Source organism: Pleurodeles waltl, chromosome 6 (genome assembly GCF_031143425.1).
Source record: "Pleurodeles waltl isolate 20211129_DDA chromosome 6, aPleWal1.hap1.20221129, whole genome shotgun sequence".
In the NCBI taxonomy this organism is placed as follows: domain Eukaryota; kingdom Metazoa; phylum Chordata; class Amphibia; order Caudata; family Salamandridae; genus Pleurodeles; species Pleurodeles waltl.
In genome coordinates, this window is record NC_090445.1 from 906,853,409 (window position 1) to 907,141,766 (window position 288,358).

The window sequence follows — 288,358 nt, forward strand, 5'->3', positions numbered from 1 at the left end:
TCATCTGTGCCACCATTAGTTTCTTCTTCGGTCACTTCTGTTTTATTTCCAATTCATCACTACAATATTTTGCATATCTTAGGATGGCATCAACCAACATATTCTGACAACAAATCAAATGCTGCTGAATCATTAAGCTGATATAGGTCTCAAACCCATAACAAACTGAGAAACAAAATGTCCTATGTCTTTAGCTTTAAGCATATCCATTCCACTGTACTGTTTGAACACTGACTCTTTGGGTTCTCATGTCATCCTGTCAATCTCAAGCTGGTACCTTTCCTTTCAAAATGGTTAACACCTGTTGATACTTTTTCATCACTAGTGGTGATGGGGCAAGTAATATCGGATTTCTCTAAGGTTACATCTCTGGCTACTCTATAGCCACTTTATATTCTGCCTGCAAATCAGTCTGTACTACAATGTCGAAAAAGGTATTCAAATGCACCCACAAGACTTGTGAAATCTTCACAAACCACTCAACCTATGTATACCATTCCGCTGGCTTCTCTTGCAATTTTGGGAAATCATTTGTGAATGATGCAAAATCATGCTACTCCAAGGCATGTGAACATAAGCTCCACCAGGCATGGACATTTGTAAGCGTCCTCTCCATCCACTAAAGATGAAGGCGGCTTTCCCTTTGTTTTCTTTTACCTTTCTTAGTCGCCTATCTGCCTTTCCACTTATCTAGCTCCTTTCATTTTCAGATGCTGCCAATTAATTCCCTAATTTGCATTTGTATTCCTGATGTTCTAATACTGCAAATGTCATTCTAATCAAAACATACATGATAGCCTTTCTGCAATGATTTAGTTAGGTTCACATCTACATCATAAGTTGAGCTAATTCAAACAGTTTATCACAAACTTGTCCTGCACGCTTTGTAATATCTTTACACATCAATAGCAGTTTATTCTCTTGGTAAGTATCTAATAAGGAAAGATCAAGGTTTCCTTGTATCATCTATCCAGTTCTAATTTTAATTTGACCATATCTACTGTTTTTTATCTCACCAGAGACTGAGTAATTTCTCTGCTTGATCTTGACCTTCACTTTCTCTCAGGGACTCACTGAGAACCTAATCAAATCATCTAGTTCTTGGGAAATTGTACCATTCTTTACTAGAGGGATATTGGGCACTATTCATTCTGTGAGACTTTTGTTGATGACACTCTGAGGTGAAATCCAAATGGATGTGTTAGAATTTTGTGATCTTTGAGTAAATCTTGTCTGATTCATGGTTGGTGCAGTAGGGGTAACCTAAGTGTATTCACCTGAGTCAGGGCTAAAGGAGTCCCTCCCTTTCCTGAGACCACAGGAGCATTAGCTTGTTTATTTACTCCAGTCGGAACGGTCAAAGTATGTGTCATGCTTCCTGCTGACACTAGTTTATGCATAGGAACTACAGGACCGATAGTTACCAGGACAGATTGCATCTGGGCACTTATCTCTAAGTTCTCCACCGTCGTTGTTCTGAATCCCATCTAGCATTGACACAACTACGTACTGCATTTCAGATTCTTCCCTGATATTTTTCCCTTTGCCTAACATGCACTGTGTGTTCTGAAGCATTAGGTGCTTCAAACTGTGGGGCCTAGGAGGTGGCTTCATTTCATACAATACCTTTCTAAAATGTTCAATAATTCTCTAATTAAATGTACCATAGTATGAAAACACTATGCCACTGACTCAGCTAAATACATTTGCGAAGCCCCACATTTATGGTCATTTAATGGTCTGGCGTATCTTCGGGTAGTTTCTGCTTCCCCCTCTCAAATATGTAGTCTCACATCTCCACTAATCGGATTTATATAGCCTTTAAGAATTTCATTTCTGACCAATAATACAAACAATCACAGATGAAATTGCAATTTCAACCAGAAAATAATTTCCTTTTGCTCATAATTCTTGTTCGATGTCAACAACCAATAGCAGCACAGCACTCTATGATGTAGTCAACAAATAAAAGCGCACAACTAACGCCAACCGTCCAATCTCAGTCCTGCACACTGTGACATCTTTCTCACTCCTTGCAGCAGCTCACCTTCCTTTACAATTCCTTGTGAACATTGCAATACAAGCACAACAACAATGCCAATCAAATTCAACAAACTTTGTCTGCTCCACTAAAGAATCAATAGTATTCAATCACACAAGAAATGGTCTGGAGATACACACTATGGCATACTCTGATTCACATTTGAGTGAAATGTCAACCAGTCGGGAGTCACCTGCATTAGTGCAGCTTCCCTCCTGTGCCAAAGGATTCGGCACATCAACCACACCTTACTCTCACAGAAAGGTATTTGTCTCTATCTCAATTGTGTAGCCAGTTGTACATCTCACCCAACACCACCAAACGTGGCAGACAATGATTTTCTACACTGATAACATATTGCTATTCTACATTGAGCCCAATAACCTCTTCAACGTCTTTGTATTAAGCAAATCCACATCCAGACATCTTAAAACATCACCACATCGCACCATGCATTCTCAGCAAAACACTGCAAGCTAGACAACCTTATTGTTACTCACTCCTCCGCTGCTACCACTTCGTTCTAAATGTCTGGAATACCGATGCTCCTCTGACTCAAGACATGAGCTTTTGGTTCAGGACTGGCTGGGGCAAGTCTTGATTGTTACATGGATACAGAAACTCCCTTGGACTCAACAGCTAAAACATCTTACATGCTACCATTTGAAAACACACAGGAGCATGGTTTACACTCTCTCCTCTAATGAATCCTTTTAAGTTGGTTGAGGCAAAAAGGGAGTTACCAATAATAAAACATTTCAGTTCTCAGAAAGCTCATTTGGCCACAATTAAAATCAGGAATCAGTGATTGAAGTTAGTAGTTTCATTACCAATTAATACTCAGTCCAGTAAATGTGCATGTCAAAAGAATATTGAAAAGATACAAGATTACGGCTGGCAAACTGAAATATAGCACTAGGTTCAGTCACAGCAATACAGAAACTGAGAATTTGGAAAGAGGTGATCCATAAAGATACTCTGATTCGCTCTCCTAACCACAAAGTAGTCCTGAATTAATCTATTTGAAGCCCTAAAATTAGAATACTAGGATGGTTTGTTAAATGGAATCTCAGGTAAATTCAGAAATATGGGAATTCTCAGTATTGTTGATACTCGGGTAGAAGTCTTCTAAAATAGGGATAGGTATTTAATATGAAGCTTCACACTTGCAAGAATAAAGGAAGTAGAGCGGTTTGTATCCCTCAGTGGCCCGACTTTACTTCAGACAATGTGAACATCAGTTAAAACAAGTAGGAACTTCAGTAGCAATCATGTCTCTTTCGACTCCACCAGGAACCAATCATTTTTACTTCTCATGGTTTGCATTTGCAACATCACCTGAGTTTCCCCTCCCATAGAACTTGAAAAGTTACTACAACTTTGAGCATCTCCCGTTCCTAATTCGTGATGAACAGGAGGCTTCATCTACTCATTAGGTCGTCACACTTCTTGCCAAGATTTCTCTTCTCAGGCCTTGCTATCACTAAACTTATAAATACAACAATTCTCCTTTTCTCTAGCTAATAAAATCATAAGAAGGCATCGGCAAAAGAAAGAACATGCTGACCAAGCAAAGTACATCTAAAAATTAAGTCAGGCTAACTTGAACTAAACATTTAGGTCCTCATTATGATCCTGGTGGTCATGAGACCGCTGGGGCGCGGTGGAGGTCGGACCACCGCCAAAGCAGCAGTCCGGCCTTCACATTATGACCCTGGCAGAGCCGTCACAGTCTGACCGCCGCCACGGCCAGGTTGCTGCCAGTCGGCAGCCTGGCAGTGCAGGCGGTGTTAATCCACCAAGGCAGCACTGTAGGCAGCGTGCCCTGGTGATTACAAGTCCCCTCTCCACCGGCTTTTGCACGGTGGGCTCACTGCCATGCAAAGGCTGGCAGAAACAGGGTGCCGGGAGCCCTATGTGGGCCCCTCCACTGGCCATGCATTTGGCATGGTCAATGCAGGGGCCCCCATGGATAGCCCTGTTGCGCTTTTCACTGCCGGAATTACTGGCAGTGAAAAGTGTGACAGATGATTTCGCACCTGACGCACTACAACATTTCTGCTGCCGGTTTCCCGTTGACCCAGCAGAAAACATGTAATAAGGCCAGCGGGCAGAAAACTGGAGTGGCGGTTTTCCGTACTAAAGAGTTTGTCGGGTAGCCTCTGCAGCCCGTCAAACTCAAAATTAAGGCCTGAATGTGCATTTCAAATACATGATTATACATGCACATATATAACTTTCTAAATATGCGGAACATGAATAAAAGAAATGCATTTTACTTCTTCAAATACTACTTGAAGTATAAACATAAAATATAAATAATGAACACATGAAAGCAATTTAATGAACAATATTTTCGCAGTGGTTATGTTTCATTAATGCATTTAAATGTTCACTCCCATTAAAATTATTAATGCACACCCATGGGCGTCCGCAGAAATGTTTCTGCAGAAATGTTATCGGGGGCGTCATCATTTTAACGTCATCCATCCTGAGGCAGCTTAAAACTATGGCCGCCGTTGTGTTAGGCTGCACTGTGAGCCTGCACACCAGGCTGTACCTAAATCCCAGGGTGGGAGGGGCAAGTACCCGTCCCCTTTCTCCTCCTCCTCCTTGCACCTTCCCTGCAGACACCCACGGCACACCGTAAATGTCAATTATAAATGCGTAACTGTGCAATGACAATTTATAAAGGATGGAGTTTAAATTGCGCTACTCCAAAAGTACACTTAGCTCAAATAAATGACTTTATAAAAAGAGTAATTAATCTTACCAAAAATCTGATTAAGGAGAGTTGGAAGGAAGGATTTCTGTACAAAGCCTTGCCGATTACAATGGAAGACATGCACAAAGAAACTGAAATAGTTGATGTTCGAGAAACTTGCATGCACACCATTGATGTTCCTCTGTGTCAGTTTGTATTAATAAATAGTGTCTAATCAAATACTTGGGGTTGAGCATAATATGCATACAAAAATAATTGGAAATGCTGATGAGGATCCCATGAAGATAAATATTCTTTTATAAGGATCGCACCAGTCCTCATGTGGAGGATGTAAGATCACAAAAGAATTGGGGCTGCTCATGGGCGAAACCCGCAGCATATTGAAAATATTGCATAATAATAAAAAGTGGGACTTTTACCAAGAACAGCCGGGGAGTTTCCCCCTCTAGGTCAAGGACTTCCTGGAGCCTATAATGCTTTCGTGACTCTATTAAAATGAAGTATAGAATCAAAAACTACTGCAAACCCCAACACACTGGGGCATTGTGAGGCGAGATGAAATTATACTTTTTAACTATTAGAGCAGAATACTGACTTCACAGGAAACTGTCAGTGTCTATCTGACATGAGGTTCAAAAATAAATCCATGGCTAATTAACCTTTCAGTTGAGAACCATAAGAATCAGTAATACATATGAGGGGCTTGAAAGAAAAAGGATAAACCTTTTTATCAGTGTGGGCTTGGGTGGGCCGGAACAGAACCACACTGTCTTGCAAAGACTGTAAGGAAGAAGCTGGGTCATGAGGTCATGTTACCAAATGTGGACATTGAAATTTAACAGCGTGTGTATATATATATATATATATATATATATATATATATATATATATATATATATATATATATATATATATATGTAGTCAGAATGATCCAATGCAGAAATCACTTTATATTTCTTGTAAACTTTTGTAACTGGAGGATCAGGACATTTTGGGCTGAAGGAGAAAAGACATTTTGCGCACATTGATGAATCATAGAGTTGTTTAGAAATATTCTATCTTGGGAGAATAAAGTGGAATTTCATGGTATAACAGCTATTGTAATGCCACCTGGCAGTGACATTTTATCTTAACTGAAACCCTTGAGTGCGCACTTTGTAGCTCTGAAGATGTTTGATACTGGGAGAGTAAGAAATGAGGACACTGATAAGGATGGTACGTTTTAAATTAATAAACATGGACAAACATGGACAAACGTACACGAACTCCTCTTTACTGTCCGTCCAACCCAAAATAAATATTTCCCCTACACTTTATCTACAATAATATTAATTAGGAAAGACTATGGACAGCTTGTACAAAAGCTTTTTGTGGCTGCAAACAGGTTTATTCGCAGAATTCGCCCGTTGGCAAAAGCAAAAAAGCTTTTTCATATGTACAAAACCTTATTCGCCCTATTCACAAAAAGAGTTTACGATTTGGGAGGACAGGGGTATTTTTCGGGGGTCCATACCTAATAACGAATCGCATTGGTATGCGTGAATGTTTTGTGACCAAAATGTGGCTGCAAAACATTTGCATTTTATCCCCTAATTCAAGTAAGTGGTAACCCATTTGCAAATGGGAAGGGGTCCCTGGGGAAACCTTTTCCCATTGTGAATGTTTGTATAAACATTTTTCACGAGCATGCAGTGGTTCCACAAACCACTGACTACTCTTAAAAAGTGAAAAGTAAACTTTTCACTTTTTTCAAGTGCATCCTTTTTATCTTTAAGGAAAACATGCTGCAGTTCAAGAAAAAAATATTGATTTCTTTTAAAGCAATCACGGACATGATATGAAAAAGTGCTAGTTTGTGAGTACACAGTTACCCATACAGAAGGCCAGGGGCTTCTTATAATCATGTCCACATGTCATTAAAAAAGACTTAGTAAAATGAGTGTGCAAGGCAAGTTTACCCATGAAATCAGCAGAATTTCGTACTAAAAGGCACGGGGCAATTGGGGTGCAGGAAATTAAAACTGCTTCATCGGCGTACAGTAGTACAGGAAGGGGGTTGCCTTATACTTGAGTACGTAAGGAGTGCAATGACTGAGGACTGTGCTTAAATCATTAATATACAAAATAAAAAGAAGCGGAGTGAGGAAGCAACTCTGCAGCACCCCTGTCCAATACTATAGTCATCTGTGAGTTTGCCCTTCGTCCCAAACCTCACCCTGGCCATGGTGCCTGTGTCCAGTGAGATCAACAAGTGATTAAGAGAAGGAAGCCAATTTCAAGTTCACCAATATTTGCCACAGGCTTACCACGATTCACACAATCAAATGCTATGGAAAAATCCATGAATGCTAAATAAAGGCTGGATTTCATGGCCACTGTATGCTTACCAATAATCAAATTTGAATCTAGGCATTGGTTGATGGTTCCAAGGCCACTTCTAAAACCACTTGTTAATCACTCCATTATGAGTGGCCTTTTCAACTATCCTATTATATAAGACTCTGCCCAGGACTTTTGTGGGAGTATCAATTACTGAAATGAGTCTATGGCACTTGGGGGTAGCTCTATTACCCTTCGTAAGTATCAGCACAATTGTTGAACTTAAGCAGGAGCCAGGGATCCTCTCCACATCTAAAGAATTGTAAACATTGTTCAACAATGGGGCACAGAGATCAGTATTACTTTTGATAACCTGTATAGGGACACCATCAAGACCAGGGTCTTTCCCATCGGTAGTCTCCTGGGTGGCCGATACCAATTCCTCTAAAGAAAATATCAGCGGGGTAGTGATAACTCCCAGCCCTGCCCATACACAGTTCTCATTTTCTGCATAATATATTTGTATGAAACGTACAACACACTCTTCCACTTTTTATATGGCTATCAGTGGGAGATTAACTAATATCCAGGATGTGTAAATGGGAAACCCCCCTCCAAAATCCTTTACTATGTTTTGTACTGGCAGCAATTGATAATGAATCCCACTGATTAGTGATTACTTCCCTTCTCCTTCTACCAATAACAGTTTTGTACAATTTGTACTCAGTAGCCACTAAAGAATGATTTTGCGGCCTAGATGTTAGAGCTCGGCTCAAGGCATTGTTGGCTCGTGAACACTCCTGATTGAACGAACGGGGCATCCAGAAGCAGTTTTAATAGACCTGGACAGCTAAAACTGAATCTTCACACACAGACTAACAAATGCCCCAACAGTTGCTCCACTGTTACTCGCACAAGATTGAAGGCACTTAATGACCATTTCAAGATTCTCTTTAACTATGACGTTGAGGAACTTTGATAGATCATGCAGCTTCCAGCACAATCTAAGGTTCTCAGGTGTAGGGTACAAATTCACCAAACCAGTGGCCTCCTTGTGTGATTTCCTAATTGGCACCCTTAATATTATTTCAATCACATTGTGGTCCCCATACTCAGTGGTAACAATTTTCCCATGAGATAACAGACCCTTATAATTACGTGACATAAAAATATAATCAATAATAGAACAGCCCCTGCTGCCTCTCTAAGTTGGAAGAACCTGCATGGTAGCCCCTGCTACTTCCATAACATTATAACATCCTGTAATTCTTTTTCTCGCACACTGCTTCTGCTAGTCACTAATCCATCCCCCATGCCAAATAAATACAAGAGACTTGCATTGAAGTCTCTCCCAACCCACAAATAGTTTTGTTGGCATTGCTGACTCCTGTTATCTACTAAAGTACAAATATAAAAAAGGGCAGGAAAATTCTGGTTGGGGCATTCACAAAATCATTATTATAAAAATTCATAAAAATAATTGTGACTGCCGCTCTAAGCATAATAGCATGGAAATCAGATCCCAGGGTACTTACGACTTCATGCACTCCCCCAATGAGAGACTGACCAAAATAGACAAACCTCCAATAGCTCTACCAGCCCGAGAAGGTAGTGCTGGAACATTAAAACATTTGTACCCATTAAACAGAATTTGGTTAACTTCCCAAGTTTCCTGTAGCATCACAATGTCGTATAATCTGACAAAGTTTTGCCAGTCTGTCAGTGTGAATTAGAGCACAGCCCTGCAATGTTGCAGTTTAATAATCTTAATCCACAAAGTCCCAAAGTGCAACCATCATTTGCGGGCTCTATCCCAGTACCCACAGGTGTCCCAATATCTGAGCAAAGGGTTACCCTGAATGCTCCGCTACCAGAATGCATACTTGCCCCGCTTACTGATATCTCCTCCTTCTCGCCAGAGGGACCCAGATCACTAACACTGTTTCTTGAATGTAAGTTTCTTTGGATCACTTATGGCTGCAGATGCTGCTGTCAATCCACACCCTCACACCCCATTAATGGGGCAAACCTGTTGTAGCATTCCACATCCCACTCAACAAAATTTGTCATCCTCCGGGCCACTCTTTAAATCTTTAAGAGGGGCGGTTTATAAAAATAGCCCAAAGGCAGTGCAACAATCTTCAAATACCTCACTGGGTGTGGTGAGTGTGCACTTAGGAGATTCCCCACAACTGATGGATACTTAAAATTAATCACCACACAGTTGCCCTCTATGTCTTTTTGTGCTGGCCCAACCCACCCTACTCTGTGCACCATTAAAATGTGTTTGCTATCCTACCAATTAAAATGCATGTGTATGCTTAGCCAGTTCAAAACCTTCTTGCGGAGGCAGCTCGATGATTCCTCTTGATTGGCTTGCAGCTGTGGAACCCCTGCCAGAACCAACACATAGGGTCAAGAGTCTGGTGGCCAGTTTAATATATGTGGACTGGGAACTGTCCCATTGCCCTCCTGTGCAGTTGAAATTTGGACCTGGCACCATGAGATACTCTGAGCTGCCAAGGTAGAAGAACCTGATTTTGGCAACTCAGGTGGAGGGGTGGGGGGAATTACTGAATGCATAACAGCGTCCACCTTAGTTATATTCCTTTCAGTAGAAACAACCCAGGAAACCCCAGATGAGCCACTTACTGCAGCTTTAGGCACTGCTTCTTGACTCGCGAAAGCACTGGTATCACAAGTGGCTACTGCATGAACATCATAAGTATCGTGAACCTTCAACTCAACAACAGTAGCCAAATGGGACTCAATCTTTTCAAGACACTCTTTAATTGGCCTTAAATGGGAGCCAAGAATGTTTACAATATTATCATACAAGTCCTCATCAGAAACGCTAACCGCATTTGGTGTCACTGTTCAAGATGGCCTTCTTGATGCCTTGCCAAAACCGTTGTTCTTGCCCTTTGCTCGTGAACCTTGTTTGGCCTGTACGGGTTACTTAAATTGAGTAGCTGTCTCTTCCAGCACAGACCTTGTATCAGTCTCCCCAGGCAAGCATTGGTCAAAGTTTACAACACTCCCTCCACCCTGAACCTCTTCCTGGGATACCAAAAAAAACACAGTAACCTTGTCTACACTTCTCATGGGTTCCACCTCATGCTCTACTAGGGAAGCCCCTTCCATGTTATTTATTTCTGTTCGGGTACTACCAATCCCCCCTCGTGCCCAGTAACAGTTGTCGCTCTGAAAGTGTGATTTAATTTCTCACAACTGCCACTGCTCACTGCAGGAATAAGTCAATGGGGGTCTGTATGAAGGCTTTTTTGGGGGGGGCAGCCCATGGGCAGCCCACTACCTTTGGCTTTTCCATGGCAGAAGTTTCATGAAGGTAAGCACATAAAAGAAGGTCCTCACCTCAAAGTCTGCAAGTCCTCTTATATTACTTGCTTGGAAAATGTCTGTCTCACTCCAAAATTCAGTGGTCTTAAATTGTAATTTTGACACAAGAAATCATGAGAAAATTCAATGTTAGTATGCAAGTACCAACATGACAACAATCACGTTTCAACATTTTAAAAATTCATACAATCACACTATCCTTGCATTTTCCCACTGCATAAATATTCATTCATCCTTCTGACTGAATGTCACTGAAGGTGCTAGAACAAACTAGTTACATGAACAATGAAAAGACTCATGAATAAATGCAATGCACTGTACAAGCAGGAATAGCCTTGAAAGTATCTAAATCTTTTCTCCAGAGTTCTTTGACAACACCATCATTACAAGAGAAATAGCACAAATTATGCTGCATGTGGTGTCAATGAGAAATATAAACAGATGATTAATATTATAAAACTACAGTTATTAAATATCAAGATGGAGTCAAGGCCCAGTTAGACTATGGCCTGTAAACAAAATTCCAAACAACGAAGCTTTTTCATTTTAATTACAAATCACTCACGTTAATAAGCACATACAATCCTCATAAAAATAACTCCCACAAAATCTATAGAGAGCAAAACTGAAGATGTAGACACAAAGTGATTGGACTGGAAACAGAGTTCTAATGGATGATGCATACTGTTTCTGCATCACGATGTACCCTTCTTTAAGAAGTATGTTGGCTGTTTTTCATAAATTGCAGCATTGTTGGGGGATTTCAGTCAAGATCATCATAGCATAGATGGGCTTTATGCACTTCTTCATCTCTAGCCTTATATTGTCCTGACTGCAGGTGGCTGTGCCACCAGACATATTGAACTGGTCAGCAAAACAGGATGCCATGATGACTTTGTAAATGTTGAAGCTGGCTTTGAAGATGAAACAGTCCAGTGAGGAGATACAGTGCAGTTATATCAAGTTGACAGTCATATTTCTTACGACCCTTGATGATGTGTACTATAGTATGTAGCATGCCCTTAGGGTGGTCCATTATGTAGTTTGAGACTCCCGGGAGAAGGATGATACCACCATTCAGATGGGAGAGCATGAGTGTTTTCAAATGCAATTCTGAAGTTGCTTTCTCAGGGGAAATGGCTTCATTTATATTAGTGGAGATTCCAAGACCCAAGGTTATTGATTTTCTTGCCTATGTGTTCTTTGAGGATGAGGGTGAAATCTAGAGTGAACCAGAATGTCTAGGCATTGGAGGAAATTTGGGGTTCAAATTCATCCACATTCATGTTGCTGAGCCAGGTTTTGACTGGAAGTTGATTGTTTTTCTTGGTGAATAGAAGATATTCTGTTTCGGAGGGATTGAGCTTTAGGTAGTTGCTGAGCACCCATGCATTCATATCTGGATTATGGAAAAGCAGAACTTAAGCCATTGGAAGTATGGAGCAGAGGAGACTTTCAATTAGATTTGTGTGTCAGTGTATTGGTTGCTTTTTACTGCTCATATTGGTGAGCAGAGTCACAAGGAGCTCCTTGTAGTGGTTGAGTATGCTGGAGACAAGATGGAAGCTTTGGATAACCCAGACATGACAAGTAGCTTCTGAAATCTACAGGTGGCCATGTGAAAAAACTGGTGTCCACTGGATAGGTAGAAAAAAACGGTGTGTTGCAAGTGAGTCGCAATGGAAACCTCAAAGGTCTGAATGAACGTGGGATGGTTAAGGATGTTAAAGGCAGGTGAGATCTCTAGCATATAAATTTCTTGAGTAGCTGCTATCCCTGGAAGGCAGCAACATATCTGTGTAAATGCTCTTTTTTATAGGGTGAAATAATTTGCCCACCATTAAATATCCTTATGTACTGAGCGAGAGAAAAGAACGTTTTTGCCATGGTTCAATGACTCAATGAATGTTCAATGAATAAAGATAGTTTATTTTTTATGAGACAATTTCTTATTGATTTGAGTGGGGCCATGCTGAAAAGAGGGATATAAAGCGCATACTGACTGCATTACAAGAAATATACAGTAGCGTATCACGATGTGTTGAAACGCATCAAGCAGTAACCAGGATTTTAATCAAAATGTGACTGTCAGTATGGGAGAATTAGAAAACTAATTGCCATTCAAAATATCAGGGATCTTAATTGGCTACTAACCTACTGATGGACAACCAGACATTTGCAGAATAATATTAGCCGTTATGGATGAAGGGTGTAGGGCAGGTCTTCCTTCTAAGAAAGTAGGGCAGGCCTCAAGCTGCAGTGCATCAGGGAGTCCTTCTTCTGTAGTATCCACAGATCGAAGGAGTTTACTCAAGAGTTGGGTCTGAGAGTCCTAAATTGCCGGCTTTGAAGTAGATGTTTCTGAAGGCTCACACCCCCGAAAGGTGTTTAGAATTTCATGCCACCCTTCCCTGGCCCCAGCTTTTCTGAGGGCACAAAAGACTAGTTTGAAACCCTTTGTGAGTGTGCTGAGGCAAAGTCTTTGTAATGTGCAAGTGTGGTGGGTGAAAGACTCTCCCCCCCATCAAGTCACAGATGACCCAACCTGACAATACCCATTCCCCCTTCGTCTCACTGTCTTTGAGCAATACACAAAGCTCAACTGACAGCTACATGTAGTCATGTGACCGAGGATACAGGCTGTAGGTACCAAATGGTTAGGACAAGAAAAGGCCAACTTTTTAAAAGTTGCATTTTCAGAACTGTTGCTTAAACTCTAACTTTACAATTAAAGAGAGTTTTTAATTACACTTCTTTAGACACCAAACTTGACATTCTATCCTGCTCCCAATTGAAAGTTATCACCTATTAAATGTAATAAGGTAACCCAATGTTATCCTGTGGGACAGATAGGGCTTGCAGCAGTGAAAAATGAATTTAAGAGTGTTTACTACCAGTAAATGTAAAAAATAAAAGTACATGTGAAACGTACTACATGCACTGCACCATGCCGTGTGGGCTGTTTAGTGCCTACCCTAGGGATGACTGGGAAAACCCATGACCCTACCGGCCCACTTACCCAATAAGTGGATGCCAGCTCCCACAGTGGAGTCTGATGGACGCTAGTGTTGGCACGTCAGACCTTATTTTGTTAATTGACATTAATTTAAAGGGGACGTGTTTGTAGGTCGATGGACCTTTTGACTGTGCTTAAAGTAGCTCCCACAAGAAGACTCCGTACCAATACAAATCAATAGCAATGACAATCAATAGCATCAATAATCATATGTCAGTAATATCCACACACCATAACCTCTGAGTCACGAATAACCACACCTTTATGTAAAAGTTAGAATGTTTATTTCCCTATATTAACAATGCTTATATCACATGACTTAGGGGGTCATTCTGACCTCGGCGGTAAAAGTCGCTTACCGCCGGCCAGAAGGCCGCCATAACACCGCCGCAGCCGCGGTAAACCGCCACGGTCATTCTGACCCGCAACTGGCAAACCGCCAAAAACCCGACATCCTCAAAAATCCGCCACACCAAAGGTCAGTGAAAAAATGGCGCTGACCAAACCTCCACCGTCACACCAACAGAAATACGCCCATACCATTCCGACCCACAAATCCACGCGGCGGTCTTTCAAACGCGGTATTCCATTGGCGGTACACACCGCCACGGTCAAAATACACACACCCATAGAAAACTCAGCCACATTGGTCAGTTCGAAATACACACACCTGATACACATACTAACACCACTCCCACACACCCAACACAATATAAAACACACACCCACATCACCCACAAGCCCCTACGACCTGAAATCATTGACGAAGGCTAGAGACAGAGCACAGAATAGAGAATCCCACAACACAGAGGCACACAACACCATCACCCACACAGAATCCACGCACCAAACACCACACACCACCACATGCACCACACTCATCACCACAAACGCCACCCCACACCTCAACCACACCACCCCATGGCACCCCAAAGACACCCCAGGTTCAGTGACGCCGAACTCAGGGTCATGGTGGAGGAAATAGTCCGTGTAGAGCCCCAGCTCTTCGGGGCACAGGTGCAGCACACCACAATTGCCAGGAAGATGGAGCTATGGCAAAGGATAGTGGACAGGGTTAACGCGGTGGGACAGCATCCACGCAATCGGGAGGACATCAGGAAGAGATGGAACGACCTACGGGGAAGGTGCGTTCCATGGTATCAAGGCACAACATTGTGGTGCAGAAAACTGGCGGCGGACCCCCACCTACTCCCCCAGAATTTACCGCGTGGGAGGAGGAAGTCTTGCACATCCTGCATCCTGAGGGCCTCGCAGGAGTAGGCGGAGGAATGGACTCTGGTAAGGCAAATCTTCACTACTGCTTCCCACCCCCACCCCACCTGCATGCCAAATCATACCCCCACCCTCACCCCCTCCCCATCACACCAACCCATAGCAAAAGGCTCACCATCACAACCCACCCATCCCAACACCAAGCCCTGCATGCGACCCCAAAGCATGGACACCCATCACCAAAGCATGCCCACTGCACACACACATCACCCCCACAAGCCACCCTCACAAAAGTCCCCACAAGGAAATGCCTGCACATGGGTACACGGACACCCACCCATCACACGAAATGCCACACACAGAAGCAATAACCATACCTTTATACCCCTGCAGGACCCGAACGCCATCACACCGCCACGGAGGGTCCAGAGATGTCCATCCCACCCCCAGAAGAGGCCCCCAGCGATGACAGCAGCTCTGTATCCCTGGAGCCAGACGACCAGCCCGGCCCATCGGGGACCTCTGGACAGTCGGTTCCCTGACCTCTGAAGTGTGACAGTGGGATGTGAGGTCACTGCGCTGGCGTGGCACACCGTGGCGGTAGGCGGTCGAAGACCGCGGCGCAAAGCGGCATTGGTTAACATTGAACCCTATGGATCTCAGGAGCCAATGACGATGTGCGCCGGCGGTCGTGGTACGCACCGCCGCGGTACGCACCGCCGCGGGCGTGGCCGCCATTTTCTATCTGATTAATCACTCGAGACCTGATCATCCACAGGAGAGGACCTATACTGCAAGTGCTGCTGTGACCTCGGTCTGGGAGATACAATGGCTGCTGCGACTGGGGAAAGGGCCCCTGCCTTCACTGCCGAAGAATTGGAGAAACTTGTTGATGGGGTCCTCCCCCAGTATGCGCTACTCTACGGTCCTCCAGACCAACAGGTTAGTACACAGGGTGCACGTTGAATGGGTTACGCCTGTGTTGAGTGAGGTGTATGTAAGATGGTGGGGAGGGGAGCGAATGAGGAGTGCAACGCACGAAAGATGAGAGCATGTGCCACATGGCAAGGTTGGGGAGGGGGGGGGCACTCACATTGACCAGGCAGAAAACTGATGCGATTTCCTTTACCACCCTCTACATCTCACATAGGTCAGCGCCCATCAGAAGATCGACATTTGGCGTGCCATCGCCAAGGACGTCCGGGCCCTGGGGGTCCACAACAGACGGGGCACCCACTGCCGAAAGAGGTGGGAGGACATCCGCCGCGGGACCAGAAAGACCGCCGAGTCTCTGCTGGGGATGGCCTCCCAACGTAGGAGGGGTGCCAGCCGGCAATTGACCCCCCTGATGTCCCGGATCCTGGCGGTGGCCTTCCCCGATTTGGATGGGCGCGTGAGGACATCACAGCAGACACAAGGGTGTGAGTATCAGCACATTCTGCTATCTTTGCGCGCAGTGAAGGTGTCTGGGTGGGGGAGGAGGGCTGTGGCTATCTCCAGGCCAGGGCGCATTCTGTAGGCTAGGCCCCTCCGTTAGACACGGCCCTGTGCCCCCGCCCCCCACCTCTGTAGGGTGCCAAGTACAGCTAGCCATGGTCCGGCCTCACCCATGTGTGCATTTGTCGTCCATAGACCCGTAGGCCTAGTCACAATAACTGAGTAGTGTACCCCCATTGCGCGGCCTGGTTCAGGGGGCTTCTGTGTCTGTCCTCTCCGACAACGGTGTTGCCAATGCATGCACTCAACCTGTCTTCATTTCTCCCCCCCCCATTTTCTTTGTCTTTCTGTTCATGTGTGCATTAGCATCATCAGGCGGAGGAGAAGTGGCATCGGCGCACGAGGGAGCTGCATCTCACATGGCCCCGGAGGGCCATACAACAGACTCCGAGTACACCAGTGAGACAGAGGGCGAGTGGAGCTCCACAACGGGGACCCGTGGAGACGTCAGCGACACCGACACGTCCTCGGAAGGGAGCTCCCTAGCGGTGGCTGCAACATCCGTGCCCACCGCCACAACAGGTACAGCCGCCACCCAGCGCACCAACCCCGCCCTCCCAGCAGCCCCTCAGCCTTCGCTCCGTGCCCTCTCGCCCAGGAAGGCGGGCATCTCCTTCGCCCCAGGCACCTCAGGCCCTGCCCCAGTTACCCCTGCTGCCCTCAGTGAGGAGGTCATTGACCTACTCAGGACACTCATTGTTGGGCAGTCTACCCTTTTGAATGCCATCCAGGGTGTAGAAAGGGAGGTGCATCGGAGCAATGCATACCTGGAGGGCATTCATTCGGGTCAGGCTGCCCATCAGCGATCGTTCAACGCTCTGGCCTCAGCACTGACGGCAGCCATTGTCCCTGTCTCCAGCCTCCCTCTTCTGACTCCCTCCACCCAGTCCCAGTCTCCTGTTCCTCTGCCTATCCCATCCACACCATCAGACCAGCCTGCACACACCTCTACACCCAAGGGCAGCTCATCCAGACATAAGCACCACAGATCCCACAAGCATTCACCCAAGCAACATCCAGATGCAGACATGCCAACAGTCACTACCACCTCTGTGTCCCCCACCTCCTCATCTCCCTCCTCCCTCCCTGTGACGTCTCCACTCACACCTGCATGCACACCACCATCAGCCAGTACTTCCATCACCAGCACACCCTCCATTACAGTCCGCACACGTGCAGTCACCACCCCCACTGCCATTTACACGTCCCCTGTGTCCTCTCCCAGTGTGTCTGTCACCCCCTCTTCCAAAGCACACAAACGCAGGCAGCCACCCACCCAACAGCCATCCACCTCACGACAGCCTCCGTCACAAGCACCTGCACCCAAAGACAGCACACTTGACTCTCCTACAACCACATCCTCTTCCTCCACTCCCATACCCACGACAGCTACCCGTCCCTGTCCTTCCCAAGTCGTTTTCCTTTCCAACCTTGAGCTCATTCCAATCACTGACCCACCCCCTCCATCTGGTAAGAGTAAAAAAAGCACCTCAGCCACCACCAGCCCTGCATCTACTGTGACCATAGTGCAGGGCTATTGGAGTCCACCAGATCCTAGGGCAGGAACATCGGCCAGCAGCAAGGGGACAGCCACCCCCCCCCCCTGGGAAGAGGACAAAAAAGAAGAAGGCCCGGCTCGACAAGCCTGAGACGGCTGCCACCAAGGACAGTAGCATTGCCCCGTCACCTGCCACATCATCCAAGGGAGGCAAGGGCCACAGAGCTCCAGCGAAGGAGGGCAAGGGCAGCAGGGTGGAGAAGTCAGGCAGCAGGCGAGCTGCCCAGGAGGGCCCCACCAGCCCCATTTCGGGTGTGACGGACGACACCCACGGGCCCAGGACTCCATCACAGGAGGGCGCCGCGACCGCAAGTTCGGATGGTGAATGAGCAGGAAGTCTTGCCCAGGTCTGGCTCCCTAGACACACAGGACAAGCACCGCTGAACAGGGCCCCGCCGGGAGGAGCTCCGCTGAACAGGGCCCCGCCGGGAGGAGCACCGCTGAACAGGGCCCCGCCGGGACAAGAACCGCTGAACGGGCCCCGCCGGGTGGAGCACCACTGAACGGGCCCCGCCGGGAGGAGCACCGCTGAACAGGGCCCCGCCGGGACAAGAACCGCTGAATGGGCCCCGCCGGGAGGAGCACTGCTGAACGGGGCCCCGCCGGGAGGAGCACCGCTGAACGGGGCCCCGCCGGGAGGAGCACCGCTGAACGGGGCCCCGCCGGGAGGAGCACCGCTGAACGGGGCCCCGCCAGGAGGAGCACCGCTGAACGGGGCCCCGCCGGGAGGAGCACCGCTGAACAGGGCCCCGCCGGGACAAGAACCGCTGAACAGGGCCCCGGCGGGACAAGAACCGCACCGCTGGGCCCTTCCTGTCAAGCACCGCTCCGCTGGGCCCTTCATCTCAGGCACCGCTCCGCTGGGCCCTTCATCTCAAGCACCGCACCGCTGGGCCCCGCCGTCTCAAGCACCGCTCTGCTGGGCCCTTCATCTCAAGCACCGCACCGCTGGGCCCTTCCTTTCAAGCACAGCACCGCTGGGCCCCGCCGTCTCAAGCACCGCTCTGCTGGGCCCTTCATCTCAAGCACCGCTCCGCTGGGCCCTTCATCTCAAGCACCGCTCCGCTGGGCACCGCCGTCTCAAACACCGCTCGGCTGGGCCCCGCCGTCTCAAGCACCGCTCTGCTGGGCCCTTCATCTCAAGCACCGCTCCGCTGGGCCCTTCATCTCAAGCACCGCTCCGCTGGGCACCGCCGTCTCAAACACCGCTCCGCTGGGCCCTTCATCTCAAGCACCGCTCCGCTGGGCCCTTCCTGTCAAGCACCGCTTCGCTGGGCCCTTCATCTCAAGCACCGCTCCGCTGGGCCCTTCATCTCAAGCACCGCTCCACTGGGCCCTTCATCTCAAGCACCGCTGGCCCATTGACAGTGCCGGTTCTGTGTCGAGCAGGGCTTCAGGAAGCACTCTGGGCACCATGCCTCCTCCAATAACAGTGGAGTCGGTAATCCATCTGATGGACTGTGGCTTTGCACTCCCCAGGATGGTCCAGTGGGCAAGCCTCCCACTGTAGACACTTGAGAGGCTGTGGCTTTGCACTCCCCAGGATGGTACAGTGGGCAAGCCTCCCACTGTAGGGACTTGTGAGACTGTGGCTTTGCACTCCCAGGATGGTACAGTGGGCAAGCCTCCCACTGTAGGGACTTGTGAGACTGTGGCTTTGCACTCCCCAGGATGGGACAGTGGGCATGGAGGCCCCTCGTGGATCTGGCGTCGTTGACTCATGTGGCTGAGGTCCCCCCCTTCCCTTCCACCTGAGGTGCCTGTAGTTTTATCGTCTGATGCCCCTGCAGTGTTCTCTCCAATGGTATCTGGTCTCCTGTGTGGGCTTTGCCCATGTGTTTGTGCACATTGGCCCACGGACTATGGAACTTTGACGAAATGTGCAGGACTTTTTGCCTATGGATATATTGTTGACTATGTTCATTCCTTATTTTTGTATCTTTTATATGGCATATTTGCCATTCCTTCAATGGAGCTATTTATACATATATTTTATAGATCATTTAAATTGTGTCTTTGCATTATTCCGGAGGGTTTGTGTGGTGTCACTCTGACTTGTTGCTCGGCATTGGGGTGTAGGTATTTGTGGTAGGGGGGGTGGGTGTATGGCGCATGTGTGTGCCCGTAAGCTTTCCTCCTCCCCCCTCGCCTGTGTCATAGGTGCAGTACTCACCATTGTCGTCTGCGCCGGCATTTGTACTCCTGGTAGATGAGCAGGTAGACAATAGCTGGTAGGATGTGTAATTCGGGCTCCATGCTGTCCTCCTTCCTCGTGGAGTGTGTATAGGTGAGCGTTTTCCCGTTCGTAGTCTGTTTCCGCCGTGTTTTTATCGGCGGGGCTCCCGCCCCGGAAAAGGTGGCGGATTGGTGAGTTGTGATAGGGTGGGCGGTACATTGTCTGCCGCCTGCCTGTTGGCGGTGACCGCCGCGCTGTTTGTCGGTCCCGCCGTGGCGGTCGGAGTGTTAAAGTGGCGGCCTGTGTTGGCGGTTCCCGCCAGGGTTAGAATTCCATTTTTTGGACCGCCGGCCTGTTTGCGGGTTGGCCGCCGCTTTATCACCGACCGCCAGGGTCAGAATTACCCCCTGAGTCTCAAAATCAAATGATAGCATACAGAAACAATACTGGCTGCCCGAATCTCCTAAAGAATCACAATTTAATCAAGACTTGGACCACTACACATTCTGAGGTTACAATACATATCAGTAGCAAGAATAGCAGTGCAAACAAAATGCATACATTTAGATTCAGCAAGGAAAAGACATCAACTGTTATCACTTTTAGTGAGCATCATCAGTGAGTACACTAACTAACCCTCAAATTAGAATAGCATGTTTGGGCTTCATGCTAAATAATTTTACTCAACACAAATTTGTAAAAATAAATAACTATGGCTCTATCAAAATTAGTAGTTGGTACCTAGGGACAAAAGCAAACAGACATAACAGTCAATAAAATCATCTTATACCTGGCCTCAGTATGGTTCAGCAAGCTGTGACAGACTTCATCAATTGTACATCAGTTGGTCAGCAAGGCAGCGTAATTCAGCATTAAAGTTCAGGAAAGCAAAGTCTCTTTATGCAGTTCGGAAAAATAATATCTAAAGACTCAAGAATAGGGAGAATGGCGCATCTGGGCAGTTTGAAAGACTTGGGCTAAAGGCGCATCTCCTCTCGGTGCAGGCTGGCTAAGTTAGATTTCCTAAAACTGCTTCCCACATTGCTATTGGTCAAAGAATTGTATGTTTACATTTAGTCCAATGAAACTAGAACCCCAAATCTAAGAATTTACTAGTTCACTGCTCACATCTTGATGATTGGCTCCTCGCCTCCTATTCCCGTTGTTGGTCTTGTCAGATAACGAGGTTGTATCAGCTTATACTCCAGTCAGTGCATCCATTGTTTGCTTATGGGAAGGTCGTCTTTACACATGCTAAGTTATACAATGCATCCATAGCTAGTACAACCTATTCTAACATGCAATTCTCATGGGAAAAGAATTCTAGCTACTAACATTCAATCCATGAAATGGAAAATCACAATTGAATTCTTTAAGCAGCCACTTTGAAAATCGCCTAAGCAATGCATCTTGACATGAGGCCGTGCAACTAGGCCCAAGACCTTGCTAAGTTAAGGCCTATGATTAATAAAGCAAATACAGAAAACATAACCCTTAATATGACATGCTACTACATTAATTCAAACATGAGCTCAACAATTTACATTAATAAGCTATTAATAAGTACACTTCGTGATTATAGGTGGTCACTCAAGCAGGCACAATTTCAATTGTGTGTATTATTTTTCTACATTAACTCTTTTTCTAAGCAGATTCAACATTCAGAATACATGAATATTAATTAGTACAAATTCAGCGTTAACATTAGTGGCACCTGTAGGACAAAAACTGTGTTAGAAGTTGGTCAAATGCAGCAAAAGCAAAACCCATTAAAACTGATAATGTACCACCTCTTTCAGACTGATGGGGAGGAGCAAAGCCGGAGGAAAGGACGACGGACAAGCAAGAAGGGATCTTGCAAAGCAGGTAGAACCCCAACTCAGATGAGAGTAGAGGTGCTGGATCGGAACATGGTGGAGTTTTTGAGGTCGAGGGGGACAACAAGAGCTGCCTCAGTTTACCTGTCCGTAGTATAGTCCAATGTTAATTGATCACGTTCTTCACCTGATTATAAATTGTATTCTAAGTGGTACAGCACAAAACTATCTGATGTTAACCATCTAGCTGAGGCCCTCACAAAAGAATCCTGTGAGTATCCTGAACATGTCTTTTCAGCAGTCCATAAATGAGCAAAGAAACAGAATAGGGAGGCCTTGCTAGAGGATATGCCTTATAAGACAACATCCATTCCCCATACATGTGTTACCACCTACATTAGAATTTCTAATCAGGTGAAGCAGGTGATCAGTAAACATTGGACCATACTACAGACAGGAAAACTGAAATGGGAAAAGCCTCTTTTTTCTTTCAAAAGGGCGAGAAGCGTGAAGGTTAGTCTAGGCGCAACCAGTCCTAAAAAGAAGACAGATCTGAAGGCTTGTATACCGGATAACTGGGGTCTACCTAACATTACAGGTCATCTGACAAAAACTACAAAGACATTGGCATTGGATCCAGAGAAAATATAGATTCTACGAAGACAGACCAACTGCAACTCTATCAATGTCATCTACATGCCAACCTGCTCATGCCAATTATGCTATGTAGGCATGACCACCAAAAAAATCAAAACACACATCTGTGAACACTGGAGTAATATATGGTGCAAGTGCAATACTACAAAGGTAAGCAATCACTTTTTGAGAGTAAGGAACTCCACAAATGACATGAAATGGGTTGTTACAGAACAACTGGATGGAATGAGCAACACCATAGAGCAGAAGCTGTTTGAAAAGGAACAACAGTGGATATATCTCCTTTCCACAAATAAGGTTGGCTTGAATGAAAATATCCTCTAGGGTATCATACAAATATGATTTTGCAACCCCTCCTTATATAGAGGAAGGACACAATCGGAGACAGACTCGTTCCCACTTGTTCATACATTAATCTTTTTCTGTGCATACTTACAAACATAAGGGCATGGTTATGAATGGCATAGTGTGTCATACACAATCTGATAGGGAATGCCAGCAGAAGGAAAGTCATAATGAGTTCATTTTTTAATGAGTGGTTGGAATATATAGGTGGAATATCATCATTCCATGCCACCATCTGGCCAGGAACCAGGCTGAGGGGACAATTGTGGTTCATGTTGTAATCAGTGGTTCGAGTATCCAGGTGGAATATCACCCTTCATCACACTATCTGGCCAGGGACTTTGCAGACAATTGTATCTTGTGGGACAATTATGGTCCCATATTAATTGAGCCAAGGGTGAAAATGTACTTATAGGAGGCAGTACATACTTGGTTGTATTCGAGAACGTATTTATATTGCTAATTATCTCCTTCAACGATTCATAGGTTGTCATTTTTCCCCCTAGTAGAGGGGTGGAAAACAGAACCAGAGAGATCTTAGTTAAGTGAGCTCCTTAATTAATAAATTAGCCTTCAAGATAGCCATGTAAAAACTTAAAAGCGGTTTGATCGCCATGACAACGAGCCGACCAATGCCCGTTAGGAGCATTGGGATGAGACAAATACTTTCCAACATAGCCGCACACCATGAATCAAAAGTAGCATTGCAGTCCTCCAGCCGACTTGACTTTGTTGTAAAGCAATGTGTGTTGTGCGCAGTGGACACCCCCCAACATAACTGAGGGCACAGCAGCTACTTGGTGTGCTCCACACAGGGTATTTGTTAGTCCATGGTGGGTCCCAGAGACCAATTCCAAAGCTCCAGGGAACCAAACAGGCGTGGAGGTGGTAGACAACCCTTGAAGAAGTAAGCAGGGATGGGGGAGTCAAGCACTTTTACACTACTACTTTAAGACCTGAATTCATCATCGAATTTACTGGCATGGTGTTTTTTGTAGTGTGTGACTACAGGGCTCAGCTCCCCTGGAGACTGCATGAAGCAATAAACTATCTTCTGGAGAGTAGGTAACACTATAAAGGCTACTTGGGGGCACTTCTTGCCTCCAAAAAACAAGGGTGTGCACTATTTTTTCCGACTATTCAGGTACAATGAGCTGAAGGGCTGATATCCAATTGAGTAATACACAGCATGAAAAAATAGGCATCTGTGGTCCGGAAATATAGGAGATTGTCAGGATTTTAGAGGTTGTTGGATAGATGCAAAGCAGCATGGGATAAAATTGATAACACAATTAATGCAAATTGTTCGGAGCTATATGTTTTCTATGGGGGGCTGTGAAAGATGGCCAAAAGGAAGCATTGAGAAGGTTTTGACCTCAGCTTCTTTTATTGGTATATAAATTTAAAATATGCTCCTACATATGGTGCTTTATGGTGGTGATTAATAAGAGCACATGTAATACACTGAATGTGTTTTGGGTAATTATTAACAAATCCGTTTTTTGCCACAGTATTGACAGACAAAAAGTGCCTCTGTTCACTATGTTTTCCAATAGGTACTTAAATGGAGAGTTTACACAGACACAAACAGCAAGTAATGGATTGCAGAATTACGCATGCAATAAAGATTCTGAAGAAAGCCACCCTGACCCATTTGGGCAATCAACACACATTGGCTGAAACATGTCAACCAAAATTATGGATTTAGGAGTACATTACATGTCCCAGCACATCTGTTCCTGTTTTTAACTTTGCCTAGGGGCACTAATATTAAACTTCACCACTGGATGAGTGCCATGCAGACAATCTTAACTTACTTATTCTCTGAGCACTGCCTATCAAGAACCAGCCGCTCTGCTGTAACAAGGCATAGTTGCACACCCTTGACGGCTAAGTGTTGTGTGTGGGACATATATGATGGAGCAGGCCACTGACCAGGTTGGTCGGTGAGAGTTCTTTTTAAGAACCATAAGGATGGTTGATGCACATAGTGGCAGTTCATTTAGTGACATAATTTGATACATTGGTAACATTCATAAAAGCCATCATACACAAACTAGACAAGCCTCCCAAGCCTTAAATCCTGACTGTTCCTCCACAATGACATATATATTAAAAAGGAAGGTCTAGGCCTGGCAAAAGATGTACTTTGCCATGTTAAAATGTCAGTTTAGAACTGCACACACAGGCTGCAATGGCAAGCCTAAGACGTGTTTGACAGTCTACTTAATTTGGTGGCACAATTAGTGATGTAGGCCCATGAGAAACATTTAATTACAGGACCTGTGTACCTGTAATACCACCAGGGACTTATAAGTACATTAAATATGCCAATTGTGTGTAAGCCAATGTTACTATGTTTTAGAAAGTGAACACAAACACTTTAGCACTAGTTGGCAGTGGTAAAGTGTGCAGAGCTCTAAGGCCAACACAAATTAAACCATCAGCAAAGGAGGAGTAAGGCAACAACTATTGGGGGAAGATCACCTAAAGGCTGACAGGCCTAACATCCATCATCACTGGCATGAAACATAATGGTCATAAGTGTAGAGACTGTGCATTGGCCAGGATTGGGTTTAACAACAAGCAGGCCTTATTGTTATTTGCTGTTGTGTTGTTTGTATCTATTATGCTGCTGCCATATTATTTCATAAGACAAAAGGGATGTCCATTCTTAAAGCAATGGGGAAAAAAAGCAGAGATGTATGATTATAGTTATGTTTTCACTGCTATCTACCACACAGTTAATCTTTAATTCCCTTACTCATATCAAAACGAGATCACAAGGGAAAGTTTCCATTACACTTTAGCAACCACATTCAGAACTACCTGATCTGCTCCACTTGGTTACCAGATTAGGACACCCACTTCTATGCTGCTGTGCTGCATCTGGTTGGTAGAGGTGACAAGCAATTTGGAACTAGTTGGCGTTGCCACATCAGATACTGCAGGATGCTGAGTGTTGTGGTCTTATGGGTAAGAGATGAAACTCCTTAAGTTACAGATTTCACAAGGTGGCAGCATGATCCCATCTGCTCTTCACTGCTCATAGATGGAACATGCTAGGTTGAATGATCCCCTTTAAAAAGACTAGAAGCCCATAAAGCTTACCAGCAGTAGGCTGCCACCAGGGGCAGCATGTAGAGGAACCATGCATGCATCCTTCCAAATAACATATGATGGGTGCAATAGAGATAGCAGTAGTCTCATAAAGTACAGGAAGAGAACACAATTTAGAAAGAACAAAATGTGACTTAAGACGTCAAAAGAACATCTATTTTGATCAGGCTGACCATATGCGAATCTGCTGAAAAACCAAAACAGCATAATCAGCTTTATCTAGGGCTTTATCTCACAACCAGGAGAAATGTTTCCTTTTGCATTTAAGCAGCGGTATCCAATTCCCCTATGCTGAAATAGATGTTCTGGAGATTTCCCCACAGGAGGGATAGTAGCGCACAGGAGTTGTCACATGACAGCCCGAGCAGCATGCCTGGAGACATGGGCTTTGCAGCCACAATTCTGGAAATGTTTTGGAATTGAAAAAAATGAAAAAAAGAAAATGTTCAATCATCCAGCGATATAAATCCCCTACCGTACATATACTTTTATGTGAATCTGGCTAGGTATTTATTGCACTGGGATTTTCCTAAATTCCTGTTCAACCCTTGAATAACAAGGAAAGTCATGCCAATAGGTCTGGTATATTTTAGGTACATGAGTTATTTTTCTATTTTGTTCTAGCAGATGAAGTTTAGATGCACAAATAGCACATTCAGGCGCCTTTGCACATAAACAATAAACACAGAGCCAAAAGCACACGACGAGAACACACACTCCTTAAAACATACACATATGGATGCATACAGACACATGGAAGATGGCTGGAAGTGTGGATGGATTGATAGCTATATTTCAGGGTGTCTACATGGATCCATAGATAGCTGGATTGCTGTAGTATGGATGCAATGGTGGATGGGTGGGTAGATGGGTGGGTGTGGGCACATACCTGCCTGGATGTATATATTGGTATAGGTGTTTTTGTGAATGACAGGGGAAATGCATGAATAATGCTGAATGGGACAGAGGAATACGAGTATGGTTGGACAATATTATATTGGCAAGGGTGGATTGATACATATTTGTAGGGATATGTATGTAAGAATATGGGTACATGGGTGTGGGTAGATAGATGGTACATGGATAGGTGAATACAACAACAGTTGTTTACTCATTTTATTTACATTAAATATGACTTACACAGGACACCCACGCCATTCTTATAGATGTAGGGGCCTGCAATAGTCTGAATTGTGAAAAGAGTAACATTTTGATGGTTAGTGGTTGTCATTGGCAGCGGTGGCAGGAACAATGGTTGGCGCAATCTGTAGTGACCAAGGGCCAGATGTAGCAACTTGGCAATTTGCGACTTGCAAATTGCGAGTCCCTGCGACTTGCAATTTGCAAGTCGCAAATTGCTATGCAGTACGGTGTCTCAGACACCGACTGCGACTCGCAATGGGGTTGCAATGACCCACCTCATCAATATTCATGAGGTGGGTCGCAAATTGCGGCCCCATTGCGAGTATAGGCACTCGCTAACATGGAGGCCTGCTGACGTCAGCAGACCTCCATGTTCGTGACTGCTTTTTAAATAAAGCAGTTTTTTTTTTTTTACGTGTAGCCCGTTTTCCTTAAAGGAAAACGAGCTGCACTTAAAAAAAAAACCGAAACCTTTAGTTTCGGTATTTTTTCAGGGCAGGGAGTGGTCCCTTGGACCACTCCCTGCCCTGAAAAAATGTTTTTGGGTCCATTCACAAAGTGAAAGGGGTCCCATGGGGACCCCTTCCAATTTGCGAGTGGGTTACCATCCACTTGAAGTGGATGGTAACTGCGAGTCCATTTGCGACCCCGTACGTGGTCCCAAATGGAATTGCATCCCACTGCGAGTCGCAAATAGGAAGGGAACACCCCTTCCTATTTGCGAGTCGGAAATGCATTTTGCGAGTCGGAGCCGACTCGCAAAATGCATTTCTGAATAGCAAAGTGGCTTTTGCGCCTCACAAACGGCGATTTTCGCCGTTTGCGAGGCGCAAACACTTTGCTACATCTGGCCCTAAATTACGAGGGCCCTGACATATTTTTTTTTTTACAAATTAGTCACTGTCCGTAACATCTACACGCTGTCAAAATCTATTGTAATTTATTAAGAGTCAGTATTAGCTACCTACCAGTCATCTATTTGTTCCCTTACTCTTGTGAGATCCCTGGTTCTCCTATGTGTGAAACCTGGAGATCAGCAAAATCACAAATCCGTCTAACATCTTATGAAGATTTGGCAAGGAGTTTCTTGTTGCTGAGCCAGTGATGCATTGCTTGTTATTGGGAAAGCAAATTGCACAAAAGTAGGAACTTAAAAAGTAAAAAATGTAGGCCCAGATTTAAGAGAGCCTGGCGCCGTTTCAATGCCACATTAGTGCCTTTTTATGCTAATGTGGTGTTAGAAGGCCAAAAACGCTGTGCCATATTTACAAAATGGCGCAGTGCATGCATTGCGCAACTTTGTAACCCTTTACGCTACATTATGCCTGAGACAGGCATAATGTATGCAAAAGGGGGCATTCCCCAATTGGGGGGGCCATAAAAATGGTGCAAAGAATTCTAAGCGATTTCTTTGCATCATTTTTACAGGGATTTTTAATGCCTGCTCAGAGCAGGCATTAAAAAGATGCTCCCATTGGTTTCAATGGGCCTCTGGGTGCTTTGCAGGATTAGCATCATCATTTTTTACGCTAATTCTGCAAAGCGCTGAACTAGCGTAAAAATTCTGACACTAGTTCCCTAACTACTGCCATGGTGCGCCATATATTAAATACAGCGCACACATGGTGGAGTTAGGAGGGGGCTCTAAGGGGCGCAGGAAAAGTGGCACTGCACTAGAAGCAGTGCCACGTTTCATAAATCTGCCCCATAATGTCAACAAAGATTGAAAAACGTATTAGAAAATTAATTAACTTTTATTAGTGATGATTCCTCCAGAAATATTCTAAATGTGAGGGCAATCAGTACAATATTAGTGCCATCTTCCAAGTACTCAAATGAGAATATCCAACATTTATTACTGAGTTTATAAAAGGCACCGATGTAATTTCGTGGATAAATGTTTGTTTCTCTCAACCAATGCTTGGTTTGATAACGTTTTCAAAGCATAAGCCGTTTTGATTAAAACGATAAGCATGACTTCACATATTCAACAGAAATTAGAGGATGACGCAAGGCACGGAGCTGCAGACAAAAAGTCGTGAAATGCAGGAGTCTAGCAAGAAGTCATGCGCCCTCATTCCCCGGCAGCATTACGTTAGAATTATTTGATAATAATAACTGTGCAAGAAAAGGGAATATTAAGCGAATATAAGTCATGCTACAAATGGCAAATATATTAATTAGCACTAACAGATATTAAATTAAGACGAGGTACATTTTAATAAGGGCAAAATGAATACGTTTTAAGCAGTTGTCCACTTACTAAATCTCTAATTAGGGCAGAAAAGCAAGTGGTCAGGACTATGCACTAAAAATGACAAATTATAATTACTTAAATGCTGCACATTACCGAAAAAGCTAAATTCATAAAACAGTTTCACTTTATTCTTCAAAGCAGCCATAAAACTCAAGGTTTGATCTCAGTCCTTGAGGCTGTAATTGACCGCATCGTGTTATCCCCCGAGTTATTTATGGTAATCTTGTGGTCCTCTACTTCACCCGGCACTGTGGGATGAGGCAAAAGTCACCTGCTGTGTAGGTGTAAGTGGGAGGAAATTTGCTGGTTCCCATACCCGAGTTTGGGTGTGCATCCAGCAGCACTTTTTCCTTTTTCAGTTGTGCGCTATATTTGTGTAAGTTTGCTGAATGGGCTATGAGCCTGAAGTCAGGCGTAGGTTGTCTTGGGAGTAGATAGGGCACTTCACTTTTGCCAATGATGAAAGCTGTCACTCCTTATTAAAGGTGGTCTTCCACATATCCTTGATGATGGTGAGTATCTATCTATCTATCTATCTATCTATCTATCTATCTATCTATCTATCTATCTATTGACACAAAGGTTACAGTTATGTTATAGTTAGGAACTCGAATTTTTAAAAACATAGAAATTCACTTAAAAGCTTGCACGTTACAGTTAGGTTCTGACTTTAATTGCACAAAACCATAGAAATTCAGCAGTTATATGGTAGAGTTATTTCAAGCAACAATAACTCTCGCCCTAAGGTAACTATAAATCTCTCCCTCATCTTGCACAGTTTTCTCAGCAATAATTTTACTGCAAATGTTACAGTGACATTATCAATGATGTCATAGAAGATGTTGTTGGACCTAGGGCTTTTTGCAGGATCTTCCCCAAATGTTTTACCTCCATCCTCCTATTTTTTTCTTACCTGTTTTTTTGGCTCTGGGCCTCTGGGCACGTTTCCACTGCTAAACAGTGTTAAAGTGCATATGCTTTGTGTTTAAATTGTTTTGGCGATTGGTTTATCCATAGTTGGCATAATTGATTTACTGGTAAATCCCTAGTTAAGTTTACTATGTGTGCCCAGGACCTGTAAATCAAATGCTACTAGTGGGCTTGCAGCACTGATTGTGCCGCCCACATGAGTAGCCCTGTAAACATATCTCTGACCTGCCACAGCACAGTCTGTGTGCGCAGTTTTAAACTGCCTGTTCAACCTGGCAAGTGTACCCACTTGCCAGGCCCAAACCTTCCCTTTCACTACATATGTCACCCCTCAGGTATGCTCTAGGTAGCCCCCTGGGCGGGGTGCAGTATATTTAAAAGGTCGGACACATACTGCTGTGTTTTACATGTCCTGATACTGAAATACTGCCATATTCATTTTTCACTATTGCAAGGCCTCCCATAGGTTAACATGGGGATTGCCTTTAAATATCTTTTAAGTGCAGTTTCTCATTGGGAACAGATTCAGATTTGGAGTTTGGGGTCTCTGAACTCACAATTTAAAAATACATCTTTTGGCAAAGTTGTTTTTTAGATTGTCTGTTTGAAAATGCCACTTTTAGAAAGTGGGCATTTTCTTGTTTAAGCATTCTGTGGCTCTGCTTGACTGGTGAATACACATCTGGGTCAGAATGACAGTTGGACTCTTTGTGAATTCACTTTAGACAATGACACAAAGGGAGCGAGGTGTGTCCTGCATATCCTGACGAGTCTTCCTGGGCTAGAGTGGGAGGGAGGAGCTGACACCTGCACTTGAAAGGGCTGTGCCTGCCCTCACACAATACAGACTCAGACCCTCTGGTGTGCTTCTGGGGCAGGGCAAGGAAGAGGCAGGGTCTTCTGCAATACAAAGACTTTCCTTTGAAGTTTGCCTACTTCAAAGGCAGAAATGAGTATAAGTATTGGACTGCTGACCCCACAACTTTACATTACCTCTGGATCAAGAGGAACCTCTGCCAAGGAGAAGAGCTTGATGCTTGAGGAGGTCCTGCCACTCTGTCTGTTGCTTTGCTGTACTTGCCTGCTGATGCTGCTTCTACCTTAAGAAGGAAAGGACTGGACTTTGCTTTCTGAAATCCTGCTTGTGAAGTTTCTCCAAGAGCTTGGATTGAGCTTGCCCCCTGTTCTAAAGTCTCAGGGACATCAAAGTTATCATCTGCCAGTGGCTGGGCTCTTCTATTGAGAGTCCTGACTTGCTAAGTGGTACCAAATCCAGGGCCAGATGTAGCAAAAATAAAAATTGCGACTCGCATTTTGCGAGTTGATGCGAGTCGCAAAATGCGAGTCGCAAATAGGAATGTCAGAAACAAAAGCGATCCGATTTTGCGACTCGCAGCCGGACTCGCAACGCTGTGTGCGAGTCCGCAGTTTGCGAGGTCGCTGTTTGTGAGTGTGCAAAAAACGAACTCGCAATTAGCGAGTGGGTGTCGCAAATTGCGATTACCTTCAAAATTGCTTGCAGGTGCAGCAGAACACTCCAGAAAGCATACCAGAACACTCTGGAAACACTTCCTGGCACATGATGATGACATCACAGCCAGGAAGTTAACAAATACACCTGGGAGGAGGGCTCAACAGTGAGCAGTGTCTCTGCCACTGACAGTAGGGTGCTGAGGAGTGGTAGGCACAGCACCATGGACGCAGCAGGGACCAGCCAGGCTGGCAGGAGGGGCAGGAGATCATAGATAACAGCCAGGACAGATTCATGTGGCACATGGCGTTAATGTGCCACATGACTGGTTGGCATTTTCCTGCCCATGGACAATTTCAACTTGTATATAGTTTCTTCATGACATTAATAAAACAGTTATTTTTGTTCCACTTAACAAATGGTTAATAGGTGAGTATGGTGGGAGTTGACACGTACCGTCCAAAATATTGCGTTGCAATGTGGTCCCGTCTCAGTCTGCCTTCATTAGCTAGACTCCTATCCCCATGATGGCGATGTGGTTGTTCTTGCTCTTCATCATCAGGATCTGGGTCTGCAGGGGTGAGAGGTAGCCCACGTCGGGTGGCTATGTTGTGGAGGATGGCGCATGCGACCACAATTTTGAAAGCGGTAATGGGGGTGTATTGGAGGGCGCCTCCACTGCGGTGGAGGCATCTGAATCTTGCCTTCAGCAGTCCGAAGGTACGCTCGATCAGGTTCCTGGTCCTCTTATGCGCACTGTTGTATTGCCTCTCTGATTCAGTTCTGGGTGTTAAAAACTGAGTCATGATCCAAGGCCTGAGAGCATATGCACTGTCACCTGTTGGGCACAAAAGTACACGGTTAGGAAGTCCAGATTGTCGTGCACAGTGACCTGTGTGTATGTCTGCAAGTGTCTGTGGCTCTACCTAGGAGGTAACCGTCTCCAAATTCCCCACGTTCCAGGCGTTGATGTATCCCACTATGCCTAAAAATGTATGAGTCATGGGTACTGCCAGAAAACTTAGCTACGATGTCCGTGATGACATAATGGGCATCACAAACAACCTGTATGTTGAGTGAGTGGGTACACTTCCTGTTGCGGAAAATGTGTTCCAGATTAGCAGGGGGGCATATTTGAATGTGTGTCCCATCTACACACCCTATGACATGAGGAAAGTGGGCAATGCGGTAAAAGTCCAGCTTGGTGCTGTTAATTTCTGCCTCATTCCTTGGTAAGTATATGAAGTGAGACATGTGCCTGACTAAGGCATCTAGGAATGCCCTGAGGAACCTTGACACTGCACTTTGGGATACCCCACCTGCCACGGCAATGACCCCCTGATAGCTCCCTGAGGTCAAGAGGTGCAGTGCGCATAGTACTTGCACATGCGTAGGGATGGCGCAGCCACGCAGAGTCTTGTGTTCTAGCTGTGGTTTCAGTAAATCTATTAATTCTAGAATGGCTGCGCTGCTAAGGCGGTATTTGTCATAGATCTCCTCTTCAGTTTGCTGAAAAAGAGTCTGCCTGGTTCTATATATCTTCTCCTGTCTGTGGCCCCTCCTCCTCCTCTGCTGGGCTGCGTAGACTCTCCTCCTCACTGCTATCAGGTATATCTCCGCCATCTTGAGTAACCCAGATGCCTTCTGGGTCCCCTTTTATACTTTGGTAATGGTTACCACCTGCTCTGAGTTAGTGGTAAATGGGACATGCAAACTGGGCTTTTTGCGACTAGTCGCAATTTGCGAGTTGCAATTGCATATGGGTTGCGACTCGCAAATTGCGACTTGCAATTTGCGGATCGCAAAATGGGGTCGCACCGGATGCGACTCGCAAACGGGTCCCATCGCTTTTTGCGAGTCGGAAATGGGCTTTTTGCATCCCATTTCCGATTTTGCACTGTCGCAAATTGCGATTCGGCCCGTTTGCGAGTCGCAATCGTTTGCTACATCTGGCCCCCAGTCCCTGGGCCCTTAGAAGTGGAAGCTGATAACCCGCAGGGGAAAATCCATGCACCACTGTGTGCATGTCAGAAAAACTGATGCAGTGCCTCCCCTGCGGCTGAAAATTTGACGCAGTGCCTGCTTCATGGCTGGAGAATCAACAATGAGCCTGTTCTCAAGGCGGAGCCTTAGTACAGCATGTTAGAATTTTCCATGCATGGACTCTGGGCATCAAAATCTTCAACATCACCGAACAGACCTAAGACTGCTGGTCTGAAATTGGTGCATCCCTTCCCTGCGAGGAAAGAATCAATGCATCACTTAACCAGCAGAGAAAGAATTTACACACGGCCGCACTTGCTTTTCTGACACACGCTCGCATGTGCAGCTTTATTTTTGATGCATACCAGGTACTTTGTGCTAAAACAACGCATCCATTGCTTTCTATGGATTAAGACAGTTTTTAACTTTAAAAATTCACATCTTTGCTTGTGTATGTTGGATGTTTGGTGTTTTGGTCTTGTTTGATTTAGATAAATATTGGCTATGTTTCTAAACTGGTGTGGAGTCCTTTTGTGGTGTATTCACTGTGTTACTGTGTGTGTTTGTACAAATACTTTACATATTGCCTCTGAGATAAACGTGACTGCTTGTGCCAAGCTATCAAGGGGGTGAGCAGGGGTTATCTGAGCTGTGTATTTCCCTTACCCTGACTAAAGTGAGGGTCCCTACTTGGACAGGGTGTAAACTGAGTTCCTAATAGAGACCCCATTTCTAACAGATGCTGCGAGTAATGTAATGTCTAGGGTAATTAGCAGGGTTGCTTTGCCTATTAAATCTTCACTTCAATTATTTCTATGCGACAGAGACTCATTATTTACGTCTGTGGTGTGCTACGACGCTTCCCTCGGCCGGATTAATGGTTTTGGATTGATATTGTGGGTGTCGCGACCCCTTCTGTCTGCCGTGCTGCCAGTGAAGGATACGGCGATGCTGTTTATTTTTGGGTTTTTTGGTAATTAGCAGTGCATGATTTCCGCCGTGCGTGGTAGCGGTTGGCCGCCGATTTATATGGGGTGAGGTCAAAAGGGAGGGGCTTCTGGGCCTCTTTTCATACTTCTAGTTTTTAAAAGTGAGAAAATGATCTCTGGTCTCGGCAACAGATGACGAGAAATAAGCCACTTGTGACAGTCTCAGTCACTACATGAGATACTGCGCTTGAAAAAACCCTAGGATGCAGACATCTCTATCAAGGTTTACAGATTACTTATTAAGATGGAAATGCACACAGAAAACACTTGCTTTGCCTTGACCATGCACAACAAATTAGGATGATTAGTACTTTACAGAAGTGGAACTTCAACTTGAGCACCTGCTTTGTTTATATCTGTAAGGGCTCACTGTTGAAGTTTGATTTCTGTGAAACAACCATCATGCCAGAATGAAGCCTGTCCTGCATATTTATCCAAGAAGAGGCAACTGTTTGCGTAGAATGTCTACCCAACTTTAGTACTTTCTACAGGCTAATCAGTAAGAGCTAACTCGTTGGTGAAATGTATAGTGCATCTCCTACACTACAACTGCTAAGGGATGCCTCAGAAACATCTCCTTCTGTGTCTGTAACTTGTACAATGTGATTGGTCCTTCAGCGTTTATCAACAGTAACTTTTCAAGATGCAACTGCAGAGAAAACACTGGAGTGTGTTTACTCTGAAGTTGCACCTCACAAAGTTTTCTTTTCATTTTTCGCAAGGACTGTGGGTGGAGCCTAAGGCCATTGCGCCTCCCCACCTCCTGCAGGAGCCGGCATTACTGCTGCATGCTGAAAAAGCTGCTACCTGCATGCAGGAGTAATACTTTTATCTCTTTCCCTGCCTGCTGTCTGCAGGTAGGAAAAGAGATGAAAACTCTGCTTCCAGCAAGCAGGAGCATTTTGACAGCTCCTGCTTGCTTGAAGCAGAGTTTTTACTTTTGCTTGGTGGGAGCTGTCACAGCTCCTGTCAAGCAAAAGAAAATAGCTATCTCCCAAGGGTGGGCACCTCAGTAGGGAGTAGGAGCCAGCCGTGGAGAGTGGTGGTCCATAGGGCCAAATATGGCTCCAGGGGCCCCTCTCCTATGTTATGCATGGGCCAGTCCTGGGAATGTGGTGGTCTGTGTGGTGTCCGAGAAACCCCCACAATGATATTGTTTTTGCCCCAGAGAGGTGGTGGTCCCTGGTGCCCGGGAGTCCATGCAGTCCTCCCTCTTCTTTTTATCACTGTAAAGCTCTGGGAGGTGGTTCATCCCCAGGGACCAGGAGGATCCGCAGGGCCCCCTCACATAATCTTAATTTCAGCCCTGTGGAGGTGGTGGTCCCAGGGCTTTAATAAGCCCTTTGAGGGGGGTCCCACCCCCCCTTCCATTCATTTATAAGTGCTGCAATATTCCAACTCTTGGCCTACCTGGGGACTAATAAGACAAGAAGTACGGGAGACCACCCTTGTTTTTTGTTTACATTTTTGGCTGACCCTCGTGGATTTTTAAAAACATGTTTTAAAAAAATCTTTTTTTGGCCTGGTGGGATCCCAGGAGGACCCCAGGACCACAGCTAAGGCGTTGGGGTATTCATATCCTGCCCCCTTTTCTTTTTTTTTGATTTTTGTTTTGGACTTGGATGAATCTAAGCATGAGATCTCCAGGATCCGCTGTGCCTCTGTGTCCCTAGATATCTATATTTTTAGCCTTTAGTCCAAAAGTACTGAATGGATTTACACCAAATAACAAAAAGTTCAATCTGTCCCCCATAACGTACCTTCTTGCTGAATTTGGTGTGTCTCCATCCAGCGGTTCAGGCTGTAGGTGTGTCCAATGACCCTATGGGAAAATGAATGGGGAAAATGTGTTTGGGGACCCCACTTTTTCTCCGACCCTGCTTGGTGGATCATCCCAAAACTTCCAAGACAGCAGCTGAACTGACTGTCATAATAGTTTTGAAACTTTCTGGAATATTCATCAAACAGCACCAAAGTTATTGGCAAAACAAAAAAAACACTTTTCCTATGGAAACTAGGTCCTAACTATACTTACTTACCGGCGACTGCCAGTAGGTAATAAATATATACAGTCCTGCCATCGACTTTACGACTGGAAAACTGTCCACTCCAGTGATGGTCCGACCGCTGTGTTTAGATGTTGGCAGTCCCATAGACAAAAGATCTCATTTGAACCACATTGTGCACATTGCCAGGGGACCTGCACCTGTCATGTTGTGCCGCGAGCTGTGTGTGGGAGTCAGTATATGTATGTGCTTCTGCAATGCGATTGGCTGGTTGAGGTGGGGGGAGCGGGTGATGTGGTTGTGTCTGTATTTATGTCACTTGCATCTGAGACCGATGTAATTGTATATGTTGTGCTGCTGTGAATTACATTCAGGTGTAACAAGACCATGTTCACTCACCTGAATTACAGGTTCTGCGGGAGCAAAGAGAATAAAACCCTAACCACTAAACATTATTCTCTTGCATCTGAAATGAAAAGGGAACGTTGCCTCATCATTTGGTGCAGGAATTCTAAAACCAAAAACTATTCAAAAATAAAAGAACTACAAACATCACAGAGTCTTTCAGAAAAAAAAACAATAATTATTATCATTTGATTGGGCAGTCACCTAGTCTTCCAGCAAAGTTACAATAATTATTAGCACTTGATTGCTCAACTATTAAGCATGCTTTTGTAACTCACAACAAAATTGTTATAGAATCACATTTATAAATGTGTCTTTTGTTATTCATTTTCACACAATAGACTTGCTCCAAAACAATCAGAATAACATTTAAATTTGCATAGATATCAAGCGATGCTTTCAGGAGTTCACAAGACATAACTTCAATGCTGCTTTTATAAATACTTCTCAAGCTGTCTTTGGAAAATAGTTTATATCACAGGTTTCTCAGTATCAAAGAATGACTTTCATAATGCACCAAAAGGTCACTAACCTCAAGAAGGCTGAAACCAGGGAGACGAGAGGACAATTACTCATGAACCAACTTCTCCTGGAATGTTTTGATTATTTGAGGAAGATGGAATACTGCTTGTAAAGTCTCCAGCCGCTGTGAAAGTAATCCACTCCAGAGCGGGAAGCTCCGATGAAGCTTGCACTGAAAAGACGACTCCTGAAAGAATCATGGAACTCCAGCTGAACAGGGAACACCTGCGAGCGAAGGAAGACTTGAAGCCAAGCAGAGGAAACACCTTGGTAGTTCTATTTATAGACTGGTGTGCTGGTGATGAGTTATCAGACACATGCTGGTGATGAGTCATCAATCATGAGGGGTGTGGATGCTGTGCTGGTGATGAGTCATCCGGCACATGCTGGTGATGAGTCATCAAACACTTCTGATGATTCGTATGAAGGAATTCGATTTCTCCATAAACCGCTTGGCACTCACAAATGGGATAACACTTGCTTTTATCAAAGTAAACAAACATGCAATGTAATATTCGGTCTTCAGATGGAAGATAATTTCCTTCACAAGTTACAGGGAAGTGCTGTGCTGTAAACACATTCATGACATGTTTCATCTTTTTTCATACATGCTGATTTATTTTGCGAGGGAGCAGCAAAAAGCGTGCCTGTGTTCGTGCGAGTCCTAACAAGGTGAGTGTTGTTGTATGGCGGTCGTTGTGATGTGTGTAGTTGTGCCTGTGTGTGAGTGGGTTTGTGTAGCTGAGTGTGTAGTGATGTTGTTTGTTGTGATTGTGTGGTGTGTGGGTGCAGTGTCAATGGTGTGTGTATGTTGTGGCATGGATGTTTCTCAATGTATGTTTTCAGCATGTATGGTTTGTGTTGTGTCAGACTAGCAATGGGCAATTGTGTGTATGTGTTGTATTGTGTGCAGTGTGGGGGTACCATTATGACTAAGTTACAGTGTGTGTATGTGTGTCACTTACCTCACTTTCATTGCCACTGTACAAAGTCCATTGAGTTCTGCCACTGTCTCCTGCCATCCATGAATCTGCCTCTCAGACACTGGTGCACCCACTCAAACACTCAAAGAGGAACTTATACATCCACTCATGTACTCACTTAGAGACTCATTCATCCGCTTACAGGTCCACTGAGGTACTCATGAACAGACTCACAGATGCCCTCACAGAATCATGCACTGACTCAGAGAGACACTAAGACACTCATGCTCCCACTCACACACCGACAGATGTACTCATTCACACACTCATAGTCCCACTGAGAGACTTATGCATGCACCCAGACTCAGAAACTCATGTAACCATTCACAGACCCACTCAGAGACTCATACACCCACCTACACACCCAGTGTTAATATGTTTCCTGGCTTTGTATATATGTGGACAGAATTTGTTCGACCATTTCCATTTCTGCCTTTATCATACGTTGGAGACCACCAAGGCAGTGTGAGGAAAAAGTGGTATCCTTCATTAGGATTTCTAGTCCTACCCTAGAAGTGTTTCCAGGACCACAGTGCACACTCCTGAGTTAGGGGAGTTGGGAATCACCAATGATTTTTTAATCAAAGGAAGCAATTGATGCCACTTAAATCCTCTTACTCCAAAACATTTCACATTTGGCAAACCCATGTGCCTGTCTAAGGCATTCTTTCTAGCATACTCCCTAGCCCAAAACACAAAGCTGTGACCTACAATCCACACTCTAAGCATTCTGAAGTCAAGCAGAAATACCACAGAGGAGAAAACTGGAAGAGAAGGAGATATTTTAAAAATGAAAGGCAGTTAAAATGGAGGGAAGGAGATTGAAAAAAAAAGAAAAATTTCATCGGGTTATGTTAGTATGCAGTTTAAATTAGGTTGTAATTTTTAACCTTAAGTAAGAACGTCTGTGATTGGCTTTCCTTAAAATAAAAAAAACAATTGTAATGTGGTCTTGGATATGATTACATTTGGAAAGAGTCAAGCACACCTGCGGCATTTCAATTGGACAGTAAATATATGGAGCACTTTTGACCTAGTAGTTCTACTATTTTCAGAGTAAGCTGTGTTTTTGTACCTCAGAGTTGGTTGACTCTCTGCTCACTGTTCTCCTCCATAGGCACCGTCCACTGGGGCATATGAGGAGATGGCGGCATCCTCTGGTGTACAGACCGCTGGTGGACCTGTCAACAATGGAGGAGCGACATGTGATCATCAGCTACAGGCTTGACCGTACCACAGTCCTGGAACTGTGTGCCCAGTTGGAGCCAGACCTGATGTCAGCTGCGCCATCCCACAGGAATCCCCCTCAAGTGCTGGTCCTGTCAGTACTCCATTTCCTAGCAAGTGGGTCTTTTCAAACAACAGTGGCCATTGCATCAGGGATGTCCCAGCCTCTGTTTTCCAACGTGTTGTCCAGAGTGTTGTCTGCCCTGCTGAAACACATGCAGAGCTATATCGTTTTCCCTCTGGTGGAGGATTTGGCTACAGTGAAAGGTGATTTCTATGCCCTGGGACATACCCCCAACATCATAGGTGCCATTGATGGGACACATGTGACCTTGGTCCCCCCACGCAGGAGTGAACAGGTGTACAGAAACCGGAAGGGTTACCATTCCATGAATGTGCAGATGGTGTGTTTGGCAGACCAGTACATCTCCCATGTTAATGCAAAATTCCCTGGCTCAGTGCATGACGCTTACATCCTGCGGAATAGCAGCATCCCTTATATGATGGGGCAACTACAGAGGCTCCGGGTGTGGCTATTAGGTGAGCACATGGACCCAATACAGTGGGAATAGTTGTCTGGGTCTGTGGATGTCCCTATGAGTTAGTGTGTGTCTAATAGTTGTCCCTCGACATTTGCAGCTGACTCTGGTTACCCCAACCTGTCATGGCTACTGACCCCAGTGAGGAATCCCAGGAAAAGGGCAGAGGAACGCTACAAAGAGGCCCATGGGCGAACTAGGAGGGTTATAGAGCGGACCTTCAGCTTCCTGAAGGCCAGGTTCCGGTGCCTACATATGACAGGTGGTTCCCTATTCTACTCACCAAAGAATGTGTGCCAGATCATCTTGGCCTGCTGTATGCTTCACAACTTGGCTTTGCGACGACAGGTGCCTTTTCTGCAGGAGGATGGTCCAGATGGAGGTGTTGTGGCAGCTGTGGTGCCTGTGGACAGTGAAGACGAGGGAGCAGAAGAAGAGGACATCGACAACAGGAACACGGTGATCCTGCAATACTTCCAGTGAGACACAGTTAAGAAGACAACACTGCCTGCTACATCTGATTTAAGTCTACTAAAGCTCTACTGTCTGTCCTTTTCACCTAGTGTATGGTCACTGAGTTGACACTTTCCCTTACGATTTCACAGATGTGGGTCCCACTGTGTGACATCTGCTTTGTTTCCTCATGGACTAGAGCTGTGTGACATAGGTATATTGACATTACATTTGAAAGAGCATTTTTTCACTGTAATTACTAATACACTATTTCGAAATCACAGACAGAGTCCAGATTGTTTTGTGCTTTAAGAGTGTTTATTTAAGTGCTCAATATCGGAGGGGGGTTGTAAAATGGTGAGGGGTGATGGTGGAGGAATGTCCATGGCAGAGTCCAGTCTATTAGTCTCACAGGTGCATTTTCCAAATGGGCATAGGAAGTGGAGCTAGAGCAGTTTAAGGATGAACAGGGTGACAAGGTGGGAGAAATGGATGACAGTCAGGGTGGTCTCATTTCTTGGCGGGGGTCTTGGCATTGTTCTCTGTCTTTGTCCAGGATCTCAGGGACCATTTGCGTGGTGGTTCTCCCTCTGCAGGGGGTCCTGTGGCGGTGCCTCCTGTCCACTAGCGCCGGCGGAGGCGGTGGGCAGTTCATTGTCCAGGCTAGTGTCAGGGGCCCCTTGTTGTGCCACAGTGTCCTTCCTGGTGTTGACAAGTTCCTTCAGCACCACTACAATGGTGCCCAGGGTGGAATTGATGGATTTGAGTTGCTCCCTGAAGCCCAAATACTGTTCCTCCTGCAGCCACTGGGTCTCCTGAAACTTGGCCAGCACCGTTGCCATCGTCTCCTGTGAATGGTGGTAGGCTCCCATAATGTTGGAGAGGGCCTCATGGAGAGTGGGTTCCCTGGGCCTGTCCTCCCCCTGTCACACAGCAGCCCTCCCAGTTCCCCTGTTTCCCTGGGCCTCTGTCCCCTGAACCGTGTGCCCACTGCCACTGCCCCCAGCTCTCTATTGTTGTTGGGGTGATGGGTTAGCCTGGGTTCCCTGTAGTGGTGGACACACTGCTGCTTGACATGTCCTGGGGACAGAGGTATGGGCCCACTGGGTGGGTGCTGTGCTGGTGTTTCCAGAGGGGGGAAGGTCTGTAGTGGCTTGTGCCAGTGTGAGGGGAACCGACTGTTCCAAGGTCCCAAATGGGCCGGGCTGGTCATCTAGATCCATTTGGACAGAGCTGCTGTCATCACTGTGGTCCTCTTCTGTGGGTGGAGTGGACATGTCTGGACCCTCCTTTCCGGTGACGTTGGATAGGGGTCCTGCAGGGGTGAAAAAGCATGATTATTGCATCTGTGTGCCATGGACTGCAATGGGTGGGTGATCGTGTACCCCAGTGCTTACATTCCTGTGTAGGACCTTGTGTGAGGATGGTTTAGGGGGTGTATGGATATGTGCAGTGGTCATGCTTTGGTGCTGGGTGTCCATGCTTTGATGCTGCATGCAGGGCTTGGGTTTGGGATGTGTGGTTTGTGATATTGGGACATGTGTGAGGAGTTGGAGTGATGGGGTGAGGGCGAGGGTGGGGGTATGTGATGGCATGCAGGTAGGGTGGGGGATAAAGTAGTAAAGATTTGTCTTAGCAGAGTCCATTCCTCCAGCTACTCCTGCGAGGCCCTCAGGGTGCAGTATAGCCAAGACCTGCTCCTCCCATGATGTTAGTTGTGGGGGAGGAGGTGGGGGTCCGCTGCCAGTCCTCTGTACCGCGATGTGGTGTCTTGAGGCCACAGAACACACCTTCCCCCGTAGGTCGTTCCACCTCTTCCTGATGTCATCCCTATTTCGTGGATGCTGTCCCACTTCATTGACCCTGTCCACGATTCTTCGCCATAGCTCCATCTTCCTAGCTATGGAGGTGTGCAGTACCTGTGATCCGAATAGCAGTGGCTCTACCTGGATGATTTCCTCCACCATGACCCTGAGCTCCTCCTCAGAGAACCTGGGGTGTGTTTGCGGTGCCATGGGGTGGTGTGGGTGATGTGTGGGGTGGTGTGTGTTGTTAAGTGTGTGGTGATATTTAGAGGTGTGTTGTGTGAGGTTCGTGGATGTTATGTGGGTGATGGTGTATAGTGCCTGTGGATGCAAGTTTGTAGATGGTGGTGTGGCCTCCAGTTGCAATTGTGGTCGCAGGGGTTTGTGGGTGATGTGGGTGTGTGTTTTATATTGTATTGGGTGTGTGGGAGTGGTGTATGTATGTGTATTAGGTGTGTGTATTTTCAATAGTCCAATGTGGATGTGTTTTGTAAATGTGTATGTATTTTGAGTGTGGCGGTGTGTACCGCCAATGGAATACCGCAGTTGAAATACCGCTGCGTGGATTCGTGGGTTGTGATTGTGTGGGCGTATTCTTGTTGGCGTGACGGTGGAGGTTTTGTTATCGCCAGTTTACCACTGACCTTTGGTGTGGCGGACTTGTGTGGGTGTCTGGATTTTGGCGGATTCCTGGCTTTGGGTCATAATGACCATGGCGGAATTCCGCGGCCACGGCGGTGTGTTGGTGGTCTTCTGCACGGCGGTAAGCGGCTTTTATTGCCAATGTTGTAATGACCCCCTTAGTCCTTTAAACATGACTCGGGCCATTTTACAGCTGAGCCTGAGTGTGCGGTGTTACTGTCAGCTCAACTTGGCATTAATAATTACTTTGAGAAGAATTAAACTCTCCTTTTAGTACATAAAAATCACCATTTAGCTAGACTGTAGGTAGACCATAGGGCAGGGTGCTTTGAGTGTAAAAGTTTAGAAGTGTTTTTCTGAGTTTCACTGACTTCCACATGCACTTGCAGACCACTATGCTCAGTTATACATATAGGCCCTCATTAGGACCTTGGTGGTATATACCGCCTACCGCTGCGGCGACGTCCACAAAAAGACCGTCGCCGCGGCTACCAGCCATCCAACCAGAGCCGGATTTCCACCAGAAGGATGGCAGAAATCCAGCTGTGGCTTTGCCGGCGGAGGGCAGTAAGGTGGCGCTGCTGCCAGCAGCAGCGCCACGCCAGTAGACCGCCGCCGGCCGTATTATGAGAATAATATGACCTGGCGGTGTTCTGCTGGTGGATGCTGCTGCTGGCAGCAGCGCCTCGTCCTGTCTCCTGCTGGAGGACCCCCTGGATCCAGGTAAGTGGGTGCTCCGACAGGGGACGGGCTGGGGGTTGTTGTGTGTGTGTGTGGGAGTAAGTGTGTATGTCCGTGCATGTGTGTATGCAGGTGTGAGTTGTGTGTTGTATCTGTGTGCATGTTTGGGGATGTGCATGCATGTATGTTGAGTTGTGTGAATGCATGTCTGCGTGTATGTATGTAAGTGTGCATGGATGTGTGTGAATGGATGTATGCATGCGTGGATGAATGTTGGAATGGGTGTGTGTATGCGTGTGTGTGTATGAAGGGGGGGTCTGGAGAGTAAAGGGAGTGGGGAGGATACCTGAGGAGGGGGGTGGGGAAGACCCCTATCAGAGACAGTGAAGGGCTTCCCTGTCTTTGATAGTGCCTACCGCCATGGTTTTCGTGGTGTAAGGGTGCCTTGAAAATGGCGGTAGGTGGGGTCATAATCCCGTAGGCAGGCAGATGACAGCTGCTGGGCTGGTGATTGAAGTCTCCAACCCGGCAGTCATTACTGCTGTGGCGGTCAGTGTGGTACATTTCAAACCGCCAATGTCATAATATGGAGGAAAGTACCGCCAGCCTGTTGGCAGTACTTTCCTCCATATTAACGCCAACATAATGACCCCCATAGTCTCCCACCCATGCTGCAAATCACACACCTATTTACAAAAGCATAGAACAACTCACAGACCTAATCAGACATCAACATTCACTCCCACACCTAGGCAACAGTTATGTATCCAGCTGCATCAGAGCCAGTTACACACACAGTTACATACCCCTGTAGTCACAAATACAGCCAGGAAATAATTCATAAAGTCACTTGCATGCACATTTAGAGGCCTATAGATTTACTAATAGAGCCAGTGATATTCTGGCATATTTACTTAAACATCTGGTGGCACAGCGATTGAGGTACTCATACAATTACTGAGATATGTGGACAAGTACTGACACAACCTTGTCACCCATCCAGAGATGCAGCCCTTAAAACATGGCTCGGGCCTACTACTGATGAGCGTTAGTGTCCAGATTTACTGACTCTTCAGTTTGCCATTAGAAAAACCCCTCTGCAACACAGTCAGCGAGCCATTCTTCCAGCCAGTTACAAACACATTTAGATTTCATGGTGTTACTAAAAGTTACCAGTTAGATATCAGCACACTTACTTCAACAACTGGTGGCACATCCCTAGATACAGTCATTTAGTTGTTTAGACAAGTAGTGACACAACCTACTCACCCATTCAGATAAGTAGTGCTTGAAACATGGCTCGGGCCTACTACTACATGGCCTGGGTGTGCAGTTTTACTGCCAGCTCAACTTGGAATTAGAAACTCCCCCCTTCACAAACCTTAAACTCTTATTGTACAACAAATACCTCACCCCTCAGGTAGGCTGTAGGTAAGGCTTGAGAGCACAGTGCTTTGTGATTAAAATGCTTAGTAATACATCCAGTGTCCCACCCGTATTGCAACTGACATACTTATTTACAGAAACATAAAGGCATTATAAATAGATATATGATATATAAGCATAAAGCATTAGCCTGTCACTCTATAAATGCATGTATGAGATTCTGACTGGGTCTCCCTATTTATCCATGACTACCTCAGTGGATCTGTCAGTGAGTACATAGGTGCCTGAGTGGTTCTCTGAGTGTGCGCAGGAGTACCTCATTGGGTCTGTGTGTGAGTACATGAGTGTCTGAGTCTATTAGTGCATGCATCAGTCTCTGAGTCTGTATGAGTATCTCAGTGGGCGTGTGAGTGAGTGCATACATCAGTTAAATGTTTAAAAACACAAACATTTGTCAAAGTAAGCAAAATGTAATCATTTGTTTTCTGTTGCGGTATATCTGCTAATACTTAAAAGAAGAAAATTAGAAGGCCCAAAAAATGTTATAGGAGAAAGTGAGAGAGGAAAGTTTACTATCTTCTCTCAACTGAGGAACAAAAGGGGCAAAAAGCAGAAAATGGAAGAGAAAAGTGTGCCGGTAAGAAAACAAAAACATTTCTTCAAATAATAAGTGGACAACTGCAAGGTGAGCAAAAAGTGCATTATATTAAGAGTAAAACATCGAACAATAAAGCAGATACTATCAACAGAAGCAGTTTAAGGAAATAAGAGTTAGAATGTTTCTCAGCAAGGTAATTCAGAATATTCTAAAAACTCTGAAGCAGTATAAAAGGAGAAAAGAAGCAATGAAACAAAAGGAACATGTTGAAGCTATAGCTGATAAGGCGTTTGCCCTCAAGAGAAAGCTATTTATTTTGACGTTGTGCAAAATGACACCACTGGATAAAATAGTGTTGACTATGAGGAAGAGAAGCAAAAGGAAAATACTTCTGAATAGAAGTAACTTTTGTAGAATTTTCAATGGTGAATGGAAGCATATTTCCAGTACTGAGCCTTAGTTTAATGAAAAAAGCTACTTCCAAGAGAACACATCTGGACGATGTTATGAAATGAAGGATAGGAGTCCTATTGCAAAACAGGAGATGGTTCCCAGAAATGTAGAAGAAGAGATAGATGAAGAGGTACAAGGAAGGTGTAGACAGGCACCTGTTTATAAGTGTGTACGGCAAGAATAAATTAATATAAGGAGATCTTTCCTTCGTATATTTTAACAAAAATGTCTGACAAAGAAAATAGGGATATTGCAAGGATTAGATCCATGCAAAGTAAGGAAATATAAAAATTTACAAGGACATTCCCTAGCATGTCTATCGAAGACAGCATGCCACAGCACCTTTCATCATTTTAGAATGTTAGCTGCACATCACTCAAAAATGCGGACTTTAGTTAGGAGGCTTTACTATGTGTAGGAGGCTGGCCTGGTTTATAGTGGGTACCTAAGTTTCTTACACCTTATAACAGGTCCAGTTATCCCTTATTAGCTAAATGTAGGCAGTGTTCTAGCAGCTTAGGCTGTCTAGTGGTAGCTGTAGCAGAGCAGCTTAGGCTGAACTACGAGACATGCAAAGCTCCTGCAATACCACTATAGTTACATAATACTTAGACACAATAAAAGACAATACTCAGTGTTACCAAAAACTAAAGGTACTTTATTTCAGTGACACAAGGCCAAAAATATCTTAGAGACAATAATCCTTCTGGAGGTATTATACACAATGTATACACTAGCAAAATCAGGTAAGTAAACAGTCATAGAATAGTGCAAACAGTAGAAAATACAATAGATTGCAACACAAACCATATACTAAAATAGTGGAATGCGAATCACAAATTCCCCCCATGGCAAGTGTAGTGTGTAGAGGGGTGCTGGGAGTGTAGGAAATCACCAGAGATAAGTATAGTACCCCATCCCAGAGCCAAGGAAAGCAGGAGTAAAGTACCCCAAGGCCCTCATTACAACCCTGACGGCAGATGATAAAGCGGCAGTAATTCCGGCAGCAGGCCGGCGGTAAAAAAATTGAATTTTGACCACAGTGGAAACTGCCAACACAGACAGCCACTTTAATACACCAACCGCCACGGTGGTAGCAACAAGCACCGCGCCGGTAACCACCAACAGCCAGGCGGTAGACAATGTACCGCCCACTGTATTATGAGAGGCCAACCCGTCACCTTTTCCGGGGCGGTACCAACTCCATCAAAAGCACAGCGGAAACAGTACACAGAAGTCAAAGGACTCACCTCTCGACGCTCAAGGAAGAACCACGATGCCATGGAGCCTGACCTGCAGATCTTCTCCATGCTGGTATACCTCCTCATACACCAGGAACACGAACAGCGGCGAAGACAACCACGGTGAGTACTGCACCTAGCACACAAGGGAGGGGGGGAGGAAAAAGAGAGTGACATACACACGCAACACCTCCACCCCCAACACCATACACACAAACAGATACAACAACATTACATATCCACCCCGTAACCCTCAGGAATAACGCAAGGACAAAAGGATGTGAGTAAAGCCAGTGTAATAATATAAATTTAGATAAAGATGTCCTTAAAGCAAAAAACAGTACCTGCAATATATACAAATGGAGGGACAATGTCCAGTCCAAAATGTCCGTACCCACAGGGCCATAACACATAGGCAAAGGCCACACTTGACTCCTGCCTCAATACGGAGAGAACACTGCTTGGGCATCAGGTCAAAGATACACAGGCACCTCAGGGGAAAGGGGAGCGGGGGCACCTCAGCTGGAAGATGGGACAACGCCACTGCTCCTGGAGGGGGCTACATGCCCTCTGGGATGTCCTGGGGAGTGCAAAGCCACAGTCTCTCAAGTGGGTGGTTTTCCCACTGCTTGGTCCTAGGGAGTGCAAAACCATAGTCTCTCAAATGGGTGGTTTGCCCACTGCCTGGTCCTGGGGAGTGCAAAACCACAGTCCCTAAAGTGGGTGGTCTGCCCACTGCTTGGTCCTGAGGAGTGCAAAGCCACAGTCTCTCAAGTGGGTGGTCTGCACAGTGCTTGGTCCTGGGGAGTGCAAAGCCACAGTCTCTCAAGTGGGTGATTTGCCCACTGCTTGGTCCTCGGAGCGCAAAGCCACAGTCTCTCTAGTGGGTGGCTCCTCCACTTGTTCTGGATGGGGCTTTGTGCCCAGTGTGCTTCATCCTGGCAACTAGGGGGTGAGTGGATGCCTTCTTCCACTGGTTCTGGAGGGGGCTTTGTGCCCAGTGTGCTTCATCCTGGCAAAGAGTGGGTAAGTGGATGCCTTCTTCCACTGGTTCTGGAGGGGGGGCTTCTGCCCAGCTATGCAGATTCTGGATGGTGCAAGGTCACAGTCTCTCACCTGGGTGTCACACCTACAGTTGTTGCAGGGGCCAGGATGCACTACAGCCCATGCAGGCACGACTACACACTTCCCGCCGGCTGCGGTGATGGCTGCTCAGTGGTGGCAGTTGCAGGGCTGGCAGCGGTGCTGCCAGTGGTGGGGGGAGGCTCCAGCCCTTCCCCTGCAGCCTCGGACAGCTGCCCACTGGGGCTGCTGCTGCTGGCAGTGGTGCAGGTGGCGGTGCAGGTGGCAGTGCAGGTGGCGGTGCTGGCAGTGGTGCAGGTGGCGGTGCTGTCAGTGGTTGGGGGAGGCTCCAACCCTTCCCCTGCAGCCACAGATGGCTGCCCACTGGGGCTGCTGTCAGTGGTGCTGGTGGTGGTGCAGGTGACGGTGCAGGTGGCGGTGCAGGTGGTCGTGCAGGTGGCGGTGCAGGTGGTCGTGTTGTCAGTGGTGGGCTCCAGCCCTTCCCCTGCAGCCTAGGACGGTTGCCCACTGTGGCTGCTGCTGCTGGCAGTGGTGCAGGTGGTGGTGCAGGTGACAGTGCAGGTGGCAGTGCAGGTGGCGGTGCAGGTGGCGGTGCTGTCAGTGGTGGGGGGAGGCTCCATCCCTTCACCTGCAGCCTCGGATGGCTGAAGTGCCATGGCTGGTGTTGTTTGCCCAATGCTGCTCCAGCCCCAGGCACCAGATCCATCCTGCCTGCGGCATCTGTGCCTTTTACATTGCCCTTAGCAGATGGTGTTCCCTTCCTGCCCTTGGCAGCTGGTAGTGCTTCCTTGCTTCTTCCAGCTGGTGTTCCCTTTCTGCCCTTGGTAGCTGGTGGTCCCTTTTTGCCCTTGCTAGCCGGTGGTGCCTCCTTGCCCTTGCTAGCTGGTGGTCCCTTTTTGCTCTTGCTAGCTGGTGGTGCCTCCTTGCCTTTGCTAGCTGCTGGTGCCTCCTTGCCCTTGCTAGCTGGTGGCCCCTTTTTGCACTTGGCAGGTGGTGCAAGCACACTGGCAGTGCTGACGGGTGCCTCCTTGGAGCCTTTCACACCTGTAGTAGCTGCAGAAACTACAGTGGCCGTGGACTGGGTGGCTGAGGTGCTGGCCTGGGTTCTGCCCACCCTGGCCCGAAGTAAAGGAAAGGAGGGAGGGGCAGGGAATAGGTAAAAAGTGAAGAGGAAAATACTGGGGGTCGAAGAGGGTAAGGGTTTGGGAGTGGAGGAAGAGGGAGTGGTGGTAGGAGGTGTCTGTCTGCTGTGTTTGGGTGCAGGCGCATCAGCTGGATGCTGTCATGAGGTGTATGGCTGTTGGGTGTCTGAGTGCTTGCGTTTGTGTACTTTGGGAGCAGAGGGCACAGACACAGTGGGAGAGGACACAGGGGATGTGTGCATGGATGTGTGGGTGGTGACTGCCAGTGAGGGGCTTGTAGTGATGGAGGTAGTGGATGAGGATGTAGTGCATGCAGGTGTGAGTGGAGACGCTACTGGGAGGGAGGCGGACGAGGAGGAGGAGGGGGACACAGTGGAGGCAGTGGATGTTGGTGTGTCTTCATCTGGATGGTGCTTGTGTGAGTGCCTGTGGGATGAAGTGTAGTGCTTGTGTTTGCCTGAGCCACTTCTGTGTGTTGATTTGGGTGCATGCTGGTCTGAAGGTGTGCTTGGGATAGGCTGGGGTTGAGGGTATTGGGACTGGGTAGAGGAAGTTGGAGGTGGGAGGCTAGAGACAGGGACAATGGCTGCCATCAGTGAGATGGCCAGAGCCTGGAATGATCTTTGTTGGGCCGCCACGCCAGAGTGAATGTCCTCCAAGTATGCATTTGTTTGTTGCAAATGCCCTGCCAGACCCTGGATGGCTTTCAATATGGTTGACTGCCCAACAGAGATGGATCTCAGGATGTCAATAGCCTCCTCACTGAGGGCAGCAGGGCTGACTGGAGCAGGGCCTGAGGTGCCTGGGGCAAAGGAGATGCCCACCCTCCTGGGTGAGCGGGCACAGGAAACATACTGAGGGGCTGCTGGGAGGGCGGTGCTGGTACGGGGGTGGCAGCTGTACCTGTAGTTGGGGTGGGCACAGAGGTGTCTGCCACCGCCAGGGAGCTTCCATCAGAGGAGGTGTCGCTGTCTGAACTGTTCCCTCCAGTCTCCACTGTGGTGCTCCTCTCGCCATCCGTCCCACTGGTGCCCTCACCGCCGCTGGATTCGACCTCATGGGCCATGTGGGATGCAGCTCCCTCTGTCACTGGTGCCTCTTCTCCTCCGCCAGATGATGCTAATGCACACAAGGACAGGGTGACAAAACAAAAAGGGGGAGAAGAGACAGAGGATACACTTGGTCAATGCCGGCAACAACACCACCCTTGGCGTACACAACTCACAGGGAACAGCCCTATGCACTAGGCCATGCACTACCAGTTACAATGCTAGTCACCAGGCCATGGGGTACAATGCCTAACGCCAATAGCAGCACACCTGAAACCCACATGACCCTGTCCAGTAGGAGATGCCCACTAGTATTATTGAGGTTGGAGTGCATCTGAGCCTGCCCATCATGGAACCTACCCTGCCATGTTCGTCCTGGCCTAGGGGCACCCACAGACCCACATCCCCCACCCAAATAACACCTCAACACGCACAATTTCATTATTCTGAAACTGTACTCACCCCCTTGTGGCTGCTGTGATGCGCCCATTCAACTCCGGATAGGCCACCACCAGGATGCAGAACATCAGGGGGATCAGGGTACGATGGGCACCCCTTCCTCGTTGGGAAGCCGTCCCCAGCTGGGCCTCAGCCATCTTCCTCCCACCGTTTGCGACAGTGGTTGCTCCGCCTGCAAAGAAACCCAGAGTCCGCACCTTCCTGGCGATGGCACACCAAATACCCTTTTTCTGATGGGCGCTGACCTGCAGAAAAATATACATAAGAAAGGGTATTAGTCACACTGTCCGGCCTGTTATACTCATGGCCCACCATATCCCTCCCATCCCTTTACGCACAGACATTGTCCACCAAACATGCAGTACTCTGACCAGGACCCCTCAGCCCCCCCCACATGAGGCTTACACACACAGCACTCCATGCATTCTTGCCCCATGCATCGTACTCACAGTGTACTCACCTGTTGGTCTGGAGGACCATAAAGTAAAGGTTACTGGGGTAGGACCCCATCTACTAGTCTCTCCAATTCCTCCAAAGTGAAGGCAGGGGCCCTTTCCCCAGATACTCGAGCCATGGTCGCTTCCAGACACAGGTCACAGTAGCACTCACAGTGTAGGTACTCTCCTGTTGAAGGTCAGGTAGCAAGTGATTGAACAGATAGAAAATGGCGGTCACGTCTGCGGCGATGCATACCGTCACCGTCGGCGTACATCACCATTGGCTCCTGGAACCCGTAGGCCCTAATGAAATCCAATGCAGTGTTGCACGGTGGTCGTCGACCGCCTCCCGCAACGGCGCACACGTCAGCAGAATGACCTCATTTCCACTTGTCCCTGATCACAGGTCAGGCGCCCACCATTTCGGGGGGAACAGGCAATGGCACCTACCTGCATCACAGTAGACATAGGCACATCAACGGACCTACACGTTCGCATACTGTTTCTGTAAAAAACTGCAAGGCATTTTATTCTGAGGATACCTTTGAAAATGACCATCTGCTCACCGTTTTTCACCCTAGAGTTCAACGGCTGAGGATGAATAGGAGATGGAGACATACCCTCGTGTACAGACTCCTGGTGGATCTTGAGACTATGGGAGGACAGGCACATTATCCTAACCTACAGACTTGATAGGGCCACAATCCAAGAGCTGTGTGCCTAATTGGAGCCAGACCTGATCTCAGCTATCAGCCACCCCACTGGTATCCCCCCTCTTGTGCAGGTCCTGTCAGTGCTCCATTTCTTGGCAAGTGGATCCTTCCAAGTCACAGTGGCCATGGCAGCAGGGATGTCACAGCCTATGTTCTCAAACGTGCTGACCAGAGTGTTGTCAGCCCTGATGAAGCGCATGCGCAGCTACATCATATTCTCCCAGGTGGAGGATTTGGCCACAGTGAAGGCTGACTTCCATGCAATGGGACATATCCCCAACATCATTGGTGCTATTGATGGTACACATATTGCCTTTGTCCCCCCCCCGGAGAAATGGACAGGTGTTCAGAAATCGAAAGAGCTTTCACTCTCTGAATGTGGAGATAGTGTGCCTGGCAGACAAGTAAATCTCCGATGTCAATTCAAAGTATCCTGGGTCCGTGCATGATGCCTTTATTTTGAGGAATAGCAGCATTCCATATGTGATGTCTCAACTCCAGTGGCACAGGGTGTGGCTAATAGGTGAGCCCATGGTCCCAACCCAGTGTCTGTTGGTATATGGGTGTGGGTTTGGCCCTAAGGGTGAGTGTCTGGCTACCAGGTATCCCTCGATATTTACAGGGGACTCTGGCTACCCCAACCTCTCATGGCTACTGACCCAAGTGAGGAATCCCAGGACAAGGGCAGAGGAACGTTACAATGAGGCACATGGGCGAACAAGGAGGATCTTTGAGCGCACCGCTGGCCCCCTGAAGGCTAGGTTCAGGTGCCTCCATCTGACAGGTGGATCCCTGTGCTACTCACCCAATAAGGTCTGCCAGATCATCGTTGCATGTTGCACAACCTGGCCTTGAGACGCCAGGTGCCTTTTCTGCAGGAGGATGAGGCTGGAGATGGTCGTGTGGCAGCAGTGGAGCCTGTGAACAGTGACGAAGAGGAGGCAGAGGAAGAGGATGTTGGCAAGAGAACAACTATAATTCAACAGTTCTTCCAGTGACACACAGGTAAGACACTGTAACTTCACCTTCCATTGCAGTTTTGTGTTGGACGTTGTACATGGCACCCTGATTTTCCAAATTCTATGGCCACTTACTGTTCCCTTTGGCATCTCTATTTGCAGATATCTGTGCCCCACTCTGGATCCTGGTGTGTTTACTGCTGTCCACTATAGGTCATACCTATGTATATATAACTGTACAGTTGAATTGCAATGTTTACAGCTTGTTAAACAAATACATATTTCAATCAATTGACAGACTCCATACTTGTATTAGATCCAAGGGTGTTTATTTATGTGCTAATAAGTGTAGGGGGTATTGCAATGGGCTGGGTTGCTGATGGAGGAAAGTCCACAATAGAGTCCAGTCTATTGGTATTACAGGTGAATTAACCAAGGGGCCATAGGGAGTGGAGCAATGGCAGTTCAAGGTGGACAGGGTGACTGAGTGGGACACAAGGCTGACATTCAGGGGAGTCTTATTTCCTGGCGGGGGTCTTGGCAATATTCTCTGGCTTCTGCCTGGATCTCAGGGACCTTTTGCATGGTGGTTCTCCTTCTGCAGGGGGAGGGGTGCTGTTGGCCTGTTGTTCCTGTGGTGGGGCCTCCTGTCCACTAGCATTGGTGGAGGTGGAGGGCTGTTCATTGGTGTGGCTAGTGTCAGGGGCCCGTTGGTGTGCCACTGCCTCTCTCATGGTGTTGGCCATGTCTGCCAGCACCCCTGCAATGGTGACCAGGGTGGTGTGGATGACCCTCAGGTCCTCCCTGATCCCCAGGTAGTGTCCGTCCTACAGCCGCTGGGTCTCCTGCAACTTGGCCTGTATCTGGCCATAGTCTCCTGGGAATGGTGGTAGGCTCCCGGATGTTGATGAGTGCCTCGTAGAGAGTCTGTTCCCTGGGTCTGTCATCCCCCTGTCGCACAGCAGTCTCTCCGCCATAGCTCCATCTTCCTAGCTGTGGACATCTGCTGCACCTGTGATCCAAATAGCTGTGGATCTACCTGGATGATTTCCTCCACCATGACCCTTAGCTCCTCCTCTGAGAACCTGGGGTGTCTTTGTGGTGCCATGGGTGTAGTGTGAGTGGTGTGTGTGAGGGTGTGTGGGGTGATGTGTTGGGGTGTGTGCTGTGAGGTGCGTGGATGGTGTATGGGTGATGTTGTTCTGTGGCTCTGGTTCTGTGGGTGCTCCTGGCATGTCTCTCTCTCAGTTGTACATTTTTTGTAGTGGTAAAAGGTTGTGGGTAATGTGGGTTTTGTTTTATAGTGGTTTGTGGGTGTGGTGTGTGTAAGTGTGTCAGGTGTGTATAGTCTGAATTGTCCAATGTGGTGTTGTTTTGTATGTGCATGTGTATTTTGAGTGTGGCGGTATGTACCGCCAATGGTTTACCGCGGTTGAATGTCCGCCGCGGTGATTCGTGGGCCATAATGCTGTGGGCGTATTTCTGTTGGCGTAACGGTGTGGGTTTTGGTACTGCCAGTTTATCACTGACTTTTGGGCTGGCGGACTTGTGTGTGTGTCTGTATAGTGGCAGATGTCTATGTGTGGGTCATAATACGCATAGCTGTATACCGTCGCGGTATGTTGGTGGCAGTCAGCATGACGGTAAGCGGCACTTACCACCAATGTCATAATGAGGGCCCAAGTTTCCTCAGGACACACTACAAGTCGTGATAAGAGATTTTATAAGAACTAAGCAAGACTGCAATCAACAACCGATGGATTACTAGACCTGAAGACCTGTGGAGAGAGGAGACCAAGTATAGAAGTCGAAGAAGAATCCAGGAAGGAGAGGAGCCCCTCCCAAACTAGAAAATGGTGCAAAAGTGGATTCTCCGGGAAGAAGAAGAGTACAGAGGAGCACCAAAGAAAATGGCTGTGGGTTCCTGCATGGTGCAGGTGATGTCCCACGTCGAGTTGTTGGATGCAGGCTGTTTGCGTTGCTAGATTCCGCCAACAAGTCTTGGTTCATGCAAGTACGCGGTTTGTGTCAAAATGGAGCTGCCTGGACCCAGGAGGGACCTGGGGGTCTCAACTTGGACTGAGGAGACAGAGGGGGCTCTCAGCAATTCAGATAGCCCACAAAAGACTAGGCAGCACCCATGGAAGTCTCAGAACACAGGGACAAAGAAGATGCAAATTGCAGTCATTGCAGCACTACAAAGGAAGGTCCCACCCCACCAGAGAACAAGACAGCGAGTTGTGCGGCCCAGGAGGAAGTGCTGGGGACCTGGGCTACACTGTGCATGAAGGATTCTTGGAAGAAGTGCACAGAAGCCCAAGGAGCTGGAGAAGATGTGGTGCACAGGGGTACTGTCGCAACACGAGGAGGCAAGCTCTTACCTCCACCAAATTTGGACAGTTGGACCTTAGGACAGTCTGGGTCATGTCGGTCTACCACCTGTGTTCCAGGGAGCACCTTGTCACCAGGAGAGGAGTCCCTGAGTAGCGGTCGTCATCGCAGAAGGATATCTGCAGAAGCAGGGAAGTGATTCCGTCACTCCACGGGAGATTCCTTCGGTTCTTCTGGTGCAGGAAATGACAGGCAGTCCTCAGAGCGTGCACACCTTGGAAACTGTTGCAAATGCTGGCTGGAGCTGAACTTGTAGGTCACAGGAGTTGTCCTGGATACTTTGTTGCAGTTACAGAGGTTCCTGGAGCAGTCTGCGGTTAATCCGATGGTCAGACGCCGAAGCAGAGGATGCAGAGGATTCCTAGAGGAGACTTGAAAGCTGAATCTGAGAAAACACCTAGAGGAGAGACCCTTAATAGCCCTGAGAGGGGGATTGGCTACTTACCCAGGAATGCATCTATCAGGAGGGGTCTCTGACGTCAACTGCTGGCACTGGCCACTCAGAGATCTCCAGAGTGTCCCCGCATCTTGAAATCCATGATGGCGAATGCCAGGGACATACTAGAGGAGCTATGGGCACCACCCTAGAGTGGTGTTGGACAGGGGAGTGGCCCCTCCCCTTTCCTTTGTCCTGTTTTGTGTCAGAGCAGGGTCTTGGTGCCCCTGAACCAGAGTAGACTGGATTATGCACGGAGGGCACCATTTGTGCTGTTCAAAGCATTTTCAGAGGCTCTGGGAGGCTACCCCTCCCAAGCCTATAACACCTATTTCCAAAGGGAGAGGGTTTAACACCCTCCTCCCAAAGGAAATGCTTTGTTCTGCCTGCCTGGGATTGAGCTGCTCATTCCCCATGAGGGCAGAAACCTGTCTGTGAGGTAGCAGCAGCTGGGGCGGCAGTGGAATCCTCAGAGAGCTGGTTTGGCAGTACTGGGGGTCCATGGTTGAGCCCCATTGGTGTATAGGATTGGTCCCTCAATACCAGATTTAGAATGGGGGGATAATTACATGATCTTAGACACCTCACATGGCCATATTCAGAGTTACCATTGTGAAGCTACATATATGTGTTGATATATATGTAGTGCACGCGTGTAATGGAAAGATGGTACTTTCCTTCACTATGTCAAAAGTTCTGCTCTATATGTAGGAGAAAGGAACAGAGTACTTTTACATGGTACAGTAGAAGATGTGGAAAGAGTTTGTGAAGATGCTGAATTTTGTTACTTTGGTGCTGAACAGCAATTTAGGTAAAATTAAGAGTTGGTATGTGCAGCTGTAGAGTAACATGACACAGCTATTACTGTTGATAACTTTACAGAAGAGATTAGAAAGTTCAACACAGATTCATCAGAGAAACCAAACTGTGTGCTGTATAGGTTGTCGACACACTCACTATAAAATTCAAACTCAAAACATTCTTGTGTACTCTAAAACTGAAGAAGAGAACACAGAAAAGTGGCAAGAATTTGCTACTTGTACCTACTGTGGCACCCGTTGCTCTTAAATATATCCCTAGTGTAATAATATGAATTTTTACGAACAAACCTAATACTTAAAAATTTATAGCAGTTATTCAAATACAGTTGTATTGCAATAACCGGGTTTAATAATCAAACTCTCAAAAGAAAAAACCTTTCAACTCAAATTCAATATAAATCCAAAACCGAATCAGTCCATTTGTGTTCCGAATCGAGTTAAATTCACTATACTTAAGTCATTCCATCCGAGTCCATATTCCGTTCTGCTGGAACACAATTATTCCCATCATTTAATCATCTAGTATTCCGGTAAAAATCCACTAGAAAACCAAAAGGAAAGGACTATCCAAGTTCTTTATGACGACCTTACAGCCAACAAGTGTTTCGTCACTTGACTTCCTCAGGGCTGGAATCTGGTTGTTTCCATTAATTTAATCCATCTCTAAAAATCCCAAGGATGTATATATTCAAACACTCCAGTTAAATAGAACTCTTACTAACAATACTTATAATCCAGACTTTATCTTCTTTGGCTCATTTGAACTTAACTTATGAATTTGCTACTTATTTATTTTTAGAAGAACTGTTTGATTTGCCCATACAACAAATTTTATGCAAGTACTGCTATGATAAGTTAGAGGATAATAAAATACCAGCTAAAGCAGTATATAACAAGTTAGAATTAGTTTCAATTCCACAGGAGTTTCAAGATTTTAATGTTTATGAATCAATTCTTATACGAGGCGTACATCCTTCCCAAGTTATAGTTTGCATGGAATCAAAAACTGGGAAATCACCTCCATCATAGCTACAAAAAGATCTTAAGCATAGAGTTGTGTACTTGCAATTAGATTTAAGGTAGACTATTGAACAACTAGGGGTTCAGAAAGACTTTGAAGATGCATTTATTATTGTAGTGAATAGAGTCCCAACAAAGAACAAAAAGATATGGCCGGAATTAGTGGATGTCAATACTGTAAAAAAAGCAAAGTTATACCTGTTACAAAATAACAGTTATTCTAAAAATGCTGATGTTCTTCAAGATATAATACATATAGAGGGTGGAATATTACCATCAAGTGGTCAGATTGAAAATGTAGGTCAGTCAAGATCAGAAGGAATTCATGAACACTACAGCATCCTTCCTCTTCATTCTAAAGAAATTATGCAATTGATCTATTTCAAATAAAGAAAGCAAAAGGAGCTCCCATGAGTGTGTGGGAGAAACGTTTAGAAGCTCACAGTTTTCCACAACTGTTTCACACTGGAGACAGTGGATGATATGATGAATGCCCTGTACATATACCAGCAGCTGAATACTGGTAAACCAGTTTATATTCGAAAGAGCCTAGATTTTGCCAATGTATTCTATACATTCTTCATCTTCTCGTTGAGAGTGACTTGTCTGGACTTTCACACGCTGTAAACCATATACTGAAGACATAAGTAAATCTTGAAAACCTTTCTGCAAAGGAGTTCATTGAAATCTTCATAGGAAGGATGAAAAGTTGGAGTACAGCTTGATTAATTTGATGGCGTGCCAACGTGGCATCAACGAGTATTGCTATCTTTGTCACGGTGTGCTGAAATGCATGCTGAGAAATTTAGGTGCACTTAGTTGGTTCCTGACACGTGCTGAGGATGTATGGGATGACCTGCTTGAATTTTTGAGAAATACAAACTCTAATTTGTAAAACATGAAACTGAAGACAGGAGGAGAACTCTGTTCCTTGGATCCTGCTAATGTTTGTAGTTTCTCCTATTTCAAGCTATGATGTCTTTTATCTGGGACAAGACAAACCCTCTACTTGGTGAAGTAACTGATTTCCTTTGACATAAAGAGTATCAAGCAAGAGGTGCTCCTCATATTCACATGCTTTTATGGATAAGAAATGCATCTAAATTTGAAACAGACAATGATAAGTCTGTCCTGTCTTTCATTGAAAAGTATGTGATATGTGCCACTCCAAAATTCACTGGTGAAAAATGTTTGAGACAACAGGTTCTGCACTGTAGGAAAGTCCCATCTTTCTTGGCATGTTACCCCCAATTTTACATGCAAGTCAGTATGTTTTGCCTGTCTCACAGGGATCCTGCTAGCCAGGACCCCAGTGCTCATAGTTTGTGGCCTAAATGTGTATGCCTGTGTAGTGCCTAACTGTGTCACTGAGGCTCTGCTAATCAGAACCTCAGTGCTTATGCTCTCTCTGCCTTTACATATGTCACTATAAGCTAGAGACTACATTTAACCATGCCAATTGGCACACTGGAACACCCTTATAATTCCCTAGTATATGTTACCTAGTTACCCAGGGTATTGGTGTTCCAGGAGATCCATATGGGCTGCAGCATTACTTTTGCCACCCATAGGGAGCTCAGACAAACCTTAACACAGAACTGTCATTGCAGCCTGAGTGAAATAACACACACATTATTCCACAGCCATTTTCACTGCACTTAAGTAACTTATGAGTCACCTTTATGTCTAACCTTCACTTGCTGAAGGTTAGGTGCAAAGTTACTAAGTGTGAGGGCACCCTTGCACTAGCAAAGGTGCCCCAACATAGTTCAGGGCCATTTCACCAGACTTTGTGAGTGCGGGGACACCATTACACACGTGCACTACATATAGGTCAATACCTATATGTAGCTTCACAATGGTTACTCCGAATATGGCCATGTAACATGTCTAAGATCATGGAATTGTCCCCCCATTCCAAATTTGGTATTGGGGAGCCAATTCCATGCATCCTGGGGGCTCCACTATGGACTCCTAGTACTGTCAAACCAGCTCTCTGGGGTTTTCTCTGCAGCTACAGTTGCTACCAACACACAGAAAGGGTTATGCCCTCCTGGGGTCTGGGCAGCCCAGTCCCAGAAAGGCAGAACAAAGCACTTCCTCTGAGAGCAGGGTGTTACACCCTCTCTCTTTGGAAATAGGTTTTAAAGGCTGGGGAGAGGTAGCCTCTCCCAGCCTCTGGAAATGCTTTGAAGGGCACAGATGGTGCCCTCCTTGCATAAACCAGTCTACACCGGTTTAGGGAACCCCCAGTCCCTGCTCTGGCGCAAACCTGGACAAAGGAAAGGGGAGTGACCACTCCCCTGTCCATCACCACCCCAGGGGTGGTGCTCAGAGCGCCTCCAGTGTGTATCAGACCTCTGCTATCTTGCTTTCAGAGGTATGGGGGCACTCTGGAGGCACCTGAGTGGCCAGTGCCAGTAGATGATGTCAGAGACCACTCCTGATAGGTGCATACCTGACTAGGTGGCCAATCCTCCTCTGAGGGCTATTTAGGGTCTCTCCAGTGGGCTTTTCCTCAGATTACGGTTTAGAAGAATTCGTCAAGGTTCCTCTGCACTTCTCTCTTTGACTTCTGCCAAGAATCAACCGCTGACTGCTCCAGGACGCCTGCAAAACTGCAACAAAGTAGCCAGAAGACAACCAGTGACATTGTAGCGCCTAATCCGGCTGGCTTTCTCGACTGTTTCCTGGTGGTGCATGCTCTGGGGACTGCCTGCCTTCACCCTGCACTGGAGGCATTAGGAAATCTCCTGTGGGTCGACAGAATCTTCCCCCTGCTCCAGCAGGCACCAAACTTCTGCTTCACCTGTACTCTGGGTTCCCTCTCATCCTGACGAGTGTGGCCCCTGGAACACAGGTGTTTGACCCAAGTGACCTAGACTGTCCAGTGATCCAACTGTCCAAATTTGGAGGAGATAAGTCCTTGCCTCCCCACCCCAGACAGTAATCCTGTGCACTGTGTGATCTGCAGCTACAAGGGCTTCTGTGCACATTTCCAAGAAATCCTGCATGCACAACCGAGCCTAGGTACCCAGCACTCTGTCCTGTGATGCTCAGCTCCCTGAGTTGATCTCTGGTATCGTGGGGCCTCTCTTTTCAGAGTTGAGACGACCGCCATGTTCAGGCTTCTTGAACTCGTGTTCAAGGACTTCTGCGGGTGCTTCCTTCTTGTCTGTGGGCTCTCTACGTTGCTGAGGGTCCCCTATATCTCCTCTCCCAAGTGGTGACATCCTGGTCCTTCCTGGGCCCAGGCAGCACCCTTTTTATCCAACCGCAACTCTTTCAGGTAGCAAGGCTTTTGTGTTGTATTTTGCCAAGGAAATAACTCTGCATACTTCAGCACGCCGTGGGACATCTTCTGCATGAAGAAGAACTTCCTATCTCCTTTTGTTGTTGCAAATCCTGCAGCTTCTTCCAACCGGAGGCAGCCATTTTGTACCTTCATCTGGGGTTTAGTGGGCTCCTGCCCCCCCTGGACACTTTAGCAACTCTTGGACTTGGTCCCCTTCCTTTGCAGGTCTTCAGGTTCAGGAATCCGTCTTCAGTGCTTTGCAGGCTGTTGTGGTCCTTGCAAACTCCTTTATCACGACTTTAGTGTGTTTTTGGGGAAATAGTAGTACTTTACTCCTACTTTCCAAGGTCTTGGGGTGGGGGCTTCTTTACACCTTTAGTGTTATCTCACACTCCCAGCAACCCTTTACACACTACACTTGCCTAGGGGTGCATTCACAGTTCACATTCCACTTTATTAGTATATTGTTTGTGTTGCCCCTAGTTGCCTATTGCATCCTATTGTGTTTTACAGTGTTTGCATTACTTTCTGACTGTTTTACTTACCTGATTTGGTTAGTTGTGAATATTTTGTGTATGTTACTTACCTACTAAGGGAGTATATCTTCTGAGATGTTTTTGGCACATTGTCACTAAAATAAAGTACCTTTATTTTTAGTAACTATGAGTATTGTCTTTCTTATGATATAGTACCTATATGATATAAGTGGTACTGCATGAGCTTTGCATGTCTCCTAGCTCAGCCTTGGCTGCTCTGCTATAGCTACCTCTATCAGCCTAAGCTGCTAGAACACTACTACAATCTACTAATTAGGGATAACTGGACCTGGTATAAGGGGTAAGTACCATTGGTACTCACTACAAGCCAGGTCAGCCTCCTACATTGGTGGTGCAGCGGTGGGATAAGTACTTGTAACTGCTTTACCACTTTGTCATTGGTGCTTTTCATAAGAAAACCATATTCTAAATACTTTGAAATATACACAAGTAAATTTAAAAGTCTTACTTTCACTCTAAAACTTTTTTGAAAAAGTTTTTCTCTTTTCTTTAAAAGTTTTTAAAACATTTTCTCTTACCCCTAACCTCTTTCTTTTCACCATGTCTGTGGTAGAAACTACTCTCACCGTTGTGAAGACAACTTATGACAAACCAAACTTTAAAAGTTTGAGGGGTCTCTGTATAGAAAGAAGTTTGGGGATTGGCAAGAACCCTACTAAGGATCTCCTTCTTAACCTTCTCCTTGAAAGTGACCTGAGTCAGACTGGTCAAACCCAGGATTAGGAGGTAGAGGAGGGGGGTACCCATATAGATTCAGGGGAGGGTCCTGAGAACTCTGGGGAGGATACTTCCAAAGACCTTTCACTTAACAGGCCATCTAGTGAAGCTGGTAGTGGGAGGGGGGCACACAGCAGTCGGACACCTTTCACTCCTAAAGGCCAGGTCACTAGGTTTCAGGTAGTCAGAGAAAGGTCCACTTCTGCACATTCTCACATTACCTCTCTATCAGAGACTTCCCAAACCTCCCACCATGAGGCTAACACCCTAGACAGGGAAGTCAAAAAGCGGAGGTTGGAAGAGGCCAGACTGAGGCTAAAGCAGCAACAGTTGACCCTAGACAGGGAATCCCTAGATGTAGAGAGAGAAAGTCAGAAGCTGGGGTTAGTTCCCCAATGGTGGCAGAAACAGCAGCAAACTTGATAGTCATCCTGTTAGAGAAACAGATTCAAGAAACCTGCATAAGATTGTCCCCCCTTACAAGGAGGGGGTGATATAAACAAGTGGTTTTCTGCACCTGAGAGGGCCTGTATGGTACAGTTGGTCCCTCAAAGGCAGTGGGCCGCTATCATTCACTGGCAAAGGTAGGGACAGACCCCTTACTATCAGAGAGAGTGATGCCAACAATTACGAAGTTTTGAAGGATGCACTCTTTGATGGATTTGGCTTAACCACTGAACAATACAGCATAAAGTTCAGAGATACCAGAAAAGAGTCCTCTCAAGACTGGACAGACTTTGCAGACTGTTCAGTGAAGGCCTTGGAGGGATGGTTACATGGCAGTAAGGTGACTGACTATGAAAGCCTATATAATCTAATTTTGAGAGAGCATATCTTGAATAATTGTGTGTCAGACTTGTTACATCAGTACTTGGTAGACTCAGATCTGTCCTCTCCCCAAGAATTGGGAAAGAAGGCAGACAAATGGGTCAGAACAAGAGTGAGCAGAAAAGCTCATACAGGGGGTGACAAGGATGGCAAGAAAAAGGATGGTAAGTGTTAGACTTTTCATCCTTGGCGTGGTCTCCCTTAACTTTTTGCCTCTGTTCCCCAGGTTGTTGATGTATGCTGGACTCTGATTTTGCTGTTTTTGTTACTCTGGGCACTTTACCACTGCTAACCAGCACTAAAGTGCAAGTACTTCTTCACAAAATGTGTATGTAGTTGGCTTACCCATGATTGACATATTTGATTTATTAGTACGTCCCTAGTACAGTGCACTAGAAGTGCCAGGGCCTGTAAATCAAATGGTACTAGTGGGCCTGCAGCACTGGTTGTGCCACCCACATAATTAGTTCCGTAATTATTTCTCAGACCTGCCATTGCAGTGTCTGTGTGTGCAGTTTTAACTGTAAATTCGACTTGGCAAGTGTACCCACTTGCCAGGCCTAAACCTTCCCTTTTCTTGTATGTCCGACACCCCTAAGGTAGGCCCTAGGTAGCCCCAAGGGCAGGGTGCAGTGTATGCTTAAGGTAGGACATATAGTACTGTGTTTTATATGTCCTGACAGGGAAATATTGCTAAATTCGTTTTTCACTGTTGCAAGGACTGTTCTTCTCGAAGGTTAACATAGGGATACCTTTAAATCTGATTCAAGTGTAGATTCCTTTTGGGAGCTGATGGACATGTGGAGTTTGGGGTCTCTGAGCTCGCAATTTAAAAATACATCTTTTAGTAAAGTTGATTTTAAGATTGTGTTTTTAAAAATGCTACTTTTAGAAAGTGGGTATTTTCTTGCTTATACCATTTCTGTGACCTGCCTGTTTGTGGATTCTCCGTCTGGGTCAGTTTGACAGTTTGGCTTGTTGCACCTCACACTAGACAGTGACACAAAGGGAGCTGGGGTGTAGTCTGCATTTCCTGATGAGCCATCTGTGATAGGAGGGGGGGGAGGAGTGGTCACTTACACCTGAAAGGGCTGTGCCTGCCCTCACAAAATGCAGTCTCCAACCCCCTGGTGAGTGTCTGGGGCCTGGACTGGGCAAGGCAGGATTTCACATTCAAAAGAGAATTTACTTTGAAGTAGGCCTACTTCAAAGGAGACATTGGGTATAAGAAGGTCACCCAAAACCACAGACTTTAGAAACACTTCTGGAAAGAAGAGGAACCTCTGCCTGGAGAAGAGCTGAAGAGCTGAGGAGAAGTGCTGCCTTGCATGTTACTGTGCTTTGTGGAGCTATCCTGCAGTTGCTGCTTCTGCCTGTGTCTGGGGACAAAGACTGGACTTTGTGGTATATTCCAGCTTGAGAAGGACTCTCCAAGGGCTTGGACTGAGCATGTCCCCTGTTCTGATGTTTCAGGGCCATCAAAGACTTCTCTTACTAGCACCTGGACTCTCTGCTGAGACTCATGCCCTGACAAGTGGTGCCTTACCTAGTCCCTGGGCACTTAAAAGGAAAAGCTGGTGAAAATTCAAGGAAATCCACTTCGGACGACTCCAGACCGACGCCACTGCTGAATCTGGTGACGCCGCCTGCAACCGACTCCTTGATCATCGCTGGTACGCTACGACCTTCGCAGGCCCGACACCGCTGCAGCCCCATCGTGACCGGCACCGCTCAAAGTGCGCAGGTTCAATATTTCGCACAGACCAAGGTACTGTACCTAGGGGTCCGCCCAATTCTGTGGCCGGCGCCACTGGTGTTGGATTGTTGGGAATGACTCCGTCACTATGCCGTGTTAACACCTCATTGAAGCATTTTGTGTTTCTAAGTGCTATTTTTGAATGTAATCTTTAAGAATTCATAACTTGACTTGTGCATTGTGGATTTTTGTTGTTTTGGTCTTGTTTTGTTTAGATAAATATTTCCTATTTTTCTAAACCTGTGTTGTGTCATTTTGTAGTGATTTCATTAAGTTACTGTATGTGTTGGTACAAATACTTTACACCTAGCACTCTGAAGTTAAGCCTACTGCTCTGCCAAGCTACCAAGTGGGTAAGCAGGGGTTAGCTGAGGGTGATTCTCTTTTACCCTGACTAGAGTGAGGGTCCTTGCTTGAACAGGGGGTAACCTGACTGTCAACCAATGACCCCATTTCTAACAGTAAGTCTCATGACAAGTGTGGGGACATAGTCAAAAATAATTCTGAGTCTTCATCAGGCAAACAAAAATCCTCTGGGGAGGTGGGTCCAAATCCTATTCTCACAATCAAAAAAAGCCATGGTGTTATTTATGTAAAAGTAAAGGCCATTGGGCAAGTGATCCCACTTGTCCAAAGAAAAACACCAAGGCTCCCACCATCACGACCCCAACTGCGTCCACTAATGCCCCTAGTAATAGCAGTGGTGGTGGGAAGAACACTACAAATAGCCAGACAAAGGGTGTAGCTGGGCTCACCATTGGCAATGTAGTCGGGGTTGGTCTAGTTAGGGAGACCATAGAGGCTGTTTTAGTCTCTGACAGTGGCATTGATTTTGCCACCTTAGTTGCATGTCCCCTTAATATGGGTAAGTACAAGCAACTACCCCTAATTAATGTTGTTGTGGTTAAGGCCTACAGGGCCCCAGGAGCCAGTGTCACCATGGTGATAAAGAAACTGGTTGCCCCTTAACAACACCTACTTGGTCAGCAGTACCAAGTGACATAGCAACACTCTTGGCCACCCCATGGCTGTTGTGAATCTCAACTGGGGGGGGGGGGGTGTACTGGCCCAAAGAAAGTTGTGGTAGCCAATGATTTATCTGTACACTGCTTACTAGGAAATGATTTGGAAAAACTAGCTTGGGCTGAAGTGGATTTGGAGGCTCATGCAGCAATGTTGGGCATTCCAGGGCATATCTTTGCTCTCACAAGGGCTCAGGCCCAGAAGCAAAGAGGACAGGGAAACTTGGTTCCTGGAAAAATGGACCAAGTACCCCCAAAGGCTAGGGGTAGAAAGGGTAAATCTTTGCCCACTATCCCTCCCTCTCCAGAAGATTCCCATTTTGAGGAAGAGGAATCCTCTCCCTGTGCAGAACCTACGCCAGAAGAGCTGGCAGTTGACACTGCTGAGGTTTTGGGTGCAGGGGGGGCCTGCTAGGGAAGAGCTGAGTGTGGCACGGCACACCTGTCCCACACTAGAGGGTCTCAGACAGCAAGCTGTCAAACAGCAAAATGGGGATGTCACTGATACCCACAAAGTCTATTGGGAAGACAACCTTCTCTACACTGAGGCAAGGGACCCTAATTCTGGAGCTGCCAGGAGATTGGTCATCCCTTTGCAATAAAGTGAGTTTCTTCTAACTTTGGCTCATGACATTCTTTTGGCTAGGCATTTGGGCCAAACTAAAACATGGGACAGACTTGTTCCACTGATTCACTGGCCTCATATGTCAGAGGACACAAAGGAGTTCTGTTGCTTCTGTGTGACCTGCCAAGCCAGTGGCAAAACTGGTGGCACACCTAAGGCCCCCTTAATTCTACTTTCAGTGGTTGGGGTGCCCTTTGAGAGGGTAGCGGTTGGCATTGTTGGCCCCCTTGACCATCCAACAGCTCCAGCACTGGCAAAGGCCCTCCTGAGACTCTTTTCCAGAGTGGGTTTCCCTAAGGAAGTGGTATCAGACAGAGGTAGGTATTGTGTTTTACAGTGTTTGCACTACTTTCTGACTGTTTTACTTACCTGATTTGGTTAGTTGTGTATATTTTGTGTATGTTACTTACCTCCTAAGGGAGTATATCCTCTGAGATGTTTTTGCCACATTGTCACTAAAAAAAGTACCTTTATTTTTTGTAACTATGAGTATTGACTTTCTTAGATAGAGTACTTTTATGATATAAGTGGTATTCCATGAGCTTTGCATGTCTCCTATTTCAGCCTTGGCTTCTCTGCTATAGCTACCTCTATCAGCCTTAGCTGCTAGAACACTACTACACTCTATTAATAAGGGATAACTGGACCTGGTATAAGGTGTGTGTGCCATTGGTACCCACTACAAGCCAGGCCATCCTCCTACATTTCCAAAATTATAGATGTGGAAAGTACTGCTGTTGAAAATATAGAAACAAACGTACATTTTATACAATATGTTGTTTTGTATTCCCTCAACCTATCATTTCACAAGGAAGAATAAACAGCTTTCTATCAACAGTCAAACATATATTTACACAAAGATTACCAAAAAATACCTACAACCTCAAAGTACAGAGGCCTCAAAGTTCATTAATGATTATAAACTAGTCATTTTAAAGATGTGAAATGCCAACATGGACATACAGATTGTTACAAATAACTCTATTGCTGTTGCTCAGTACATCACTTCATATATTACAAAATCTGAGGAGACAGAGATGAATGAGATGTGGGAGGAGATTTCTGCAGAAATGAGTCTTATTAAGAACTTGTACATTGTTAGCTTTAAAATGCTTTCCCACAGATAAATTGGATCTTATGAGTGCACAGACAGGTTGAGCTCATCTAGTTTATTCTAAAAGTCAAGAGGATTTTTTGGGGTAGGTCTAGGGCTTGCAAACACATGAAATAGAGTGCCAAAGTCTTTGTCAGAAAAACAGTATGTAGCAGAGTTTGCTCTAAAAAGTAGAAAGATTATAAAATCTAATATGTTAGACACATAAAACCCACAAAGAAGTCCCCATCTACAAGACATATGCCTTTACGAATTACTTCAATAATAAAGAAATAGAAGCAATGTAGTAGAAAATATAGAAGAAGGTAAATATGCATTTAGATGTGACAGTTGTTTGGTCTGACACAGGAAAGGAAATCAAATTAAAAAAAGAAAACTTAGTTGCCAAACCACAGCGAGAAGAGAGTTTTTCTACTTGGAACGTCTACAACTGTTCAAGCCTTGGTGTGCTGAATCAGAAATACTTGGTTAAAGTTCTCACTGCTTATCTTCAGATGTCTACAGAATCAAATTTATCATGTGTAGTAACAGCAGCAACAAGATTAGCTGCTCAGAACATTATAGGAATTGCTTCACATCTGCTACTTATGCGTCCTGCTGAACATAATAAGAAACTGGAATACCAGAAATTATCGGGTGAAGCTTGGTATGAAATTTCCAGAGTTTCGAAGAAACTGAAGCTTTTAATTAATCACTGAGGTGAGCATGGTGTCAATTTTAATGCTTGCCTTCATACACTTAAGAATGCAGTAAATTATAAAAACGGAGTATGATGTACTTTTTGGAGGAAAACACTTAGGGGGTCATTCTGACTGCCGCCGGCGGCGGTAACCACACGCCAGGCGGGAGCCGCCGAATAACCGCACCGCGGTCAAATGACCGCGGCGGTCATTCTGAGTTTCCCGCTGGGCTGGCGGGCGACCGCCAGAAGGCCGCCCGCCCAGCGGGAAACCCCCTTCCACGAGGATGCCGGCTCCGAATGGAGCCGGCGGAGGGGAAAGGGTGCGACGGGTGCAGTTGCACCCGTCGCGATTTTCAGTGTCTGCTATGCAGACACTGAAAATCTTTGTGGGGCCCTGTTAGGGGGCCCACGACACCCGTTCCCGCCAGCAAGGTTCTGGCGGTCAAAACCGCCAGAACCAGGCTGGCGGGAAGGGGGTCGGAATCCCCATGGCGGCGCTGCCTGCAGCGCCGCCATGGAGGATTCCTCAGGCCAGGGGAAAACCGGCAGGAAACCGCCGGTTTCCCTTTTCTGACCGCGGCTTTACCGCCGCGGTCAGAATTGGCCTGGATGCACCGCCAGCCTGTTGGCGGTGCATCCGCGGTCCCCGGCCCTGGCGGTCTATGACCGCCAGGGTCGGAATGACCACCATAATTGTCTTCGGAGACCTACTGCAACTCATCACTGTGAAAGAACAACATGTCCTGAAGACACTACTCTATAATAAAACAAGACCTTATTTGGGAAGTACTAGTAATGTAAATATTTGGTTGAACTTTGAATACAAGGAACTAGTGAAGAATATGCGCCAAGCATCTGACATTGAAAATGGAAATATCCTGAAGGACATTAGAGTAGGAATTTTGACAAAGGACGGAAAATGTGCTTTAGAAAGTCATCTTATCAAGAAATTGTTTTCATCAAATAGCACAGCAGGCAAACGTATGCACACATTTATTAAAGAAGAAAAATATGTACTCTATTTAATGCCTATACTTCAAGTGTGTTCCAACTTGAATGAAAAATTATTGAAACTGGAGAAAGAAAATATTTTTCAAATTACAGCCATCCATCAAATGGAACGTCAGGGAGTCACAATACTACTAATAGAAAAACTACAAGCATAATTGGATTCTTTTGAAAAGTCTGTATCAAACACTGCAGGATTAGAAAAGTGATGTTCTCAGTGTACTTTTTTATTTACCACATGATGTAAATGGAATTCAACAGAAAGGACATACGAGGCTGTGTTCTACACTGTTTCATTTCTTACAGTGCTTGCTGAGTGAAAAGACAGTAATATATTCTGCTTTAGCCATCAAAGACCTTGTAGATACATGTAGTGGATCCATAATATTAACTCTCAATAGTCAACAAGATGCACAATAATTGATAATGGTCATCCTGAGAGTATTAGAAGAAGAAGAAGTAAACATTGATGAGTTATTTGGACTCAGTTACAAATGGAACCATGACTGTGAAGCTTGCTCTTTTACATTGTGTACTCAAATACATTGCTAGCAATCTCTACACTTGACATGACCCGATAGAAAAACTGTATCTTTTGACAAACTGATTAAGAATGCAAATTAAAATATGACCTGCCCAAGTTGCAGATCAGATGTTTTGTCTATATTGTATCAATAAAGAACTGGAAAAAACATTACACTGATGTTACAGCAATGCAGCGCAGATGTTTCTATTTTGGAAACTGAAATTACAAACTTCAAAGCTGGACAAATTTCAATTTCTGGAAAAACATATACCCTGTAGGTATTATTTTTCAACATGGAGTTAATATACCACCTGGACACTACATTGTCTTTTGAAAGACTGAAACTGGATAGACAGAATGCAATGACATAAATGTTATATTCAAACCAAAACTACAGTTCAAACTTTGAAATTATTTTCTTCTCTTTCTTCAACCAAAATTCTAACATGTATTTGTGGAAAAAAAAAAAAAAAACGATATTTCTTCTCATGAGATACGCAGGGGCATATTTAAGAGCCCCTAGCGCCACTGGAGCATCACTTTTTGTGATACTCCGGTGGCACAATGCCCTGCGCCATATTCACAAGGTGGCATTAAGCCACTTTTTGTGACTTAACACCACCTTGTAAATATGGCTCCTTCACATGCAGCACTTTCCGTAGAAGGGGAGTACAATGGGTGTTGCTGTGGGCATGACACAGCAACAACCATTTCATTATGATGCTGCCCTGGATTTATGATTTTTCGTAAGCCTATGGCAGTGCCAAAATCTAACGCCACCCCAGGGGTGGAATTAGCATGGCGCAACGAGAAGAAATGCTTTCATTTCTCCTCATTTTTTGGTCTATGTGTGCTGTATTTTGCAGCACACATATAAAGAGCAAATCATCTTTTAAGATTTTTTATGTGCAGGAAGGTGTTCCTTTTTGCACAAAAACAATCTCCCCTTCATCGCAACCATCCTTGCACTATGGTGGAAAGGTTGCTGTGCTGGCGCACGGCAACAAATTTAGCGGCGGCACAGGGGGAAACACTTGCCATATTCAGGAAAGTATGGTGCATCCCTTCGTTTTGAAAATTTGTCGCAGCAACGCATTCTGTCATTTTCTGTTAAACCTGGCCCTCAGTGTTTTACACTTCATTTTGTCTACCAGGGTGATGTCTTTACAAAGTTCGGCAACATTTAAGAAACCTCCTATCTTCCACAAAGAAGTTAATATAACATCTGGACACTACTTATATTGAAGCTTGAATTGCCTTATAAACTACAAATTCTTGCCTTTTTCTTTCTTCAACCACATATCTAAGGAGGATTGCTACTAAACAATTGAATAGTTTACATCTGGGTCTTCTAATACAATAAGTTAAATCAACATACAGCCTATAAAGGGTGATGTTTTCATAAGGGATTCCAAATATTGAAACAGACTTTCTCCTGAAATAAAACAACAGACATACCACTAAACTGAACAAACAAGTCAGAAACTAAAAACCAGTACAAACCACTATTTTATATAGAAACAAAAACTAATAAAGTTATTAAAGTTAAACAGCTTATTGGATATTCATCTAGTTTTTCTAGAAAGTAGAACTGGAAGGACAGAATATCATAAGAAGAACATCATAATGAAATAGATGTTTCAAGAACACCTGTGAAATTATAAAACTAATTTGAATTATAACTCTGAAATACTCTACTGCTTGTGAATGGATTGTCAGAGTCTATGACACCATGCAGACTACCAAATATGAAGTTTCTATAAGGCTTTTCATCTACTGCCATCCTTCATATAAATCCATTGTATTATAAGCCTCTTAACCCCTTAGCTGCTGGGCCTTTTCCCCCCCAGTGCTGAGCCCTTTTTTGGCTATTTGTGGTAGTTCGCGCTTAGGGCTTCATAACTTATTGTCCACATAAGCTAACCACGCCAAATTTGCGTCCTTTTTTTCCAACATCCTAGGGATTCTAATGGTACCCAGAGGTGGTGGTTTCCCCTGGTGGAGATCAAGAAAATAGCCAAAATACAGTGAAAATTTAGTTTTTTCCAAAAAAATTGGAAAAAAGGGCTGCTGACGAAGGCTTGTGGTTTTTTCCCTGAAAATGCCATCAACAAAGGGTTTCTGGTGCTGAAATCACTATCTTCCCACCTTTCAGGAACATGCAGACTTGAATCAGAAAACCAAATTTTTCAACACAAATTTGGCATTTTACTGGGACATACCCCATTTCTACTATATTTGGTGCTTTCAGCTTCCTTCCAGTTAGTGACAGGAATGGGTGTGAAACCAATGTTGGATCCCGGAATGCTAAACATTTCTGAAAACTAGACAAAATTCTGAATTCAGCAAGGGGTCATTTGTGTAGATCCTACAAGGTTTTCCTACAGAAAATAACAGCTGAAATAAAAAAATATTGAAATTGAGCTGAAAACAACAGCCATTTTTCTTTATGTTTTACTCTGTAACTTTTTCCTGCGATGTCAGATTTCTGAAAGCAATATACCGTTTTGTCTGCTGGACTCTTCTGGTTGTGGGGATATAAAGGGCTTGTAGGTTCATCAAGAACCCTAGGTACCCAGAGCCAATAAATGAGCTGCACCCTGCAGTTGGTTTTCATTCTATACTGGGTATACAGCAATTCATTTGCTGAAATATGAAGAGTGAAAAAGAGGTATCAAGAAAACCTTTGCATTTCCAAAATGGGATCAAGATAAGGTTTTGAGGAGCAATGGTTATTTGCACATTGCTGAATTCCGAGGTGCCCATACTAGCATGGGAATTGCAGGGCATTTCTCAAATAGACGTCTTTTTTACACACTCTCTTATATTTGGAAGGAAAAAATGTAGAGAAAGATAAGGGGCAATAACACTTGTTTCGCTATTCTATGTTCCCCCAAGTCTCCCGATACAAATGATACCTCACTTGTGTGGGTAGGCCTAGTGCCCGCGACAGGAAATGCCCCAAAACACAACATCGACACATCCTATTTTTTTTATAGAAAACACAGCTGTTTTTTCCAAAGTGCCTACCTGTAGATTTTGGCCTCTAGCTCAGCCAGCACATAGGGAAACCTGCCAAACCTGTGCATTTCTGAAAACTAGAGACCTAGGGGAATCCAAGGAGGGGTGACTTGCGGGGCTCGGACCAGGTTCTGTTAGCCAGAATCCTTTGCAAACCTCAAAAAGTGGCTAAAAAAACAAGTTTTCCTCACATTTCGGTGACAGAAAGTTCTGGAATCTGAGAGGATCCTCAAATTTCCTTCCACCCGGCGTTCCCCCAAGTCTTCCGATAAAAATTATACCTCACTTGTGTGGGTAGGCCTAGCGCCCGCGACAGGAAACGGCCCAAAGCGCAACGTTGACACATCCAAATTTTTTGAAGAAAACAGAGGTGTCTTTTGCGAAGTGCCTACCTGTAGATTTTGGCCTCTAGCTCAGCCGGCACCTAGGGAAACCTACCAAACCTGTGCATTTCTGAAAACTAGAGACCTAGGGGAATCCAAGGAGGGGTGACTTGCGGGGCTCGGACCAGGTTCGGTTACCCAGAATCCTTTGCAAACCTCAAAAAGTGGCTAAAAAAACAAGTTTTCCGAATATTTCGGTGACAGAAAGTTCTGGAATCTGAGAGGATCCTCAAATTTCCTTCCACCCAGCGTTCCCCCAAGTCTCCCCATAAAAATGATACCTCACTTGTGTGGGTAGGCCTAGCGCCCGCTTCAGGAAACGCCCCAAAGCGCAACATTGACACATCCAAATGTTTTGAAGAAAACAGAGGTGTTTTTTGCGAAGTGCCTACCTGTAGATTTTGGCCTCTAGCTCAGCCGGCACCTAGGGAAACCTACCAAACCTGTGCATTTCTGAAAACTAGAGACCTAGGGGAATCCAAGGAGGGGTGACTTGCGGGGCTAGGACCAGGTTCGGTTACCCAGAATCCTTTGCAAACCTCAAAAAGTGGCAAAAAAAACAAGTTTTCCTAACATTTCGGTGACAGAAAGTTCTGGAATCTGAGAGGATCCTCAAATTTCCTTCCACCCAGCGTTCCCCCAAGTCTCCCCATAAAAATGATACCTCACTTGTGTGGGTAGGCCTAGCGCCCGCGACAGGAAACGCCCCAAAGCGCAACATTGACACATCCAAATTTTTTGAAGAAAACAGAGGTGTTTTTTGCGAAGTGCCTACCTGTAGATTTTGGCCTCTAGCTCAGCCGGCACCTAGGGAAACCTACCAACCTGTGCATTTCTGAAAACTAGAGACCTAGGGAAATCCAAGGAGGGGTGACTTGCGGGGCTCGGACCAGGTTCTGTTACCCAGAATCCTTTGCAAACCTCAAAAAGTAGCTAAAAAAACAAGTTTTCCTCACATTTCGGTGACAGAAAGTTCTGGAATCTGAGAGGAGCCACAAATTTCCTTCCACCCGGCGTTCCCCCAAGTCTCCTGATAAAAATGATACCTCACTTGTGTGGGTAGGCCTAGCGCCTGCGACAGGAAACGCCCCAAAGCGCAACGTGGACACATCCAAATTTTTGGAAGAAAACAGAGGTGTTTTTTGAGAAGTGCCTACCTGTAGATTTTGGCCTCTAGCTCAGCCAGCACATAGGGAAACCTGCCAAACCTGTGCATTTCTGAAAACTAGAGACCTAGGGGAATCCAAGGAGGGGTGACTTGCGGGGCTCGGACCAGGTTCTGTTACCCAGAATCCTTTGCAAACCTCAAAAAGTGGCTAAAAAAACAAGTTTTCCTCACATTTCGGTGACAGAAAGTTCTGGAATCTGAGAGGATCCTCAAATTTCCTTCCACCCAGCGTTCCCCCAAGTCTTCCGATAAAAATTATACCTCACTTGTGTGGGTAGGCCTAGCGCCCGCGACAGGAAACGGCCCAAAGCGCAACGTTGACACATCCAAATTTTTTGAAGAAAACAGAGGTGTTTTTTGCGAAGTGCCTACCTGTAGATTTTGGCCTCTAGCTCAGCCGGCACGTAGGGAAACCTACCAAACCTGTGCATTTCTGAAAACTAGAGACCTAGGGGAATCCAAGGAGGGGTGACTTGCGGGGCTCGGACCAGGTTCGGTTACCCAGAATCCTTTGCAAACCTCAAAAAGTGGCTAAAAAAACAAGTTTTCCGAATATTTCGGTGACAGAAAGTTCTGGAATCTGAGAGGATCCTCAAATTTCCTTCCACCCAGCGTTCCCCCAAGTCTCCCCATAAAAATGATACCTCACTTGTGTGGGTAGGCCTAGCGCCCGCGTCAGGAAACGCCCCAAAGCGCAACATTGACACATCCAAATTTTTTGAAGAAAACAGAGGTGGTTTTTGCGAAGTGCCTACCTGTAGATTTTGGCCTCTAGCTCAGCCGGCACCTAGGGAAACCTACCAAACCTGTGCATTTCTGAAAACTAGAGACCTAGGGGAATCCAAGGAGGGGTGACTTGCGGGGCTCGGACCAGGTTCGGTTACCCAGAATCCTTTGCAAACCTCAAAAAGTGGCTAAAAAAACAAGTTTTCCTAACATTTCGGTGACAGAAAGTTCTGGAATCTGAGAGGATCCTCAAATTTCCTTCCACCCAGAGGTCCCCCAAGTCTCCCCATAAAAATGATACCTCACTTGTGTGGGTAGGCCTAGCGCCCGCGACAGGAAACGCCCCAAAGCGCAACATTGACACATCCAAATTTTTTGAAGAAAACAGAGGTGTTTTTTGCGAAGTGCCTATCTGTAGATTTTGGCCTCTAGCTCAGCCGGCACCTAGGGAAACCTACCAACCTGTGCATTTCTGAAAACTAGAGACCTAGGGAAATCCAAGGAGGGGTGACTTGCGGGGCTCGGACCAGGTTCTGTTACCCAGAATCCTTTGCAAACCTCAAAAAGTAGCTAAAAAAACAAGTTTTCCTCACATTTCGGTGACAGAAAGTTCTGGAATCTGAGAGGAGCCACAAATTTCCTTCCACCCGGCGTTCCCCCAAGTCTCCCGATAAAAATTATACCTCACTTGTGTGGGTAGGCCTAGCGCCTGCGACAGGAAACGCCCCAAAGCGCAACGTGGACACATACAAATTTTTGGAAGAAAACAGAGGTGTTTTTTGAGAAGTGCCTACCTGTAGATTTTGGCCTCTAGCTCAGCCGGCACCTAGGGAAACCTACCAAACCTGTGCATTTCTGAAAACTAGACACCTAGGGGAATCCAAGGAGGGGTGACTTGCGGGGCTCGGACCAGGTTCTGTTACCCAGAATCCTTTGCAAACCTCAAAAAGTGGCTAAAAAAACAAGTTTTCCTCACATTTCGGTGACAGAAAGTTCTGGAATCTGAGAGGAGCCACAAATTTCCTTCCACCCGGCGTTCCCCCAAGTCTCCCGATAAAAATGATACCTCACTTGTGTGGGTAGGCCTAGCGCCTGCGACAGGAAACGCCCCAAAGCGCAACGTGGACACATCCAAATTTTTGGAAGAAAACAGAGGTGTTTTTTGAGAAGTGCCTACTTGTAGATTTTGGCCTCTAGCTCAGCCGGCACCTAGGGAAACCTACCAAACCTGTGCATTTCTGAAAACTAGAGACCTAGGGGAATCCAAGGAGGGGTGACTTGCGGGGCTCGGACCAGGTTCTGTTACCCAGAATCCTTTGCAAACCTCAAAAAGTGGCTAAAAAAACAAGTTTTCCTCACATTTCGGTGACAGAAAGTTCTCTAATCTGACAGGATCCACAAATTTCCTTCCACCCGGCGTTCCCCCAAGTCTCCCGATAAAAATGATACCTCTCTTGTGTGGGTAGGCCTAGCGCCCGCGACAGGAAATGCCCCAAAACAGAACGTGGACACATCAAATTTTTTCATAGAAAACAGTGCCTACCTGTGGATTTTGGCCTCTAGCTCAGCCGGCACCTGGGGAAACCTAGCAAACCAGCACATTTTTGAAAACTAGAAACCCAGGGGAATCCAAGATGAGGTGACTTGTGGGGCTCGGACCAGGTTCTGTTACCCAGAATCCTTTGCAAACCTCAAAATGTGGCTAAAATAACACGTTTTCCTCACATTTCGGTGACAGAAAGTTCTGGAATCTGAGAGGAGCCACAAATTTCCTTCCACCCGGCGTTCCCCCAAGTCTCCCAATAAATATGATACCTCACTTGTGTGGTTAGGCGTGGTGCCTGCGACAGGAATAGATCACACAACGGTCAATGTTGGTCCTTACGTGAGGCAGCTGTTGACCCTGGGGTGATCCATTCCTGACACAGGCACTAGGTGTAGGCACTCAAGTGGGGTAGTGTTTTTATCAGGACAGGTGAGGAGTCACTGGGTGGTAGGAATGTTGTGGATCCCAGCATATTCCTGTAGTTTGTGTGACAGAAATGCGAGAAAAATAGAGTTTTTTTTCAACATTTCAGCTTTGCAGGGTATTCTGGGTAAGAAAACTTTGGGGAATCCACACAAGTCACACCTCTGTGGACTCCCCCGAATGTCTAGTTTCCAGAAATGTTTGGGTTTTGTGTGTTTCTCTATATGGCCGCCAAATCCAGGGCCAAAAACACAGGTGCCTGCCTTACAAAACCAGTTTGTTTTGCCATAGACAATTTTGATGTCTCCACAATATGATTTGGGTGGTGAAATTTGGGGCTGAACTAAATTGGGGAGCTCCCAAGAGAGCACTCTCTCTCTGCTTGCCGCCGCATTCACCTGCTCTCTGGGTTGGCCTAACCCACTATTACCCAGTTGCACCAACAGCTTGCGAAGGGACAGCAGGACTGTCCTCATCACCTCCCTCATAATGTACTGGAAGAGGAGTTTTCGAATGGGACTCCTCTGACTTAAAAATCACTCCCAGAGTCTGCGCCATTGTCCTATCCCTCAGATGCTGTCTCAGTATCTGATGTCTCAGTCTCTGATCCTATGTCAGAGCGGTCCTCTATAACCCGAGTGCAGGCAGCAGTCATCCATCAAGATGCCATCTCTGCTATTGGCTAAACTGTTGCTCTAAAACACTAGCCTACGTAGACAGTCACAAAATCGATGGTGTGTGTGAGATACGTGCAACAGTAGAGGCCACCTTACCTGCGCTTCTTCCCTCAATCAGCACGTACTTTCAAGACACTCAAAAAACACCTTGTCACATACCATTCGTCACAGTCTTTAGCACCTCCTGCGCCCAGTCCAACAATCATTATTGGTGCTCCCACTCCCTCCTCCTCGGATTCCCTCATTACCACCCAGCAAAAGTGCCCTTCATCTCTCCATAGACTTTACTAATGTACTCAGCTATTTACATAAAATACAGATGTGCTCTTTGCAGTAGGCATATAAACCTTCTGCGCTTCTTTATGGCACTAAAACTGCCACTAGACAAGTCGGACCCTTTTCCCCCCAGGGAAACCACACACATATTGACAAAAGTGATAATTATATGACAGCCAACCACCTGAAACTCAACTCAAGCAAAACCGAAATAATTCTCTTTGGCCCACACAAAAACACCTGGGACCCCCCATGGTGGCCCACCACGCTAGGCCCTGCACCCACCCCCGCCAACCACGCACGCAACCTCAGCATCATCCTAGACTCCTCCCTCTCGATGACCCAACAAATCAACGCTCTTACCCCCTCATGCTTCAACAAACTCCGTATACTGAAAAACATTCAAATGGATCCCCACAGAGACCAGAAAAACTGTCACTCACGCACTCATCAGCAGCAGGCTTGATTACGGAAACGCCCTCTACACCGGCACCACTCTAAAACTCAAGCGCAAACTACACACATCCAGAACTCAGCAGCACGACTCATCCTCGACCTCCGCCGACACGAACACATCTCTCCACACCTCAAATCCCTCCACTGGTTCCCCATTGACAAAAGGATCACCTTCAAGATCCTCATCCTCGCACACAAATCACTCCACAACACAGGCCCTGCCTACCTCAACGAGAGTCACCTTCCACACCCCCACACGAAACGTCCGCTCAGCTGACCTCTCTCTCGCCTCTGTCCCCCGCATCAAACACACCACCACCGGGGGCAGATCCTTCTCCTACCTTGCACCCAAAACCTGGAACGCACTCACAACCCACCTTCGCAAGACCCAAAACCTACTTCTTTTCAGGAAGGGCCTCAAAACCTGGCTTTTTGAACAGTGAACCTCCCAGCCCCTTTCCCTCCCCCCGTCCCCCCCCCCAGCGCCTTGAGACCCTCACAGGTGAGTAGCGTGCTTTATAAATCTCTTTGATACAGATCTACCTCTATATATATATATATATATATATCTACATAGATATATCTATAGATATATCCATGTACCTAGATATATCTATCTACATAGATATATATAGATATATATATACATATATTTTTTTTTAGTTGTATGGTTTCCTTGGGGGCCAAAATGGCCCACAGGGAAACCCTACAACATCTAAAAAAAATTGCCCCCACAGGGGATCACCCTGCCCACGGGCGACCCCCTGTCATTTCATTTTTTTTTTTATGTTTTTTTTTCGAGAAAAAAAAAAAATCCCCTGGGGGCACCTCCTTTTTTTTTTTTTTTAAATTATGCCGGGGGGCCGCCCCCCAAAAGTGAAATCCCTGGTGTCTAGTGGGGTTTCCTGGCCCCCGATCGCAGCTGTGCTGCGATCGGGGGCCAGGAAACCGTTTCAGAAGGCCTCGTAAGAAAGGGGAGACTCTCCCCTTTCTTACAAGGCCTTTTCAAAGTGTTTCCTGGCCCCCTGATCGCAGCTGCGATCCCCTTTCTTACGAGGCCTTCCCGAAGGTGGAAAAGGCCGTTTTCCCCATCAAAGGAGGAAGCGGCCGCAAGGCTGCTTCCTGCTTTGATGGGGAAAACACCTTTGAAACGTCAGCGCGCCTCGCGGCGCGCTGACGTCACAAAGGGGCGGGTGGGGGGCGGGGGGAGACACGGTAGCTTCCGTGTCTCCCGGGGGGAGTAAAAAAAAAAAAAAAAAATCCTCGGGTGCGACGCACCCGAGGATTTATTAATGCCCTTCCTGGTGTCGGCCACTGGTCGTGACCCGCACCAGGGAGGGTGTGTGGGCGTCGGCCAGTGGCCGACGCCCGCACCAAAGCGGTTAATATAGAGAAATAGTAATATCAAGCTTATATCCATTACACTACTTAATATGTGGAGCGAAATTGTTAGTTTATTGTTTGTAGTGAGTGCAACACAGAGTAATGCTAATTTAAAATACACCTATGTTTTTTTCCAGTCTATATGATTGTTTTTTCCTCCCACCTTTGAGTGATGAGTATCTATACAACACTTCATTTGTGGTGTAAAAGTATAGAAGTTGGGAAAAGTGATTAAGAGAAAATGAGATGCTTAAATAATGTATATGATGACTATAAAATGAAATACATTTCTTGAGATTTATTATTGACAATAGTTGTTTTTTTTAGATTGTGAAACTTTAATGGAGAAAAGTATAATATGAATTTTTTACTTCTGTGTATGTTTTATTTCTTTTAAAACAGACTACCAGACCAATTAATTGAGGTAAATTAGGTAAAAAATTACATCCTTCTCCATTCATACACTTTTCAAAAATTTACCCATTTTAAAATAGGGAATTGTAGTGACACACTAATACACACTAATGAAAACACTGATATATCCATATGTACAATTGTATAAAGACTAGTTCATCAAGGCATACACTTATCCATACACCCACACACTCCGCTATACACTAATGCAGACATTGATAAAGCAATACACACATTTATAGACACACTAGCACAGGGAGATAGACACTGATTGATACATTAAGATACCCAAGCACACACTGATACATACACTAGTACACCTAGGCACACACTAATGCATATGCTGACACACCCAGGTGTACACTAATACATACACTACCACAGCCAGACACACATATGCATTGACTGATACAATCTGGCACCCACTGATGGAAATACTAACATACTCACGCACACAGGGATGCATACATTGATATACCAGGCACACACGGATGCATATGGTGACACATCCAGGCAAACACTAATGCACACACTGATATATGCAGGAAGACACTGATGCATCCACTGACACACTCAGACACACCACAGAATTAAAACACACAATTAAGGTACTTTGGTCATTGCTCTATTTTTATTGTGTCCAACACCACTCCATGTGACACATTTCAGCCAACTGGCACAGCAAAAAAGTGTTTTAGACCACCCCCCAACCCCTTTCCAGGAAGCAGCTCACTCAATCAATCAGAGTATTTGTAAAGCACACCACTCACCCGTGAGGGTCTCAAGGCGCTGAGGGGGACTGCTACTGCTCGAACAGCCATGTTTTGAGATGTCTCCTGAAGGTAAGTGGGTCCTGTGTCTGTTGCTGGTGGGTGAGAAGAGTGTTCCACGTCTTGGCGGCGAGGTGTGAGAATGATCTGCCACCGGCAGACGTTGTGTGGATGCGTGGAATGGTGGCGAGTGCAAGGTTGGTGGAGCGAAGCTGTCGGGTCGGGTGTAGAAGGAGAGCCATCTGTTGAGGTATTCTGGTCCAGTGTTGTGCAGTGCCTTGTGAGCGTGGGTGAGGAGTTTGAACGTGATTCTCTTGTTGACGGGGAGCCATTGTAGGTGTCTCAGATGGGCTGTGATGTGGCAGTGGTGGGGGTGTCCAGGATGAGGTGTGCAGACGTGTTCTGTATGCGTTGCAGTCTTTTCTGGAGCTTGGCCGTGATTCCTGCATAGAGGCCATTGCCGTAGTCCAGTTTGCTGCTTACGAGGGCTTGGGTGACCGTCCTTCTGGTTTCAGTGGGGATCCATTTGTAGATCTTTTGAAGCATGCAGAGGGTGTTGAAGCAGGAGGAAGATATGGCGTTGACTTGCTGGGTAATTGATAATGATGAGTCGAGGATGAATCCCAGTTTGCGTGCGTGGTCGGTGGGTGTTGGTGCAGTTCCCAGCGTGGCAGGCAACCAGGAGTTGTCCCATGCGGAGAAGGTGGAGCTGAAGATGAGGACCTCAGTTTTGTCAGAATTCAGTTTCAGGCAGCTGTTCTTCATCCATTCGGCGATGGCCTTCATTCCTTCATTGAGGTTGGTTTTGGCGATGGCGGGGTCCTTAGTGAGGGAGAGGATCAGCTGGGTGTCATCAGCATATTAGACAATGTTGAGGGTGTGAGCTCGGGAGATGTTTGCGAGTGGAGCCATGTAGAAGTTAAAAGAGGGTCGGGCTGAGGGACAATCCCTGGGGTACGCCGCAGATGATTTTGCTAGCTTCAGAGAGGAATGGAGGGAGGCGGACTCTCGGAGTTCTGCCAGTGAGGAAGGAGGTGATCCAGTCCAGGTCTCTGTTGCAGATCCCTGCGTCGTTGAGGCATGTGCGTAGGGTGTGGTGGTAGACGGAGTCGAACGCGGATGAGAGGTCTGAGAAGATGAGGGCCGCGGTTTCGCCGTTGCCAAGTATGGTCCTAATATCGTCAGTGGCAGTGATGAGGATGGTTTCGGTGCTGTGGTTGCTGCAGAATCTGGATTGGGATGGGTCCAGAGTGTTGTTCTCCTTGAGGAAATGAGTTGGTTTGTTGACAATTTTCTCTATGACTTTTGCTGGGAAGGGGAGCAGGGAGATGGGACGGAAGTACTTGAGGTACTTTGGATCCGCCTTGGGTTTCTTGAGGAGGGTGTTGATCTCAGCGTGTTTTCAGCTCTCCGGGAAGGTTGCGGTCTCGAAGGAACTGTTGATGATGTTCCGGAGTTGGGGTGGGATAATGGAGCTTGCTTTGTTGAAGATCTGGTGAGGGCAGGGGTCAGATTAAGGTCCAGAGTGGATGGTGTTCATGATTTCTATGGTGTTATTGTCATTGACATGGGTCCAGGGGACTAGGAGGATGGTGGGTGGTGAGTCTGTGATGTTGGTGGTTGACGGGGGGTCTGAGCATTGAAGCTGTCATGGATTTCTGCGATCTTGCGGTAGAAGAAGGTGGCTAGGGAGTTGCAGAGGTCTTGTGATGGCGAGTTGTCGCTGACGTTGGAGCTGGGGTTGGAGAGCTCCTTCACAATGTTGAAAAGCTCCTTGTAGCTGGGTGCATTGTTGGTGATGCGTTCTTTGAAGGCGTTCTTTTGGTGGTTCGGATGAGTTGGTGGTGTCTGCGGATGGCGTTCTTAAAGGCTGTGTGGTTGTCCTGTGTCTGATCTTGGTGCCACTCCTTCTCAAGTCTTTGGCATGTTTGCTTGGATTCTTGGAGGTCGGCGTTGAACCAGAAGGCCTTTCTGTCGGTGCGTCTGTTAGAAGATTTCTTGATCGGGGTGAGAGGGTTGGCACAGTCGACGATCCATTGCCTGAGGTTGCGGGCTGCTGTGTCAGTGTCGGTGGTGTCGATAGGGTGGTTCCGGGAGAGCGTAACGATCAGTTGGTCTTTGGTGACCTTGTTCCATCTGTGGTGGGGAATCCGTTGCGGGTGGTGGTGGGTTTCTCGAAGGAGAAGTGGATGCAGCGGTGGTCTGTCCAGTGGAGTTCGGTGGTGAGGCTGAAGGAGACGTGTTTGCTGGTGGAAAAAATGGGGTCAAGCGTGCGTCCTGTGGAGTGGGTGGGTTGGCGAGCTACTTGAGGCCGAGGTTGGCGAGGTTGGAGAGCAGGGTGGAAGAGTTGTTGTCGTTGGTGTTCTCGAGGTGGAAGTTCAAGTCCCCGAGAAGTATGTAGTCTGTGGATGCGAGAGCGTGCGTGCTGATGTTGTCGGTGATGGAGTCGCTGAACTGCTGTCAGGTGCCAGGGGGTCTGTAAACGAGGGTCCCTCTGAGGGTGGTGTTTGGGTCGATGTGGATTTGGAAGTGCAGGTGTTCGGCGGTGCTGAGGGTGTCTTCGGTGCGGTCGTGATTGTGAGGTTATTCTTGTGGACGATGGTGATGCCTCGTCCTGGTCTGTTGGTGAGGTCCCTGCGGGTGATCTTATAGCTGTCCGGGATGGCTACGGCGATGTCGGGCGCTGAGGAGGGGTTCATCCAGCTGAGGTAGATGACAATTTTTTGAAATTGTTTAGGAAGATTTGTCAAACTGCACCAAAGTTATTAGCAAAACAAAAAATGCTCTTCCTATGGAGGGTCTGACCCAGCTGCAACTACACAGTGGCAACAACTGTCTGGTTTAATTTGCAATGTTTTGGTGATTCTTGTTACCAATTACATTAAATTAACATTTAGTATACTCCTAACCCATAATCCTTATGAATTAAAAGGTGCAAACCATTAATGATATCCTGAAGCTTCTAGATGCAAAATTTAGTAATTTCACTTCAGGCACCTCTGATTCATCAGTGCCTCCACAATTCTAATGACTTATAATTTCCACTTAATTCTAAATCACACCAACATTTTTCTTTTCATTGTTTACCCAACCCATCCATTGCTGCATTCCGTCCTATAGTATATCATTTATTTATTCACCTAGGTTGAACATTTTGTAGTATGTTTGGTTACTTAAAGCACAGGCTCTGTTTCCATATTTTTCTTGTGTTGATCCTGACATGTTAATTACATATTATTTTTTACCAGATTTACTACTTGGAATCAGCCTATTCTAGCTGAAGTGTTTTGAATTTGTGGCAAGTTTTTGATGTTAGGCGTTTTTGTGTTTTCTTCTTCTGAGTGATCTAGGTCCTGAAAAAAGCGACCCACACAAAGAGGTGGAAGGCAAGAGCTGAATCATACAAACTAATCTATGCCATGAAGCTTTATGGGGTCCTAATAACATTTATCTACAGTCTTAATTGTTTTTAATCTTGTGCCCGGGGCACAACAATACAATGGCCACTGGCTACCTACGAGCACAAATTGAACCTCACACTGTGACCCCCCAACATTGCTCATATTCTACACAAAGATTGCCCGAAGACATCAAAGTGAACCCACTTTCAAACACGTAGCAAGTGATCATAGATAGATGATGGTGAAGCATGCCAGCTATGGTGCGTGAGTGGCTGGTGCACTTAAAAAATAATGATAACCTGACATATAAAAATGTATTTGAGTAAACCCCTACCAGATACAACATCTGGCATATAAAAGGACTATGGGGGTCATTCTGACCCTGGCGGTAATTACCGCCATAGCGGAGGTCGGCGGTAGCACCGCCAACAGGCTGGCGGTGCACCGCTGGGCATTCTGACCGCAGCGGTTCAGCCGCGGCCAGAAACGGAAAGTCGGCGGTGTACCGCAGACTTCCCGCTGCCCTTGAGAATCCTCCATGGCGGCGGAGCGCGCTCCGCCGCCATGGGGATTCTGACACGCCCTACCGCCATCCTGTTCCAGATGGCGGTAGGGGGTGCCGCGGGGCCCCTGGGGGCCCCTGCAGTGCCCATGCCAATGGCATGGGCACTGCAGGGGCCCCCGTAAGAGGGCCCCACAAAGAATTTCAGTGTCTGCTTTGCAGACACTGAAATTCGCGACGGGTGCAACTGCACCCGTCGCACCTTCCCACTCCGCCGGCTCCATTCTGAGCCGGCGTCCTCGTGGGAAGGGTGTTTCCCGCTGGGCTGGCGGGCGGACTTTCGGCGGTCGCCCGCCAGCCCAGTGGAAAACCCAGAATGACCGCCGCGGTCTTTTGACCGCGGTACGGTCTTCTGGCGGTTCCCGCTTGGCGGGCGGCGGACACGATGACTTTAATACAATATATCAGGCATCCCAAGAAGAAAGAGGCAAATGGATATAACATAAGTCAGTAAACTAGTAATCACTAGTGGAAACTTGCAACTCCAGTACTCAACGTGGTTCCAGTCAGAATCTTCAATATATGTTTTTAATGCCCAGTAATAGTGAAGGGTGACCACGAGACAGACCATAGGTAGATGTTAAATGATTGTTATCAGTAAGTCTGACACTATAATGAAATAAATATAAAGGAAATCGAGCGAACCGATCATCGTTGGATAAACTTGGTAACAGGAGTCCAACTTATGATGTATTTAGAGTAAATACTTGAATAGTGCCTTAACGACCATTTGCTCAATTTTCAGGTGTTTCATAATTATGGGCGCCTAAACCTGATATCCCAAACAAATAATTTCATAAATGTAATAGAAAGGCGTGAATTTTAAATAATTATTTTCAAAGAAAGGAGGCACATACATTAACGTTAAAATGAAAAAGAACACACATTATTCTTTGATCAGAATTTTCGAGTATCTTCAGGGGCACTTCCTTGCCTCCGTCTATCTTCAAGTATATTAAAGTATGAAGGCGAAAGATACGTCATCGCATTGTTTTGTTACTAAAAAACGTTGCTGTTTTGCCCCTGAAGACACAAGTTTTCCTCCGGGATATTAAACCCTTATCGAGTAGTTTGCTTGCCTGAAATAATGAATAATGAGCCAAGTTTCACTCTGCCTGTAGCCTAGAGTTTGCAGGATATATTGGAAGCAATTTGCAGTCTAGAATGCAGATCTGTTCCCGCAAAAATGTTATCTACGAGCTTGTCAGCCCAAGTCCTAACCTTCTTTGTTGTTTTCATCCCCTCTCCTTTCAGATGGCTCCGCTCCTACGTACGGCCCCAGAAGACCAGCAGCAGGATGTCGTACACCTGTTTTGCTTAAGGCTGGGACTCGGAGCCCAGTGCGATCTTGTGTGGGCATTGGCTCACTTGCTGCTTTGCTCAACGTATATGTCAGAATGTCAGATGATAGTTGTTCTATCTGCAGCTGTTGCATAAGAAGAGTGCCAGGGGCACAAGTTCCCTGCAGTGAGCTTTAATTTTCCCTCCACTCCCTGAAGAGTTACCTCACTTCACCTTGCTGATGCTGAGGCAGCTGCAGACTACCTTTCGTGCGCGTGCAGCCGAAGCACGTGACAGAGAAGGACACAAGAAGGGGACGGTTGTTTGTGATTGGGAGGGCACGTTATTCATATGAGACGGAGCACAGTCTAGATGGAAATACACGGGGTTCTTTAAACTCCGTGTACAGAAATAAAGAAGCTGTTATGCTGTACACGACGTTGTTTAGCTTCGTTAAAGATAGCCTTAATACATTTTAGCTGTAGTATAATACTATTCCAAGAGGCGCAGTTGTCAACTATGAATAGGCTGTAACTTGCCAACGTGTCTATGAGTAATGTGGATGGGGTTTTGACTGGTTTGCGAATTAAGTTGACAATCAAAACAGATGTAGGATGAGATTCCAACTGGATTGCCAAAGGCAAAAAACTGCTGCCACATTCTTCACAAGAGCGAGCTGAACAAAGCTCAGCAACCATACCTCAGATCAATGTATTCGGCACTAAGAACCAGACAGACGACGAGCGTAGGCGTGTTTGTGGAACCTATTATTGTCAAATGTCGCTGCAAACATAGAGAAACAAAGCCTTTCAAAAGGTCCACAGTACAATTTTAGAAATGATCCGGTAACAGCACAGCACCTGAACGCACTATGACACAATTCGTCGTTAAAAAACATGGATTGTTCTTTATTTCTCAAGCTTTATTAAGGTGCTGTTCTAATCAGGACAGGCTGCTACCCCCTGGAAGCCCCTGTTCTGTGTCTGTTCACCAATGTTAGAGTTATCAAAAAAAATATTCATACATATCTAGGGACGTGGCTCTGCAGTGGAATCGCAGTACAGCACATCAACAGGAAGGCCCTGATTGGCTGGCCCCAAACTGACAGAAAAGTTGGGGCCACCATTATATATATGGAGATTCGGTCCCAGGGAACACAAATAAAACAATACATTTAATGAATGGGTCAGGGTAGAGGTACTCTGACTCCATGGGTCTGAGAGAGTGGTTTTTATGGGACTCCAATTGTGGAAGAAATTGCTAAAAATGTTTTTTTGTGGGTGCCTGGATCTGTGGATCCATTGTAGTGCTCTGTGCGCCCCCGTGTAAATCCACAACTGATACACTGATCCACGCCCAATAAAAAAAAAAAAAAAACATACAGTCATTCACAGATCCACTGTCACACTTAGATATACCCCTACACAACCATTCCTATACCTTCTCACAGACCCACACAGCCACTCGCACACCTATTCACCCCCCACTCATATACCCTCTGACACACTCACATAATCACTCACAGACTGACACAGCCATTCACACACCCATGCACAAACCATGCACTTAGACACCCACCCACACACCCATACAACCACTCACACACCCACTCACACACCCATATAGCATCTTAAACACCCACTCGCAGAACCCCACTGTTACTGATACACCTACTCAGAGACCCATACAGCCACTTACACACCCACTCCCATATCGATCCATTCACTCGCACTACCACTCTCACACTCATTCAGCCACTCACCCACCAACTCAAACAGCCATACAGCCACCCACATACCCACTCACACACCCATGGACACACTAACATACCCACTTACAGCCACTAACACTCCCACTCACAGACTCACAAAACCACTAACACACCCATCCAGAGACCCACACAATTACTCAGAAACCTACACAGACACCCATACAGCCACTCTCACCACAGTCAGGCACTGACACACCCAACTCCCACAATCACACAGCCACTCACAGCCCCATACAATCACTTATACACCTACCCACAGGCCTATACAGCAAACCACACACCCAGTCATAGACCCATATCACAGACATATACAGCCACTAACACACCCACTGACAGACCCACACAATCATTCACACACCCAGTCACAGCCCCACACAATTAGTCAGGCACCCACTCACAAAGCCATTCACACACTCACATACCCATTCACAGACCACTGAGACTCCCACTCACACACATATACAGCCCCACACATGCAACACCCACACACAGACCCACAAAACCACTTGCACACCACACCCACTCAAAGATCCACACAGTCTCTCATACACCCACTCACACACTTACTTACACACTCACACACCCACTCAAACACCCACACAACCACTCACACAGCCACTACACACTCATACACACACACACCAATATAACCACTCAAACACCCACTCACACACCATTATAGCCACTCAGACACTTACTCACATACCCTTTGACATGCTCACATACCCACTAACAAACTGACTCAGCCATTCACACACTCACTCACAAACCTCTGCAGCCACTAACACAGCCAGTCACACACCTATCAGCCAATCACACACCATCTCAAAGACCCACAAACATAACTGAAGCACCCACTCACAGATATATACAGCCACTCACACATCCACTCACAGATCCACACTGCCTCCTATACTCCCACTCACACACCCACTTACACACGCACACACCCAGTTACACACCCACACAGCCACCCACTCCCACTAACGTACCCATACAGGCATTAACAGAGCCACTCACATACCAATACAGTGACTTACAAACCCACTTCCATTCCCATACAGCCACTCACAGACCCACTCACAGACCCATACAATCACTGATACACCTATTTATAGACCCAAACAGTCTCTCACATATGCCTAGACAGCCACTAACACACCCACTGACTGACCCACACAACCATTCACAAAGTCAGTCACATACCCACACAGTTACTCACACAAGAACTCACAAACCCACTCACATACCCACACATAGACCTACACAGCAACTCACACCCATCTATCCAATCACACACCCACTTACACACTGTTAGAACCACTGCCACACTCCCTGACACACCCTTACAGCCAGCCACTCACATGCCCACCTCATTAAATACGTTTTTGTTTTGAATTAATCCTTTTGGTTTGAAATGGATCTGCAGATCCATCGCAGACCCAAAATTTGTCGCTGTTTTATGTATAATGTGTGCTTTTGCTTTGGGGATCTGTGACAGATCCACAGATCCGAGTGAAACAATAAGAAAAAAGTTTAAAAAGGAAGTGAGCTAGTGTTTGGGAAAAAATGGTTGGCTCTGAAAAGAGCATTTGCGCTTATGATGTGTAAATGATTATTACTCATAGAAAAGGATGCAGCCTTTCAAGTTGCTGAGGAACACCCTGTTGCATCCGTCTCTGAAATGGACTCTGTCTTTTTGCTATATTCCATCCATATTGAATCAAATGTTGTTGTTGAATATAGAGCCCATGTTGTGGTCTTAGAGGAATGCAGAAACAGTTTTATTGACATGTTGCCCGGATTTCTGTATCTGTGGACACAATTTGGTGACCACTGTCACTTCTGTCTTTGGCAAATTTTGGAGAGCACCAAAAAAGTACGTGGAAAAGTGTCATTAACTTAGCAAAGAAGGCCTTCATTAGGATTTCCAATCCTACCCCAGTAATTGTGCTTAGGTCATTGTCACCACAGTGTACAAGGTCTGGATGTTGGCAACACACAATTATTTCAACCAAAGGTAGCAGCTGATGTCACTTTACCCTCTCTGGCCAACCCAAGTAATGTCTACTATGTTAATTAAACCAATGTCCCTATCAAGGCCACACTTTCTAGCACTCTCTCTGGCCCCAAAACACAAAAAATATGGCCTACAATCCACACTGACAATTTTGGAGACATGCATGAGTAGCACACAGGAGAAGGCTGCAGCTGAATGAGGCAGTTTTGAAGATGAAAGGCAGATAAAATGGAGAGAACCACCTAAAATATAAAATAATGTATTTGATTGGATGGCGGAGATGTGCAGAGCAGTACCTCTTGGTGGTGACTTTAAGAAAAAAAAAAAAGTAACTCTCTGACTGGCTTTAGAAAAATCTAGGAAATGTTATTGGATTTGGGATATACTTGAAATTGGAAACAGTCAACCACAACTGCTACAGTTTAATTTGAAGCTAGTATGCTGCTCAGAGAAAGTCTTGTGAACTTTTGACCTAGTGCTAATAGAGAGTGTTTTTAAATGTGGTTACTATGGAAATGGAGCTAAAGAGTGTGGGGGAAGGGAACCAAAGAGACTGCACTGTGAACCTCAGAAGCAGAGTGGTGTGCAAACATTGTTCATTAGGTAGTGTTTGGATTCTAAGTAGTTTTTCAAAAGGTAAAATTAAACACAAAACATTAATGCTTTTACAGGTTTCTGTGTGGATCTGACACAAAATTACACTGGGGGCTGGGCTGAGCACCGTGATAGATCCGCAGGGCCACCTAAAACAATAATAAACTGGGTTTATTTACAGGAGACTTAGAAAGGGCTAAAATATTGACCATTTAGAAGTTGTATAACAAAAATAAAAGGTGAAAGGAAGGGTGTGATTTTCTACGTGCAGCATTATCAGTGAAAGCAGAGTGGGAAAGGTAGCCATTATTGGTACGTTTGTAGTGGCAAGAGTAGCCATCATTTGTACTTTTATACTGAGAATGTAAGATGATTACTATATTTTTAACTTGAGATTTTCACTAAGAAGAGCTACTAAGATGGTCATTATGACTTTGGTGGTCTTTACTGAAAACTGCTGTGTAATTGGCCGCCAAAAGACTGCCAGTGATGGCGGTCTGAAGTCCACTGCATTACGAGTCACCAACACAACACCGCCTAAAAACAATACCACCGGCTGAAATGAAGGCGTGAAGGAGACATCTGCAACAAGAGCACCGCCAAGCCGAGAACATCCCGCCCGCCAAATAACGAATCACAAATCAGCATTGCAGTCTCAACATGGCGCTATTGTATTGGCGGTCCGAACCACTGTGGTAAAAAATGCACCTCCACAAGAACACTGCACCACATTGGACAATACCATTACCCCACACCTGATACACATACACACACCTGACCACAGCACTACAAAACCGCCCCACATATACCCAGAACCCTTTGCACCCAGAAACGGTGTTAGAGCGAGGCACAAGCACAATGAAAGAAGGCACTGCACCTAGATATCACAGGCACCATCACACTGAACACGCATCACACAACACACCACTGCATACAAACACTACAAACCACACGCACATCCCATTACCCTAACTCACACCAACAAACAGCATACCCAGCATCCCTGCACAACACACACACCCCACCCATAACCAAACCACCATGAGACCACAAAAACACCCCAGACTCACAGCCGAGGAGTTGAGGGTCATGGCCGATGAAATTGTCAGAGTGGAGCTGCAACAGTTTGGAACACAGGTCCAGCAGACATCCATTGCCCGGAGAAACAACTTATGGCAGAGGACAGTCGTCAGAGTGAACGCTGTGGGAAACCATCCACTCACAAGGGAGGACATTAGGAAGACGTGGAACAACCTATTGTGGAAAGTACGGGCCATGGCTTCCAGGCACCAAATCGCTGTCATGAGGACTGGTGGTGGGCTCCCACTGCCTCCCCCAGAATTATCAATGTGGGAGGAGAAGGTCTTGGCCATCCTATACCCAGAAGGGCTGACAGGAATACCTAGTGGACTGGACACTGGTAAGTCAACTACACATCCCGGTCAACCTGTACCCGTGCACAGCATGTGCCCCCACCACCCTTTCACTCCCTCACATGACCCTAATGTGCACAAACCCACCATGGACCCAATGCCCTTCCTTGCATGCCACAGCTCCCTACTGACACCATTCCCTCACTGGCCCACCTAGTGCATAGATACCCCACACTGCAGCAAGTACTACAACTACTAAAATGCAACACTCCCTAGCCTTGCATTACTGCTATATCCACTTCACATCCCAACCATGTCATTCCCTGTCACCAAAAAGTATTTGGAACGCACATTAGTACATGGCAATGACAGTAGCAAGACAAATATAAACTATTCCTCAAAATAGGACCATTGCAACATTCCACTGATGGAAACACAAGTAGTGGTCTAATAGCTGTCAGTGCCATTACTGCACTGCAAATCCAGTCAATAATGGCATACAACCATGTGTATCTCTTCTACAATACCATCATGTGACACAATACCTCTCATTCCACAGGTCTCCCAAGTACTGTCACACAGAAGAGAAGGCCAGTGACAGAAAGCCCAGGCCTGGAAGTAGGTCCAGTAGTTGAGGAATTCCCTGGATGTCTGGATATGGCACGAGTGGTCAGTCCACCACCACCACCCTCATTCTGGCCACAACTGAAATAACCTCTCCTATGGCAACAGTTGCACAGCAGAGCCCACCTTCCCAAACCTGTGTCTCAAGGTCACATCAATCATAAGTGTGCCCCTCAGGACAGGGGCAGTAGTCAACGGTGCAAACCGAAGACAATGACAGTCCTTGTGTCAGTGGGAGAGGGCACACTGCACCAGGGACACAGGCACATGGTACAAGGGCAAGTTGGAGGGCAATCGTGGGCCAAGGGACGTGGCAGGTACAGGACACAACTATCCAGGAGGGCATCTCCATTGTCCTGGGACACTACAAGCAATCCCAGGGCAAGATGGGCCAGCTGCTGACCACCTTGCAGGACACCCAAAGGCTGCAGGGGAATACCATCAGGAGGCCAGGCAGCAGTGATAGGCACTCAATGCCACCATGGTCTCCATATTAGGGGAGTTCAAGGAACTGAACAACATCCTGCAGACATCCTCCACCCAACAGCCGGCCCCATCCAGTAGTCAGTCAACACCACTGCCCTAAACATCAGCACCTGCTATTGGAATGGAGTCCCAGCAGGGGGACCCACAGGCCACCAACACCCCTACCCCTGCAGCTGAGTGACCCCCACGTAAAAGAGGTCAGCCATCCAGACATCCTGCAGGATCCCTCTTCTGAGCTGTCACCCTTGTGTGCCACTGTTACACCTGTTGACTGTCCAATACCAAGTTCCCATCATTCCAAGGCAAAAGGATACAGGAACTGTGAAACAAACATCTGTACCACCCACTGATCTTCACCTAGACGATTACCCCACTCCTCTGGACTGTGATTTTAAACACTAAATTAACACCAATTATCACAAGTCATGGGGCATGTCTCTTCATCATTTGTAGTGGCAATTCTGTTTACAAGCAACTAATATATATACATGTCAACAAAACAATAATGTCAAAGTGACAGATGTAGTGGAATACTCCAGGAGGTATGTAAGTACGTCCATATTGTTGTAACATCCACTGTCAACAATGTCAACAGGCAAATCAGTAAGCAGATAGGAAACAGAGATGTGACCTGAAGATAGAAAATTAAATGGAATTAAGCATGTTGTTGTAGGTATGTAATCAACAGTCATACATCAACAGCAGTTGAACACAAACATAGGATGACTGTCCCAGTAGCTATGATACCACATATGTAAGGGCCTGCATTGTCACTCACACACATGTATAGGGCAGGAAATATGTCACGTAGGTAACATCCTCTAATGTCCACCTCCCTGAGTAGTTAGGAACAGGTAGTTGCCACACAGCAGCTGACAAGACTGATAAGTCCCCCTTACATTAACCCAATCAGGCAGACTGAAGACTCAAAAGCTTTGGTACAACCATAAAGATGTTCCGTAATGGTACCAGCATTCCACAAATGTCATTAGCAGCAATGCATTTCCACTACCCCTCATGGTAAGTCAGCTACCTTTCAGGGTTGGAAAATAAGATGGAAGGCTGTAATCCCCACATACACCTTGATGCATGCAAAATCTGGGTACAGACTGGCATTAACAATACACATTGCAAGTGCAGATGACATTCAAATCACACATACCTTTTCATCATTGAAAGTAGTGACGTATCAGGTCAGTCCTGTTGTCATGTGCGTCATCCTCATCTGCTTCCTCCTCAGCATCAGAGTCATCGGCCCCAAACACTGCTCCAGCATCAATGTCCCCCTCCTCCAACAGTGTGATGTGCCTTCTGAGGGCCAGATTATGGAGCACGCAGCATGCAACAAAGATATTGCAGACTTTCCCTGGTTGGTATTGCAGGGCACCACCGAACATATGGAGACAATTAAATCTAGCTTCCAAGAGGCTAAAAGTCCTCTTAATCACTCGCCTCATCCAGCCATGTGCCTCATTGTATCTGTTCTCCCCTTCTGTAGTTAGATGTTTAACAGGTATCAGGAGCCAAGGCAGGTTGGGATATCGAGAGTCATCTGTGTGGAAAAGGAGACATGGCTATAGGTAACAATGCTAGGCAGAGTGCAGACTGTGTTGGGAGGGGTACAAATGTCTGACATGGAGAGCAGTACACATACCTATGAGCCAGGTCCTTCCTCCCTGTAGCTGTGACATCAATGCAGGGACAGTGTTGTTCCTCAGGATGTAGGAATCATGTACTGATCCTGGGAACTTTGCATTTACATGTGTTATGTATTAGTCTGCAAGACACACCACTTGTACATTGAGCGAATATGTACTCTTCCGGTTCCTGTAGACCTGTTCTTTGGCCCTCGGACATACCAAGGTGATGGGAGTCCCATCAATGACTCCTATTACATGTGGGACATTTGATATACTGTAGAAGGCTGCTTTGACAGTGGCCAATTCTGCATGTTGTGGGAACCTGATGTACATGTTTACATGCTTGAGTAGGGCATCCAGCACATCCTGTAGCACCTTTCTGAATTTGGGCTGTAACATCCCTGCAGTCAGTCCCACAGTCACCTAAAAAGAGCCACTCGCCAGAAAATGCAGGACTGACAACACCTGGACTGTTGGAGAGATGGCATGGGGATTTCTCGAAGCCGACAGGGGGTCTGCCTTCAACTGGGTGACCAGTGCCCTGATGCACAAACTGTTAAGTCGAGAGGTCAGGATGATGTGGCGCTCTTCTATGGTTTCAAGATCTACAATCATTTTGTCGATATCTAGGTAGGGAGAGAAACAACAATGTGAGAACCTCTCACAATGTTGAGCACCAAGTATGACATAGGACAATCAGAAATTATTGGTCATGTAAGTTGGCTGTCATGTTGCGGGAAGACACATTACTCCACACTCCATTCCTGACCAGACAATGCCACATAATCCCTGTGACAATGGACGTATACAGGGCATGTAAAAATACACCTTCCATTTGTTCCACCATATGAATTGTCAAAACTGACAAATGTAGTGACAAGTGTGGTGATGTCACCTGACACTCACTACATATGTGATCATCCACAAAGTGTAACTGAAATTAGTGAATTTCATGACGACATGCAGATGATGATGCAGTGTGTACCCAGGACAGTCATGTAACATACTAAAATGGCATCCACCTGTCCTGCATGCATTGGACACATGGAAGTGACCTCATTCTGCCAGTGCCAGTCGTCATGGCGAAAGGCGGTCAGAACCACAGTGAAACTCCTCATTGGATAACATTGATGTCTAAAGGAAACTGAGAACAATGACCATCACCGCCGATGGTGACAGTCATTACTACTGTTGGTGGTAAGTGTAGACTGTTAGGTGACTTCTGCATGGTTGTGTACTGTGACCCTCACTGGACTTGGGTCTTACGTGGTCAGATGAGAATTAGGGAGTGTACAGTCCTGGTTGTTACACCAATCACGTAAGAGTGTGAAACGTTAGCTATGTAGAGCCATGTAGGAACAGGAGTGGTGGTACTGTGAAACACATCCAACTGTATGTATTGATTGCTCAAATGTTCTATCATGTCATTGGGTGCCTCCTCCATCTCTGCATGTACTGTAGTAGTACAAGGTGATCTTATTAGCACTATATTTGGGTAATGACAGGTATGTTTTGTTAACATTGCAATTGCTTCATTTGCAACATCAATGGACCTCTGTTCCGCATATACTCTACACATTCCTGTCAGTTAGGTTGTGTGCACAGTTCCTCTGAGCTCAGATTTGTTTCATCCTGTAATGAATGACATGTGGTTGGGTATGTTATTGGGTTGAATTGTTGGATCAGTCATTTAGCCAGTTGACAGGCATGTAGTAGTTTTCAATCAGTTGTATAGGCTGCAGGATTGGGGTGAATGCTGATATGTTTGTCTATCGCTTGCATGATTCTTGTTAATGACTACAAAATGGTCTCATGTTTACCCAGAAGGGGCTATTTTATGTATTGTTTGTATGTGAAGTGGATGCGTGGGCTAGCACCATTTCCTCCCTTTCTGTTTCTTCCACTCTCCTTCTCTCGCCTCCTCTGTCTATGTTTGCATTAGCATCATCTGGGACACCGGTGAGTGGGGATGCAGCAGCCCATGGGACCCAGGAGGCTGGCACCAATAAAGTCAAGGGGACCAGTGGAATGGAAGGCGAGAGGAGCACCACCGGGGAGACTGGAGCAACCACCACATCAGATCTGATTCCTCCTCCGACGGAGGCTCCCTGGCAGTGGTGGACCCATCTGGGACCCCCCCAGCACCATCCTTGTCCACCACCCCCCTCACCAGTGCCGCCCTCCCTGTGGCTCCCCACCCAGTTCCCCGCTCACCCAGGAGGGTGGGCGTCTCCTTCACCGCAGGCACTTCTGCCCCTGCCCCAGTCAGCCCTGCTGCCCTCAATGAGGAGGCTATTGACCTCCTGAGGTCCAACTCTTTGGGGCAGACAATTATCATGAATGCCATCAAGGGACTGGCATCCAAGATGCACCAGTCCAATGCGTTCCTGGAAGGCATTCACAGTGCCTTGTCTGGCGTACAGACTGGCCTCCTCATTGACGGCAGCCAGTGTCCCTTCATCTTCCGTCCCCCTCTAGCTACATTTTCCCAATCCACAACCCTTCTCCCTACACCCATCCAGGGCACACCTATGGACCAGCATATACTGACTACATAGAGAAGGTGTGCAAAGACAGACATAAGCACCACAAACGAACCCACAGGCATGCACATACACAACACATATCTGCATACACAACAGACGCTTTCCACACTGCCTCCCTTACAGTCACATCACCACTCAAAACTGCCAGCACTGCATCATTCACACTGGTCCTGCTCGCATTCCTGTCATACCTTCAATCACCACAACAGCAGACTCACAGGCACCCACCCCACACACCACATACGCACTCACCATGACTACCTTCCACCTGCAGCACATCCACCTCACTTGCACACACCACCCCAACATTCACTCACACATTTCCCATTCCCTCTCCCTGCATCTCCCTGCATCTCTACCCCTGCCTCCCAATTAATGCACATGCACCCACTCACCCACCCAACATTCACCCATCATAGACATGCACACAATGTACAAACCAGCATTCACATACAGCACACCAACACTTCAGACGAGCACTCCCTCTACCTCCACTCCCAACCCTTAATCATGTAACTACCCCTGTGTACCTAAAAAAGTCTTCCTTGATGCCCTTGACCTCTTCCCTACTCCCCTCCCACCCTGTGTTACCCTTAAACGTCGTGGCCCCCTGCCCCTCCCAGGCCCTTCCACCTCCCATTCCTTGGGTGCCCCCTCTGGTGTTTCCCCTGCTCCTTCACCCAGCAAAAAATCCACCTTCCCAGAACCAAAGTCCCCTGTCTCAAGCCCAAACCAAGACATGCCCCTTCTAAATCAAAGTCACCCCCACCCCCACCACCCTCAAGCCCCTTAGATACCTGCCTGTCCCATTGATGCCCCTATGACATGGAGTCCTGTTTGCTGTCAGGAGTCAATTTGGGGCCATGATATTTGGACAATGTGTCCTGCATTACTAGACATTGAACTTGCCATTTGGTACAATGTGTATATAGTTTATTGTTATACAATTTTTAACAAATACATCTACCCACATTGCTGTGGTTGGCAAGTTGAGATGCTTGTCCTGGTTTCCTTCTACATGGTGGTGTAACATCTGTGTGCAACGGTGTGTGTGGTCTGTGTATGGGTTGTGCCTGTTTTGTTGCATGTGCTGGGTAGATAGGTTGTGTCATTGTTTGGATGTGTGTTTCCTGCTGTTGATTGTGTGTCATTGCTACATACAGTTTATGGTGTGTGTGTATGGTGTTTCTCAATGCCTGCATTGAGATGTTTGTGGTCTAGTTGTAATTGTGTGGTTATGGGGTGTTGTGTATGGATGTGTGTGACTGTGTTGATGTGCATTGTGCTGTATGTTTGGCACGCATCTGCTTGGCTTTGTGTGTGTATTGGGTTCTTGGCCTTGACGTATTTTGTGTGTGCCTGTGTGTGTGGGTGTGCGTGCCATTACGGTACATTTGTATGCGTGTGTGTCTGGTCTTTGCTGTCTGTGTTTTATGTGTGGGTGTATCACTGCCATTTACTCCACTCTATGCTAGGCGTACTTACGGTTGCCATCTTCATCGTTGTCGCCGGCCCTGAAGGTGTATAGCAAGACACTAATGGGAAGACCAGCAATTCATTTGCTGTGGCAGCCATGGATGCGTCTCTGTGCCTGGAAGTGGGTGTCTCCTTTTTTACTTTCTGCCAGGATTTTCATTGTGGCCTGCCCGCCCTGGATACCCCGGGGTGTGGTGACTCGGAAGGTGGAGGGCGACAAAAGGTTTCTGCCAGCCTGAATTTGCCTACCGCCACTGGATGCTGCTCATCGGTGGTAGTGGTACTGGGGGTCAGTTCTCTGTGCTACATTGGGTTCACTGCCTTACTCGTTATATGGTGATCTGCACCACCTCCCTGGCAGCGGTCACAACATCGCTGCCGGTGTGGTGGTCAGGTTACTGCTAAACTTGGAATGACCACCTAAGTGATATAGAGATAAAAATTGGAGCTCTGTCACAGGTAAGTGAATTAGGGTATACTATAAAAAAGTATATATAAATAAAACGTTATGAGTGTATATAAACTGAATGAAAATGTGTAGAATCTACACAACAGTAAAAGGGAAAATAAAAGGTGTGTAGATGAGGCTATTAAGTAAAAGCATAGTACACATAACAGAGGAGAAAGAGAAATGGCTAGAGAGAAAATATAGTTACTTTATTAAGCTAGTATGAATAAGTCTGTTTGGAAGTAGATATGGGTGATTGACTACAGTATGTAATTTAATAGTATGTAATTTATACCCACTCACACAGCCAGGCAGGCACTCATATACCCAGTTACATTCCCAGAAAAGCATTTATGTACCCACTACACATTTAGCCAGACAGTAACTGACACACTCAGAAACACACCAATAAAAGTATTCACACATCAATTTACTTACCTAGATTCACTTCCATAGTCATTCACAAATTCATACAGTCACTGTTATACTCACTCATACAGCTATACAGCCATTTATGTACCAGCACTCACAGACACTTATGCACCCATAGAGCCACGGACACACCCAGTCATACAGCGACAGAGGCACTTACACACCCACTCACACACCCAGACCACACTTATGTATCCACCACTAACAGTCACATGCGCACACAGTTACGCACCAAAACACCCTAAACACAGCAAGTCCCCAATCCACACAGCCACGTACATACCCATTTAGATACCCATACAGTCACTAACAGCCAATCACATACAACACAGTTACTTACCCATGCAGTGACACACCCACAGAGGCACTGATACACTCACTCACACACCCAGTCACCCACCCATACAGCCACTCATAATCAGACACTTACACAGCCTGTTGCACACTGACAAAACCACTTATATAGCTACTCACTTTCTTATAGTATGTAATGTAATATTATTGTTGGACTTTTTTGCGTATGCAGGGTCATCCCCAATCCTTTTGCCACCTGCCTACTATCTTTTCTGACCTGTTGCTGTTGGCTTTTGAACTCTGAGCACTTTACTACTGCTAACCAGTGCTAAAGTGCATATGCTCTCTGTGTAAATTGTATGGTTGATTGGTTTGTCCATGATTGGCATATTTGATTTACTAGTAAGTCCCTAGTAAGGTGCACTAGAGGTGTCAGGGCCTGTACATCAAATGCTAGTAGTGGGCCACCCACAGAAGTAGCTATGTAATCATGTCTCAGACCTGCCACTGCAGTGTCTGTGTGTGCAGGTTTAAATTCGACTTGGCAAGTGTACCCACTTGCCAGGCATAAACCTTCCCTTTTATTACATGTAAGGCACCACTAAGGTAGGCCATGGGTAGCCCCAAGGGCAGGGTGCAGTGTACGGTTAAGGTAGGACATATAGTAATGTGTTTTATATGTCCTGACAGTGAAATATTGCTAAATTTGTTTTTCACTGTTGTGAGACCTGTCCCTATCATAGGTTTACATGGGGGCTACCTTTAAATCTGATTAAAGTGTAGATTCCCTTTGGGAGCAGATGGACATGTGGAGTCTGGGGTCTCTGAGCTCAAAATTTTAAAAATACATCTTTTAGTAAAGTTGATTTTAAGACTGTGGGGGTGATTCCGAGTTTGGCTGGCGGCGGGCGCCACCAGCCAAACGGGAACCGCCAGAATACCGCTGCGCGGTCAAAAGACCGCCAAGGTTATTCTGAGTTTCCCGCTGGGCGGGCGGGCGGGCGGGCGACCGCCAGAAGGCCGCCCGCCCGCCCAGCGGGAAACCCCTTCCCACGAGGATGCCGGCTCCGAATGGAGCCGGCGGAGTGGGAAGGGTGCGACGGGTGCAGTCGCACCCGTCGCGATTTTCAGTGTCTGCTATGCAGACACTGAAAATCTTAGTGGGGCCCTGTTAGGGGGCCCCTGCAGTGCCCATGCCGCTGGCATGGGCACTGCAGGGGCCCCCAGGGGCCCCACGACACCCGTTACCGCCAGCCAGGTTCTGGCGGTCAAAACCGCCAGAACCAGGCTGGCGGTAAGGGGGTCGGAATCCCCATGGCGGCGCTGCATTCCCCAGGGCAGCGGGAAACCAGCGGGACACTGCCGGTTTTCCGTTTCTGACCGCGGCTGTACCGCCACGGTCAGAATGCCCATGGATGCACCGCCAGCCTGTTGGCGGTGCATCCGCGGTCCCCGGCCCTGGCGGTCCATGACCGCCAGGGTCGGAATGACCCCCTGTGTGTTTCAAAATGCCACTTTTAGAAAGTGAGCATTTTCTTGCTTATACCATTTCTGTGACTCTGCCTGTTTGTAGATTCCCTGTCTGGGTCAGTTTGACAGTCGGGCTGGTAGCACCTCACACTAGACAGTGACACAAAGGGAGCTGGGGTGTAGTCTGCATTTCCTGATGAGCCATCTGTGCTAGGAGGGTGGGGAGAAGTGGTCACTAACACCTGAAAAGGCTGTGCCTGTCCTCACACAATGCAGTCTCCGACCCCATGGTGAGTGTCTGGGGCCTGGCCTGGGCAAGGCAGGATTTCACATTCAAAAGAGACTTTACTTTGAAGTAGGCCTACTTCAAAGGAGAAATTGGGAGAAGGGCACCCAAAACCACAGACTTTAGAACACTTCTGGAAACAAGAGGAACCTCTGCCTGGAGAAAAGCAGAAGAGCTGAGGAATAAGAGCTGCCCTTTGTGGAGCTGTGCTTTGTGGAGCTATCCTGCAGTTGCTGCTTCTGCCAGAGCAAGAGGGCAAAGACTGGACTTTGTGTGCCTTCCATCTTGTGAGTAAATCTCCAAGGCTTGATTTAGAGCTTGCCTCCAGTTGTTTGAAGTCTCAGGGACAGCAAGGACTTCTCTCTGCCAGCACCTGGTGTCTCTGGAGAGACTCCTGCTATGACAAGTGGTGCCCTATCCAGTCCCTGGGCCCTTGGAAGGAAAACTGGTGGAAATTCAAGGAAATCGACTTTGGACGACTTCGAACTGACGCCGCTGCTGGATCCGGTGACGCCGCCTGCACCAAACTCTGTGATATTCACTGGAACGCGACGACCTTCGCAGGCCCGACATCGCTGCAGCCCCGCCGAAGTCTGCGATTCCGTGGAAGTCGCTGCACCACGTCGTGACCCACGCCGCTCGAAGTGCGCAGATTCAATGTTTCGCACAGACGCCGCGATCCCGGACTTCACGCATTGGCTTGTTTTCACTCTTCACCAAAGGTACTATACTTGGGGGTCTACGCAACTCCGTGTCCGGCGCCGCTGGTGTTGGATTGTTGGGAACGACTCCGTCACAACGCCGTGTTAACACCTCATCGAAGCATTTTGTGTTTCTAAGCGCTATTTTTGAGTTTAATCTTTAAAAATTCATAACTTGACTTGTATATGTCGGATTTTTGTCATTTTGGTCTTGTTTTGTTTAGAGAAATATTTCCTATTTTTCTAAACTGGTGTTGTGTCATTTTGTAGTGTTTTCATTGAGTTACTGTGTGTGTTGGTACAAATACTTTACACTTAGCACTCTGAAGTTAAGCCTACTGCTCTGCCGAGCTACCAAGGGGGTAAGCAGGGGTTAGCTGAGGGTGATTCTCTTTTACCCTGACTAGAGTGAGGGTCCTTACTTGAACAGGGGGTAACCTGATTCTCAACCAAAGACCCAATTTCTAACAATTATATAATGTGAAGGTAAATGTATTCTATATTTGCTTTTCAGATATCTACTTATGTATGAAGAGGAGGATTTACAATACTGACAAAGACACAAACAAGAAAAAAACTGAAGGAAGAGTACTATCTGCTTAAAACACAAAGTAAAAAGGGACATGAGGTGGAGAATATGCTCAGAAAAAAGAGCTGCTGGTAAGAGAACTAAGGAGTTCTCTTACCAAACCAAACATAAAACAGTATGTGGAAAAATGCAAAATATGGATAAATGTTCAAGTAAAAAGCAAGTTTCAAAATCAACTCACAAAGGAGAACGAGTAAGTGACCCTGAAAGTGGGAAATCTTATAAGAAAACAGCTAGTTTGACAAGGAGACTGAAACAATACAAAGAAAAACTAATGAGAATTTTTAGAAGGAGGATAATACAGAATTTGGTGCAAAACATGAAGCAGTATAAAAAGAGAAGGCGGCATTGAAGCAAATCAACTTATTGAGAGTGTGGTTGATAAACCTTTTGGTGTGACGTACAAACTATTTATCTTGATACTAAGCAGAAAGAGAACACTGGATAAAACAGTGATGTTCTATAAAGAAAAGGAGCTGAAAAAGGCTTATTAACCACTTTGCTGCCAGGCCTTTTCCCCCTCAGGTGCCAAGCCTTTTTTTGCCTATTTGGGGTAGTTCTCACTTAGGCCCCCATACCTTTTTGTCCAAATAAGCTATCAATGCCAAATTTGAATCCTTTTTTGCAGCATACCAAGGATTCTAAAGGTACTCAGAGTTTGTTTTGTGGGTGTACCCTGGAGGAGACCAAGAAATTAGCCAAAATACAGCTAACATTTTTTCACAAAAATGGGGAAAAAGTGCTGCAGAAGACAGCATGTGTTTTTCCCTGAAAATGGCATAAACAAGGGGTTCATGGTGCTAAAATCACCATCTTCCCAGCTTTCCAGAACAGGCAGTTTTGAATCAGAAAACTACAATTTTGGCATTTTATTGGGACATTCCCCATTTTTATTATTTTTTGTGTTTTTAGCCTCCTTCCAGTTAGTGACAAAAATGGGTATAACACCAATGCTGGATCCCAGCTAAACATTTCGGAAAAGTAGGCACAATTATAAATTCAGCAAGGGGTTATTTGTGTGGATCATTCAAGGTTTTCCTATAGAAAGTAACAGTTTAAATTGACAAATATTGAGGTGAAAAAAGAGCCATTTCTGTCCACGTTTTGTTCTATAACTTTTTCCAACTTTGACAGATTTCTGAAAGCAATGTACAGTTACATCTGCTGCACTCTTCTGGTGGTTGGGATATATATGGCTTGTAGGTTCAAGAACCCTAGGTACCCAGAGTCAATAAATGAGCTACACCTTGCAATCGGTTTTTATTGTATAGTGGGTATAAGCAGTTTATTTGGCGAAATATGAAGAGTGAAAAAGAGGTATCAAGGAAACCTTTGCATCTCCAAAATGGGCATGAGATAAGGTGTTGAGAAGCAGTGGTTATTTGCACATCTCTGAATTCCGGGGTCCCCATACTAGCATGTGAATCCCGGGCATTTATTAAATTTCTCAAATAGACTTCATTTTTACACATTGTCTTACATTTGGAAGGAAAAAATGTAACACTTGTTCTTCTGTTCTGTGTTCTACCACGTCTCACGATAAAAATGGTACCTCATTTGTATAGTTAGGCCTAGTACTCGTGACAGGAAACGCAACATGGACACATCACATTTTTACATTGAAAACTGATGTGTTTTTTGGAAAGTGCTTAGCAGTGGATTTTGGGCTGTAGCTCAGCTGGCACCTAGGATTTTTTTTAACTAGACACCTAGGGGAATCCAGGATGGGTTGACTTGTGGGGCTCTCGCCAAGTTCTGTTACCCAGAATCCTTTGCAAACCTCAAAAGTTGGTAAAAAGGACTTTTTCCTCACATTTCTGTGATAGAAAGTTCTGGAATCTGAGAGGAGCCACACATTTTCTTCTACCCAGCATTCCCCCAAGTCTCCTGATAAAAATGGTACCTCACTTTTGTGGGTAGGCCTAGTGCCCGCAACAGGAAATGCACCAAAACACAACAGGGACACATCAAAATGATCTATAACAAAACTGTTTTAACAAGGGGCGCACCTAGGTTTTTTGTTCTGGGCTCGGCAGCCATCTAGGGAAACCTATCAAACCCAGACATTTCTGAAAACTAAACACCTGAGGGAGTCCACGGAGGTGTGACTTGTTTGGATCCCCTAGTGTTTTCTTATCCAGAATCCTCAGCAAACCTCAATTTAGCAAAAAAGAAAAAAATCACATTTCACTCACATTTCTTTGTGGGATCACCACACCGGCACAAATTTCTTTCCACTCAACAATCCACTCAATCTCCCAATAAAAATGATACCTCACTTGTGTAGGTGGGCAAAGTGCATGTAACAGGGAAGGGCCAAAAACATGTTGAAATTGAGGGCGGGTCCAAAAGGGAAGTTTAAAAAAAAAGTTTTTTAGGCTGACAAGTGGGGCTGAATGTTTATCAATACAGATGCTGGGTGATAGGAATTTTGTGGATTCCTGCAGATTCCGCAAGGTTCCATCACAAAAATGTAGGGAAAATGCATGATTTAAAACAAAGTTGGAGGTCTGCAGGGAGTTGTGGGTATGAAAATGGAGGGGGTGCATGTGAAGCACACCTTCCTGGACTCACCTAGATGTTTAGTTTTCAGATGTGCGTAGGTCTGGTAGATTTTTCTAAGTGGCAGCGTGCCAAAGTCCAAAAAGTGCAGCTGCTCACCATTCCAAGTGGGACAATATTGAGAGTTAGCCATGCTCACTTGGCCCAAATGTAAAATCAAAACCCAACTTCAGATGGGGTGGGGGGCGTAACCATGCCCATACTAGCTGGCAGCTCCCACCCCTCAATTTGTTTTGTATTCCCTGGCATCTGGTAGGCTTTCTGCACCCCCTGGGAAGTGGATCGGGAGTAATTGCCCCATCTGCCCACAGGTGGGCAGAACAGGTTTGTCCCCATTTATTTGGGGTGGGGGTCCCTGGTGTCTAGTGGGCTATCTGCCCCCCTCGGGGACAGAAGAACCTATTAAAAACAGGCGGATCTGCCCCCAAGGGGGCCCGAAATGCCCTAAAATAATTTTGACCCCCAGGGGAGCAACCCTTGCCTAAGGGGATGCACCCGCCTGTAGAAAGCAAAAAGATATTCTGGTGTCTAATGTTTACTGCCTCCCTTGGGGCAGATCTTCCTAATTAAAATAGGCCAATCTGCCCCCAAGGGGGCTTAAATGGCCTAATAAAAATATGCCCCCCTTGGGGAGCAACCCTTGCCCAAGGGGCCACTCCCCTCATGTCATTTCAAGAAACAACAAAATCCCTGGTGTCTAGTGGGCATTCCTGCAGCATGATCGCTATTCAATTGTGCTGCAGGAATGCTCATAGAGACATCGGAAGAAGGGAAAAGCCTTTCCTTTTCTCTGATGCCTCTCTGACCTGCCCCCTTCCCCTGTCTGAGGAGTCACAAATCAGTTTCTCCTCAGGTCACGCTGGAAGCCATGATGGGCGTGACCTCTGTTGAGATCAGCGCACGATCGCACCCAGATGTCATCAGACATCACTGGGGTTAGGAGCCAGGGGGGCAGGTGTGGCAGGGGAAGCGTTTCCCCTGCCCTGGGGAATGGGATGAAAGGCCCTAGCACTCCCCCAAGGGACGGGTGCAGGACGTAATGGTTACCTCCTAGTCACAGCAGCGCTGCAGCTGAGGATGCAATCATTACGTCCACGGCACCCAAGGGGTTAATAAAAGTAATGATTGCAAAATGTTCAAAGGAGGATGGAAGTATACATCTAGTACTGAGGCTTTTTTTAAATTAAGAAAGCTACTTTAAAGAGAACGCATTAATGGATGATGTTGAAACAATGGCCGATGCTATGAGGTAAAAGATGGTACTTCCATTGCAAAAGAGGAGATGGCTCCTAGAAATGTAGAGGAATAGGTGGTTGAAGTGGTTCAACGAAGGGGTAGACAAGCCCTTGTGTATAAACAGGACTGTTTGCCTGGAATTAATTGATTTATTCAGAAATTTCCTATGTCAATTTCCAGATGGAAGTGTGAAGCAAAAAACTGCAATGTGACAAGGGTGAAATCTATGGAAAGTCAGGAAATATACTAATTTGCAAAGGCACTCACTGGCATGTCTATCCCAGAAAGTGTGTATACTTCTTATCACCATTTTAGAATGTTGGCTATTCATCATTCAAAAATGTAAAATTTACTAAGAAGATTTTGTTAAAAAAAATCCTGCATTGTTCATAGGAGAAATTAACAATACACTTTTGTATGGAACAATATTAGAGATTAAAAATCTGTGTGAAGAAATTCAGTTCATTTTTTTATAAGTGGAGTCTGGGCAAAATGGGTAGTTGGTATGTTCTTGTGTGGAGGAACAAAAGAAAGATATTAGTCCTGATGACTTTGCACCAGAAATAGCAAAGTTTAATGAGGTTTCTACAGAGAAATCAAACTAAGTTTGTATTTGTTGTTGACATACTCACTGCAAAGGCCAAATATGAAATGCTGATGTGTTCTTAAAAGCTGAACATGAAAACAGAGAAAATGGTCCGGAATTTACAGTGCACTTATTTTGTGGAGGAACATTGTGATTTGTGGACAAATCAGCTCCTGTGTAGGTATTGCTATGACAAATTAGACAACAATAAAATGCCACCAAGAGCAATACACAATTCATTAGAGTTGGTAGGAATTTTAGAGGAACTTCGACATCTGAATGTTTATGAAACAATACTTATGCAATCCATGCATCATTTTTAAGCAATAGTTCATATGGAACCAAAAACTGGGATACTGCGCCCACGGAGCTTCGGAAAAGCCTTAAAGGGATTGAGGTGTGTAGTTACCTTTAGAGTTCAAACACAATATTTAAATAATGTGTGCTGAGAGAGATCTGGATGAGTGGATTGTTAATCTAGCAAATGGTGTGCCTACAAAAAAACAAATAATTCTGTCAGAAACTTGTGAATGGGATAAAGGTGAAGAAAGCTACATTCTGTTGTTACAGATGGAAGTTGCATGGAGGGAGAAATGTTCCCTTCAAGTGGACAGTTTGAAATAGTGGATAGAAGTAGATTTGAAGAAATATATAAGCACTACAGTATCCATGCACTGCATTCAAAAGAGGTTATGAGGGATGTCCTTGAACTGTATTAAACTAAACAAGCTAAATGAGCTTCAATGAGTATGTGGGAGAAATGTCTAGAAGCATACTTTTTTCCTCATGTATTTCCTATTGGAGTAGGTCGATGGTTTGATGACCATACTATGCAAATACCTGCAGTTGAGTAGAGGAAAACAAGATTATATTCAGAGGACCCTAGACTTCGACAAAGTATCACATATGCATTCCATCTATTATTTGAAAGTGATTTGTGTGTCCTGTCTTATGCTGTTAACCATATTCTTAAGAACGGAGTTAATGTGCAAATATGTCTGCAAATGACTTTGTGGAAAAAAGTTTATCGCAAAGGTGAGAAACTTGAGTACAATAAAATAAATTTGTTAGCAAGCAATAGTGGGATGAATTAATATTGGTATTGTCATCATTGTGAGCTGAAGTGTATGTTGTGAAATGTATGTGTACCAACCTGGTTTGTCACACTGAGTGGTGCAGGGTATGCATGGGCTGATTTACATGAGTTGAGCGAAGCAAGTTCTAATATTAAAGACATCAAATTAAAGACAGCAAGATAACTTTGCTCTTTGGATCCTGCAAATGTTTGCAAGTACTTCAACCACAGATTCATCTGCAACAAAACAAATGCACCTCTTGGAGAAGTTATTGATTTCTTTTGGTAAAAAGAGTACCAAGCAAGAACTACTCCTCATGTGCTGCTGTAGATCAAAAATGTACCTACATTTGGAACAGGCACAGATTAGTCTGTGCTTTCTTTCATAGAACAGTATATTACATGTAGCATCCCAAATAATTCCTCACTGAAAATACTTGACAACAGAAAATCCTATTACCAACATGCTAGTAGATATGATCCGGTTCACACTTAAATTAGAGGACAGATTCACTCAGAGAGGCTATTCTACACAAATCTTGAATAATGCGAGAAGAAAATTGAATAAGCTACCTAGATCGTCACTCTTGATAAATAGGGGAAAAAAGAATATTATATCAAAAAGATCAATATCATTCTGTACCTCGTTTAGCCAAAATAGTCAGGACATCTATAGGATTCTGTTTAAACATTGGAATGTTTTACACACTGACAGCACTCTAAAACACATTTTACCTAGCAAGCCTCATATGATTCACAAAAAAGGTACTACCATCAGGGATCAGATATGCAAGAGTTTTTTACCACCTCTCAAGGACAAACCACTCTCTTGGTTACCAGAAAAAACCTAAAGGCTTTTACAACTGCAGCAGATGCAATATATGTCATCTGGCTCTACACAAAACCTTGACTTTCAGTTTCAATGGTAGTAAAACATACAAGATAATCAATTGTAACACAAAATATGTGGTTTACATCCTTCTATGTGAATGTATGAAAATATATGTAGGGAGTACTATCCGAACCTTAAAGGAAAGGATCCAAGAACATGTACGGGCACTGAGAAATAACGATGAACTTTCTCCGGTAGTACGCCATGTGTTCAAGGAACACTCTACAGCTGAGATCCCTATGTTTAAATATATGGGAATCAGTCAGACACACATACACCCCAGAGGGGGTAACCGAGAATTAGAACTTAGAAAAAATGAGTCAAGATGGATACTGAGGTTGAAGAGCATACAATTAGGGATGAATGTAGATCACGAAATGTACGATTTTTTAGAATTTTACATACCATTACAAATGGAACTAAGTATGCTCCGAAAATGTTTGCAACAATGGCATTGAGTTAGCTGACCCAAAAAAATGTGTAGAAGTGAACTAAGTGTTGCAGCACAGCTTACTAACGTTTTGCATGACATGCGACCATATTTACTAACGTATATAATTTTGTAATTATTTGCTTTTGTATTAACCAACACTGGGTAATAAGTCTCTTGTTATCGAGCTAACTATCTATTAGCACACTAGGAGAAGCTTGCAGCACATTTGGGGTGTTGTTTCCCTACTTGGCTTGGGTTCATGTTACTTTGAACAGAATAGGACGCACATTTCTATCTCAAATGACGTAAAAAAACTTTTTAGAATATGTTGATTTGTATATAGACCAACACTTTGTCTATCATTGTATTGGTAGCACCTACATTCTATTCAAGATAAGTTGTCTTTTGCTTACTAGTATTAGACTGATTAGGCAATTTTATTGTGACTTCCTTTAAGATGGCGTCCGTATTGATACATGAACCACGTATCTGTCTTTAGACTCGGCTTCTTGGATCAGTTTTATTTGAACAATGACATTATTGGCTAACGATATTATCGGCTTAGGCAAATTGATACTTTGGGGATCTTGGAGAATTTTGACGTGCCCTTGCTGTAATGAACGTCGTTTCGGGAAGGCACTTATAATTGTATGCGGTTGGAATGTCAAGATGGCGGCCGTTGTTGAATTACGGCGGCTTAGCGATTTAGGGAAGTGGGACAACGGATATACAATACTGAGTCCTATGTCTATGTTTATTAATCATAAATAGACGAACTTGAGAGTTAATCGGTTGCTCGACAGTGATGAGGAAGGGTGCATGGCTACGGTCGGATCTATTAGAAACAAGGTAGGAGGTTTTTGGACAACACTGTACAGACATGGGTTTCATTTAATGTTTATACGTATACCCTTTAGATATTTATAATGACTGGGTACTATCGGTATGGTCGGACTCGTTCGTTGAAGGCGAGTGTTCCGTTAATACATACACATTTTTCTTTCTCTTAATGTGTTGCAGATATTATAGCGTTTGGACTCTTGAATGAGCTTTGGAAACTAGACTTCGACTCTATTCCCATAACTTAACACATCCAACCGATAACGCTTTGATTAGAGGCATTTAAGAACAGGTGGGTGTAACCTTTGGATTGGACCAGAGTGTGGTCAACACATGAGATTTGTTTTACGTATTTGTGACATGGATTATGCCTTCTTACAGATATGCAGGGATTCTGCATTTCATTGGCTAATCACAATCGGAACAGTTGACTTTAAGTACAGAAAGACAAGGTACATTACTTATCAATTTCTCCTTACCTTGGAGCTATGAACTGGGACACATTACACATGGCAGGATTGATTATTTCCGTTTTTCTGATATCTTAGTTATAGATGATATTCACTCCCTGTAGCGAAGCTAGTAGCACTCACCTGCATGTACAGAACACGCTAGTTGCTTCTTTGTTTGGTCATCAAAATATAACTACCATCTCTTCTTTGATTACAATAATAGAAACACCACTGGGCGAGATTTGGCATGATGGTCTCCATTTGTTCCTAGTGTATATTGAGTCTATGGGATCACTGCGGTACTTTGGTGGAATAGTGATGGCATTTGCACTTGCTATGGTTTTTATAATTTCACATGCACGGGCTGTTTTCTAATTCGGATTGTATATTCTGATTTTAGGATTATGGTTGAGATTATTTGAAGTATGAATATAAAAGAATGTATTACAAGGATTGATATGATTTGTTTTGTCAGCCTTGAGAAAGTCCCTTATAGGACGAAACAAGTGTCGGCTGAATTTGATCTGAAATTTGCAAATCAATCTTTTCATATCGGAGGACAAGAGCTTTCACTGCATAAAGTCAACAAAATTGGACAGTGCAAAACATTTTTTCTATGGACTGACTGGAATATGGTGTTTTGATTTTGAGCCTCTTCGGCAGTACATCTGTCTTTAACTGGATTAGAGGATCCATGTTAGATGAGTTGTTTTCTATGTTTTTAATTTGATGTGTTTGTTATTTTTTTGTAATATTTATGTTTTTTATTTATATTGTAACATTTGTTCTATATTTTTTGGGGTATCTTTTTGTATTAGAATGTGTAATTGAAATAGCACAGTTTTGAAACCATTATACACCAATGTTATCTCCTTTGATTACATCATGTGCATTCAGAGTACTTTGTGATAAAATGGCTGATTCCATTTGATACATTTAGAGATTTCAACTAAATATTTTAAGAGTGCTCCCTTCATGTTTCAGTTATAGCATCCCAAATAACACTGAGGTAAAAGGGCTAAAGCAGCAAGAAGTGTATTTCCAATTACATAGATGTGTAAATACTGTTGGCGGAAATACAGAGCAAAAGGACAACGTTATGCAAAATGTTGTTTTATATTTCTATGCTCTGTTATTTCAAATGGAACAGGCAACAGTTTTATGTATGGAGTGAGATATACATTTACTCATAAATCACCCAAAAACACAAATAAACTCAGAAGAACAGTGGTTTCAAAATCTTTTAATGACTGCAATCCTGTCAATTTGAAAATGTGGAATGCCAATATGGATAGTCAATTTGTGGCAGACAATGCTTGATATGTAAATTCACACATAACAAAATCTGAAAAGATGGTAATGAAAGATTAGTGGGAAGAAACCTTTGCTGAAATGACTTTAACAAAGAAATTGTACAGCTTCATTCTCAAGATGCATTCACTCAGAGGAATTTGATCCTTTGAATGCTGTGATTGGTTAAGCTCAGCTAGGTTATATTCTAAGTTAAGAGGAATTGTTTGGATTAGCCCAGGCCTGGCATCAATTCAAAACAGAGTTTTGAAGTTATTTTCAAAATTCAATATCTTGCCAAATATAAGAAAGAGAGTACAGACATTGTAAACACAAACATCTTGGAAACGTACTATCCAGAAAGGAGTACACATCTTGAAAATGTTTGTCTCTATGAAGCACTCCAGTACTACACATATAGAAACTATGTGACAGAAAATGTAGATGAAGGAAAATTTGTGGTAGTTGGTTGCAGTGTTTTTTTGGTGTGACATAGCAAAGGCAGTCTAATTAACCATAGAGAACTTGGTTACCAGACAGCTGAAAAAAAGAGTTTTTCTATTTGGTACTTTTGCAACTGTTTACACCTTGGTGTTCAGAATCATTAGGAGATTTTCATTGCTATGAAGAATCTTTCAATGCTGCAAAGAATTGTTTTCAGCACTCAGTATCTCCTAACTACCTGAAAATATAGAATGATGACATTGAACAGGAAGATACAATTGCTGCTGAGGTAGCTATGGAGAGTTCACAAAGAATCCAAAGCTCAGGTCCTAAAAGGCATGACCCACTTAGAAAACCTATAATTGAAAATGAGGCTGCTATTGCAATGTATGAAGTGAAGACTGCAATGTAGCAAGCAAGTCAGGAAACAATTGATTTGCAGATTTAGCTGGATAGCAAAAAGATGAGCAAATGGAAATCCATATGGAAGTGAAAGTCACAGTTGAGCAGGGGTTGCTTCATGATAACAAACAGCGTGCATGCCCAACATTTAAGCCTATACTGTTGTATGTCAGTGGTCAAGCTCATACTGGTAAGTGTTTGTTCATCCTGTTTCTTACACCTTCCTACAGAAAAGTACAGACTGTAATTTATCATGTGTGGTTACAGCATCTACTGGATTAGCGGCACACAATATCAAAGGTATTACTTTACTTGACTTTTGATACTGGCTGTGGAACATGACAACAAGCTGGAATACCAAAAGTGGAAAGCTTGTCATGAAGTGTTAAAAAAAGTAAAGCTTTTAATCATCAATGAGGTGAGCATGGTCTCAAACTGAATGCTTGCCTTTATACATTTGAGAATGCAAGAGGTTTTGAGAACAGGTTATGATGCCCAATTTGGAGGAAAACATTTGATAGTTTTTGGAGATCTAATGCAACTAACACCTGTAAAAGTTCAGCCTGTATTTAAAAAACTGCTGGATGATGACATTAGGAATGCTTTGGGATGCTTTAGAAATGTAAATATTTGATTACATTTTGAATACAAAGAATTAATTAGGAATATGCAACATGCATCGGACATTGAATATGGAAATATTTTGAAAGAGAATAGAGGAGATATTCTTTCAAAAGAGGGAAGGCGTGATCTAAAAAGTCATCTTCTTAAAAAACTGTTTCTAACAACGAAGACAGAAGCAGAACTAATGGTCACTTTGATACAAGAAGGTAAACCTATTGTGTGCCTAATGCCTACTTTGGATGAGAGTGCCTCTTTTAACAATGTATTTCTAAAATTAGAGAAAGAAGAAATTTACAAATTAAGGCAATATATAAAATGGAACACCAAGGTGTCACTGTATTGACAAATGAAAAGCTACAAGCAAAACTAGAAGTGTTTAAGTCTATACAAAAACTGGAGAGTGATTTTGCATCAAAATTTTAATGTTGAGAAAGGTTTGATCATTTGTGCCAGGGGTAAAGTTGTTGATTTTATTAGAGTTCCTAATAGGAATGAGGTTGAATACCTTGTGAATTAGTTTGATTAGACTGACAGCACAAAATAGATTGACAGGTCTTTTACACATGCTTTGCTGCTGAAAGACTTATAAGTTCAATGGCAATAGTTCCAGTTTGTCTAGTATATGTTGTTGCTATTCATAAATCACAAGGTTTCAGTTTAGATGCAGCATTTATTAATATTGGTAGTAGAGTCTTTAAGGAAGGTATGTCAAATGTAGTTTTGTATCGAGTTTGGATATTGTCTGGTTTATATCTAGTTGTATTTGATGAGTAAACGCGGACTCCAGTTGTGTTACAGAATGCAACCAATTAGGAGGTGTTTACGATCCTCATTTAGGACAGTATCCAGTTTATGAGAAAAACTAATGGGGTCATTATGGGGGTTATTACAACTTTGGAGGAGGTGTTAAACCGTCCCAAAAGTGACGGTAAAGTGACGGATATACCACCAGCCGTATTACGAGTTCCATAGGATATAATGGACTCGTAATACCGCTGGTGGTATATCCGTCACTTTACTGTCACTTTTGGGACGGATTAACACCTCCTCCAAAGTTGTAATAACCCCCTATGTCCCTGGCGGTGAGTGTTAATGTGGCAGTAGTACCGCCAACAGTGGAATAGTTTAGTTATTGTAGATCCATTATCAGGATTTATGACATTATGGCCCTCATTCTGACCTTGGCGGGCGGCGGAGGCCGCCCGCCAAAGTCCCGCCGTCAGGTTACCGTTCCGAGGTCGAAAGACTGCGGCGGTAATTCTGACTTTCCCGCTGGGCTGGCGGGCGGTCGCCTTCAGGCCGCCCGCCAGCCCAGCGGGAAAGAGGCTTCCACGATGAAGCCGGCTCGGAATCGAGCCGGCGGAGTGGAAGCTGTGCGACGGGTGCAGTTGCACCCGTCGCGTATTTCACTGTCTGCGCAGCAGACAGTGAAATACATTTAGGGGCCCTCTTACGGGGGCCCCTGCAATGCCCATGCCAGTGGCATGGGCACTGCAGGGGCCCCCAGGGGCCCAGCGACCCCCCCTACCGCCATCCAGATCCCGGCGGTCGGACCGCCGGGATCTGGATGGCGGTAGGGGGGGTCGGAATCCCCTCGGCGGCGCAGCAAGCTGCGCCGCCTTGGAGGATTCAATGGGGCGGCGGTACACTGGCGGGAGCCCGCCAGTGTTGCCGGTCCGACCGCGGCTTTACCGCCGCGGTCGGAATCCCCATTGGAGCACCGCCGGCCTGTCGGCGGTGCTCCCGCGGTCCTCCGCCCTGGCGGTCTTTGACCGCTAGGGTCAGAATGACCGCCTATGTGGCCTACCAAGGCTGATGTCTTTATAAGGTTTTGCCTTTGCTGATGAACCTTATATATCTAGTAATACCTCTAACTATGAAGTTGCAATTTTCAGCATATGTTTCTTTAGATTAGTAGATCAACTATATGTTTTGATTTTGTTGCAAAATAAACCAACCTTGAGGAGTTCAGGAATGACACTCAGGAGATTAGCTGTAACTGAAGCCAGCATTGGGTCCCCAGGAGCTACATGTGCCACAGCAGATGTTAAAGCATGGGGTGAATCTCTTTTAATCTCAGCCCTTACAAAGTGGTGAGGATGGATTGTACACAGGTGCTTGAGCATGCTGCTCATCCCATGCAAGTATTTCTGAGTCATCCCCCAGATAGCTCCTTCCTGCAAAGGTTGCATTTGACAACCTTTGTGATGACCTTCTTCTCCCCAGAAAGAATCAAAAATAATTTTCATGCAATTGATTATTTTTTTCTTTGGGGTTTCCTCTTCTTTTTCAGAAGGTTCTTTATCCTGCTATTCCCCCTGTATGGTCCAGATGCCATTTTTTCCACAGGTCAGCCCAGTAGTAAAGGTGAGGCAGCATTGTACCTGGCTCATGATTGATCCAGCAGCAATGCTGCCACACACACGGTGCACCAGCATCCTTAAATGCACACTGCCTGCACAGCAGACAGTGCACATTTCAAGGGTGCTGGTCAGGGGGACTCCTGATGCACCCACTCACAGACCCATTCAGGCCCTCACACACCCACTCAAAAATCTACTCAGACTCTCATGCACCCACTCACAGACCCATTGAGACCCTCATGCACCTATTCACAGACCCACTCAGCCACTGATACACCAACTTACCGACCCAGTGAGACACTGATGCACCCACACATAGACCCACTCACACTCTCATACATCCACTCACAGATCACTCAGAGCCTCAATCACCCACTCACAGACCCATTCAGACCCTCAAGCTCCTACTCACAAACCTACTCAGACTCTCATGCACCCACTCACAGACCCACTCAGACACTGTCTCATCCACTCACAGACCCACTCAGACCCTCACACACCCATTCACAGACCCACACAGACACTGACACATCCTGTCAAAGACCCACTCAGACACTGATACACCCACTCACAGACCTATTCAGACCCTCATGCACCCACTCACAAATCCAGTCAGTCCCTCATGCATCCACTCACAGACCCATTCAGACCCTTGTGCACCCACTCACAGACCCACTCAGACACTGATGCACCCACTCACAGAACCAGTGAGACACTGATGCACCCACACACAGACCAACTGAGACACTCATATACCCACTTACACACCACTCAGAGCCTCATGCATCCACTCACAGGCCCACTCAGTCACGGATGCACCCACTAAGACACTGATGCATGCACTTTCACACCCAGACAGAGATGCTCACAGCCACTCTTACCCCAGTCACACCCTCTTACATCTACTCTCACACCCAGAGAGATAGGCTGCGGCCAACTCCCTTCGACCTTGCGTGGTAGTGGTTGGATTAACGTATAGTAATGAAAATTACAGGGATCAATTTGGGCCTAATGGTAAAGCTCTTGGACTGTCACTCAGTAGGCTGAAGGTTCAAATCCTAGGATCTCATGGCAGTGTATTTGATTATTGTCCAGTGTTTTGACTGTTTAACATTCCTGGTGATTGAACACAGGTTTTGTTCACATTAAAATCTTTGGGTTGAATGTCATAGCTAAGGCTGGACACAGTACAGTGAAGTGTTACCTCTGGCCTAGTGGTTAAGGGGTCTGACCCACACTGATGGATTTCAGCATAGGTGAGCCTGTAGTTATTTCCTTGCTCTGGTTTCTTTTAAACTACAAATATTTAAGGTGCATACTGAAAGGTGATCTCACTCTTTTTAATTGACACATACATTTTTTTCAATTTGTCCAGAAATATCTCATTCTAAGTATGTCATTTTGTTTCATCAACTTTATTCGGCCAATACAAAATAGCTATAAAAGCACATAGAAAATATTAATCATATTAAACATACTCACATCCTAATTCAAAATACAGGTACTAACTAATCACAATAATTAAAACATAAATATAATAACATTAAAACAGACTCCCCGAAAATTCACCATTATTAACATCATAAGATAGCAATGAGTCTGATTTACTGCACTTATCTGGTTCCACCGGGACTAACAAAAAACAAACTTTTCCTAACGTGTATAGCATTTAAAATTTACAATGCCTCTCCGTAACATACATGTGCATTGTCAAGTCTTAACAAAAATTCCAGCACCACCAGATAGGTCCTTATACTATTTTGTTTTAAAAGGGATTTGAGATATAAAACTCTGAGATGGTCATACAACGTACAGAATAACATAAAATGTAGAGTACTTTGCTTACTTAACCCATCACAAGGGCAACTAAATGTTTAATAGGGACCAGACCTTGTACTACGAAATGCTAATAAATGATGAACTATACCCAGTCTTAACCTTATCAGAATGAACTGGTGCTGCTTGTTAGTTACTCCAAGTTGGTATCAATCTCTACTTGCCTCCAGAGAAAGGGACATGTAAATACCAGCAGTAGATTTAATAGATTCATTAGTTTTTCTACCATCAACTCAATATTGTAAGAAGGTCTCCTTAATACATTTATTTGATTATATCAGCACTTCCTTTGGGTTCTAAGTATGTCTTTCTTCAAACACAAAAATATCTCTATCTCTCTCCCCCTCATTCCCTCCTAAAGTGTGTATGGCACAAGGTTGGGTGGATATCGTGGCTTGGCCTCAAACCTCTGCTGTGCACATGTGCAGTGCAGGTTTGGGTGGTTATAGGAGCTTGGCCTCAGGCTCTGCAGCCAATATCCACTTGGCATGGCCGAAGGACATGCACGGCGGTGGTTAGACTAACGTATACTAATTAAAATGACTTACGTTAAAAAAACATGGAAATTTACGGAAAAAAACAAAGGTTACAGGGACGTTATAGTTAGGAAATAGAATTTTTTTAAAAACTTAGAAATTAACTTTAAAAAACAAAGGTTACACGGACATTATAGTTATGTTCTTAATTTATTCGTACAAAACAATAGAAATTCAGCAGTTATAGATAGAGTTATTTCAAATATCTATAACTTGCTCCATAAGGTTACTATAAGTCAGGCCCTCTGCAAATATTACATTGATATATACAAGGATGCTTTCAAAGATGTCATGGGTGCCGTAATTTGTGGGGTAATTAGCAGTACATGGCGAGGGCGCAAGTTATAGTTACCTTAGTTCACAAGTTATAGTCAATTGAGATAACTCTAACCCTAACTATGGTTTGGTACGTTTAACATGCAAGCTTAACTATAATGTCCCTGTAACCTTTGGTTTTTTAAGTGAATTTCAATTTTTTTTAATTCCATTTCCTAGCTATAACATCCCTGTAACCTTTGTTTTTTTCAGTGAATTTCTATGGTTTTTAACCTATAGTAATTTACATTACTATGCGTTAATCCAACCACAGCCACGCACAGCTGTGTATGGCGGCAGTTGGCCACAGGGCCTGCGGCCAAGCCCTGAGGTCAACCTCCTATAAGCACCCAACCTTACACCGCAGATGGTCTTTGCCCATGCACAGTGGGAGCTGCCCGCAAGATGTGGCTTGCAGAAAGACCATGCGGCCAACCCCCCTAACCACCCAACCCCATGCTGTGCACGGCCCTTTGGCTGTGCCTGGCAGAAGTTGGAAGCAGCCTCTCTGGGTGTCAGAGTAGATGTGAGAGGGTGTATCTGGGAGTGGGAGTGGCACTGACAGTGTCTATCTAGGTGTGAGAGTTCATACATCAGTGTTTTATTGGGTGTGCCAGTGTCTGTGCAGGTCTGTGAGTGGGTGTATGAGGCTGTCAGTGGGTCTGTGAGTGGATGTATGAGGCTGATAGTGGGTCTGTGAGAGGGTGTGTGAGAGTCTGAATGGGTCTGTGAATGGGTGTTTAACTGTCTGAGTGGGTCTGTGAGTGGCTGTGTGAGGTTCAGACTGGGGCTTTGTGTTTCTGCACAAGGATCTTGTGGCTTTGAGTTGATCTGTGAGTAGGTGTGTGAGAGTCTGAGTGGGCCTGTGAGTGGGTACATAAGGGTCTGGGTGCATGTGTGAGTGGGAGAAATTGATTGAAAGAAAACCAGAGAGAGAGAGAGAAAGGAAGTGAGAGGGAGAGAGATAGAGAGTTTTTTTTACGTTTTGATGTATGATATACTTAGAATGAGCTATTTCTGTACAAGTTTAAAAAAATGTATCTATTGTTTTGTACTTTAAAAAAAAAGGGAAGAGAGTACAGCTGGACCCAAACTTTGAGTGCTCAGTGTGAAGGTTTGTTTTCATTCCCACTGATGCAGGTGACTTTCAGAGAGAAATAGGAGGTATTAGACTGAATATGCGTCTTGAGACAGGAACTGAATGCTGTGTCTCAATCAGACTCTTGTCCCATTTCGAGGTTGCTCAGGTGGGTGATACTGATGCACTACTGGTGGGAGAAAACAGGGCTGATTGCAGAGGCCCCCATTTTTCACTTTTTGCTGGTGTTTTCCTGACTCTAATGGTGTCCTGAGTACTGCTAACCAGTCCCAGGGCCTGTGCTCTGTGTAAAATGAGTATGCAAATTAGGCTAATTACAATTGGCTATGTCAACCTACCTTTAAGTTCCTAGTATATGGTAGGGCATGTAGGTTTAGGGACCCCAGCATAGGAAGTGCACACCTAGATGAATTGCTGAGGTACCCAGTATCTTGTCAAAGGCAGGCCTGCCTTGCTGGGTGCTTTTAAACCAAGGTTATATGTAAAGTCAACTTTGGAATTAAAAGTACTTCCAAAGTCTTAACCTACCTTATTTTTACATATAAGTCACCCCTAAGGTGTGCCCTATGTGCCCCTACAGTTGAGTGCCATGTAACTATAAGCAGGAACCTTATAACATTAGTTTCATAAGCCCTGGTGAGGTAAAATAGTCAAATCTGTTTTCCCTCACTGCAGTGAATAGCCTCCATAGGGTAAAATGGGGATACTTTATTTTAATTAATAAAGTCCCCTATAGTGTCAGATGACTTGAGTTTGGTATCAAATGAATTCTTATAATAAATCCCACAACTTACAATTGTTGGATTTAATATAACTAGTTCAGATAAAGAGTTTTAAACCTCTACCTGAAAGTTGCCAACTTCAGCTCTGCAGTGCCCTTCTCTGATTCGAAAGCCTCTGGCATCCTGGCCAGGCTGCCTTGATGAGGTATGAAGTGGCCTGGGCTGAACACAAATAGATGTGCCTGGAGGAGGAGATCTGCCTCAGCAGCTGGGGAAGCAGGATGGAGGAAGTGCAGCCAAACTGGTCTTCAAAGGCAGGGAAGGACATTTGGAGCAGCCCAGCACCTCTCTCACATCCTGCAACCCAGACAATTAGGTGTCCTCTTGATTAAATTAGGAGAGGGCAGGAGAGGAGTGTGTTTAGGATTTTAAGCCACACCAGTGGGAGGGCACAGCCAGATCTAACCTCCAAAAATCACTTTCAGCCATGTTGGTTTATTGAGGAATGTTGCTCCCTGGGACTGATTTTTGCCACATTTCCCTGGAAGTGGTCATCAAAGGAGGAAGGAGCCTCCCTGTGATTGGATACCCAGGACCCACTGTTTTTCACCTAGGTGCAAGGAAAAATATGGCAGAGCTGTACCCACACCTCAGATCCCTACACGAAGAACATCAGAAGAAGAGGGCCTGCCCTGCTGAATCCCTGACCTGCACCTGGATGCTGAACTCTGAAGGACTGCAGCAGCTGCACACTTGGGCTTCAACACAAGAAGGACTTTGTCTGGCTTCAACTGGTTCAAGGTGGAATTCCCTGTTTGCTACAGGTGACAAATAGCTAACCAGAGTCCCCTGCATCAAATTCGGAAGAAACTGTCCAGCTGACCTCTGTCCATTGGCCATTTTGGAGTCTGAGCCAGGTGCATTCTGGGGGTTGGAGTCTGCACCCTCAAGGAGCAACACAGAGCTTCTGCAACCTTGGGGTGAGCTGTGGACTCCTAAAGGACCTTCAAAGACCTTCTAGAAGAAGATTCAGAAGTTTGGAGAAGATTGGTGAACTTTTTGGAAAAAGCTCCATAGAGCGACTGACCCACCGCAGTGACTCAAGCTGGCTTGCCTCAACCGTGACACGGACTGACTTGGAGGTTTGTCCCGCTGAAGAAAATCTCCAAAAAAGTGACTAAGTCCAATCGTAGAAAGTTGACTGGGACCTCCTGCGCAGTGTATCCGAAGAGGGCTTCAGGGACGTCGGATCATGATTTTGGTTTGGCCCGGTTGAAGGATTTTTGTCTGGAAAAATCATTTAAGTCCGAACGAGGGAAACTTTACTTAGGTCTTCTGTGATGCATATCTGAGGAAGGGCTCCAGGGAGGTCGATTCGGACTGGCGACTTTGTCCCACTGAAGAAAATCTTCAAGAAAACGACTAAGTCCGAACGTAAACTTTTGACCGAGGCCTCCCGCTTGGTGAAGCCGAGCAGGGCTCTATTGCAGTCAGCCTCAAACTTTGACTTTGTGCGGGTCGAGGTGCAACCAGATGACCAGATTGGCGCTATTTGTTTCTATGCCATAACAAACAAATTCTTTAAAAATGTATATCTTTGGTTCCCTTATCTGATTTTAATTGTTTTGATGTTATTTTAAAGATAAAAATATAATCTATTTTTATGAATTGGTATTGGATTTTTATTGTGTTTTGTATTTTACTTATTTATTGTTTTGTGATTTTTTAATGCTTTACACACTTTCACCTCCAGTACCACAGTGTGAACCAGGCTTACCTCAGAGAACACTCAGGTGGAAAATATAGCATATTACAATGCTATTAAGCTTACTAAGTCCCAAACTGTGGAGGAGAAGTTTTTAAGTGGACCACTGGTACCACTTCCAATGTCCAAAAAACTGGGGGTAGGTGGGTTTGTTGAAGAATGCCTCTCTTCAGTGTGTACTTTGACTGAGGTAGTGGTAAATGCAGGTCACAGCAGTGGCCGTACAAATATGGAAGCTGGTGATAGTGGTACCAGTGCCACATAACTCAGAGCAGGTTAAACAGGAGGGGTTATGTCAATGTCCTCTGAGCCAGCTTCCATGACAATGACTGTCTCATCCTCCTTACCCCTCTTTCTAATTGTAAGGCTTTCAGGAACTTTCATTTTCCCTCGCCTCTCATGGTAGGTGTCAGACTCAGCCGGGGTCCAATCCATATCTAGATCATGAGAAGGGCACTTTGAAGAAGATGATGGAGTACCCTTCTTTTTTCTTGCTGGAGATCGGGAAGGCAATCTTTTAAGAAGAGGTACATCTTGCTCAGCAGGTAGCTCAACCTCTTGTTCTGCTCCTGCATCAGGAAGGTCTACTATTGCTGGCTTCAACTCTTGTTGTCCACTTTGCTGAGTTTCCTGCGATGACTGTGTACGGCTAAGACAAATCCAATTCAGGCTCACTGCTTGTCGCCACGACTGCAGTGGCTACCTCACTGAGGGACATGGCCTTTGACTTAGGTTGGGGTGGTGCTATTGATGCAGGAGTGCTGCTTCATGCTTGATGCCGAGATGATGGTGCGGCAGACAAATGTTGCCTGAAAAAGTTTTGGGGTTGCATGCCACTGTAGTAAATCTACTTCTTCTCCTCCTCACTGGCCACTTTAATGTCAGCACCTTTCTTTGGAGCCATCTTCAAGCTCTCTAAGTTGGCAGTGGCACTTAACTGCACAAGCAGAAGAGACTGGAGGACTCACCTGTTGTGCCAGCCTTCTGTCTGGTAGTACTCTGTGGGTGATATCTCTTATGCACCTAAAAGCAAACAAGCAAGAAACACATTTAGTGAAGTAGCATTTTTGCAGCTGAATTATTCATAGTACAGGCAAGATAATTTAGTGTGGTTACTTTTTATTCATAGTAATAAAGAATAATGGAGTATCCACTCCAACATACAGATGTAACTGTTTCCTTTATATGCATATAAGGGGAGACACCTGTGGCAGACCGGGGGCCCAAAGGAACATAGAATAATCTTTGAAAAATAAATATTGGTGTGCACCTATGGCAGACAGGAGGTCCAGGGGAAAACAGAATAGTTGAATAATCCTTCTTGTGGCAGGCAGGGGCTTGAGGGGAAATTTGAATAATCCTTAAAATGAATGCTGGAGTGCCCCTAGGGCAGGCAGGGGTCCAGGGAAAAACAGAATATTTTAACAATCCTGCTTATGGCAGGCAGGGGGTTGAGGGGAAACTTGAATAATTCTTACAAATAAATGCTGGTGAGTACCTAAGGCAGGCATAGAGGTCCAGGAGAAAAGTATGCTTACAAAAATTAATGCTGGTGTGTGTGTGCAATTGGGGGCCTAAGGTATGAAGGCGGTCCAGGGCAAATTTGGAATATTCCTTAAAAAATTAATGCTGATGTGAGCACAACTGTGGGCCTAAGGCCGGCAGAGGGGGGCAGGGAACAATTACTGAGTAATGCCAATTCTGAAAAAATTTAATGTTTGTGTGTGGAAGGTGCCTATGGAAGGCAGGGAATGGATGGTGGGAAAATGTAAAAAATATGTAAATAATTTAAACAGATAAAAAATTTGCAAAAAATGTAAACAACTAAAAAAGTAACAAAATGAATAAATAACAAACAAATTGATATTTGAAATTTGGAATATTCCTTAAAAAATGAATGCTGAAGTGAGCACAACTGTGGGCCTAAGGCCGGCAGAGGGGGGCAGGGAACAATTACTGAGTAATGCCAATTCTTAAAAAATGTAAGGTTTGTGTGTGGAAGGTGCCTATGGAAGGCAGGGAATGGATGGTGGGAAAATGTAAAAAATATGTAAATAATTTAAACAGATAAAAAATTTGCAAAAAATGTAAACAACTAAAAAAGTAACAAAATGAATAAATAACAAACAAATTAATAAATAACACAATAAAATTAAAAGAAAAAAAGAAATAATTGCTGGAATATTAGGAGACTATGAATAACCCAATTAGATTTGGGAGGCAAGGAGATGTAGATGAAAAATGGAAAGAAATGGATATAATATTAAACACTGTTATTACATATACTACAATGATCCTTAAACATATTGCACTGATATCAACAAATTTAAAACAATGAACAAAAATAAAAAGACACAGTCTCTTCTATTAACCTCCCTAGAAAATTCCTTTGAAAACCTGAAAGAAAAGATTACACTGGCTGGCTGCACAAATTGGCCACCAGCCACATGGTCAACCAACAGCAGCAAGCAAGAAGGCATGCCATAATAAAGAACACATGCAGGTCTATGGCAAAAGCTTAATGACTGCCAGCACAAAATGGGAACAGGCCACATGGTCAAAAAATAATCAAGAAGGCATGGTCAACAAAGAAGGAGAGCACATAAAGACCTATGGCAAAGGCACAGTGACTGACTAGACAAAATGCGGACCAGCCACATGGTCAAACAACAAGCAAGGACTCAGGCATGGACAACAAAGAACACATGCAGGCCTATAGAAAAAGCACACCGGCTGGCTACACAAAATGGCCACCAGCCACATGGTCAAATGACAAGCAAAGAGGCATGGATAATAAAGGGCACATGCAGGCCTATGGGCACTGACTACACAAAATGGACCCAAGTCATATGGCTTGCTGATCAAATAAATGCCCTCATTACGAAGCTGGTAGTCTTGAGACAGCCAGACCTGCGGTGATGGTTGAACCTCCACACTCCAGGAGTTCTGACTGCCACATTACCACCCTGGCGCATTCCTGACGGGCTGATGGTAGGTGAATTTGTGGTCAGCCACAGCAGCGCTGAACTCAGAGCTGCCGTATTGATCACGACTCCTGTTTCCACCAGCCTTTCCATGGTGGGGGTACCCTTCCATGGAAAGACTGGCGAAAGCAGTGCAGGGGGACACAGAGGGGCACCTGCACTGTTCATGCCCATGGCATGGGCAGTGCATGTCAACACCAGGACAGTGCGCGCTCTACGGGCATCTAGATTGCAAAAACCCAACACTCGCAAGATAATGTAATTTATGCATTGTGATGATATGTTATTGTTTAACCTTTTGCATTGCAGAATTCCATCCAAAAGATTCATTTTTAAGGTGCTTATAAATACTGTACATTTGCAATGTATTGCTGCAGACATTCAGAGTGTGTTAGGGTGTGGTCCCTTTCCAGGGCCTTCTAGAGACATTCCCTGCAACATGCCTGGGCATGGTTCTAGGCTGACAATAATTTGTGAAGGTAAAAATCAAAGAAAGAAACATAAAGAGGAACTCATCCTTAACGTGATCCATGCTCCCCAGTTTGGGATCATCCTTGGCTTGCCATGGTTAACTCATCACAATCCAGAGATTAATTGGGCAGAATGAAAGATCGTGTTCTCATCAGTGCTATGTAAAGAACATTGTCTCCAAAGGACTCAAGAATCGGAAGTTCGCCATTCTTACATAGCTACCGCCGCAGAGAAAGAAGTTCAGTTGCCCAAACAGTATTCGTCTTATGAAGATGTATTTGATGAGAAGGAAGCAGAGAACTTACCTCCTCATAGATCTTATGACTGTCAAATTGATCTAGTCCCAGGGGGGATACTTCCCAACTGTTGTGTGTATGCCCTGTCAGAACATGAAAATCAACATTTACGAAAATACTTGGATCAATTCTTAGAGAATGGTTTCATCCGCCCCTCTAACTCTCCCACAGCTTATCCTTTGTTTTTTGTTACAAAAGCGAACGGAGAGCTTCAAACTTGTATAGACTATAGGGGCTTGAATAAAATCACCATCAAGAACAAATATCCTTTGCCTCTAATTCCGGTCTTACTGGAACAACTAAAGAAAGCAAAAATCTACACGAAGCTTGATCTTCGAGGTGCTTACCATTTGGTCAGAATGAGAGAGGGTGACGAATGGAAAACGGCATTCAAAACAAGATATGGCCTTTTTGAATACACCGTCATGCCTTTTGGTCTGTGCAATGCTCCAGCAGCATTTCAATTTTTCTTAAATGACGTTCTTAGAGAGTACCTCGATATCTTTGCCATAGTTTACATTGATGACATTTTGATCTACTTGACAATGAGAATGAACATTGTCAACATGTCAAGAAAATTTTGGCAGCCCTTTGTAAACACCATTTATATTGCAAGATAACCAAGTGTGAGTTTCATGTTACCACAGTTGAGTTTTTAGGGGTTATCCTTACCCCTCAAGGTATGGTGATGGCAGAAAGGAAAGTAAAAGCCGTATCTGAATGGCCCATCCCAAAGACTGTTCGTGATGTACAATGTTTCCTGGGCTTTGCAAATTTTTACCGGAGGTTCATCAATCATTTCTCCCAGACAGTGGCTCCAATTACTAAGTTATTAAGAAAGAAAGAAAAATTTGTATGGTCCCCAGAAGCAGACCAAGCCTTTTCAACTTTGAAAGACGCTTTCTCCACTGCCCCAGTCTTGACTCATCCAGATGCGGATCGACCTTTCATAGTGCAAGCTGATGCTTCAGATGTGGCGATAGGAGCAGTCTTGTCACAACGAAACAAAAACACTGGTCAGCTTCATCCTGTAGCTTACATGTCTCGGAAGTTGAACGAAGCCGAACAGAACTATGTCATTGCTGAAAAAGAGCTTCTGGCGATTCGTGACACCTTTAAAGAATGGAGACATAATTTGTTGGGAGCTAAATATACTGTCACAGTATATACTGATCATCGCAATCTTCAATTCATGAGTTCTGCCAGACTTTTGACTCCTCGGCAATTACGCTGGATGCTGTTTTTTGCTGAGTTTGATTTTGTGGTAACCTTCCGGCCTGGTAAAGATAATCGCAAAGCTGACGCCTTGTCCCGCCAAGAGTCTACCACATTGCCTGCAGTTCAAACCTCCAGAGCTATCATTGCTCCTGACAAGGTCCTATGTATCATAAAAACAGAAGATTTCTTTGAAGACATCCGCAATTCATTCACTGTTGAAAAATGGCAGGCATGGGCCCAAGCAGATCTGAAAAGATCAATCAAGCAAGGATTACCCTTTCACGATGCTCGTTTGTTCGTGCCCACTACCAAACTTCGCAAGCTAGTGTTTCATTGGTTGCATGTTATACCTACAGCAGGTCACCCTGGTACTCCTAAAACTCTTGAATTAATCCAACGCTATTTTTGGTGGCCTACCTTAACAAAGGATGTAAAAACAATGGTAAACAACTGCGAAGTCTGTGCTCGCCCTAAAACAAGTCATTCAAAACCGAAAGGGTTGGTATACCCACTCCCAAACCGAAGTCGTCCGTGGGAACACATCTCTTTAGACTTTATTACAGGTCTGCCAGTGGTTCAACAGCATTCAGTAATTCTGGTGGTAGTAGATAGTCTCACGAAATATGGACATTTCATTGCCTGTAAGAAATTACTCACCTCTAGTGAACTGGCAACTATCTTACTGAATAGAGTGGTTCGTTATCATGGACTGCCAAAAGTGATCCTCTCCGATCGGGGATCGCAATTTGCCTCCAACTTCTGGAAGACATGGTGTAAAACACTCCAAGTGACATCTACCCTATCTACTAGCCACCATCCTCAAACAGATGGTCAAACGGAGAGACTAAATCAGACTTTGAAGCAATACCTACGTGCTTATGCTGAAAAAGCACTTAATTCATGGACATCCATGCTCTGGTTAGCTGAGTTAGCCGACAACAACTCCTTCCACACGTCTACTGGCGTTACACCCTTCTTTGGTTTGTTTGGCTATCATCCTGACACCTTGCCCATCACAATTCCTCAAGAAAGTTCTCTCACTCCAGCTGTGTCAGAAATCATTCAACATTTGCATCAAACTCAGAAATTGATTCAACTACATTTAGAAAATCCCAAAAAAAATACAAAAAGCATTATGACAAGAAACATTGTGAGGGACCGCAGTATCAACCTGGTGACAAAGTGTGGCTTTCCACAAAACATATAGACTTCAAGAAGAAGCACATGTTCAACCCCAAATTTATAGGTCCTTACACTGTTCTTCAGCAAATCAATCCTGTGACCTATAAACTACAATTGCCAAAATCATTACGGATTCATCCAGTGTTCCATACTTCCCTCTTAAAAAAGGCAGTCCAAAAGGTCCACCCTCATCCAGCTCCTGTTCTAGTACAGGGGGAACAAGAATATGAAGTCAAGAAAGTGTTGGACTCTAAACTGAGAGGGCGTAACCTATGGTACTTAATCTCATGGAAAGGTTATGGCCCTGAAAGTAATTCATGGGTTTCCGCATCTGATGTTCATGCTCCAGTACTTGTGAGATGCTTTCATCGTCTCAATCCAGATAACCAGGCCCTAGAGCGCGCCTGGGAGAGGGGAGTACTGTCAACACCAGGACAGTGCACGCTCTACGGGCATCTAGAATGCAAAAACCCAACACTCGCAAGATAATGTAATTTATGCATTGTGATGATATGTTATTGTTTAACCTTTTGCATTGCAGAATTCCATCCAAAAGATTCATTTTTAAGGTGCTTATAAATACTGTACATTTGCAATGTATTGCTGCAGACATTCAGAGTGTGTTAGGGTGTGGTCCCTTTCCAGGGCCTTCTAGAGACTTTCCCTGCAACATGCCTGGGCGTGGTTCTAGGCTGGGCCAAGACTCTATAAAAGAGAGTCAGCCCTACTTCCAGTGCTCACTAATCAGAGGTCCCGGTGCAGAGCAGCAGCTTCTTCCTGAGCTCCTGTCCCGGCGGCCTATTTGGAATTTCCAGTCTCATTGGTGATCACTGTTTCCAGGCGGTAAGACGGTGTTTGGACATTTCCCAACACCGTAATTGAGAATTTTCATATTCTTGATTTTAATTCTTAAATGAATAACAGATTACTTGTGTGCTGCCATTTTTTTGACATTTGTATGGTGGTTTGCAAATAGGGAGGACGCGCAATTTATTCCATAAAGATTTGACTTCGTTATTACATTGTTGTTCATTGCGCGCTGATATTTCTTGACATTTACATGATGTTTTACAAGTTGGCAAGACGTGCAACTCGTTTCATGAGCATTTAACTTTGTTGTTCATTGCACGCGCGCTACCTTTTCTTGACATTTACATGGTGGCATTCGAATCGGCGAAATGCGCAATTCTTTTCTCGTGTGTAATTCATGCTGTTCATTGTGCGCTACCATTTTCTGGCATTTACATGGTGGCATTCGAATCGGCAACACGCGCGATTCTTTCCTTGAGTGTTTTTTCATGTTATTCATTGTACGCTACCATTTCTTGGCATTTGCATGGTGGCATTTGAATCGACAAGACGCGTGATTCTTTCCCTGAGTGCTTTTCATGTTGTTCATTGTGCAGTACCATTTCTCGGCATTTGTATGGTGGCATTTAAATCGGCAAGACGCGCAATTCTTTCCTCGTGTATAAATAATGTAAATTACTGTGCGCTACTATTCTAAGACATTTTCTTGGTAGCATTTCAAGTTGACACGTTGCGTGATTTATTCCTTGAATCTACGTTGTGTGATTTCATGGTGCACAATCCTTTATGGTGTTTAATACTCATATAAAAATCTGCAATGTGCGCAATTCACTTCCCAATGTTTTTTCTGAGATGAACACAACAATACCAGAGTTCTAGATGTAATGCTGTGTGTTCCTGATATATATTCTTAAAAGGAGATTCATATGGTTGTTTAGAAATTGCTCAGAGTGTTTCCTGATTCTCATGCTAAAGAAAGTACTCAAATCTGAAAGTCCTATTTAACTTTTCCTGTTTCCTCCTCAGGCATTCGCTCATCTAAAGCCTAGTCAGTTTTAGGACTATTCTAGGGTTGTTCATGTTTTTCGGAAAAGACGAAGCTTAGAGTTGTAGCATGGTACTGATTTCATGAGATGTAATTTTGATGTTGTGTTTTAACCTTTTGCTTCCTACAGGTCTCCTTCCCAGCTGTTCCCGTCCTAATCCCCTTTTCCCCACTTGGACTCTCTTAGACTCTGTGATAAATCTAATCAGAGTATTGGAGCTGTCTTGTGGTGGAAGTGTTGGGAACGTGCACAGACCCCGAGGATCTGGTGACTCTGACAGTGCAGGGACCCCCCTGTCCAGCACCACTGCAGACAATGTGCATTCTGAGGGTGCTGGTGTGCTGCAATATTGACCTCTGAGCGTAGGCCAATACTGTAGCACTGTTCCCGTCAGTCTGACTGGCAGGATAGTCGTAATATGATGTTCCCGCTGGTCAGCCCGACAGGAACATCATAGTACGACATAGGGGAGGCAGCTGGTATGACGGCTGCCTCCTCCCATCAGCTTTGGTGGTCGGAATATTCCGACCGCCAAAGTCATAATGAGGCCCAAAGGCAATGGTGGCCTATGGCAATTACACACTCACTGGCCAAACAAAAAAGGCATAGTAAGTAACAATGAAGAAAACACTTCCATTAATTCAGCGATGCCAAAACCAGAAATTAAGTAAGCTATGAACATTTTACAACACACACTCTCTAAAGGCATTAAATATTAACCCACCAACATACAATTTGTACAGCAATAAAATGTGAAATACACACATAGTAAATTAAATGAATAGTGCAAATTTAACAAACATGGAAATACTGCACTAAATTGTGCAAAACGTTTAATTTTTCCCTTACAAAAGGTAAAATATTAAATGCAAAATAATAACTAGGCCCCTCTTGAAACTCCAAGCCACCCACCACAACCACAATCAAATTTAAAAATTGAATAAAAATACAAATAAATACTGGTGCACACCCTCTATCAAACAAACAACACCTTTACACAAAGGTTTTTCAACTTACTTGTGATATCAAAAAAATCAACTCCTTAAAATCCAATAGTAAATGTGCAGCAGGAATTGCAGACAGAACAGTGTTCCTTCCACCTTGACATCTAAGTGAAAGGTTACCAGGAAATAGACAAAGCACTGCTGCTGAACAGGAAGAGGAAGTTGGAGTCTCTGGGGCACTTCCTTCCTTTTAAAAAGCAACCTGCACAGTCCATTGGAGTAGAATATTCACTCTAAAACCCCATTTTGAGTAGATTTAGCTTCTTCTCTGGTAGAATATATTATTGAGAAGCAGATACAGCTGCTTGCACTTACCAGTGTCATGAAAATGGTGCCAGAAGACCCTTAGGTGACAGGAAGCCATGTGAGCAGCCATCATTTCTTGTGTCCGTTCACTTTCGGCCAGCAAATCTCATTTCACTTGCAAACTTGTGCTGGATGACTGAAATTAGCAGAAACTCTGTGTTGAACGCATAGCGTGAAGTTCCCAAGGGTTGTTACATTTCTGTCCAAACCTACACTTCTCTAACTTAACCAGCCAAGGAAATCAGTATTTAAATTAGCTTTAAAAACAATAATAAACATAAAAATGTGTCACATGGTAATATTGTGCTATCTTTTAGTGCTTGAACTGGATAACATTAAGGTCATTTTTGATGTGGCTTCCATAGGGTAAGCCATAATTTAAGGAAGATTTTGGTTAAGAGGATTTTATAAAATTACAAATGTTGTGAGTGGGACTCTGTTTGGATTGTGAATGACTTTGCACTTTTTTTTAATGAAGCTCTGGATATCAATTCCAGTCTTCTCGTATTAAAAATATATGCAGCTGTTGTGTTACAAATCAGTGGCAAGTGCCCTATAAGAGTAGGTTATCAAACTAAATTTTGATGGTTTTGTTAGAGCTGGTTTCATAAAGCGATCTTACCAGGGGGATGTTGATTCCAAAAACGTATTCAATACTATGCTTTATTAAAGCAAGATCTCCATCACTTGGGTTGATATTTCCCTATGGTAAAGCCTAGGGAGAATTAAAAAGTTATTAAACCATGAAAAGTAGCAAAATATGTTATGTTAATTATTACTTTAAAAGAATTGTATATATTTAATTTTATGATACATCACTATTAACTTTATAAAAAATAAAAAATAAATCATAAGAATATATTGAATTAACATTAGTTTTAAAAGATGAATTAAAAACGCATAACGTAAAATGTAATGTGAAATGCTCATTTACTTTTAATAACAAAAAATCATTAAATTATTTTGTCAGAAAATATTACTCATTTTTAAAACAACAAAAATTTCCTAAAGTAAAATGTAATGTAAAAGTTCATTTACTTTAGAATTTTATATATATAAATATATATATATTTATCTCTCTCTCTCTCTCTATATATATATATATATGTATATATGTACACACACACACACACATACATACACAAAAGCAACCACATACCCATATGCCAGTCCCTACAGCATTGTCACGTGTTGGATGAGAGGGATACCGATTTATTTTCACTTACCAAACCTTAAGGAATACTATGTATTTACTTATGTGTGTGTTCAACATCTACAAATTCCATGTGTATGATCTTTCAATGTGCTGTATCATTAAAAGAATTCTTGTGCCACTGTTTCTTTAACTTTTTTTACGTTTGATACAGGGTGTAACCACACAGCAAAAGCCTACTTGGGTCTGATTTGTTCTGTTTGTACAAAGATGAGATACATATGAAGTTTACAGAGCTTGGTTTTGGATTACGAATCATATTTATTAGAGTAAAATACAGTACTGCTTGGTTGATATTGTTTTTCATGTATGTTTTAAAAAAAAACTTTTTTCACTTCCTTCTGGGTTCTTATTATACTCTTCTTATATTCCAAGATGTCACATCCTGTAAAGATTGTGTTGTCCTTTTTCTATGCCTACCATATCCAGACTATTTAACCCCCTCGGGGTCACAGACGTAATGGTTACGTCTGGTGGCGCAGCGCTACTGTGCCACAGACTCAACCATTACCTCCTGGCACCGGCCCATGGGGGAGCATTAACGCTCCCTCCATGGGCCTCGCACACACCCACCCCAGGGCAGGAATGGAAGGGGAATCACTTCCCCTTCCACCCCGGACCCCCTGACCATCCCCAGTGATGTCTGATAACATCAGCGCACAATCTCGCACTGACCTCATCAGAGTTCGTCCACATCACTCTGGAAGCTCATCTTCCAGCATGATCAGAAGAGAAATGCTTCCATTTCTCTTCTGATCGTGGGTGTGGGGGAGGTCAGTGAGACATGAAAGGAAAGGAAAGGCTTTTCCTTTCCTTTCATGTCTTTATGAGCATTGCTGCACCCAGATCACATATTGATCAGGCTGCAGGATTGCCCAATAGACACCAGGGATTTGTGTTTTGTTGTGTTTCAATATGAGGGGAGTGGCCCCTCGGGCAAGGGCCACCCCCCAAGGGGGGCATTTTTTTATTAGGCCTTTCCTGCCCCCCCAGGGGCAGATCGGCCTATTTCAATTAGGCCAAACTGCCCCCAAGGGGGGGAAGAAGCCATTAGGCACCAGGGCTAATTAAAAAAAAAATACAGGTAGGGAGGGACCCCTTAGGGAAGGGTCGCTCCCCAAGGGGCAAATGTATTTTAGGCCATATCTGCCCTGGGGGCAAATCAGCATTTTTTTATTAGGCCAATCTGCCCCCAAGGGGGGCACAAACAACTAGACACCAGGCACCTTGTTTACTGAGAATTTCTCGAGAGGGGAGTGAGACCTTAGGCAAGGGTCACTCCTATGCGGGGCAAATTTATTGTAGGCCATATCACCCCTCCTTTGGGGCAGATCAGCCTATTTTAATTAGGCTGATCTGCCCCCAAGGGGTGCAGAAACCACTAGGCACCAGGGATTTTTTTTTGTTTTACAGATGGGGAGCGACCCCCTAGGCTAGGTCGCTCCCATGCAGGAAAATTTATCTTAGGCCATTCCTACCCTCCTTGGTGGCAGATCAGCATATTTTTCATAGGCCAATCTTCCCCCAAAGAAGGCAGAAACCACTAGACACCAGGGATTTTTTTTTGCGCCAATTTCAAACAAGGGGAACAACCCGTTAGGCAAAGGTCGCTCCCCTGGGGGGCAAATTTATTTTAGGCCATTTCTGCCCCCCTTACGGGGCAGATCGGCCTATTTTAATTAGTTGGTAGAAACCACTTAGGAACAAGGGATTGGTGTGTGTGTTTTGTTTGGGGGGCAGCCCCTTGGGCAAGGGTTGCTCTCCATGGGGTCACATTACTGTTGGCCATTTCTGCCCCCCTTGTGGGCAGATCGGCCTATTTTTGTAAGGCCCATCTGCCCCGAAGGAGGGCAGAAATCCCACCAAACACCAGGGAAGAATTTGTTTAAAAAAAAGAGAGTGGGGGTATGGTCATACCACCACCCCCAAATAAATGGGGACAAAGTTAGTCTGCCAACCTGTGGGCAGATGGGGAAATTACCCCCGAGCCTACTTGATGCCAGGGAATTAAAAAAAAAAAATAGGATGGTGGCATTGTTATGCCCCCACCCCAACTGAAGGGGGTAACAGTCTTTCAGCTCTCGCCCCCCACACTAAAATAGCAAGCAAGATGACATTTGATTATTTTGGGTTTTGGTTTTACATTCGGGCCAGGAGAGCTTGTCTAACTCTCAAAATCGTCCCACTTAGAATGGTGAGAGCTGCGCGTTTTAGACTTTGGGACGCTGCCATGTAGAAAACTCTACGAGACCTAGACATATAGGAAAACTGAACATCTGGGTGAGACCAGGGTGGTGTGCTTCACATGCACCCGCACCATTTTCTTACCCGCAATGTCCTGCAAACCTCCAACTTTGCTTGAAATCACACATTTTCCCTACATTTTTGTGATGGAACCTTCTGGAATCTGATGGAATTTGCAAAATTCCTACCACCCAGCATTTTCACATCGATACCGATAAAAATTCTGCACCACTTGTCAGCCTAAAAACATTATTTTTTCAAACTGCCCTTTTGGACCTGCTTTGGTTCCCCCTCAATTTCGACATGTTTTTGGCTTTTCCCCGTCACAGGCACTTGGCCCATCTCCACTTATGAGGTATTATTTTTATCAGGAAACTGAGAGGAATGTTGGGTGGTAGAAAATATGTGCCAGTGAGGTGATGCTACACATAAATGTAGGGAAAATGTGATTTGTAAGCTAAATTTGAGGTTTGCCGAGGATTATGGGTAAGAAAACCCTGGGTGATCCACACAAGTCACACCTCTATGGACTCCCTAGGGTGTCTAGTTTTCAGACATTTTTGGGTTTGGTAGGTTTCCCTAGATGGCTTCTAAGCCCAGGATAAAAAACGCAGGTGCCACCCCCACAAAAACAGGTAGTTTTGTATTTGATCATTTTGATGTGTCCACATAGTGTTTTGGGGCATTTCCTGTTGTGGGCACTAGGCCTACCCACACAAGTGAGGTATCATCTGTATCAGAAGAAGTGGGGAAACACTGGGTAGAAGGAAGTTTGTGCCCCCCCTTAGATTCTAGAACTTTGCAGCACCGAAATGTGAGGAAAAGGTTTTTTTGGCAAATTGTGAGGTTTTCTAAGGATTCTGGGTAACAGAAACTGGTGAGAGCACCACAAGTTACCCCATCCTGGGTTCCCCTAGGTGTCTAGTTTTCAGTAATGTCCAGGTTTGCTAGGTTTACCTAGGTGCCGGATGAGCTAGAGGCCAAAATGCACAGCTAGGCACTTTGCAAAAAACAGGTCAATTTTCTTTGGGAAAATGGGATGTGTCCCTGTTGTTTTTTGGGGCATTATCTGTCGCGGGCACTAGATCTGCCCACACAAGGGAGGTACCATTTTTATTGTGAGACTTGGGGGAATGTATGGTGGAAGGAAATCTGTGGCTCCTCTTAGATTCCAGAACTTCCTATCACTGAAATGTAATGAAAAAGTGTTTTTTTGCCAAATTTTGAGGTTTGTAAAGAATTCTGGGTAACAGAACCTGGTGAGAGCACCACAAGTCAGCCCGTCCTGGATTCCCCTAGGTGCCTAGTTTTCACAAATGCACATGTTTGGTAGGTTTTCCTAGGCACCGGCTGAGCTAGAGACCAAAATCTAGAGCTAGGCACTTTCCAAAAAACATATCAGTTGTCAATATAAAGATTTGATGTGTCCTCGTTGCATTTTGGGGAGTTTCCTGTCACAGGCACTAGGTCTACCAACACAAGTGAGGTACCATTTTGATCAGGAGACTTGAGGGAATCCTGGGTAGAAGGAAATTGGTGGCCCCTCTCAGATTTCAGAACTCTCTATCACCGAAATGTGAAGAAAAAGTGTTCTTTTTGCAAAATGTTGAGGTTTGCAAAGGATTCTTAGTAACAGAACCTGGTGAGAGCGCCACAAGTTAACCTATCCTGTGTTTCACTAGGGGTCTAGTTTTAAAAAATATATAGGTTTGCTAGGTTTCCCTAGGTGCCGGCTGAGCTAGAGGACAAAATCCAAAGCTAGGCACTTTGCAAAAAACAGGTCAGTTTTCTTTGGGAAAATGTAATGTGTCCATGTTGTGTTTTGGGGCATTTCCTGTTGCAGGCACTAGGCCTACCCACACAAGTGAGGTACAATTTTTAACAGGAGACTTGGGGAAATGCTAGGTGGAAGGAAATTTGTGGCTCCTCTCAGATTCCAGAACTTTCTATCACCGAAATGTGAGAAAAAAACTGTTTTGTTTGCCAAATATTGAGGTTTGAAAAGGATTATGGGTAACAGGACCTGGTGAGAGCCCCACAAGTCCCCCCATCGTGGATTCCCCTAGGTGTCTAGTTTAAAAAAATGCTTAGTTTTGGTAGGTTACCCTAGGTGCCGCCGGAGCTAGAGGCCAAAATTCACAGCTAGGTGAGGGTGACCACCCATCCCTAATTTTCACGGACTGTCCGTAATTTTGCCCTGCCGTCCGTTGTCCGTGATGAAAGGCTTAACGGACAGCATTTGTCCATAATTTTAGCCTTTCATCTAAAGGACAAAATGTAATTAGGACAGATCAGTATTCCCAGCTGGACTGAAAGGCAGGGAGTCTCCTGTGCTCTGATGTAGGGAAGGGCAGACCGATAAGAAACAGACCTTCTTGCCAGGGAGTCTTCTTCCCTAAAGAAATGCAAATGTGCACAACTGGAAAATTTGAAAATGCTAAGGGGCTTGTAAACCTTCATTGACCTTAATCAAAGGAGTCACTTGAAGCTTTCTGATGTCATCTGAAGATATTACCTGTTAGAGAGGTACTGTAATGGTATTCCAAGGTGAGCTGTGAGTGTGTGGTTTTCATGGATTGTTATAAAAAATGTTATTACTAGGTTTTAACTGGATATTATTCAAATCTTTTAGAAGGACTTGTTTTTATTTAACCAAAATGTGTTTTCGCACTTTGTGGCTGCCTATATTATGCTGTGTGTAATGCATGTTTAAAATAAGGACTTACACTTTCACAGTTCTTTCAGGGTCCTCAGTATCTCATAGTACTAACAAACATTGGCAAAGTCAGTAGGCTCGTCTACGCAAGAGTTATTGGTTTTGCCAATGTGTTTTATCCACGTTATACACCGGAGTAGCTGCTGTTCAACATGGCTGAAACTTAGAGGCATAGTGGTGTATAGTGCTGTAGAGTGACATGGGAGCAGTGGCGTAGAGTACACTGGTGCAGAGTAGAGGGCAGTGGCGTACAGTGCAGTTGTTTAGAGTGCATTGGTGTACAGTGCAGTGGCATGGCACAGAGTAGAGTGGCAGAGTGCAGTGGAGTACAGTGGCATAGAATAGAGTGGCAGATAGTGAGGTAGTGCAGAGTGGTGCAGTGGCATAGAGTGCAAAGTAGACTCACATGGCATAGAGTGCAGTGGTGAAGAGTGGTGCAGAGTGGAGTAGTGTAGAGTGATGCAGAGCAGAGTATAGTGCGGTAGAATGCAGTGGCATAGAGTGCAGTGGTGTAGAATGCAGTAGTACAGAATAGAGTGGTGTAGAGTACAGTGGCGGAAAGTGCAATGTTGCAGAGTAGAGTGTCAGTGCAGTGTGTAAAGTGGAGTAGAGTGGTGCAGAGAGCAGTGGCATAGAGTACATTGGTACAGAGTAAAGGGCAGTGGCATACAGTGCAGTTGTTTAGAGTGCACTGGCATTGAGTGCAGTGGCCTAGAGTGGCATGGGACAGAGTAGAGTGGCATAGAGTGCAGTGGATTGGCATACAATAGAGTGTCAGTGAGTGCAGTAGTATAGAGTGGTGCAGTGGCATAGAGTGCAGAGTAGACTCAAGTGGCATAGATTGCATTGGCGTAGAGGGGTACAGAGTGGGGTTGTGTGGTGAAGTGCAGAGCAGAGTATGGTGCTGTAAAGTGCAGTGGCATAGAGTGGAGTTATGCAGAGTAGAGTGGTATAGGGTGCAGTGGAATAGAGTGTATTGGTGTATAATACAGTAGTACAGAATAGAGTAGTGTAGAGTATAGTGGCAGTCAGTGCAGTGTTGCAGAGTAAATTGTCAGAGTGCAGTGGTGTATAGAGCAGTTGTTTAGAGGGCATTGGCATAGAGTGCAGTAGTATAGAGTGCAGTGGGGCAGAGTGGCATAGAGTGCAGTGGCATAGAATAGATTGTTTCAGAGTACAGTGGCATAGAGTGAAGAGGTGAAGGGTAGGGTGCAGTGGCATAGAATGCAGTGGCGCAGAGTGCAGTGACATAAAGTGGATTGTTCCACAGTAGGGTGATGTGGCATAGAGTGGAGAGGTGCAGGGAAGAGTGGTTGTTGCACAGAGTGGCATAGAGTGTGATGGCATAGAGTAAAGCAGTGTAGAGTGCTGTGGCATAGAGTGTAGGGGTGCAGAGTAGATTAGAGCGACGTACAGTGTATTGATGTAGAGTGCAGCTGCATAGAATTGATTGTTGCAGAGTAAAGTGCACTAGCATAGAGTGTATTGGCATAAAGTGCAGTGGCGTACAGTGCAGTGTTGCAAAGTGGCATACAATGGAGTTGTGAAAACTAAATTGGTGTTGCCTAGACTGGAGTGGTATAGCGTGCAGAGGCGCAGAGCCCAGTGGTGTAGTGAGGTGTAAAGTGCATTGGCATCGATTAGTGTGGTACAGAGTAGAGTAGAGAGGTATAGTGTGAAGTAACAGAGTGCAGTGGCACAGAATGGAGTGGAGAAGAGTGGAGAAGGGTGCAGTGTATCACAGTTCAGTTGCATGGAGTGGTGTAAAGTGGAGTGATGCAGGGTAGGCTGCAGTGGTGTGGAGTGTTGCAGAGCAGAGTGTAGTGGAGTATGCATGGCGTGGTAACAAACTGCCATTAGAGACAACACATTTCTGATTGAAATGACCATTACATTTGCACAGACAAACAGGCCCTCATTATGACATTTGTGACTACCGCTTACCGCCATGCTGACTGCCGCCAACATACCGCCACCGCAGTGGATTATCACCACCCATATTATGAACCACCCATAGCAATCCGTCACTATACAGCCACACACACAAGTCCGCCAGACCAAAGGTCAGTGATAAACTGGCAGTAGCAAAATCCACATCGTTACGCCAACAGTACTACGCCCACAGCATTATGACGCACAAATCACTGCGGCGGACATTCAATGGTGCTAAACCATTGGCGGTACATACCACTGTGCTCAAAATACACACAACCTAACAAAACCATACCACATTGGACAATTCAAACTACACCCACCTGACACACATACACACACCACTATAAAACACACACCCACATTACCCACAACCCTTTACCAATACAAACAAGTGCCATAAGAGAGATAGCAAGACCACCGACAAGACCACAGACACACACCACCATCACCTATACCCCATCCACGCACCCTATATCACACACCCCAACACAGCACCCCACACCACTCACAATACACCAATGGCATGACAGCGACACCCCAGGTTCTCTGAGGAGGAGCTAAAGGTCATGGTGGAGGAAATCATCTGGGTAGAGCCACAGCTATTCCGATCACAGGTGCAGCAGATTGTTAGGAAGATGGAGCTATAGTAGAGAATTGTGGACAGGGTCAATGCCGTGGGATAGCACCCCAGAACAAAGGATGACATCAGGAAGAGGTGGAACGACCTACGGGGAAGGTGCGTTCCACAGTAGCAAGACACCAAATAGCTGTACAGAGGACTGGCGGTGGACCGCCACCTCCTCCCCCACAACTAACAACATGGGAAGAGCAAGTCTAGGCAATCATGCATCCTGAGGGCCTGGCAGGAGTAGGAGGAGGACTGGACTCGGGAAAGTCAAATCTCTATTACTATCACCTCCCTCTACCTGCATGCCATCACAAACCCCCACCCTTAACTTCACTCCCATCACTTCACCACCTCCCACATACCCCACCATCACAACTCACTCATCCCAATATCAAGCCCTGCATGCAACACCAATGCATGGACACCTCTCACAGACCTCCATGGACACCCATCACTAAAGCATGCACATTAGAGAGAAGCACCTACCCACAAAATCACTACTCACACAAGTCAAAGCTGCCTAACAACCATACAGGGCAACACACCCATGCAGAAGATGACACACACAGAAACAATAACACTGCATTTACATCCCCACAGGTCCCCCAAACAACGTCACCAGAGAGGAGGTGCCAGAAACTTCCAGTCCACCCCCAGAAGAGGCCCACAGTGATGACAGCAGATCTGGACTCCTGGATGACCAACCTGGCACATCAGGGATCTCCTGACAGTCGGTAACCCAGGCACAGACCTATACCACCACAGAGCCTCCCCCCTCAGCAAAAACCAGCACAGTACCCACCCAGGGGGTCCTCTGTCTCTAGGAGGCATCAATCAGCAGTGTGTCCACCACTACAGGGACCCCAGGCCACCCCACAAACACAGGACGATCAGGCACCTGGGGTCAGTGGCAGTAGGCACACGGTTCAGGGGACAGAGGCACAGGACAACAGGGAAGCAGGGAGGACTGCTGTGCGACAGGGGGTGGACAGGCCCAGGGAGCCAACTCTCCAGGAGGCACTCACCAACATCCTGGGAGCATACCACCATTCCCAGGATATAATCGGCCAGATGCTGGACAAGTTGCAGGAGACCCAGCGTCTATAGACGGGACAGTACCTGGGGATCAAGGAGAACTTGAAGGACATCAACACCACCCTGGTCTCCATTGCAGAGGTGCTGGCAGACATGGCCAACACCATGAGGGAGGCAGTGGCACACCACCGGGCCCCTGACACTAGCCAAACCAATGAAGAGCCTTCCACCTCTGCTGCCGCTAGTGGACAGGAGGCCCCGCCACAGCAACAACAGGCCACCAGCACCCCTCCCCCTGCAGAAGGAGAACCACCCCACAAACAGTCCCTGCGATCCAGGCAGAAGCCAGAGACCATTGCCAAGACCCCCACCAGGAAATAAGACTCTCCTGAATGTCACCCCTGTGTCCCACTCTGTCACCCTGCGCACCTTTAACTGCCATTTCGCCCTTTCCTATGCCACTTTGGACAATGCGCCTGTGATACAAATAGACTGGACTCTATCCTGGACATTCCTCCATCATCATCCCAGCCCTTTGCACATGCCCCTCTAACCATTAGCACTTAAATAAACACAATTTGAGTAAATACTGTACAAGCATGGAGTCTGTCAAATCATTTAACCATGTATTAGTTTAACAAGCTTTCAACACTGCAGAATAACTGTACAGTATTGTATACATAGGAATGACCTGTATGTGGCTGCAGTAAACACACCAGGAGCAATAGTGGGGCACAGAAACTGGAAATAGAGCTGCCAAAGGGTACAATAAGTGGCCATAGAAGTGGGAAAATCAGCCTGCCAGTGACAATGTCAAACACAAAACTGTCAATGTAAAGTGTAATTAAAGTGTCTTACCTGTGTGTCATTGGAAGTACTGTTCTATTTTGGAACTTCTGTAGTCCTCATCTTCATCCTCTGCCTCCTCATCTTTACTGTCCACAGGGTCTACTGCTGCCACATGGCCATCTCCAGCCTCATCCTCCTTAAAAAAGGCACCTGGAGACACAAGGCGAGGTTGTGCAACATACAGCATGCCACGATGATCTGGCACACCTTCTTGGGTAGTAGTATAGGGATCCACCTGTTAGATGGAGGCAACAAAACCTGGCCTTCAGGAGGCCGAATGTCCTTTCTATTATTCATCTTGTTCGCCAATGTGCCTCATTGTAACAATCCTCTGCCCTTGTCCTGGGATTCCTCACAGAGGGCAATAGCCATGAGAGCTTGGGGTAACCAGAGTCACCTGCAGATATCGAGGGACATCCCTTAGGGCCCACACCATACACATACAACAACAGCCCCTGGCTGGGAACCAGGGCTCACCTATTATCCACACCCGGTGCCTCTGGAGCTGAGCTATCACTTGTGGGATGCTGCTATTCCTCAAGACAAAGTGCCTCTGGAGCTGAGCCATCACATATTGGATTGTTGGAAAATGGGTTATTGGTAAGGGCAGGTAAGTACCTACACTTAGCAACATGCCACTAAACTCCACTTAGGTCCAGTTAGGTCTCAGTAAATTAAACTCAACTCAACCCTTGGTAGCTTGGCAATGAGCGACAAGGCTTAACTTAGGAGACAAAGGGCCTGATTCTAACTTTGGAGGACGGTGTTAAACCGTCCCAAAAGTGGCGGATATACCACCTACCGTATTACGAGTTCCATAGGATATAATGGACTCGTAATACGGTAGGTGGTATATCCGCCACTTTTGGGACGGTTTAACACCGTCCTCCAAAGTTAGAATCAGGCCCAAAGTGTACAGCATTCAAATATCACAAAACAGTAATTAAATAAAACACAGGAAACAGTTTAAAAATCCAGAATCAATTTAGATTATATTTTTATCTTTAAAATGACACCAAAACAAATAAAATCGGATAAGGGAAACCGGAGATATGAATTTTTAAAGAATTGTTATTTTCTAGCGCCTAGAAACAAAAAGGGCCAATCTGGTCGTACCTCGACCGGGGCAAAGTCAAAGTTTAATGCCGACTGCGATGGAGCCTGGCTCGGCTACAGCACGCGGGAGGCCTCGGTCAAAAGTTTACCTTCGGACTTAGTCTCTTTTCTGAAGATTTTCTTCAGCGGGAGGAACCTGCTAGTCCAATCTGACCTCCCGGAACCCTTCTCCGGATACGTGTTGCGGGAGCCCTTGGTGGAGATTTTTACCTTTGTACTTAGTTGTTTTTTCGAGGTGAAAATCCTTCGACTGGGGCAAACCTGGATCTTGATCCGACATCCTTGGAGCCCTCCTCAGATACGTTGGCTGGGAGGTCCCGGTCCACTTTCTACGTTCAGACTTAGTTTCGTTTTTGGAGATTTTCTTCACCGGGATGAACCTGCAAGTCAGGCCGGGTCGCGGTTGAGGCAAGCCGGCTAGAGTTGCTGTGGTGGGTTGGTCACTCTATGGAGCTTTTTTCAAAAGTTCTTCCAGATGTTCCTTTAAGGTTCTTTTGGGGTCCACAGCTCACCACAAGGTTCCAGAACCTCTGAGATGATCCTTGAAGGTGTGGACTACAACTCCCAGAATGCACCTGGCACAAACTTCTTTTTGGCCACTGGACAGTGGTCAGCTGGTTGATTTCTTCAGGAGTTGGTGCAGGGGACTCTGGTTAGCAATTTTTCACCTGTAGCAAACAGGTAGTCCCTCCTTGAACCAGTTGAAGCCAGGCAAAGTCCTTCTTGTGGTGAAGCCCAAGTGTGCCGCTGGTGCAGTCCTTCAGAGTGCAGGGTCCAGGTGCAGGCCAGGGGAACAGCAGGGCAGTCCTTCTTCTTCTGTGGTTCTTCCTTGTTGGAATCTGATGGGGATCTGAGGTGTGGGTGCAGGTCTGCCTGTTTTATCCTTGCTCCTGGGTGAAAAGCAGGGGGTTCCTGGTTCTCCAATCAGGTGCAGGGTCCTTCCCCCTGTGCTGACCTCTTCCTGGGAAGTGTCACAAAAATCAATCCCAGGAGGCAACATTCCTCAAAAATCCATCATGGCTGAAAGTGATTTTTGGATGTTACATCTGGGTGAGCCCACCCATTGGTGTGGCTAAAAATCCTAAACACACCCCTCTCCTGCCCTCTCCAAATATAATCAAGGGGGCACCTAACTGTCTGGTTTCGCAGGATGTGGGGTTGTTGCTGGGTTGCTCCAAGTGTCCTTTTCTGCCTTTGAAGACCAGTTTGGCAGCCCTCCCCATTCCTGCCTCACTATCTGCTGAGGGGAGATCTCCTCCCACAGGCACATCTCTTTGTGTGAAGCCAGGCCACTTCACACGTCATCAAGGCAGCCTGGCCAGGCTGCAAGAGGCTGGACAATCACAGCACAGCAGCCAAAACAATGCAGGGCTGAAGTTGGCAACTTTTCAGGTAAAGTTTACAATTCTTTACCTGAACAAGTTATATTAAATCCCACAACTGGAAGTTGTGGGATTTATTATAACAAATAATTTGATACCAAATTCTTGGTACCTGTTACTTAAGGGGACTTTTAAAATTAAAATAAAGTCTCCCCATTCTAGCCTATGGAGGCCATGTACTACAATGAGGGAAAAACAAATTTGGCTGTTTTTACCTCACCAGGGCTTCTAAACCTATTTTTATAAGGTCCCTGCTTATAGTTACATGGCACCCAGCCCTAGGGGCACATAGGGCACACCTTAGGGGTGACTTGTATGTAAAAATAAGGTAGTTGAAGACTTTGGAACTACTTTTAATTCCAAAGTCGAATTTGCATTTAACTTTAATTTCAAAGCAGCGCAGCCAGCAAGGTAGACACTGGGCACCTCAGCAGTGCACCTATGGGTGCACTACCTTTGCTGGGGTCCCTAAACCTACATGCCCTACCATATACTAGGGACTTATAGGTAGGTTGACTTAGCCAATTATAATTAGCCTTATTTTCATACTGATTTTACACAGAGCACAGGCCCTTGGACTGGTTAGCAGTACCCAGGGCACCATCAGAGTCAGGGAAACACCAGCAAAAAGTGGAAAATGGGGGAAAAAAGTTAGGGGGCCTCTGCAATCAGCCCTGTTCTCTCACATGGATGCTGCTATTCCTCAGGATAAAGGCATCATGCACAGACCCAGGATACTTTGCAAAAGAAATGGGAGATGTACTGGTCCGCCAGGCACACTCTCTGCACATTCATGGAGTGAAAACTCTTTCGATTTCTGAGCACCTGTTAATTTCTCCGGGGGGGGTGACAAATGAAATATGTGTACCATCAATCGCCCCAATAATGATGGGGATATGTCCCATAGCATAGAAATCCACTTTCACTGTGGCCAAATCCTCCAACTGGGGTAAAACAATGTAGCTGCACATGTGTTTCATCAGGGCAGACAATACTCTGGTCAGCACTATTGAGAACATTGGCTGATAAATTCCTGCCGCCAAGCCCACTGTCACTTGGAAGGAGCCACTTGCCAGGAAGTGGAGCACAGATAGGAGTTTCATAAGAGGGGGGATTCTTGTGGGCTGACGGATAGCAAATATCAGGTCAGGTTCCTATTGGGCACACAGCTCTGTGATTGTGGCCCTGTCTAGTCTACAGGTGAGGATAATGTGCCTGTCCTCCATTGTTGCCAAGTCCACCAGGGGCCTGTACACGGGGATGTCTCCATCACCTATTTATCCGCAGCGGTTGCAATCTAGGGGGCAAACGGTAAGTAGCTGGTCAGTATTCCATATTTCCAAACCCTGCACTGCATTGCATGTTGTGACTGTGACACAATATTGTTGTATGGGCCCAAATGGTACTTATGTGTACTGTGATGGAGTTCGGTGCCATGGCTAGCCCCCCCCGAAATGGCGTCCGCCTGTCCTGTATGGAGGGACAGGTGGAAATGAGGTAATTCCGCTGACGTTGGCGCAAATGTGGGAGGCGGTGCAAATCCTCGTTGGATCCCATTGGGCCATATGGGTTACAGTGGCCAATGGTGATGTACGCCGGCGGTGACGGTACGCACCGCTGCGGACGTGACCGACATTTTCTATCTGTTCACCCACTTGCTAGCTGACCTTCAACAGGTGAGGACCTACACTGCAAGTGCTGCTGTGACCTGTGACTGGAACCGACCATGGCTCGTGTCACTGGGGAAAGGGCCCCTGCCTTCACCGCTGCGGAGTTGGAGAGACTGGTGGATGGGGTCCTACCCCTGTACTGAATGCTGTATGGGGTCCAGACCAACAGGTGAGTAAACTGTGTGCATGATGAATGGGGCATGAATGCATGGAGTGCTGTGTGTGAGGTCCTCGGGTAGAGGGGGGTTGGGGTAAGGGCCATGGGCAGTGTGCTGCATGTATGGTGGGTAATGTCTGTGCGTAAGGGGATGTGAGGGCTATGGTGGGCCATGAGTGTAACAGGTAGGACTGTCTGACTGATACCTTTTCCTATGTGTATTTCTCTGCAGCTCAGCGCCCATAAAAAAAAAAAGGGTATATGGCATGCCATTGCCAAGGACGTGCGGATCCTGGGGGTCTAAGGTGGGTGGAGCACCCACTGTCGCAAATGGTCGGAGGACCTGAGACGCTGGGCATGTAAGACGGTGGAGGCCCAGCTGGGTATGGCCTCCCAATGAGGAAGGGATTCCCGTCGAACCCTGACCCCCCTGATGGCCAGCATACTGGCAGTGGCCTATCTGGAGCTAGATAGGCACTTGGGGGCATTACAGCAGCCACAAGGGGGTGAGTACAGTGCCCCAATATACTACTTGCGCGTGGTGGGGTGGCATCTGAGTGGTGGATGTGGGCCTGTGGGTGACCCTAGGCCAGGCCGGCCAGTGCAGGGTAGGGCCCATGTTGGGCAGGGTCTGATGTCAACCTCCTCAAAACAAGCTAGTAGGCCTCCACTACTGGGCAGGGGTCTGTGGGTCTCAGGTATTCAGCAATTGGCGTTAGGTATCCCTGTCCATGGGCTGGTGACTAGCATTGTGACTGGTAGTGTATTTCCTAGTGCGTAGGGCTGTTCCCTGTGTGTGAGTGTGTTGTGTACGCCAACGGTGGTGTTGTTGCTGCCATTGACCAAGGGTATCCTTTGTCTTGCCCCCCCCCTTTTTCTTTGGTTACCCTGTCCTTATGTGCATTAGCATAATCTGGCAGAGGAGCAGAGGCACCGGCGATGGGGAGAGCTGCATCCCACAGGGCCCAGGGGGCCAAATCCACCGACAGTGAGGGCACCAGTGGGACGGAGGGTGAGGGGAGCACCACGGCAGAGACTGAAGGGGACAGTTCTGACAGTGATACCTCCTCCAATGGAAGCTCCCTGGTGGTGGCAGATACCTCTGTGCCCATCCCAACTACAGGTACAGCTGCCACCCCCGTACCAGCACTGCCCTCCCAGCAGCCCCTCAGCATGTTTCCCGTGCCAGCTCACCCAAGAGGGTGGGCAACTCCTTCATCCCAGGCACCTCAGGCCCTGCCCCAGTTAGCCCTGCTGCCCTGAGTGAGGAGGCTATTGACCTCCTGTGATCCACCTCTGTTGGGCAGTCAACCATTGTGAATGCCATCCTGGGGCTGGCAGTCCATTTGCAACAACAAATGCATTCCTTGGAGGGCATTCACTCTGGTATGGCAGCCCAACAAAGATCAATCCAGGCTCTGGCCTCCTCCCCGATGGCAGCTTTTGTCCCTGTTTCTATCTCCCCCCCCTCCGACCTCCTCTGCCCAATCCCATTCCCCTCAACCCCAAACTATCCCAAGCACACAGGCAGACAAGCATGCACCCAGGACAACACACTGGAGTGGTTCAGGCAAACACAAGCACCACACATCATCACACAGGCACTCACACAAACACCATCCAGATGCAGACATAACAACATCCACTGCCTCCACTGTGTCCCCCTCCTCCTCCTCATCCACCTCCATCCCAGTAATGTCTACACTCACACCTGCATGCACTACATCCTCATCCACTACCTCCATCACCAGCACGTCTACACACTCACTGGCAGTCACCATCCACACTTCCATGCACACATCCCCAGTGTCCTCTCCCACTGTGTCTGTGCCCCCTCCTCCCAAAGTACATAAACACAAGCACACAGACACCCAACAGCCATCCACCTCACAACAGCATCCAGCCCATGCACCAAAGCACAGCAGACAGATACCTCATAAAATCACTTCCTCCACTCCCAAACCTTCACTCTCTTCCCACCCCAATGTCCCTAAGAAGGTTTTCATCTCCCCCCCATTCCCCACCCCGTCTTTCATGTCAGGCCTGGCTGGTCAGAACCCAGGCGAGCACCTCAGCCACCCAGTCCACGGCCAGATTAGTGTCGACAGCTACTGCAGGTGGAAGAGGATCCCGGGAACCAGCCAGCAGCACTCAAAGTTTGCCTGCACCAGTTGCATCAAGAAAGGACAAGGAGACACCACCAGCTGCGAAAGGGAAGGGCAAGGGGCCTGCAACTGCAGGAAGGAAGGACAAGAGGCCTGGTGCTGGGACTCATTCGGAGCCCCCACCACCAACCATGGCGGTTTAGCCATCCGAGGCTGCAGGGGAAGGGCTGCTTGCACGGCCACCAGCACCCCCACCAGCACCACCAGCACCACTGCCAGCAGCAGTAACCCCAGTGGGCAGTCGTCCGAGGCTCCAGGGAAGGGCTGGAGCCTACCCCCACCACTGCCAGCACCGCCACCAGCACCACAGCCAGTAGCAGCAGCCCCAGTGGGCAGCCGTCCGAGGCTGCAGGGGAAGGGCTGGAACCTACCCCCACCACTGCCAGCCCCGACACCAGCCCGGCCACTGCCACCACTGAGCAGCCGTCACCGCCGGCGGGCTATGTGTGTAGTCCTGCCGCCATGGGCTGTAGTGCATCCTGGACCCTGCAAATCCTGTAGGTGTGACACTCAGGTGAGAGACTGTGACCTTGCACTCCCCAATATCTGCATCACAGGGCACAATGCCCCCTCCAGAAGCAGTGGAAGAAGCCATTCACTCACCCCATCCTTCTAAGTATGAAGCACACCGGGCACAATGCCCCCTCCAGAACCAGTGAAATAAGCCATCCACTCACCCCATCCTTCCCAGGATGTAGCACACTGGGCACAACGCCCCCTCCAGAACCAGTGGAAGAAGCCTTTCACTCACCCCATCCTTCCCAGGATGAAGCACACTGGACACAATACCCCCCCAGGACCAAGCAATGGTCAAACCAGCCTCTTGAGAGACTGTGGCCTTGCACTCCCCAGGACCAAGCAATGGGCAAACCACCCACTTGAGAGACTGTGGCCTTGCACTGCCCTGACATTGTACAGGGCATTTAGCCCCCTCCAGGACCTGGGGCGTTCTAGCGTCTTCCAGCTGAGGTTCCCTGTCCCCCTGAGGTGCCTGTGTATTTTCGACCTGATGCCCCTGCAGTGTTCTCTCCATGTTGTTGCAGGAGTGAGGTGGGGCCTTGACCTATGTGATGTGGCCCTATGGCCACGGACATTGAGGACTGGGCAGTGTCCCTCCATTTGTACATATGTATATATGTTTGTATTTTGATGCACTTCTTCATGTTATTTTATCGCATTACACTCACTTTCTTCCAATGTTGTTGTCCTTGCACTATTCCTGAGGGTTACGGGATGTATATGTAATGTTACTGTATTTGGTTGTGTATATGGTGTTGGGGGTGGGGGTGTTGCGTGTGTGTGTCACTCTCTTTTTCCTCCACCCTCCCTTGTGTGCTAGGCGGCAGTACTCACCGTGGTCATCTTCGCCGGCGTTGATGTTCATAATGCAGGAAAAGGTAGACGAGCATCGGTAAAATCTGTAACCCGGGCTCCATGGCGTCGTGGTTGTTCCCTGAGTCTCCAGAGGTGAGTCCTTTGACTTCTGTGTTCTATTTCTGCCGTGCTTTTGATGTCGTTGGTACCGCCCCAGAAAAGCTGGCGAAAAGGCCTGTCATAATACGGTGGGTGATACATTGGCTTCCGCCTGGCTGTTGGCAGTTACCACTGTGGTGCTTGTTGATACCGCCGTGGCAGTCGGTGTGTTAAAGTGGCTGTCTGTCTTAGCGGTTTCCGCCGTGGTCATAATTCCTTTTTTTTACTGCCGATCTGTTGCCGGTATTACCGCTGCCTTATCACCAACCGCCAGGGTTGTAATGAGGGCCAAAGTGCTTTATATGAGTGATTTATTTTTTCTTCGTGCTTTTCGTCCTCAGTCTTTTGAAATGGATATCTCTGTTCCCCCTTATTGTATTTTTGGTGTTCTGGTGTAATCATAATTGATCATGTTTTCTATATTTTCACAAATTAGAGTGGGATTTTATTGAGTTGTGTTTTGGACTTTATAACTGTTTGGACACTTCTAAGGCTTTACACATTTTCTCTAATTTAAGCCTGTCTGTTCTGTGTCATAGATACAAAGGGTTGAATTCAGGTTTAAATTATTAAAACCTTTGCCTGGATCTAACAGTTCAGTTATTTTATTACTAGGTGTATTCTACTATCCACCACAATTAATAATTCACTTTCCTATTAATGTATGTATTGTCAAAACTATCCAGCTCAAGCAAATGTAATTGGCCTCTCTTCTGATTGGCAAAAGGTGTTACAAATTCTGCTCCGACAAATATGTACCAATTATTAGGTTGCATGTCTTTCCTCTCTCTCATATTGCTCAGTGTGTATTTGTGAGTGCTAGTAAGGTGGAGGGAGAGAGGAAGGGTGGTCACAATATGAGGATTGAATGCAAACCCATAGTGTCATGTGTATGCCATTGGAAAAAGTCCCAGTCTGAGGCCTGACAATTCATATTTTAAATCTTATTGATTTTTGAAGATGTGTCCTGTAGTAGAAGCTGACACAAAAATGTACAATAAAAAATCAACATATTTGGCAAAGCTCAAAAATATATTTTTCAATGAAAATGCCTTCATGCATGTAAATGCACACCTACTCTTGGGTACAAAATTCCAACTAAATGCAGTTCAGTACCTCTAGGCATAAATGTAATGCTATTAACAGGAGTAGTAGCCTCACTCCTTACTTGCATGGCTGGGCATATGCAAGACTTGGATTACAACTTTAAGGATTCTACTCATAAGTTTACAGCCATATTTTAGGTCTAAATCTTCCAAATGATGCTCTACAAAGCGTTGATGGAGATTTTCACCTATTATTTGCATACTTGTGAATTTAAAACAAAACCGAAGCAGGTATCACCAAAAGAAAAAAGCATACACCTGACAATCATCACAAATCTCAGTTGAAAGCACATACATACACTCCCCTGCTTTAGCTTTGACCTTTTCCTATTGTATATTGAAATGCTGTAGAGCTGGACATTAGCTTCAGTTATACTGTGTGTGTGTTTTTGGAAAACAGGCAACACAATATGCTATGAGAAGTCTTTAAACAAGTTTAGTGATAGATGAAAGAATAATCATGTGTTTGTTTAAAATACATTATGGTTGTACATTGTTTAAATCTTCTTTGTAATGCATATATTATGTTTACAATTTTGCAATAGAATTTGTACGACTGTGTAAAATTATGTAACTTAAAATTTAAAAAATGCAATGTGATTTGCATTTGTCTGCAATGTCTTAAGTTGTGCATGTGTAGAGCTTTGAGCTGGTAGTGTTATTCTCTGCCTCCAGTGATTTTTATGTGAGGCCCTTGTAGTACCTCACAGTGGCCAGCTATGCTAGTATGGAATAGATTTCAAACGGCTTTGGTTGCATTACTACTGGAATAGGTGTCGGAATATGTCTTACATATTGAAAATAACTTACTTTTTTCAGGTAAGTTTTTGTTTTGAGTGTCTTGTTACTGTGACAATCATTGCACTTCCCATTCCTCTTCCCACTTTTAAGTAGCAAACATCCCATTTTCCATTGACTCCCCTTTGAGACTATCATGTTTTCTCCTGAAACTTCGAGCTATGCATGTTCAGTTCTACCACTTCCACACATAAGGGATAGGACCAGCATTGACATAGATCTATACCATCACCTTTAATCATTTTATTTCAGATGACATGAAGTAATGCTAAAGGAGTTTTCCAATGTGTTTTAGAAGCAAATGGAACAATTGCATCCTTTACTTCTATTAGTCAATATGTTCTCTGTGCAGGAGTGCATGAAGAATTACATAAAGAGAATAGCATCACTAGAATGGTAGTTATGACATTTCCAATTGAAAATTCTTATCTATTATAATACCCCTGCTTTTGGAATGCAGCTAGTCCAGTGGTCATAACACTACATGTTCAGAGATAATACATTGTGAGAAACATCAGGAACACTGATTACTTATTGAACTTAGAACTGTGCTGCAAAATATAAAGTGATTCTCTTACAATATAACGTTTTTTTTAAATACAAATATTAAATCTATAGGTGTACATAAACATGTATAGTCCAATGAGTGAATACTTATGTTTTATTTCCATCTGGGCCTCAGGTTTAGAAAAGCAACAACCCAAATGAAATTGTATTGGTCATTGAATGCAATCTACTATTCAATATCTTGAAGGGATAGCCCTCTACATTTTCTTGCCCCATTCTCTTAGCATTTTTACTTTTTCATTCTTGCAAACTTGTGAACGTACATTTGTTTATTCATACTACTTATTTGGTCTGACAATTACCATATGAAAGATTCTCGGTCAGTCACGTGGAGCTCCTGTCATGCTCCGTTACTGAGAGCCCGACGGATGGACAGGATGGCGGGCGAGGCACATTGCTGATCGCGCTGCCACGAACATTCCCTGTCCTCCACCCACCTTTCCTTGTAAGCAGTTTGATTGCCGGTGGAAGGTGAGCTTGCCAGCCCAGGAGAGCTCGTCGACTGATGGGCTGCGGTTATTTGGACGCACGGATCCCGAGTGAGGGCGGCAACGTGCAGGGGGCATTACGAGTGGCAGAGCGGCTCCTGGATCAGCCGTAGAAAAGTAGTGCTCCCTCTTCAACATCAGAGGTGGGTCGCTCCATATGGAACACGGATCGCGGTATTCCCCTCCCCCTCGGAGGGTCAGAGAAAGAGGAGACAATGTGACAAGTAAGAAGGCATGCGAGGCTGGTGGGGAGGGAGCCACGATACAGTGTAAAGACTGAGCATTTAAAAAAAAAAAAAATAGGGGGCACTCACAGATGGCCAGATGATCAGTTAAAATCGCCAACCCAAGGAGTGACTTTAGTTAAATAGAACAAGGGACACAGCAGGTCCAGTGGGACTGAAGCTGGTAACAGGAGGGGAGACTTCTATATTCTAAAAGGAAAAGGAAAAGGAAAAAAAAAAAGGGAAGAAGAGCCTCCATTCTCTCTGTTCAGAACTCAGACAAATGGAGTCTGAGGGGGACCGAGCGCCTAGCTGTGTTAAATTCACTAAGCTGGTCAAGATACGATAGCGCAACAGAAATAGATGCCTGACGGCCTCCTTTTCTTCCTTATTCAAGATTCTATTTCCGGTCTGGTTTAGCCTTCTTGGGCTCCTATACCTTGTTCGTTCTCATCATAGCACCTTAAAAGCACTCCTAGAATGTAATGTATGACAAGGGACACAAGCTGCAGGCCACGAATAATGGGTAAAAACGCTAAAGGCCTCAGGACAAAGACACTTACTTCTGCCATAGGTAGACAAAGACAAAGCTCTGAACAAGAACATCTAGTGGGGGTGCTGCAGGAGTTTATAGGAGCACAAGATGTATCACAGGACTTATCACCTCTTTCATCTGCATCCCCCGTGCCGCTAGTGTCCGGTCCGACAGAAGATTGCCTACAGTCAGTATTACGATCAATGCGAATAGCTGGATTGGTTCCTCAGCCCCCGTAACAATCTCTCCATCGGATTCTGTCACTTCTAGCAATCCCCCTGTCGCAGTAGCTATCAACAGTTAACAATATAAGGAGACGCCTATCTATCTTTTGTTCTCAGCCACTGGTAACAATACGAAGAGGGTGCTGAAGGCATGGGTAGGGGGAGCCGTAAAGTTGTAAGATAAGAGGAGGCAATGGCACTTGTTAAAGAAGGTGCTATAGACAGTGGCACAATTCCTGGCACAACTGCAAATCTTGTGTCAGAAAGCTCCGACAAGGTTGTGTCTGATGTAATAGTATTTAATGCTGGCACTGATGCAGGTGTGTGTCCTCACACCCCCAGCTCTAGTCTTGGCAACCATAGTCCAATATGCAGGGCACTGGGCGCCCTTCCGATGGAAGCATGGATGGGGCAGATTCTAGAGGAATTATGAGCATTAAAACTGTCTCAGGAGGTGGCTCATCAGGAGACCAAGGATCAGCTCTATCAGTTGGATACTCACCTAACCCACCTCTCTACAAGATTAACTCAAGTGGAGCAGAGAGTTTCGGATTTAGAAGATGCAGGGAACCAAGCAGAGTCGACAATACCTCGGATTCAACCAGAACTCGAAAAACTCCAATTAAAGTTGGATGAGATGGAAAACAGATCTCGGACCTCAGGTTCGTAGGGGTGCCATATGAAATGGAGGCAGCCTTGTCCACCACCAAGGTAGTTTCTGATCTCATCTGCAATTGCATTCTTCCAGACAAGGCAAAAACTGAAGCAGATCTTTTAATCATGAGAGCATACAGGGTACCATATACACGCCCCATGAACTCAAAGTATCCTCGTACTATACTAGGCCATTTTGGGGCCTACAGGATTAAGGAGTAAATTCTCTCTCAAGCAATTACGGAGAGGAACTTCAAGTCTGGGGACGCCTTTACTTTCGTGTGTTTTCTGACATGTCTGTTGCTGGGGCCCATCGGTGATGCGAGTTTGTCAGACTAATAGATGTCTTTAAGGGGTTAGGGGCTCTGGCTGGCATTGTACAGCTGGTCAAACTCAAAGTGCTTCACCAAGGAAAAAGCGCATGTACAAGATGTGAAAATCTTCTTGGCCTTTCTAAAGAAATGATGATTATGGTTTTGTAGGAGAATGGTGGGGGGATGAAGCGAGGAGGAGTGAGAAGGGGGGAAGGGGTGAGGAATGTGGCACGATCATGATTAATAGGGATGAATGGGGGAAGGGAAGACGTTGACTGGGTATTTGTTTATTTGAATTAATGCGCTATGTGATTTTCTCTCCTCTTTCCCTTCTCGGATTCCTCCACCAGCTGTCTTGTTAATCAATGGGGTCAGGTTCTAGGAATGCCATGCCAGTGCACTCTCTCTTTGGGGGGTGATGGGGGGCAATGGAGATAGGGGGAGCACAGGAGGCTCAAGGGAGGGAGGGGCCAGGATGGGTAAGGCCCTTGACGATGATGGGTAGGGGGGAGACACAGGGTGGAGTTAGAGCAAAAAATGCAGGGGGAGGTTAGTCAGCTTTACTGTTTACAAGGTACACGATGAGAGCGCAGTGAAGAATACAATGGTAACACAAGTGCCTATGGTGGTGATGGGGTGGAATATTAAGAAATGATTGGGGACAAGCTAAGAGTAGCCTTGTAATCTAAATGGGGCTAACAATAACGTTAAATTACAAGCGATTCTTAACTGGCTAGAAACAGGTCAAGTACAAGTCACCCTCTTTCAGGAAACCCATTTGAAGGTCAATGCTAAGCTACCTAAACTCCCTGCAGGTATCGCTCATTCCTTTTTTGCACCGGCTGACGCTGCGGTACAAGGTGTGGCAGTTTTGTTCTCTAGAAAAGTTGTAGGGAAGATAAAGGGAGTTTTTAGAGATCCACAGGCAAGATCGATAGTAGTTACTGCTATTTTGGCAGACAAAGTAATCCATTTTGTAAGGTTCTATGGCCCAATAGAGGACGATGTAGCATCAATGCAGGCTCTGTATGTACATTTATCATCACTTTCAGGCTATTTCATAATAGGAGGGGATTTTAATATTATACCGAAAATCCAGTAGGACACATCATGGAGGAATAAAGCGCAAAATAAACCAAGAGCCTGTCAAATGCTCCTGAAATTAATTTCGGATCCAGCATTAGTAGATGTGTGGCGGGCTGATCTCCCTCAGGAGAAAGAATTCACGTTATTCAAAAATATATAATATTGCATCAAGAATTGATTATATTCTAATTTCATTCGCACTAAAGTGGCAGAGAACAGGAATACTTGGAAATTCTTTTTCTGATCACTCTGTCCCTTGGGTTAGTAGTAGTGATCTAGGGAACAAACGGAGCTGTCCCAAATGACAAGTGGATAGATATCTCTTGGCAGAGGAGGGTTGGGTAACAAAACTCAAAGCATCGGTTACTGAATTTTTAGAGGTGAATAAGAACTAAGCTTATCTTTTTAATATTTGGGAAGCCACTAAAGCTTATATATGAGGGGAGGCAATTTCCTTTAAGGCTCATCTAGGGTAAATAGCCTGCGAAAGAAGTAATCTACTTCAAAAGGAGCTAGAGCAGGCATTAAAAAGAAATCAACTTTTACCCAGCCGGGAGAAGGAATTAATATTAGGAAGAGCTCAGGCCAAATTAAGGGATTTTTAGCTGTCTCAGGAGATGCTTAATAGACATACAAGTTTTCAGAGGCAGTATGAAGAAAGTGAGCATGCAGGTAGATTTTTTGGTTGGTCAGTTAAAAAGAGATCTAATTCCAATTTAATAAAAGTTATTTTTGATGAGGAGTTGGGCACGATGGTCAGCCATCCCAAAGAGATAGAAAAAGCATTTCTTTTGCATTATCGTAAACTGTATACCGAGACAATACAAGTAAATACTTTACAAATCAAACAATATTTACATGCAGTGATATTGTCAGGTCTAGACTCAGGAGCACAGAATATACTAACATCCCCTATTAACCTTAATGACGTAGTAGAGGCAATAAGGGGAGCCCCCAATGGAAAAGTTCCAGGAGAGGATGGCCTCCATGGAGAGGTTTATAAAATATTAGAGGGTCAAATTGCCAAAATATTAGTAGATCTATTTAAAGAAATATTGCAATGAGCTGAGGTTCCTCTTGCATTTTCAAGGGCTATAGTAGTTAGCTTTGTTAAAAAGGATAAACCACTGGAATGTCCAAGTTCATATCGCCCGATTAGCCTTTTAAATCAGGACTATAAATTATTTACCAAGATACTTGTGGTCCGTACGGCTCAGGTGGCACAAAAACGAAGTCATGAGGATCGATGCGGATTTCTACTGGGGAGGTTGTTGTCCACCAACACTAATTTCTAGGATCAGGTGATAGACTATCTTTCTCACAATCATTATCCGATGGCGATCATTATGCTTGATGCTGAAAAAGCATTCGATCTAGTTCAATGGGAAACACTGTTTATGGTTTTAGGCAAGTTCGGCTTCCCAGGGAAGTTTATCCGGACGCTACATAGGTTATATGGAGGGGCCCAAGCTAAGGTTTCGGTAAATACACAATTACCAGGATTGGTACAAATATCACGGGGCACGGGCAGGGCTATCCTCTATCTTTAGTGCTGTTTGCACTCTTTATTGAGCCACTGGCAGCAGCGATTCGACTGGATCAACATATACAGGCTCAGTTCCCTTCAGCAGCTAAGGTGAAATTACTCGTGGATTTATATAATATCGATAGAGCTTTCTCAAAGATCAAGGCTTTTTCAGACTTGGGGGGTGAAAAATCGATCGGTCTAAGTCAGAGGCTCTCTTGTATAATGTGGAAACATCAGTTCTTTCAAAGGATATTCGGGTAGTATCTTCATCTTCTAGTCCCATTAGATATCTCAGCATATATGTGTCCAAGAACTTGAGGGACTTGTTTCAGTTGAACTACACAAGGGTTTTTAAAAAGATTCAAGGATTATTGTTGCAATGGTAGGAATCCACCATGACGATTACAGGCAGGACTGCACTGGTCAAAATGATGATTCTCTCTCTGCTATTATTTGTTTTTTCTAGTGTAGTTTTGAGAGTTCCTAAAAGTTTTTTCACGAGTTGGATTAATCAATTAGACAATTCATATGGAAGCATAAGTAACCACGGTTACAGATGGAGAAGCTAACTCTGTCAGTAAAAGAAGTGGGGCTAGCACTCCCCAACATCCAAACGTACTATGAAGCTACTATATTGGATTGGGCTTCAAGAGCTGCACAAAAGCCAAATCTTAACTTTTATCTTAATCAGATGCTGGTAGAAACAAATATGCAGCTCTTGTGATTTCTCAAATACCCCCGCCTTCCTAAAAGGGTAGGATATAAATTACCGATAATGATACAGTTTAGTATACTACAAACTCAGGCTAAATATAAAATTCATAAGACCCACCCGTCAATCAGACTAAGGGATGTATGGATGATAGGCTTAGAACTTAATCCAAGAAACATCCAAAAGTGGGAAGAGGTAGGGATCAGAACCCTAGCAGATTTGTACATAGGGGACCATATCAAAACATGGACGCAGTGCGTAATGGGTAAAAGGGACATTTTAGAAATTTAAAATTCTCCTACTGTCAAATCCAACATTTTCTATAATCAACGTAAAAAGTAACAGGTGGCCCCAGTGAAGCTATATTTCAGGCTTTCTATGAAAATAACTTAGGCATCGGTAGATGGTATAAGATACTCCAGGGTGGGTGTGCAATCAAGGCAATCTCCCAACTTTTGGTCAGAGTGGAAAACCTTACTGGGTGTAAAATAGGGTTAAAAAAATGGCGAAAGGACAACGAGGTGTCATAAAAAGCACTTAAAGGGGCAAATTTTAAAAGAAGCACTTTTCTTGTAGTGCAGGGCTACACTTAAAAAAAAAAAACTGCTTTATTTAAAAGCAGGTCGCTAACATGGAGGTCTGCTGACGTCAGCAGGCCTCCATGTTAGCGAGTGCCTATACTCGCAATGGGGCCGCAATTTGCGACCCACCTCATGAATATTCATGAGGTGCGTCATTGCGACCCCATTGCGAGTTGCAGTCGGTGTCTCAGACACCGTACTGCATAGCAATTTGCGACTTGCAAATTGCGAGTCGCAGGGACTCGCAATTTGCAAGTCGCAAATTGCTTTTTTCCTACATCTGGCCCTAGATTCCTTCTGGGGGTATTTGAGAAACCACTTAAGTGTTAAAGCACTCCACAATCCCCATATTGCCATGCCAGTCTGCAGCACCAGTCTTTATCTCCGCTAATATGTCAGTCTTTCCTTCACATCAACACCAATGGATGTGTAGTGGGTTTACATTTTATTTTCTCATGCTTGGTATTGCCAAGTTAGTGGTAAGAGATTTCTTAAATATTGTGTTAAGAACTTGGCATTAAAGTGACTTATAAGCTACGGTTACCCCCACAACTTTGTAAAGGACTACATTGTGAATTTATATACTGAAGCATGGAATAATATGTAAAGATATTGAAGTATTAGGCACAATTCTCTTAGTGACATTTTCAGGTGTGTCTACAATGATTCCATTGCAATGAAATGTAGTTCTCTGAAATGTCCATATAATTCATGCCTAAAATATATTCAAATCTATATACTGACACTAATACACAACCTAAACGTGTAGTAAATTATATTCTGTAATTAGTAGAGCAGATAAAACTAGCCAGTGCACATTTGTGCATATGTGTGAGTCTGTCATAAATGGAGTGCACTGAAATGCAGTCAAGAGAAATGTCAATTTCACTGTCGCCCAATGTATGTTCCAGTTCTTTGAATATGTCTACCTTTTCTATTGATTTTTTGCTTGAAATTCCACCGAACTTCTGCTCGTAATGAGTGAGATATAGAAGGAAAAGCAACAATATTACACATATTCAAAACAGATGAACCCATTTTTAAAGCTTTGCTTATATCTCATGTTTTTCAGTTTATATTCTGACCACTGGGTCTTACCTTCAGTTTCCTACACGTGGTACAGCACAGAGACAAGTGGACAGGCAAGCAGACAGATGGTATATCTATCGTCTATTTCACATTTTATACATTAATCTGATTTATTCTTTTAAGAAGTCTAATAGTTTCAGAACAGTTTTTGTACACAGGGTTTATATGTTACATGTACATTTAGTTTTGTCACATGTTCTTTTCTTAAGTAGCTACATGGTTCAACTATAAATGCAGGCTATCCAGAAAGTGGCATAGACAATGCTTTTGGTGTTTACAAGAACGAATTACAAAAATGTATAGGCGGTGTCAATTTGCTGTATGGTATCTCATAACTGCAAATAAATAATGGTTTACATATTATTCCAAATGTACAAATATTACTAGAACAACTTAAATAGAAATGGATTAATCATTTCAAGAATGAACGACAGATGCGTACATGATATGAGTGGATCAACTCAGTTCTCTATCAGTCTTTGAATGTGTAACACCGTTAAAATGTACACAACATCTATGAAATAAAAACAGTATATGATGTTTGCTAAATCACACATCAGTATTTTTCATTGAGCCAACTAGCATAAGGAAGAATGGAACTGTCATTGTAAATAACAAAACATAGAAAAATAGACAATATCATAAACAGGTGACAGTGCATATCAGTTTTTGTGTAAACAATATCCCCATTATTGTAGAATGTAGTACAAGTGTGTCTTGTTTTGCAAAATATGTCATCAATGAAGTACGTGTCAGTGGATTAAGTGGTAATAAAATCATCCTTATTTGTATCAGTGCTGTGTACTTCTACTATTGGCAGCCCCGACCGCTGACTCAGAGATGAAGAACCTACCAGGCATTATGCGTAGATGTATGTGTATGTTACAAATGCAAATATTAGTTACAAAGCCTTTGATCCGAGGTGTTTAATAATCATCTAAAGGTTAACATATACACATGGTTTACATAAAAAAGGATGTCACGAAAATGGGATAGCCTTTAACAATGCATGCAACGAGAATTATTATCTTCACATGAAACAAATCAGATGCCACGACATGTTGATTTTACGAATGACTTACCAATGGTGGAGACTACTTCTCATCTCTTGGAGTCAATGTTTAAGAAAGTACTATACATCCCTGAGTTATCATCTGAGGGGGGCTCAAGAAAACTAACACATAGAGACTCGACATCAAGATTAATTATTAGGTCCACTGCCACACATGTGGAAGAGCAGGATTGCCAATATCTAAAATAGATACCAGGTTATAAAGCTGTTGGGGGGCAAATATATGTGACACAGAAGTGATTGGCTAATCTGGATGACCAGGAAGTGTGGGTGGATTGGATTAAACAAAGCTACACTAAAAGACAATTATCATATGCATCCATTGCAACTGTTGTCAATTTAAAACTTTAGCTTTTCTGTATTTACAGACTCTGGTTAGTTAATTTGATGCAACATGTCTTTAATTCAGTGTCTTTATTGGTGATATGTGACAATTTACATGTAAGAAAATTGTTACTTTTTCCTCAACTTATTCATTTTCACAGTGATTTTTATTTAAATTTCTTTTAATCAGAACACTTTATGTAAAGTTACCAGTATGCTTCACCCATTCATTGCTTATCTAGCATCCTCGGGACAAATGTGAAGGATCATTGTGGAAGGTAAGGTTGCTTCTACTTCATATACTTCGATTTAACATTCTTAAAACAGCTTGTCTACTTATGCATCCAATCTATTGCTGCTTATCTAGATGACTCTTGATGCCTCTATAGTTATTCCTAGGATATCCATTTTTTATTTAATAAATGTTGTTTTTTAGAGACATGTATGTACACCCTTGTTTTGGCATGCACTTCTTGCCATTTACCGTCCATGTCTCCTCGTTGTTATCCCTTTGACTGCCTTTTTCATTGAATATTTGCACTCAAATGTAGTGCTCTGGGTGCTCAGACATCAAGCAATCGCAGTACATAGCATCTCTTTATATATAGAACTAACTCAACACCTTTATTGCTTTCTGCAGCCCAAAAGAAGCAATTTACAGTTGTGATTAGTTTCCGATGTTACATAAGCCGATATATTTGAACTGAATGCAATTTAAGCATTTACTATTCAATTAGTATTTGCATGATATGTTCCATGTTTTAATCACTATGGAAATGACAACCATACTGTATGCAGAGATATAATTTCTATTTTGTCTTTCAAATCATGGTTTTCAGCGTAATCTTTTTCTTTAAGAAAAAAATGTCATAGGTGAGGTAGGTTGAATATGTGTTTAATTGTTGTAAGATCAACAGAGTAATCCCTTAAATTGTAAAAATTTTACAATTATAGTGATTTGCCTGTTTTTCACGTATCCGTGCATAATGATTTGAAAAATACAATAACATAAGATGTAAGAAAAAAAAGTGAAATCAAATTCAATTGCCATAAGTATATGCTTTTGCACTTGGTTCTCATAAGAAGTTTCCACTTCCTTTGCTGTCAAGCAGTTGAGATTTGGTTAATTGAATGTCTATTTTAACAGGTTAACAGGTTATTTCAGCAGTACAGAAATCACATAAAACCCAACTATACCCAACACAAGTAGAATACTGCCTTTCTTGACAAAGCCAATAGTCCTGGTTACATCTGTTTAGGGTATGATAGGTCGATGAAGCAAATTATGCTATTTAACCATGCTAGACTGTAAAAACTTGGTTGTTTGTCACAGGAACTTTTCAAGTATATGCTGCATTTGGCTGTAAATATAGCAGCATTTTTTGACATATATAAAGTAAATAGTAGAGTACAACACAACAACATACACAAAGCAGCATAACAGGAATAACACAAAACATAACAGGGCACATCACAACAAAACACGTTGCAATAATGCACAACAACAACACAGCAGCACAAAAAAAGAAGACATACCACCATAACAAATTCCACACAAGAACTGTACACAACCATTCTTGCAATACATTTCCCCCCTTAGAATCCTGTTTTTACAATAAGTTTCACAATAAATTGTCATAATGAGTTTAGAGGGAGCCGTGCCATAACTTGTCACTTAGGACATGAATTCACACCTGTCGAAAGTGTTTAGTGATCCGGCCCTGTGGGTTTGTAAGAATGCAGCAAAGTATTTGCTTGCTGAACACAATGGGGCCTTTTTACAAACTTCATTTTGTAGAAAGTTTTGAAGTACTACAGTAGGACTACTAACACACTACAAAATGCTATTCACAAACCTTTATGTCATGGGCTCTTCCTCTGACTTGCCTATCTTTTACATGAGGAGATCCCTCCCTATGACTGTGTTAGTACATGTTTTAGTAGTAAACGTGGTTGGGACAATGGAAGTGGCTGGAAAAATTGAGAATACTGACAAATAAATGGAGGACTTTAAAGAGGGATAAGGAGGTATTATGGGCTAAAGGAGGGCTTCTGAGGGGGGTAAGGGAAGGACATACACCTACCCATAACATAGTAACCCACATGACTATTCACAAATTTTACTTCTATGGTTACTAAAGCTAAAAATGACCCACAAAGTCATACAAGTAGTTAATCTCAGACTTGGGATAAATCCAGCACCACATGTGGCCAATCCCTGGTACTGCCTTACCCTCCAATAAGTTTAGTATAAAATACGTTGATAAACTTTTGAATTTTAACATTAATGAAACTTTATTTTCATAAAAGAGGCTCAAATTGTTTAAAGCAGGTGGAGTCTCTCAATGAGATATCAGATCTCAGGAGTTATACAGAATATTGTAGTTCCGTGGAGGCTGGTAACTCCAGTTCAGAAACCACTTCAATTAAGAGCCTATCAGCTTGTGGTAAAATGGATTGTAGAATCTGACTGAGGTAGCAGTGGCAGAATGAATCTTAAGGGGGCCCCTGCAAAGTACATAGATGCCCCCGCCCCCGCAAACCCCCCCCCCCCAGGGCAGTCAGGAACTCTCAGGCTGGGTACTGTGCTGAGGAGGCCCCCTGGAGCTCGGGGACCCCGCACTGCAGGTGCTGGGGGGCCCTTGCTACACCCCTACGAAATAGTGTTGTTTGCCCTCACTGTGTGATGGACACAGGAATAGAATTAGCAAAAGTGTTTGCCCCATATTATGCTGCTACCCGTCCCTATAAGACGTGCCATTCGTACTCTGCTGCCTGTATATAGGCTGTGAATGATAAGCATAAAAGAAAATAAATTCAAATGAGACAGCACAAAACTGAAACATAATTAAACTAGCAAAGAAAAACAAATCATTAAGGTAGAGACGAATGTTGCCATTTTAATATTTTTTTAAGTGTCAAGGCAAACAATATCTATAAACTATTGTGCAGCAGATAATGGATAATTTACAAAAGTGTTATCTGTCAGCCATAAAAACACTTGTTATAGTTTACGTTATGCCACTCATCTTAAATTTATGGATGTATCTGTGTGTCTGGCAAATGTTGAGATTAACAACAAGGAAATGACTTTGTCAGTAATTACTTTTTCTAGCCTGCAGTCTTTTAGTACCATTGCTATGTGTGCGAAGAGCCGGAATTACTGCTTGTCAATACAATAGAAAAACAAGAAATATGTACAGTGCCGGTTTTAAACAATTTGAATCCTGGAATATGGTTCCACTGCTTCAGAGGAAGCTACCCGATGTTTGTGTTTGGGAACAACACTCTTCGAGAGCTGGTATTTAAAAATAAAAATCTTAAACGTTTTATTTACAGTGGATATATGAAATAAAATGATTGTCAAAAGAAAGAATTACAAGAATTTCAAAGCATGTATGAAACTGAGCTCGGAAAGAAGTTCTGGTAACTAATTACCCTTTTCCGAATGGGCGGTAAAACATGCTAGTATTTCCAACAGTCTCTCCAGCATCACTGATACCAGAGGCAGTCGTACTCCTGAGAAGAGGGGAAGGGCATACCATGGAATTGGGTTGTATTTTGAGGGTGCCTTAAAAAATAAGGAAGTACAAAGGGAATCTGAAATACTGCGCCTCATTTTCCTAGTAATTCCCTATATCCCCTAGAGTTTCACTAGGTCCTACGCTGCAGGATTACCATGGGTCTTTTAACCTCAAGTGGTCTGGAAACGCCCATTACTAGCGCCAGTGGAACGCATAACAAGGCGCTAACAGTTCATTAAGGGTACTGACAAAGTATTGTTAAGAGAGGCAATAGCTGATTTGCTTTTTCATAAAGGATGATGATAGGAGTTTGGTTACAGCTACTGCTTAAGATTGTAAAATAATAACAAGAGAATCCCTATCCCATTTAGTAAATTCGGTTTCAGATTAAAATACTGACACTGATTTCCATAATTCCTCAAATGAATGATGCTTGCTTGCGTGCCATTGTGTGGCTGTGGCCTATTGGTAAGCCTGTGACGTTGACAACTGGCAGCACAGTAGTTGGACAAGGTCCACTGTTATTCTTGACCCTTGACTTCTCCAGCACTGAAACAGGATAGCAACCCTTTGTTAGGGTAGAGCCTGCGTTGCATGCGCTCGCGCATGCGTATCGCAGCGAGACGCTTTAGTTATTAGAAAAGGGCTCGGAGCCCTGTCGACGTCATGTCAGTGTGTTTGATTGGTTCGTGGGCTTGCCTAGTAAAATCTGCTTGCTTTCATTAGTGGAAGGCGTGCACACGTCATGCCTTTTCAAGTGGCTAGCCTTCCTCAAGCGCAGCGACCAAGTACAGAAAACATGCGAGGCTCGCTGTTTTCTGTCGGATCGTGGACTACTTTTTCTCTATTTTCTTAGCGAGATTTCGCTTGGCAGAAGTTGAGCGCTTTACACAGTTAATTTCACTTTTTCGGGTTACGTACATAAAAGCACTTTTGCCGATAGATGAAAAGTCAGGTTAGGAGTTTACAACGCGATCAGCTCTAACATGAGCAAACGCGAGACCCGTTGCATTGCAAATGCTTGTTTTTAGTTGCAAAGGCCTGGATGTTGCTGCATGCCTAATGTGACATTTGCTTGTAAGCAGGTCAGTAATTCACTGCAAGTCCAGTAGTAATTACTTTCTTTTAAGTAGTGCACATAATTGTTATAGTTGGGTCATTTTCTTTCAATTTCCCAGTAAGCAGTAAAAACATTTTATTTTTGCTATCCTTGTTTTTTCGAAATGTTGAGTAATTGGAGAAAAATGTTGCCTGAAAAAAGTATACAAAGTAAACAAAGGCAAACTTCTAAGTATGTGTGCATGGCGTAGGCATTTTAGATCTAGTACTCTCATGGCATGTGCTCATCATTATCCAATGTCAGTTGTTGGAAAATGGGTTATTGGTAGGGCAGGTAGGTACCTACACCTAGCAACAAGCCACTAACCTCCACATAGGTACAGTTAGGTCTCAGTAAATTAATCCCAGCTCAACCCTTGGTAGCTTGGCAACGAGCGTCAAGGCTTAACTTAGGAGACAAAGTGTAAAGCATTCAAATATCACAAAACAGTAATTAAATAAAACACAGGAAACAGTTTAAAAATCCAAAACCATTTATAAAAATAGTTTATATTTTTATCTTTAAAATGACACAAAAACGATTAAAATCGGTTCAGGGGAACCGGAGATATGAATTTTTAAAGAATTATTACTTTTCTAGCGCTTAGAAACAAAAAGCGCCAATCGGGTCATCTGGTTGCACCTCGACCGGGGCAAAGTCAAACTTTCAGGCCGACCGCGATGGAGCCCTGCTCGGCTACAGGTCGCGGGAGGCCTCGGTTAAAAAGTTACCTTCTGACTTAGTCTTTATTTTGAAGTTTTTTCTTCACCGGGACGAACCTGCCAGTTGAATCCGACCTCCTGGAGCCCTTGTCCGGATACGCGATGTGGGTTTCCTCGGTGGAGACTTTTACCTTCGGACTTAGTCGTTTTTTCGAGATGAAAATCCTTCGACCGGGGTAAACCTGGATCTTGATCCGACGTCCATGGAGCCCTTCTCGGATACGATGGCTGGGTCAACTTTTTACGTTCGGACTTAGTCTCTTTTTTGTATGTTTTTCTTTACCGGGACGAACCACGAAGTCAGGCCGGGTCGCGGTTGAGGCAAGCCGGCTAGAATTTCTGCGGCGGGTCGGTCCCTCTCTGGAGCTTTTTTCCCAAAATTCTCAAATCTTTTCCAAACTTCTGGGGCTTCACCCAGATGTTCTTTTAAGGTTCTTTTGGGGTCCACAGCTCACCCCAAGGGTCCAGAAGTTCTGTGATGGTCCTTGGGGGGTGCGGACTTCAACTCCCAGAATGCACCTGGCGCAAACTCCTTTTTGGCCACTGGACAGTGGTCAGCTGGTCGCTTTCTTCAGGAGTTGGTGCAGGGGACTCTGGTTTAGCAATTTTTCACCTGTAGCAAACAGGGAGTCCCTCCTTGAACCAGTTGAAGCCAGGCAAAGTCCTTCTTGTGGTGAAGCCCAAGTGTGCAGCTGGTGCAGTCCTTCTGAGTGCAGGGTCCAGGTGCAGGCCAGGGGTCCAGCAGGGCAGTCCTTCTTCTTCTTTAGTTCCTTTCTTGTTGAATTCTGGAGGGGATCTGAGGTGTGGGGGCAGGTCTGCCAGTTTTATCCTTGCTCCTGGGTAAAAAGCAGGGGGGTCCTGGTCCTCCAATCAGGTACAGGGTCGTCCCCCTGTGATGACCACTTCCTGGGAAGTGTGGCAAAAATCCATCCCAAAAGGCAACAGTCTCCAAAAATCCAACATGGCTGAATCTGATTTTTGGAGGTTACATCTGGCTGAGCCCACCCACTGGTGTGGCTAAAAATCATAAACACACCCCTCTCCTGCCCTCTCCTAATCTAATCAAGGGGGCACCTAGTTGTCTGGGGTTGCAGGATGTGGGGGTGTTGCTGGGTGCTGCAAATGTCCTTCTCTGCCTTTGAAGACCAGTTTGGCAGCCCTCCCCCTTCCTGCCTCACCATCTGCTGAGGGGAGATTCTCTCCCCCAAGCACATTCCTTTGTGTGAAGCCTGGCCACTTCACACCTCATCAAGGCAGCCTGGCAGAAGCTGCTGCAGGCTGGCCAATCAGAGCACAGCAGCAAAAACAATGCAGAGCTGAAATTGGCAACTTTTTAGGTAAAGTCTAAACTTTTTACCTGAACTAGTTATATTAAATCCAACAACTGGAAGTTGTAGGATTTATTACAACAATTAATTTGATACCAAATTCTTGGTATGCAACATTTAAGGAGACTTTAAAATTTAAAATAAAGTCTGCCCATTCTAGCCTATGAAGGCCATTTACTTCAATGAGGGAAAAACGAATTTGGCTGTTTTTACCTCACCAGGGCTTATAAATCTATTTTTATAAAGTCCCTGCTTATAGTTACATGGCACCCAGCCCAAGGGGCACATAGGGCACACCTTAGGGGTGACTTATATGTAAAAATAAGGTAGTTTAAGACTTTGGAAGTACCTTTAATTCCAAAGTCGAATTTGCATATAACTTTAATTTAAAAGCAGCCAGCAAGGCAGGCTTGCTTTTAAAATGACACTGGGCACCTCAGCAGTGCACCTAGGTGTGCACCACCTATGCTGTGGTCCCTAAACCTACATGCCCTACCATATGCTAGGGACTTATAGGTAGGTTAACTTAGCCAATTATAATTAGCCTAATTTGCATATCCATTTTACACAGAGCACAGGCCCTGGGACTGGTTAGCAGTACCCAGGGCACCATCAAAGTCAGGAAAACACCAGCAAAAAGAGGAAAATGGGGGCAAAAAGTTATGGGGCCTCTGCAATCAGCCCTGTTTTCTCACACAACCCCCCCCCAGCCCACACGCCCAGGAGACTCAGCCCAACCCTGGGAGAGTCTTCCTGGCTTGTTAGGCGAGGAAGACAGTGAAGAAAACTGGCTGTCCCTTTGCAGGGCCTACTCTGCCTTATATCCTCCTGTCAGGGTCACTCCCTGTGGGTAGTGAAGCCATCCCAACAGTAAAAGGACCCAACACAAACTGAAACTTTCCTCTAGGGGGGTCTTCCTCCTTTCTCTCTGCCAACTTGGGTAGTGAGGTGCCCACCTCCCCTACTCCAAACTTTGCTAGGGCAACACCTAGCTTACCCAAAGAGGTCACCCAACACTTGAGCAACCCCACCCTGACCAATAGGGTCAGGGGGCCTACTTTGCTATTGGCCCTGGGGTCTGCCTCCCAGGCCAAGTACAGTGCTGCCAGGAAGGCTAGAACCCAGCAGAGGCTACTGACAGCTGTCAGTACCCAGAACCACACCCTAAGCTCTCCACTGACAGGTGGCTGAGCTGCTTTAAGGGCAACTTTGGGGTCCTGGCACACCTCTTGCTGTCTAGAGTGGGGGGCTACCACTTCCTGTGGCAGACACCCTCCTTCCACTCTCCCTTCTGTCAGTGCAGGGGCAACACCTTGCATCTGGACAGCTGCCTGACTACTCAGGACTTCCTTGGGGTCAGGTGAGGCCTCACCAGTGCCAACTCTGGGCTCCCCCCCTACTGGGGCAGAATGTCTTTGGCTCCCTGGAACTCTCTTTAAGAGTGGCCTACCCTTCCTTTTCTTCTTTCCTTTTCTTGGGGACCCCTGTCTCCTAACTGTAGGGACTGACTCCCCAGGACTTTGGGTTGGGGGGGCGCCCTGGGCGACCACCCCATCTGTGACCAGACTCACCTCTGGGAGGTCATTGCCCAGGATACAATCTAGGGGAAGGTCAGCACTGACTACCATCCTAATCCAGTCAAGGATACCCTCCCTCTCTAGGGGCACTATGGCTACAGGTTTGGAGGTGACCTCCCCTGTGGCTATCCTGACTTTCTTTGTCTTTCCTGGGACATACATGTCTGGGGTCACTAACCGGTCACTCACTATAGTGTGACTGGCACAGGTGTCTCTCAGGCCAGTGGTAGGGATCCCATTCACTTGAATGTGGTGGAAGTGCCTACTCCCACCCTCAGGGATCACCAGCTTACCATCTGGTCCTGTCTCCCAGCTCAATGCTAGGAGGACATCATCATCTGAGGAATCCTCCTCTATGGCTACACTGGACAGCCCAGTGCTAACCACCTTCTTTGGACAGGCTGCATCTCCTCTGAAGTGACCTGTCTGCTGACAGTCAAAGCAAGCCTTACTGTCCAAGAGTTTTTTTAACACTGGGTCTCCCTGTCTCTGCTTGTCAGAGTGGGAGTGGGATTTACTCTCCTCCTTCTTAGGGTTCTGGGGTACAGAGGGAGTCTCTGTGGTGGGCTTACCACCTCCCTCCTTAGGTTTTTGGGGACCTGTCCCCCCCTTCTTGGAGTCTCCCCCCTGGGACTTGACAACCACCCTGGTTCTCAACCACTCATCAGCTGCCTCCCCTAGCTCTCTAGGGTTGGTCTGCTTAGAGTCCACTAGATGCTGGCGTAACCTTTCTTGGATACAATTGGTCAAGATGTGCTCTCTCATGATCAGATTGTATAACCCCTCATAAGTATCTACTTCGTTTCCAATAATCCAGCCCTCTAGTGCCTTTAGTGAAATGTCCACAAAGTCAACCCAAGACTGGGTACTGACCTTCTGGGTGTCCCTGAAGTTCATTCTATATTGCTCTGGGGTCAGACCAAACTTCTTGGCTAAGCACCTCTTCATACTAGGGTATGAATCTGCCTCCTCCCCCCTTAAGGTCAGAAGCCTATCCCTCCCTGAGTTGGGGACCAACTCCCACAAAAGGGAACCCCAGTATTGAGGCCTAACCCTTCTCATTTGGAGTGCCCTCTCAAAGGCCCCCAGCCACTTATCTATGCCATCCCCTCTACATAAGCAGGAACTACCCCCTTGGGTAATCTGGGGCAAACTCCCCCACCCATGGACACCTCAGCTTCTTTATCGCTGCTTCCATCTCTTTTCTCTTTGTATGCCCACTTTTTCTTTTCTAGGGCCAGCTTCTCTGCTTCCAAAGCTATGTATGCTAGCTGGGCCTCCAGCTCTCTTTCTCTGATGGATGGGTTCTCTCCTCCTGAAAGGACCCCCTTCCCACCACTAGCTTTGGATCTGCCCCTAGTGACTGTGTTTACTGAGGACCGTTCTTCCTCATCCTCACTTGGGCTCAGATGCCTTCCCTCCCCTGAGTGGTTAGAGCTTGCATCCTCCCTTCTTTCTCCCTCCTCTGGAGCTTCTTCTGACTCTACCTCTTGGGCCTCAGCCCATGCTGTCAGGGATGTGATCAGGATTTGCTTCCTGAGATCAGTAGTTGCAGGCAACCCTCTTTCAATACACAACCCCCTAAGCTGGACTACTGTCAGTGTGGGTAGGCTAGCCAGATCAAGCTCCATGGTTCCCTAGTTTTGTGTCAACAAAAACTTTTTGCAAAAATTGGAAACAAGAATTTAGAAAAATTACAAAAATTCAATAATTGAAATTAATCCAAATTAAAAATTAAAAACAATTTTTGCACTAGGTCAATTTAAAGGATTTTTAATTTGTTTTACCTAAAACTGTAACGTGATATTGAACACAAGTACAGGATCCCGTCGCTGCTTCCAATTATGTTGGAAAATGGGTTATTGGTAGGGCAGGTAGGTACCTACACCTAGCAACAAGCCACTAACTTCCACATAGGTACAGTTAGGTCTCAGTAAATTAATCCCAGCTCAACCCTTGGTAGCTTGGCAACGAGCGTCAAGGCTTAACTTAGGAGACAAAGTGTAAAGCATTCAAATATCACAAAACAGTAATTAAATAAAACACCGGAAACAGTTTAAAAATCCAAAACCAATTTATAAAAATAGTTTATATTTTTATCTTTAAAATGACACAAAAACGATTAAAATCGGTTCAGGGGAACCGGAGATATGAATTTTTAAAAAATTATTACTTTTCTAGCGCTTAGAAACAAAAAGCGCCAATCGGGTCATCTGGTTGCACCTCGACCGGGGCAAAGTCAAACTTTCAGGCCGACCGCGATGGAGCTCTGCTCAGCTACAGGTCGCGGGAGGCCTCGGTTAAAAAGTTACCTTCTGACTTAGTCTTTATTTTGAAATTTTTCTTCACCGGGACGAACCTGCCAGTTGAATCCGACCTCCTGGAGCCCTTGTCCAGATACGCGATGTGGGTTTCCTCGGTGGAGACTTTTACCTTCGGACTTAGTCGTTTTTTCGAGATGAAAATCCTTCGACCGGGGTAAACCTGGATCTTGATCCGACGTCCATGGAGCCCTTCTCGGATACGATGGCTGGGAGGTCCCGGTCAACTTTTTACGTTCAGACTTAGTCTCTTTTTTGGATGTTTTTCTTTACCGGGACCAACCACGAAGTCAGGCCGGGTCGCGGTTGAGGCAAGCCGGCTAGAATTTCTGCGGCGGGTCGGTCCCTCTCTGGAGCTTTTTTCCCAAAATTCTCAAATCTTTTCCAAACTTCTGGGGCTTCACCCAGATGTTCTTTTAAGGTTCTTTTGGGGTCCACAGCTCACCCCAAGGGTCCAGAAGTTCTGTGATGGTCCTTGGGGGGTGCGGACTTCAACTCCCAGAATGCACCTGGCGCAAACTCCTTTTTGGCCACTGGACAGTGGTCAGCTGGTCGCTTTCTTCAGGAGTTGGTGCAGGGGACTCTGGTTTAGCAATTTTTCACCTGTAGCAAACAGGGAGTCCCTCCTTGAACCAGTTGAAGCCAGGCAAAGTCCTTCTTGTGGTGAAGCCCAAGTGTGCAGCTGGTGCAGTCCTTCTGAGTGCAGGGTCCAGGTGCAGGCCAGGGGTCCAGCAGGGCAGTCCTTCTTCTTCTTTAGTTCCTTTCTTGTTGAATTCTGGAGGGGATCTGAGGTGTGGGGGCAGGTCTGCCAGTTTTATCCTTGCTCCTGGGTGAAAAGCAGGGGGGTCCTGGTCCTCCAATCAGGTACAGGGTCGTCCCCCTGTGATGACCACTTCCTGGGAAGTGTGGCAAAAATCCATCCCAAAAGGCAACAGTCTCCAAAAATCCAACATGGCTGAATCTGATTTTTGGAGGTTACATCTGGCTGAGCCCACCCACTGGTGTGGCTAAAAATCATAAACACACCCCTCTCCTGCCCTCTCCTAATCTAATCAAGGGGGCACCTAGTTGTCTGGGGTTGCAGGATGTGGGGGTGTTGCTGGGTGCTGCAAATGTCCTTCTCTGCCTTTGAAGACCAGTTTGGCAGCCCTCCCCCTTCCTGCCTCACCATCTGCTGAGGGGAGATTCTCTCCCCCAAGCACATTCCTTTGTGTGAAGCCTGGCCACTTCACACCTCATCAAGGCAGCCTGGCAGAAGCTGCTGCAGGCTGGCCAATCAGAGCACAGCAGCAAAAACAATGCAGAGCTGAAATTGGCAACTTTTTAGGTAAAGTCTAAACTTTTTACCTGAACTAGTTATATTAAATCCAACAACTGAAAGTTGTAGGATTTATTACAACAATTAATTTGATACCAAATTCTTGGTATGCAACATTTAAGGAGACTTTAAAATTTAAAATAAAGTCTGCCCATTCTAGCCTATGAAGGCCATTTACTTCAATGAGGGAAAAACGAATTTGGCTGTTTTTACCTCACCAGGGCTTATAAATCTATTTTTATAAAGTCCCTGCTTATAGTTACATGGCACCCAGCCCAAGGGGCACATAGGGCACACCTTAGGGGTGACTTATATGTAAAAATAAGGTAGTTTAAGACTTTGGAAGTACCTTTAATTCCAAAGTCGAATTTGCATATAACTTTAATTTAAAAGCAGCCAGCAAGGCAGGCTTGCTTTTAAAATGACACTGGGCACCTCAGCAGTGCACCTAGGTGTGCACCACCTATGCTGTGGTCCCTAAACCTACATGCCCTACCATATGCTAGGGACTTATAGGTAGGTTAACTTAGCCAATTATAATTAGCCTAATTTGCATATCCATTTTACACAGAGCACAGGCCCTGGGACTGGTTAGCAGTACCCAGGGCACCATCAAAGTCAGGAAAACACCAGCAAAAAGAGGAAAATGGGGGCAAAAAGTTATGGGGCCTCTGCAATCAGCCCTGTTTTCTCACATCAGTCAAAACTGGACATGAAAAAACCCGTATATAAAGTAAGCGCAGTGGGCAATGCAAAAATTGGCATAGTGGGCAATGATAAAATTGCATAGTGGGCAATCCTAAAACTTGGCACTGAATGTTGCCTTACTCGAGCAGCAAATTAAAGGTAAAATATTTAGGGATCAGTAGTTCCGTTGTGGTACTGATAAAAGCACCAAATGTCCAATTTCTTTAAGAAAAGTAACTGTCCATGAAAAGTATGTTTTTTGTTTTAATCATTCTGGCACAAAACAGTTTTGTTCCCTTCATAAAATTACAGTTCTACTTTGGGTTGTTTGAAATTCAAGTCATTTGACTTGATTATGCACCATTTTGGGAAATTTACATGAAATTAGGCATAGTTTTGCGAAATGTAAATCCGTCATGTAGCCCATTATTTTATTAAGTAATACGCCCTCAGGGCAATGTTTCAATTGAGGACGTACTTGGTAATAATAAAAAAATATGCGAGGAAACAGAAGTATCATGAGTAACAGCTGTTCTTATAGTGTCTGTTCTCCTTATTATTGAGAGAACTGCATGTAATTTCGTTATGGCATAATTTGGGGAATTTCACGTCACAATTGTAACAAGAAATTGAGGAAATTAGGCAAATTGGGTCTAGTTGGGTCTAACAAAAGTACCACAGCTTTTGTTGCAGACATAAATGAAGGGGTACTACTTGAAGTTAGTCATACAGGCCACAGGAGTGAACATGGTTGTAGATAAAAATATGGTACCTGGGAATTGCAGGCTGAAGATGTTTTCACTAAACTAACAAATAGACAAAATAGGATAAAACGGAATTCTTCCTTTTTCTCCTAGTAATAAATCCAGAAAAAAAAAAGGTTTTTACTTTCAATAAATCTTGACAGCAACCCAGTACGAGCCTGTCTTTCCAATTAAGGGCCTTGAATACAAATTGTTTCAACAGTCACAAACCCTCAAATTCTATAAATCTGACGGTTTGCAATAGTTAAAAAAAAACCTTTTTTTAAATGTATTTAAGGGTATTCCCGAAATACAGTTGCAAAACATTAATATTTTATCATCAACTCAAAGGTGGTGGTAACCCATTCGCTACATTGTGTATGTGAAAAAATATTTTTTAAGAGTTTGTAAATATTTTGATTTTCTTTTTTTTTAAGCATCCTATTTTCCCTTTAAGAAAACTGGCTGCATTGAAAAACAATGTTTCATTTCAGGGAAGTCACAGACCTGATACCAGAAGGTCACAAGACCTGTGATTTCAGCCTACTGTAGTGGGTCACAATTTGTGACCTACCTCATTAATATTTATGAGGCAGGCCAAACTGCAACCCACAACGATTTTGTATTTTGTGAACCAACCTCTTAATACACAGATAAGTTGGGTAAATAAGAATGTATTCGGTAAAAAGCCATTGCACAAATTGTTACCCTTTTACCTAATGCATTCTTACTTAATGGAGCCCTAAATGTTACACATCTCTATCCTCATGCTGCATAACTTTGACTTTCACCAGCATCTTCTGTGGTTTCTACAGATGAAAGGAAACCATCCTTCCAGAAAAGAATTCATTCCACCTACCGATGTAGAAAAGAAAAAGAAACAGACAATTCAACTGCAACGACTGTCAGCCAGTGCATGTTTATAACAAATTAACAATCACGTCTCTATACCTTTATTTATTACAGCAGTCAATCTCCACTGTACACACGTATCTTGGGTCAGTCATTAAAAAAAAAGCATTTTCATTCATCTGCATTTTTTTACATATCGTTCTAAGACAGTGGCTCTGATTCTGGAGTCCAAAGACCCCTAGGGGACCATCAGACCTTCTAAGGGGGTTCACAACTATTTTACAAAATTAAATATTACTAAAATTAATCAATTAAGATGAGGAAAGTGTATCCAAATAAAGAACCATCATATTTGATTGAGAATTCAAATTATTTCACTACTTGAGCATATATATGATGTATACATGTTTTTGTATTTTTTTTATTGTTTTGAGATTTAAATAATAGATATAGCTTATGCTAGGAGTCCCTTGCTTCCAATGATGGCTCAGTTGGGGTCCCAGAATTCCAGTAATGATTTAGTTTAGCTCCACAGAAATCAAAATGTTAAAAGACATCAAAATGCCTCTATAATCAAAACCATGTTTGATGAGCCCCAGGGTCAAAATGTGGACCAGGCAGAAGAGATAGGCAAGGTATTCCTAGCACACCATACAAATCTGTATACACCAAAGACTGCAGTGCATGACGACCATGTTAAAGAATATCTCGAGTCAGGTACTTTACCGAGTGTTAATGAAGAACTTCAGGCTGCATTGTTGCAGCTAATTACCATCATTGAAGTACCTGAGGCCGTTGGGAGCTCTCCCAATGGCAAAGCCTGTGGCGAAGCTGGTCTTCCTGCAGGATTGTATAAGGCTGTCTCTGAGCAGATTGTCATAATCCTAGTTGCTTCATTCTGCGCAATACTTAGTGGTCAGGAAGTAGCTAGCTCCTTCACTAGGGCGGTTATAGTCAGCTTCCTCAAGAAGGGTTGCCTGGGGGCAAACCGGATTCCTATTGCCCTATCAGCCTTCTTAATGACGACAATAAGATCCTAATGAAAATATGCAATGTAACCATTCCACTTGCGCTGTTAACCCAGGGCCTCATACATCAAGATCAGTGTGGGTTCCGTCCAGAGAGATCTATCTCTACCAATACAAACTTATTGCTTCAGGCAATAGATTATTACTCAGAGAACAAAACCAGGGCCACTGTAATAATGCTCAATACGGAAAAAGCATTAAATTTCGTACAATGGGAGGTCCTTTTTAGGTCGAGCCTAGACAGTGCATGCGCTGTCGCTTAGCGACCTGTTGTTGATAGAGTTGTGGGGGTTACATACCACCCGTCTTTTGCAATTGGCTGCTTCCATTGTCACTCTTTTATATCTGCTTCCTATTTGATGATGGCATGCATTTGTCATGCCTTTTCCTGTTTTCACTCCTCCCGAGTGCAGCGACCAAGTACTCAATCAATACGCTGTTCATTTTTACAGCATGTGTTTTGGACCTACTTTGTTTCTACGCCCGGGGTGCTCAGAGCAGGCGGCATACGAGGCAAGGGGGTGCTGTGCACAGCTCTGCTTCCAAGCAGCCAGCCCTGCTGCCAACATGGCCAAAGGTGCACTTTCAGTTTTTCTCTAAGACGTTTTTAAAATCAGGCTAGAAGGTTTCTTTTCTCCTGGAGCCTACGTGCAGGGGATGGGAGCGAGGAGCACTGCAATTAAACAACTTCACGGCTTCTGAAGGGGGTGGGTGGAGCGCGGAGCGAGAACAGAAGCAGCCTTTTGGGAATTTGCCTCGCGCTTTTTGTTTCTCAAATGTTTGTTGCTTCAGATGCCTATGTTTCCATGGGATATCTTTTTTTTACATCTGAAGCAATGACATTTGAGTAACAAAAAGCGCAGGTGGAATGGTTACATTGCATCGCTCTTGGCTCCCCTCCCCGCACGTAGGCTCCTGGAGAAAATAAACCTCCAGCCTGATTTTAAAAAAATAGCCTTGTTTTATTAGCATTTTGTGTTGTGTAGTAGGAGTGGAGGCTGGAGGTCGTCAAGCTGCAGAAACGGTGCCTTTCCGGGGCAGCTGCTAATATTACGAGAAGCGACTGGCATATTGGTGTTTCATGCACGCAGCCTAGAGTTGTTAGAAAGGCTGCTTTGTGGAAGCTTAGCTTCCTGAGAGTTGGGCACGGTGAAGATTTACTGCTCTTCTTCAAAATGTTAGGAGCCCAGAGTTGACATTTCTGGAATTCCTCAATTCCCAGGGAGAGAGGGAAGGGGCGGTGGGGCGCATTATTCCAGCATGGCAGAGACAAGCATCCCCAGACTTCTGGCTTTTGAGACAGTGCGGTTCTAGGTGTGCACTGCAGTCATGATTGTGACCACATGTTTACTCGAGTCAGGACGTTTGGTTCTGTGTTGACACTGCAAATACAAATGAAAAACCTTTGCTGCCATTATGCACACAGCAGAAATGAGAAAACACAGAAGTCCAAAACGTCTCTGCAAATGTCTTAACCCACAAGTGTTAAAAATTAGCCTAGATGCAAAAAATATTTAGCGCACCTCCTAGAAACTTTTAATTCTCTGCAATACAGTTACACTTGTACTAAGTAATAATATTTACAAAAATATAATGACAATGTTTACATTTTTTTCAGGAGACAGAGAAAAAGATTAATGGAAGTTTTTCACTTATATGCAGGTCCACTGGAATTATGTGGCAGAGAGGACCAATTTAAGTGGCAAGAAAAGTCCAGTTATGCATTATCAAGGCCAATAGCTCTAACTCAAACAAATGCGAGACCTTTTGCATTGCAAATGCTTGTTTCAATCTTGAGGAGATTTGAGTTTCCCCATAAAGCAGTTAAATTCCTATCAAATCTTTATCAAGGGGCAGAAGCAAAATTTGAGTTAACTCACGAGTAGCTGGCAAGGTGCTGATACATTGTGGGAATCATCAGGGATGCCCCTTGTCGCCGGTCTTCAAACTATAAATTGAACCATTGGCTTTGGCTCTGAGACAAGAAGATTCTATCAAAGCTCCATTTTTAGGTGCACCCAAACTAAAACTCTTTGCAGATGATACAATCCTGTACCTTGTTGCCAAAACCCAGAATATTGTGCGTGCCTCCAAAAAGATTAAAGCCTTTTCCAATTTAGGGGGCTATTGGATCAACAAATCAAAATCTGAGGCAGCACTCTCCAACGCCCATGAATCAATATTGCCATACGAAATGCATACCAACTACCAGGCTTCCCATTTAATTAGATATCTTGATATCTATGTTTCCCAAATCATGTCAGACCTTTATTCGCTCAACTATCTCTGCACTCTCAAGAAAGCACAAGCTCTTATGTTCAAGTGGCAGAATTCCCCATCATCAATAATTGCTTGCAATAATTGGTTGCATGGCACAGGTCAAAATGATGATACTCCCTCTAGTCCTATTCATTTTTTCTAATATAATTATTAAGGTTCCTAAATAATTTTACCGTTGAGTGTGGAGGTCTAGCCCTATTCCATTTTAAGAGGTATTATGAGGCAGCATATATGAATTGGATTGTTAAAGCTGCCACTATGTGTCATGGTGATTCTAATTTTACCTGAAACATGCTCCTACAAAATAATATCCAACTATTTAATTTTTTCAAAATGCTGTGGCTCCTGAAACACACTAGATATAAGGTTCCAAACCTCCTCCGGTCCAGAGGGGCCGAGATACAACAGGTATATCAATTCACTTGCTTTCATCCATTAATTTCCTTAAAGGAAGCTTGGCCATTTGGGCTCCTCCTTTCTAGTAAAGGTATAGCTGACTGGGCAGATTTGGGGTTCCTTAAGTTTCAAGATTTTATAGTAGGAGGCAATGTCAAAACACAGACAGAAATCAAGACCAATAATCCCGCAATCTCAGAATTTTTAAATTTCTCATTTTTTCAGATCTTTCATCATATCTAGTCAATGGGTTTCACAATCCACTACCCATCTGATTCACTCTCCTTCAAGTTTACCCAAGCCTTGTGGGTACAGAGACAAACAGGGGTTGGGAAGTGGTACCATATTCTTCAGCAAGAGCTGTCAGCAAAAATTATTTCCTCTGCTCTAAGTAGGATAACTACTACAACAGCCTGAGTAATAGATCCTCAGTCCTGGAAGCAGTATAATAGCTTCTCCCATAAAGCCTTGAGAGGGGCCAATTTTAAGAGGATGGCATTGTTTACAAAGTGGTTGCTTTATTATACACCTTTGAAGTTCAGTAATATGCCTCCATTAATTTCGAGTAAATGATTTAGATGCCATTGCGATTTTAGGGATTGGCTTCATATCTGCTTCCTCTGTACTGTCATCACCAATTTGTGGGACAAAATGTTTGAGTCAATTAGTGAGTGACTCCAGGTACTGCTTGTACCAGAACCTATAGGGCCCTGTTTGGTATATCTAGCTATTGTGATTTGTCAATATACAATCAAATATTTTTTTTCATTGCATCTTTAATTGCTAAATCTTTGATCTTGCAGCAATGGAGAACACTCTTGCCTCCGTCATATGATCTTTGGGAATACAAAATGAAATTGGTCCATCTAAAGAATGACTCTATGCGCAAAGAATCAAGGACACTCAGAAATATTATTGTGTATGGGATACTTATTTCCCAATTTCAGATTAAATAGGATACAAAGAAGCTCTAAGGAGTCAATGTTCACGAAAGGTGTTAAACAAAGTGGTAATTAATTGTAAGGTATTATATTGTAAGTGCTTATGATATTGGAATGTTTGGATCTATAATTCTGATGCATCAATTTGTATACCTTCACTTATATGCACCTTAAATTAAAAAAAAAGTAATGTTAATGAATGAGGTCTAGACTAAAAGGAATGACATCTGAAATCAGTGGACTGACAGCAGTAAATGCTGTCTTCACAAGCAACTTCGTGCATGTGTTCAAACAAACAATGCCACTTTAAGGATACTGAGGTCCAATTTTGGTACCAGTAATTATCTGATGGTACAACACACGGAAAAGTCATTTACAATGAGTGCAAGAAGTCACTGAAAAATTACATGGACGTTTTTTTATGCTTGGCATAGCGATTGCTAATGAAAAGGAGAACAGACTTTAATTATGTATGCTTTAAAGGATTTCCAAAAAGTAATTGACAGATTAAATATTTCACTGATATTGTCATACTACAGCAGCTCAGCATTAACATGAAAATTTATCAAAAACAGGACACAGTCATGACATGTGACAAAGTACATGAACAGTGCAGGTGTAGTGTCTGTGATTGTAGTTCAACACCATATATCGTGGATGTCAGAGCAGATGCTGTTGAGTGTAGGTCGTAAGCATATTTGGTAGTACAGGGATATGGAATTCCTATCACCTGACATGTGGGACATATTGTTTGAGGTCAAGGGCACCATGTTTTCATGTTTATTTTGTCATTGGGACAAGTAGGCCCAACCCCCTACAGCTCAAACCGTTTGGTTGCCAGTTTAAAAAGAAAGGGACTGTCTGCAGTTGATGCATTATGTGTACCCATGAGTTAATACTGTTTAAAGTTGTATTTATGGTTCATTAATAAAAAAACCTTCATTATTAGGGTGAGCAATTTAAATAAAGGTTTTGTAAGGTAACACTGCACCACTGACAGTGATTCCAGTAAAAGAAATAGTGTACACACATGTTTGAAAAAATTAACAATATGAGGCTAAGGATAATGCTCCTAGAATGCTTTTTGATTAGATGCAAATGTTTTCAGAAGCTTGTAAGCAAGATTGATGATCCTTTACTTTCAAAATAAAATATTCAGAAAAGAATTCAAGAAGGAAGAAAAACATTTCACTACTTTGAAATTTTAGGTGCTATTTCTTTGAAGCGTCATTTAGTAAAATGTGTTTATGCATGCTAGTATTTCCAAAATATTCCTAATGGAAAATCAGTGTAACCACTTCCAACAAGATTATGGGAAGCATAACAATAAACAAGCACTGGCAAATGCAAGCAATCAAAAAAAAAATTGTGAGTCTTTTGGTTTCATCAATGTGTACCTTGTTTTGACATAGATTTTGTAACACTTTATTGTTGTGGGAGCTGCCAGGCCCTCACTATTGTAACAAACACTGGCAAAAAGAAAAAAAAGGTTTTTGGTCTCAAAAAGCTCACATTGCCGTCAGTGGCATAACAAAGGCCATGCAGTCCCTCTCCAACGGCCTCTCTTAGCAAAGCACCTGCCCTGAGTGAGTTTGGAGGGGGGATCTCCATGTTCTTTGCACAAGAGAGCCCCCTCCAGTTTCGTTAAGCCATTGATTGCCACATTAGTTCCTGGCAAGGGACAAAACTACTTTGTGTGCTAATATGCTCCTTATGGAATAGCAGAATGTGATCACTCACAATAAAGCCAGCCGATAGATACAGAGAGAAATAGAAGTTTAATAAAAACAAAATGTCTTTGTTAACGCCAGACGTAACCAGGGACCCAATTCTTAAAGAAAGTCACAAAAGTGCACCTATGGTATATGTCTTTGAATTCGTGGCTTTTATGAATTCACAAGAACTTACAGAAGTAGACCAGGAAATCGTACTCCTAGAAATATTTGTGAACTGTATTTTAGCACAAGCAAATATGCATGTGAAGATTTGCTCCTTTGAAAATCTATTGAGCATTTACAAGTTCACTTTCCCTCCAACCACTTTTTTCCCAAACCTGGAAGAATTTCTACTTCTGCCATTGTCAGAAGTAAATTTCCAACCTTTCTCATTATGGGAAAATAGTAGAGAAGAGCTGGTGAAAATCCTTAAAACATGCAAGTTAGTAGGTTTGCAGACTCAAAGGCATTCCAGCCTTGGAACTGTTGCTTACTGTGCCCTCTAGCCCTGGTTTGTAGATCTGCAGAAAGGTGGAAAACTAAGCAAATTGTTATAGTAGGGATTGCAATTGCAAGTATTCAAGCCCAATTATAATAGTAGCCCTGGCATAATCAGAGAGGCTATTATCAGACCTCTTACATAATGAAATTGCTGCCATAATTTGCCACTGCACTACATGGCACCAAAGGGACAAGTAGAGTTTTATTCAGGATAAGTAGATTTAAGAAGCAGCCTGTCCCATGGGGAAGTAGATATTTTATTAAATTTCACACCCCTGTGGTAGTATGGTTGAATAGAGTTTTGAATTGAATTTTGAGAGCTGCAGGGTAGTTTTGAATGAGATTGTGGGTGGACATTCTGATTAATATTTGGATGACCTGAATGATTTGGTTGGGTATGGGAGGGTGACAAGGTGAAAGGAAAGGTGTGGGTTTAAAGTGCGCAAGATGTTCTGGGAGGGTATATTTGAGTATTTGTGAAGGGCTATATAAAAAAATGTCTGAAGCAGTGAGTTAGGAATAGACCCCCTAATGAGGTTGGAGTATGAGGTTAGCAAAGGGGTGATTGTGTTAGAAGGAGAATGTTTAGGGTTTTAAAGGCTGATAAATACCGTGTGGATATAAGTTGATAACAGAAGGGCAGTAAGATGAGTATCGAGCATGAGATGAGAGGCAAAGGAAGGATGCTAGCACTGTGAATTCTTAAAGCAAGATAGGCGGCGTAGAGGGATGAACCCTCAGACTGTAATGACTAGGAGCAGGACGATGAATATCACTTATGAGTTATCAGAACATTACTACTTTATTCCTGTTGTATTCCACGGACTATGAATGTCCTTGAAGTATTCCCCAGTCTTTGACTGAAATTCCTTGGCTGTTCCTCACAAGTCATGCACAACTCATGGCCATTTGTTGGACTACTGTTTACAAAACCTTCAGAATGGAAAACAGATGCTCTGTGAACCATGAAGTCAATGTCCGTAGGATACAGTCAATTATAAGTGCACATTTTAGGGACATACAATCTTTCATCTGCATGTCATGGTAGCCACATGAAAACCCACATATGGGGCTAACAGTCAGGGAATGTCCCAGGCACCAAGTTAAAAAATAAGGAACCTAGAGTTGATGTATCAGGACAAATCGGGATACCAGAAGTGAAAACTCACTGATGTGCATCAATGCAGGTTTAAAGTAACCAACTTGTCAAAATAGGAATGAGATGAAAATTCTGGCATGCAGGCAGGACAGACAGAAAGTGTAGTTGCTTATCAACTGCAACTAAACATACTCAGTAACAGAAAGGCACAACAATGCAAAAATACATCCTTCCAAGCAGAGGGACATGACATTTTTCCATTGACTGCAACATACCATGCCTCAGCATGCATCTCATGGATGAAAAGGAACATTTATGATTCTCATTGTAGCATTTAGGCGGTCACCGCCGCCCGCCATGCGGTCACCGCCATTTGGCCGCTCCGCGGTCAAAAGACAGCGGCGGCCATTCTGGCTTTCCCGCTGGGCTGGCGGGCGCCCGCCAAAGGAGTGCCCTCCGGCCCAGCGGGAAAGGCCCTGCAACACAGAGGTCGGCTCCGAATGGAGCCGGCGGTGTTGCAGGGGTGCGACGGGTACAGTTGCACCCGTCGCGATTTTCACTGTCTGCTATGCAGACAGTGAAAATCATGCTGGGGCCCTGTTAGGGGGCCCCATGACACCCGTTCCCGCCATCCTGTTCCTGGCGGTCAAAACCGCCAGAAACAGGATGGCGGGAAGGGGGTCGGAATCCGCCGCCGCCATGGAGGTTCAGCCCTGCCAGGGGTATTCCGGCGGGAAACCGCCGGATCCCCTTTTCTGACCGCGGCTTTACCGCCGCGGTCAGAATGGGCAATGAAGCACCGCCAGCCTGTTGGCGGTGCTTCCGTTGCCCGCGGCCCTGGCGGTTTAGGACCGCCAGGGTCAGAATGACGGCATTAGTCTTTTACACATTGTTGACAACTATAACTTATGTCAGTGTGATGTCACAAGCAAACCCCAAATTAACCTGTGCTCAACCCTCTGGTAGCTTGGCAACTCAGAGGCAATGTGTAAAGTATTCATGCAGCACTTCAAACAGTAATAAAGAAAAAATAAAACACAAGAAAAAAAACCACACAAATATAGAAACATACTGTGTAATTCAACAAATTATTTGAGACCAAAGCAACACAAATCCAATCAGTAAAACTTGAGATATGCAGTTTTAACAGTTTTAAGTGAAAATAGTACCTAAAGGAACAAAGTGCCAACTGAGGTTATCTGGTCATGTCAAACTTTGACAAAAGTGACAAGATCAGGATGACCCCAATGGAGTGAGGGCTGGACACAAAGACCCAGTTAGGCCCACTGAACAAAGTACCTTAAACTCTGGCTGGGTGCATTGCAAAGTCTTGTATTGAGAATGCAGTAATTCAGCTGTGAGGTCCTAATTTGGGGATGCATTGTGCAGTGGTGTTTCTGGTGTGAGGCTGCAAGGTGGTGCATTGCCGTGCATCGGTTTTGCCCACAGGACCTCAGCTGGGCTGGCAGACCACCTTCAGGCCCACATCTAAGGGGTCAAAACTAGGTGGCACCACTTGGGGGTAGACACACAGCTGAAAGATTGCAAGTGCTGGGTTCAAGTGGTTGGAGCCTTTTCTGTCCCTAAGGCTCTGATCAGGATACCCACCAACTAGTCCTTTGAGTCACTCTGTCTGGTGCCCTGCATTCAAGATACAGGTCCAGTCCTTCTCACTCAGGCAACAGAGGATCAGGGCTAGCAGAGTAGCAGTCCTTCCTGTAGGGCTGCATAGCAGTCCTTCTGAGTCTTCCACACTTCAAGAGGTGTACTGAAGACTTGGGCTTGAAGGTCTACTATTTTCTCCTTGATGCCAGATTTGAAGTAGGAGATGTTTCTAGAAGGTGCTTGGAATTTCCTGCCTCCCTGCCCTGACCCCAACTTGTCTAGAGACACAAAAGACTATTGTCAAATTCTTTGTTTATGTGCTCGGGAACAGCCTTTATGATGTGCAAGTGTGGCAGCGGACAGCGCCACACCTATCAAGTTCAATGGCCCACCCTGCCAACACCTATTCTCCTATTGTCTCACTGCCTAGGAGCAATGCACAAAGACCAGTTGCCAGCTATATCTAGTCATGTGACCCAGGATACTGGCTTCAGGCATCAATGATTGGGACAAGAAAATGCCAACATTCTAAAAGTGGCATTTTCAGAATTGTGGCTTAAAATCCAACTTTATCATCAATTATTTAGACACCAAACTCAAAAACTCAAAATTCTTACCTGCTCCCAATTGAAAGTTGTCACTTATTAAATGTCATAAGGTAACCCCATGTTATGCTATGGAAGGGGTAGGCCTTGTAGTACTGAGAAATTAATTTAAGTACATGTCCAACATTTTAAATACACTGCCTCTGCCCTAAGGTTTGTCTATGGGCTGTGTCAGGGGTGACATATGTATTTAAAAGGAAGGTTTAGGCCTGGCAAAAGGTTTATTTAGCAATGTTGAAATGTCAGTTTAAAACTGCACACAGAGGCTGCATTGGCAGGCCTGCGATATGATTAAAAGACTACTTAAGTGGGTGGCACAGTCAGTGCTGCACGCCCACCAGTAGCATTTAATTTATTCATGTGTTACACATTTGCTTGGGATTTAACAGTAACTTAAATGTGGCAATTTTATGTAAGCAAATTTCACCATGTTTAAAGGATAGAGGACCAGCACTTTAGCATTGGTTATCAGTGATAAAGTTCTAAAAGCCAACAAAATGGGTTCAGAAAAGAGAAGTAAGTCAACAGGTTTGTGAATGGCTCTGCAGAGAGGGCCAAGCCCAACATTAATTATAATGGCTATGACTACAACTGCCTACAAGCCACATCCCTTCCTTGACTCAACAGTGAGTTAATCTCTCAGAATGAGAAAGTGGGCGACGAAGAAAATAAAAAGAACCCCATTTTTCTTTTCCAGAAACAGATCAAGCAAAGTAACAAAAAATTAGGACATAGACAAGGTAGCCACCCCCACCCAACAAAGAGCAGGAGGAGCCTGGAGCACTTGCTGCCACACTGCAGACAGCAAGATAATGCCTGGCCACCACGATACTAATGCACAATGCCTATTTTGAAAAAAAAAATATAAAGAACCCATGTAGCTTTCGGATAATGAACTTAAGGGGAGTCCCGAAGCAGAAGATCCTGAAGTCATGTTCTAAACAAAGCAAAAAAGTCAAAAGACACAAAAGAAAGAAAATGAAACATGTCTTCCGTGTCAAAGACTGGGTATTTATTTCCTCAAGACAAGGGGAGGGCAAAACGGTATTGTTAAATTCAAATGGCTGTCATGGTGAACTGTTTCTGGGTCATGATTCATCACCCATCAATAAGAATGGAAAAGGAATTAGGCAGTAATGTTCATTTTCCTGTGGTTCTTCAGTCTAACAAGCACTGCGTTATATGTTAGACTGTCCTTTCTTTTGCTAATTGTTCCTTTTTTTACATTTCTTGAAATATTTTACAGTCATGGCTTCAGTGAATGGGAATCAATCCAGCATTGCTTTCTGATTATGAAGCTTTTCATTTTACATATGAAGAAGGATCAGAGGTCCAGACCGTATTCAAAGATTATCAGTTACAATATCTTAAAGCATGGTTGTGTGCTGGCCCTGACATTAAGTAGTCTGAATGTTGCTCACATTCACTGTGCTCTGCAACAGACTAGGCGATGTATTTAATTTTATTAATTGAAAAACTCAGTAATGGGCTGTACTACGAAACATGAACTCCCACCTCCACAGGTAACAACACAGGTTTAAAAGAGCAGCGGCTAAAAACTGTGGGCGCTTCTTTCACTGCCGGAGAACTACCCTAATTTTAAAAAATAAGCATGAGCTTCACACAGGTGAATAAAATGTGCGACTGCGCCTTCCTGTAGAGGGTTCTTTGGGTATGTGAGGCATGCTGTGCCTTATCCTACCAGGCTCTTTGCAGGGGCGCAATGACTGGGTCACCTCCCTGATGTTTCACATGTCATGTGCTGTCAAGCTACTTGTCTGTTTTTGTGCTCACAGCAACAATATGGCATCAGTGCAGTGTGCATGTGTGAGGAAACACCCCCATGCAAATGAGGAAGTTGCCTAGAAATTGCACATGCACAAAAGGTGCAGTTTGACGGGAGGTGTCGTTTACTAATCAGCGGCCTTTTCTATAATATGGATTTGCACTGAGGTTGCAAATGGAATTTAGGGCCAGATGTAGGTACGTTGGGTTTTGCGACTCACAGTTTGCGAGTCAGAGCGACTCGCAATTTGCGAGTAGCAAAACCTTATGCACAGCAGTGTCCCTGACACTGTTTGCGACTCGCAAGGGGGTCGCAAATGCCCACCTCATGAATATTCATGAGGTGGGTCGCAATTTGCGACCCTCTTGAGAATAGCGGCACTCACAGGGATGGTGGCCTGCTGGAGACAGCAGACCACCATGTCTGTGACTGCTTTTTAATAATACAGAATTTTTTTTTTGTAATGCAGCCCGTTTTCCTTAAAGGAAAACGAGATGCATTACAAAAACGAAAAATGACACGTTTTTGTTTCATTTTTTCAGAGCAGGCAGTGGTCCATAGGACCACTGCCTGCTCTGAAAAAATGTTTGCAGTTCCATTCACAACGGGGAAGGGATCCCATGGGGACACCTTCCCTTTTGCAAATGGGTTACCACCCATTTCAAATGGGTGCAAACTGTAATTGTTTTGCACTGCGACTCGCAGTTAGGAAGGGGACACCCCCTCCTAATTGCGACTCTCAAACCCATTTTGCAAATTGGTAACCAGGTTACCGAATCGCAAAACGGGTTTTGTGCATTGCAAAGTTAATTTTGCACGTCGCAAACAGCGAAAATCGCTGTTTGAGACGTTCAAAATGCTTCCTACATCTGGCCCTTAGTGTAATATGGACCTAGACGTGTTCTTCCAAATCCGGAATTAAAGAGGTTGCTGCTGCTGGTATATGATGATGAACTGGCCTTTAGGTAGCACATCCCTGTTCGGTTGCAAATATTTCTTATAGAATTAGGAGGATACAGTTTAAGAATTGCCTTCAAATTATATGTGCTACAACAAAAATATTAACGTTTGGGAGCGTTGGTTGCTGAAATCCTGTGGCAAATTAAAGGTAGACCAACTAAATGAATGAAACATCACAACAATCTTTTCGTAGTCAATATCGCAGTCACTGGAACAGACACTCAGATTAGTTTATGTTTAGAAACCCACTGAGCTCGACATAAAAATAATTAGCAGCGGCAGAGCCAGTATTGTGATCTTGGAAATTCTATACAGTATGAACAATATTACTACAACCATGTTCGTGGTCAACTACTAACTTAAATTAATATTCTCTAAAACAAGGCTCAACATATGATAAAAATAATAACTTTGTTTCCTACCATAATTAACTTAATTACGATCATGTATATTAAGTGCCATTGGAAATTTGGAAATATTACCATAGGAGGAATGGTCTCTCAATTTACTGTTGACATTTGTCTGGATTTAATAACAACTTTATTCAAACTGATGCTGATTTTCTTTTTTCATCAGTCCTGTATTGTAGATTTATGATATTTTTTTTAGCTGTTATCAGATGGAATACACTACTCACGGCATTGTTAAAGTTCCTGATAAAGCAAGTGAATAGACCCATATTTAATCAGTTTTGAGAACTCCTCTGTTTGAAAGTCCTCTGTTGTTGTCTCAATAAGAAGAGAGTCCTTAAATCTCAAAAAGAATAACACACAGAGATATTTGTACTTCTCATGACCCATGCGCAGCACTAATTGCTGTGGTGCATTCACCCACACATGAAACTTTACACTAAAGAAGATCAGTGTGTGCAACAGCATTGATCCTTCATACCAGCATAATCCCGGGCAATAGCAGCTCGAAATTTGCTTGATGATACTTGGTTCTGGAGTATTGTTCATAGAAATCTTTCTTCTTTAAATTATAGAAAGGCAAAAACGTTAAACCTCACTGCACATATATATTTTTGCTTATATAATGCATTATTGGATTAATGCACTAATAAATTCTTTTTACTTTTCACTTTACAGAGTTTATAAGGGGTAACCTTTAATTGGAGTTTCAAAGTAGCCACAAACAAACTTAGAACAGCCAACTATCCCGGTTCCTAGAAGACAGCAAGGTACTCGACATCTCCCAATCCGGATTCCGCAGAAACCACAGCACCGAGACTGCACTCATTGCTGCCACATTGACGACATTAGGACCATGCTCGACGAAGGAGAAACAGCAGCACTCATCCTCCTGGACCTCTCCGCAGCTTTGGACACGGTATGTCATCACACTCTCCGCACACGCCGTCACAACGCTGGAATCCGCGACAAGGCACTAAACTGGATCTCGTCATTTCTCTCAGGCAGAACCCAGAGAGTCTGCCTCCCACCATTCCTGTCAGAAGCCTCCAGAATCATCTATGGCGTTTCCCAAGGATCTTCACTCAGCCCCACGCTCTTCAACGTTTACATGGCCCCCCTCACCAACATCGCACAAACCCACCACATCAACATAGTTTCCCACGCAGATGACACTCAGCTCATCCTCTCCCTCACGAAAGACCCTACAACTGCAAAGAACAACCTCCACAATGGACTTCACGCCATCGCCAGCTGGATGGAATAAAGCCACCTCAAGTTAAACACAGACAAGACAGAAATCCTCATCTTTGGTACCAACCCCTCAACTTGGAATGACTCCTGGTGGTCCACCTCCCTAGGAACCGCGCCCTCACCCACCACCCACGCACGCAACCTAGGCTTCATCTTGGACTCCACACTCAGCATGACTCAGCAGGTCAATGCCATCTCCTCTTCCTGCTACAACACTCTCTGCATGCTCCGCAAAATCTTCAAGTGGATTCCCGTCGAAACCAGGAAAACTGTCACCCACGCCCTGGTCAGCAGCCGATTGGATTACGGAAATGCCCTATATGCAGGAATAACAACCAAATTCCTAACAAAGCTGCAAAGAATCCAGAACGCATCCACCCGCCTCATTCTGGACATACCACGCAGCGACCACATTTCCCACCACCTCAGAGACCTTCACTGGCTACCAGTATCAAAGAGGATCACCTTCAAACTCCTCATCCATGCACACAAGGCCCTCCATGACACAGGCCCAGCCTACCTCAATGACAGACTCACCTTCCACACCCCCACCCGCAATCTTCGCTCTGCCAGCCTCGCCCTCGCCTCCATCCCCCGCATCCGCTGCACCACCGCCGGAATTAGATCCTTCTCTCATCTAGCCGCCAAGACCTGGAACTCCCTACCACTCCAGCTTCACCAGACCCAAGACCTCTTGACATTCAGGAATTGCCTCAAGACATGGCTCTACGACCAGTAACTCTCCCCCAGCGCCTTGAGACCCTAGCGGGTGATTAGTGCACTCTATAAATCCTTGATTGATTGATTGATTGATTACATACCAGTAAGATAAATATAATGCAATATTTAGATGCAGTGTTTTGAGAACGAAAAGTAAGTCTTTCAATCATTAAAATTCAGCAAATGTTTTTTATGATTAGGCATTACAGTTTTTCTTGACTAAAGGTGGTCCCAAATACCTCGCTGCAATCGGGCAGAGTTCCACAGGACTGGTCTCCGAACATAGAATCTTCAGCTGCCAAATGGGTGAACTGCTGCAAAAGAAGATGGATTGAGGCAGAGATTTAATTATCATGAAATGTCTAAGGTAGCAAGGGGCAATTTAATGGATGGCTTTCTTTTAGGTATAACTCTACTAATACGCCAGGATGCACCTTCAATGTTTGCCAGTTCTGGTATTGACCTTAATATGTCTAAATGAGATAGCTTCAATATGTTTTTTGATGCTCTGCTACCTCTCTGGAAATGTATAAAATATTATTGCTGTAACGCTGGAGTCCATGGTACTGCTGTGGTACTGTTTCGAAGAATAGGATGAGACCCCAGATATGAGCTATCAGTGGGTACACTTTTGAATCATATGGACTGTTAATGACTTCTCATCATGTTGTGCTCCTTAGATAATTCCAGGAGGAGGTATTTTTTTGTGACTCGTGTATCTTGTGAATGCCTATCATCACTGGTACTGGCACATCTGTCTGTGGTAGCTGCTGCAAACCAACCAATTCGACTTAGTCACTTCTAGTATAGTTAATGTGGTGCACTTTTACTTTTTTGTCTAAATACATTAATTAGAGTTTGCTGGATGGGATACTGCATCAAGATGTGGCAGATATCCCCTCTGTTCCCCTAAATGTACCACAGGATATGATAGGGCATACACAATGTTTGTTGAAGAGTATCCCATGCTTAAAACTCTAAATAAGGCCCAAAGACCTCTAAACTGTATGGATGTGCTATACTATTCACACCGGGGGCTTAAAGTGTGTCAGCAGTAGTGTTTCCTTTTTTTTACTTGCATACAACTTAGCATATCTTAAGAAGGCACGTGTAGACCTTAGTTTGATGATATTAACATGTTTTGCTGTTTCAGAGTTAGGGCAGATTCTTGAGGACCAAAGGAGAAAGCTAAAATAAATTGTGTCTCCCAGATCTTGAAATTGGAAAAAAGAATTCGATATTTTCTAACTAACTATCGTAGTGAAATCACCAACTTTGAAATAGGATGCTATGAAAATTTGTTTTAAAATTACCTACTTGTACCAGCTACGGTAATAGCACACAAGTGGTTGTTAACATTGTTTGTTGTACTGGAGAACGCTTGTAATTTTGTGCATCTTCAATAGTTTTATGCCTTAAAAAGCAAGAAGAGGTAAGAACTTTATGTCAATATCCTACTTAAGAGCTCCTTCACAATGCTTTTAGTTTAGGAAGAGGTGCCGATATGCAACAGTAACATTTTGGCGTGAAAGCACATTAACGTATGTTATTTAATGTTAGGCATTGTTGAATACTGTTTTTTTCATGGAGCACTCCATGTGATTATGCCTACTGCATGGGCATTCAATGTTACACAATGGAAAAATGATAACCTTTTGCTCCCTCATAATCCAAAATAAAATAGACCCTATCTTGGGATGCCTGAAGGAATAAAGCCTTGTCTGTTAGTCATCCACTGGTACGCAAATTCCCAGGAGTCCAGGGATGTAGCTAGAGACATACAGCCTGGCATGCGTCCAGCCTCACCTGGAGGACAAGAGCCTGTGTAGGCCATTAGTTTATTGGAATGCATTCAAATGGAAGGGAAGAGGGTGCAGATGTGAAGTCATATGAAGCACAGTGCCTGACACACATCTAAAACTGGCCACCATATTGGATGAGTATGATGTTGAAAAGGATATGGAGGTGAGATGGATATGTTATCAATATGCATAATGTCTGTATTTAAATGATGCTATGTTAATACCCTGCAAGTGAAACAGCCCATGCTTTCACTTTTGGAAAGTGAGAACACGCAGTCACCACCACGCATATAACTAATTTTTGGGAGCAGAAGTGGGAAAGGAATTACATTTCTGCCATTTTGAAATTGTTAATGAACTATTTGATAAATTAGTAATATGAGATGTATCATAAAGATTACCTACATTTAGGTTAGTCCATCCTAGGTTATCAGTCTTTGGTTTGTAAGGTCGGAATGTCTACCTATGCAACTTCCCCATAACTAGGTGACAACACAAGATCTTCACCATCCAAAAGGATCATGTTTGACAGGAAAGAGGGATGGTAAACTGTCACTAAGATTGAGTAGTGTGACAACCGTCTGATAGGCAGACAGCTGTGATTTATCAGAAATATCATCACATTCATTGTTAATCTTTCCTAGATATTCAGACAATGGGATGCAATCATATGCAGTGATGTGTGCCTAGTGGTTCTTAATACGTACCTATGTATTCCAGCTGTGTGTCTTAATCCAGCCTCTGTAGTTGAACAGCTGCAGAGTCATTATCCCAGGCAATTAAGTTTATTCATCCTGTGAGACACTGTACAAGGTCAGAAGTGTAAAGAGACACTGACTAACATGAAGGTGTCAACTTTGTCTGAATTACAGCATCTAATTATAAGAATATCTGGATAATGGAAAATAACTCAGAGTTTAGGTTCAATTGTCTTGTTTCACAATAACATTTGAGAGTGGTATCAACACTTATGTACTGATTGTTTTGATGTATTTGAGGAATTACATTATTCAGTAACATATTAGGAAACAAATCTTCCAATTAAAAGACTGTCAAGGGATAAGAATTGTACAGATACTATACATTCTGTTCATACAATAAGAAGCATCAAGTTAATTACCAGAGTGCTCTGCTTGCACCTGGTGCACTAATCCAATAACAAAAATCTTTATACCAATCAGTTGTCTCATTCAGACCTGGCTTGCTGGTAGTTTCAGAGAAAATCTATTTAGTTCCTATTGGTATAGTAAATTCTCATTTCCATACGTTGAGGGTTGCACCTGTTCAAGAATGGTCCATTTGGCATCAGTAGCTGATTCATTTCTGTCAGTGATATGTGAAAGCAACTTTGTAGTTCATCTTTGATTTCTTATGATGCTGATGTGTTCTTGGGTGTGTGTCTTAAGGTTTCATGCATTTAATTCAATATGTTGCTGCTGGGTATTACAATTAGTAAAGCTAATTGGTTCTATATACTACCAACCATTAAAATTGTCTCTTTGATAGCATTTTTGATGTGCCTTACAATGCAAGTATGATAGAGGTCATGGACTATTGCTGATGGTAGGCCCTTAACCCCTTCCCCGCCACGGACGTAATGGTTACGTCCATGGCAGCGCCCGTGTGGCGCCATGGACGTAACCATTACGTCCTGAATGCTTCCCTCGGGAGAAGCGCTAGCGCTCCTCCCGAGGGCCGCCCCTCCACCCCCCTAGGTCAGGGCTGACCGGGGAATCCCTTCCCCTTCCACCCCCGACCCCCCCAACCCCCCCGTGACGTCAGCGCGCGAGCGCGCGCTGATTTGTCACAGGGGCCTCCCTAGTCGCGCTGGAAGCTCTGCTTCCAGCGCGATTGAAAAAGAAATGCAAAAGCATTTCTTTTTCAATCACTTGGGAGGCCCGGAGGGGCTTCAAAGGGAAGGAAAAGTATTTCCTTCCCCCTTTGAAGTCCCTCCGAGGGTTTCAAAAGCCGGATTGCTTGCAATCCGGCTTTTGAAACCCCACTAGACACCAGGGATTTTTTTTTTTTTCATTGAAATTGACCAAAGGGAGCGACCCCTTGGGCAAGGGTCGCTCCCAGGGGGGGCATTTTTTTGAAAAGGCCTTTTCTGCCCCCCCTGGGGGCAGATCGGCCTTACTAGGCCGATCTGCCCCCAGGGGGGGCAGAAACCTCTAGGCACCAGGGACCATTTTTTTTTTTTTATTTTTTTTTTTGTTTCATTTTTTTTTATTGAGGTGGGGAGCGACCCCTTAGGCAAGGGTCGCTCCCCTTGGGGGAAAATTATATTTTGGCCATTTCTGCCCCCCTTGGGGGCAGATTGGCCTATTTTGATGAGGCCAATCTGCCCCCAAGGGGGGTAGAAACCACTAGACACCAGGGTTTTTTTTATTTTTATTATTGTTATTGACAAAAGGGAGCGACCCCTTGGGCAAGGGTCGCTCCCAGGGGGGGCATATTTTTGGGAAGGCCTTTTCTGCCCCCCCTGGGGGCAGATCGGCCTACTATTAGGCCGATCTGCCCCCAGGGGGGGGCAGAAACCTCTAGGCACCAGGGACCATTTTTTTTTTTTTGTTTCATTTTTTTTTTTTTTGGTGGGGAGCGACCCCTTAGGCAAGGGTCGCTCCCCTTGGGGGAAAATTATATTTTGGCCATTTCTGCCTCCCTTGGGGGCAGATTGGCCTATTTTGATGAGGCCAATCTGCCCCCAAGGGGGGTAGAAACCACTAGACACCAGGGAGTTTTTTCTTTGCATGAATTTCACGCAAAGGGAGCGACCCCTTAGGCAAGGGTCGCTCCCTGGGGGGGAGGGCAATTTATTTTAGGCCATTTCTGCCCCCCCTGGGGGCAGATTGGCCTATTATTAGGCCGATCTGCCCCCAGGGGGGGAAGAAACCTCTAGGCGCCAGGGCAAATTTTTTTTGTGTGTTTTTTTTTTTTGTTCTTTCTTTTTTTTAGAGATGGGGAGCGACCCATCAGGCAAGGGTCGCTCCCCTGGGGGGCAAATTGTATTTAGACCATTTCTGCCCCCCTGGGGGCAGATTGGCCGATTTTAGGTCAATCTGCCCCCAAGGGGGCAGAAACCACTAGGCACCGGGGATTTGTTTTTTGGCGCCAATGTCACGCAGGGGGAGCGACCCTGTAGGCAAGGGTCGCTCCCGGGGGGCGGGGGGCAAATTTATTTTAGGCCATTTCTGCCCCCCGGGGGACAGATCGGCCTATTATTAGGCCGAACTGCCCCCGGGGGGGGGGGCAGAACACTAGGCGCCAGGGCAATTTTTTTTTTGTGTGTTTTTTTTGTTGTTGTTTCTTTTTTTAGAGATGGGGAGCGACCCATCAGGCAAGGGTCGCTCCCCTGGGGGGGCAAATTGTATTTAGACCATTTCTGCCCCCCTGGGGGCAGATTGGCCAATTTTAGGTCAATCTGCCCCCAAGGGGGCAGAAACCACTAGGCACCGGGGATTTGTTTTTTGGCGCCAATGTCACACAGGGGGAGCGACCCCGTAGGCAAGGGTCGCTCCCGGGGGGGGGGGGGTGGGGGGCCAAATTTATTTTAGGCCATTTCTGCCCCCCCGGGGGACAGATCGGCCTATTATTAGGCCGAACTGCCCCCCGGGGGGGGCAGAACACTCTAGGCACCAGGGCAATTTTTTTTTTGTGTTTTTTTTTTTGGTTATTTCTTTTTTTAGAGATGGGGAGCGACCCATCAGGCAAGGGTCGCTCCCCTGGGGGGGCAAATTGTATTTAGACCATTTCTGCCCCCCTGGGGGCAGATTGGCCAATTTTAGGTCAATCTGCCCCCAAGGGGGCAGAAACCACTAGGCACCGGGGATTTGTTTTTTGGCGCCAATGTCACGCAGGGGGAGCGACCTCGTAGGCAAGGGTCGCTCCCGGGGGGGGATGGGGGGGCAAATTTATTTTAGGCAATTTCTGCCCCCCCGGGGGACAGATCGGCCTATTATTAGGCCGAACTGCCCCCCGGGGGGGGGCAGAACACTCTAGGCGCCAGGGCAATTTTTTTTTTGTGTTTTTTTTTTTTGTTGTTTCTTTTTTTAGAGATGGGGAGCGACCCATCAGGCAAGGGTCGCTCCCCTGGGGGGCAAATTGTATTTAGACCATTTCTGCCCCCCTGGGGGCAGATTGGCCAATTTTAGGTCAATCTGCCCCCAAGGGGGCAGAAACCACTAGGCACCGGGGATTTGTTTTTTAGCGCCAATGTCACGCAGGGGCGACCCCGTAGGCAAGGGTCGCTCCCGGGGGGGGTGGGTGTTGGGGGGGCAAATTTATTTTAGGCCATTTCTGCCCCCGGGGGGGGGGGCAGAAACCTCTAGGCGCCAGGGGAATTTTTCTTTTTTTTTTTCTTTTTTCTTTTTTTTTTTAGAGATGGGGAGCGACCCATCAGGCAAAAGTCGCTCCCCTGGGGGACAAATTGTATTTAGGCCATTTCTGCCCCCCTTGGGGGCAGATTGGCTGAGTTTAGGTCAACCTGCCCCCAAGGGGGCAGAAACCACTAGGCACCGGGGATTTGTTTTTTGGTGCCAATGTCACGCAGGGGGAGCGACCCCGTAGGCAAGGGTCGCTCCCGGCGGGGGAGGGTGGGGGGGCAAATTTATTTTAGGGCATTTCTGCCCCCCCCCCCTGGGGCCGGCTGAGCTACAGGCCAAACACCACAGGTAGGCACCTTGCAAAAAACACCTCTGTTTTCTGTGAAAAAATATGTTGTGTCCACGTTGTGTTTTGGGCCATTTCCTTTTGTGGGCGCTAGGCCTACCCACAGAAGTGATGTACCATTTTTATCGAGAGACTCAGGGGAACGCTGGGTGGAAGGAAATTTGTGGCTCCTCTCAGATTCCAGAACTTTCTGTCACCGAAATGTGAGTAATGTGTATTTTTAGCCAAATTTTGAGGTTTGCAAAGGATTCTGGGTAACAGAACCTGGTCCGAGCCCCGCAAGTCACCCCTCCTTGGATTCCCCTAGGTTTCTAGTTTTCAAAAATGCACTGGTTTGCTAGGTTTCCTCAGGTGTCGGATGAGCTACAGGCCAAAATCCACAGGTAGGCACTGCTTTTTATAAAAAAATGTGATGTGTCCACGTTGTGTTTTGGGCCCTTTCCTTTCGTGGGCGCTAGTCCTACCCACACAAGTGATGTATCATTTTTATCGGGAGACTTGGGGGAACGCTGGGTAGAAGGAAATTTGTGGCTCCTCTCAGATTCCAGAACTTTCTGCCACAGAAATGTGAGTAACGTGTATTTTTAGCCAAATTTTGAGGTTTGCAAAGGATTCTGGGTAACAGAACCTGGTCCGAGCCCCGCAAGTCACCCCTCCTTGGATTCCCCTAGGTCTCTAGTTTTCAGAAATGCACAGGTTTGGTAGGTTTCCCTAGGTGCCGGCTGAGCTAGAGGCCAAAATCTACAGGTAGGCACTTCGCAAAAAACACCTCTGTTTTTTTCCAAAATATTGGATGTGTCCACGTTGCGCTTTGGGGTGTTTCCTGTCGCCGGCGCTAGGCCTACCCACGCAAGTGAGGTATCATTTTTATCGGGAGACTTGGGGGAACGCTGGGTGGAAGGAAATTTGTAGCTCCTCTCAGATTCCAGAACTTTCTGCCACAGAAATGTGAGTAACATGTGTATTTTTAGCCAAATTTTGAGGTTTGCAAAGGATTCTGGGTAACAGAACCTGGTCCGAGCCCCGCAAGTCACCCCTCCTTGGATTCCCCTAGGTCTCTAGTTTTCAGAAATGCACAGGTTTGGTAGGTTTCCCTAGGTGCCGGCTGAGCTAGAGGCCAAAATCTACAGGTAGGCACTTCGCAAAAAACACCTCTGTTTTTTTACAAAATTTAGGATGTGTCCACGTTGCGCTTTGGGGTGTTTCCTGTCGCCGGCGCTAGGCCTACCCACGCAAGTGAGGTATCATTTTTATCGGGAGACTTGGGGGAACGCTGGGTGGAAGGAAATTTGTAGCTCCTCTCAGATTCCAGAACTTTCTGCCACAGAAATGTGAGGGACACGTGTTTTTTTAGCCACATTTTGAGGTTTGCAAAGGATTCTGGGTAACAGAACCTGGTCCGAGCCCCGCAAGTCACCCCTCCTTGGATTCCCCTAGGTCTCTAGTTTTCAGAAATGCACAGGTTTGGTAGGTTTCCCTAGGTGCCGGCTGAGCTAGAGGCCAAAATCTACAGGTAGGCACTTCGCAAAAAACACCTCTGTTTTTTTCCAAAATTTAGGATGTGTCCACGTTGCGCTTTGGGGTGTTTCCTGTCGCCGGCGCTAGGCCTACCCACGCAAGTGAGGTATAATTTTTATCGGGAGACTTGGGGGAACGCTGGGTGGAAGGAAATTTGTAGCTCCTCTCAGATTCCAGAACTTTCTGCCACAGAAATGTGAGGGACATGTGTTTTTTTAGCCAAATTTTGAGGTTTGCAAAGGATTCTGGGTAACAGAACCTGGTCCGAGCCCCGCAAGTCACCCCTCCTTGGATTCCCCTAGGTCTCTAGTTTTCAGAAATGCACAGGTTTGGTAGGTTTCCCTAGGTGGTGGCTGAGCTAGAGGCCAAAATCTACAGGTAGTCACTTTGCTAAAAACAGCTCTGTTTTCTGTGATATGTCCACGTTGTGTTTTGGGGCATATCCTGTCGCGGGCGCTAGGCCTACCCACACAAGTGAGGTATCATTTTTATCGGGAGACGTGGGGGAACGCTGGGTGGAAGGAAATTTGTGGCTCCTCTCAGATTCCAGAACTTTCTGCCACAGAAATGTGAGGGACATGTGTTTTTTTAGCCAAATTTTGAGGTTTGCAAAGGATTCTGGGTAACAGAACCTGGTCCGAGCCACACAAGTCACCCCTCCTTGGATTCCCCTAGGTCTCTAGTTTTCAGAAATGCATAGGTTTGGTAGGTTTCCCTAGGTGGCGGCTGAGCTAGAGGCCAAAATCTACAGGTAGTCACTTTGCTAAAAACAGCTCTGTTTTCTGTGATATGTCCACGTTGTGTTTTGGGGCATATCCTGTCGCGGGCGCTAGGCCTACCCACACAAGTGAGGTATCATTTTTATCGGGAGACGTGGGGGAACGCTGGGTGGAAGGAAATTTGTGGCTCCTCTCAGATTCCAGAACTTTCTGCCACAGAAATGTGAGGAACATGTGTTTTTTTAGCCAAATTTTGAGGTTTGCAAAGGATTCTGGGTAACCGAACCTGGTCCGAGCCACACAAGTCACCCCTCCTTGGATTCCCCTAGGTCTCTAGTTTTCAGAAATGCACAGGTTTGGTAGGTTTCCCTAGGTGGCGGCTGAGCTACAGGCCAAAATCTACAGGTAGTCACTTTGCTAAAAACAGCTCTGTTTTCTGTGATGTGTCCAGGTTGTGTTTTGGGGCATATCCTGTCGCGGGCGCTAGGCCTACCCACACAAGTGAGGTATCATTTTTATCGGGAGACGTGGGGGAACGCTGGGTGGAAGGAAATTTGGCGCTCCTCTCAGATTCCAGAACTTTCTGCCACAGAAATGTGAGGAACATGTGTTTTTTTAGCCAAATTTTGAGGTTTGCAAAGGATTCTGGGTAACAGAACCTGGTCCGAGACACACAAGTCACCCCTCCTTGGATTCCCCTAGGTCTCTAGTTTTCAGAAATGCACAGGTTTGGTAGGTTTCCCTAGGTGGCGGCTGAGCTAGAGGCCAAAATCTACAGGTAGTCACTTTGCTAAAAACAGCTCTGTTTTCTGTGATGTGTCCACGTTGTGTTTTGGGGCATATCCTGTCGCGGGCGCTAGGCCTACCCAAACAAGTGAGGTATCATTTTTATCGGGAAACTTGGGGGAACATAGAATAGCAAAACAAGTGTTATTGCCCCTTGTCTTTCTCTACATTTATTCCTTCCAAATATAGGGGTGTGTGTAAAAAAGACATCTATTTGAGAAATTCCATGTAATTCACGTGCTACTATGGTCAACCCGGAATTCAGAGATGTGCAAATAACCACTGCTCCTCAACACCTTATCTTGTGCCCTTTTTGGAAATGCAAAGGTTTTCTTGATAGCTATTTTTTACTCCTTATATTTCAGCAAATGAATTACTGTATACCCGGAATAGAATGAAAACGCATTGCAGGGTGCAGCTCATTTATTGGCTCTGGGTTCCTCGGGTTCTTGATGAACCTACAAGCCCTATATATCCCCGCAACCAGAGGAGTCCAGCAGACGTAACGGTATATTGCTTTCGATAATCTGACATTGCAGGGAAAAGTTACAGAGTAAAAAGTAGAGAAAAATTGATGTTTTTTTCACCTCAATTTCAATATTTTTCTTTTTCAGCTGTTATTTTCTGTAGGAAACCCTTGTAGGATCTACACAAATGACCCCTTGCTGAATTCAGAATTTTGTCTACATTTCAGAAATGTTTAGGTTTCTGGGATCCAGCATTGGTTTCATGACCATTCCTGTCACTGACTGGAAGGAGGCTGAAAGCACAAAAAATTGCACAAATGGGGTATGCCCCAGTAAAATGCCAAAATTGTGTTGAAAAATTGGGTTTTCGGATTCAAGTCTGCCTGTTCCTGAAAGCTGGGAAGCTGCTGAGGTTAGCACCGCAAACCCTTTGTTGATGCCATTTTCAGGGGAAAAACCACAAGCCTTCTTCTGCAGCCACTTTTTCCAATTTTTTTGAAAAAAACAAAATTTTCCCTGTATTTTGGCCAATTTCTTGGCCTCTTTCAGGGAAACCCACAAAGTCTGGGTACCTCCAGAATCCCTAGGATGTTGGAAAAAAAGGACGCAAATTTGGCTTGGTTAGCTTATGTGGACAAAAAGTTATGCGGGCCTAAGCGCGAACTGCCCCAAATAGGCAAAAAAAGGCCTGGCACAGGAGGGGGAAAAGGCCTGGCAGCGAAGTGGTTAAACGTTGTCTAGATTTCTGATTTGGGGCCTATGTGTATGAGCCAGTCATTTAAGTTGGTGATGCATCTAAAGACACATTAAGGTGGTAGCTTGCTGTCTCCTGCAGTCAAAACCTGCCAATGCTTTTTAAAAAATGTCTGCAAATCTGTTTTGACATTCGGTCAAAATTCATGACAAATGTAATATTGTCTTGTTGTGGACTCCAAAAGCGCAGATGTAGGAGGGTCTGTTATAAGCATGGCATACTACTTTCTGAGGGAAATATCTTTTAATTTGTCACAATTTATGATCGCTAGCTTACTTGATGAAAGTGTTTGTTGAGATTGCATCTTAAAGATCCTTAGAATCATAGGTGATGGGACATGAATTGCAGGAGTCAGTACTTGCCTGTAGTTTTTTAGTGACTGTAGTTACAAAATGAGCACATTCTACTATGGTGTCCAAGTTAATGTTTGGAATGGTAGGGACTCATGACATCCAAGGGAAATGAAGGTGGAGATCCAAAATGCTGAGCTGAAATTCTTGAGATGTGTCATTCCATATACATTGCACATGGTCAATATATCTCTTCGAAATTTCAAGGTGTTGCCTATAGGGGCTTTTACACAAACTTATCAGATGATCTTACGATAAAGCGCCTACAATGGATCAGAGATGATGCTAACTTCAAGAACATATGAGGCAATGATTTCCACCAGATAACAGTTTGACAGCAACTAAATCAGTATAGACAATTGAATAAGCCTTAAGTGAAGAAATCTCAAGTCTAGTAGAAACTATGAAGGTTCATTGAATATAAGTGCAAGGGAGGAGGGAAAAAAAATAGTCAGTTAAAATGCATATTAGCTCAGTATCAGGAATTAGAATAAGGGTCAGTCAGATGCAGCAAAGAGTTTGACATGAAGACAAGCCTCAGAGCAAAAGCATTCTAAGTCCTAAGCAAGGGACAGACTGACAAGGTTTTGCTCTCTAATTTGGAACAAACTAGACTCTGGCTCACTTCTATGTTCTAGACCTTTTATAACTAAATACATAGCAAAACATCTCATCATCAGCAATATATGATTCAAATCAGAGCACAAATTGACAAATCAGAATATTAAATGTAAAAAGGCTTTGTCTAACGCCATTCCAATACCATCCTCTAAATGAATATTAATGTCACACCTTTTTGGCCAAATGTAATCAGATGTGTCAGTACAAAGCTAATTATACTTAAAACAGTGACAGTCTCATAATATTAATAAAATACCGTAACAGAGGCAGAAAGAGTGTTGCATTGCTGCGAAAAGACTTCCTCCGTTTTGTTTCGTGGAATTAGAGGAGAAATGAAAACGCACATCATGGCTGATTCAAGATGGAGATTCGGCTTAGTTTGGGCCCAGTTTAGTCAAACATGGGAAAATACAGTTTGAAAAGTGTGTAGTTTTTGTTTCAGTGCATAAATATTCATAATATTAAGCACACATTTTTTAAAAATCAATCATCTTTCACAGGGATCAGAAGCATGATACAAATAATTTTCTCCAAACATCTCACAAATATACATGCTTGGAGCAAAGGTGGTGCCAACAGATGTCACTTGGATTTATACATACAAGCTGTCTTCAAATTGCAAATCATTTCTCATGTGTGCTAGTTCTGTACATTGTGGTACTCATGACTGCAGTCTAGCACACTACCATTATTTTGCCTCAAGTGCTTTTATTACTGCAACCAAAGTGGTCTCCAGTGGGATGCTAATATACAGGTACTCAAAATCCAGAGTGACCAGGGTTTATTTATGTTGGTCAAACTGTACTTCTTGTAATATGTGGAGAATACATTCAGTATTTTAAACATTGGCCCCCATTAAAACCCTGCGGTCCGAGTGCAACATTATGGCGGTGGCGGAGCCGCCATGGTTGGACCGCTGACATGGGCAGGTTGCCCCCAGCAGACACCCTGATGGTCTTGCGGTTGTAATCCTCCAGGGAAACACTGCTTGCAGCGTTGCCCTGGGGATTACGAGTCCTCTTTCCGTCAGCCTTTACATGATGGTAGCCCTGCCATGTAAAGGCTGGCGGAAAGGGGGTGCTGGGGACCCCATGGGGGCCCCTGCACTGCCCATGCACCGGGCATGGGAAGTTCAGGGGTCCCCATGGACAGCCCCATCGTGATTTCCACTTTCCGATTTACGGGCAGTGGAAAGCATGATGGGTGCTGCTGCACCCGCCGCACCACCACATTGTCGCCTGCTCCATTAGGAGCAGACGTCAATGTTAAGGCCCTGTTCACCACAGGGTCGTCGGGTGGAAACACTGTTTCTTCCCACTGGCCCCGCGGTGAACTCTTTATAGGGCGGGTGGAGTTCAGGCAGCACAGACGGCCTGATGGTAAGACGGGTTTGGCAGGCGGCGAAACTTGTAATGAGGGGCATAATGTCTGTTGGACAACACTTTCCAGCAGGAGAAAAATCAGCAAATTAGGCTCTAGTAACTTACTAATCCCTGAAACTGTTGGTGTCTTGGAAGGGACATGTTGGTTTTTGTATTTTTGGAACTAGGTGGAATGCTAGGATTTGTGGATAAAGGCTAGTTGTCCAAAAGTCACAGTTTCATGGTCTAATGCAGCCATAGGGGTAGTGATTGTTCCAGTTAGGAACAGCAGAAGGCAAAAATCATGGAGGATCCCTGGGTTTGTCTTTGAAATATTTGTGTAGTTTAATCTTTGCCATAGTCTCATGATTTCTATTAAATAGATCATGGTATGGTGTCAGCACAATGCCCACTTCTTTGTTAGGTGCTCTGTTTTATATATCTTTACTTTGATGGTCAGAGATAATGATTAATATTGATGGAATTGCTGTTTAGTCCTCCCTTTGTTTCTGGTGATAGATTAAGTTTGTCAATTTCGGTTGAGTTGTCCTCTTCCTTTTCTCTCTTTATCAATGTAATTTCAAGTTTCCTTCTAAAGTTGTCTCTAAAAAAGACCTTAGTAGTGTTTTGAAGTATTTGCTGGATTGTTGTATTGAGGGAGCAAAGTAGGCACATAGTCCTGTAGGCTTGATCCTCTTGTGTGTCTCGTTCACTGCTGGAAATTTTAAAGGGCCAATAGAAAAAGTCCTCCGCCTCATACCTCTAGTGGGTTTATAGTTTTGGTTGTAAGACTGGTTTTAAGACTGTCCTCATTTTGATAGCAAGGGCTTTATCACATAAAGTGAGCACTGGCTGACTGTGATGTCTTAATTGGATGAAAGCTGGAGCAGTGCTATTTTATTGCCTGCTTCACAGAGGAATTTTCAAGGCATGTGCTGCTTTAGGATATAAACACACCCATATTTATTGACATATCTAAAATTAACACACACACATAACACCAAATATATGCAAAGCAACATAATACTGCCTTTGAAAATGTTACCTTGCATGCTCGTATCTCTACTCCCTCATATCTTCACACATCCTAATGTCAGTCTGTCATTGGATTTCCTGGACTTGCTGTCTGCTGCTGCATTGCTACCTTCTTTTTCATTTTTTGAGGTCAGAGCTTTGAATCCTGATGAGCTGGTTATGTCACACCTGTAACACAGCTCTAGCACAGCTCAGCGACGGCCCCACAACCCTGGGGCTTCTAGCAGGGGTTTTCTTGAATTTGATAGCATCTGAACTGTTTGAATTGGTTTCTGGGACATGATTGATCTGTTGTATTGTCTTCTGATGCCTCTCCCTGTCCTGTTATAGTGTTATGCCCATAGGAATCACAAGGTTGTCTGTATGCTTGCTGGAAATGGGATCTTAGATCCTAGATCTGGTCAGTGATATGCCATTTGAGTCCCTGAAACTCGTCTGTAGTTATGGTGCCTTTGGCCTCTGGCAACCTGCAGATCTCTCTTTGGCCTTTGTGGTTAAAAGACTATGCTAAACCCACTTGTGGGACACCATGGCACTGCCTTGTTTGTTACTAGAACTGAATTTTACACCCATGTCTTATTCTTACTTGAACAGTTAGTTAGTCACACAAGTTGTAAACATATTATCTGAATAATGATTACTTGTGCCAAGACAAAGAATTGTGCAAATGAAGGAACTGGTGGTCATTTTGATGAAGGAGTGTAAGAAATTGGCTTGTTGGTTGAGTGGGGTACAAACCCTCCTCAAGCAACTGCCACAATTCTTGTCAGGATCAATGGCAGGGTGAATCACCAAAGTCACTAAATTAACCTGTGCTTAACCCTCTGGTAGCTTTGCACTAAAGCAGTCAGGCTTAACTTAGCTGCAATGTGTAAAGTATTTGTGCAACAGATAAAGTAAAAACGTGAAAACACAATCAGCGAAAAATCCCACACCAATTATACTATTTAAGTTACAAATATTTACCTCCCCATTGTAGTCTGTGGGTGGCATTTGGTTTGTCTTTGCTATTGTCCTTAAATAATCTTCATTTACTTAATTACTTTTATGAAGGTGCAGGAGATGATCAACATTCATTACTATTGTTAATTTATATGGATGTTTTCCCATCAAACCGTGATACTGCTTTGTAAGAAACACTGTTATTTGATTATTAGAGAATATAAACTACCATCATTAGAAGTTATTGCTAACATGTCACTTTTTTTCATATACATAATTTTTTTTAATCTAGTATAAAAAAGGCATATATATGTGATTTAGAATCTTTCTCAAACCTTATGTTTTTTTTTAATTCCTTTCATTATATCTAAAATTTGTATATGTGTAAGAGACAGTTTTATCTTTAGTCTTATTTGCATTCTAAGGTAAAATATCAAGTTTATGATGTTCGTTTTTTAAAATTTCAGTTTGTCAGTTTGAAAGTTCCTAGCAGGAACTGAGATTAAAATTTAAACTATGTTATTTATGTAAATATTCCATTGACTCAATGGAACATGTAATCTGAATACGCTTGGCTTTACTTGATTTGAGAAGAAAGCTACTGTTAAACCTGATATCCTTTGCAAAGTATTCCCCCAAATATTTTAGCTTCTTACCATGATTTTGGCTGAACTTGTTTTTGTTGGTCTACGGCCCTGTGATTTTATCCTTGGTAACCAGTGATACAGTGCTTGTGCTCTCTCCTTCAAACATGTGAAATTTGTCTACACCTAATTGGCACATTTAATATACTTGTAGTACCCTAGTAAACATTATTACCTGTACACAAGGCCTGGATATTAAACTCCACAAATGGGTGGAACACTCATTTTGCAACCCACTAAAGTAGCCTTTTAAAACATTTACCAGGCCTCCCACTGCAGCCTGTAGTGCAGTTTTAAACTGCCATGTCGACCTGGCAAAAAATCTTTTGATAGGCCTAAACCTTCCTTTTTAGTATCTAAAAGTCACCCCTGAGGTAGGCCTGAAGGTTCATAGGACAGGGTGCATTGCATTTAAAACTTAGGACATGGCTGCTTACATTTTACATGTCCTCGCAGTGAAAAACTCAGGAAGTTGTTTTTCACTGTTCTAAGGTCTATCTTTTCCATTGTCTCACACCGGGTTACCTCATTACTTTTTATAAATGCTAACTTTTGACCGGAAACATTTAAAGATATGCTGTTTACACTGAAATGAATTATGATTGAAAATCTTCTTTAATGGTGAAGTCAGATTTTAAGTTACAATTCTGAAAGGCCACTTTTAGAATGGTGGAGTTTTCTTGTCCTAACCATTTGTGCCATTTGCAACTGTCCTGGGTTACATGAATGTGAATGGCTCTGGTGTTATGGTTTGTTTATTACTCCAGGCAGTAACACAAAAGAAGCTTAACTTTGGACAGGATGGACCATCTTGGAGGTATGATTGGGGCTGTGCTCAGCCCCACTTACTCTTCAAAGTGCTTTTCCTCCTGCATACACAAAGGAACCTATCACCAGGCCTGCCTTTTGGCACACCAGACAGTTCCAAGCCATGACAGGAGAAGGGGAACAACTTTCCAGAACCAGATGTGGGGGTGGGAAAGGGAGTTCCCCCCTTCACACACACAAAGGCTAGCATCAGGCAGAAATATAGGATGTCTAGTGCCACTTACCAGAATACTCCTAGATTTATGAATCATACATGAGAAGAGCTGCCCTGCTGTCAGAGAACTGACCTGCTGCTGGAAAGCCTATCTTGGTGTCTGAGAAGGAAGACTGGAATGGCTTGCCTTCACCAAGACTAACCAGACTGACTCCAAGGGTCAGTTGGCTGACCTCTTGCATGAGCTACAGTGACACAAGAAGCTTCAGAGGCCTCCCTGCATCTGATTAGTGAACAAGCTGCAACTGGATCTGCCTGGACATGCCTGAAGACTGCTACTGCCCTCTGCTGAAGTGAGCCCTGATCCCCAATAGGTGCACCCCCCCAGGTCCTCACCTTTGGCTGGCATCAGTGGAAACACCTCCAAGAAGAAAAGGTAAAAATACTGAAGTCTGGGTTCCCCGCAATCATGAATGGTTTTGTTCACACCAAAATTCTACAGCCCAAAGTGGCCACCAACTCAAAACTCTGGTAAGATCTACTCTTTGCACCAACAGCAACTTATGCACACCAACCAGCAACACAAGGCCCAAACTTTGCACAAGAGCAATAATGACCATCAACACAAAGCTTGAGCAGAGGGTGGATCTTCACGCTACAGCAACGGCTGTCTGCAATGAATGACCTGCTGTTTGCATAGAAGACCCCTTTCTCACAGCCTCCTCTAACACAAAAGGAACTCTTTGTGTGGGACGTGAGTAGGTACTTTTCAGAAGGACTAACCTGGTCCCTATATTCGAACCATGCTCCATTATGTTCAGCCTGAACTTGTGACGTCCCCCCATGTAGTGAAGAAGATGATCATAAGTGGTCCTCAGTGCTTTTAGGCACTATTTTTCCTAAAAACTATAAAATTCAATACATTCCTACTGACTGCATTTTTTTGTTCTGGTATCACTTTAATTATTAAAATATCATCTGTTTTTCTAAATTGGTGTCAAATTTTTCTTTTGTTGTGTTTTCACCTTCTTTGTGCGGTCCATACATTTTTGACACATTGCAGCTAAGTTAAGCCTGACTGCTTTTGTGCTAAACTATGAGAATGATAAGCCCAGGTTTATTTAGTGACTTTTTTCATTGATCCTGACAAGGATTGTCCTTGTTGCTTTAGTGGGGTTTCACACCTCTTTACCAATAACCCATTTTTTTTTACAATTACTACTCCCAATATTTACTGAATGTGACTGTAGAACAATGCCTTGAAGCTGTGCCTCATACCGAGTTTGACAGTCCATTAATCACCATGGCCATGGCAGCAGTCCGGCCACCATCAGGTTGGTGGTCAGGCCACCAGATAACAAGTCATGCAGGCCTATAGAGCAATGACCGCTGCAGTCCTGCTTGCACTGCCAGGCAGCACAGACCTCCACAGTCACAAAGCGGCACAGACAGGCTAGCAGAGCCCGTGTTGCCGATAGACATATTATGGTTGCACACCACCAAAGTCACTGTGGCGGTCCAACCACCACATACCAGAAGGCGGAAACGGACAGTATAAAGGGAGACAGTCACCTGCAGGCAGAGTTACACATCCGCTGCCACCATGGAGCCCATCACACACATCTGCTGCTGTTGTTGATCATCGATGGGGCACAAAATCCACACCTCCGTGGGTGCAACCGACCGTAAGTAAACACACACCAACCTGTGTCATTCTGCTCAACACCAGATCGTTGCACCATCGTCCACATGAGATGGGGATCACGCTACAGGCACCAAGTACATGTCTGATTGTGTCCCGGCAGGAAATCAAACAGAACGAAGGACACATTCACAGTCACAAACACCCCCTTTGGGCTAGTCACTCACACTGCATATCTTCTGTGGGCTCTCTGTAGCCAGTGACAGCTTGACCTGTTGAAGTGAAACTCACAATGTTACTGGCTGTATTGTGACATCTACCTCCAAACGTTTACAGTGACATTTCGCAAAAACCTTGGACATAGTTTATTTGCAGGTTATCCTATTGTGACAGAGACCCAGGCTATTGGTTATATTGACCTGACATTTGTGACGCCTGCCAATTCCATTTAAGTCAAGCAGCTGCTGAAATGTGCAGATCATTAGCCCTTGGGAGGATGGCCTGAGAATGCCAACTTGCCACCAGTGCAGGCAAAACAGTGGCTAGGCAGGATATGTCTTTGGTCATTTTGAGTCCCCATTGATAGTTATGCATGCAGACCCAGGACTTTGTTGTATATGTGGTTGAAGTCATCATCTGGTCAGTGTATTGTGAATGTGTCAGCTGCCAATACCATTCTGGTTGTACATTTTGAGGCCTTTGGGATCAGTGTTTTGAACACTGGATAAGGTGTCCTTCCTGTCCTTAATATTTTCATCGTGGGTTAGCAGGTCAAAATGGTGCTAGGCAGCCAGACACATCTCAGAGTTGAGCATGATCTCTATCTTGGTCCATCCCTGGGCAGTGACTTCAATTGACAGTTAGCAGGCAAGGGTATTTGGACAAGTGACCACTGTTCTGGTGTTTGGAGATACTGAAACAGTGCCTCTTGGCCTCAGCAGTCATGTCACTCCCTCTACTTCACACACTTCAGAATTGACATCCCCCAGGTGAGCACATTTCATTTGTAAGTTATCAAAGAATGATATTTGGAGAAGAGAACACCATACTGGTATTTGGAGTGACAGTAACAGAGCATCCTGTGATTTGCAGTCATTTCACTCTCACTACTCCCCAATACCTCACAAATGTCACTTTCCCAGGTGAGTAAACTTCATTTGGGAATTGACAAACAGTGGTCTTTGGACAAGTGACCACTGGGCTGGTGTGTGGAGTTACTAAAACAGGGCCTGCTGGGAGTTGCAGTCAGGTCACTCTCACTACTTCCCAATACTTGACAAATGTTATCCCCCCAGGAGAGTAAACTTCATTTGGAAATTGACAAACAGAACAGTGGTCTTTGCAAAAGAGATCACTGGGCTGGTGTGTGGAGTTACAGAAAAGGTGGCTCCTGGGAGTGGCAGTCATGTAACTCCCTGTACTATGCACACCATACAAATATAATTCTCCCAGGTGAGTACACTTCAATTGAGAGTTAAGAGACAGGGATCCATGGACAAGAGAAAATTGTGCTGGTGTTTGGAGTTACAGATGCAGGGCCTGCTGCGAGTAGCAGTCAGGTAACTCTCCAACACTTGACAAATGGAATCCTCCCAGGTGAGTACACTTCATTTGTGAGTTAACATACATGGGTATTTGGCAAGTGCCCTCTGTGCTGGTGGTTGGAATTTCAGAAACAGGGCCTTCTGGGAATTGCAATTTTGTCCCTACACAAATGTTATCCTCCCCGGTGAGTACACTTCATGTGTGTGTTACCACGCAGGAGTCTTTAAAGAAGTGGATACTGTGCTGGCTGAGTGAAGTAACAGTAACAGTGCCTCCTGGCCTTAGCAGTCATGTCAGATACAGGGCCTGCTGGGAGTTGTATTCAGGTCACCGTCTCTGCTGCACATACTATACAAATGTTATCCTCCCAGGTGAGAACACGTCAATTGGGAGCTCAAATAAAAGGTTATTTGGAGAAGTAAACACTTTGTTGGTGGTTTAAATAAAAGTAACAGTGCCTGCTGAGAGTTGTACTCGCGTCAGTCCCTGTTTTACATGCACTGTACAAATGTTATCCTCCCAGGTGAGTACAATTCAATTGGGAGTTAACAAACAAGGCTATTTGGAGAAGGAAACACTGATCTGGTGTTTGGCGTTGTAGAACAGTGCCTACTGGGAGTTGTAGTCATGTAACTACCTGTAGTACATGCACTATACAGAAATGTTCTCCCTCCCAGGTGAGTACACTTCAATTGTGAGATGCCAAACAGGGTTTTTTGGACTGGTGCACAATGGGCTAGTGAGTGGAGTGACAGTAAAGGTGGGAGAAGGTGAACCAGACTCCACTCCCCCAAGTATTCCTGTCAAACCTTCAGGATGCAGGATGGCCAAGAAATGGCCTCCATGGAAAGAGATGTAATGGGGCACTGGGAAGGCTACTGGCAGTCTTCTTGGCCTGCCCTACAGGTGGTGCCTGATGACCAGGGAAAGGACATTTCTCCTGAGGTTTTTCCACCTCTTCCTAATGTCCTCCTTTGTGCACAGAGTGATGCCTACAGCATTGGCTCAGTCGACTATCCTGTCCCACAATTCCATTTTCCTAATGACAGGAGTATGCTGGGATTGTCCTCCAAACAATTGTGGCTCTACTCTTATGATTTCATCCAGCATGATTCTTAACTCATCCTTGACATTTTTTTAGACTTGACATGGTGGAAAAAAGTGTGACAGTGACTTACTAAAGAGGGGAAGTTCAAAAGGGTGTGTTTGGACAAAATTGTATGCTGGTTGTGAAAGGAGATGGTGAGAAAAAAGTGTGCTGCTGTGTTGAATGATTTACTCTGGCTTCTGTGTTTGGCGCTGGTGATGCAAAGGATTTGGGTGTGTGAAGGAGTGTGTTTTATAGTGTCCTTTATAGGTGTGTCCAGTGTGATAATGTGTCTCAGCTGTGTTGTTTTCAGATTCATCCAATGTGCCATTGTGTATTACTTTGATGACCATGAACTGCCGTGGTTAGGACCGTCATTGGCTGATTGCCATTGGTGCCTGCCACTGCGACTTTGGGCTTGTAATACGGTCAGTGGTTGGTTGCTGTGCTGTTGGGGCTGGAGGTCAGGCGGCCAAGTTCCATACTTCTTAGCTGCTGATGGTCTGCCTTTTTTGGTTGGAGTTCGGCGGTCCTGCCTGTATAACTTGTAATATGGCAGTCTGAGAGACCCCAACATGGTGATCTGTTTCAGACCGCCAGCATTGCAGTCTGGCAGTCCTACCACCAAACTCGTAATGAGGCCGTATGTCTCCGTTTTACAACTTTGCAATCAATAGATAAATCAGTTGTTTTATGTCTTTTCTTAGACAAGTGATTGCTTCCTTTTCGGTGGTTGAATAAGGACTGGCATAACATATGACTTGTGTGCAGTGTATTATTAACCTTGCTTTTGGTTGCATTGTCTACTGATATGGTTTATTGTGAATTATCTTTTTTCTATTCAGTAATGATTACTATCTACCTATCTTTCTCACACTTAGAAAATTACATGCAACATCACAACAAAACAGTCAAAACAAAATGCAAAACGAAAAACTGAAGTACTGAAAAACAAAATCACATCGGAGAAATTCAACACAAATATTCTGCAGCACAAAAAAAGAGACGATATTACTGGTGCAACAAAATGCCTCACTACAAATGTGCACAAATGTTCTTGTCACATATCTGCAAGTCCACAACCCAGTTCTGATACTATAGTAGTAAGAGGTGTTTAGAGAAAGCACTACCTTAAAAGCGTCAGTCAAACATGGCCTTCGCTCAAGCTCTTGGAATCTGTGCTGTAAGGAATTTAGCATTCCTAAGAAAAATGATCTAAGTGTTTGTATTTTTGATCTTAGGGTTCTCAATAAAAGCTTTGTACTCCTGACGCTGTTGTTCCTTTGCATCACTAGAGAAGTCGTTATTTAAATATCTTCCTCCTGTCTCAGTACATATCTACAGAGTGTTTAACTGTATAAATTATTATGATCCAGCAGCTATATGTCCACTTGGTAACAATATAACTCCAGTCCATCCTGAATTGCTTATCATCCAAGAACATCTTTGGTTCAATGCATAGGAAGACAATGGCTGGCTCTGCAGAAGCTCAAATGTAATTCATCATAAGCACCTCATGTAGAGCTGTTCTGTTTTTTTTTTTTTCTTGAGATTGTATATTTTCTTTTATTTTTCACTAGTTGGGGGGTCCAAGGGACAAACTGGTATCAGTTACTAATGAGAGCGAAGATACAGTTTGGGCTATTTGTGCAGTGAATGCAAGGCAATCCTTAGACATGCTCTTTCAATTATACTGTAAATATATGTAATTCATTTCTGATGATGGCAATATAGAATTGTTTGGAAAGAAAAGACCACTGCACAGACTTGTAGATTAAAATGCAGGATTGACTCCCGTGGTTAATGCCCATTTCGGCAAACTAAGGCTCAGATTTAAGGAAGGTTTACGCTGCCTTTGCGCCATTTTTTTGTATGCAAAAGCAGCGCTAAGCCAGCAACATATTTATAAAGTGGTGCTAAAGCAGTCTAGTGCCACTTTCCTGTATTTAGCTTCATTTTTAAGGAGCACTGCTTCACCCTGCATAGTTTATCGACTATGATATGCAAGGTAGTTGTTCCCTCCTAAAAATGATGCTAGGCCGCTAGCGGCATATTTATAAGCCAATGGAAAAAGATACACCCCTGGGATCGCCTCAAACAAATGGCGCTAACTCCGATTAGCATCAAAATGTTAATGTCTGGTCAGACCAGGCGTTAAAATGACATTGAGACACAACTACATAATGAAAACATGCGGAAGGAACTCTGGCGAACAAATGAACAGTATGGACCTGTTACTGCTGCAGCTCAGCACCTGGAGATGATGACAGCGACGACACCAAGTGCCAGCAACACCACTGCAGCACCTTCAACCACCACCACTGCAGCCACAAAGGCAGTGCAGCAGGAGGGCGAGAATATTTTGCCAATGCATATTAATCCTTGGCCTCAAGGAAGAAGAGGCCATCAGACTCTACCGTGTCAAGAAAGAGTCCATCATATGGCTGCTCCACCAGATTGCTCCCGACATCATGGCAAGAGTGAAAAGTCCTAGAACCATACCATCCATGATCAAGCTTCTGGCTGTGCTCCACATGCTGGCCTCGGGATCATTTCTGACCACTCTAGCAAGAGTGAGTGGTATCTCACAACCATCCTTTTCTGCCTTCCCAGTGGTCCCGGAGACCATCATCCACCTCACACCCCACCACATCCTGTTCCGCAACACCTAGCAACTGCAGCAGGAGACAAAACAAGGATTCTACCAGATTGAAGGGTTCCCGCATGTGCTGGCTGCCATGGACTGCACACATGTCCAACTTGCTCCCCCGCTGCTATGGAACACATTTACAGGAACCGGAAAAACACACATTTAATCCATGTGTAGGCCATTGTGGACCATTGCGGGATATTCACGACATCCTTCCTCAATATCCGGGCAGTGTGCATGATGCCTACACCTTCAGGCACTTAATAAATCAATGTTTCCAGGATGGACAATATGGCAATGGCCTACTTGTAGGTAACCCAGCATACACTACATAACACAGACAACACACTAAACATGTGGGACAAATAATACATACACTACACTACACTCACATGGACAGTGAAGCACAGATGTTCGGAGAACAACACAAATGCAACATGTATCACTCCACTACACTCATTGCACATCACCCTAATATATTACCACGTGCACAGGTCCCTAACACCACCAGACTGTCACTTATAATGATACTCTGGTGAAGCAATGCCCTCTCTTCATTCAAAAGGTGGAGTCAAGCCACAACATGTGTTCCAATGTAGTATGGAAAATACAAATCCTTCAAAAACATCATTTAGCATTGAATTGGTCAGCAATGGTTTTACAATAGCCATGTCACTGCCAAACAACTTGCATATTTGCACTGTTCCACATTTACCACAATATAGAAACCTGAGGCTGCAGCAACAAATACCGCTGCACTAGCAGTGGCATCACCATTTAACTAACAATAAAAATACCTGATACTCTCATTGTGTATACAGACTGCAGCACACATTGAAATAGGACACCTCACAGCACAGCAACAATCAAACCCATAAACCCGTCATCTCTCTACCATTCTACAAGGTTGCCTTTAGTGGACTTTGGCAGCTGAACTACTGCCAGTGCACTGGTAGAGGTCAGAGACGCATAAAATCAAGGAGTCATGGCACAATTTTTGGCCTGGCCTCTACTGGTGATGCAGGGCAGTGACGAAAAGCCCCTTATGCCCTGTCCGGTCCCACAGGTGTCTGTAATCTTGTCACATACATGGCAATACAGCCCAAACAACTATGCCACACTGTGCATATTCACTACATACACATATCCATGCTAGCCAGGAAATTGCTTCAGTAACTCTTTGTGCAAGGGAAGTCTTCCATATCCAAGGGGGTGGAATTCACATGCAACCCACAGGGTGCAACCCCTGTCTCATGGCACACACCACACTGAATAGGTACAAACATAGCCAACATGACTCATCTGCAGGCCTAAAATAATGGAACTAAGGGACAAATGTATAAAACACCACACATATTCCGTATGGGTGAACTGTGATGCCAGAATATGTTCTACAATCACCATGCCCCTAAGGTACAACCCATGACTTGAATGTACACCACCACACACCAATACAACCATGCATGCAAACAGGGGCATACACAATGCCAGATGCAAGTCTTATTCACCACTCCTCTAAAAAACAGTGCCTGGCCATTAGCAATAAACAAAAATGCATGTCTGACACTGTTTCTCCCATTCCATTGCAGCTGACCAAGGTTATGGCATCCAGCCATTGGTCAGGACCCCATATGTAAACCCACATAGAGATGCTGAGAATGCTGAGAATGAAGCACACAAAAGGACCAGGAATGTGGTGGAGAGGACATTTGGCATGCTGAACTCCAGGTTCAGGTGCCTAGGTCTAACTTGAGGAAATCTGTTATATGCAGCATCCCTTCTGTGCAAAATAATACTAATCTGTGCAGTTTTGCACAACATCTGTGTACACACCAATGCCCCCTGGGACAACCGGGTAGAGGTTCCCAGGGAGAAGGATGAGGACAATGATGCACAACAGAAGGATGGGGAACAACAAAACTCTGCTGCTGGAGCACGCAGAAGTGACAGTATTGTGAACAACATCTTCACTTAGAGACTGTACTCCAATCATCAATGAGCAAAGTATTGTCAATAAATCACTTGGACTCGTCATGGAGTACTTCTTTTCACCTTAACATACCTTATCAACTCACCCACATATTGGAAAGCATGATTAGACTACAAAAAATGTAAATAAATTAGGAACACACTCTGGAACAAAAAACTACACACAATGCACTAGTACATGAATGTGTTGGTGAAATGTAGGCAAAGCCTATTGCACAAATAAATTACATTGCCACACATATATCACACAAGTATCTTTGGTTGCCATTTGACAGCAGCAACTCTGGAAAAACATGTGAAGACTGCTGTTCAGATGTTTGGCCTACGTAGGACAAGAGTAGACACTACCTACAACAGTAGGTCCGTGTCTTCTATGTAACAAATCAATGTCTGATTGTCACACGGGACAACTTAAAACATACCCCTCAGTGGCACTCACATGTATTTCTAATAGAGTGTTAAATACAGAGGACAAAACACCTAAATGTCTAGGTCTGGCAGACTCTATCCAGTTTGTATTGTGCATGCATGTCAAGCAGTGTCAAAATATGTCACAAAGCCTTGGCAAAATGTTCGTGTGATAAAGGACACAGACATGTTGAAACTTGCATGTTCTACAAACAGCTGTCAGCGGTATTCACAAAATCTAAATACACTCAGAGTGCATGTGACAAAGGTTGGGTAATACAGCTGTGTGTGAGTGCTCATGTAAAAAAAGAAAGAGGGAAGGACAGCTGAGACACTCCTTTACTTAATTTTGACATCCAATATGTGCCGTGACTCAGACACTTGCAAGTGCTGCATGTGGTGTTCAGTGATGTGTGGGGTTTAAACATCGCATCTTACACACACTGGAAATGTTATGGCAAATATTGCTTACCCTGCAGAAGAAGCAATGTCCATTATTAAAGTTGACAAATATGACTTACTATGATGTACATGAATGAAAAGACAGTGAGGATCAGGAAGATGTGTACTAAGGGAAATCTGCAGAAAGTGTGCCAGCAACACTGACCTAGAAACATACATCACACAATCTGTTTTCAATGTGTGCAAACGATAACACATTGTCAAATACTCAACATAGTAAACAACAATGTTGCCACGTAACACCAGACACATATTCACACACATTGTGTAGGATGGTACATATGCCAGTCACATTGCCAACAACTACAACTGTGTGCTTGGCCAGCACAAACAAGTGTGACAGAAGCAAGTGGCAACTGACACTATCTGTACCCTGAGTCTGCAGGTAGTACCTGGTTCCACTATCTAACAATGACCTTGCATCAGAGGAACACATTTCACATATGTAGACATAGTCATGTCAATCCCTAGTAAATGATGAGACAAATTCACACAAACAACCTGTAAGTCTCTAGTACATAATATGGCAAGACTGACATTAACAATCTAAAAGTCATCAAAACATAGTTGGGCATGGGAGTACAACTGTGCAGTTGGATGTCTGTACTTGACTGTGAACTGCAGTGCTGAATTTTAACTTGAGGATGTGTCCCACCCCATCCCCAGAAGGGGCTACATTCACTCTCAACAAAGTTAGGAGCCCGCCTCCTGTGTACAATGAACTATGCTGAGAGGACCACAGTCAACTTGTGAGCACACCAGCAACAATGGGGCTGTGTGGGCGTACAATGTGCCACTGGAGCACTGATGATGAGCCTGCCATCACTGTCTGAGAGCAGTCCTGCCATACAGATTATGTGCTAAAAGGGAAGCCTTACAAAGCAAAAGAGTGAATAATTGTTCAGTCAAAGTGTATGTGCTAACCAGATCATCACTAAAATGTGTTCCACATGTCCCACCTAACTGGTCCAGGCTTGGTGTGTCCTATAACTTTGCGCATTTAACAAATGAGAACATTCACAATATGGCATTATGGCCCTCATTCTGACCTTGGCGGGCGGCGGAGGCCGCCCGCCAAAGTCCCGCCGTCAGGTTACCGTTCCGCGGTCGAAAGACCGCGGCGGTAATTCTGACTTTCCCGCTGGGCTGGCGGGCGGTCGCCTTCAGACCGCCCGCCAGCCCAGCGGGAAAGAGGCTTCCACGATGAAGCCGGCTCGGAATCGAGCCGGCGGAGTGGAAGCTGTGCGACGGGTGCAGTTGCACCCGTCGCGTATTTCACTGTCTGCGCAGCAGACAGTGAAATACATGTAGGGGCCCTCTTACGGGGGCCCCTGCAATGCCCATGCCAGTGGCATGGGCACTGCAGGGGCCCCCAGGGGCCCCGCGACCCCCCCTACCGCCATCCGGATCTCGGCGGTCCGACCGCCGGGATCTGGATGGCGGTAGGGGGGGTCGGAATCCCCGCGGCGGTGCAGCAAGCTGCGCCGCCGCGGAGGATTCAATGGGGCCGCGGTACACTGGCGGGACCCCGCCAGTGGTGCCGGTCCGACCGCGGCTTTACCGCCGCGGTCGGAATCCCCATTGGAGCACCGCCGGCCTGTCGGCGGTGCTCCCGCGGTCCTCCGCCCTGGCGGTCAAAGACCGCCAGGGTCAGAATGACCACCTATGTGTATTACAAAATAAATTCCAAACATTTAAGTACAGAACGCATGTTTACATAGGGGAATGTGTTAAACACAAACATGAGCACACAGCTTTGCTACAATGGTGCACAATTATCCATGATGGAATTGAAAATATACATTAGTCACAGCCCTAAACACAGCACTGTAGTAGACACTACTGATCACACATGAAAACAACTTTTCATTCATTACCATATCACATACATTACAACCATGACATTTGTCAGTACACCATATCCAAGAAATTGCATGCAAGGGGAACTGAACGTTACACATTTTGCATTACATCATAATGTCTGACCCTAGGGACATACCAGAGTTTGTCATACACTTGCCCTTACATAGTTCTAGGTTAGCACGTCATAAACCAGGCCAAGTCACCACCGTCCCTAAGTAAACATTTGTCAAGTATATCATGTGCATGAACATGTTTTGCACATAGGCCAGCTATCATATGCTGTGTGGTGAAAATAACAGTGGCAATTCTGGAATTATGTTGTGTTAGACCAACAATTGGAGTTTCATCACATATGTACACTCACAGTACACACATTGTACACATGTGAAAACATGAATGTGAGAAAATGTGTCATAAACATGCACATTTGCAACCAATATCAGTCCTCCCATGTATCTCACAGACCTACATACATATGGAAACATATTTTTGTGTTTCCGATACAAAAAATACAATGCATGCATTCATATTTAGCCATAGCGTTCAATATGAAAGACACATGGTACCTGTGCGTGAAATTTGATTCTGAGTGCCCTATCAGCCTTCCTTCTAAAATTCATGCATGCCTGTCATGCATCAAAAGAATTGACACATACTGTCATTTTAAACCATTGCGTATTCAAAAATTGACGCATGGCACTTGTGTGTCTAAACTAAAACGTTATGCCCTGTCAGCCATCCTTCAGAAAGACACATATGGCCATCATGCATCAAAAAAGCAATGCATGTCATAAAAATGGGACACATACCCAGGAACTGATGTAAAAGAATTTCCTTGCTGCACACATGGAAATGTGAACTTACTTTCTGTGATTTGGAGAGGTAGTGTGGTGCTTGTGCTGGTGAGAGGAGTGGTTAGTTTTGAGTCTTTTGTGCTGTCTGCTGTCTGTGTTTTGTCACTAAAGTCTATTTTGTTGTGTTTATGTGCTGTTATTGTCTGAGTATTGTCAGGTGTTTGTCTTTGGGGTATATCTTTTTGTTGGGGTAGTTGGGGTTAGTTGGGGATTTTTTTTTTGTAGGATTTTAGGTTTGCACTGGATTTGGTGTACAACATGTCAGGGAAGGGAAAGCGCCAGGAGAATGACAGCTGATCAGATGGGAGTGTTCTTATGGCTGGTCTGCCACCACCTCCCAAACAAGTGGCCATGGGTGGTCATGTCATTGTGGGCTACAAGACAGAGGCACGGAAGCTGCATTGGGGTGAGGTGCTGTTCCAGCTAACCTGTGTCTTCTCAGTACAGTGGATTGACCTCCAGCTGAAGCACCAGTGGGCAGACCTGATCTCTAGGAATTGAGGTCAGCGAAACTGTTGGTAAGTACACCTTAAATGTTGCTGAATCTTTTTTCGGATTTGCATGACTGTAGTCCATAGGGGTTACTTTACCATGTCATCACAAAGGTCAGGACTGCAGGTTGTGTGTCTGTGCCACCCTGCATCTATGAGAAGGGCAGCAATGCATCCTCAATCTGACAATGAGTACATTTTGGTCAATGTACCCTGTGCTTTGCCTGAATAATTTGAAGTGCACCAAAGAAAACACAAATGTGTCATTTTGCAAGGGTACATTTCTATCAGGCACTACTGTACATGTCCATCAGGGGCCTGAAGTCTGTTGTATTTTGCAGAGTCATATTAATGTGATGAGAAACATGACACAGGAGTATTGGGAGTCATGGATCCGTGTGTTCCTTGAGTCATGTATATGCAGAGTGACACAACAATGTGTTATGCTTCTGAAAATTGTCAGTGGACTGTCCTCTGCAAAATGTTACTTATGTAGTTGAGATGTTTGTATGGGTCAATCCCATATATGTACATGTTTGCTTGGTCTTACAATGTCTGTCAAACTGATATAATATAGAGGACACTTGGTCATTCCCTAATCTGACTCATCTAGGCTAATCAGCTAAGCATGTGGGATGTGTAACATTTCCCCATGTTGTTCTTTGTTCAACATTCACAGAGCTAAGTTTCATTCCATGTCTTGCAGGTGGACCTGCCCCTTACACCACTGGTGAGGTTTCAAGATGTATGGACACCATGCTGCCAGTAAGTGTTACCTTGTATGTCTAATGTGTAGTGCAAAGGGTGTGTGAGAAGTCGAATGATGTGTGCAATGCCATGTCAAAATAGCATGTGTGTCAATTAGGATGACGACATTATCAATCCTTGGATATTGACAGAATGACTGATTTCATGTTGAGGATGTGGAGTACAACAAATTGATGCAATGGTGGCAGCAATGCTGCAAGCGCCTTGTGATTTTTGGAAAAGCTATATATGCGCAAAAACATAGTGATGTCAGTCAAAACGTGTTGGCAACATCTTGGTCACAGCATATGTTACTGCACTCTGTGCCACACGTAGCACAAAGTAACTCTAAGCATGTTATGATTAAGGACCATGTGAAGAGGTCACTAAGGGGGTTATCAATGAGTGAGTCCATCACTTCTCTTTAGTAAAAAGGTGATGGACCGACCATGCAAGGAGCTTTTTGTGAAGCCCCATAGTTAGTTGAATCTACAAAGAAGTTGCAGTCCATGTTCTGGTGAGTGTGGAATATGTCTACATATCAAAGCAAAATGCAGAGAGACATACATGAGCTATCCAGCATGATAAGTGTGACTGAGCATTGTCACATTACTGGCGTATGGGATGTGCATAGTGAATGTTTACCTGGTACTTACGAGCTGTAACAAGTTTGTGCACTGACAATCTGCAACATTGGTTAGTCTTTATGCCTGTGACATGAACAATATGTTGAAGATGGTTGTAATGCAGAATTGTATTAACTTTGGCCTTGATGATTTTTTTGTGGGTTGTGGTGGAAAACATGTGCTATCTGAAGATGCTACTTCCACTGCATGTTTCTTCTTCCTCTGCCCAACACAGATTTTGATGACATGTTACCTTCATGTTTTAACAGTACAATGAATCCAGCACAGAAGCGTGCTTTTGAAAAAAGAGCGGGATGATGCAGGCACATTCGTGCTGTCGAGAAAGGGTACCACAGAATGTCCAGAAAGTACCAGAATGAGAAAGCATTGGGGTCCTGGCTGGGATTTCCTCATGGACAACCAGCCAAACAGGCTGCACCCAGTACCCACACAAGTGGCAAGTCAAAGCAGATGGACAGGGGTGTCTCTGAAGGTTCTGTCCCCTTAGCATCTACAGGTCCTACTCTAGCACTATCACATCCCCAGCCAACACCTGAAATCACGACTCCTACATTTGAACAGGAAATGCGGAAGGATATGGCAGACGTAAAGTTGAGGTTGGACAAATCGGAGGCAAAAACTGTTAAGATGTACAAGATGCTGCGGTACATCAAGAAGAAGGTCAAAAGGCACTGGATTTGGGCCCTTAATTGTTATGTTATCATTACCTTCCTTTTCCCTAGTTTTTAAAGTTATTTGTTATATTGGGTTTTAGATAGGTTGGCATACATTAATTAGCATAGTGTAGGATAGTTTTAGGACATATGTTGTATAGTTAGGGGTGGGTATTTGGTTTTAATGTTTTTATTTTAGGGTTGGATTAAGTTCTTGGGTATATGTAAAAGATTTTGAAAACATTTTTACTAAATAATATATATTTGTTTAGGCAATAGGTTTAGTTAGTCAATATTTAGCTGTAGTTACTGCTGTCCTTGTCGACTGATGTCAATTAGGGGGGTGGTTGGGGTTGATGTTTATCATGTAGTGTGACATGTATAGGATGTTAAAATGAGATAAGTTAGCTGTAGGGATAAGTTGTGATCAGATAGTATAGGTAAGGTTAGTTAAGGTTAATATTTTGTATAGCAAATTGTTAGGTAGATATGTTTTGGCATTATTAAATCTTGTTTTTTGCTACAATATGTTCTCCATAATGATTATCTGGGTGGTATCATGTCTGCACAGCTCAGTTCAGACAAATGCCTTTGGGTGTGCATCCATTACTGATTTACATGTGTGACTATGTGTATCCCTTATGCCTAAGAACCTGTCAGATTGGCAGTGGTATTACATCAGCTACTCAATACAATATTCAGCCCTGTACGTGACACTCTGATTGTGCATGACTACACATCCCAAAACAGGTTATCTGACACCATCAATTTGTGTTGGTAATTACTGTGACATTCATTGGTTAAACATTTTGAACATTGCACTCCACCTCTATTGGGAAATTTATTACTGGCACACTCATGGCTGCCCCTCACATCCTTACATATATTTAAATTTATTGTCACATCAATATTGCACTGGTGCAACCATCCAAGATTTTTCATGACACTTGTGTTCTATATCATACAAGCCATGGCTAAGCTTGCATGGTACCTGTTTGATTACATGATTGGAAGACTCAGAAATGTTGTGCCAGTCCACAATGCTATCAGCCACCTCAATCATCTTTCAATCAATGTGTGTGGCTTGATGTCCGACACAAAGCAATGCATTTCCTTTTGTTAAGTCCTCATTATATAGGCTTCACACAATGCATACAGTTCAAACAGTTAATGGATCACTAACAAAAACAACACATATGTTACTTTATTAGATTTTTAGTTTATTAGACCTTTAGCTACATGTTCAAGTTTTGTTTGAGATAATGTACAACGTATAGCATATTGACCCCATGAGAGATCCCATGCCTTTGAATGTCCAATCAGAGTCCAAGGGGGAGGGACATGTCATGAGAAATGTGTAAGAGAGCAGTGCATCAGGGAGGAGGTGTTGAAATTGCCTATAAGTAGTATTTGACACTATGACAGCCCATGCGTTATAAGTAAACAGTGGTAGAGTGAAGAGGGCACGTTCTCAGTTGTTGCAACACTGGCATGACCTTGTCCAGTGAACTAAAGAGATACTGTTTATGTGCCACAGACTGTAGCTACTGGGTGTTTTTTCTGGTAAATGATGTTCCTTTCACATTTTCATTCTCTGATGTGTGTGGTGCCTCCTGTGCCATGGGTGGTGCTTATACTGAAGTTGAGGGGGGTACACAAACATATGAGGGGATAGAGATGTGAAATTGAAGGTCCTGGAAGCTGTTATCTGTGGAAAAATGAAAGGCATCACTGCAGCAAGGAGGAACTGCTGGTTTTGTAACACAGCAGCTACATCACAGTGGTAGGCAGTCAGGATGTCAATGAGGGAGCCCAGCATCCTCTGCATGGACCCCAGGACATTTTGGATAGCCCCAGCATGTTTCCAATAATGCTGATGTCACTTTGGGAGGGCAATGGATTGAGCCTCTGCCTCAGGACACTAGCTATGTTAGCCAGGGACTGCTGGAGTCAACGTAGCAGAGAGTGGGTGCCTCTGATGGCAGCAGAGTTGTCTTTATTCGGACTGGGGCACATCTGCACTCCCTCTAGGCTGCCTGCCATGGTCTCCATCCCCACCCGCACCTGCTGTGCCAGCTCCTGCTGGACTCCTACTGCTGTTTTCTGAAAGATAATGTCTGGGTCCTCAGAGTCCAGGAATGTGGCTGTGGCTTTACTGGTCAGTGCTGTAAATGGTGCTTTCATCCATAGGCAACACTTCCTTGCGCCCCTCTTACCCCAGCTAACAACACCATGGAAGCAACTTATTTCCATTACTGTTCACCATGGTGGACATTTCTAGAATAGCCTCATGAGTTATGGCACTATTGTGGTGTTTTACTGCCTTCGCACCATAAATGATGGCACTAGTGCAGCAAAGCAGAGGGAGGTTCATTAATTAAAATGGGTGCAACACTTTAACATCTGCCTTTGCCAGGCCTTACAAATGACATTAAGGGATGCACAGTGAAATCTTTATGAATTTTCTGCCCCATTTGTTCTGCCCTCCATGGGGGGAGGCTGTCACCCTTGCATACATCATGGCACAGGCATATTGTGGTTCAAGGATTTACAAAAAGGAGCTAAACATGGATTGTGCAACTTTGTTAATGTGGCAAAAAGGGGAATGGCAGCTTCAGGCTACATTGGCATCAATCGATATGATTATAATGTTGCACTAAGGCCTTATAAATATGGCCCCTCGTGAGACAGTGGGACCACTTGTAGCTGATGTTATGCAGGAAGGTGTCCATTTGTGCATGACACTAACCATCCCCACTGCACAGGCAACCTTGTAGTATGGTGACATGAGAGCTACTTGTATAGGAGTGCAGATAATAATCACAGACATGCCCCATATGCTGTGTATGATCACATTTGTGCCCATTACTAATGGTGCATGGAGGCATATCCCAGTTCTTGCTGGCCCACCCTGTGCAACAGGCCTTGTACCTGTTGCCCAATGAGTGTTACACATGGTCAGATGGTACAGTTGCAACAGTGAAGGGAGTGATGTGAGAGTTGAGAAATAGTCTAGGCATATAGGGGGGAATGTGAAAGCCTGATACAAGTGTTGGCCATTATTGTACCCCATGCAACACTTTTGCATGCATACAGAGTGTCTGATGTGCCTCTCCCTTCTGCCATTTGTTAGTTACAATATTGACCCCCACTGCAACTTCCCTGCATTTGTGCTAGTTCTTGAAAGGCTTCACTGGCCTGTCCTGAGACTGCGGTGACCACCTCCTCCGGAAGGATCGCTGTCACCATCTCCTCCAGCTCGTCCAGGTCCTCCGTGCCAGACTTCCACCTCCAGTCTACAGTGCTGCCTTTCGGTTGCTGGGCAGTTTCGCTTTAGTTCTGCGCTTGCAATCGTGCTATCAGTTCTTACAAATGGTCACATTCCTCTTCACCTCTGCCACCCTCTTGACTTTATCGACTATTGACTGCCATATAGCCTCCTTTCTACCTATTGGCAATTTGGAGGTGACGAAGAGCTAGTGTTGGTGCTCTGTCACCTCTCTGACCAAGATGTTATTCTCCTCCTTACTGAAACAATGCTTCCTCTTACTTTTCCCCTTCTCCTGTGATCTGCCTGTCCATCCTGGCTTGTACTGGTCTGATTGGGGTCTCTATTGGGGTCTCTCCTGTCATACATTCTCCATCCTGGATCCTCGTGGCTTCTGTTTGGCGTTTTCACTGACTTTTTTTTTTTACACTTTTGAAGCAAAATGGCACTAGCATGATTAGCTTCAAATAACGTGCAGCAAATTGTGCTAACACCACTTTTGCAGCATTAGCGTAACTTATCTTTATGATCTGTTGCAAAGGTTAGCATAATTATTTTTTACGCTAACCTTTCCTTAGTGCCATGGTGTGCCTTTTTATACATACCAAGCATGTATGGTGCTAAGGAAAGTTATTATGCGGACTTAAAAATTTTGACGCTCAACTGTGCTAGCGCAGTTGTGCATCATGTTTCTTAAAAGTGACCTGAATACACAAAAGTGAGTCATGAGGGGAAATCAATCGGCACCCTCCACCCAGCATGCATAAATACACTCATATGTTCAATAAGGAGTACAGGTATATATTTATGCTTGCGGTATGGCGACTACTCTACCGATTCCCCCTCAACTCCATTTCCTATATCATTTTTAAGGACCAGAATTTTGACATTGCAATATCTCTTCACAGAAGACCGGTGCAGGGACTTTCGTGTTGGCTAGATGGCTAGAGGTCAGTTCCTTCGGATTTCCTATTTCTATTTGAAAGTTAATATGGCACATAAAGCAATCTACCCAGGCATTCAGTAACAGCAAATTTTCTTTTTTTCTAAATACATCTTTAGAGAAACATAATGCTGTCTGATATTCTGACTAACACATCTCTGCTTGACTGCCTATATCAATAATAGATATAAATTTGCATGCATTTTTTATTTCACTTTCCATCACAGAAATGTATCATTGCATCGGAATTGCTAAGAATACACTACAACGATTGCTTTCTCCAATTATATATTTTTAAAGTACTTTAAAAGCAAAACGATTCGTTGCAGATTTTGGCTTGTGTGCACAATGCATTTTTGTACTTTTAAGTGAGGGCGCTGTAAATATTTAAAAGCGTGCCTCTGTTTTGTAGCACTGAAAATTCTTGTTCTTCTAGATTACATGTGACAGGATCATAATTCACACCAGATGACCAAACCTGAACAGGTGGCTTTCATTTCTTGGATAACACCGCCTGGACTGCTGCTTTGCATTTTCACTTTATGCTGCGTGTTTTAATCATCCTTTATCCGAAGTAATTTGAAACATTCTGGACACACCTCTATGCGTAGCTTTATTTGTCTGCTTGTCAAGTACAAAGTCATAAATAACAATGGAACAAGATATACGTCCACACGGAAAATGGCGTCTCATCATTGGAAAAGGCTAGGTTCTGCATGATATTGTACAGTCCAGTTTTTCAGGCCTCTTGTTCCGGGGTAAATCGGGGAGCACAATCAGGACAACATATGTTGTGTAGATTGATTGAGAATTGAGTCTTCTATTAAAAATGAACGGAAAGAAGTTTTAAAGACAAAATGTATAAGTTACAATTTCGTTGTCTACATACTAAAAAAGTTGCATAAGCATGCAAAGTAAAGGAAAGTCTAGGAGACTCATAAACTTCTCAGTCTTTTACAGAGGAAAACGTTCTGGGCAGCAAGGATAATACCACATTAAGAGCTAAAATACAATAAACCAAGGGCAGCCATGAGTTCTGCAGAAACGTCTATAGAGAAGAACGGAAATGCAACAGGGAATTACGAAAGGAAACAGGGGAGTAATGTGGATGAATGAAGAGGAGTTCCGCCCAAAAAAGAAAAACATGATTGTTGAGATGTTCGTGCTTTTAAACATTTTTTAGATCAAATGGCAAAGAACTGATAGCCATCTGAGGAATACAGTTACTATGACCATTTGTTTGCATTTTCAGAGTACCTATCAAATTACATCTTCCACATGTTTAGCATAATTGTGGCTGAAGGAGGTCTGTTGCAATTCACGGCAGAATAGTCAAAAAATAAAAGGGCATGACATTCATAGACCACACAAGTTGCCGTTAAATTTAACACTCAATGAAAATTAGCCAGACTACTGTGATCTGCTTTCTTGAGTTCATGGAGTGATATACAACTGTTGCTTGTTAGCTCAACAGACTTTGATCACCTAGATATAGAGGTTCATTAGGGGAGACCGTTTCTAAATAGCAGAACCAAATGATTTCACATCACTCTCCTTTTCTTGGAAATGACGGGCGTTAACAAGAAGTCATCAACATTTCCCAATTTGTAAAGTGCCGGATGACTATTTGTTCATTATTATTAGGAGTCAGTACTGTGCAAAAAAGAGAGTCAAATCTTAAGATTGATTATGATAAATGTTGCCTAGTATTCCATCTAGCGGGCAATAAAGTCCTGCATTCATTTAACGTGCATTTAACTTGTTTTTCCTATTTATTTTTCATGGTTTTTACTTTGTGGGTTAAACACAGCATCACATACAGCGACTGCAGTTTTACGCGCTCTTCGCAAGCCTCTGCCTCATCTATGCGTTAAGTAGCCAGTTCTTGCTTGGGCCGTGCACATGCTGTGGATCAGCTCCATGACAAATTGCTGCCTGCCACTCTTCCGTCCACCACTGTCATAGGTCAGCTTCGGCTAGCGTGTAGCATTTCTCGTCTGTCAGCCACAGCCCAACTTCTAAACCTGTCGCTTCTCAGCTGGCTGATGAGTGAAGAGGCTGGTGTCATTGGACGATATGTGAGCAGTGCATGCATATGACACACTGCTTGTTTTAGTTCCGTTCAGAGACAGCTAGACCACAGTGCACGAAGCGTTCCACCACCGTCTGGTTGACTGGTTGATAGTTCATAAAATGGATGCTAATAAATGTGGAGGGGTCAATAATAATGGTTTGTTAATGGACACGCCTGATGCTTAAATATAGAAGGCTATATCCTGCCCCATGCTACTAGCGAGGGTGCAAAGGGATAGCTTATATGCAGAAGCTGTTCAGGGGAACTGGCACTCCTCTGTTTATGTAGGTGTTTATTTGTACCGGTACAAATTGCTGGGATGGTGGAGGTAATCCAGAGTTGTAGCCAGGAGTTGTTGATGTCAATGAAGATATTTTTGGCGTAAAAGGAATCAACAGTATGTTACTTTGACAAACAAATGGCCAAAACCAAATTTAGGGTTAATATATATTTCTGGCTTGTATGAGTTGGATGGTTGGTTTTGAAGGGACGACTCAAAAACTTTAAGAAACGTGGATGACCGAGTGCTCAGAAGAGGAGCATATATAGGCTGAGAACACATGGGTTTTTGAGGTAAAAAATATTTGCTATTGGGGGCATATAAATGCAAGCGCAGTTTTGCAAGTTTATGGGTGAGCAAAGCTTTATAAAAATAATAATTCGTCCCACGGTTGAAGATAGACCCTTAGGAGGTGAGAACAGAGAGAAGGAAGCAGGGACCACACTCAGCTTCTCAGTAAGTGGCAGAGGAGGGTATTACTATATATGTAAGTAATTTGTTTCAACAAAATTTTGAGGCAGGAGTTTGGAAGGCTATTAAATGTGTTTCACATAATATGAGCATATAGAGTGTGATTGAAGGTAGCATGGTCAGTGGGTAGAGTTGTTAATGAAGCCAATAATGGGCCAGTGGGAGTAAAATCATTGTTTATCAGTATTGTTTTACTGAACATAGTCGGACCCTTCCATAAAATCAAGCAGATCATGCATCTATGGGTTGGTTCTTTAGCAGGGGGTAGTTTGGGCAATACAATGGCATGACATGTTAGAAGTTTAGGATGGTGAGAGAAAATAAGTTTTGATGGACGGACTACAGAATAATATGGGAAGAGAGTGATGAAATAAGAAAGAGAGGATCACATAAAGGCACAGTATGGAGAAGAGAACTGCCATGACCATAGAAAGCATAGCTTTTGGAAGCAAGAGGAAGAGAAGTAAAGGGACAGTGCAACTGAAGAAACGTATAGTAAGAGTATTTGACTGAATTAACCCTGATATACTTAGGGGATAATCCCAAGAGAAGGAAGATAAATGTGGTCAGTGATGATGGCTTAGGCTTTCAGTGAACCTCTTCCTGCCTGGAGTACAGGTTTTTTTGTGTTCCATTGCTACTGGCATATTTGGGGTGGCAAGGAGCCTGCTGGGTTTTGCATGTTTAGGGTGTTGGTGGGTTACTAAAGCATTAATGTCTTCTTGGGGTAGGAGCATCACAGGGGCTTCCCGCCCTGGAGGGTGAAATAGCCACAATGATCTGCGCTTGTTAGAAAGCATATTACCAATTTCGATTGTTGACATTTTCCATCAACATTTACATGCCCACCCAGCTATTGAAAAGGAGGTCTCATGGTTTTGTGTATCTACTCAAAGTCTCCAAAACAAAGTAACATTTTAATCAAAAATTATCTAACATAGATTCACATTATGTCTAACGGTTCACCTACCTAGGGGTCTAAATTTCCACATATCTGTATGAAATGTTCCAGCTTAATTCTGAAGGATGGTGAAAGTCTATGACTGCAAGCCTACAGAAATGGAACAGTCTCCCGATAGGGATTCAGGGCAGGTGCAATGTTATTAAAATGACAATGTGACCTTATTTCTGTGCTTATTTTGCTCCCTTCCCTTTCTGGTGCCAGCGTCTGTATTTTCATAAAGTTGAATCATTATAGTCTCACTTTCTTTGTCAACATAAGATGTCCTATAGGACAATCACACAACTGCTTCTGCTTCTGCATAAGGGCGAATGGCTACTCCCTGGCTTCAAATTCTATTACACGGTGACTTCCTCATCAAGGCTCTCACAAGTAGTTGGGCTCCACGGCCCTTCTGGGGTTTATATGTGGACTTATCATTTGATCGTGCTCTTTTCAATCCCTCATGCTTTAAGGGATGATTCAAAACACTCTCAGATCATGCACATATCTGATCTCTAATTGCAGACAGGTTTCATATTCTAAATACACCCGTTGTACTTCCCTCTGGCTCAATCCATCCTTACATAGCATCTCTCATGATTAATTTGTACAAACTTGGTCACACACTCAGCTACAATATTTGGGACAGCCCTACAGCGGATCCTCCTTCCACTCTTTCTCCACTCTAGCTTCGTTATATTTAATTCTAAATACAGACCTTTTTTAAGTAAGTGTAGATACGTGGTTATTTCAAATGTACCCAAAAAGACCATTTGAAAATGATGCAGTTAACATTTTTAGATCTTCTTGTTACTCTAGATCACAAGGGGTTAAGAGGTCGCGAGTTTCGGTGATCACAAGATAGACAGACCAATAACCTGCAGCAACTAGCTGACAGATGGGCTTGAAGATTTGGGGAGCCTGTATCTAAAGTTGAGGTTTGATTGAGTATTGCTAGCAGTCATAACAATCATAATGTCTTTCGTTTAAAAACTCACTATTACAAATTCGTCGGAGATATATACCACCCTCCTAAAAGATTAAACAATAGGTACTACCAGAGAGATTCTGCATGTATCTGCTGTAGTACCCTGGCAGCCGATACAGGCCAACTATACTGAAAATCAGGAATGGTAAAATCAACTTACAGATCTCGGTGGATTCGAAATGTTTATTATAGAAAATATAAGCCCACGTGACATTTGAAACAGATCCTGGAAGATAATTTCCCAGGCATGGACTTTCCTGACAAAATAATCGATGGAAAAGCTCACAGTTATGAGATTCCTTGTATGCTTATATTGTGTATACATTGTTTCACTATAGCCTTTCTTTTTTTTACTCCTTTCATTTAAATTGTTAGGTTATCCCACCAACTAGGTGCATGAGCTCACATATCCCCTCACTGACCATCACAACAAAACCATACTAATTTAATCCACCACAAAGAAATTGGAGTGAATGCATGGAATTGTTTGCTTAAACACACAAAACTAATCCCAGTAGCCAATAATAACCAATACTGAAATGACATCTAACCTTAGATTATGGAACAGCATGCTGCCCAGCGTAAAGTGATTCATTTCTTTGTCAATGGAAATAAGCGGTATATACATTTAATTACAGTTAGAATCTTAGATGAAAGATTATGGCAGAGAAAAGTCTTTGAAGCTTTCTTGAAAAAAAAAGAAAAAGGAATGAGTTCTTATGTGACTTGTCAGGGGAAGACCTAGGCTAGTTATAGCATCATGACTGGATGATGAAGCGCTAAGGTAGTAATGAATTTTGAGGATTTCTGTGAAAGCAAATTCTTGCTCCTGAGACTTGTTATTTTGCTAAACTGCTATGTAGATGACCAAGATACCTAGGCTTATTTTGGTAAACTGCTTGTATTTCAGATATCAACCATTTAATTTAATCCAAATTTCATTGGATGTCTCCCAAAAACATAGTAAAATTGGTTTATATCTGATTAGCATATTTCATTCATTTATGAATCCCTGGTGAAGTAGTATACAATATATTCTGGGCTGGAAAATTAAATGCCGACCCTCACCATCCATGTCTGAAAGCCTATATATTTTATTTATGACAGGCAGGCTCCCCAAGTGTCTAGTTCATGGGTACACAAGTGTGTAAACCCTGGAGTGAGGGAAAAGAGTGAGGCAAACTGTCTCAACAACTGACATATTTTCTACCTGCTCCTAATCAAAAGTTAGCATTTGTTAAATGTAATAAGGCAACCCATGGGAGTGAGCCCAACCACCGTAGCACTGGTTAGCAGTAGTAAAGTGCACAGAGTCATAAGGCCAACAAAAATAGGTTCAGCAAAAATGGAGGAGGAGAGTGTTAGAAATTAAGGCCCTCGTTATGACCATGGCGGTGAATGATAAAGTGGCGGTAATACCGCCAACAGGCTGGCGGTAACTACTACCAAATTATGACCATGGTGGTGATAACTCCCATAGACAGCCAATGTACCACACCAACCACCAGGGCGGAAAGAACACTCACTGCGGTGGTAGCCGACAACAGCCAGGCTGGAGACAAAGTACCGCCCACCATATTATGACACAGGAAACCGCCACCTTTTCTGGGGTGGTACCAATGCCATCAAAAGCCTGGCAGAAACACATCACTGAAGAGAACTGACTCACCATCGGAGACACAGGGAAGAAGAATGCCGCCATGGAACCCAAGCTGCAAGTTTTCCAGATGATCTTCTATGTTATGCTCCACCTGGAACACCAACGTCGACGATGACGACGACGGTGAGTACAGCCACCTAGCACACAAGGGAGGGAGGGAGGAAAACAAGAGTGACACACACACATGACACACACCTGACACACACACACACACCATAAACATGTCCAGCTGCACACGAAAAACATTTTGCACCCGATACACAGCAGAATAATGCAAGGACAACAGGAATGCACTATTTCTTAATATCAACAGCTAATAAATTATCAAATTGTCCATGAAACGGATATGTACACAGGTACACAAATGAACACTGCCCAGTCCAATGTTCAAAGGGCCCACATGGCCACAGGGCACAGTCCAAGGCCCAATTCGAATCCTGACCTCATCCACATAGAACTCTGCAGGGGCATCAGTTTGCAAGTGGGCAGGCACCTCAGAGGGAAGGGGGCACCTCAACTGGAGTCAGGAACAAGCCCACTGGCTCTGGAGGGGGATCCATGCCCATTGCTCTGTCCTGGGGAGTGCAAGGCCACAGTCTCTGGAGTGAGTGACTTTCTCATGGGTTCTGGAGGGTGCTCAATGCCCATTGCTCTGTCCTGGGTAGTGCAAGGCCACAGTCTCTGGAGTGGGTGACTTTCCCACTGGTTTTGGAAGGGGCTCCATGCCCATTGTCTGTCCTGGGGAGGGCAGGGCCACAGTCTATGGAGTGGGTGACTTTCCCACTGGTTCTGGAGGGGACAACATGCCCATTGCTCTGTCCTTGGGAGGGTAAGGCCACAGTCTCTGGAGTGGGTGACCTTCCCACTGGTTCTGGAGGAGGTAACATGCCCATTGCTCTGTCCTGGGGAGTGCAAGGCCAGAGTCTCTGGAGTAGGTGGTTTTCCCACCGGTTCTGGAGGGGGCAACATGCTCATTGCTCTGTCCTGGGGAGTGCAAGGCCACAGTCTCTGTAGTGGGTGACTTTCCCACTGGTTCTGGAGGGGGACCCTCGTACAGCAGCCCCTGGAGGGTGGCCTACATGCCCTCCACTGGTGGTGATGGCTGCAGTGTGGTGGCAGATGAAGGTGCCTCCTGGGCAGCCTCTGCAGTTGGTGATGGATGCAGTGTGGTGGCAGATGGAGATGCCTCCTGGGCAACCTCTGCAGGTGGTGATGGCTGCACTTCCTCAGCTGACGGTGGGGGCCCGTGACTGCTGGTGGAGTTGTCACCCTGACAGCCTCCACTGGAGTAGAGGGTTTCGTCCCCTCCATGAGATGAGGTGTGGATTCCTTACCCTTCCTGGCAAGGGTTGATGGCTTCTTCTCCTTCTTAGCTTGAGGTGCAGGCTCCTTCCTCTTCTTGGCTTGAGGTGCAGGCTCCTTTCCCTTCTAGCTCCTTCCCCTTCTTGCCTGGAGGTGTGATATCCTTCCCACCACGGCTAGGTGGTGCCACCACTGTCCCTGTGGACTGTTTGGCTGAGGTGCTGGGCTGGGTCATTGGGACCCTGCTCTTATGGGCATGAAGGGGCGTAGGGGAAGAGGAGAGGTCAAGTTGGGCAAAGGAATAGCTTCTTAGGGACGGTGGGGCGCGAGGAGGGAGGAGTGATGGGAGTGAAGGTTGAGGGAGTGGTTGTAGGAGGTGTATGTCTTCTGGATTTGGGTGGAGGTGCATAGGCTATATGCTGATGTGAGGTAGATGGATGTTGGGTGTCTGAGGCTTGCGTTTGTGTCCTTTACAGGGGGACAGGCAGGGTGGGAGAGGACAGAGGGGATGCGTGCATGGATGTTGTGGAGGTGTCTGATAGTAAGGTGTGTGTGCTGCTTTGTGTGGTGATGCTGGTATGAGTGTGGACGTGACTGGGAGAGAGGAGGAGGAGGAGGGGGGAGACAGTGGAGGTTGTGTCTGCAACGGTATGGTGTTTGCGTGAGTGCTTGTGGGATGAAGTGTGGTGCTTTTGTTTGCCTGTGCCACTCCTAGGTGATTTCTGTGTGCATGCTCATCTATATGTGTGCCTGGGATGGGTTAGGGTTGAGGAGAATGGGATTGGGAAGTGGTAGTTGGAGGGGGACAGTAGAAACAGGGACAATGGCTACCATCAGACAGGAGGCCAGAGCCTGAATCGATCTCTGTTGGGCCACCAATCCACTGTGAATGCCCTCCAGGAATGCATTGCATTGCTGCATCTGGGATGCCAGCCACTGGATGGCATTCACAATCATTGATTGCCCTACAGAGATGTATCTCAGGAGCTCAATAGCCTCCTCACTCAGGGCAGCAGGGCTCACTGGGGCAGGGCCTGAGGTGCCTGGGGCAAAGGAGATACCCAACCTCCTGGGTGAGCAGCCACTGGAAACTGGCTGAGGGGCTTCTGGGAGGGCGGTGTTGGTACAGGGGTGGCGGGTGTACCTGCAGCTGGGGAGGTCACAGAGGTGCCAACCACCACCAGGGAGCTTCTATAGGAGGATGTATCTGAGTCTGTGTTGTCACCTCCTGTCTCCGCCGTGGTGTTCCCCTCGCCCTCCGTCCCACTGGTTCCCTTGGCATCGGTGGACTCTGCCTCCTGGATCCTTGGAGATGCAGGTCCCTCTGTCGCTGGTGCCCCTGCTCCTCTGCCAGATGATGCTAATGCACACAAGGACAGGAGAACAGAACAGAAAAGGAGGGAGTGAGACAAAGGAAACCTAGGGTCAATGACTGCACCAAAACCACAGTTGGCATACACAGCACCGTTACACACAGTGAACAGGCTTAAGCACTATGCATTACACTGCCAGTTTCAATGCTAGATGCTAAGGCAAGATGAGGGCAACACACCACCAACTACAACCCTCCTGGGACCCACGATGCCCTGCCTGAAATGGATTGCTAACAAGCTAGGTTACCTGTATTTGATACACACCTATTACCCTAGAGATGACTCACGCTGCAATGTCTTGCCTGGCCTTAGGAGCACCCACTAAGTCACATCCACTACCCAGATCCCACCATATCTGCACAATTTGTAATGATACCCACTGTACTCACCCCCTTGTGGCTGCTGTGATTCCCTCAAGCGCCCATCCAGCTCAGGATTGGCCGCCACCAGTATGCAGGCCATCAGGGGTGTCAGGTTCCGACATGCACCCCTCCCTTGTTGGGAGGCCATCCCCAGCTGGGCCTTCGCGATTTTCCGTGCCCAGCATCTCAGGTCCTCCCACCGTTTCCTGTGGGTGCTCCGCCTGCCATAGACTCCCAGGGTCCGCACGTCCTTAGCGATGGCAACCCATAATCCCTTCTTTTGATGGGCGCTGACCTGCAGAGGCAATAAAGACAGGAGCACGCCATTATACAAACAGTCCAGCCCACCATACCCGCTTCCTTCACCATTGTCACACACATCGCCCGGCGCACACCATGTACACAACCACAAGACATACCCCCACCCCCTGATGACATGATGCTTGCACCCACAGCTCCATGCATCCTTCTCACATGCATTGTGCCCAAAGTGTAGTCACCTGTTGGTCTGGAGGCCCATACAGCAGTCCATACTGGGGTAGGACCCCATCCACCAGTCTTACCAACTCCTCCAAAGAGAAGGCAGGGGCCCTTTCCCTGGTCATACGGGCCATGGTAGGTTCCAGACACAGGACATACAGTGTGGGCCTTCTTCTGTGGAAGGTCAGGAAACAAGTGAGGAATGTGAAATAAAATGGTGGTCACGTCCGGGGCGGTGTATACTGTCACCGCCGGCGTACATCTCCATTGGCCACTGTACCCTATAGGGCCCAATATTATCCAAAGGGTAATTGCACAGCATTTCACGACTGCCTACCGCCACGGCGCACAATGTCGGCAGAATTACCTCACTTCCACCTGTCCCTCCACACAGGGCAGGCGGTCGCCATTTCAGGGGTGGTGAACAGGCCTATCAATAATTGCTGGGTCATGGGATAAAAAGCACATACTTTTAAATTCTACTGTCCCGAAACATGATTGCATGATGTGGACTGCTGTTGTGGTATAGTTGTTGAAATTGTGACAGCCTACTCACTCTTGTGTCCCTTAGATACCTACCACTGCAGATGAATAGGAGGTGGAGACATACCCCCGTGTACAGACCTCTTGTGGACTTAGCTACACTGGAAGACAGGCACATAATACTCACCTATAGACTGGACAGGGCCACAATCACAGAGCTGTGTGCCCAATTGGAGCCAGACCTGATCTCATCTATCCGTCATCCAACTGGGATCCCCCCCTCTTGTGCAAGCGCTATCAGTGTTCCATTTCTTGGCAGTGACAGTGGGCTTGGCATCAGGAATGTCACAGCCAATGTTCTCAATTGTGCTGGCAAGAGTGTTGTCTGCCATGGTAAAACACATGTGCAGCTACGTTTCTTTTCCCCAGGTGCGGGAATTGGCCACTGTGAAGGCCTGATTCTATGGAATGGGACTTTTCCCTAATATTATTGGGGCGATTGATGGTACACATATTGCGTTTGCCCCCCCCCCACCAGAATGAACAGGTGTTCAGGAATCGTAAGAGTTTCCACTCACTAATACTGCAGATGGTGTGCCTGGTGGACAAGTACACCTCCCACGTCAATGCTAAGTATCCTGGGTCGGTGCATGATGCCTTTGTTCTGAGGAATAGCAGCATCCCAACTACAGAGGCACAGGGTGTGGCTAATAGGTGAGCCTTGGTCCCCACCCACTATATGTTAGTGTATGCCTTCTGGTGTTAACCCCATAGGATTGTGTGAGGCTTTATATGCTCCCTCAATACTTGCAGGTGACTCTGGCTACCCAAACCTATGGTGGCTGCTAACACCTGTGAGGAATGCCAGGACAGGGGCTGAGGAACGGTATAATGAGGCACATGGACGAACTTGATGGGTCATCGAGAGGACCTTTGGCCTCCTGAAGGCCAGGTTCAGGTGCCTCCATCTGACAGGTGGATCCCTGTACTACTCCCCTGAGAAGGTCTGCCAAATAGCAGTGGCATGCTGCATGTTGCACATCCCTGCCCTCAGACGCTATGGGGGTCATTCTGACCCCCGCCGGCAGCGGAAGCCGCCCGCCTGGCGGGAACCGCCAGAAGACCGTACCGCGGTCAAAAGACCGCGGTGGTCATTCTGACTTTCCCGCTGGGCTGGCGGGTGACCGCCAAAAGGCCGCCCGCCCGCCCAGCGGGAAAGCACCAGCAACGAGGAAGCCGGCTCCGAATGGAGCCGGCGGAGTTGCTGTTGTGCGACGGGTGCAGTTGCACCCGTCGCGATTTTCAGTGTCTGATAGGCAGACACTGAAAATCAATGTGGGGCCCTGTTAGGGGGCCCCTGCAGTGCCCCTGCCATTGGCATGGGCACTGCAGGGGCCCCCAGGGGCCCCACGACACCCGTTCCCGCCAGCCTGGTTCTGGCGGTGAAAACCGCCAGAACCAGGCTGGCGGGAAGGGGGTAGGAATCCCCATGGCGGCGCTGCTTGCAGCGCCGCCGTGGAGGATTCACAGGGGCAGGGGAAAACCGGCGGGAAACCGCCGGTTTCCCTTTTCTGACCGCAGCTTTACCGCCGCGGTCAGAATTTCCCTTGATGCACCGCCAGCCTGTTGGCGGTGCATCCTCCAACCCTGGCCCTGGCGGTCCATGACCGCCAGGGTCGGAATGACCCCCTATGTACCTTTTCTGCAGGAGGAGGAGACTGGAGATGCCCCTGTGGCAGCAGTAGACCCTGAGGACAGTGAGGATGAAGAGGCTGAGGATGAGGATGAGGACAACAGAACATCAGTTATCCGTCAGTACTTCCAATGACACACAGGTGAGACAGTGCAACTGCGCATTCCTATGACTATTGGTGTGTTCTGTGTGGCTGTAGCATGATGGCATTAACTTCCTGTGCATCTCAACTTACTGTGACCTATGGTTTGTCATTTTACAGATGTTGGTGATATTACAACTGTGTACTGATGTGATGAGTACAGACAGCTACAGGTCATTATTTCTATGCTCTCACAGTGTACAGTTCATTTGCACAAGATGTGACTGTTTTCCAAAATTATACATTTTCAATCCATAAAATACTAGTAGTCAAGTTGTGTTCAAGGGTGTTTATTGTAGTGCTAAGAAATTCAGGGGAAAGTGCGATGGACTGGGGTGCTGATGTAGGACAGTCCAGGGTTTTGTTCCAGTCGATTTGTTGCACATGTACAGTGTCCAAGGGGCCATAGGAAGGGGAGCAATGACAGTTCAAAGTGAACAACATGACTGAGTAGGTCACAAGGGGGACAATCAGGAGAGTCTAATTTCCTGGCGGGGGTCTTGGCAAGTGTCTCTGGCTTCTGTCTGGGTTGCAGGGAACATTTGCAAAGTGGTTCACCTTCTGCAGGGGGAGGGATGCGGGTAGCCTGTGGGTCTTGTGACGGGGCCTCCTGCCCACTAGCTGCAGCGGAAGTGGAGGGCTGGTCAATGGACTGGCTAGTGGTAGGGGCCCGCTGCTGTGCTGTTGCCTCCCTCATGATGTTGGCCATGTCTGCCAGCACCCCTGCTATGGAGATCAGGGTGGTGTTAATGGCCTTCAGGTCCTCCCTGATCCCCTGATACTGTCCCTCCTGCAGCCGCCTGTTCTCCTGCACGTTGGCAAGCATCTGGCCCATTGTGTCCTGGGAATATTGGTAGGCTCACAGGATCTCAGAGAGTGGCTCCTGGAGAGTCAGTTCCCTGGTCCTGTCCTCCCCCTGGCCCACAGCAGGCCTCCCAGTGTCTCTGTTGGCCAGTGCCTCTGTCCCCTGAACGGTGTGCCCACTGCCACTGACCCCCTGTCCCTGATTGTCGTGGGTATGAAGTGTGGCCTGGGGTCCCTGTACAGGTGGGCACACTGCTGATTGATGTGAGCTGGGGACATAGGTGTGGTTACGCTGGGTGGGTGCTGTGGTGTTGGATACTGAATGGGGAGGCTCTGTGGTGGACTGTGAGTGGGCTTGGGTGACTGGCTATCCAGTGGTCCCTGATGGGCCAGGTAGGTCTTCCAGATCCAGAAGTCTAGAGTTACTGTCATCACTGGGGGCATCTTCTGTTGGGGGACTGGATAGTTGTGGCACCTCCTCTCCGTTAAAATTGGCCAGGGTACCTGTGGGGATGTAAATGATGTATTATGCTTCATGTATGTGACATATTGTACATCCCTCGCTTCCCCTCCATCGTAGCTGTTGCCCTGCCACCTTTTGCTTGTGTATGGTGATATAATGTGAGATTGTTTGTTTCTCTATGCTGTGCATGCTTTTGTGATGGATGTCCATGCAGGGCTGGAGGGGCTGTCCATGCATTGGTATAGCATGCAGGGCTTGGCAATGGGGGTTAGTCATCTGTGGTGGTGGAGTATGTGGGAAGGAGTGGAGTGATGCAAGTGAGGGTGAGGGTGTGAGGTAGCATGCAGGTATGGGAGGTGATAAGTGGTATTTGTTGACTTACCAGTATCCAGTCATCTGGCTACTCCAGGGAGTCCCTCAGGATGCAGTAATGCCAATACTTGCTCCTCCCATGCTGTGAGCTGTGAGGGAGGAGGTGGGGGTCCACTGCCAGTTCTCTGTATGGCGAGCTAGTAACTTGCTGCTATGGAAAGTACCTTCCCCTGTAGGTCGTTCCACCTCTTCCTGATGTATTTCCTTGTCCTTGGGTGCTGTCCCACGGCGTTCACCCTGTCCATGATTCTCCGCCATAGCTCCATCTTCCTTGCAATGGTTATCTGCCGTACCTGTGCTCCAAACAGCTGTGGCTCTACCCTGACAATTTCCTCCACCATTACCCTTAACTCCTCACCAGTGAAACAGGGGTTCCTACGTGGGGACATGGGTGTTGTGTGTGTTGGTGAGAGTGTGTTGCGTAATGTGGTGGGATGTGTGATGTGGGGTGTGTGAGAGATGTATGGGTGTAAGTGGTGTGTGTCTAGTTGTCACAGTGGTTTATTCATAAAGGGTTGTGGGTAACTGGGGGGGTGTTTTATAGTGCTGTGGGGGTGTGAGTGTACTGTGTGTATGGTTGTCAGGTGTGTGTTTTTGGTATTGACCAATGTAGTGTTGTTTTGTATGTGGTTGTTCATTCTGAGCGCAGTGATATGTACCGCCAATGGTTTACCGCCATTGAATGTCCGCCATGGTGATTTGTGGGTCATAATGTTATGGGAGTTGTTTTGGTGGCGTAACAGTATGGGTGTTGGGACTGCCACTTTTCCACTGACCTTTGGGCTGGCGGATTTGTGTATGTGGCTGTATTCTGTCAGATTGCTGTGTGTGTGTCATAATATGGCAAATGGATATTCGCCACAGCGGTGGTATGTTGGTGGCCGTCACCGTGGTGGTAAGCAGTATTTTACCGCCAATGTCATAATGAGGGCCTAAGTCTCTAGTTGGCAAAGATATGCACCCTGTCCAAGTAAGGATCACAATCCTAATCACAACACAACCTAAATTATACTGTGCTCACCCTCCAGTATATTGCCACAGAGCAGGCTGATTTAACTCAGAAAGCAATGTGTAAAGTATTTGTGCAATAACTCATATAGTAAGACAGTGAAAACACCACCAAAAGTACTTCACACGAATTTTGAAAAATAGATAATATTTATATGAATAAAATGAGACCAAAATGATAAAGGGCCAATAAACACATTCAAGATACTACTTTTTAGAGTTTTAAATAAGCATTTATCCATAGGAGTCAACAAATGTATCAAAAACAAAGACTATGCGGGCCACAGGGGTGGTGAGGTGCCAGAAAGCAAAGTGATGCACTGATTCCTCACTGTGCAGAGGAGGTGATGCATTGATTCGTCCCTCGCAGGAAATGAGATGCATCGATTTCCAGACATGCAGCCTCCATTCCTTACTGCGATGCGGGGTTGATGACAAATTGATCCCTGGGAACGGTGCGTAGAAAATCCAGACACGCTGGGGTGATAGAACCACTGTTAAATAGGTGCTGCTTCAATTCCACAGGCACTGCGTCCAGTTTTTAACTGCAAGACAGGTGCTGCATTGATTCTGCAGGCGCTGCATCGATTTTTCTGGCAGTCCGTATGAGGCGTGGCGTTTCTCTTTTAGGTGAAGTCTTTGATGGTCCTGAGACTTCATAACAGGAGGCAAGCTGACTAGATCACTTGTGGTGGGATGGCTAATTTCTTCCAGCGGATTCAGGGAGCAGCAGAGCAACAAGCAGAAGAGCAGTCTTTCCAGAAAAGCAGTCCAGTTGAGTCCTTTGGGCAGCACTGCAGTCCTTTTGACAAAGTCCAGTTGTAGGTCCAGAGGTGTCTGTTTTTAGGGGGCCACAGACCCGGTATATATACCCAAATGTGCCTTTGAAGTAGGGTAGAGATTTTGAAGTGCACCAGTTCCCCTTTCAACCCAATTCTCTGTGCTAGGAGATCTGTGGTGGGGGATTTATCAGTCCTTTGTGTGGGGTCATGTTGCTACCCCTTTGAAGTGTAATTGAGTTCCCTTCCACCCTTGCTGCCCAGGAAGACCTATCAGTATGCAGATCAATGCAGATGCAGCTGAGTGTCCTGTGTTTATGGCTGTCTGGGTGGAATGCACAAGGGGAGCTGTCAACCAGCACAGACCATACGTGGGTTGGAGACAGGCTGTCAGGCACAGAGAACAGTAAGTGCAGAGAAATGCCTACTTTTGGCATTTCTAAAATAGCAATGTTAAATCCAACTTCCTCAGTAATCAAGATTTCTTGCTACCATGATACCAACCATACCAAACATTACAATGCTACTGCTTAAGAATCAGAAATTACCACCTAGAAGTATATGAGAATTTTCAATGCTGGCCTATGAAAGGAGCAAGTTTCACAATAGTGAAAAACAACTTTGGGAGTTTTTCACTATCAGGACATGTAAAGCTGATGAATACATGTCCTGCCTTTTACTTACATAGAACCCTACTCTATGGGCTAACTAGCACCTACCTTACAGGTGGCTTATATGTAATAAAAATGGAGTGTAAGGAATGACAAGTAGTTTTAAATGCCAAGTCCAAGTGGCAGTGAAGCTGCACACACAGGCCTTGCAATGGCGGCCAGAGACATGGTTAAGGGGCTTCTTATATGTGTAGCATAATCAATGCTGCAGGCCCACTAGTAGCATTTAATTTACAGGCCTTGAGCACTTATAGTGCACTTCACTAGGGCCTTATAGGTAAATTAAATATACCAGTTGGGTATGATCCAATGTTATCAATTAATCAATCAATCAGTGTTTGTAGATCACGGCTACTCACCTGTGAGGGTCTCAAGGCGCTGGGAGGGAGGGGCCTCATCCGAAGAGCCACATCTTGAGGTTCTTCCTAAAGATGGTGAGTGACGGGCTTTGTCTAAGGTGCAGGGGAGGTTGTTCCAGCTCTTCGCTGCAGTGTAGGTAAAGGATTGTCCTCTGGGGGTGGTTTTACAAATGTGAGGGATGGTAGCCAGGGCCACCTGGGCAGAGCAGAGGGATCTGGCGGGGGTGTGGAAGGGGATGCTATCAGGATATTATCATGTTTAGGGAGAGAGCACATGCTCCTTAGCACTGGTTAGCAGTGGTAAAGTGCCCAAAGTCCTAAAGCCAACAAAATGAGGTCAGAAGAAGAGGAGGAAGAAGGCAAACAGTTTGAGGTGACCGTTCAGAGAGGGACATTTTCCAACACAGAGGCAAAAAGTTTAGGGGAAGACAACCAGAAGGCTGACAGGTTTAACACTTCATTAATGGTAAAGTTGGATTTTAAATTACAATTTTGAAACTGCCACTTTTAGACAGTTGGCATTTTCGTACCCTAGGTATTTTGTGCCTGCAGCCTGTTACTGGATCACATGACTGGGTGTAATGGGCAGTTGGATTTTGTATATTCCTCCCAGGCAGCCACAGAATGGAAGGATTAGGGCCTTCGCTAGCAGGATGTGGAGGGCAGAGACTGGTACAGCCCCACTTAGATATCAATAGCCTGTGTCCTCCCGTCACACAAAGGACTTCACACTACATAATTCTTGCTGTAGTCAGGCTGGAGCCAGGGCAAGAAACTCCACATACTTAAAAGGAAAACATCTCTAGTAACATCTCCTACTTCATAGAATGCACCCAATATAAAAATTAGACCCTCAGACTCATTCTTCAGTTCACTTTCCGAACCTGCAGAAGGACTCTCAGAGGACTGCCTGCTGCTGTGGCCTGTTGTGTACTTCAGAAGACTGCTTTGCTGTGATTGGAGAACTGGTCTGCTGCCTAAAGCCTTCCTTAAATCCTTAGAAGCCTGCTTTGCTTCTTGGGACCTGTTCCTCTACTTTGAAACCAGGACTACCACAGTGACTCCAAGAACTAGTTGGCTGGCTTCCTGATCAGATCACCAACCAACCAATTTAAACCCTCACCTGGACCCAGACTGAGTGAGGCCTAACCATCCAAGGGGCTGCCTCTCCAGTTATGGACCCTTTGAAGTAGTGTTACAGGTGCCCAGATAGCCAAAATTAAAACTTGTGACTTAGAAACTTTTTGGCTGAAAAGTCATCTGAGAACCAAGAGGAGACCTGAACCTATCTGCTTGTCAATCCACCCAGTGTGCATCACCAGCCAGCCTGACTTTGTGGCAGCTCCTGCTACATTCTTCTCGGCACCAGCAAATCATGTTCAGCGATCCTTTGCAGAAGGGCTGTCTGACCTTGTAGAGCTCTCATTGGCTGCAGATTGCAGCTTTGTCCTGCTGGTGAGTTATGACTTCCAAAAAAAGACTAAGGCCCTCATTTCAACATTGGCGGTATTGACCGCCTACCGCCACATCGATGGCCACTAACATACCGCCGCAGTGGCTACCAGCAGTCTACCGGTATCATGACCGCCAACGGTATTCCACCAGAATGCTGGCGGAACACCGCCGACAGTCATGGCGGCGGACGGAGGTAAGGCGGTGCTGCTGACAGCAGCACCGCCACGCCAGCAAAACACCGCCGACCGTATCATGAGCAATGATACGGCCTGAGGGTGTGTTGCTGGTGGACGCTGCTGCTGCTGGCAGCAGCGCCGTGGACCGTCTCCAGCTGGAGGACCCCCTGCAAGGTAAGTCGGGTTCTCCGACCGAAGAGGGGGGTGGGGGGTGTTGTGTGTACGTGGGGGGTGTTGTGTGTATGTATTGGTATGTGTGCATGCCGGTGTGAGACGCGTAGGATGCATGCGTGGGTGAGTGATTATTAGGGTTGTGTGTTGTGAATGCATGTGTATGACACAGTATGTTGGTGCATGTTGCGGTGTGTGGGTATGTATGTGTGCATGCATGGGTGGTGGTGGGTATGTGTGTGTGCATGTGTGGATATGGGTGCACGTGTGGGTGTGTATATGTGCGCGGGCAGGAGAGGGAGGGTGGGGGAGGACTCTGGGGAGGGAGAAAGGGGCGGGGGAGACCCCTATCAGTGCCAGGGAAGGGATTTCCTGGCACTGATAGTGCCTACTGCCATGGTTTTCGTGGCAGTAGATTTGGCATGAAAACTATGGCGGTAGGCCGGGTCGGAATCCCGAGGGTAGGATTGTGGCAGCTGCCAGGCTGGAGACTGAAGTCTCCAGCCCAGCGGATGTTACCACCCTGGCGGTCGGTGTGTTAAAGTGGGTGGATTTGGATGGCGGTAACCACCATTGCCCAAATGCCATTTTTTTACCGCTGGCCTGTTGGCGGTATTACCACCGCTTTAACACCGACCGCCAGGGTTGTAATGAGGGCCTAAGAGTTTGATTTATTGTTTGATGATGGGGTTACTCCATCACAAACGTGGTGGATATCCCGTTTACTGTATTTTGATCCCCATAGGCTACTATGGGATCGTAACACAGCAGATGTGATATACATCATGTTTGTAATGGAGTAACCCCCTTGCCAAACTCTAAATCAGGCTCTAAGTTCAAATGTAGAAGGCTTCTCCACAACTTCATCCAGTGGCTCCACAAATATGAGGCCTCCTCCTCTGACAGTGCCTGCAGCCTATCCCCACTGAACTTTAACTTCTCAGGCATTTTCCTAGAGTTTTTATTTTCTAAGTACAAATATTAGTGCTGACCTGGCCCAATCCACCTTTTGGATCTAATCCGCTCTCTATCACAGTTGACCATATTTTTCCAATTTGACCTGGTCTTGTGTGACTAGATGTCCACGGTTGGTGCTTTCATCTTTTAGGTGTTATTTTTACCTAACACTTGAAAAATTCATACCTCCGGTCCTACTTATTGTATTTTTTGTCATTTCAATGTAAAATAATTTATCAAAATTTAACTCTATTTTTTTAATTTGATGTGGGATTGTTCTTTTATTTTGTTTTCACTTTATTGCTGTTTGTGTGGTGCATAAATACTTTACACACTGCCTCTAAGTTATGCCTGACTGCTTTCCTTCCAAGCCACCAGGGCGTTAAGCACAGGTTAACTTAGTGACTTTTGTGGTTCACCCTGAAAGGGACTGTGGCTGTTGCTTGAGCAGGGTTAACATCCAACTCAACCAACAACCCAATTTCTCACAAGAACCCTTAGCAAGTTGAGTAACATTTGAAGAATACTGATAAATGTGTCTTTCCCAAAGTCTGGGAGACAAATTACTTGAGAAATTAGCTGTAGCTTCCACTTAAAAAGGTAGAAGATAATTGCTTGATCTTTTAGGGTGAATTAAAAAGAAATTGGTGGGTTGTAAGACAGTATTGAAGAGTGATGATGTCATGGATGGATGATGATTTTAGGTACAGACAGGTTTGCCCACATTTTAATGAATATAAGATTCTGCTTTCAGAAAAGCAATGAACCTGGAGGCTCCAGATAAAAGTTAAAGAAAATAGAGTTAAGTTTGCCCTTTGATGAACTTCACAATATGCTTCTGCGTTTACCAATTGTGCTCCCTATCTTTGTAGTAATTTAAAAAATGCGTGCATTACATTATTTTGGAAAAAGGTGTTTGTTACATGATACTTAACTTCACGGCTTCGAAGAGAATTTAATTAATTGTTAGTCCGGAAGTTTAATAGAGCCAGAAATACATCGAGTTTTCAATTAAAAACATTTTTTGAAGCGAAAGCATAGGGATAAGGGGAGAGTTCAAATGAGGACTCCATTATTTCCATTAAATGTCACATAATAGTACAATAGATCATTAACAAATGTGGAAATTGTTAAAAAGAAAATAAGTACAACTAAAAGTGGGCACACTGATTCAGCAGGAATGCCGGACTCTGAATAGTCAACATATGTACGTTTTGTCGAGCTTCTTAAGCGGTTACCTTCAACGCTAATAAACATGTATATTGATGTTCCCCTCGGTTTCTGGATATAATGTATGGTTTTGTATCTGTTGCTATATTCTGGTCAGCACCTCTGCAGGGACTTTTCCTCAGCCAGTGCACAGCTATACCCAAAAACTGACCCCTTTCTCTCTGTAGCTAATTCACTGGATCACAGTATTTTATTTCATATGGATCACCAAAAGAGTGCTACCAGGTCCATGTTACTACAGGAGCGACAGAGGAAATGATAACATTCGCACCAACATCTGGGCTGCAAAGCAATTTTCACTCAAGTAATTTAAGGAGCACCAGATAGTTTTTGTATCCATTTTTTAATCTCTTAGGGAAAAAGAAAGGCTAATTTTAAATGTCTCAAGGTATAATGTACAAAGGTGAGATCACAAACCAGTTACCAATTGAATTATACTGCCTGATTACGACCAACCCTTCATTTCTGATGTGGCTAGTGTACTAATCTGTGACATCGTGCAGTATTCCTATGCACAGGGACCCATAAAACCGACATCCTCATTAATATTTATAAAACATGAATGCTTTGGTGGCTCCCTGCATATGGCTGCAAATATAGGAATAAAGCCTCAGAGGAAGAACATACCACCGTCCCTGCATTTGTATTCACTGAATAACCAGATATATTTTTTAAGTACCCCCTGTCTATTAAAAGGATAGGGGCAGCTTCAAACATTGTTTTCAGACATCAAAGTTATCACTCAGTGAATGACATAGGAGGATACATGCAGTGGTCTACTCCCCTGATTCAAAACACTGATGTTGTTCAAAACAATCAAGCACTGCATCAGCCTCCTGTCAGACTTACCTATTCTTCACTACAGAGAAATATACATTGCCATCAACCTTAATGAAAAAAACAGAACACCTGACAGCACATTAACAACAGCAAGCTTGCTTCATTTCTTACACCCACCCTTTCTCATAGAATCCCACAATGAGCAGCCTTCCCAGCCCTATCCCTCCCAGATATACTCATCTTGCTCAAAGTCACTTCTATTCCTCATCCTTTATCAAAGCTCTCTTTGGTGATGCTCTCTTACCCCTAATTACCATTGTCAAGTCATTGCTCAACCAAGGCATCTTTCCAGAAGCTCTCAAGAGAGGCCAGCTGCTCCCACTCTCAGAGAAAACTACACTAGGCTATAAAGACCTCACAAACTTTCAGACCATCAATCACTCACCATTCAGCAACAAAATCATTGAAAAAGCAGCCTATGTTCAGCTCCAAGATCACATCAATGCTAACCTTCTCCTGCACAACTACCAGTATGTCTTCAAATCATGCTACGGCATAAGAATGCTACCTTACATATTAAAGATGCTGCCCTCTTGGCCACAGATGAAGATGATACTTGCCTTCTGATATTGCTGGACCGCTCAGCTGACTTCAACACAATTGTCCCTCTGACCTTCATAGGCATCTTGGAGTCCTAACTGGGATTCATGAAAATTATACTTCAGTAGTACTGTTCCTATCTTTACAGCCAACACCAGTTTGTTCAAGGGGGCACTGCCAGGTCACAATAAAAATCTCTATGACCAGTGGAGTCTCCCAGCATTCCATACTAACTCCTGCTATCGTCAAACTTTACATGGAGTCACTTGGTGCTCTCCTCAAAGATAGCAGCATCAAGATTCACCCACATGCAAATGATATACAACCCTTCTTGGAAGCCTCATCTTCTTAAGACATTCAACACCTCAAACACTGCTTGCACATCTTCTAGACCTGTATGTCTGGTGTCTACCTGAAGCTCAGCCGAAGCAAGACAGAGTTCCTTTAATTTGCCAATAACAACAAACAAGAAATAGTACAAACCTGATTCAATTACAAAAACCTTGACAACTTCGAATCTGAACTTTCACCAAATTCCAAGACACTTGGATTTGTCCTGGACACCAACCTCATTGTCAAGAAACACATTGCCAAAAAAACCTAAAGATGGTATGGTACCAGTGCTCTCTTCTAAAAAAAGCAGACCATTTCTTTCAGAAGAGGACTTCAGGACTATAGTTCAAACACTTGTACTCTCGCACCTCAAAGGTCATATATGCACTATTTGGCAATCCTCCAGACTCCACACCGGCACACCTTAAGAGCTTCATACAGCCTGCAGCACTTTTCATCCAAGGCCTGAAGAAATATGATCACATCTCCCTCAACCTGATGGCGCTCCATTCGTTTCCCCTTGTCAGCCAATGGCAAGCTCAAAACCAGCTGTATTATTTACAAAGCCATCACGACCTGCACACCTGTTTATCTGGCAGACAAGCTCACCTGCTCTGGTGATCCTCAGCATACCTGCCACCAGGACACCATCAGACTGCAGAGTATGAAGTGCGAAAAATAAAAATAAAGAGAGAGCAGGCCTTTTACATCTACTCACACAGGATCTTGAACAACACCCCTGTATCCATTAGGACCACCTCAACGCTTCTTCAATTTAGGAAAGAGTTGAAGACTCACCTCTTCAAAGAGCATTACTTACCAAGGAAATAATTGTTCAGAACCCAGCTTCCATGTAAAGCACTTTCCTGTTTTTTGGCCAGGTTTGTGCTATACAAATACCATATACATACATGTAATGTGTTCTTTGTATATTCCAACAACTTGAATTTTTTATCGCAAAGACTGTGATCGTGTATATCCCTGAAACTGCACCCAGAAAAAAGGCATTGGACCAATAGTTCTCTAAAAAAAATGTATCCTTGGGAGCTTTTATAGAATAATTTCATGGCATTCACATTTAGTTTAAATTATTGCTAGTTTGCCTTCACAGTCCCTAAACAAACTGTTAGGGGGACATTTGTGTGGAGAAAGAAAAGTGGAATAATTGGCCAGCAATTACAAATATCATATACCAACACAATCCTGCCCTCTGTTGGCCTTATAGGAAGAACACAAAACAGTTCCTGTGATTCAATAGTAGTCAATAGTTGTTAGGCTTGACTTAATGCATAATATAACATAGACTAAGGGACTGAGTGGATGTTATGTAGAACTGCTTTGTAGCTGTTTGAGTAATGGAGTTATGGAAGTGTTATGGTTCAGAAATTGAGCTTTTTTCATGCGCTACTATTTTTTTGCTATTTTCATGTGTGGCCTATTTGTGCTTGGCTAGGAGCGCAGAACTAAAGGAACTTGTATGGCTGTGGCTGTTGCAGTACTTGATTCCAAATGCCAAAAACCTGTCATCTCTCTCAAAGTAGGCACATGAAAATAACACAGCAGAAACAATACATTTGTGTTTGGGGTCTAAAATAATGCAGGAAATTAAAGAGGTGTTTCCTTTTAGTTGTTTTATCTTTTGAATGTGACCACAAGTACATTTTTAACTGCTCGGGTTTCCAGAAAGGCATTGCCCGTGGCCAAGACATGTGTCCAATCTACTTTATGGTCAACCAGTGCTGCGTGACCTTTAGCTGTGTGCTGGAGGATTTGGCTGCAAGGTCATTGCCCTTTCCCTGCACCCAACCCTTTTTGTAGTCAGCACTTGCTGTGCATGACCTTTGGCCTAAAATAGAACTTTACTTAGTGAGATATGCAAATTTTGTTGCAGTAAGCATAGTAATCTGCATGTTATGCCCCATTTCCAGAGCGATGATCGTAATTGTATGCTCTTTATCAACTCAGTGTATTCCGATCCCCGCGGTGTCAGAATATATTGATGCAATGGATATTACACACTTCTCTGGCCGACTGTAATCATGGCCCTAAAGGGTTGTGAAAGAAAGTGTAGAGCAACCCCATATACTATCACAATCTGCCCTCCCCCAGCAGGAGTGCTTCACCTGAACATGGCTCACAGAGGGAAATGCAGTATAGAATCCAAGATTCAGCTATTCCCGCACCCAAGCAAATGAAGGAACTCACATCTAGGTTGAGACTGGGACAGAAAGTCGGTCTGGGCACCAAAATAAAAGTGGCCCCCGTTGGTGAATCACATAGCTAAATAAAGTGGCCAATGTTTGCAAATTGAGGCAGCTTGAACTTGTAAAGACACTCTGTATACACTTGCAGCTCGTGAGGGTTAAAAGGGGCAGGGTGGCAAGTGGCATGGGGTGGGAGTGGGAAGATAATAATTTTTAAAAATAGTAAAAATAGTAAAACTAAAAGCTTACCTGCTTCGATGCTGCCATGCCACCACTCCTTCCTGGTCACAGAAGGCACAGGATCCCAGCCTGCCCTGCAGCCAATCCTATACTGCATGAATGCAGCCTTAGTATTGGCCAGATCACCCAGCCAGGCACTCCCAGGGAGACTGGGAGCCTGTGCCTGCTCTCTCCAGCCCGGCAACACAGTGCTGAACTTTAGAGAACACAGTGCGCATGTGTGTTTGTCCGACCCGAAACGGCCGGCCAACCACACATGCACACTGAGGGGAGTGCACAGTGCACTCCCCTTGTCGCCGTCATCCCCCATGTCCCCACCCATTTAACAACTAAAGTATAATAAATATAGTTTATTATGGTTTTGTTGTGAAAGGTTTGCAGTGGCTTCTCCTGGCGGGGGTGACACTTCTCTGTCATAGAGAACAAGCCGCCTCTGTCTGTATAAGTGTTTTGCAAGCGGTTTTACACTGCATGAATATGAGCTTGCTGCAGGCCATGTTTGTGTTAATAGCAGGGAAAATTACTGTCAAAACAAGCCCAGTAGACTTGTAAAAGAGGCCCACAGACAGCCAAAAAATTTCCCACATAGTGACCTGATATACCAGCCCGTCAGGCACTGCCTGATTGTCCTATAGGGCAATCCGACCATTCTCACGTCTAAGAAAGGACTGATCAGAGAATCTTCAAAGGTTCACTGAATGTTACTGCATGGGCTTCACTACATATGACGCATAAAAGAAGCACCAGCTCGGGTTTGTGCTTCTTTAATGGACAAGCACATAATATATTCTGTGGCTCTACATTGTGTGTAATGAACATGAGTAAAGAGCGAAACTGGAATTCAAGAATAACTTTTTATTTTGACGGGATATTAATCTAATATTTATATTGAACGTTTGCAACGACGCTTCACATAGAACATTTGCTGTGCAATTATTATCTAGTTAACTCGGGAAGGACGGAAGTCTGAGTCTGCTTAGCTTGCTAGCTATAGATTGCACGCAGATCTCAGCAGCACTCAACTCAGTGAGCTGCCATGTCAACTTTTATGTTGGCCAAGCCCATTAATATGCTTTGGGGCAAGCTTGTGTGTGATCAGGGTCGATGTAGTAAATAAAAATAATGTACTGTTTGTACAAAGAAAAAGACAAAGGTCGAGACAAAAATAACTGAAAACTTTGACCAAAAGGAAAAACAAATAGGAAATGTTGTAGCCTATAAGAAAGAAAGCCTTTAGTGTTAAAAATAGAATTAACATTCTACATCAATAGGCCAATCGCAAAGTGCATATTGACTGGCTAATCAACAGTAGTTAAATAGGATCGAAACCACATTCTAATGCAAAGGCATTCGTTTGATCTAGGGTTGTGACAAGCTGCTTTCAAACGAAAAAGAGAAAATCAAACAAGAAAACAAATGAAATTGTTGTTAGTGTCGGTGTTACTGTGATGTATCACTTGAGACGTGCCTTTTCACTAGCGCAATTGGAATTATTTTTAAATCAGATGTAGAGAATCTATCTTGCCTTGCTTCAGCAGCCTCCATTTCTTGATTCTAATGCGCAGCTCTGTAATCCTGCATAAAATTCAAAAGGTTGTTTGGCATTGAGTAAGTAGAATAGTGGTTGGAAACAAAAGCACGTGTCGCGTGAGTAATTCGAAATTATGATTGCAATGTTTTTATTTTTTTCCCAAAATATAAGGTTACAGTTATTCAATGGTTCATTGGTGACAGACTAATTAAGTGTTAGCGACAAATAGATGTTTCCATTTCCCCATGTTCGCTCGTGCTTTTGAAATTAATGGAAATTAATACTCGGAAAATATTTGGAATTATACTGCGATTTACTGTATCTTTACAGAAGGCGGTGCCTAAAACCGTGTTCATTGACCAATGAGGAGAATTCAGTCTACAATCTGCAGCAAACAGCAATTGGTTCAACAGTCGCCTCACATTAGCTTCACAAAGACGAGATGCACAGTATGCCTTCCTTTTCAGTGATGTGGAAAGCAAAATTGAAGTGCCATACAACATTTGACTGTCCTACCAAATGACAACAGATGCTGCTGAGAAGTGGGCCCGGAATGCTACTTATCGTTAAATGGCGGAACAGTTGGCATTCTCCAGTTGCATTACGCTAACAGCCACAGAGTCACATCAGTGGTCACCAAAACCAGGAAAATGTATTGTCTGTTTACACAACAAAATGCAATTCATTTACATCTTGCAGCGAGCTCGATGATGACGGACAGCCAGCGGTTGTAGGATAAATGGAGATTTGCTTATTTTGGTATCAAATAACTTCTTATCAGAAACAAAAAATGGAAAATGGGTCTAGCAGTGTGAGATGTGGATGAGGGCCAGACTGATTATAGTGTAAATAATACGAGTGTGGCGTTAGTTTTGATCTAATCTCGCCTCATTGTGGCCAAAGAGTAACACTTAATAGGAGGCGTTCTCAGCACGGAGTTAGCACATAGGTACGGCATATAAACTGAGGGCTCATCTCGCCTGAGCAGACAACATTAAACAGCGTCTATCTGGAAATGACGTCTTGTCGTTTGCGGAACCCCTTAGTGAGTAGACCAGTTTTGCTTGCATAAATCGATTTCACGGTTAAAAGTCAGGACCTACCCACTGCCGAGCATGATTCACAAGACATTCGATTATCAGTCCTTCAACAATTATCATCTTTATTCTTTATTCGTCCTATGTTTGCGTATCTAACAATATATTCTACCATCTTCTAACCTGAAATTGCTATATCCGTATGGCTCTCTCAAACAGCCCACTTTCGTTCTCACGCATGCTGTGTCACTCTGTCTTTCTATTTTTCGTCTCTTCTTGTTACATAAATGGAACATCATGTAAAGAGCTATTTGTTTTTGCTGAAGGGGCCTGCTCGTCCCTTCCGTAATAACAATGTATGACGTTGTTTCAACTCCCACTCATTGCGAGGGGGGTGTTACTGAATTTTAGATGGAGATATGCCCTATGAAAATACTGAAATAACCTGTCTACCTCTCACATGGTTGGAAGCATACACAGGGTCAAAGCTCACACAAAAGATTCTGGATCGCCACCTCGCATAGATGCAAATCTTTGTGGGGTTGGTGAGATAGTGTTGACATTTTGCGTGGTCTCAGAAAGCTCTTAGGGCCAGATGTAGGAAGGTTCGAATTTGCGATTCGAAAATTGCGAGTCGGTGCTATGGGGTCGCAAAGACCCACCTCATCAATATTAATGAGGTGGGTCGCATTTTGCGACCCCATAGCGAGTCCCTGAACTCACAGGGATGGTGGCCTGCTGAAGTCAGCAGACCTCCATGTCTGTGACTGCTTTTTCAATAAAGGAGTTTTTTTTTTTCATTTTGCAGCCCGTTTTCCTTAAAGGAAAACGAGTTGCAAAATGAAAAAAATTACGAAACCATTTGGTTTAGTTTTTTCAGTGTAGGCAGTGGTCCATTGGACCACTGCCTGCTCTGAAAAAACCTTTATGCCCACATTCACAAAGGGGAAGGGGTCCCATGGGGACCCCTTCCCCTTTGTGAATGAGTTGCCACCAGTGTGACACTGGTGGTAACTGCGAGTTGCTTTGCGACCGCATTCGCGGTCACAAAGCAATTCTGCATTGTGATGCGAGTCGCAAATAGGAAGGGGACACCCCTTCCTATTTGCGAGTCGCATTCACAAATTGCGAGTCGGTACCGACTCGCAATTTGTGAATGAGCATCGCGTTAGGCTGTTTGCATGGCGCAAACTGCGATTTTCGCAGATTGCACCATGCAAACGGCTTCCTACATCTGGCCCTTAGTGAATTGCATGAGAGCAGAATCCTTTCAAAGTCATCCATGTGCCATACAGACGGGATGTCTGCATGTACAGGTGGCAATTAGACACCAAGATGGGACTGAGGGACACTGTGTGGGATTATGTGCTCAAGGGTTTCAGAAGATCAGCAGCATTATGTGTGTGCATGCTGGGAACTGGAACCAGAACCCTCAACCAGTCCTTCAAAGTTGTATGTGGGCAAGCCCTTCAGGTTCCTGTGCTTACCAAAGAATACTTTGGACATGGTTTGTCGTGCCTTACTGGCTGGTTTATAAATTTGTGCACTTCACACTAGACTTCAACTCCTTCAGTCTTCCATTGACAAAATTAATGATTCAATTGCAAGTCCACTACAGGGTTCAGAAAATGTGACAACATTTTCATCAATAAGCAATATACCATTACATCTGTTAGACCCTTCTGGTAGAGGGATATGAAAGGTTTTTAAGGTCTCCAAGATCCCAAAGTAACCAGGCCATGAACTGAGCTGCACCGTACAATGGCTTTTCATTAAGTATCGAGTATAGACCAATTCATATAACGAAATTGGCAGAGTGAAAACAGGGTATCTAGAAAACCTATGTATTTCTGAAATGGGTAAAGGTATGGAGTTTAGGAACAGTGGGTATTTGTACATTTCTGAATTTGCAAGTACCAGTACTAGCGTATAACTTAGAGGGTATTTTTCCTAATGTCATCTTTTTAATACACTGGCTTACAGAAATCCACAGATGTAGCAACATTCAGTTGGTAATAAAAATGTTCTATGATTCTGTGCTCCCACATGTCTTCCGATGAGAATGCTACCTCACTTGTGTAGGTAAGCCTAGAGACCCCAACAGGAAATGGCCAAAAATACAACATGGACGGATCGCAAATTTCAACCAAAAACTAACCCTTTTTAGGGTCGAGCACGTGCAAGCAGTCTGGCCCCTTGTTAGGAATGGGGTCTTTGGTTGACAGTCAGGTTACCCCCTGTTCAAGCAAGGACGCTCACTCTAGTCAGGGTAAAAGAGAATCACCCTCAGCTAACCCCTGCTTACCCCCTTGGTAGCTTGGCAGAGCAGTAGCCTTAACTTCAGAGTGCTAGGTGTAAAGTATTTATACCAATACACACAGTAACTTAATGAAAACACTACAAAATGACACAACACCAGTTTAGAAAAATAGGAAATATTTATCTGAACAAAACAAGACCAAAGCGACAAAAATCCAACATACACAAGTCAAGTTATGAATTTTTAAAGATTAAACTCAAAAATAGCGCTTAGAAACAAAAATGCTTCGATGAGGTGTTAACACGGCGTCGTGACGGAGTCGTTCCCAACAAGCCGACCCCAGCGGCGCCGGACACGGAGTCGCATAGACCCCCAAGTACAGTACCTTTGGTGAAGAGTGAAAACATGCCAATGCGCAAAGTCGGGGATCCCAGCGTCTGTGCGAAACGTTGAATCCGTGCACTTCGAGCGGCGTCGGTCACGACGTGGTGCGGCGACTTCCACGGAGTCGCGGACTTCAGCGAAGCTGCAGCGGCGTCGGACCTTCGAAGAGCGACGCGTTCCAGCGAAGGTCACAGTGTTGGGTGCAGGCGGTGTCACCGGATTCAGCAGCGGCGTCGGTCCGAAGTCGTCCAAAGTCGATTTCCTTGGATTTCCACCAGCTTTCGTTTCAAGGGCCCAGGGAAGGAATAGGGCACCACTTGTCAGAGCAGAAGTCTCTCCAGAGACTCCACGTGCTGGTAGAGAGAAGTCTTTGCTGTCCCTGAGACTTCAAACAACAGCAGGCAAGCTCTAAATCAAGCCCTTGGAGATTTCTTCACAAGATGGAAGGCACACAAAGTCCAGTCTTTGCCCTCTTACTCTGGCAGAAGCAGCACTGCAGGAAAGCTCCACAAAGCACAGTCACAGGCAGGGCAGCACTTCTTCCTCAGCTATTCAGCTCTCCTCCAGGCAGAGGTTCCTCTTGGTTCCAGAAGTGTTTCTTAAGTCTGTGGTTTTGGGTGCCCTTCTTATACCCAGTTTCTCCTTTGAAGTAGGCCTACTTCAAAGTAAAGTCTCTTTGGAATGTGAAATCCTGCCTTGCCCAGGCCAGGCCCCAGACACTCACCAGGGGGTTGGAGACTGCATTGTGTGAGGGCAGGCACAGCCCTTTCAGGTGCGAGTGACCACTCCTTCCCTCCCTCCTAGCACAGATGGCTCATCAGGATATGCAGGCTACACCCCAGTTCTCTTTGTGTCACTGTCTAGTGTGAGGTGCAACCAGCCCAACTGTCAAACTGCCCCAGACAGGGAATCCACAAACAGGCAGAGTCACAGAAATGGTATAAGCAAGAAAATGCTCACTTTCTGAAAGTGGCATTTTCAAGCACACAATCTTAAAATCAACTTTACTAAAAGATGTATTTTTAAATTGTGAGCTCAGAGACCCCAAACTCCACATGTCCATCCGCTCCCAAAGGGAATCTACACTTTAATCAGATTTAAAGTTAGCCCCCATGTTAACCTATGAGAGGGACAGGCCTTGCAACAGTGAAAAACGAATTTAGCAATATTTCACTGTCAGGGCATATAGAACACATTACTATATGTCCTACCTTAACCATACACTGCATCCTGCCCTTGGGGCTACCTAGGGCCTACGTTAGGGGTGTCTGACATGTAAGAAAAGGGAAGGTTTAGGCCTGGCAAGTGGGTACACTTGCCAAGCCGAATTTACAGGTAAAACTGCACACACAGACATTGCAATGGCAGGTCTGAGTCATGACTGCAGAGCTACGTATGTGGGTGGCACAACCAGTCCTGCAGGCCCACTAGTAGCATTTGATTTACAGGCCCTGGCACCTCTAGTGCACTTTACTAGGGACTTACTGGTAAATCAAATATGCCAATCACGGATAAACCAATCACATACACATTTTGTAAAGGAGCACTTGCACTTTAGCACTGGTTAGCAGTGGTAAAGTGCCCAGAGTAACAAAAACAGCAAAATCAGAGTCCAGCACACATCAACAACCTGGGGAACAGAGGCAAAAAGTTAAGGGAGACCACGCCATGGATGAAAAGTCTAACACGTGTCCCCCCCAGCTGAAAGTGGGGAGCAACTACCCAATCTGATGGGAGTTCTCATCACTAAGGCGGAAGAACCTGGACAGACCATCAGCATTGGCGTGCTCTGTACCAGGACGGTGTTCCACCATAAAGTCAATGCCCTGTAGGGAAATGGACCACCTCAACAGTTTTGGATTCTCACCCCTCATCTGCATTAACCATCTGAGGGGCCGGTGGTCGGTCTGAACTCGGAAGTGAGTCCCAAACAAGTAGGGTCTCAGCTTTTTCAGTGCCCAGACCACAGCAAACGCTTCACGTTCTATGGCACTCCACCTATGTTCCCTGGGTAGTAACCTCCTGCTAATGAAGGCTACGGGTTGATCTAGGCCCTCTTCATTAAGCTGTGAGAGTACTGCTCCAATACCATGCTCTGAGGCGTCTGTTTGCACAACAAACTCCTTGGAGTAGTCAGGTGCCTTCAGCACAGGTGTTGTGCACATGGCAGCCTTCAGGGCATCAAAAGCGTTCTGGCAAGCCTCTGTCCAGATCACTTTATTGGGTTGCTTCTTAGAAGTCAACTCAGTTAAAGGGGTAACAATGGTGCCATATTCCTTAACAAACCTCCTGTAATATCCTGTGAAACCTACAAAGGCTCTCACTTCAGTCTGGGTCTTGGGAGGCTCCCAAGCCAGAATCGTGTCAATCTTAGGCTGTAAGGGTGCCACCTGGCCACTCCCCACCTGGTGTCCTAAGTACACCACAGAACCCTGCCCTATTTGGCACTTGCTCGCCTTAATAGTGAGGCCTGCCTTCTGCAGGGCCTCTAACACTCTCCAGAGGTGTTGCAGGTGTTCCTCCCATGTAGAACTAAACACAGCAATGTCATCCAGGTAGGCGGCCCTGAACTCATCCAGTCCTGCCAACACCTGGTTGACCAACCTCTGAAAGGTGGCAGGGGCATTCTTCATCCCAAATGGCATCACTTTAAATTGAAAGTGTCCATCTGGTGTAGAGAATGCTGACCTCTCCTTGGCCCCCTCAGTTAAGGCAATCTGCCAGTACCCAGATGTTAAATCAAACATACTAATGTACTTGGCAGCTCCCAACCGGTCAATGAGCTCATCAGCTCGGGGGATGGGGTGTGCGTCAGTCTTGCTGACTGCATTGAGTCCCTGGTAGTCCACACAGAACCTGAGTTCTGGGGTGGCACCAGGTGCAGCAGCCTTTGGGACCAATACCACAGGGCTGGCCCAAGGACTGCTGGAGTGCTCAATAACCCCTAGGGTAAGCATTTTGGATACCTCATCCTTAATGCATGCCCTGACCCTGTAAACCTTCTGTTTAATAGGTGTACTGTCCCCAGTGTCCACATCATGTGTGCACAAGTGTGTGACTCCTGGGATCAGGGAAAACAGTGAGGAAAACTGCCCCAACACGTGGCAACAGTCACCTTGCTGCTCCTCAGTCAGGGAGGGGGAGAGGATCACTCCCTCCACTGACCCATCTTTTTCTCCTGCAGACAGGAGGTCAGGAAGAGGCTCACTCTTCTCCTCTACCCCATCATCTGTCGCAAGGAGCATGGACAGTTCAGTCCGCTCAAAGTGAGGTTTGAGGCGGTTGACATGCAGGACCCTTAAAGGGTTCCTTGGAGACCACAAGTCCACCAGGTAGGTGACTTCACTCTTGCTCTCCACCACCTCAAATTGCCCAGTCCACTTAACCTGGAGCGCCCTAGGCTCCACTGGTGCCATCACCCACACTTTTTGACCAGGTTGAAACTCGACCAGAGTGGCATTCTGGTCATACCACTGTTTCATATCCTCCTGGCTTGCTTCCAGGTTCTCCTGAGCGAGACTCCTGAAGCGGGCAGTCTGGTTTCTGAAAGCCAGCATGTAACTGAATACATCCTGGGGGCGTTTACTAGGAGCTTTCTCCAAAGCTTCCTTAACCAGACTCAAGGGTCCCCTCACAGGGTGGCCATAAATCAGCTCAAAGGGACTAAACCCAAGTCCCTTTTGAGGCTCCTCCCTGTAGGCGAACAGAAGGCATGGTAAGAGGACGTCCCACTTCCGCCTCAAGGGCTCTGACAGGCCCATGATCATGCCATTTAAGGTGCGGTTGAATCTCTCAACCAGACTATTACTTTGGGGGTGGTAAGGGGTGGTGAACTTGTAGGTTACCCCACACTCCTTCCACAGAGACTTCATATACGTGGATATGAAGTTGGTACCCCTATCAGATACCTCTTCCTTGGGGAACCCCATGCGGGTGAAAACCCCCATCAATGCACGACCCACCACAGGGGAAGTGATTTTTCTCAAAGGAATGGCTTCTGGGTACCGGGTGGCGTGGTCCACCAAGACCAGGATAAACCTGTTGCCCATGGCTGTCTTGGGATCCAGAGGCCCCACAATGTCAATGCCTACCCTCTCAAAGGGAGTATTGACAACAGGCAAGGGCTGGAGGGGAGCTTTACATTTCCTCCCACTCTTGCCACTTGCCTGACAAGTCTGACAAGACCTGCAGTGTGCATCTGAGTGCCTGCGCATTAGGGGCCAGTAAAAGTGGGTGACAAGCCTCTCAAAGGTCTTGTCCTGCCCCAAATGTCCAGCTAAAGGCACATCATGAGCCAACCCTAGTAGGAAGGCCCTGAAGCACTGGGGTACAACCAGCACATGGGCTGACCCAGGCTCAGGAACCTTAGGCTCGCTATACAGGAGGTCATCCTCCCAATAAATCAGGTGTGATCCTGGCTCCTTGCCAGCCGCCTGGTCTGCCGCCTGCTGCCACAAACCCTCCAAAGTAGGGCATGACTTCTGTGCTGCACAGAATGCTTCCTTGGTGGGCCTCCCTTCCTGCTGCCACTGCGACAGCTCAGGGAGCTCCCCCAGTTCAGCCACCTGTTCACTTGTAGGCTCCGGGGCGTCACCCTCAGGCTCCGCCTCCTCCCGGACCATGGGAACTTCTGGGGCCGGCTTCCCATGCCCCCTGCCCCTCCTCTTCTTGGCGGTCCCCTGGGCCACTGTTTCAGGCTCCAGGGGCTCTTGATTACCCTGACGGGCTGCCATTGACGGGGTGGATACGCATACCCACCCAGGGAGACCCAACATCTCCAAGTGAGACCTGTGTTCCACTTCCTTCCAAGGGGAATCCTCCAGGTCATTGCCTAGCAAACAATCAACAGGCATGGTTGGACTCACAGCTACCTTCAAGGAACCTGAGACCCCCCCCCCATTCAATGGGAACCTGCGCCACTCTGCACAGGCGCTCTGAGTTGTCCACTGCAACTACTTGGTGAAGTACCCAGGGATCAATCTGCTCTTCAGATACCAGCTGACTCCTCACTGTAGTCACACTGGCTCCTGTGTCTCTCAGAGCCTCCACCCTCTGTCCATTAATGGTCACCCACTGCCTGTACTTCTTAGTGTTTTCAGGCACTAGGGTTCTCTGGACCATCTCACTGTCCCCTAGTGAGACAAGGGTCATCTCAGCTGGTTCTCACCCACCTGAAATCAACTCCTCCCCAAGCGCTACACTGGCCAAACCTTGGGACGTCGCACCAGTGGGTGCCGGTGTACTTGTGGGGCATTTGGGGTCCCCCCTCACATGACCCACCTGGTCACATGCATAACACTTACGTGGGGGACCACCTGCCACTGGCTTCCCTTTGGAGAACCATGGCTTCTTTTCACTGGGGGGTTGGGAATCCTTAACCTGGGAATCAGTTTGGGGCCCTTTAGAGAACTCCCCCTGTTTGCCCTTACCCCCCCCCCTTTCTTCTGAGAGGGACCCTGCCCACCCTTGGCGTGGTCTCCCCCATACCTCTTTTGGACCCTGGTGCTCTCCCAGCGGTCCGCTTCCTGCACTAGCTTCCTGGGGTCAGTCAGCTTGCTGTCAATCAGGTGTTGGCGCAGCTCTGGAAATCATAAACTGTACAAGTGCTCCCAAGCAATCAGATTGTAAAGCCCCTCATACGTAGTTACCTTACTGCCCTTCACCCAACCATCCAGTGACCTGCAATAAGAATCAACACATTCCAACCATGTTTGGGATTCCTTCTTCTTGTAGGACCTAAACATATCCTTGTACTGCTCAGGGGTAAGACCATACCTTGTAAGCAAGGCATCCTTCATGTTAGAGTAGGTGAGATTCTGAGCATCCCCTAAGGCTGTCAGTGTATCCCTCCCCTCTACCTCAAATTGCTTCCACAGACCCGCCCCCCCAATGAGCTTCAGGAACCAGATTCATGTGGAGAGCAGACTCATACCCTTTGAACCACAAGTATATGTCATCCTCCCTCTTGTAATCTTTCACAAGGTCTTTAGGAATGTGCACCCTCCTCTCAGGCTGCACTGTAGGGTTGCTTCCACCATCTCTACTGGACTGGCTTCTATGATCCATCTCTTTCAAGCTAAGCTCATGAGCCATCGCTAACTTCCTCTCCTCAAGGGCTAGCCTCCTCTGCTCCAATTGGTACTCCCTTTCTGCCTGTCTGTCCTGTAACTCCTCAGGTGTCAGACCCTTGGATGAGACACTGCTACCTGCCCTGGAGACCTTCTCCCTGGACATAACAGGCCCACCCACAATACCATTGTGTACTGAACACTCATCCTCCTCATCTCCCTCATCCTCTTTGTGCCCTTCAGTGCTCTTGGCTGTCACCCAGGCCCTCAGCGCCTTTTGCAGCTCCTCCTTCCTGGATGAGCTCTTAATGGGACAGTCAAAACTTTTACAGAACTGCTTCAACTGAGCTTTGGTATAACTCTCCAATTTCTCAAGGTCAAAGTCAGCTCCAACTGATGGATCTCCAGCATTGGACATGATGAAGATTCAAAAACAAGTGCATAGTTCCAAAGGCAGAAAAACAAGTTCCCAAATGAAGTTCCAAAGAAAGTCAATTAAGGAATCAGCGAAAAAAAATGGAAGTAGAACAAAAACAGTCCCAAAGAGAAAAAATCAAAAGATCACCAAACAAGTAGTATGTGGTTACGTAGTGGTCTGAACTCAAACAGTAGTGTACACTTAATCACTGTATGTCAAGAGAAATACAAGTCCAAATCCCAACCGCTGATCACCAATGTTAGAAATGGGGACTTTGGTTGACAGTCAGGTTACCCCCTGTTAAAGCAAGGACCCTCACTCTAGTCAGGGTAAAAGAGAATCACCCTCAGCTAACCCCTGCTTACCCCCTTGGTAGCTTGAAAGAGCAGTAGGCTTAACTTCAGAGTGCTAGGTGTAAAGTATTTGTACCAACACACACAGTAACTTAATGAAAACACTACAAAATGACACAACACCAGTTTAGAAAAATAGGAAATATTTATCTAAACAAAACAAGACCAAAGCGACAAAAATCCAACATACACAAGTCAAGTTATGAATTTGTAAAGATTAAACTCAAAAATAGCGCTTAGAAACAAAAATGCTTCGATGAGGTGTTAACACGGCGAGCGCCGGACACGGAGTCGCATAGACCCACAAGTACAGTACCTTTGGTGAAGAGTGAAAACAAACCAATGCGCAAAGTCGGGGATCCCAGCGTCTGTACGAAACGTTGAATCCGCGCACTTCGAGCGGCGTCGGTCACGACGTGGTGCGGCGACTTCCACGGAGTCACGGACTTCAGCGTCGGACCTGCGAAGAGTGACGCGTTCCAGCAAAGGTCACAGCGTCGGGTGCAGGCGGTGTCACCGGATTCAGCAGCGGCGTCGGTCCGAAGTCGTCCGAAGTCGATTTCCTTGGATTTCCAACAGGTTTCCTTTCAAGGGCCCAGGGACCGGATAGGTCACCACTTGTCAGAGCAGTAGTCTCTCCAGAGACTCCAGGTGCTGGCAGAGAGAAGTCTTTGCTGTCCCTGAGACTTCAAACAACAGGAGGCAAGCTCTAAATCAAGCCCTTGGAGATTTCTTCACAAGATGGAAGGCACACAAAGTCCAGTCTTTGCCCTCTTACTCTGGCAGAAGCAGAACTGCAGGAAAGCTCCACAAAGCACAGTCACAGGTAGGGCAGCACTTCTTCCTCAGCTATTCATGTCTTCTCCAGGCAGAGGTTCCTCTTGGTTCCAGAAGTGTTTCTAAAGTCTGTGGTTTTGGGTGCCCTTCTTATACCCAGTTTCTCCTTTGAAGTAGGCCTACTTCAAAGTAAAGTCTCTTTGGAATGTGAAATCCTGCCTTGCCCAGGCCAGGCCCCAGACACTCACCAGGGGGTTGGAGACTGCATTGTGTGAGGGCAGGCACAGCCCTTTCAGGTGCGAGTGACCACTCCTTCCCTCCCTCCTAGCACAGATGGCTCATCAGGATATGCAGGCTACACCCCAGTTCTCTTTGTGTCACTGTCTAGTGTGAGGTGCAACCAGCCCAACTGTCAAACTGCCCCAGACAGGGAATCCACAAACAGGCAGAGTCACAGAAATGGTATAAGCAAGAAAATGCTCACTTTCTGAAAGTGGCATTTTCAAGCACACAATCTTAAAATCAACTTTACTAAAAGATGCATTTTTAAATTGTGAGCTTAGAGACCCCAAACTCCACATGTCCATCCGCTCCCAAAGGGAATCTACATTTTAATCAGATTTAAAGTTAGCCCCCATGTAAACCTATGAGAGGGACAGGCCTTGCAACAGTGAAAAACAAATTTAGCAATATTTCACTGTCAGGACAAATAAAACACATTACTATGGCCCTCACTCCGACCCTGGCGGTCATAGACCGCCAGGGCCGGGGGCGACGGAAGCACCGCCAACAGGCTGGCGGTGCTTCCTTGCCCATTCTGACCGCGGCAGTAAAGCCGCGGTCAGAAAACCGGGTCCGGCGGTTTCCCGCCGGATTTCCCCCGGCTGGGCGAATCCGCCATGGCGGCGCTGCTTGGGATTCTGACCCCCTTACCGCCAGCCTGTTTCTGGGGGTCTTTACCGCCAGGAACAGGATGGCGGGAACGGGTGTCCTGGGGCCCCCTAACAGGGCCCCAGCATGCTTTTCACTGTCTGCCTAGCAGACAGTGAAAAGCGCGACGGGTGCAACTGCACCCGTCGCACACCTGCAACACCGCCGGCTCCATTCGGAGCCGGCTTCAGTGTTGCAGGCCCCTTTCCCGCTGGGCCGGCTGGCGCTACCTTAGGTAGCGCCTGCCGGCCCAGCGGGAAAGTTGGAATGGCCCCAGCGGTCTTTTGACCACGGGGCGGCCAAATGGCGGTTCCCTCCAGGCGAGTGGCAACCGCTGCCCGCCAGGGTCAGAATGACCCCCTATATGTCCTACCTTAACCATACACTGCACCCTGCCCTTGGGGCTACCTAGGGCCTACCTTAGGGGTGTCTGACATGTAAGAAAAGGGAAGGTTTAGGCCTGGCAAGTGGGTACACTTGCCAAGTCGAATTTACAGGTAAAACTGCACACACAGACATTGCAATGGCAGGTCTGAGTCATGACTACAGAGCTACTTATGTGGGTGGCACAACCAGTGCTGCAGGCCCACTAGTAGCATTTGATTTACATGCCCTGGCACCTCTAGTGCACTTTACTAGGGACTTCTGGTAAATCAAATATGCCAATCACGGATAAACCAATCACATACACATTTTGTAAAGGAGCACTTGCACTTTAGCACTGGTTAGCAGTGGTAAAGTGCCCAGAGTAACAAAAACAGCAAAATCAGAGTCCAGCACACATCAACAATCTGGGGAACAGAGGCAAAAAGTTAAGGGAGACCACGCCAAGGATGAAAAGTCTAACACCCCTGTTGTAATCTTTCTGTGGGCTTTAAACCACACCCATCAGTTTGGTTGGCTCATGGGCGTTCCTTTTAAAATTCACTTGATTTCATTAGTGAAAGGCATGAATAATTCAAGCCTTTTCCATTGTTTAGCCCTACTCTACAGCACCGGTAAACTACTGAAAACATACAAGGCTTCCCATTTTCAAAATGGCTTCTGCACTATTTCTTTTTATTTCCTACACAGCGCAATCTCACTGGGCAGTAGTCGAGTGCTTTGCGTGACATCGGCTCTGTTACATGGATAATTGCTCTTTTGCCGGTTATTTGTATAATGGCACTTTTGCCGATACATTTCACATCATGTGAACTTGTGTTTCCTTTTCTGTGTCTCTTTCACGCTCATGGCGACCGTTGGCTCGCATTTGTGAAACTGTTTTACTTTTCATTATCAGTTTATGTGGCAAGAAAAGTCTGGTTAGGAGTTTACAACGCTAATAACTCTAACTCGAGCAAAGGTGAGGCCCATTGCATTACAAATGCTTGTTTACAATGCAGGTAGCTCTAGCTTTTGGACCCTAGCTCAGCCAGCACCTAAAGAAACATTGCCAACCTGTAAAAAAAATTAAACTAAACTCCTGGGGAAGTCCAGGGTGGGGTGACTTGCATGGCTTTTACCAGGTTTTCTTACCCAGAATCCTCCACAAATCTCAAACTTTGCCCAATAAAACACACTTTTCTTGCATTTATGTGAGGAAATGTCCTGGAATCTGAAGGCGGCTACAAACTTCCTTCCACCTAGCATTTCCGCAAACCCGCCAAGAAAAATGATATCTCACTTGTGTGGGTGGGCCAAGTGCCCGCGACAGGGAAGGTCCAAAAACGTATTGTAGAGACATCAAAAATATCAACCACAAAATGACCTGAATTTGCAAGGGGGCACCTGCGTTCTTGGTCCTGGGCTCAGTGGCCATCTAGAGAAATATACCACCCAGACATTTCTTTAAATTAGGCACCTGGGGGAGTCCAGGTATGTGTGGCTTGCATGAATCTCCCAATGTTTTCCTACCCATAATCCCTTACAAATCAAAATTGAGCTAAAATGTCAACCTTTCCACATATTTCTGTGGGGGAAAACTGTGGGATCACCAGGCCAGCACAAATTTCCTAACACTCAGCCTGCCCACAGGTCTCCCAATAAAAATGCCACTTCACTTGTGTGGGTGGACCAAGTGCCCGCAACATGGAATGGCTCAAAATGTATTGGGGCGATAATGATAACCAGGGTAGGTGTACTAATTAGTCCTGGGGCTGGCAGCCATGTTAGGAAACCCTACAAATCCACACACATCTGAAAAGTAGACATTGATGGGAGTCCAGGGAGGCGTCACTTGTGGGAATTGCCGAACATTTTGTTACTCATAATACCCTGCAAATGTGAAACATTGAATAAAAACACTAATCTTACTTGCATTTCTGTGACTTAAGAAGGGGAAACAACATAAGCATTCTATGTTGATATCTGGATCAGGTGGGAAAACAGTTTCTTGTACCAAGTTTGATTTTTATAACTCACTTTGTATGGCTGAAGAACATGGTCCTTCTTATCTACCCCGCCCATGTATTTGCTTCAATCAAGTCTACATGTGTATTCGTGAAATTCTGCCACCTGACCCCAAACTGTGACGGGAAAAGTGCTCTCATCATGAATTGTAGTGAGCACGTACACATTACGCCTACCCGAGAACTTGACTGCAAGTAGTTTGTTAGAATGCAATGCAGTGAAATGGGATTTATGGCTATTCTTTGAAACAAGCTCCTGTGTTAATCCTTTGGGGTGACAACAAACTGTGCCACAGGCCACATCGCCAGCTTTCTAAAGCTTACTGAACAGCTCTTCTCCTGTCTAGAAATTGTCCACATAAAAATTATAACCTTTATGAAGGATTGGTTGGACAAACTCCGACGCAAACTTTTCTGTGACTCCTAGCATGGGAGGGCAACCTACAAGAAGTAGAGTGGAGTCCTTTCCTGTATGCACTCTCAAGCTGTACACATAGCCAGTAGAGCTCTCACACAGCATATACAGCTTGATGCCATAGCGAGCTCTTTTGCTCACAATGTACTGTCTGAACAGCAATTGCCATTTTTACAGGATCAAAGGCTCATCAATGGCTATATTATTTCCATGATTATGAATCTCTGGAACTCTGGCAGACGAATGCTCAACAACAGGCTGAATTTTGAACTCCTTGTCATGGTCTGGATGGTCCTGGGGGAATGTACCAGAATTGTCTTTGAAATTCAGCATATGTTGTAATTGCAAAAAACTATCTCTTCTCATGTATGGTGAAAAGATTGTGGTTACCCAAACCATGAGACTAGACCAGTATGGCTTCAAGGTTGGTGTCTGTACTAACCCCATTTTGAGGGTAAGGCCCAAAAATATCTTCAGCTCCTCAAAAAAGCATAGATTTAATTAAATTTGCCCTTGACTGGGTGTCCAGCTTGGTACCACTAAGGCTGACCACCCCTTGTGTTGTCCCTGGTGGCCTACTGGGGAACAGAGTTATTCTTGCTCATACATTGTGGCGCACCATGATTCACAAGCAGGAATCCATTTGTGAGAGGCATCACTGGAAAGGAGAGCCCTCCCTATTGTCGACCAATGGCCATAGATGCACAATGGAGGGTGTGCGTGTGTTGGCCATTATGCACATAAGTTTGTTATGTTTAGTTATTTTATTTTATGTTATGATATGTTTAGTTATAATATGCTTAGTTCTGTTATCTTTAATTATGTTATGTTAGAATATGTTCAGTTATGTTGGAATATGTATAGTTATGCTATGTTTAGTTTTGTTAAATTTATTTGCATTTAGCTATGTTTAGTTATGTCATGTTTAGTTATGTTAAGTTTAGTAATGTTTTATGTTATGTGTACTTGTGTTAAGTTATGATTTGGAATGTTATGTTGATGTTAGGTTATGTTATGTTTAGTGAAGTTAAGGTATGCTATGTTTATGATTAGTTATGTTATGTTGAGTTATATTAACCCCTTCGCTGCAGGCTTCCCCACCCCCACTCCCTCGCGCAAAGCCTTTTTTGGCTATTTGAGGCAGTTCGTGCTTAGGCTTCCATAACGTTCTTTCCACATAAGGTATCCATGCCAAATCTGTGTCCTTTTTTTACAACATCTTGGGAATTTCAACACTACCCAGGGTTTGTGGATCCCCTTGGAGGGGACTGAGAAATCAGCTAAAATACAGCTAAATTAGTTTTTGGGGGAAAAAGTGTGGCAGAAGAAAGTGCCTGTTTTTTCCCTGCGAATGGGTTTGCAGTGCAAAAATCAAAAAATTTTCAGCTTTCAGGAGCAGGCAGACTTGAGTCAGAAAATCAAATTTATGTACACAGTCTTGGCATTTTACTTGGACATTCCCCATTTCCCTACTTTTTGTGCTTTTAACCCCCTTCCAGTTAGTTGTAGAAAAGGGTGTAAAACCAATAGTGGATTCCAGTAAGCCATACATTTCTGAAAAGTAGGAAAAAGATCTAAATTTAGCAAGGATCATTTGTGTAGATACTTCAAGGTTTTCTTACAGAAAATAACAGTTGAAATGAAAAGTATACTGAAAATGATTTGAAAAAAACAGCCATTTTGTGTCCCTGTTTTCATCTGTAACTTCTTCTAACCATGGCAGATTTTTGAAAGCAATATACTTTTACATCTGCTGGACCCTTCTGGTTGCAAAGATAGGGAGGGCTTGCAGGTTCTCCAAGAACCCAAGCTACCCAGAGCCTATAACTGAGCTGCACCTTGCAATGTGTTTTCAGTTTGTACAGGGTATAAAGCAATTAATTTGGTAAAATATAAAGAGTGAAAAATAGGTATCAAAGAAACCTATGTATTTCTGAAATGGACATAAGATATGGAGTTTAGAAGCAGTGGTTAAATCTCTGAATTTGTGGGTACCTATACTAGTATGTGAAATAGAGGGCATTTCTCCAAATCACTTCTTTCTTATACACTGTCTTACATTTGGAAGGTGCAAATGCAGAGCCAAACAATTGCTAATAACAGTTCTTCTGGTATTCTGTGTTTCCCGAAGTCTCCCAATAAAAATGGTATCTCACTTGTGTGGGTAGGCCCAGTGCCCGTGACAGGAAATGGCCCAAAATCCAACATGGACACATCACATTTTTCAACTGAAAACTAACTTGCTTTTTACAAAGTGCCTAGCTGTGGATTTTGGTGTCTAGCGCAGCTGGCCCCCAGGGAAGCTCAGCAAATATGTACAATTCTGAATACTAGATACCTAGGGGAATCCAGGATGGGGTGACTTGTGGGGCTTTCTCCAGGTTCTGCCACCGATAATCTTTCGCAAACCTCAAAATTTGTCTAAAACACACATTTTTCTCACATTTCTGTGATATAGAGCTCTGGAATCTGAGGGAAGGCACAAACTTCCTTGCACCAAACATTGCCCTGAATCTCCTAATTTAAATGGTACCTCACTTGTGTGGGTAGGCCTAGTGCCCGCAACAGGAAACTGCTCAAAACACAATATGGACACATCACAATTTTACACTGAAACCTTGCTTGTTTTTTTTTACAAAGTGCCTAGCTGTGGATTTTGGGCTGTTGCTCAGCCCGGACCTCGTGAAACCTAGTAAATCTATGCATTTTTGAAAACCAGACACCTAGGAGAATCCAGAATGTGGTGACTTGTTGGGCTCTCACCAGGTTCTGTCACCTAGAATACTTTGCAAACCTCATTAAAACACATTTCCTCAAATTTCTGTGATGCAAAGTTTCACCCGAGGGGAGCCACAAATGTCCTACCACCCAGCATTCTCCTAGGTCTCAAAATTAAAATTCTGCCTCAATTGTGTGGGTGGGCCAAGTGCCTATGACAGGGGAGGGCCCAAAACGCAATCAAAATTATCTATCAGAAAACAACCTGATTTTTCAAGGGGGGCACCTGCGTTTATGGTCCTGGGCTCAGCGGCCATCTAGGGAAACCTACCAAACCCAGACATTTTTGAAAACTAGACAACTAAGGGAGTCTACGGAGGTGTGGCTTGTGTGCATTTGTCGATTTCTTACACAGAATCCCCTGCAAACCTCAAATTTAGCTTGAAGATATTACATTTTCCTCACATTTCTGTGTAGGATCACCACACTGGCACAAATTTCCTACCACCCATCATTCCCCTCGGTCTCCCAATAAAAATGATACCTCACTTGTGTGGGTGCGCAAAGCAGAGTCCACCTAAAAAGGTATTAGAAAACTGCACTTATGAACAAGCTTTGGTGCCACCTCAATCTCTACATGTTTTTGGTTCTTCCCCATCACAGGCACTTGGCTCACCCATACAAGTGAGGTATCACTTTTATCGGGAGACAAAGGGAAATACTGAGTGGTAGGAAATTTGTCCTGGCATGGTGATCCCACACAGAAATGATAGGAAAATTTGATGTTTACCTAAATTTGAGGATTGCAGGGGACTCTGTGTAAGAAAATGTTGGGGAATCCACGCAAGCCACTCCCCTGATCTATCCCAGCTGTCTAGTTTCCAGAAATGTCTGGGTTTGGTAGATTTCCCTAGATGGCTGCCGAGCCTGGGACCAAAAACACAGGTGCCCCCACTTGCAAAAAACAAGCTGTTGTGATAGATTATTTTGATATCTCCAGAACAGGTATGTCCCCATTCCCTGTTGTGGGCACTTGGCCCACCCACAGGTGAAAAAACTGAACCAATGACTCACAGCTCATTAGCTGTAAAGCTGCAACAAGGTACCAACTTCTTTACAGTCCATTCACACACCTTTCATACATAACTCACACAAGACCATTCACGCCACCAGCCACGGGCCCCGCACATTACAACACTCACATCAACAGACAGTGCCATTCAAAGGCCCATCACTTTCATATGCCCACATGCCTGACACAGCAATCACACTGGCTGATGGAGTCTGTGGACTGGGATTTGCCTAGCAGTGTGTGTAGGTACCAGCAGCAAGTCACTATTCACACACTATCAGCCAAGTGCCAGCTCACACACACCGCCAGCCAACAGCCAGTCCACACACACTGCCAGCCAAGCACCAGTCCATGCACACCACAAGCCAAGCACCACTTCATGCACACTGTCAGCCAAGCACCACACCACGCACACCACCAGCCAAGTGACACTCCATGCATACTGCAAACCAAGTGCCCCTCCACGCATACCACCAGCCAAGCACCACTAGATGCACATTGCCAGCCAAGTGTCTCTCCATGTATACTGACAGCCAAGCACCAGTCCAGGCTAACCTCGGGGACTCCAAGGGTCTGTTTGATGACCACTTGTGTGATCTACAGAGATACAGCAGCTCCAGAGGCCTCCCTACAACTGCCCAGCTGACCTGCTGCACTGGACCTACCTGGACCTTAAACCTTTCTGAGCCCTAACTTCCCTCTGCTAGAGTGAGTTCTTGATCCCCAAGAGGTGCCTTTGCAGGTCTGGACCCATGGCTGGCATCACAGTGCACTCCTCTTCAAAGAAAGGAGAAATCCTGAAGTTTCAGACTCTTTGTGACTACAAACGGGCTCATTCATTCCATGACTCTGTCACTGCAATGACCACCTGGGTGAAGCTCCTGTGGACCTGACTCTTTGTGCTACAGGGACTGTCAATGATGACCAGTAATGCAAGATCTGCACTTCACTCTACAGCAACAACAGCCTGCCCTGGTCTCACACATGTTGCTCCAGCAACGACTGTCCACGATGCCCGACCTGCTCTTCATACTACAGCGATGACAGCCAGTGACACCTGGCCTGCTCTTTGTACTACAGTGATGACTATCCACTATGCTCTCCCTGCTACTCACTGATCCTTTTTACCTCCAACAGAACTCTTTGCACCAAACATTTTTCAGTGGGTAACACGCAGGCGCTCCATTATGATTCACCTCAACTTGTGACTTTCCTCCGGTCTCACGCGACCAAATGACGGTGAGTAGGGATTTGTGTTCTAAAGTGATATATCTACTGAAAACTTTGAAATTCCATATCTCTGGTTCAATTGATTGGATTTTTGTCATTCAAATATCATTTTATTTATTAGCATGTTTTCTATTTTTCCAAATTGGTTTTCCTGTATTGTGCTTTCACTTTATTGCTGGTTATGTGTTTCATAGATAGTTTCCACAGTGCCTCTAAGTAATGCTTGACTAATTTTGTGCCAAATTTCCAGAAGGCTAAGCACAAGTTCATTTAATTACTTTTGTGGCTTGCCCTGACAAGGATTATAATTTTTGCTTAAGTAGGGATTTCACCCCCTGAATCAATAACCTATTTTTTTTTACAACAAGTCAAAGTCTCAGTACATTTGAACATAAAGGTCATCTTACATAGCATAAGTGAGACAGTGTATAGCAGTGCTGCATAAATGTTAATAAATCTGGACTTGAGATGGTGGCTTTAGCATAAGACCAGGTAATTTAAAAACAATTAAAGCGAACACCCCACAACATCTAACAAACATATGAAAATCTTATTATAAAGTCCCCTGCCTCTAACACAATGAGCTACTTCAACATTACTCATCAGGACCTCTAAAACATTTGCCACACAAGGTGTGAAACGAAGTGTAGACTGTGGATCTGCATGAACCTTGTTCCTTATGTGCAGATTTCATTGTGCAGTTATTGCTTTGCAAAGTTTGGAAGAATTTGCTAGCTTGGCAGCAATTGCAAGCACATGGTAAAGGCAAGCCTCTCTAAATGTGAGTATGACACATTTTTTGACATCTTATTTCTGATCACCTCCTAGGTGACCTCAACTTCCATCTGGAACAAAACAATGACCCCAACACCACCACCCTGCTCGACAACCTCGACAACCTCGGCCTCAAACTACTGGTGAACACCGCCACCCACATCGCCGGACACACGCTTGACCCCATCTTCTCCGCCAGCAAACACGTCTTCTTCAGCCACGCCTCCGCCCTACACTGGACCGACCACAGCTGCGTCCACTTCACATTCCGACGCGAGACCCGCCACCTCCGCACCCAACCCATCCTTCGTCGACAGTGGAACAAGATCCCCGAAGAGCAACTCTTCTCCGCACTCGCCGCCAACCAACCCACCCTCACCACCGACCCCAACGACGCAACCCTCAACCTCACAAACTGGATCTCCAACTGCGCAGACATCCTTGCTCCCCTCAAACGCACGCATCGACAGACCAACACCAAAAAACCTCTCTGGTTCTCTGACACCCTCAAAGAGTCAAAGAAAACTTGTCGCGCCCTTGAGAAAGCCTGGCGCAAGGACCGCACCGCTGACAACATGACCGCCCTCAAGAACGCTACCCGCGAACACCACCACCTGATCCGCGCCGCCAAAAGGAACTTTTTCACCGACAGACTGGACAAAAACAGACACAACAGCAGAGAACTCTTCAGCATCGTCAAGGAGTTCTCCAACCCCAGCGCCAACGCCAACGCCGTCACGCCCTCACAGGATCTGTGCAAATCCCTCGCCACTTTCTTCCATCGCAAGATTAGCGACCTCCACGACAGCTTCGGACACCAGACCCAACCAAACACCACCGAACCGGCATCCACGGCCATCACCCTCAACAACTGGTCCCACATCAACACGGAAGAAACCAAATCCATCATGAACTCTATCCACTCCGGCGCCCCTTCGGACCCCTGCCCGCACTTCATCTTTAACAAAGCTGACGACATCATCGCCCCGCACCTCCAGACCGTCATCAACTCTTCTTTTTCTTCTGCTACCTTCCCCGAATGCTGGAAACACGCCGAAGTCAACGCCCTACTAAAGAAACCTATGGCTGACCCGAGCGACCTGAAAAACTTCCGCCCCATCTCTCTTCTGCCTTTCCCAGCCAAAGTAATAGAGAAGACCGTCAACAAACAGCTGACCACCTTCCTGGAAGACAACAACCTGCTCGACCCCTCACAAACCGGATTCCGAACCAACCACAGCACTGAAACCGCCCTCATCTCAGTCACTGACGACATCAGAACCCTGATGGACAACGGTGAAACAGTCGCCCTCATTCTGCTCGACCTCTCGGCTGCCTTTCACACCGTCTGTCACCGCACCCTAATCACCCGCCTCCGCTCCACCGGAATCCAAGGCCAGGCCCTGGACTGGATCGCCTCCTTCCTCTCAAACCGTTCCCAAAGAGTTTACCTCCCTCCGTTTCGCTCAGAACCCACCAAGATCATCTGCGGCGTACCCCAAGGCTCATCACTCAGCCCGACACTCTTCAATGTCTACATGAGCCCCCTCGCCAACATCGTACGCAAGCACGACATCATCATCACCTCCTACGCCGACGACACCCAACTTATACTCTCCCTCACCAAGGACCCCGCCAGCACCAAGACCAACCTACAAGAGGGTATGAAGGACGTCGCAGATTGGATGAGGCTCAGCCGCCTAAAGCTGAACTCTGAAAAAACGGAAGTCCTCATCCTCGGCAACACCCCGTCCGCCTGGGACAACTCCTGGTGGCCCACGGCCCTCGGCACCGCACCGACCCCCACAGACCACACCCGCAACCTCGGCTTCATCTTGGACCCTCTTCTCACCATGACCAAGCAAGTCAACGCCGTGTCCTCCGCCTGCTTCCTCACCCTCCACATGCTCCGCAAGATCTTCCGCTGGATCCCCGCCAACACCAGAAAAACCGTGACCCACGCCCTCGTCACAAGCCGCCTGGACTACGGCAACACCCTCTACGCCGGGACCACAGCCAAACTCCAAAATCGCCTGCAACGCATTCAAAACGCCTCGGCCCGCCTCATCCTCGACATACCCCGCAGCAGCCACATCTCCGCACACCTGAGACACCTGCACTGGCTCCCAGTCAGCAAAAGGATCACCTTCCGACTTCTCACCCACGCACACAAAGCCCTCCACGACAAGGGACCGGAATACCTCAACAGACGCCTCAGCTTCTACGTCCCCACCCGCCTCCTCCGCTCCTCTGGCCTCGCACTCGCTGCTGTCCCTTGCATCCGCCGCTCCACGGCGGGTGGGAGATCTTTCTCCTTCCTGGCGGCCAAGACCTGGAACTCCCTCCCCACCAGCCTCAGGACCACCCAGGACCACTCCGCTTTCCGGAGACTCCTAAAGACCTGGCTGTTCGAGCAGCGATAACCCCCCCTTTTTCCCCTAGCGCCTTGAGACCCGCACGGGTGAGTAGCGCACTTTATAAATGTTAATGATTTGATTTGATTGACTGAGCCAGTCAACGCTACTTCCAGTTTAGAATCCTACCACTGTTGGTGCTAAAGTGCATACTATAAATATGGAAGCTTTTTTGGATAGTGAAATCTTTATCCTCTTTGGAGCGTGTCTCTCCCTCTATTCCTCCCTCGGTAGACAACTGCAATCGGATTGTTCAATTCTTCTCGGGTAAGAACTCGAAGATTAATGCCTCCTTCCCGTAGGAAGTTAGAGAGATCCCGAGTCCTGCTACTTGGTCTTTACTGCCTAATTCTGCTGATAGTTTCCAAAGTGTAAACACTTTGGGCCTGATTACAACTTTGGAGGAGGTGTTAATCCGTCCCAAAAGTGACGGTAAAGTGACGGATATACCACCAGCCGTATTACGAGTCCATTATATCCTATGGAACTCGTAATACAGCTGATGGTATATCCGTCCATTTGGGACGGATTAACACCTCCTCCAAAGTTGTAATCAGGCCCTTTGTCTCTGGCAGAGCTATTTGTCCTTTTTTCTAAAGTAAAATCTGGTTCATCACTGGACCCAGCACCGCCTATGAGGCTGGATGGTGGAATGGAGGCCATGTTGCCCGTGCTAGGTGAACTGCTTAACCTGTCTTTTATGACAGGTCATATCAGGTCAGGTCAATTGGAAACATGCTATGGTTGTACCTCTTTTGAAGACACCTACATTGTATCCTGCCAAACCAGAAAACTTTAGACCCATCCCCTTGCTCCTGTCCTTTTCTAAAGTAGCGAAAACCAAGTTAATCAGCAGCTGATGAGGCACATTGAGGACAAAGAGCTCTTGCACAAAACCGAATCAGGGTTCCAACCTCAATGCAGCAAAGAATCTGTGCTACTGCTTGCCTCAGAGTCTCTGATGGGGGTAAGACGGCCGCCCTTCTCCTTGAAGGGCTCTGTTTGTACGGTGTTGAGGATCTTGCTTTGAGATGCCTGGCATGCTTTCTTCAGAACCACACCTTTAAGGTGACCTAACAGTTGTGTATGTCTGAGGTCTTCTCATTGCAGCAGGGGGTGCTGCAGGCTCAGCTCTTAACCCAACCTTATTTAACCTATACATGCATCCACTTGCTGACATGATTGATCGCTATCGGGTTAAAATCATGTCATACGCTGATGATACACAGCTAATCATCACCTTGACGGAGGATGAAGGAACTTCTGTGGTCAGTTTTAGATCATGTATGCTAGGGTTAGCAGAGTGGGTGGACTGCAGCTGTCTTGAACTGAATGTTGAAAAAACAGAGGTCCTGGTTATGGGAAAACAGCCTTCGATCTGGTCTGCTGCATGGTGGGCAGATACTTTAGGGCTGACCCTAACTCCTAAACTAAAAGTTAAGAACCTGGGTATCTGGTTCAACAATACTCTTTCTTTAGATTGCCAGATAGCCAGTCTTGCTATGGTCTGCTTTAGCATTTTAAAAATCTTACGTACATTTTGGGTCTTTTCCTAGATGCCGCCAGGAAGACAGTAGTCCAAGCCCTACTGATCTCTAGACTGGAATACTGTAAGGTGCTTTATCCCGGGGCCACCCAAGGTAGTTTAAGAATGCTTGAAAGGATTCAGAAGGCTGCAGCACTGGTGCTGCTTAACATTCCTATGTACTCTTCGATGGGCTCAGTCCTCACCAAACATCATTGGCTTCCAATCAGGAATAGAGAATCTTTTAAAGCTCTATGCCTCTGTGATAAGATCGTGAACCTGAAAGGACCTCAATATCTTCATTCCCTGATCAAGCTTTATCATCTTAGCAGATGTCTCAGATACACAGCAGGAGCACTTACTGTGATTCTAAGAGTAGGAAGAGCGCAAATGGGAGGTAATTAATTTGGTTTTCTGGCTGACAAACTGTGGAACACCCTCCCAGCTGTTCTTAGGTAGAAATGCTCTGAATTGACCTTTCGTAGAAGTTTAAGACCTGACTTTTAAGACAATCCTAATTGGACCTTACTTATGAGTATTGGGCTACTGTGGCTCTGGAATACTAGCTTAGGGACACTCTGAATGGAGGAACTAAGGGGCATCTTCAAGAGCCCCTAGCACCACCGGATCATCACTTTTCTGGCACCCTGGTGGCTCTAAGCACTGCTCCATATTTACAAGGAGGTGTAATACCAGTTTTCTGCATCAGAGGGGCATGCAATGGGTGTTGCTGTGGGTGTTCCACCACAACATCCATTGCTTTTGACGCTGCCTCAGATTTCTGAGTTGTAGTAAACCTGAGGCAGCACCAAAAACTAAAGTCATCCCAGGGGTGGTGTTAGCATAGAAAAACAAGGAGGAATGCTTTTGTCCTCGTTTTTTTGCTTTTTCTGAAGCAAAATGCTGTGAACAATTGTTTACATGCAGTAAGGGACATCTTCCTGCACATAAGCAATCATTTAAAATTACGCTTTGGTACTTCAATGTGTGCTGCATTTCGGAGGCCAGTAAGAAGTGCCAAAGCACCTTTACAGATAGTTTATGTGCAGGAAGAGATACCTTCCTGCACATAAACCATCTTTCCCCTCAATGCAGACACCCTTGCACTATGGCGCAAGGATGCCTGCATTGGTGCTAGGCAGCCTAATTCAAGGACCAGTGCAGGCGGAAACACACGGTGCGCTGTATTCCTCTAAATATGGCACACCCATGCATTTCAAAAGTGGTGTAGTGCAGTGCTGTTATTTTTAGCGCTGTGCCACTTTAGCATAAATCTAGGCCTTATTGATCTATAAATCTCTTAACATAACATGAAACTTGCAAAGTATATAAGTAACCTTGTTAATTGAAGGTTGCACTGGAGTATTTACTGAGGGGTCACAGAAATGTATACTTCTTGTAAAATGGATATTGAGGTTCTAAATCGTAATTAACCTCTGCAGAGGCAGTATATTCTTTGCCTATTTATTTGTGGTCATCTATGACTCCTAGGTCAGTAATGGTAAGTAGTGATTTGCGGTCTCCCAGATAAGAAGTGTATCAGATTTACATTGAAGTCATTGTTTGCTTAAATGGAACCAATTGGTCTAATGATCCTGATAACAACAAAAACAAAAAATGTGGCATAATATAAATACTCTTATTAGAAAGGTCAGCACAGGTAGATTAGCAGAAGATTTTAGAGAAGTTTACCAACTTAACTTTTATTCTTTTTTTCAATAATCATTTATTGACTTATAGCAATACTAAGGACAATGTGTATTTTTATGTAAAAAGTTGTGCAAAAGTTTTCTTTACAATACCATAGTCATTGCATCAGAACCTCAATTGAATACCAGGAAATAGTAAAGCAAACACATGTGCAGGTCTTGATTTTCTTCTCCATCCAATTACTGTACATTATAAGGATATTGCAGGTCACTGGGGAGTTCCATGACCATGTAGAGGACTGAGGCTGGACACTGAGTTCCCCATAAGGTTAGGGAACTTTGCGGTGACATGCCATATCCTAATCATCATGGTAGAGGTACCTTATAATACATGGACATACCATCATTTTTCCACAAACCACTTTATTCCTTGGTGCTTAGCTCTTTCGTGTGAAAGAGAGAGCATGTTTCAATAGAAACATGAAGAATGAAAATAGAATCTCAAGTGCAAAATTAAACACATCAAAAAAGATGTAAGATATTTCTTAAAAACATTTATTACAACTTGTTTAATACAAGTCAGCTGCTGTTGTAAATGGCCTAGTAGCTTGGACTGTATTAAAACCTGTTGAAAGATTTTAACTTTTCTATAATTACCTAAGGAGTGTAAAAAATAAACATGTTGCCATTATATCTCATTTCCTCTTGTCACTGTACAGTTAGAAAAACAGAGCAGAAGAAATAAAAGAAAGTGTTCTCTCTTTGAACTGCTACTTTAATTATGCTCTGTTACTTGTCCTACCATTCTCCTTGGCTTCTGGCTCTAGTAGTAACAGGCATTGTGATGTCAGAACTCAACAGTAATATGTTATTGCAATTAAATAGCTATGTCATTTTTTAATAACGGGTGGCTGAGTGCATCGCAAGTCAGGCTTTGAATACATGGATTGCAGACTTGCATGTATTATATACATTTCAAAGGATCAAAGCTCCATAAACCTTCTAACATTTATATTTGGATGTATATGTATTATTCTTTACCATGATAAGGATTGCATACTTTCAGATGTATTGCTGGTGTAGTCTAATTTAATTCAGTTTTAAACCTCTTCCATGAGTGACAAAGGAAGTGAGACCATTCCTTTAAACAATTCCCCTGTTTCTATAATGAGACTGTTTTGTCCTATAAGGCCTATCCCGCTCTTCCACCCATTTGCTGATAGGTTATATGATGTGGTTCCCATATTAGGCCAAAGGGCACCATCTGATCATTGACTGTATTATTGACTCTTTCACAGGCAGCTATCCTAGAAATCACTCTCACTCACTCTTCCAGAGTTGCTATAGTTAGCTCCCATCCATGTCAGAGAATACAGGTTTTGGCTCGACCAATGACATTGCCAGCCAACGTCTTCTATGGTTGGAATTAAATGTGCTATCAGACATCTCAGATAAAAGTGAAAGAAGGGCCCTGGTATCAGTGCAATATCCTCAACAGAAGTTAATTTGGCCCCAATGTTTTCCAGTACTGTAGAAGAGCAGGGCACTGCAGAGTGATGTGCGCTAAGTTACTATTTTCTGCTCTGCATTGCCAACACATTGAATGGGGCATTAGACCAAATTTGTGTATGTGCAGAGGTGTTCAGTGCTGGTGGTGTAAAATCTTAATGTACAAGAATTGTAATCTAGTTCATTTAAAAATCTACTGTTCAAAATTAAGTTTGGACAATTCTTCTGGTTCTCATAAAGAAGTGCAGCGAGTCTGGAGTACTTCTTTCATTGGTCCACCAGCCATTTCCCAAATTTCTCTGGATTTGTTGTAATCACTGTGTCATCTACGTTTGAAGGGAGAGTTTTATCTGTATAAAATTATGTTGTTGATTTTGGTCTGAGCCATAATTCTCTAAAAGAAAGTAAAGCAGTGTGTCAATTTTTCCAGAGTGGCGTAGATGATACATTGATTCTTTCCTCGTGCCCAAAGTGATCCATTGATTTCCGGGTCGGCAGCCTTGTCTCCTAACTGTGTTGCAGGAATATTTTGACATCCAGGGACGATGCTTGGAAAATCCAAAATGTGCTGCGTTAATAGAACATGAGCTGCATTGATTCAGGAGGTACAGCGGTGACTTTTCAACAGTGAAACAGGCACTGAGTCAATTCTGCAGGTGTTGCGTCAATGTTTGCAGTGTTTTGTTGGTTTTCCAGCGCAGTTGATTTTGTCCCTCTGATAAAGTCTTTGATGGCCTCGAGAGTTCTTAACAGGAGGCAAGCACAGTTTAAGCCTTTGAAGATCACTTGTGTGGAAGCCAAAGTCCTTCCAGCAGAGTCAGGGAGCAGCAGGGCAAAAGAAAAGCAGTTCAGATGAGTCCTTTGGGCAGTACAGCAGTCTTTCTGACAGAGTTCAGTTGCAGGGCCTGAAGAGTCTGATTTTAGGGGTCACCGACTCAGAATATATACCCAAATGTGCCTTTGAAGTGGAGGAATTTTCAAAAAGTGGTTTTGAAGTGCACCAGTTCCCATTCCAACCGAGTCCTGTCCGCCAGAAGATCTGTGGGAGGTTGTCAGTTCTTCGTGTGAGGTCAGGTCACTAGCCTTTGAAGTGTAAGTGAGAGCCCCTCCACCCATCCTGTCAAAGGAGACCCATCAGTATGCAGATGAATGCAGATGCAGATGAGTGTTCTATGTTTACGGCTGTGTAGGTGAATGCACAAGGGGAGCTGTCAACCAGCATGGAACAGACGTGAACTGGAGACAGGCTGTAAGGCACAGTGCAGAAAAAGGCCTACTTTCTGAAAGTGGCATTTCTAAAGTAGTAATGGTAAATCCAACTTCAGCAGTAAGCAGGATTTCTCACTACTATTCCAACCATACCAAAGATGACAATGCCACTTCTTCAATGCTGGCCTATGAAAGGAGCAGGCTTCAAAATAGTGATACATGACTTTGGAAGTTTTTCACTACCAGGACATGTAAAACTGCCTTTTACTTACTGTCTGCCTAGGGCCTTCTTTAGGGTTAACATACATGCAATAAAATGGAAGTTTCTGGTATGGTAACTAGTTTAAACTGGCAAGTTAAAGTGACAGTGAAACTGCACACACAGGCCTTGCAATTGCAAGTCTGAGACATGGTTAAGAGGCTACTTATATGGGTGGCACAATCAGTGCTACCGGTCCACTAGTAGCATTTTGTTTACTGGCCCTGGCACATCTTGGTCACTTTCCTAGGAACATATAGGTAAATTAAACACTCCAATTTGGTAGCAGCCAATGTTACCATCTTTAGTGGAGAGAGCACAAGCACTTTAGCACTGGCTAGCAGAGGTAGAGTGTGCAGAGTCCTAAAACCAACAAAAACAAGATAAAAAATTTAGGGAGGCAGGAAAAAGGTTGAGGGAAGAGAACCCTAAGGCTGTCAGGTCTAACACAGGAGTAAGCATCTATTGAAATCCAGGCATGTCTTATTTAGTAAGGGTCTTATATTGTCCTCAATTATTCCATCTAGGACCTAGTTAATCAGAAATCCTAGGTATTTCATTTCCTGTCCTATCCATTTGATTATGTCGCCCACTAGACATGTTTGTGGTAGTCTAGGATATGGGCAATACTTCAGATTTTGCCCAACTAATCTTGCAACTCAAAAGTTGGGAAAATGTATCAATTGGTGACTTCAGAACTGTATGGTGGTTTGAGGGTCTGTGACTGTCATGAGAATGTAATCTGCGTACAGGAAGGCTTTAACTGGGCCAGCGCATTCATTAATCTCATTAATCTCTGCCAAGGACCAGCTTGCTGTGGTAAACTCTATCAAAGAAAGTAGTCAGGATTGGTACAGCCCTGTCTCATACCATATTTAATCTCCACTCCACAGGATAGGAATCCACCATATTGATTCATGCAGAAGGCTTCTGGCATAACCTCTTAAAGTTTGAAATAAAATCTGCTCCTTGGCCAGATCTCTCGCTGTACTGGAGCAGTAGCTCTTCAGGAATATCCTTGACATTCCAGAAAAGGTGAGAATGCATTCCTAAATGTGTTTTAGAGGACACCCGGGTACAAACCCATCTGTGAAGGGTGTATAATGTACAGAATATTCTTTTAATGTTCTGTGATGCTGCCAGTACCTTGGCTACTATCTTAATATCAATGTCTACAGGTGAAAAGGCCAGTAAATTACACATTCCTGTGTATCTTTATCTGCATTAGATAGTGTTATGATTATTGTATTATTGGATATGTGGCCTAAGGAACCTGTGCCTTCTGCCTCTTTGAAAGCCTCCTGGAGCAAGGTGGATGTGGCTGATTGAGCTCTAAATGCTGTTTACAATTCCCCCTTTTATACATCTTCTCCTGGGAATTTACAGGTGGATAGTGTAAATTTCGCTTTTTTGTTGATGCTTCCATTTAAGAGAGTTCTACTCTTATCAGTTTGTTTAGGCAAGCACAAGTAGCTTATGAATTTCCTTTCCCTTGATGTTTGTCATAAAATCACATACAGTTGCTGATATTTCTCAATTTTGGGTCATGACTTTGCGGTGTTAATTTTTTTCTAGCCCAGGTGGCTAGGTAGCTAATGTAACGGATATGCTAGCATACTGTCAGCATTCTCACCTTTTTCATAATGTCCATGCCACAGACTGTATGGGCCTTTGTGGCAGCCTTGGGATACATCTCACTTGGAGAGACTTTTTCAGCCTCCAGGCACCTCCAAATGACTGTTCTAGGGTTGCTGATATAGTCCTGGGTCATTGATCTAATATTTTGTGTCACTATCTGTATTTATTCTACAACTTCACCTTTCTTTATCACTACTGAGTCTCACATTAGCTCATCTAAGGTAACTTCGCCAGCAAACAAATGCAGCTGGGCAGGTATATCATAGTACCAATTGTCCTCATTGTCCTCCTTATAAATTTGAACTTGAACGTACAACTGTTGCTTCTCCCCTGGAAGCCTATATTGAGTGGCATGCATTTGTTAACATGATCGTGATGAATATATATATGCCAGAATGATATACCCAGTAGTGCTGAGGATTAATCTGCATTCCTGTCTGTGGTTATGCTTGTACTTTGTGGATTTGTAAAAAGAGTGCTGCTTTTTAAAAGGCAATACATTCTTGAGAAAAACCCATGTACCTGGGAGTACGGGGCATCCTAAATCTATAAAACACTCCACATCTCTTAGGCATGCAGTAGGGTATCTGCTATATGAGCTGGAAATGAAGCTGTACATTTCAATATCAATACATGTATTCATTTTTCTCAGGAGTCAGTAATGAGAGTTGTATTCAGGATTGTAAAGGTTTTATTTCTCATGAGTTTTAAATCTTTCTTTATTAGGCAAATGAGTTTTACAGAATATTGTGTAAAGCATGTCCCATAATCTATCCTTAATCTAGCATTCTAAATCAGTAAAAGTTATACATTTTAGTCAGGAACTAGCAAAAGGAACACATGTGTAAGTGACAGTCTGGTCTGCAAAGCTATCAGTATTCATAAAGAATACTTTAACAAACTCAGGGTCTGATTTAGATCTTGACGGGGGAATCCTCTGTCGTAACCATGACGCATATCCCATCCACCTTATTACAGTACCAGTATATCTTATGGTAATTGTAATACTTCGGACTGGATATCCATCACTTTTGTGAGTATCCCATCCTCCAAGATCTAAATCAGGCCCTCTGAAAAAGCAAAGTCTGACTTAGTCTTTCAGTCAGGAGTTCTGTGCGCGAGAGTATGAATCGAGCATACAAGGTTTGATAATAATTATGATTATTTGTTCTTTCCCTGAGACACTTTTATAGTAAAATGCAACTTTAACGCATTTGTTTCAGCTGAGATATTCAGATAGCCAATCACAGTCAAGGAAAGCATGAGACAGGAACAGTTTCCAAAGAGATGGTAACTTCTCACAAAGAAAACTCAAATAGATGATACAATTAATAAACATTTTTCACAATAAGAAGCAAAGTTTAACAGGTTTATTGCTCTCTGAAAGAAAGGACATTCATGTACGTTTTAAAGAATATGTGTGTGATATTATCTTTTCTGTCACACACCTTTACAATAGAAGCCTACTCACAAGGAAGCAAGTTTCAGATTAGTATAGCGAGTTTTGAGATTCCAGTGCAGGTCAAACTGTTAAAAAGAATAAAGTAATATAGCCTTATTTGTTAGTACAGGAAGTTTGCATCATGCAGAGGCCATTCAAAAGTCACAATAGAACCATTTCTGCTGAGTTAAATGCTGTTCGGAATTTGTTTCCGTTAGCAAATCAAGCATGTCAAACAAATGCGGGTCCTACAAAGTTTAGAAAGGAAATGGATGTTTAAAATGCAGCTTTTAGTTTGGCCTAGTTTTCACTCATATGAGTTATTTATGTAATAGATTTTGTTTTTCATGAAATCTCTAGCATACCTGTGACCTAAAAGTACAATATTATTTTCAGGGATGGGTTAATTTCCAGGTGTGAAACAGATTGAAATCATGGAGCAACTTTCTTGTGGCTGCCATGCCTTTGCTCTCGGCTTGTTCCAAAGTGCCAATTTGGTCTACTACAGGGTATGGAATCAGGTTTCACTCTACACACCCCAGTTCAAATTCTTTCAAATTCTGCTAGAATTCTAGTAAATATCATTAAGAGGTTTTGCTTCTGTACATTGTGAGGATGCACTGAACCTGCTTGTTCCATCAGTTGCTTATGGCCAACTAATGGAGTACTAGGTATATTATAGAAAGGACTGGATTTATGTTGTAAAATGTGATATCGTACTCCTTATGATGTTTTACCAATATAAAGGAAACCAAATGGACATTCAAAGTAATAAACATCCATTTTTCATTGTACAGTTGAGAGTTGTCCTAACTGCCTTTCTTTCACATTAAAATGACATGATTTAAAAGTGTTGTATTGCAAGCAAGACAATTTCCACAATGATTATGGCCAACAATAGGTTCCAGACCCATAGGTTGTGTGAAGGTGTTTATATGCAGCTCTTTGTAGACTCATACGAGCCAGTCTCAAAGACTCAGGCCCCTTTTAAATGAAACAGTATTTTTTCAAATACAAAATATTCATTGTAAATAAAAATTGTTTAGCGTAACCTTGCTAATATCTTTAGATTTAGGACAAAATGTTGTGATGTCTTTGGTTTATTCCATGACCCTAAGTAAGGAATCACATTGATTGTACCATGCTCTATTCAATTATTTTTTTATACAAGCGATATGGCTAGCCCATAGTAACCAATTTAGATGCTAGAATTTTAGCCTCCTTGAATTAGTCAGCTTTTTGTGGTACAGTTATACCGAATGTGTGAAAACTGATTGAATGGTAGATTTTTTTTAGGTTTGAAACACCTAGGGCCGAGTGGGACTACTCAAATGCCAGGTGCTCAGCTTCTACTGGAACTCAGGAAGTGAGGAGGAGCCTCTTATCTGTAATGGCAAGTCGTTCCACACATTAGGAGTGATGTAGGAGAGAGGATTTACTGCTGAATCTGGGTTTCGCTCTGTATGGGATTTGTGTAAGTAGGAGACTAGACTAGAGGAGGTTTCTGGAAGGATTGTGAAATCAGATGCAGTTGTTGAGGTATGCCAACCATTGTTAAGTAGTGTCTTGAAAGAGTGGGCGAGGAGTTTGAATAGTGCTTGTTTGTGACTGAAGAGCCGGTGGAGCAGCTTCAGGTCTGGTTTGATGTGAGTGTGTGAGTGCTGTGTGGGAGGTTGTGAGTAATTCTAGCCAAGAAGCTCTGAATGGTTTGTAGCCTTATAGTGAGTATTTTCTGTGGAAGGGGTATGTAAATTGAGGATCTCCTTCAGGCTCCTCTCAGCACTGCAGCATCCTTGGGTCAGTGAAGGTGGTGATTCCTCACAAATGAATGCTCAGGTGACATGGTGCTTTCACCCTGAGGCTTCCAGCAGTGCTCCAGCTTCTTGTGGAACCAAGTGCAGAGATTGTCCAGGAGAGTACAGAAGTGCCCAGATGATGCTGTGCTCGCACCCTCAGGGTTCTTCTTTACACTGCGGCATATTTGGTGATAACTACATGGCAATTGT